Source organism: Manis pentadactyla, chromosome 19 (genome assembly GCF_030020395.1).
Source record: "Manis pentadactyla isolate mManPen7 chromosome 19, mManPen7.hap1, whole genome shotgun sequence".
Classification (NCBI taxonomy): domain Eukaryota; kingdom Metazoa; phylum Chordata; class Mammalia; order Pholidota; family Manidae; genus Manis; species Manis pentadactyla.
This window is the reverse complement of record NC_080037.1, coordinates 11,092,367-11,378,457: the sequence shown is the minus strand read 5'-3', so window position 1 is coordinate 11,378,457 and position 286,091 is coordinate 11,092,367. Positions and strand designations below refer to the sequence as shown.

Sequence of the window (286,091 nt, the reverse complement as noted above, 5' to 3'; positions counted from 1 at the left end):
AACTGTACGTGAATTCAAACAAAACGTCTTCCAGGAGGACCCCTGATGTGGGCTCGAGGCCCCAGGAACTGCCCGTATGTCTTCTGACCTCCATGCGCTGGGTTGCTTTGTGCTCACACTTCAGAGCTTGGCAGGCCGCTTTCCATTCTTTCTCCACCTTCAGTCTGGTCTTACTATGGAGAAGGTGGGGACTTTCAAGAAATTAGGGAACCTTTATGACCTTTAGCAGTCAGGAGCAAGGTCAGGTACAGAAAACTTGGCATTTTTGAAAAAAAGGGAAGGCTGTATTCTTGGCAAAGACAAAAAGGGTTATTGGACAATTCAGAGCTTTTTCCACCTGGAAGGTTGAAATCGAGGTTTTTATTTGATTTATGTAGCAAGTGTTAACTGAGTATCTATTGTTTGCACAGCTTTATTCTGGCTGCTGGTGTGAGGTTAAGAAAAAAGTAAAATCTGATGCTTCCTGGCAGGAAGACAAGTATTGATAAATATTTATTGACGAATAAATAAATATCAATCGACTGATTGATAAATACTGACAATATTGCCAAATGAAATGTGGGAATGGAGTTTTTTGGGGGGATAGAGCATAGGGGGTCTGCTTTTGTGGATAGAGAAGGGAAGGCCCGTGCCTAAACCCCAGGAACTTCCCTCAAGAGAAGGGGCCAGTTCTCAGTAGGGGAGGTGAATTAGAACCAAAGGATTCCACTTCTGAGCCCGGACTTTTAGGGATTGACTTGGTTGCATATATGAGGAAATCTGACCAGCAGCGACTCAAATAAATTAGCTGTTTGTTTTTCTTTCCTGTTGAAGAATTCAGGAGGTAGAGAACCCAAGGTTGGTATGGGAACTCCAGGCTGTCATCGGGGTTCCAGTAGGAAGAAGGGGAAAGGCAAAGAGTAAAGGGCCCTGTCTGCTCACAAAAGTGCATTCTCAGAAGCCTGGACCACAGTTCTGCTTGTTTTGTTGGAGGGAACTGCCACTCATGGGCTATGCGCAAAGGAGGCTGGGAAATGTAGCTTTTAAACTAGGCATGTGCTAAACCTGGGGTCTCCGCAAGGGAAGAAAATGCCTATAAGGCAGGTAAGAAGGTCAGCCACAGCTGGAGGAGCTGGAGATGGGCTGAGAGGTAGACTGGGATCACCACATGGAGATTGTCAGAGGTGGCTTCTCTTGCTAGTTCCAAATGGTTTTCTTCCTTTCTCTTTAAATCCTCAGTCTTTGGAAGGGTGGGCTGTCAGATTATACTCCTTCCTGACCTTTTTGATTGTGGTCATCAGTTGCACTGCAGTCTCTCTGTCATGCCCTGTTATTCACCAACTGCATCAGCTTCTGGCTCACTGTCTTTCTCTGCCATCATTACTCAAGTTCAGTGTCCGTGTGGATGATCTAAGGTACAGCCTCTTGCTCCCTAGACCGTTGTATCTGTAATGCCCCTTTCTTCCACGTGGTCACAGTTGCCCATTCCACTAGCTCCATCTCAGGCTTTGTCATTGCTCATAACTGGACATCTCCTAAAGATCCAGCTCAAGCATCCCACTCTGCCCACCACCCCCCATTCTTTGTAGCTCTCTTATTCTAGAAGAGTGGTTCTCAAACTTCAACAGCATCAGAATCAACTGCAGAGCTAGTCAAACCGCTTGCTGAGCCCCACCTGCAGAGACAGGAGTGAGAGGGTCTCGGGAAGGACCTGAGAATCTGCACAGGTGCCCTGTGGTGCTGGCGCTACTGATCCTGAGACCGCATTTTGAGGAGTGAAGTTCTAAAGCCCCCAGTCCTACAATGAGACACACTGGGACCCTAAATCCACTGTCCTCACCATTTCTTCACTATTTCACATTATCTTTACTCCCTTCCCACCTTCCATTAGTTATAACTACCTTAGTTCAAATGTCTGTAACTCCCTTACCTCATGGGATCACATCTTACAAAACCCCACTCCAGTTGGACCCAGACCCCTGCCAGTTCTGAAGCTGCCGTCTGAGCCTTTGAAGACATTCACACCCCCTGGCTTGCTGATCTCAGTATATGTGTCGCCAAGGCTTTCCCACTTTTCCAAACTGACCTGTCTTGGAATTCTCTAATCTTTTCTGTTATGTCCAGTCTGCTATTAAACCCATCTAATGCATTTTTCATTTTAGATAATGTATTTTTCAGTTTCCATGTGGTTCCTTTTCCCCCATTTCACTGCTAAAATCTTTCACTTTTCACTCATTTTGTCTTTTCTTCTAGATTCTTAACCAGCTTTATAAAATCATTTTCTGCTCATTCCAACATCTGGGTTATTTGTGGCTCTGCTTCTACTGACATTTACCTCCTTGATATGGGTCAAGGCTTCTTTATAGGGACTTTTTATTGTAGGTTGGATATTGTGGATGGTATATTGGATAGACTTTATATTATGTTCTCTAAATAGCATTGAATTTTTTTCCTAGCAGAAATGAAATTACTAGCTGATCATTTGATCTTATTAAGGTTGGTTCCCTTTGTTGGTATACTTCACTTTGAGCCTCCGTTCTTAGGCAAAATCTTTTTCCTAATGCCCCAAATTGCAATTGCTGAGTGGTTTGGTCGTTGCATGTTTACTTTTTAAAGAAACAGCCACACTGTTTGCAGAGTGACTGTGCCATTTTACATGCCCACTAGGAATGTTTGAAGGGTTCTCTGCATCCACTCTAGTATTTGGTGTTTTCTTGGTTTTTTGTTTTAGCCATTCTGCTAGGTGTATAGTGATACCTTATTGCGGTTTTACTTTGGAGTCCCTGGTGCTAATGATGTTGACCATCTCTTCAGGTGCTTTTTTGCCAGCTGTATATCCTCTTCAATAAAATATCTCTTCATTTCTTCAGCCCATTTTCTAATTATATCATTTGGATTTTGATAGTTCTTTATATATTCTAGATACTAGTCCTCTGTTGGATAGGTGGTTTGTAAATATTTTCTCCTATTCGGTAGCTTGTTTTCCATTCTCTTAACAGGGTTCTTTTGCAGACAGACTTAAATTTCAATGGAGTCCAACTTACCATTTTTTCCTATTTTTCCTTTTATGAATGATGCTTTTGTTGTCAAGTCTATGAACTTTTTGTCCAGCCCTAGATCCCCAAAATTTCTTATTTTTCTCCTAAAAGGTATATAGTTTTATATCTTTTAAGTCCATGATTCATTTTGAGTTAATTTTGGGGTAAGCTATGAAACTTGGGCTGAGTTTCATTTTTTTGCCTAAAGCTGTCCAATTGTTCCAGCACCATTTGTTGAAACGGCTATTCTTTCTCCATTACATTTCTTTTGCAGCTTTGTCAAAAATCAGTTGGCATATTTATGTGGATTTACTTCTGGGTTCTCAGTTTTGTTCCAATGATCAGTGTGTCTCTGCCTCCTGCCAATACCACCCAGTTTCAGTTCACTGCCGCTATCTAAGGAGTATTGAAATTGGGTAGACTTATTCCTCCCACTTTATTCTTCTTTCTTTAAACTGTTGTAGCTCTCCTAGTTTCTTTGCCTTTGTGTGCAAATTTTAGAATAATCTTGTCTATACTTACAAAAAATTTGGCTGGGATTTTGGTGTGGTAAATCTCTGTGTCACTTTAAGGAGAATTGACATCTTTATTGTATGTTGAGTCTTCTAATCCATGAACAAAGTATGTATTTCCATTTATTTAGATCTTTGATTTCTTTCATCAGCATTGTGCAATTTGCAGCATACAAGTCCTAACATGTTCTGTTAGATTTACACTTAAGTATTGCATTTTATTTCAGTGACTATAAACGGCATTGTATTTTTGATTTCTGTGTCCACTTGTTCATTGGTAATATGTAGAAATACAACAGATTTTTGTATTTTTATCTTGTATCCTATGACCTTGCTGAACTCACTTATTGGTTCTAGGAGGTTTTTTGGTTTGTTTGTAGATTCCTTGACATTTTCTCTGTAGACAATCATGTTACTTGCAAATAGGGCCAGTTTTATTTTTTCTTTCTGGTCTATATTCCTTCTGTTTCTTTTCTTGCCTCAGTACTGGCTAGAATTTCCAGCCTGTGTTGAGTTTGCGTAGTGAGTATGGGCATCCTTGCTTTTATTCTCTGAGGGTGGAAATCATTCAGTCTTTCACAGTAAAGGATAATGTTATCCATATGTTTTTTGTAGATCTTCTTTATCAGTTGGGGAAGGCCTCCTCTGTCCCTATTTTCTGAGAGTTTTTATTATGAATAGGTGTTTTCTTAGTTTCTTGGAACTGTTATAACAAAATACCACCAACGGGGTGGCATAGAGCAACAAAACTTTATTGTCTTGTGGTTTTGGTGGCTAGAAGTCCACATCGGGATGTCAGCAAGGCAAAGCTTCCTCTGAAACTTATGGGGGAATCATTCCTGGCCTCTTCTTCACCTCTGGTGGTTGGCCAGCAATCTTTGGTGGTGATTTTTTGACTTATAGGTACATTACTTCCATCTTCCGTCTTCACATGGCATTCTCCTTGTGTGTGTGGCTTCCCTCTGGGTCTCTGTGTCTGTGTCTCTGTCTAGATTTCCTATTTTCATAAGGACCCACCCTACTGACTCATTTTAACTTAATTACTCCTGTAAAAACATACCCTTTTTTTTTTTTGGTGACCATTCTTTTTTTATTTTTTTAAATTTTGGTATCATTAATCTACAATTACGTGAGGAACATTATGTTTACTAGACTCCCCCCATCACCAAGACCCCCCACATACCCCATCACAGTCACCGTCCATCAGCATAGTAAGATGCTATAGAATCACTACTTGTCTTCTCTGTGTTGCACAGCCCTCCCCGTGCCCCCCCATTATACATGCTAATTGTAATGCCCCCTTTCTTTTTACCCCCCCTTATCCCTCCCTTCCCACCCATCTTCCCCAGTCCCTTTCCCTTTGGTAACTGTTAGTCCATTCTTGGGTTCTGTGAGTCTGCTGCTATTTTGTTCCCTCAGTTTTTTCTTTGTTCCTATACTCCACAAATAAGTGAAATCATTTGGTATTTGTCTTTCTCCGCCTGGCTTATTTCACTGAGCATAATACCCTCTAGCTCCGAGGGAGGGGCAGAAGATGGCGGCATGAGTAGAGCAGCGGAAATCTCCTCCCAAAACCACATATATCTATGAAAATATAACAAAGACAACCCTTCCTAGAATGAAGACCAGAGGACACAGGACAATATCCAGACCACATCCGCACCTGAGAGAACCCAGCGCCTCGCGAAGGGGGTAAGATACAAGCCCCGGCCCCGCGGGAGCCGAGCGCCCCTCCCCCCAGCTCCCGGCGGGAGAAGAGCAGGCAGAGCGGGAGGGAGACGGAGCCCAGGACTGCCGAACACCCAGCCCCCGCCATCCGGGCCAGAGCGCAGGGCGCTCGATACTAGGAAAACAGGGCAGCAAGAACAGTGAGCAGGCACTGGAGGCCGGGTGCCGGAGGACATAAGAAAAGCGAGCGACCAATTTTTTTTTTTCTGTTTTGTTTTAGCGCGCGCTTTTTGGAAGTCGTAAAGGGATACGGCCCCCAATACTAGGGAAACAGGGCAGCAAGACCGGTGAGCAGATGCCTGAGGCTGGCGCTGGAGAATAAAGAAAAACAAGTGGCCACATTTTTTTTTTTTTTTGTGGTCGTTGTTTTGTTTTGGCGGGTGCTTTTTGGAAGTCTTAAAGGGGCAGGGCGGGACACTTAATCGAGAGGTAGGGAATCCGGGGATCTCTGGGCACCCTAACCCCTGGGCTGCAGGGAGCAGGGAGGCCCCTTACGGAGATAAATAGCCTCCCGGCCGCTCCCCCTCCAACGCGACTCCACCATTTTGGAGCAGCTGCCCGAGCCAGGCCACGCCCACAGCAACAGCGGAGATTAACTCCATAGCAGCCGGGCAGGAAGCAGAAACCCTGTCTGCGCGCAGCTGCGCAGCACAAGCCACTAGAGGCCGCTGTTCTCCCAGGAGAGGAGGGCCACAAACCAACAAGAAAGGAAGTCCTTCCAGCCGTCACTCGTCCCAGCTCTGCAAACTATTCCTATCACCATGAAAAGGCAAAGCTACAGGCAGACAAAGATCACAGAGACAACACCAGAGAAGGAGACATACCTAACCAGTCTTCCTGAAAAAGAATTCAAAATAAAAATCATAAACATGCTGACAGAGATGCAGAGAAATACGCAAGAGAAATGGGATGAAGTCCGGAGGGAGATCACAGATGCCAGAAAGGAGATCGCAGAAATGAAACAAACTCTGGAAGGGTTTATAAGCAGAATGGATAGGATGCAAGAGGCCATTGATGGAATTGAAACCAGAGAACAGGAACGCATAGAAGCTGACATAGAGAGAGATAAAAGGATCTCCAGGAATGAAACAATATTAAGAGAACTGTGTGACCAATCCAAAAGGAACAATATCCGTATTATAGGGGTCCCAGAAGAAGAAGAGAGAGGAAAAGAGATGGAAAGTATCTTGGAAGAAATAATTGCTGAAAACTTCCCCAAACTGGGGGAGGAAATAATCGAACAGACCACGGAAATACACAGAACCCCCAACAGAAAGGATCCAAGAAGTACAACACCAAGACACATAATAATTAAAATGGCAAAGATCAAGGACAAAGAAAGAGTTTTAAAGGCAGCTAGAGAGAAAAAGGTCACCTATAAAGGGAAACCCATCAGGCTAACGTCAGATTTCTCAACAGAAACCCTACAGGCCAGAAGAGAATGGCGTGATATATTTAATACAATGAAACAGAAGGGCCTTGAACCAAGGATACTGTATCCAGCACGACTATCATTCAAATATGACGGTGGGATTAAACAATTCCCAGACAAACAAAAGCTGAGGGAATTTGCTTTCCACAAACCATCTCTACAGAACATCTTATAGGGACTGCTCTAGATGGGAGCACTCCTAGAAAGAGCACAGCACAAAACACCCAACATACGAAGAATCGAGGAGGAGGAATAAGAAGGGAGAGAAGAAAAGAATCTCCAGACAGTGTATATAACAGCTCAATAAGCAAGCTAACTTAGGCAGTAAGATACTAAAGAGGCTAACCTTGAACCTTTGGTAACCACGAATTTAAAGCCTGCAATGGCAATAAGTACATATCTTTCAATAGTCACCCTAAATGTTAATGGGCTGAATGCACCAATCAAAAGACATAGAGTAATAGAATGGATAAAAAAGCAAGACCCATCTATATGCTGCTTACAAGAAGCTCACCTCAAACCCAAAGACATGTACAGACTAAAAGTCAAGGGATGGAAAAACATATTTCAAGCAAACAACAGTGAGAAGAAAGCAGGGGTTGCAGTACTAATATCAGACAAAATAGACTTCAAAACAAAGAAAGTAACAAGAGATAAAGAAGGACACTACATAATGATAAAGGGCTCAGTCAAACAAGAGGATATAACCATTCTAAATATATATGCACCCAACACAGGAGCACCAGCATATGTGAAACAAATACTAACAGAACTAAAGGGGGAAATAGACTGCTATGCATTCATTCTAGGAGACTTCAACACACCACTCACCCCAAAGGATAGATCCACTGGGCAGAAAATAAGTAAGGACACGGAAGCACTGAACTACACAGTAGAGCAGATGGACTTAATAGACATCTATAGAACTCTACATCCAAAAGCAACAGGATATACATTCTTCTCAAGTGCACATGGAACATTCTGCAGAATAGACCACATGCTAGCCCACAAAAAGAGCCTCAGAAAATTCCAAAAGATTGAAATCCTACCAACCAACTTTTCAGACCACAAAGGCATAAAACTAGATATAAACTGTACAAAGAAAGCAAAGAGGCTCACAAACACATGGAGGCTTAACAACACGCTCCTAAATAATTAATGGATCAATGCCCAAATCAAAATGGAGATCCAGCAATATATGGAAACAAATGACAACAACAACACTAAGCCCCAACTTCTGTGGGACACAGCAAAAGCAGTCTTAAGAGGAAAGTATATAGTGATCCAAGCATATTTTGAAAAAGGAAGAACAATCCCAAATGAATGGTCTAATGTCACAATTATCAAAATTGGAAAAAGAAGAACAAATGAGGCCTAAGGTCAGCAGAAGGAGGGACATAATAAAGATCAGAGAAGGAATAAATAAAATTGAGAAGAATAAAATAATAGCAAAAATCAATGAAACCAAGAGCTGGTTCTTCGAGAAAATAAACAAAATAGATAAGCCTCTAGCCAGACTTATTAAGAAGAAAAGAGAGTCAACACAAATCAACAGTATCAGAAACGAGAAAGGAAAAATCACGATGGACCCCACAGAAATACAAAGAATTATTAGAGAATACTATGAAAACCTATATGCTAACAAGCTGGGAAACCTAGGAGAAATGGACAACTTCCTAGAAAAATACAACCTTCCACGATTGATCCAGAAAGAAACAGAAAATCTAAACAGACCAATTACCAGCAACGAAATTGAAGCGGTAATCAAAAAACTACCAAAGAACAAAACCCCCGGGCCAGATGGATTTACCTCGGAATTTTATCAGACATACAGGGAAGACATAATACCTATTCTCCTTAGAGTTTTCCAAAAAATAGAGGAGGAGGGGATACTCCCAAACTCATTCTATGAAGCTAACATCACCCTAATACCAAAACCAGGCAAAGACCCCACCAAAAAAGAAAACTACAGACCAATATCCCTGATGAACATAGATGCAAAAATACTCAACAAAATATTAGCAAACCGAATTCAAAAATACATCAAAAGGATCATACACGCTGACCAAGTGGGATTCATCCCAGGGATGCAAGGATGGTACAACATTCGAAAGTCCATCATCATCATCCACCACATCAACAAAAAGAAGGACAAAAACCACATGATCATCTCCATAGATGCTGAAAAAGCATTTGACAAAGTTCAACATCCATTCATGATAAAAACTCTCAGCAAAATGGGAATAGAGGGCAAGTACCTCAACATAATAAAGGCTGTATATGATAAACCCACAGCCAACATTATATTGAACAGCGAGAAGCTGAAAGCATTTCCTCTGAGATCGGGAACAAGACAGGGATGCCCACTCTCTCCACTGTTATTTAACATAGTACTGGAGGCCCTAGCCACGGCAATCAGACAAAACAAAGAAATACAAGGAATCCAGATTGGTAAAGAAGAAGTTAAACTGTCACTATTTGCAGATGACATGATACTGTACATAAAAAACCCTAAAGACTCCACCCCAAAACTACTAGAACTGATATCGGAATACAGCAAAGTTGCAGGATACAAAATCAACACACAGAAATCTGTGGCTTTCCTATACACTAACAATGAACCAACAGAAAGAGAAATCAGGAAAACAACTCCATTCACAATTGCATCAAAAAAAAAATACCTAGGAATAAACCTAACCAAGGAAGTGAAAGACTTATACTCTGAAAACTACAAGTCACTCTTAAGAGAAATTAAAGGGGACACTAACAGATGGAAACTCATCCCATGCTCGTGGCTAGGAAGAATTAATATCGTCAAAATGGCCATCCTGCCCAAAGCAATATACAGATTTGATGCAATCCCTATGAAACTACCAGCAACATTCTTCAATGAACTGGAACAAACAATTCAAAAATTCATATGGAAACACCAAAGACCCCGGATAGCCAAAGCAATCCTGAGAAAGAAGAATAAAGTAGGGGGGATCTCACTCCCCAACTTCAAGCTCTACTATAAAGCCATAGTAATCAAGACAATTTGGTACTGGCACAAGAGCAGAGCCACAGACCAATGGAACAGACTAGAGAATCCAGACATTAACCCAGACATATATGGTCAATTAATATTTGATAAAGGAGCCATGGACATACAATGGCGAAATGACAGTCTCTTCAACAGATGGTGCTGGCAAAACTGGACAGCTACATGTAGGAGAATGAAACTGGGCCATTGTCTAACCCCATATACAAAAGTAAACTCAAAATGGATCAAAGACCTGAATGTAAGTCATGAAACCATTAAACTCTTGGAAGAAAACATAGGCAAAAACTTCTTAGACATAAACATGAGTGACCTCTTCTTGAACCTATCTCCCCGGGCAAGGAAAACAACAGCAAAAATGAACAAGTGGGACTATATTAAGCTGAAAAGCTTCTGTACAGCAAAAGACACCATCAATAGAACAAAAAGGATCCCTACAGTATGGGAGAATGTATTTGAAAATGACACATCCGATAAAGGCTTGACATCCAGAATATATAAAGAGCTCACACGCCTCAAGAAACGAAAAACAAATAACCCAATTAAAAAGTGGGCAGAGGAGCTGAACAGACAGTTCTCCAAAAAAGAAATACAGATGGCCAACAGACACATGAAAAGATGCTCTACATCGCTTGTCATCAGAGAAATGCAAATTAAAACTACAATGAGGTATCACCTCACACCAGTAAGGATGGCTGCCATCCAAAAGACAAACAACAAGAAATGTTGGCGAGGCTGTGGAGAAAGGGGAACCCTCCTACACTGCTGGTGGGAATGTAAGTTAGTTCAACCATTGTGGAAAGCAGTATGGAGGTACATCAAAATGCTCAAAACAGACCTACCATTTGACCCAGGAATTGCACTCCTGCAATCAAGTATGAGAAAGATCAGTGCACCCCTATGTCTATTGCAGCAGTATTTACAATAGCCAAGAATTGGAAGCAACCTAAATGTCCATCGATAGATGAATGGATAAAGAAGATGTGGTACATATACACAATGGAATACTACTCAGCCATAAGAAAAGGGCAAATCCAACCATTTGCAGCAACATGGATGGAGCTGGAGGGCATTATGCTCAGTGAAACAAGCCAAGCGGAGAAAGAGAAATACCAAATGATTTCACTTATCTGTGGAATATAAGAACAAAGGAAAAACTGAAGGAACAAACAGCAGCAGAATCACAGAACTCAAGAATGGACTAACAGGTACCAAAGGGAAAGGGACTGGGGAGGATGGGTGGGTAGGGAGGGATAAGGGGGGGGAGAATTAGGGGGGTATTAAGATTAGCATGCATAGGGGGGTGGGAGAAATGAGAGGGCTGTACAACACAGAGAAGGCAAGTAGTGATTCTACAACATATTGCTATGCTGATGGACAGTGACTGTAAAGGGGTTTATAGGGGGGACCTGGTATAGGGGAGAGCCTAGTAACCATAATATTCGTCATGTAAGTGTAGATTAGTGATACCAAAAAAAAAAAAAAAACCAGGCAGTTCCTGTGTGGTAACCTCCAATGAGTTCTACACAAGAGTATAAAGGGCATATAAAAGTGTAGGCAAAGGGTCTGTTTGTGTTTATACAGAGGATCAAAGCCTAATTGGGCTACCCCGAAAATGAACTAAGATACGATATGAAAAAGAACTTCCAACATCAGCACTCTCTGGAAGACTCATGCCAGAAGATGATCATCAAAAAACCCCAACAAAGATGCACGCACTGCTACAGCTGTAGATGCACTCATCCCACCAGTTCCTGGACTTGCCATGGGAATGAAGAAGGAGATATCTAAGCTGGCCTGTGCATACAGTAAAACAACAAATTTGACTGGATCTATACTGTTGGAACTCAACCAAGAATTAGGAGAAGTGCAAATTGTAGCGCTCCAAAATCTTACGACTACACACTATTTACTGTTAAAAGAACATAAGGGATGTGAACATTCCCCAGGAATGGGTTGTTTTAATTTGTCTGATTTCTCTCAGACTGTTCAAGTTCAGTTGGACAATATCCACCATATCATAGATAAGTTTTCACAAATGCCTAAGGTGCCTAACTGGTTTTCTTGGTTTCACTGGAGATGGCTGGTAATTACAGGTATGCTTTGGTTATGTAACTATACTCCTATTATGTTAATGTGTGTGTGCAATTTAAGTAGTAGCTTAAAACCTATACATGCTGAAGTTACCCTACAAGAAGATATGTCAAAGAAATAATCAATCTTCCCATGTTTTCTGCCGCCTGCTACTTCTATAGCTTTTCTTCTTCCTTCCTAATTACAACCCTTAAATAGAATTCGTGCCTCATATCAAATTTACCGAGTATCATAATTCTTCCAAGTGGTAAAGATACCTCAAGACAAATGCTGGGCATAGAAGCCACAGGGCATAAATATGCAAAGAAATAAAAAGCTAACCATTTCAAACAATAAGGCTTCTCTCTCACTTACCAACTTTACATTTCCCTGTATGGCCCCGGAAGATGACTGGTTAGCCAGAGACGGGTAAGATTCCTCAAGGGAGGAACAACCTAAGACAGGCACAGTCACAGGGGGGCCATCAGGTGAGAAATTGGGGATCAGCAGAGGTGAGGCTTAGAACCTCACCCCCCCTGTTCTGTGAGAAATCTTCTGCATACGTGGATGTTTTATTGCCCTTGTCTAGCTTGGATTAACACATAGTCTACAGGCACACACCTGATCATCTACATTTGCTCTCTTACAACACTAAACTATGTTTTCTACCTTTATCTTGTATCTACCTACCACTTCAGCATTTTATTAAAAATAATAATAATAAAGAGAGAAATGTGGTATCCACATATAAATCAAGTATAAAAATCAAATGAGTATTCATATTTGAACTGTTTATAGTTCATAATGCATGAGCAAAACCAAAGGTTTCTGTGATTGCTGCCCTTGTACTGTTCACCATGTAAGAACTTATTCACTATGTAAGAATTTGTTCTCCATGTAAGAACTTGTTTGTTATGCCTCAGAAGATTGGAGATTGACGAAAATTAGGCTTGGGGTGGATTAATGATTGTGCATTGAGCATTGACTCCCCTATACAGAATTTTATTGTTGTTAACAACCATTTGATCAATAAATATGAGAGATGCCCTCAGAAACACACAAAAAAAGTACACACTTCCAATGTAAAATAATAAGTAAGCGGGATGTAATGAATATAGTCAAGATATTGTAACAGCTTGGTATGATGATAGCTGGTACCTAGAATTGTCATGTTTATAAATGTTGAATCACTATGTTGTACACCTGAAACTAATGTAATGTAATACTGTGTGTCAACTACCCTTCAATAAAAAATAATTATCTACAAAAAAAAAAAAAACCCTCTAGCTCCATCCATGTTGCTGCAAATGGTAGGATTTGTTTTCTTCTTATGGTTGAATAATACTCCATTGTGTATATGTACCACCTCTTCTTTATCCATTCATCTACTGATGGACACTTAGGCTGCTTCCATTTCTTGGCTATTGTAAATAGTGCTGTTATAAACATAGGGGTGTATATGTCTTTTTCAAACTGGAGTGCTGCATTCTTAGGATAAATTCCTAGAAGTGGAATTCGTGGGTCTAAATGGTATTTCTATTTTGAGCTTTTTGAGGAATCTCCATACTGCTTTTCACAATGGTTGAACTAGTTTACATTCCCACCAGCAGGGTAGGAGGGTTCCCCTTTCTCCACAACCTCGCCAACATTTGTTGTTGTCTTTTGGATCGTAGCCATCCTTACTGGTATGAGGTGATATCTCATTGTGGTTTTAATTTGCATTTCTCTGATGGCAAGCCATGTGGAGCATCTTTTCATGTGTCTGTTGGCCATTTGAATTTCTTCTTTAGATAACTGTCTGTTCTCCTCTGCCCATTTTTTAATTGGATTATTTGCTTTTTGTTTGTGAGGTGCATGAGCTCTTTATATATTTTGGATGTCAACAATTTATCAGATCTGTCATTTATGAATATATTCTCCCATATTGTAGGATGCCTTTTTGTTCTATTGGTGGTGTCCTTTGCTGTACAGAAGCTTTTCAGCTTGATATAGTCCCACTTGTTCACTTTTGCTTTTGTTTCCCTTGCCCGGGGAGATATGTTCATGAAGAAGTCACTCATGCTTATGTCCAAGAGATTTTTGCCTATGTTTTTTTCTAAGAGTTTTATGGTTTCATGACTTACATTCAGGTCTTTGATCCATTTTGAATTTACTTTTGTGTATGGGGTTAGACAATGATCCAGTTTCATTCTCTTGCATGTAGCTGTCCAGTCTTGCCAACAGCAGCTGTTGAAGAGGCTGTCATTTCCCCATTGTATGTCCATGGCTCCCTTATCATATGTTAATTGACCGTATATGTTTGGGTTAATATCTGAACTCTCTATGCTGTTCTACTGGTCTGTGACTCTGTTCTTGTGCCAATACCAAATTGTCTTGATTACTGTGGCTTTGTAGTAGAGCTTGAAGTTGGAAGCGAGATGCCCCCTGCTTTGTTCTTCCTTCTCAGGATTGCTTTGGCTATTCGGGGTCTTTTGTGGTTCCATATGAATTTTAAAACTATTTGTTCCAGTTTGTTGAAGAATGTTCTTGGTATTTTGACAGGCATTGCATTGAATCTGTAGATTGCTTTAGGCAGGATGGCCATTTTGACAATATTAATTCTTCCTAGCCAAGAGCATGGGATGAGTTTCCATTTGTTAGTGTCCTCTTTAGTTTCTCTTAAGAGTTTCTTGTAGTTTTCAGGGTATAGGTCTTTCACTTCCTTGGTTAGGTTTATTCCTAGTATTTTATTCTTTTTGATGCAATTGTGAATGGAATTGTTTTCCTGATTTCTCTTTCTGTTAATTCATCATTAGTGTATAGGAAAGCAACATATTTCTGTGTATTAATTTTGTATCCTGCAACTTTGCTGAATTCAGATATTAGTTCTAGTAGTTTTGGAATGGAGTCTTTAGGGTTTTTTATGTACAATATCATGTCATCTGCAAATAGTGACAGTTTGACTTCCTCTTTACCAATCTGGAACCTTGTATTTCTTTGTTTTGTCTGATTGCCATGGCTAGGACCTCCGGTCCTATGTTGAATAACAGTGGGGAGAGTGGGCATCCCTGTCTTGTTCCTGATCTCAGAGGAAAAGCTTTCAGCCTCTTGCTGTTCAGTATGATGTTAGCTGTGGGTTTATCATATATGATGGCCTTTATTATGTTGAGGTACTTGCCCTCTATACCCATTTTGTTGAGAGTTTTTATCATGAATGGATGTTGAATTTTGTCGAATGCTTTTTCAGCATCTATGGAAATGATCATGTGGTTTCTGTCTTTCTTTTTGTTGATGTGGTGGATGATGTTGATGTATTTTTGTATGTTGTACCATCCTTGCATCCCTGGGATGAATCCCACTTGATCATGGTGTATGATCCTCTTGATGTATTTTTGAATTCGGTTTCCTAATATTTTGTTGAGTATTTTTGCATCTATGTTCATCAGGGATATTGGTCTGTAATTTTCTTTTTTGGTGGAGTCTTTGCCTGGTTTTGGTATTAGAGTGATGCTGGCTTCATAGAATGAATTTGGAAGTATTCCCTCCTCTTCTATTTTTTGGAAAACTTTAAGGAGAATGGGTATTATGTCTTCTCTGTATGTCTGATAAAATTCAGCAGTGAATCCATCTGGTCCATGGGTTTTGTTCTTGGGTAGTTTTTTGATTAGCGATTCAATTTCTTTGCTGGTAATTGGTCTGTTTAGATTTACTGTTTCTTCCTTGGTCAGTCTTAGAAGGTTGTATTTTTCTAGGAAGTTGTCCATTTCTTCTAGGTTTTGCAGCTTGTTAACATATAGATTTTTGTAGTATTCTCTAATAATTTTTTGTATTTCTGTGGGGTCTGTCGTGATTTTTCCTTTCTCATTTCTGATTCTGTTGATGTGTGTAGATTCTCTTTTTCTCTTAATAAGTCTGGCTAGAGGCTTATCCATTTTGTTTATTTTTTCAAGGAACCAGCTCTTGGTTTCATTGGGTTTTTTTCTATTGTTTTATTGTTCTCAATTTTATTTATTTCTTCTCTAATCTTTGTTATGTCCCTCCTTCTGCTGACTTTGGGCCTCATTTGTTCTTCTTTTTCCAGTTTCAATAATTGTGACTTTAGACTATTCATTTGGGAATGTTCTTCCTTCTATAGATAGGCCTGGATTGCTATATACTTTCCTTTTAGAACTGCTTTTGCTGCGATCCACAGAAGTTGGAGCTTTATGCTGTTGGTGTCATTAGTCTCCATATATTGCTTGATCTCTGTTTTAATTTGGTCATTGATCCATTGATTATTTAGGAGCATGTTGTTAAGCCTCCATGTGTTTGTGAGCTTTTTTGTTTTCTTTGTACAATTTATTTCTAGTTTGATGCCTTTGTGGTCTGAGAAGTTGGTTGGTAGAATTTCAATCTTTTGGAATTTACTGAAGCTCTTTTTGTGGCCTAGTATGTGGTCTATTTTGGAGAATGTTCCATGTGCACTTGAGAAGAATGTGTATCCTGCTGCTTTTGGGTGTAGAGTTCTGTAGATGTCTATTAGGTCCATCTGTTCTAGTGTGTTGTTCAGTGCCTCTGTGTCCTTACTTATTTTCTGTCTGGTGGATCTGTCCTTTAGAGTGAGTGGTGTGTTGAAGTCTCCTAGAATGAATGCATTGCATTCTATTTCCTCCTTTAATTCTGTTAGTAAAGAATTAAATTCTGTTTGTTTCAGATATGTTGGTGCTCCTATATTGGGTGCATATATATTTATAATGGTTGTATCCTCTTGTTGGGCTAACCCCTTTATCATTATGTAATGTCCTTCTTTATCTCTTGTTACTTTCTTTGTTTTGAACTCTATTTTGTCTGATACCAGTACTGCTACACCTGCTTTTTCTCCCTATTGTTTGTATGAAATATCTTTTTCCATCCCTTGACTTTTAGTTTGTATATGGCCTTGGGTTTGAGGTGAGTCTCTTGAAAGCAGAATATAGATGGGTCTTGCTTTTTCATCCATTCTGTTACTCTGTGTCTTTTGATTGGTGCATTCAATCCGTTTACATTTAGGGTGATTATTGAGAGATATGTACTTATTGCCATTGCAGACTTTAGATTCGTGGTTACCAAAGGTTCACGGTTAGCTTCTTTACTATGTAACTATCTAACTTGACTCGCTTATTAAACTATTATAAGTACAGTCTGATGATTCTTTATTTCTCTCCCGTATTCCTCCTCCTCCATTTTTTATATGTTAGGTGTTCTATTCTGAGTTCTTTTGTGTTTCCTTTGACTGCTTTTGTGAGTAGTTGATTTTATTTTTTGCCTTTAGTTAGTGTTTGGTTGGTCTGCTTTCATTGCTATGATTTTATTTTCTCTGGTGACATCTATTTAGCCTTAGGAGTGCTTCCATCTAAAGCAGTCCCTCTAAAATACCCTGTAGAGATGGTTTATTGGAGGCAAATTGTGTCAACTTTTGCTTGTCTAGGAATTGTTTAATCCCTCCTTCATATTTAAATGATAATCGTGCTGGATACAGTATCCTTGGTTCAAGGCCCTTCTGTTTCATTGCATTAAATATATCATGCTATTCTCTTCTGGCCTGTAAGGTTTCTGTTGAGAAGTGTGATGATAGCCTAATGGGTTTTCCTTTGTAGGTGACCTTTTTTCTCTCTCTGGCTGCCTTTAATACTCTGTCCTTGTCTTTGATCTTTGTCATTTTAATTATTATGTGTCTTGGTGTTGTCTTCCTTGTTTCCCTTGTGTTGGGAGTTCTGTGGGCCTATATGGTCTGAGAGACTATTTCCTCCCCCAGTTTGGGGAAGTTTTCAGCAATTATTTCTTCAAAGACACTTTCTATCCCTTTTTCTCTCTTCTTCTTCTTCTGGTACCCCTATAATGCGGATATTGTTCTGTTTGGATTGGTCACACAGTTCTCTTAATATTGTTTAATTCCTGGAGATCCTTTTGTCTCTCTCTGCATCAGCTTCTCTGCATTCCTGTTCTCTGATTACTATTCCATTAACGGCCTCTTGCACCTCATCCAGTCTGCTCTTAAGTCCTTCCAGAGATTGTTTTATATCTGTATTCTCCCTTCCAATTTTATCCTTTAACTCTTGCATATTTCTCTGCCAATCTATCAGCATGGTTATAACCTTTATTTTGAATTCTTTTTCGAGGAGATTGGTTATCTCTATCTCCCCAGGCCCTCTCTCGGAGGTTGTCTGGGTAATTTTGGACTGGACCAAATTCTTCTGCCTTTTCAGGGTGATAGAGGTAGCTGTAGGCAGGTAGCGCGTGTGTCAGCTGGGAGAACAAGGTCTTTCCTGCTTACTGGTCGCCTTGCCCTTCTCCACTGCCTGTGTCGGTTACCCGCACTCCTGGAGCAGCCTCCGGATTAATCCCCTTAGCTGCCTTGGGCAGGTCCTCCGTCAGGGTAACACAGAGCCCTGCGGGGAGTGGCAAGCGTGCTGAGTGTGCTCTCCTGTGAGAGCAGCGCCCCCGCCAGGCAGCTGCATGCTTGCGGAACCCTTTGCATCTGTCCCGGGTGGCTGTGCGCCAGGAGGAGATTCTGGGTGGCTTCTTGGGGCGGTCACTCCCGGGCCGCTTGCACTGCCGCCTCGCACAGGCCACTCCTGGGCCGCTCGCTTGGCTACCACTGCCACTGGCTCACGCACTACTGGGCTGGTGTGTTGGGGTCTGCGCCAGCCAGGGAGAACGACTGGCTGGCTGCTTATCGCTGTGAGGGGCTTCAGAGCTGTGCTGCCGCCTAGGGGGTTAGGTCGCCTGGAGTTCCCCAGGATTCCCAGCTGCTGGGCTGAGTGTGCCGGGACGATTCCGTCCAGCTGTGAGGTCCCTGTCCCTTTAAGGCTTTCAAAAAGCACTCGATTTTCTTTTGTCCCAGGGGAGCCGGTTGTGGGGACCCGCTCACAGATTTTGCCCTTCCATTTCTCTAATATCCAGCACACTGTGCACTGTGTGTCTGTGCTCCCGGTGCGGATTACTAGAGCTGGTTGTTTAGCAGTCCTGGGCTTTCCCTCCCTCCCCGCTCCGACTCCTTTCTTCCTGCTGGGTAGCTGGGGTGGTGGGGGGCACTCGGGTCCTGCCTGGCCGCGGCTTGTGTCTTACCCCCTTCGTGTGATGCTGAGTTCTCACAGATGTAGATGTAGCCGGGCTGTTGTACTGTATCCACTGGTCTCTCTCTTAGGAATAATTGCATTTGTTGTATTTTCAAAAATATATATGTTTTTTGGAGGATATTTCTGCTGAACTACTCATGCCACCATCTTGGCTCCTCCTTTAAACTTACCCTTTTTGAGGGAACATAATTCTACCTGTAAAGAATGTTGAATTTTGTCAAATGCTTTTTTCTATATTGAATGATATGATAATGTGATTTTTCTTCTTTAGCCAGTTAATATGGTAGATACACAGTGATTGATTTTTCAAATATTGAGCTAGCCTTGCATTCCTGAAATAGACCCCCACTTGGTCATGGTCTGTTTGCTAATACTTTGTTAAGTATCTTTGCTTTTATTTTCATGAAGGATACTGACCTATAGTGTTTTGTATTTTTGTTTTGTACTGTCTTTGGTTTTAGGATTATGGTAATACTAGCTGTATAAAATTAATTAGGAAATTTTCTTTCCTCTTGGAAGAGATGGTGTAGAATTGATGTTAATTCTTTAAATGTTTTGTAGGATTCTCCAGTGAAATTATTAGAGCATGGAGATTTCTTTTTTGGAAGGCTTTTAATTATAAGTTCAGTTCCTTTAATAGTTATGGGCTATTTAATTGATCTATTTCAGATTGGGAGCAATGTAATAGTTCCTATTTTTTGAGGAAGTGGTATATTTTATGTGAGTTGTCCAGCTTCAGTGTTGACATTTATGTTTGTTTTTTTTGTGTGTAGAGTTGTTCTTGATATTTCCTTATTATCCTTCTAATGTCTCTGGGGTCTGTAGTGATAGCCTCTTTCATTCCTGAAATGGGTAATTTGTGTCTTTTTGTCAGTCTTGCTGGATGTTTAATTAATTAACATTTCAAAGAATTAGCTCTTTGTTTCATTAATTTCCTCTATTTTTCTCTCTCCAGTTTCATTGATTTTTCTCTCTCAATTTCTATGTTCTGTTTTCTTTGGGTTTGCTTTTTTTCCCTTGGGGTCAAAGTTGGGGGTTATTAATTTGTAACTTGTTCTGTTTCCTATTGTATGCTTTTAGTGCTATAAATTTCTCTTTAGGTGATGCTTTGCCTGCATCCCACAAATTTTGATACTGTTTTTCTTTTTCATTTGGTTGTATGTTCATTTTCATTCAGTTAAAAACATTTTCTAATTTTCTTTTTGATTTCTTTGTTCTATGGGTTATTTTGAAGTGTGCTGTTTAGATTCCAAGTATTTGGAGAGTTCCACCTGTTCTCTGTTACTGATTTCTGACTTAATTCTATTGTGGTTAGATAGCATACTTCCTATGACTTGAATCCCTTTACATTTATTGAGACTTACTTCATGGCCCAGGATATAGGCTGTCTTGGTTTATGTTCCCTGGGCAGTTGAAAGGTTGTGTATTCTGCTGTTGGGAGGAGTGTCGTGTACATGTTGATCAGATCCAGTTGGTTGATAGTGTTGTTGAGTTCTTCTATATTCTCTGGAAGGATATGCTCCAATACAATGAACCTATAAAGCAAAAAATGAGGGGGTCTGGGAGTAGGATACCCAGCCCTGGTAAGGGACCAGAGACCTCCCAATGACAGAGGGGTAGAACCCTGCACAGCAGCCAGTCCGGGACAGAGCGGGATGTTGTGAGATCCAAGGGTGGTGTCTGCACATAAAAAAGTGGGAAATTGAGTGGAGAGGTGTTACAAAGAGCCATTGGAGGGTGTGGGGAAACTTACCCAGAGACGTGAGAAAATCCAAGTAGACGGAGGGAGAAAATGGAAGCAGTTCATTCCTGGACTGCTTATATAAGAATACAAATAACCATAACATATAACTTTTAAAAAATATTGAAACTTTTTTTTCATCATAACTTGATTCAGCAGCAATTGGTATTTACATAATAGTAGGAACACTAGAGGGTTTGTGCAGGGAGTGATGTAACTGAATTTAATTTACATTAAAAATAGCTTTATTGAGGTCTTAAGTATACTTAATAGAACTATTATTTACATAAAAGAAAATGAGTCCAATTTAGGTGAACAGTTTGATGAATTTTGACAAAGACATGCAGCTGCGTAACTACTATCACAACCCTGTATGGAGCATTTCAATCACCCAAAAGGTGCTCCTGTGCTTGTTGCCAGTCAATAATTCCCCCTACATGGCCCCAGGCAACCACTGATCTGCTTTCTATCCCTTTAGGTGAGATTTATCTTTTCTGGAATTTCATGTGAATGGAATCACGCTGTACGTGCTTCTTTGTGTCTGGCTTTTTCATTCAGCAGTGTTACTGAGATCCAGCCACGTGGTTGCACCATCAGCAATTATTTTATCCCTAAGTGGCATTCTGTTGTCTGGCTGTGCCTCCATTTGTTCATCCGTTCCCCTAGATTTACGCTGTAAAGCGACCGGTAGAATAGAACCCAGGAAGCAGGGAGACCTGTGTCAGGTGGCCCGGCGCAATAGGAAAGTGTCTTGGCACACCAGCCCCAGCGCTGTTCCCCAAACACGCCAGGCGCCTCCCTGCCTCAGGGCCTCTGCCCCTGCGGTTCTCCGCCTGAAGGCTTTTCTCCCAGATGTCAGCTCAGTTTGCCTTCTCACTTCACTCAGGTCTCTGTTCAGCTGTCCCCCTTCTGCTTCCTTTGTGTTTCTTCATTGCCCTGACGGTCACCTGACGCTGTATCTCTTTGTGTACTTATTGTCCACTTCGTGGTGGTGGTGTCTGAAACAAATGCATTTCATAAATATTTGTGAGTGACTGCATGTGGGCTCCCTGAGAACGAGGTCTGGGCCTTCCACCTTGTCCCTCTCTGCTGGCACGTAGTAGAAGTACATGGTGTGTTGCTTGGATGTCAGAGAAGCAGGTGAGGGTAAAAGCTGTGAATATTAAATTTCCCTCTCACTGGCTCCAGGTGCAGCCACCCAGGGGCCCTAGAAGGGACAGCCCAGGGTGACGATGAGCAGAGAGCCGGGATGTGGCAGTGAGCAGACATGGAGGCTGCAGGCAGGGAGGCCGCCATTCTTTTGAGCATTAGGCAAGGCCTGCACTGCTCAGGAGTGGTGTGGGAGTCTCCCTGATGTGGCAGGGGACCCAGATGGGCGTCCCTGCACCCCTAAGCCTTCCGGCCACTGACCTTTGTGTGCGCTGTGTCTTCCCTCCCGCCGCTCAGACCCTGCAGCGTAATTCTGCGCAGGCTACCTCTTAGAACGCTTGACCAGCTGGGAGAAATGTCCCAGGACAAAGTGAAGGGACCGTTAACAGCCGTTGATTGATCTGGGCACGAGGGTTACAGTGCTTCTGGCGACAAGAGAACTTAATTAAAATCGGCTGGTTCAGCAGCTGCTCAGATGCTGCCCCTGTTGCTGCAGCTTCCAGGTGGCCACTTGTGTGTTACACACACATCCTGAAATTGAGGTTTGTTTTCGGGTGACGTGCCTGCTGTGGTGGTTGGATGATAAATATGTCGATTATCCTCTGAAACTCAATTTCACAAGCTGTCAAAATGGGCCCGTTATATTTATCTCTTATTTCACTAGGGAATGGTGATTAAACCAAAAATGGTTTTAAATGTTTCTGTATTAACAATGTTTAGCTTGAAACCACTGCTGATAATTGGTTCTTGGGTTGGCATTTATAGCTGTCTTAGGAGATGCTAAATAAAAAGGCATCTTTGTGCTTGGCTAGAGGACACTGTTTAGCACCGTCACCTTGTTTTGTCATAGGTGAGGATGGTGTAGCGCAGGGATTGGATTTGGGTCTCACTGGTTGAGCGTCTCATTGGTAGTCAGCCTTCACCCAGGGCTCCCTCTGCAGGCTCTGTTCTACTCGCTTTGCTGCTGAACCGGTTTATTACCGGGGGAGGGCTGTGTACTCTCCCTTCCTGTGCCTGAGGACACCAATTAACTAGCCTCAAGTTAAGAAGCCAGGGTCCTGGACCAGGATTGGAGCCCAGTCAGTCTGACTGCAGAAACCACCCTCCAAACCACTTTCTCCTACTGCTGCCGTTTACTAGGCGCTTACTGCATGCCATGTCCTGAGCAGAGAGTAGCCCTACTAATCTCCCCTCAGTGCCGGTGTGCTTCCTGGGATTGAAGAGGGAACCAAGGTTTAGGGAATTAAGAATTTGCCCTCAGTCCTTTCTGTTCTGTCCCTCTCTCTGTCCCTCTCGTCCTCCCTACCTGCCTGCCTGCCTGCCTGCCATCCTCCCTCCCTCTCTCTCCTCCTTCTGCTCCTTTCTTTTCCTTTTTTCTTTTTTCACTCACACGTATTTACTGAGAGCTCCCTATGCACCAGGCAGTGTTCTGGCCGTGGAGTTACCTCAGCAGTCAAGATACTTTGCAAAAGACAAATGTGATTCACACTCTTGAAATGCTTATATTCCAGTGGCAAGAGACATATGACAAATCAATCAATCAATAAGTAAGTAAAAGAAAAGGGCAGATAATGAGTACCAGACAGAGCATTGAAATAAGGTGATGAGAATGAGGAGCTATCTCCCTAGATGGCTCGTAGGGCGGCCTCCTGTGGGGAAGAGAGGCCTCAGCTGAGATATGGATGGTGAGTCACAGCCAACCCTGGGAGGAATAGGAGGGAGGGCCTTCCAGGCACAGGGAGTGCCTGCGGTGCTCCGAGGCAGGACAGGGCAGTTGAAGGGGAGGGGCAGATCTTGGCAGCCTTGGGAGCCTGAATGGAGACTTTGGGTTTTGTTTGCAAGCACGATGGGACGATGTTGGAAGGTTTTAACCAGGAGAGTGATGGGATCTGCTGTCTGTAAGAGATCGTGTGGCCTGTTGGGTGGTGATGAGATGGTGGCAGCCAGGGAGCTCTTTGGCCGCTGTTGCTGCGGTCCCCCGAGAGGTGGTGGCAGTTAGTATTGGGGTGGTAGATACGGAGAGAGAGGAGTATGTGGGTTCGGGTGTGTTTTGGAGAAATTATTGGCTTTACTGGCTAATAAATGTGATGTAGGGAGGTAGGGAGAGAGATGAATTTGGCCTGAAACACTAGATAAATAATAACGCAATTTACTTAAATTGAGAGAGTTGGGTTGAAGCAGCCTGGCAGGGGGCGTTGGGGGTGGTCTGTTTAATTTTTTAAAATTAAACTTTAAAAACTATAGTTGATATATTTAAAATATATAGTTGATATATAATATTATATTGGTTTCATTTGTTTTGTTTTTTAGATTCCACATATAACTTGAAATCATATGGTGTTTGTCTTTCTTTGCCTGGCTTACTTCACTTAGCATGATACCCTCTAGATCACAGATAGCAAGATTTCCTTCTTTATGGCTAATACTCCATTGTGTATATGTACCACATCTTGATCCATTCATCTGTGAATGGACACTTAAGTGGGGTCTGTATTGCGGCTTTGTAAATAATGCTGCAGTAAACATAGGGATGCATGTATCTTTTTGAACTAGTGATTTTGGGATTTTTTTGGGTAAATTCCCAAAAGTGGAATTGCTGGGTCATATGGTATTTCTATTTACAGTTTTTGGAAAAACCTCCATACCATTTTCCAAAGTGGCTGGACCAGTTTACATTTGAGGGGAGGGGTGTGTTTTAGACATGCTGCATTTATGTACCTCTTAGCTGTCCAGGCAAGTGGGCATCTCCATATCTGAGCTGAATTCCAGAGAGTAAGTAGGGCTGGAGACCTGGATTTGGGAGTCTCTGGTGTATTTTTGATCCCTGAAACCATGGGACTGGAGATGACAGTGGAGAGAGGGCAGATGGAGGAGAGGACCAAGACCTGGGATGTGCCAGCATTTACTGGTTGACCTGAAAAGGGTTGGCTGGTGGCAGAGAAGGACAACCAGATGCGTGCAATGTCAAGGAAGTGAAGAAAGAAGTGTTTCTGGAAAGAGGGAGTGGGTGGAATCCTGCAAGTAAATTCAGAGCAGAGAACATGAAGGATTCAGCAACCTGAAGGTCATTGCTGACTGCACAGAGCCATTTCAGGGAAGCCTGGTTGGAATGAGTTGAAGATAAAATGTCAGGTATGGAAGTAGACAGGACTCCAGACCATGCTTTCAGCGCAGGGAGCAGAGAACAGTGGTAGCAGGAGGGGATGTGCCGTCAGGGTCTTTTCAAATGAGGATAATAGAGCATATTTGCTTCTTGGTGCTTTCTCCACCCAGGAGGAGAAAGAGGTCTTGATGGCAGGGGTGCTGTCCTTGTGGAGGCGAGATGGTGTGAGACCAGAGCAGGTACCCGGCGGCCATGGTAATGGGAGGGCTGGCAGAGGGTGGGCACGGTGGGGGGTGGTGGTAGTTTGGATGGTACGATGAGGGACCTCCCGTCAGCTGCATCCAGCTTTCCCCGGGTGAAGATGTGAGTTTAGCAGGCAGGGTTGGGGAGGATGTGGTGGGTTTGGGGAGAGGGCAGTTGGGGTGTGGAGTAGTCCATTTGGAGAGAAGGAAGGAAACTTCTAGGGGCTTGTGGGACCGTAAGGTGTGTCCAGTCGGGAACGGTGGCCTCGTGTGCTCCCCGGCAGCACCCACGGCTCCGAAACAGGGGGCGGCAGATGCGTGGGTGTGCCGGGCTCATGGGGGTCCTGGGGGCTGGCTTCAGGTGAGAGCGTGGACAGGGAAGCCAGCCTGGGTTGGGGGCTGCAGGCTTGCAGGGAGCGGCGGGCCCCCGGGCCTCCCCCTCTCCACCAGCCCTGCTTTCTGTCACCACTTCCACCACTTTTTCCTCTTCTTTTCCTCAAGAGGAGCCCACAGGGACCTCCTGGGCTCAGCGCTGGACCAAGTGCTACGCTCAGGACTCCTGTGACTGTGGGTCCTGATGGCGGCGCCGTACCAGCAACCACGTCCCTCTCTGTTCTGACCATCTTTTCTTTGGTTGGCTCAGGATCCTGCAAGAAAGGAGACAGTGGGTGGGAGTCCCCAGAGTCAGCTGAAGCCTGTGTCAGCACAGAGGCTGTGTCTCCAGACTCCCTTGGAGTGATTCCACGTACGGATCAAGGAAGTGAACACTGCCATGCCTGAGCGATGCCTTTTCTGTTCTTCTCTAGGTCTCAGAGAAGCCCTCTGGTCAAGGAATTACCAGAACCACTGGTGAGACCCTGGGCTGCCATGCGCTCCCAGGACGTGACTTCGCAGCTCCCGATTTATTTCTCCTGGACGTACTTCCAGATTCATCCTGTGTTGACCCCTCAGTGTGGGAATGTCCCTTTGTATTCCTCTAGGATGCTTTCTGATTAGCAGGTGTCTTCCAGCAGACCCTCCCCGCCGCCAGCCGAGGACCCAGGGCTGGGGCATGAAGGATGTGGCTTCCTTGCCCCTGCATCAGGGTGGGCGGGGGGCCACCCTCTGGGGACAGCCTCGTGCTTCCAGGACTCAATCTTCTACCTTCTGGCATGTATGCAGCTCACACCTCAAACTTCTGGTGACCCCCGTCGGAGAGAGAAACTGAGGACAGCTTTCTTTCAGTGCCCATGGAACTGAGGTGAGCGGAGGTGGAGAGACCACTGGGGCAAATGAGGCCTAGGAACACCATTCAGTCCCTTAAGGGTGGGGGCAGGGAGAGTTTTCAGGAACTCCCACATCAGACCCAGGCTGTAAGGCTGTGACCCACAGTGACTTTAACACTGTTCCATTTCTGTACAGTAGGCAGCCTGTGACTCTCCCCGACCCCGGATGCCATGAGGTCATCATGTCCACCACGCCTGCTGGGTTAACAGTAGACACCATTCTTAATGTCAGGGACACCAGAATATTGTTTGATTTGAAACACTGTAGGTTTTGTTTTTTTGAAGTGGCAGGTTTGCCTTGCTGACCATGTGTGACCAGGCAATAAAGTTAGCAGAGTGGCAGGATGGTCTGGCATGTGCTTAAATTAAACACAGGGAGGAAGACACTGGGACTGAAAATGTGTCCTGCGTTACGGACAGTCCACATTGGCATCTTTTAGAGGTTCACGATCCCCTGCGCAGGCTCAAAAGCAACCCAGCAAGGGCTTTGCCCGTCTCTGTGGAGTTCCTGCTATGGTTTTGTTTCTTCTCTCTGCTCCCCTTGCCCAGATTCCTCAACCCTGTGCCCTCTGGTACGGTGCTTCTGTGCCCTGCATGGCGATCATGTGGGTACTTGTCTGCACTGGAGGGCCTGTGGCTGCCCAGTGTCCTTCAGTCGCCTGCCTTTGTTCCTTGCTCTTCCCCTAGAGGGTGGTTCCTGGTGCTGCTCCTGAGGGAGTGCTTCCGAGACCCGCATGGCTGGCCACCATCTGTGACACTGGCGGGGAGGTGGGGCTGCCGGTGACCAGCATTGTCCTCAGATGCCATTCTTCTGGGCCATGCACGTCACTGAGGTTGGTGGACCTCTTGGGCTTTGGTGTCTTCTCGTGGAGGCTTCTGGGTTAAGCGTGGTGATGGGGGCCAGTCAGTTGTGGCAACCCAGAACGACCACCGTCTAGCCCCTGGTTTCAGTCGCATTCTCTCCCCCCACCTAGTACCTTCAGTTCCCTGGTGGTGGTGCTGATGCAGCAGGTGACATCTGCAGAGACGTGTGTGTCCGATGCAGTCAGCGAGCCTGCTGTGTTTGTACTGCCTGCAGACTCTGCACCAGAACACGCAGGTGCTGTCCTCCAGTGCCCTGGCCGACCGGAGGAGCAGCAACCCCACCTGCGTGACCCCGCCGTGTGGCGTGGGACCCGCTGTCTGGCCGAGTACCACCTGGGGGATTACGGGCGGGGCTGGAACAGGTGTGTGCCTGGGCAGGTTGGGGGGTACAGGACAGCCCCGGGGACTGAGCTGCTGCTTCCCTTTCTCCTTTCTCCCTCCTTTGGGCTCTAGTTTCTTTCCTGCTGCCTCCTCTCAAGATCTCTGTTTATGAGCACTCCCCCCGCAAGGAAGGGGGAACACAGAGGCACCTCCCCGCTCCTCTGAGCCCTCACCTTGCAGCCCTCGGTGTGGAGGACCACTGCACGGCACTAGGTGGAACCCCTCCTCTCTCTCCTCTTCCTGACTCGGGCCAGGTGCTGGGGCTGGACCACGTAGACAGCTGGGCTGTGGTCATGTTCATCGACTTTGGCTGGTCGGCCACCAGCCCTGTGCAAAGCCTGCACAGCCTGGACAGCGACGGTTTCTGGACCATCTGCCTCTGATGCAGCCATTCCTGCGGGAGGAAGGGGAGCAGTCCTCCACCTCCCGAGGGCGTCGGGGACCTCGGGTAGCCAGGGGGCAGCTGAAAACCCTCAGGGTGCCCTTCAGCCTCTTTTCTCGCTGTTCTGCCCCAGTTTTCAGTATCTGCCTCTGGAATACTGGTTCTCATACCCGCGCTGTGTGGGCCCCAGGATCCCAAGGGGTCTCAGGTGCTGCCCAAAGGCTGGGCTCTGTTGCGGTGGCAGGTTGTGGTGGCAGGGGAGGGCAGGCTTCCCACCCGCTTCTGCCAGAGCCGGGCAGCCTCTGCTTCACCTGTTTTATATACATTGGATTTTGCTTCAGAGTTCACCAGAGAAGGATTCTGGAATTTGAACCCCCACAATAGGGCTTAGCATTGGACTTGGGGTCTCCTGATGTGTTGTTACTTTAGATCCAGACACGGCTGGGGCCTCAGTTTCCACATTTTTGAAATGGAGAAGCCCTGTCTTTAGCCCCTTCTTAGTATTGGGGTTAGGTGGGATGTGAAAGGATGAAAGAATGCTTTGGGGGTCAGGAGGAGAACCAGAGGTAAAGAAACACACACACACACACACATACACACACACACACAGATGGAAAGACGGAGAAGCACCTCCCCAAGTACAGAGCCAAGGCTCCCTGGGAGGCCGAAGGGGTCTTGTGCCCAGCGGTTAGGGACACCACCCAGAGGTCACTTTGGGTCACTGCATGAAGAGGGCCCCTGCCGCCCAGCCTGGGGAGTAACAAGCCAACAGCTGGGGCCCAGGGGCTTCAGGTGAGGCTGAGCCTGACATCTTGGGGGTTGGAGGGTGGCCCAGAGTACAGGAGCCCCCCACCCAGAGAGCATCTCCCAGGACTTAAAGGAACCAGGGTGCCCAGCCCAGACTCCCAGCTGTGGTGTGGACTTCTGAGACGGCTCTGGGAGGTCAGGCAGGCAGGTGTACAACTTTCCCTTTAAATGGATGAGGAAAGTAAGGCTCAGGAAAGTGAAAGGAGCTTCCTCATGTTTCAAAGCAAGAAAATAGCATAGCTGGGGGGTGGAACTGAGGTCTGACTCCTGATAGGAGCCAGTTTCATGGATGCAAACAGTCCCAGAGCGAGGGGGATGGCAGGCTGGCGGGATCTGAGAGGGAAGGGGAGACCTGGGGAAAGGGGGGTTTCTGACCAGCGCCCTGCCCTGCCCGGTCCAGGCACACGAGAATGCCAGCTCATCACAGTGAAAGCCCGGCTCCATCCGTCTTCATGTCTCTCAAGAGCAGGGTTCAGTGAACACAATTTTCTGTCCCCAGAATTTCCCATTAGAGAATGTAAAGTTCCAGATCCCTGTAATTATTTTTGCAACAGCAATAATGCCTTTTATATGCTCTTACTTTGTCTCCCCATCTCCCACCTTTCTAGCACTTTTATCTCATTTTATTCTGGCAGCAGGGAGTTAGCCCTAACACGCAGAGGCTTGTCGGAGGAGCTGGTCTGCAGCCACAACCCTTTCCCGCAGCCCCGGCCTCACTTTCCTCTCTTGCTCCTCCTGCCTGACCAAGTGCTGCCAAGGTTTTGTTGTTGGGATTGTTTTGGGGATGTTTTGAGTTCATATCAGGTTATACATCGCATCCTCAAAGGGAAAATCACCGGTGCTTTGAACTTGCAGGTACGTGGCCCTGAATCTGCACTCTCCTTCCCCTCCGGCCCTGGGGGTCTCAGCTGCCCAGGCCACTGCGTAGGCCTGCTGCTGCCTGTTTCCCTGGCACCCCTTAGATGAACCCGAAGCTATCCAAGGGCTTGAGTGGGCTGGCTGGGGTGGTTCTTCCTTCCTGCTGAGACTTTCTCTTTCTCTTCCAGTCACACATCCTGAAGTTTGAAGAGTTTAAGTAGTGAGGCTGCAATCCGCATGTTCCCTGTCCTGTCCAGATTCTGCCTGCCCAGCTCTCTCCTGCCCCTTTCCCTCCTGAGGCCTCGGGGGCGAAAGGGGTCAGTACACCGGTGCCCAGCACTGATTTGAATCCTATTTGCCTTTACCCCTAGTTCGCCTCTCAAAAACAGGCGATTTGTCCCATGTCTTCAGCTCCACGACCCAGCCGTCAACATTGAGCCACACCTGGGAAGCCTCCATGAGAGTGAAAGCCCGAGGCAGCCAGTACAGTTTTCCCTTCTCTTCTTTGCACCCCCAGAGCGTGGTGTAAGCTGTCCTAAGTCTGGGGAACGGAGGGGCCCACTGGCATTTATTTTCCTGGCATTCCATTCTAGTGTCTGGTAGGGAGCATTCAAACGATGAGCCATCACCTTGATGGATAAACTTTGGCATGTTTCATGAGTTCGGGGTGACTGATTCCTGTCTGGCTACCCCTCCCCAGTCCTGCCCTCTGAACAGCCATAGTCAGATTGAGAAGCCACCCCGCGTGCCTCATGAGCTGGCCCAGCCTGGGCGCTGCGGCTTCAGGCCCTGCCGGGGATGGAGGTGGGGTGCACACTTGGGGGGGAAGGTAAGGGTCTGAAAAGTTTCATTTCTCCTGGCCTTCCTGGTAGAGAGAAGACAATCGGTTCAGGATGATATGGACTCAGTTCTTTTTTTCTGCTTTGTAACTTCATTAGACCCCCAGGCTGAAGGTCCTGAAAGGGACAAGCAGCTGGACAAGGACGTGGATCCTCTCAGAGTTGGTGCGACGCATCTTACAGAAGCTCGTGCACCTTTACGTCAGGTAAACGCGTACCCCATCATTTCCTTAAATAATTGTTAGAGCCAAACTATTTAAATAATTTTATTTGTTTCATCCTTTGGTAGATGAGAAAAATACATTACAAAATACATTATACAGAAGACAGCTTACAGTACACATTACATAAAACACAATCTACATTCCAGCCAAGGCTGGTGGTAAGTTCGGAAGAAAGCCACAGACGCCTTGAAAGCCAGGTTTCGGCTCTATGGAATGAGTTTCCCCTTTGGATTCCCTCTTTATCTCCACCTCAGCATATGTGAGCACCCCATACAGGTGGGTGTGGGTAGCTTCAGCCGCACTGAGTGGGACTGTGAACTCTCCATCCACCTAGAGCATCAAGACATCCAAATCCTTTCAAAGAAACGGGGGAAAATGACCAACATTACAATTGCTGTGTCCCAAAGCAATACAGAGCCCCTCCAGCATCCTGTGTGGTCCCAGATAGCTGTCCTGTATTTGAGCTCTCTGACTGGCATCTTTGCCATCGGCCTGTCACTGAGGTCATCATCCAGTCTGTAGGCACAATTGGCCCTGAGAGGCTGTCTCGGCCCCAAAGCAAGTGAGCCTACCGACCAGAAGCCAGCAGGTAGCGCGTGCCACACTCACCGTGCCTGCACTCTTCAAGCGTGTACAGGCAACACAGTGCTGACCGTTCTAGCTCTGCGACTCCCCACTGCCTTCTGCCCTGCCCAGCAGTTCCCAGAGCCTGGGGTGAGGACACAGGGGTACACAACAAACCCCTTAAGGTGAACCCTTTCCGGTAGGACCCATCTTAATGGAGCGGCTTGAATCAATGTTCTCCGAGTCAAACTCACTTCAGAGCTATGTTGTTCCAAGACCAGGAGAAGCAAGACACAGGAGGGTGAGCGAGGGCGCCACCAACAATTACCCTTCAGTGTTAATTAGAAGCCACTCCAGGGAGACAAACCAATGAGCACCAGTTCCAGCCGCACGGCGTAGTGCCGGAACCAGAGAGACCAGGCCCACGTTCGGGAGACTATCCCCCGTTCCTCAGCTCATTTACAAGCAGTTCTATGAAGCCTCCTCTTAGGCCTCCTTCCTCATATTTTCTTTTTCTTAGAATTTGAACATCTGTGACTAGAAAAGTAGTCCTAAGAATTAAGGCCAGCACGTCAGCCTACTACACTGTGGTCTAGCAGGCCGGGCTCTGCATTCTCAGGGGGACGAGTGTCGGTCGGTCCGGAGGCCTTCAGGAGAGATCGGGGCCAGCCGGGCGCGTGCTTCCGCTGCACCTCTCTGTGGCTCCAGCAGCGGAGGGTAGCCTCTTATCACCGGAGCCACAGTGGCCTTGGTGACCCTCCCCCGCACCCAAGTAGTTCAGGGAATGGGGGTGGGGTGGATGTGGGAATAAAAACAAAGATGAGTCAAGACCAGCATATTCAAATTAACAAACTGTAATTGTTTTCCCAAAGATACATTTTTTTTCATACACATCCATCATACACTGTAACCAAAAAAAGCAGTGTACATGAAATAAGAGAAAATAAATTAAAAATCCATAGCATAGGTAAGGAGGCTCTAGTCTGGAGCACAGCTGAATTTCCAGCAATATAAGGAGGCCCGAAAGTTTCTCTTATAAGAATGCCTGCTAGCAAGGGTTCCAGCCAGGCGGTTGGTTGGTCTGTCAGTCAGTCTTGAGTGCTTGAAACAGTTCTGTGTTTGTGTTTTTCCTTAGCGTTTAGAATAGCCATCATTGTCCTGCAATAGGCAGAGCTATCACGTCCAGGAAAAATGAGGAAGGGAACCACAGAGGCAGCGTGAGATCCAAATACAGCATTCGAAGGTAATTGGTCCAGTGGTGCCTGGGGTGGGGGTGGGGGGTCAACTCTCCAGGGTTAGCCGTCTTCCTTTGGGGGTGTGTACCAGCCTGCAAAGAAACCGAAGAACAGAGTGAGGGGGAGGCCGAAGCCCACCCCCATCCCGCTCACTGAAGACATCTCCAGGGTAACAGGCGTAAAGACCCTAGGAAGCTTCCAGATGCAGGGAGAGACGGTATACAGGAAGCTGAGGAGCTGCCTACCTGGAGATGGTAAGGGAAGGGGGAAGCGTGTGCCCACGCTGAAGAGTGAGGTGAGCTTTCTCAAAGCGGGGGGTGGGCAAGAGGGCACCAGGTCTACCTGCGGGATGATGCTCGGTGCTTTTCTGGGCGGAGAGGCTGTGGACCTTAGCCACCTCCAGCCCTTCTCTGGACAATGGGCAGCTGTCGAGTTAATGAGCAGTAAAGGCTCAGAAACCAAAAGAAGGGGTTCTTGCTATTTGGCTGGAAGTGAAAACCTTGGGCCTAGCATGTGTCCGCATCTCGAGTCCTGGCTCCAGCCTCACCGTTTTTTTCGTGGATCTGCACCAAGGACTTGTAGGACTGCTGTGCTCTTGTCAGACTGTATTGAGACTGGGGAGAGGAAGCCACCAAATCAGGCATGGCCAGCTGTGGTCTTACTGACCCTCACCTTCCACAGGCTGCCACCCAGACACCCTGGAGTCCCAGCTCCCAGCACCGTGCACGGACACACGAACACCCTCTGCCTGGAAAGGCCCTTTGGGGCGCAACCCCAAAGCCTTCCTTTTCTAGACTTGTCCCCTCCCCAAAGCCTCAGGATGCCCGAGGCCAAGGCCCTGCCCCCGTTCCCACGGTGGGCATCCCAGGCACCCAGCGCCACCAGCCCCGAGGCCTTACCCTAGGCCCCTGCAAGAAGGCAGCCTGGCCTATTCGTGGCCCTAACTGCGTTTGGCCCCAGCAGCCCCGGCTCGTCACCTTGTTGGCTCCAAACTGCACCCGCGCCTTCCCCTTCACCAGCGTGGCGCTGATCTGCATGATCACCGACTCTATCGAGTAGGCACTGCTCCAGCCCTGGGCAACAGGCAGGGACAACACTCACGTCAGCAGAGTTGCCAGAGAAACCTTACACATGTTCTCCAGTGAGCAGCTGCATCTGGAGAAGGGCCCCTGCCCTGCTCTCCCGGAACAGCCGTCACCAGTTTGCCGAGGCGGGTGGGTGCAGGCCCTGCCCAGCAGAATGGAAGGGCCACATCATGCCCATCACCCAGCCCGTAGGGCATGTGTTGGGTGAAGCCCAGCCCAGCCTTGTCCAGGCCAGCCCAGCCATGGGTGAGAGACAGGCTCACCTGTTTGGTGAGAAGTTCCATGCAGATGGCACCTCCGCCCAGAACATACCTGCAGAAGGAAGGTTAGTCAGCTGGCTGACTGGCAGAAGCTCCACACCCCTCCCCCACCACAGCAGGAGCTGCCTCTCCCCTCCCTGAGCCACTCACCCTCCGGACAGGACTGGAGACACAACCCTGACAAACGGTGGGTCAAAGGGGAAGTTATCCTGAGAGAGAGACAGAGGCAACTGTCAGGGAGGAGAGGCCAGCATCCTCCACAGGACTGAAGCCCCGAGGAGGAAGCCGGGCCAAGGAAGGAGGGACTGGAAACAGCCTTACTTTAAAGGAAAAGTTAAGGAGGATGAAGTCAGCCCCTTCTTTCTCTTTGAGGATCTGGAGATCGCTGTGCAAAGCGCTGTCCTGATCAACTCTGTGAAGCGATGAGTCTGGGCTCAGACCCCTGGCCCAGTTCAGGGGCATCACAGTGGCTCCCCCTCCCCCAGGCTGGCAGCAGAGGGACGCACTGCTGCCCACACCTGCTCCTGGGACCCTGCCTCCAGCGGGCCCACAGGACCACCTGGGAGACCCCCACCACAGGGGCTCCACGCACACCACCACTCAACTTCCTCTCCGGTCCCAGAGGCCCCACTCACTTGAGGAGTTTGACATTCCAATCATACAGACTGTCATTCACGAGTTCGACTGCATAGTTTCCTAGAAGGGAGACAGGTGTTATTAGGATATTCCAGGTGGTGAGTGGGCCCGGATGCAAATCCTTCCCCCAGGCTGAGGTTCCGAGTTCACTCCAGATGGACACACACCCAATCTGAGCCACTGGCTTGGAATTCCATGCTCGGCCTGAAAAGTTCGTAAGCATTCACATACGCCAAAACTCTTTTCCTTCCTTCCGAGAAGCTTTGTTCAGGCCCCTCTTTGAGGCAAACTCACCGCCTTTGAAACTCTGTGATCGGTATATATCCCTGAGCTCCTTCATCAGCCGGTCAGTGGCCTGCACCGAGCCAGACACTGCGCCCTGCACAGGAGGGGGAGAGAACCCTTCTCCATCAGGTGGTTTAGAAACACACACTAGACCTCAGCAGCAGTGTGGCAGCTTGCCGAGGCCTTAGGCAAGGCTCGGGCATACCCGTAACCCACCCAAAAAAGGAGTCTGTTCTTCAGACTGATACGGGATGACCGACCACCTCCCAGCCACAGCCCACCAACCCCTGGCCCAGCCTCTCCCTAGAAAGCACGTACATTTAAGTAATCTTGCCTCTGGTTCTTTTTAATTTTCTCTAGTATGGCCAAGTTTTCTTTTCCGATGCCATCATCTTCAGATTTCTTGCCCTCAGCCGGCTCTTCCTCTTTCATTTCATAGTGATCTAGGTCTTCTGTGTCCTGGGGAGCAGAGGGGCAGGAGTGAGAGAAGGAAGGGAACCCAACGCAGGTCCTGGGGAGGGACCGTCGCCTTCCCAGTCCCATCCGGCCGAGAGCTGCAAGTTAAGGAACAGTGGTCTATCTAGTAGGCTGAGGAATAACGCCCTTACCATTTCTGGAACAATTCCCAGCCCCATTCCCTCCACATCTAAAGGATGAGGCCCATCTCTCTTCCTAGCCAATTCTCAAGCAGCAGAACTACAAAGGACCTAGAGAAAGCAAGCAGGTCTCAGCCCTCTTGTTCTCCAGACTGACTTTCCTCTCCAGCCATCCCCCAAATTCTCCCTTGGCAGCAGAAACTCTCCCTTAATTCCTAGAATGACTCTGGCCTGACACTGACTCAAAGCTCATGTTTCACTGGGGGACTTCTGTACCCAGTTCTCAGGACTCCACGTCTAAAGGAGAAACTGGGACAAGAAACTCCCTCCCTCCCATTCCTGCAGGACCCAAAGCAGGTAGGCAGAGGTGCCCACTGCCAAGCTGGAAATGAGAGCGGTCTAGAAAAGGGGATGGCAGAGGTCAAGAGCAAGAGGAGCCCCTTATTCACGCTGCTCTAAGTGAGTAAGCAGTTCACTGCGTGGGAGGAGCCCATACCCAGCACTTGGCCCTCTCGCCAGGTGCTGGAGGGGTGGCACAGGGGGCTGGTCCACTGTCTGGGACAAGTAATTTTCACGTATCACTAGCGGTTATGTGCATCTTAAGACCCTACCAAAGTTACAGAAGGTGCAGAACTTGAGCCATTAATCCAGTGCTCGGAAACATAGCCATCAGAGGGCTCTCTGTTCAGGCAGCACGTGGTAATACTGACTTAACATCCAGTGAATGTTTATGCTAACAAGTCAGATATGGTACTAGATGCTATACACACTAGTTCATGAAATTCTTAAAATTGCCATGCCGTTATTCTGTCATTACCCCCCCCAGCCCCTTCTATAGACGAAGAAGCTGAAGTCTAGTGAGGCTAATTATCATGCGCGAAGTCATACGACCTTAGCAGAGCCAAGACGTCTGGCTCTGAAGCTCAAGTTCTTAGCCGTTGTGTTATATTCTGTGAAAATATCTCTGTTTTTAGATAACACATCAGATAAACTGATTAGCACTTAACGTGTATTGTATGGAGCATTTCACACGCAATGCATCATTTAATCTTCAAAGCCAACTGTATGTAGTAGGTATTATAATCCCATTTAATAAATAAGGAAGAACTGCAGCTTAGGGAGCTCAGGTAAAATTTCCCAATTGATATAGCTAAGAGATACAGGACACAAACTCAGGTTTGACTGCAAAGCCAACTGAAATGATTTTTTTGACTTTGGTTTAAACAGAATTGCACTTAACCGTCTTCAGCGGTTGGAGGTGGGGCCCCGTCTCTACTACATTGGCTGTTCCTCCAAGTCAGTACGCCTGTTTTATTCCTTTGTGTTTTTTTTTTCTTCTCTCCCCTGTTCTAGACTGGAGCTCTGTATACAGTGGGTGCTCATTGCTGCTGACTGAAAGAGCTTCCCGCCAGTGCTGTCTTGGATGGCAAGCCTACCTCAGGCATCTCCTCATCTTCGTCTTCTGAAGACACGTCTTCCTGTGTGCACTGCAGTGGGAAGGGGAAAGTGGAGATCAGAGCCCCAGTGGCTTCCTAGAATGCAGCCTCTGACCTCTACCCTCCTCCCGCACCTCCAGGTCTGGACACCGTGCACCTGCCTACAATGCTGCCAGCCTCTCCGCCGGCCAGATCAGAGTGGTAGCAACTGCCCAGGGAAGGACTTCCCTACCGGCCCATTATTCTCCTACCATGAGCCATAGGATAAAAGAAGAGTGAAACGGCTGTTTCAGTCACCCACCTCACAATTCCCAGTTTAATCAGTCACCCACCTCACAATTCCCAGTTTAATTCTCCCAAGACCCCTACTTCACTCAGTCATCACTAGACTGATTTTGTGTTCTTGGTTCTTCACAAGGGGCCTGGGCCCTTCCCGATCGCCACCAACTGCTACTGCTGATGGTAAAAACTCCTCCCTTCCTCTCAACATGGAGGATACTTGGCCGTGAGAGTTCTGATAGGGGTGAAGCTACTACCGCCCCATTTACCTAGATTCTCATCTGCAGAAGAAAGGGGCAAAGAGTCACAATATGCACATGTCTGGACTCGGCAGGGGTGGAGAGGCGACTGCAGACTGGTCTCAGCTAAGAGGGCTGTCTCCGGGGCAGCTCTGCTCAACAGGCCCAGAGCCCCTCAGCCGCTCACCTGCTCTGCCGGCAAGGGCTGGTCCAGCATCTCCACGTCCGGATGCTGAGGGAGGTTATAGAGTTTACACAGGTCGGAGATAATCCTCTTCAGATGCTGCAATAGCTGTGGGCAGGGGACCACAGTGACATCAAATACTCCTTTTCCCACGTCAATCTGAACAGGTGCATGGATGAGCTCTTGGCTCAGACCCCACGTTGGTACCTAGCTCTCTGAGTCGTCTGGGCCATGTGGCTGTGGGAAGGGGTTTACGGGACCGAGCCCAGGGCCCTCCCTCTGGCTTCAATAAGCTACTCTCCTAAGAATCTGCCCCCAAATGTTCAGCTACTGCACCATCCACTTTCCAGATAAATCCCCCTTTCACAGAATGTCTTTCTGGAATGGGCCTCAAGGAGAAAACGCAGCCCCACCCCAACACCCTGGCCCCTCACCAGAGTATTCCCTTTCTTTATGTCCACCAGCCTCTCCAAGACAGCAGCCAAGTTAGGGTCATCGGACTCCACTGACCAGATGGGGGGCACAGCGGGGTATGATTCCTGAGGGGATGAGAGCAGGGAGAGTGATCAAGATGGGCGTCTCAGGAAGAGCTAGCTCTGCCTGTCCTCTGCTCCCCAAGACTTCTAGTTCCCCCTCCTCCTACCCCTCCTACATACATAAAAAGCCCTGCTCAGCAGGTCAGTGTGTAACCAAGCAGCTTCCCCCCAAATCCTAGACCAGTAGACAAGGTCCCTGGGAGGACCCCCCTCCAAGAAGCCTGGACCTTTTCTCCCTCGCGGGCACACACTGGAGGCAGCAGCACAGCCGCACGCTGCTCCGGTGAGGGAGGGCGCCTAGCTACTGTGCTGCCTGAAGTTCTCCCACACCCAGCACGCAGTCCTCCAGCCCTTCTGTGTGTCAAACGCCATAGTAAGCGGAGGAAAGGATCACCTCCTAACAGTTACACTGATGTGAGAGCAGAGACTGCAAATCACTTTCACTTTAGCTGGGGAGAGAGGAATAAAAACTAGATTATATCTCGAAAACTTAAAAAGGGTAGCAGGAAGAATCTCCCCACCCCATTCCCAACAGAACCCCTTCAAGGGCCAGCTCTCCCCACCTCTCGGGAACCTGCCACCCTCTCAGTCCAAGCGTAGGCCGTAGGGCTCCACATGGCAGGCTGGAAGAAGCCTACGCTGCCAACATTCCCAGCATTCCTGAGTCACGGTGCCAAATGCAGCCTGACCAGGCTCCCCCTCTGCCCAAACTAAGGGGGCCAGTTCAGGCCAAGTTTCTTTTGTAGGGGCCACCAGGAGTCTGACTGAGAACCTTCTAAACCCGACTTCCTTCCAGGGATGAAGAGACAAGGTGGCCTCTGGCAACTGCAAAGGCAGCTAGAAGGGGGCAAACCTACCCTTCCGGAATTGGAAGCATAATTCAGGAACAAAACTAACTTGTGAGGAACAAAACTAACATGTTACACATGCCAAGGAAACCTTAAACACTTCTACTGGGGGTCTTAGCTCTGTCATGGCTCTAATCCTCACGTGGAGGAACACAAGATGCTCAAATCTTCACCTGACTCTGCCATACCTAGTCCCTCAATCTTAACTTTTTATTGGGAAAAAAAGGTTGGGGAGGGAAATTGGGGAAAGAAATGGGACACATGAATTTTGGCAGGGCACCATTCAACCCAACTTGAGGCTTACCTCACCAAACCCTGACCTGGTTGATGGAGCAAAGGGAGAGAAAACAAGAACCATGTAACTCAAATTCAGGCTTGCAAGTACCACACGATTCACAAGTCTGTCTTTCCCTGTACTGCTCCTGTCCACTGTCTGCCTGTGTGGATAAAGTACTGTCCCCCTGGCTCCCTAACCAATGCCCCTACCAGGGAGAACACTATCACAGCAGGTGTATCAACCAACTTCAGTGCTGTACTATGGAGTATCAGCCATCCCACATTATCAGACAAACCCTCTTCAAGGGATGTTTGAGGGTAGACTAGTTATCTCCTAGTCTAGCATGTTCAGGATGAAATGATGTTTACCAGGGAGAAAAGAAACTGTTACTACTCAGAATAAATGGAATAGTGCTTGCACATCACCATCATTACCAGGAAAGGCAACAACCCCAGGGAACAGGAGGGGAGTGGCAGATCTGCTACCAGCTGGGGCAAAAGGAGGAGAGTTAGAGGTTACACCAGAATAAAAGGGAATCCAAAGAGAAAGAAAAGGAGTCGGCAAACTGCAACCACTTGGTAAAATTCAGAGAGCAAAGAGGGGCTGCGTGAGAGATGCCTGGGCAGGGGATCCCACAGGTGGCAACGTCCTAAGTCAAAGGTACTACTGAGAAGGGGGTTATCGCTGAAATGTTCAGAGTTCCGAGCCAGGTCCTTCCAGCTCAGATCAGTCAGTGCACAGGCCTGAAACCTTGAGATCGGTTGTGGGAGCAAAGGGGCATTCCTAGGTGGCAAGGTAAAGTCGTAGAGTACCCGAATCAAGAAAGGAGCCAAAACCATGAGCCTTGGGATGTGGATGGGTTAGTGGGAAGGGTTAGTCAAGAAGCCATATGTCGGGGTATCCCTCACTATGAAAGGTCAGTGAAGAGGATCTGGGGGAGGGACGGCAGAATCTCAAGCAACGGAAACAAGTGTATTCTGGAGGGAAGGGGCCGAACCCCGAGAGGGGATTCGGCCTCCCAGGTCCTTAGCAAAAAGCTGTGTGGGGTGATCTTGAGTCCCTGACAAGGGGCCCCCAGAGAAGCGCACGCGAGGGGGTCCTCACCGTGATGTTGCAGTGGATGCGGACGGGATCCCCAGACACCGACCCCCGTTGGGGGAGATGCGGTCCGGGCGCGGCCCCCGCCCCGGCCCCTCCAGCCCCAGCCAGCAGGAACTCGCAGCTCAGCTCGTCCAAGCAGGCGCTGGCAATGCGGAAGCGCTCGTGGCCGCGGTGGAAGATGGACTCGAGCAGCTTCAGCTCCCGCCTCAGGCAGGGCCCCGGCCCCGGGCCCCCCCCTGGGCCGCCCCCGGCCCCCGGCGCCGCCCCCTGGCCCCCCAGCTGCTGCCCCGGCCCCGGCTGCTGCTGCCCCTGCGGCTGCGGCTGCTGCATCCTCCGCTCCGCTCCGCTCCGGGGCCGGCGGGCCGGGAGCCTCCGGCCTCCGCTCCGGGCACCGCCGCCGCCGCCGCCGCCGCGGTCCGCACTTCCTGATCCCCCCTTCGCCAAGATGGCGCCGCCGCCACCTCCGGGACAGGGCCCCCCCCTCCGTTGGCCGGCCCCCCCAGCCGCCGGAAGCCGCGCGCCCCTCCTCCTCCTCCTCAGCTGCCCCGCCTCCGTCCCCCCTCACGTGACCTCCCGGCTCTGGTCTCCCTCACGTGATGTCTCCCTCTTTCCCGCCCCCTTGTTCTCGACTGTCACCCTCCACATGTGACTCTAGCCCTCTGGCTGGTCGCTTTCAGTGCCTCAGTGCGTGTCTACGTACGTCTAGTGCGCGTGCGTCCGTGTGACTGACCTCGCCAGCGCTCCCCTCTCACGTGACCCGGCGCCGCGTGCTCCCAGGGGCTACTCGCGCGGGACCCTGTCCCTTGCTCTGGGTTCCACTTTCCCCGCCTCCGAGCTGCGACGAGCGGGTCGGGCGCTCGGTGGCAGAGAAGAAAAAGGGGGAGCTGCGGTTGTCACTGTGCCGTTTTTAAAGTGCGCGCCCATACTGGTCCAGGGCGCAGCGTCCCCGAGCCTCTGCCTTCCTTGGGGAGTGCGCATGCCCCGTCTTCACACTGAATGAGGGGCGTGTGGTTGGTGAGGAGCCAAGGACCCGGTTACAAGAGTCTCGGATTCTCGTCCTGGCCCTCCTGCTAGTTGGTGTGACCTTGGCTTAACCACCTTTCCCTGAGCCTCAGTTTCCTCATCTGGCACTGAAGAGGGTAATGCCTACGTTGTCTACTTCCAAGGATCTGTGAGGCGAGACCCTGAAATGTGTGATACATCGTGGGTCAATTCTGTGTGAGGGGTGATCAAGAGCTGACCCTTCGCGCTTATCAGACTCCACGCGTCTGGGAGAGGTTGGGGGAGGGATTGCATGGAGTTCTTCTGCAGGGTCATGGAAGCAGTACATCACTAGTCACAGTAATAGGAGACAGGCCCGGGTGGAGCCCTCTCCGCGTCCCAAACCTGAAACGGCTAACACCTTGTCGCAGTGGTCCTGGAGTTGCCGTGAGTAGGTGGCAGTGATTCTCGGCCCTCGCTAGGTGGCACTATCACAAAGGACAAAGCTGGCTCAGGTTCCAGAGACCGGGATGTCGTTCTTTGGCCCAGGGGAGGTGTTAGCCTGTGGCAGGGCCTGGTGAATTCTGCCAAATCGGCACTTGAGCCACACTGGTCAGAATACCAAATATTTACCAGCAACTACTATACATGAGATGCTAGGGATGTAGCATGAATGAGACAGATCTGGTCCTCATTTTTTCTGTGCATTCGGTCCTGTAGAAAGTCAGACACTTCATGAAGTTAAACATCCAATCACTTAATTGCAGTTATGCAGTAAGTGCCTCAAAGAAGAACAAGACAGGCAATCTGGAAAGACATCCCTGAACAAGTGACACACTAAATTCTGAAGGATAAGTAGAACTACCTAAGGGAGGAGGAAGGGCCAGACTCTCTCCCAGGCAGGAGGGATTGATTGTACCAAGGTTTTGATGTAGGACCATGTCAAGTTTGAGGTAGGAAAGAAGGCCTGCGTCTAGAGGGAGGGAGAGAGTGATACAGGTAAGGTAGGCAGAGCTTAAACTTTGACAGATATTCAAAACCATGTTTAGGAGCTTGGGCTTTGTTTTAAGACAAAGGAAGATCAAAAGATCACCAGAATTTTAAAAAGCTCTGGAAGCCTGGGTAACTAATAGTTGTAGCACTAACAGGGAATGAGGCTTCTCAAAGGAGAGCTGAGTTTTGTGGAAAAGGTGGAGGGTTGGGGTTTGGGAAATATTGAGTGTGTGGAGGGAGGAGAGAGGTGGGACATTCTCTTGGGTATCTAATGGGTGTGGGTTCTGAGTTCAGGTGTCCTTTGAATTAGGTCATAAAGGGGGCAGCACAGTTGAGTGGGAAGAACATAGACCAGAGAGTCAGACAGAACTGGGTTTGGATTTGAGCTCCTCTGCTTTGCTAATTATGTGAACTTGGACAAGTTATTTAATTTCTGCAAAACTTTGTCTCCTTTTCTGCAAAATGAGTATCATACCTTCTGCCTTGCAGCATGAGTCATTGTGCCAGTTTAGATGAAATATGGAACATGATTAACACAGTGATGGACACATAATACATTGATCAGCAAATGCTAAATAATACCTCAATAAACATTTATGGGGTTTTGCTGTGTGTCAGAGATTGGTCTAAGTACATGTACATACATTCGTAGACAGACAAGATCCCAGCTGTCATGGACTTCCATTCTAAGTGCAAGGAATCAGACAATGAACAAATGAATAACAGAGCCAGAAGAATATCAGACTAATAAGTAGGTGCAAGAAATTAAAGTAAGGTCATGTGGGAGAGAATGACTGGGGGTTACTTTAAGTCCAGTGGTCAGGAGAGGTCTCCCCAGGGAGGCAGTATTTGAGCTGAGATCTGATGAAGACACAGTAAGCCTAGGTGGGACTGGGGAAGAGCATTCCAACAGAAAGCAACAACCTTAAAGGTCCTGAGTGAGAACAAAGGTGGCATGATTTAGAAGCAGTAAACTACTGATACACTGGCTGAGAGCAAGGGCTTTGAACCCCAGCTTTGCCAGCTGTTAATGGTGTGATCTTGGGCAAGTTACTCAGCCTGTGCCTGCATCAGTTTCTGTGTCTGTAAAATGGAGATCATGACAGTACCCACCTCATAAAGTTGTTGGCAGGATTAAGTGAGATACATGAAAAGTGCATAAAACAGTGCACATGGTAAAGAGCTTTTAAGGGTTTTTTTTTTAGAGGATGGGCATACCTTGAGTCTAGTGGAAGAAGAGGGAAGGGGGTAGAAGATGAGGCCAGTGAAGAAAGCAGGAGTTGGGTTATGGTGACCACAGTAAGTTGTTTGGGTTTTATTCAAAGTGCTGTGGGAAACCATTGAAAGATTCTTAGGCCAGGATCTAAAATGTTAAAAGATCACTCTGGCTGCTTTATGAAGAATGCATTGCAGAGATTTTTTGTTTTCTCTGAAAGGTCATGTGTTAGCAGAGTGAGCTCATGCACTTGTCTGGGACGGAGTGAGCAGCCTTCTCCTTTGACTTCTGGAAAGGAGCAGATCATTCCGTCACTCACTCAACAAGGATGTCCAGAGCACTTGCTCTTTGTCAGGAACTGTAGTGGGTACTGGTGTGCAGTCTCCGTGGGGAGTGCCTGGCTCCATTTCTGGCCCAGAGGAAGGGGGTCCTAATGCCTGCTGCTATACATTTTACCACTTTTGTTGTATTTCTTACTCCTGCCCTCTGGAGCACATGATAATGGGTGAATCATAGCCAGGTGTAATAAACTGTAACACAATGTGGCACACGCAATAATAGGGATCAAGAAGGGTAAGGGCTATGAAGGGTGATATTAGTCAGGATTAACTCCAAGAAAGAATGTGAAAGCACAAATTATTTAGGTGGAAATGGGGGACACTGTGAAAGAACTGGGCCCTAAAGTAGAAGGAGGTTGGGAAGAAAGGCCTAAGACAAAGCTGGAGTGACCTAGGAGAAGAGGGAAAGATGACAAAGGAAGGGCTCTGCACAGGCAAGATTGTGGAGGTGTCAGCCATGGGTGCTTTAGTCCGAGACCCCAGGGTAACTCTGATGGTATCAGTCTGTCTGGAGGTCAATTTAGCAATAAATAACTAAATAATCAAAGACCTTAAAACCTTTGAATTAGCAATTTCACTTGGAAATAATTAAAAGTGGGGGCAGAAACTGTACCTACAATGGAATACTATGTAGCTGTTAAAATAGTTATAAAAAATACTTATTGGTAGAGAGATGTTTGAGAAGTAGTAAATGAAGAAGGAAGGTTACAAAGCTAGATTATAGTGCGTTCCTTTAAAAATGTATATGATTAAGCTGTGTACCCAACAGAAATGCATATATTTGTATACTAAAAGCATGAACAAGAATGTTCATAGCAGCATTGTTTTTAATAGTCCCAAATAGCAAACAACCCAAATATTCATCAGTGATGGAATGGATAAACTATGGTATACATGGGATACCCTATACCAAAGAAGATGAATGAACTACACTCAACAATGTCCATGATTCTCACTAACATAATGTTCTAAAAAACATACACAAAAAATTATGATTCTATGTATATAAAATTCAGCAAGCAAAGTCGATCTATGGTGTTAGAAGTCAGAATAGTGGTTACTTTTTTTAAAGTCATTTTTTTTAATTGTGGGGAAGATACATATAAAATTTACCATAATAGCTCTTTGGTAGGCATTCCGTACATTCAGAATATTGTGTAACCATCTCTCTATCTAGTTGCAGAACTTTAAGCAGTCACTCCCCGTTCCTCCCCCCACCCCATGATGTTATTTTATTTATTTTTTTTGTAGATAATTATTTTTTTATTGAAGGGTAGTTGACACACGGTATTACATTACATTAGTTTCAGGTGTACAACATAGTGATTCAACATTTATATACATGACAATTCTAGGTACCAGCTATCACCATACCAAGCTGTTACAATACATGATGTTATTTTTGAAGAGGAGGGAATCATGACTGGAGGAAACATAATGGGGGGCTTCTGGGTATTGGTAATGTTCTATTTTTTTAAATCTGGGTGGGGGCTTATATGGCATGCTTATGTGAAAATTTAGCTGTACACTTAAATTTATATACTTAATGTATATTTTATATATATTGCTAACCATGATTTCTTTTTAGGAGGTAGGGTTATGAATTTATTTTGTACTTACTTTTGTTTGCTAATTTGTGTTTTCCAATGGATCTTCATGAATATATATTGCTCCAGCAGTAAAATTTTTAAATAAAAAAATATCTTCAATAAAGGAAAATGATGATTGTAATGCCTTGCAAGAGAAAAATGTTCCTTACCATAGAGGCAAAGGGAGCGTCCTGCCAACACTTTGCCCGGTCACTATTTTGCCTCAGGGCTGGTACTTCTGTATTTATCCATCACCTGTCCTCTCTCCATGGCTGCCATTCTTCCTGGTGGGTATGGAAGGAGTGTGTGGAGGACAGGAGGGAGGGAGGGTGTTCCAGCTCTCCTTGGCCACTGGGTGGCTGTACTCAGAGGACTCCCTCCCAGGCCAGAATTAAATGTGAAGTAAAAGCTGGGGAATTTGAAAAGAGAAGGTGGGGGCCAATGGGAACAGGCTGCCTGGTCTGGTCTGAAAGGAAAGTCAGGAGCGACCAAGCGGTTCACGCAAGCCAATGCCTAGTCTAGTCTGTCATCTCAGGAACCGGCAGCCGCTCCAGACAGCTTTCATAAGAGGAAAATTTCACAGCCTTCCTGCAACCGCCAGAAGAGGAACGTGCTAAGTTACTATCTGTAACTCTCCCTGTCCCTCCCTTTCAGGAGTTTGAAATGCCTTTAAGACACCCTTATCTTACTGGCTCTCTCATCTTTTGAATCTCAGTTTTCATCTCCATCCCCTCCAGGCCCTTAGGCACTAAACTCTTTCTCCTCTGCTCTTCCACAGAACCTTGTTCATCTATTTACTAGAGCAGCCACCACATTGTGTAATAAGTATTGGCCCCCAAACTGTGATTTTCTTAATGGCTGGGAATTGGTCTTTTTGATCACTGCATCCTCAACACCTACACAATTCCCAGAACACTGTAGACACCCAACAAGTGTTGATCTGACTTGCAAGAGAAAAATGTTCCTTACCATAAAGGCAATGGGAGCATCCTGCCAACACTTTGCCTGGTCACTATTTTGTGAGTCTTCTCACCTTTGACCCTTTCCCCAAGTGGAATGATTGCACACATTCCTTCCCTTTTCCTTAAGGCTTGTGTTTTCCACTCCTTCCCTTGGTCTAAGATTTCCTTAATTCTTAAGAGATTATCACATGCCATGAAAATTATGGTGCAGATTTATGCCCACTTCCCTGTGCATTATGGGGCCAGTAGCCATCTCATTTCTCTCCAGTCCGTTTCTAGCATTTGTCCTATATGTACCCCTCAATTCCAGGAACTGAGGATGTTACATAAGTTGTTTTAGCTGAGCTTTTAGAGAGGAATTTTCTCCTACACATGAAAAGATGTCAGTCCTGTACTAGACCTTTTCCTTATATGTTGAGTCCTAGGATATGCCAGGTACTGTGCTGGTTCATGATCTAACAAGAGAGACAACCACCAACTTAGACTGAATTGCTTATTCATTGAACATCCTCTGGAAACAAATAGAGCACCTGACATAGACCTCGGCCAGGCATAGCTTCCTTGAGGAACTGACATTTCTGCCAAATGTTCAAAGTTAACTAGAAGGTGGTTGAGAGGAAACATGTGATTAGAGAGCCAAACAAACTACCTGTTTAAATGGTCTTAAAGTGTGGAGGATGGGAGGGACAGAATGTCCAAGGATCTTAAAAGATATTGCGAGTAGTTGGAGTGTGGAGCGGAGAGTAATGGCTCTGAAATTGGAGAAGTAGGCAGAGATGGAATAAGACAAAGCCTTGATGTCTAAGGCTGCTTTAGTTGGAAATTTTTTGGTTGAAAGGATAAGAATCCAATAAAAAAGGGAAGCCTTTATCAGCTCAGAAGCTAAAAGTTCAGGGCTTTCAAGATCAAAGATGTCATTGAGTTTTGACACCTCTCTTCCTCTGTCTCATCTTTGCTCTTCTTTGTGTTAGCTTCACTCTTGGGCTGGCCTCTGTGAAATGGTCCTCTGATCCCACTTGTCACACAGCAGCCAAAGACTGGAATGGAAGGGAATGGGAGTGAGAAAGGCTAATTGATAAGGGCCATTTATCCTTCCACTTTTGAAAGTTGCCTTCTTTTTAGGTGATGTCCAGATGCCACCACCTTAGAACTCCTGGAGGACGGCAAGAAGCTTGGCTTTTTTTTTTAAATTAAGGTATCACTGATATACACTCTTATGAAGGTTTCACATGAAAAACAATGTGGTTACTACCACATATTATTGAGTCCCCGCCCATACCCCATCCCATTGCAGTCACTGTCCATCAGTGTAGTAAGATGCCACAGAGTCACTATTTGCCTTCTCTGTGCTACACTGTCTTCCCCATGATCCCCTGCACACCATGTGCACCAATCATAATACCCCTCAATCCCTTTCTCCCTCCCTCGGCACCCGCCCTCCCTGACCCCTCCCCTTTGGTAACTGCTAGTCCCTTCTTGGAGTCTGTGAGTCTGCTGCTGTTTTGTTCCTTCAGTTTTGAAGAAGCCTGGCTTTTAAGGGAGTTTATGGAGGTGGAAAAGGTGACAAGCGAGGGGATCCTGTTCCCAGACTCCAAAGCTGTTTGCTTTCTTTAAACAGCAAACCCACAGCCTGTCTCTTTCTCTAAGGGCCTAAAATGCATTTGCCCAGTTGCATCCTCAGCCTTTCCCGGAAGCAGATCATCTGGGTTTGGTAAGAGAGAAAAAGGAGGATGGGAACTCCAGAAACTCCTCCCGGCTGAGCCTCCTCATTCTGGCACTCGGTCCCACTGTACTAAGCGAGCCCTGACCTATTTATCTTACTGTTTCTTCCTTCTCAGACCCCCCCACGTCCTGCCCCAGCTTCGGGGTTTCAGAACTCTCCTACCGTCGCGTTAGTCGCCCTTCTTCCACATCACGAATACCCTACCTAAGCAGGACCGGCAGAATATCCCAGCCAGGGACCCCCTTTTCTCTGGCATCCGGTGCTTCCGCCTCCGGGGCAGAGACTCCGCCCCCTCACCGTCCCAGCTGAATTCCCTGGAAGAGCAGCCGGAAAAGCCTCCGTCTGCTCACATCGGGATAAGCGAGAAGCTGGTTCTTTCTCGCAGCCCACTGCGCTCGAGGACCCTCCGCGGCGGCCGGCACAGCAGCATCCGGGCCCCGCTCCGGCCCGGCACGGGCGGCGTGTGGGCGACTTCAGCACCACGGACAGCGCCCCGCCGGCGGCCCTCGGCCAGCCGCGCGCTCCAGCCGCTCGAGGCGAGTTGGCGAGCTATGCCCACGGCATGGCCCTGCGCCCCGGCCCCATGGCGCTGCTTCTCAGTTTCTGCCTCCTTGGGCTGTGCTCAGGTAGGGACAGGTCGTTGCTCTCTGTCTCACCTTGATCAGTCCGGAAGGTGGAGGGAGGGGGTCTCTCCAGGCTTTCTGGGGGCGGGGCAGGTGGGCAGACTATGATTGTGTCTGAGATGCCATTTGACTTCTTGCCAGAAGCATTATCTCCAGAAACCCACTTGGCTCAGCAACCTCCCTTGGCTCCCCATTATTTCCTGTCCTCCACTTTGGGCTCCTGTTTCTGGTCACTCCACAGGGGCAAAAAGAAGAGCAGTGACTTCTCAACTCTGTAGGGTGGGACAGGAGGCTCGGGAGAGAAGGAGCTCTGCCAGGCTGAGAGCAGGGAGGAGCTCTCAAGGGTGGGGTGCATTTGTGCAGAGTTGCAGGAGATAGTGTGGAGGAGCAGGTACAAAGGGAACATACAACCTAATAAACTTTACACACCTGCATGCCATCTCATGGGGCTTGGGCTCCCATCTGTGTGGAACTTGGGATCAAATATATGCCATAACCTACAGCTCAGGCAGTTCAACTATTCTACTCCAACCCAGTGCCTTTGAGGGTGGGAGATGGGGTCACAGCCTCAGTCACGTATGGAGGCACATAGCGTTACTTGTGTACATAGATGGGCACTGACTGAGGAGGAAGGGTGTGTGGTGGGACACAAATAACTGTTCTCCTCCAGTCCTTTTTTTTCCACCTTCCCAGGTTTCCCCTGATTCAAGGCATATTTTAGGAGAGGCCAGGGAAATAGAAATCTCATTTTTTGAAACCACCCTTTTCTTGCAGGAAGAGCCAGTCTCCATTAATCTTTGCAGAACCAGTTCTTATTCTGGAGGCATCAGTGTGGGGCTGTCTGGGCCCCTTGGTCAGTGGTCTCACAGGGGCTTCCCCCTATGGGTAACCTAAGTACTTTGCTGTATGCTAGGCATGGAGCAGTGGGAAGCTATAGCCTCCTGTTTGGGCCTGGGTGGTCACACTTGCCCAGGGAGGGTGGCATCCTGGGTGGGTCCTCCTTGCCTAATTATTCACCTCCTTTCCCACCCCTCTGCCCTGCCCAGGAGTCTGGGGTACAGACACAGAGGAGCGGCTGGTGGAGCATCTCCTGGACCCTTCACGCTACAATAAGCTTATCCGTCCGGCCACCAATGGCTCTGAGCTGGTGACGGTACAGCTCATGGTATCACTGGCCCAGCTCATCAGTGTGGTGAGTGGGGCCCCTAAACTCTTGCCCAGCTACTCAAGTCAGCACAGCCAGGATGTGCTCATGTTTATACTTACTCCTCTGGAGTCCCCAAGGATTGGGGAGGTGCGGGAGGGGACTTGAGGGCTTGTAGTGGGCCCGCGGGCCAGGCCAGGGCCCTTCTCAGAGGTGTCTCTTCTTTCCTGCAGCATGAGAGGGAGCAGATCATGACCACCAATGTCTGGCTGACCCAGGTTAGTGCTCTTCCTGTGCACACCCCTGGGTTTCTCTCCCCCCCCTTTTTTTAGCATGTGCTTTTCCCTCTTTTAATCTCCTCTAGAGAGGCATAAAGGATAACTTTTGGAGTCTTAAATAACTGGATCTGAATCTTGGTTCTTTCACTCACCAGCTCTGTGACTTTGAACATGTTAAACTCTGCAAGATTTGTTTTCTCCTTTGAGAATGTACATTCTAATATAATACCTTGGTTTAGCTATGTAAATTAAAGGAGAAAGTGTCTTGTGAGACACATTTTCTGGGTAGAGAAGCCACTGTGGGAAAGCAGTGGCTTTTAAAAGCCAGATGGGCCCTTTCTTGTCCCAGTCCTTGACTTTGAGCCCCTGTGGTGCAGAGGTTGGTGCTGCCTCCCTCTCTCCCTTTCCCAGGAGTGGGAGGATTATCGCCTCACCTGGAAGCCTGAGGAGTTCGACAACATGAAGAAAGTTCGGCTCCCTTCCAAACACATCTGGCTCCCAGATGTGGTCCTGTACAACAAGTAGGTGGCCCTGGAGCAATGGGAAGGCTTGAGGAGACCACGAGAGTGCTAAGGGAGGAAAGAGGTCTCTGAGAAAGTATATTAGCTTATGCTTGGGGAGAGAAGGGACTTTCTATGAGCACAGATGCACTCACCACTACCCAGACCAACAGACCCAGAGCAGTAAAGTATGATGTGGATAGCCCAGGTGACTTGGGCCATGGGGCCAGTCCCCTCCCAGACAATAAGGAGTCCCAGAGTTCGGAGCTGCACTGGGATACAAAGAAAGATGGACAGTCCTCAGTGCCTGAACTGATTTAGGAATAGGCTCTGTCGGAGGCTTGGGCAAGATCAGAAGAACCTGGAGGTCCCAGCATCTCCTCCAGATTCCATTCCCTGCCCTGCAATAATTCCCTCTTACCTCCAAGATCCAAAACACTAACAGGATCATCTCCTCGCCCACTGGCCACTGTCCCCCCTCATAGCATGGGGCTTCTCACTCTGGCCTCACTGCCTCCTAATCAGGGCACCCCATTTTCCCACTGACCCACACAGATCCCCTTCTTGCTCAATTCTTGCTCCACTTCTCTAAAGTCCTAGATGGTTACCCCTAGACCTGGGTTAACCCTCCCCATATCTCCCTTGGCTTTCCTCCTCTCCCAGTCAGGGCTGGGTTGAAGGGTGGGGGTAGAGGAATGCTTAGGGCTGACTGTGCTTATCCCTTGGCAGTGCTGATGGCATGTATGAGGTGTCCTTCTATTCCAACGCTGTGGTCTCCTACGACGGCAGCATCTTCTGGCTGCCACCTGCCATCTATAAGAGTGCATGCAAGATCGAAGTAAAGCACTTCCCATTTGACCAGCAGAACTGCACCATGAAGTTCCGTTCGTGGACTTACGACCGCACGGAGATTGACTTAGTGCTCAAGAGTGATGTGGCCAGCCTGGATGACTTCACTCCCAGTGGCGAGTGGGACATTGTGGCGCTGCCCGGTCGCCGCAATGAGAACCCAGACGACTCCACTTATGTGGACATCACCTACGACTTCATTATTCGGCGCAAGCCACTCTTCTACACCATCAATCTCATCATCCCCTGTGTGCTTATCACCTCACTAGCCATCCTTGTCTTTTACCTACCGTCCGACTGCGGTGAGAAGATGACGCTGTGCATCTCGGTGCTGCTGGCGCTCACAGTCTTCCTGCTGCTCATCTCCAAGATCGTGCCGCCCACCTCCCTCGACGTGCCCCTTGTGGGCAAGTACCTCATGTTCACCATGGTGCTCGTCACCTTCTCTATCGTCACCAGTGTGTGTGTGCTCAATGTGCACCACCGCTCACCCACCACTCACACCATGGCGCCCTGGGTCAAGGTCGTCTTTCTGGAGAAGCTGCCCACGCTGCTCTTCATGCAGCAACCGCGCCACCACTGCGCCCGCCAACGTCTGCGCCTGCGGCGGCACCAGCGGGAGCGCGAGGGCGCAGGTGCCCTGTTCTTCCGCGAAGCCCCGGGGGCCGACTCCTGCACGTGCTTCGTCAACCGCGCCTCCGTCCAGGGCTTGGCTGGGGCCTATGGGGCTGAACCAACGCCGGCCCCAGGCCCGGGACGACCCGGGGGACCGTGCGGCTGCGGTCTCCGGGAGGCGGTGGACGGCGTTCGCTTCATTGCGGACCACATGCGGAGTGAGGACGAGGACCAGAGCGTGAGTGCGGCTCGGGGAGTCGGGGAGTGAGATGCCGAGGCTGCGGGGCCCTCGGTATCTGGAAAGCAGCGGCTTTGCATAGACACACAAAGCTAATAGGAGAGCAGGGTGCGGGAAATGTGAGTCTGGCCTGGTGCTGTGCGCCTGGGCGTGGCTTGGGTCCTCCGCTGGCTTTCGGGAGGCGGCATAAATTGGAGTCAGTACAGAATGACCCTTGCGACTTCCCCAGGACTAGTATCCGGGGCAAAATGCCTCAGCGGTAGCATCTTAGCGTGGGGAGGAGTCCCTTAAGGGTTTGCAGCTGGGCTGTGGCCCCACGGGCCCCTCCCTGCCCCCTTTATTCCCAAATCCAAGTTGTTGATCTGCCACTCTACGCACATGAGGCATGAGCCCTCTGTGTCGCCCCCCACCCCCCAGGGTGGAGGGCAAACTTGAGGGCCATAGAAGAGGTGTGTGTGTTGGGGGGAAGAGTTAAGAGGTTCCACGAGTCGTCTGGAGGCAGAGAGGACAGAGTCCCAAATCAATAACCCTTTTGCTCTTCTGGGTCCCTGGAGACAGCTTGTGTAATATTTATAGAGGTGGGGGCAGGTGGAGGCAAGGGCTTCCTGGAGCCACCCCTCAGCTTTCTGCACGCAGGTTTTTTCTGCATCGGCGCTCTGAAAGGGCAGTCCTTGAGCACCGAGCCAGGGAGTGGGGAGGGAGACTATGAGTTGCCATCCCCTCACTCTGGGGGCTGTGGCTGTGGCTGGCCCTGCCTTGCAGACAATCTCCAGCTACCTGGCTGGTTCCAGGCTGTGGCCATGCTGTTGCCATGGTGACTGGCCAGGTTTCTGCTGGGTCCTGCAGCCATTCTGGTTTGGGGGTGATAGGGGATGGGGGAGATGGGGGGTGTGGGGGTGTGGGGTAATCTCTTCAACTATTGGTTGTGGGTGGGGAGAGGGGTGGCTTCAGAGCCTAGAGTTTCTGTTTCCTGAGAGCACAGGATATCAGGCTGGAGCTGGGGCTTGGGCCAGGGAGCAGGTTAGGGTCTTGATGGAGAAAGAAGGGCCCTGAGGCTGGGGAAGACCGAGTAGGAGCCTCAGAGCCAGGAGGGGCCGAATGGGAGATGCGGGGGTGCAGGGGCTCATCTGGCTGCATCACCCGCCTCCACCTCCCCTGCGGCAGTCCACTGAAGTAATGTGCATTTACTGAGCTGGGTGCTAAGGATGCTATGACCTACTTGGGTGTTGCACAGACATCTCAAGCTTAACATGTCCAAGACGGAGAGCTTGATCTATATGCCCACCACCCGCTTGCTCTTCCTCCATTCTTCCCATCTTTTACTAAGTGGCATCACCATCCACCCTGTGGTTTAGACAAAACACCTGGAGTGATCCTTGACTCCTGTCTTTCTCTCTTACCTCCTGGACCATGCAGATAATTGGTAGTCCTGGCCTGTGAGCACAGGACTCCAAAATAATTCTCCAGCTTTTTTTCTTTCTTCATCGTCTGCAATAGCACCCTGGCTGTAGGCCTCCATCAGCTTTTGCCTGGACCAGGGCAGTCTCCTGATGGTCTCCTTGACTCAGCTCTTGTGCTCTTCCATCCAAATGGGCAATGTCTCCTCCTCACCTTGTGCTGTCTCCTCTTGCTCAGGTCAGCAGCTTATCTGTTCTAAAGCTAAGCTCTTTCCTGCCTCAGGACTTTTGCACATATTGGACTCTGCCTGGAATGACCTTCTTTTTTTCCTTTTAAAAATTATTACTACTATTTTTAATTTTTGCTCTACTGTTTATAAAATAAGAGTAAGTTGCAGACATCGTGACCCTTTATCACAAATACTTCAGTGTGTCTCACCTAAGAATAGGGATGTTGTTTTGTGTAACCCAAGTTCAGTGATCAAATTTGGGAAATCTAGCCTAAGTACAATACTTTGATCTGATACAAAGTCCATTATTAAAAGTTTTCCAGTTTCCTATGTATCAGTGTCCTTTGTGGCTTCTTCCCACCCCAGTCCAGTTGCATTTGAATTGCGTTTAGTTGTCCCATCTCTTTATTTCCTTCAACCTGGAATAGTTGCTCAGTTTTGTGTTTCTTGGCATAAACATTTTGAAGGGTACAGCCGATGGAAGATCCCTCAGTTCGGGTTTGTCTGACTGTTTCTTCATGTATTCCTGCCATAGCTGGCTCCTTCTCACTTGTCAGATCTTACCTTAAATGTCACTTCCTCAAACCCTAACTCCCCAGACCACACCCTGAATTATATCTTCCCCTCCATTTCTCTCTGTCAGTCCTTTGTTTCCTTAAGGCACTCCCCAGCGTGTAATTGTTTTGTCTTTAGTGTCCCTCTCCTTCGGTAGACTGTAAACCACGGAATGCATTTTGTGTTCTCAGTCATATCCCCACTGCCTAGCCTGGTGCCCTGTACATAGTAGGCACAAGTGTGACACGAATGAGTCACTCTTCAGCTGCCGACTAAATGAAGGTGTGCAGCTACCTTCTTCCCACACCCTGGCTGGCTGGGCTGGAGATGAACATGTGCACGAAGGTCTAGACTCAGGCTGGGGTGGAGCAGCTCTGAGGGGAGGCCAGCCTTTCATGTAGGCCCTGTGATGGCTCTCAAACCAAAAAGGTGGTTATTCTCTTTTTGACTGATTTGCTCACATCTGGGAACCCAGTCCTTACCCTCTGGTGTCCGTGTGCTCAAGGTGGTGCTGTTGGGTGGGGCTCCCTGTGCAGTCACTTCAGGAGGCCTGCAGAGGCAGCCATTCATTCTCTAATTTAACACCCATTTGCTGACACTCTGTGTTTCAGATGCTGGAATTACAAACACGAATCAGGTCCCTGTAGTTAAGGAGCTTGTTGCTGGAGTGGAGCACATGCAAATCGAAATGACAATACAGTGCAGTAAAATATTGTGATAGTGATGTGTACAGAATGCTGAGGCAACCCAGAGGGGACAGTGGTTCAGTCTGATCAGGGGGACCAAGTGAGATCACTTCATAGCAGAGGTGACATTTGATTTAGGCTGTGAAGGATGTGTGGGAGTTCACCAGGTAGAGGAAGGGAAGACTGGAATTCTAGACAGAGAGAACATTCAAAGGCATACAGATCTGAGAGGACACGCTGGGGTTTGGCATGTCTGGGCTATAGGACAAGGACAGGGGGTAAGCTCATATTGTCATTGGGTATCCTGAATCCAAACTTGGGAGTTTGGATGGGCCCTAAAGGCCGTGGGGTCACTGAAAGCTTTTAAGCAAGCAAGATTGAGCCAGGCTTTGGGAAAATCACTCTGGGATTATTGTGGAGGGGGAGGGTGGTGAGTACGTGTGCATGCGTGTGCATACTTGTGTGGTGGGACCTCCTCATGCCAATTCCGACCTACCCTGCATCATGTGACTGACACCTGGGCCTCCTTTGTCCCCTCTTTCCAGGTGAGTGAGGACTGGAAGTACGTTGCCATGGTGATTGACCGCCTGTTCCTTTGGATCTTCGTGTTTGTCTGTGTCTTCGGCACCGTCGGCATGTTCCTGCAGCCTCTCTTCCAGAACTACACCACCGCCACCTTCCTCCACACAGACCATTCGGCTCCCAGCTCCAAGTGAGGCCCTTCCCAGCTCCAAGCTCCTTCACCCCTCTGCCCACTGTTGGACAATACTTTTGGGGTGAGGAGGGACAAGTGAGCTGCCAGGAAGAGGGGCGCTGCCATCACCAATCCATCCTATCACCTCGCCTGGAGCCACTCCCTCACACCCTGACCCACACAGCCAGCACCCACCTGGCGGCTGGACCAGCTGCGTTGTGTTTTGGCTGCCGTCCTCCTCTCGTACCAACCCAGGCAATAGTGTTGCTGGACCAGGATAAAGGCTGGGAAGTGGAGGACAGAGACCTCTGAGCCTTCCACCCTGAGGACGGTGTGATGGGGGAGGGCCGAGAACGGGACAGAATCTCCCACTGCCTCCAGAGCAGGGGGAAGGGGCCTGCGGCAGGAGGGGAGGCTGGACAGAGGCTCCGGTTATGCAACGGTAGCTCAGAAGGGAGCAGCAAGAGGGGGGAGGCCTGGATCTGACATCTGCCCCTGCCTAAGGAGAGGCAGCTGGGCAGCCCCGAGGGCTAGCCTGGCGCTGCTGCCCGACTCCGGGGGAGGCTTGAGCCCAGCCCCTTCTCCGGGTGAAGAATTCTCCGCACCTCATAGACGTCCCTCTCCTGCCTTTCCTCTTTGGACCGGGGTGTGGTGGGCAAGGTATTAGGAAAGCCTCTGACTTCTGAGTCTCTGGGTGACCTCCTTGGAGCCTGAGGTCCAAATACTTGGACTCTGTGCAAGTTCACCGCTTCCCCGCACCCCCGACTGAACTGACTGGTTGTTTGACGTGAGTAAACTAAGGATGTCAGCTTTAAGCAGGCCCAGCCTTTCTGCCCAGAGCGGAGCAGGCCGGGCAGGAGGGAGCGGCTGGAGGCCAGCTGCGCAGGGAGTGCGCGGCCGGGACGGGGCCACATCAGCACTGCCTCTGCTCCGGAGCTTCAGCGCGCAGCTCGTCTTTCCTGCTCCGGCGCCTCCTCTTTTCCCTGCCAACCAAACCAGGGCAGGGTCTAAGCCGAACTTCAGAAGGACAGGCCCGCTGCTACCGGCTCCCCAGAAAGCACAGCCTTCGGCTTCCTGTCCTGTGGTCCCTGGAGGCTGTATCCTGACGCTGCTCCCAGGGGCCGGCTGGAGGCCACCTGGCCCATTAGCCGAGGAAACAGACCTCATACAGGATCTCCTGCCCCCACCCCCTCACCCCCACGTGGCCCTGATTGGTGGTCCCAGTCTGTGCTCATTGCCAGGCCAGCAGGTGGCCGGTCACAGAGGGGTCAGTCTGCCAAGTGCACCCGGGGGCCCGCTGTCCCGCGGAGGCCAGCTGGACTCCTGCTCCTCCCGGCACAGCGGAGGTGGGGGCGGGGTACGCCGATGGGTGGGAGGAGTCAGACTAGGCAAATAGCGGGGCAGGGATCACAGCCCGCTGGGGAGGCCCGTCAGCTGCTGCAGAGACAGTCCTTACTTTTAGTACTTCCAGGTGGCTGTTGTCCAGGGAAGTCTGGATTGCAGTCTGCTCTGCAGTCTGGACTCTAGTCCGCTGCTTACTCGTCCAGCCACCTTGAGCAGGTCTCTTTCCTTCTAGATCTCAGCTTTCTCATCTGTACATGCCCGCGTCATGGCGCTGCTGTGAGGATGAAGTAATGTTTGTGGAAAAGCTCAGTCCTGTTCCTGCCTCAGCTAGACGCTTAATGAATGTGGGGTCAGAGTTGGCGGGAATGGGGTCACCTCTCATGCCAGTCCCCGTCCCGGGCCCTCCTTTTCCCTATCTCTTCCTCGAGCAAACCAAGTCCCGGGAAACGGGGCCTGGAGCTGGGGGGGTGCAACTGGATGGGAGCGTTACAGGGAATTCTCAGGTGAGTCTCCTGGTGGGCCACTCTCTGGAGCGTCCTCAGCAAAGTTTCATTCCGTCCACCCTGGCCCTGCCTCCCTTCTGGGTCAGCTCCTCCCCATGCAGGTGCGTGCTCAGGGCCCCCAGGCTGATCTGGTCACTGGAAGGACATCACTGGACAGGCGGCCAGCAGCTGGGAAGATGTGCCTCAGCTCACGCCCCGCTTGCCAGCATGGGCTCACGGATATCTCTTCTGAGGGGGGCATGTCTCGGCACTGTGGAAACTCCCTTCTGGAGCAAAAGATTGAGAGTAGCCTGTATTTTGCCTGGATCCGCCTCAAACTCACCGCCCTGTAGAAACATCCTGAAACCTGAAACAGCAGCTGGAAAGGAGCCCTCCCCCTGAAGGATGCGGGCCTCCCTCCAGAGGGTAGGCTGTGGCCTCCGGCCTGGTGCTCCTAGGCTTCTCACCAGGGCTGGGCTGCTGAGGCTTTCCTGCTTTTAGTACTTCCGGAAAGTGGCTGTTCTCCAAGTAAGTCACCAAACGGTGCGAGAGGGGCTGTTAGCCAACAGCTGGCCCAGCTCCTCTCCGTGAGCCGTGTGACACATACAGAAACCAAGGCCCAGAGATGGCTGCCTGACCGTGTATAAACACTGAACTCTGCACTTGCTCATTCTCATCTGTAAAATGGGCATGCCAGAGCTGGCTGAGGGCTGCAGCCAGGAAGAGAGGGATCACTGTCTATAAAGAAGTGAACCGGGCAGGGTTCCTGGGGTGGGGCCGTTCCCTCCCTCTCTAGATGCAGCCTTTTGGGGTTCATGCCAGTGGGGAGGAGGGGAGGGCTGAGGTGGAAGGAGAAGGGCGCGGTGTTACCTCGTGTTGGGACAGGGTTTGCACCCTCAGGGCACTGGGCAGGTTTGGAGAACCGCTGTCTTTCACTCTTGGGTCCTTTGACCTCTTCTTGGTGTCAGGGAAGCTCCATGCTCCCATCCGTGGTGCAGCTGTCTCTGGAGAGAATCGAGCACCCAGCTCAGTTCTGGGCGGGGACCACAGGCCCCAGATCTGAGAAGGAGGATCTGAACACGGTGGGCATGGGAGGGGGGCAGCCAGGAAACACGCTGGAATCGTCTCCATGCGCGGTCTGCTGACCATTTGTCTGAAAAGAGGAACTGCTTTGACAGGCCTTGCAGCGGGAGGAAGGCACTCACCTGGCAGTGAGGCACCTAAAACTGTAACAGCTGGTGTGAAGTTATTGAAAATTTAAAAGCAAACAAGACACAGGCAGTGCCCCCAGCTGGCATTTTCTGCAGAGGAAGCAGTCTGTGGAGGAAGGGCAAGGTCGTTTCCCTCTAAGGAAATAGGGAATGCCCTGTGGGGGAAATGAGGGCCTTGACTCCTTGTTCTGTTTCCTCCCAGTCCCAGGATTGGCTACTGTTTCCTCTGGGCCTGCTGGGTGCCCTTTGCTCCAGATACACTGTCTTTACTCCTCACAACAACCCTGTAGGGAAAGGGCCCCTGTTGACAGAAAACAGCTCGGACCAAGTGATGGCTGGTGAGCTGTGCTGGCCTGAGACCCAGGCCCGACCCCAGAGCCCACGCTCTTGCTGGGCCTTTGAGGCACGTAGGAGGAAAGAGAAGGGGGTGGTGTTCAGGGTGTTCTCTGGATTCACTCCCCGAGCTGGAGCTCACTCAGTTTCCATTGTCACCCTTCACTTCTAGGCAGTTGGGCTGGTGTCGCAGTGTCCCTCACAGTCCAGCCGGCACTGGCCAGTCACCCCCCCAGACCAGACTGAGGACAAGCAGCCACTTGGACTATTCACCCCAGCAGGTCTGAGCGACCAGTGTGCTAGTCACACGGTTCCCAGGGACTGTAGGGCCTGCAACTGTTAGGGCAGCGCCCTTACCCACCCTCAGTGCCCCCCGGCTCTCCACACTGGCCGTGGCCGCCCATGTCTGTGCTCCTGGACTATTTGCACTGTTCTATCCCACTCTAGGCCAGGCTGATTGGGAGCTCCAGATTCTCCTAAAGAAAGTTGTTTCCAAGACATCTTACCTCTGTTATATTTGGAAGTGGAGGGTTGGTAAATATGGGAAAAGAGGAGAATGCTGGGCACACTGGACTTGTGAGTGGCTAAAGACATTTCAAGAATCTAAAGGTCAGTGATAACTTCAATTATTGTGATTTATTGCCTTACAAGTCCATTCAGCAGATGGAAAAGAAATGGCCACATGGATGGAGCCCATTAACAGCTCCTGGGGAGCCTTTTGAAAAAGGGACCCTGCAGGGCAGGACAGAGGTGAGGGCAGGCCTCCTGGAGATAAGGATGGCTGGGGCCTCCTCTCTCAGCTCACGTAGTCCAGGAGTCAAGGCTGTGGTCCATGCGGGGGGTGGGCCTGCTCCCAGAACACAGGTTTGACCAAATGATGAAATGCAGGGTGAACAGCATCTTAAATGATGAGCTGAAGGAAATCCTCGTAGGCTCCTGTAGGGCAGTCCTGCTTCACTGCCCACGTGGAGATACGTGGTGGGGATAGTCTTGTTCCCTCTGCAGATGAGTCTGGCACTTGCCTTGGGGATGAAGGAAATTGACCACTTTCTAAAAGACCTGGATACTATATTTCCCTCCCAAGAACAAGGAGCTGCCTGGGAATGGAGAGGGCAGGGGTGCTCAAGGCTCCTGGTGCAGCATGGCAGTAGACATAATACCTTTCACCACTTTTAAAAACTGTTTGGCTCACCTAACACTGCATTTCAATGGACTCTGAATGACACCCCTGCAGAGTTCCAGTTTTTACTTAATGTGTCCCGAAACATGTGACAGGCCCTCTGGGCCTCAGTTCCAGCTGTGTAATGGAAGGGTTAAGGAGGCTTCACTGTGGCTTAGATGGCCTCACCATTGTCACTTTGTCCTCTGGTATGAAACTGTTTTTAAAAGGTCAAGGATTAGTTTTAGAGAAGTTCTAGACTAAATTACAATGTGGAAAGTGGTACATTCTCTTTGAAATTCAGGATAGAGAAAAATTCCAGATGCCTTCTCTGAAGGAAAAGCAAATGGCCTGTCTCCTGTGACAGCAACCGGCCCAGTCCAAGTCCCAGCTCCAACTTCGCTCCAAATAAGCACATTCCTGCGGCAGAACACTGCTGGCGGTGCTGGAGGGAAACGCTGCTGGAGGGGGGGGCCGCTGTGTATGTGATGTGTGATACTGTCTCCAGGGATGCTTTCCTATTCCAGGCCTCAAAATCTTGCAATTATGAAGTGTCTGGGGACAGACATTAAGTGGTGGGCTCTGCTGGGGAAAGTAGAGCTGTGCAAGTATCTCAGGATGCCTGACGCACTGCATCCATCCAGACACAAACTCTCCTCCCAGGAAGGCCCTTTGAAATTGCTCCTTCCCAAGGGCCGAGGCCAACCCTGTCCCCAGCTTGTGTCGGATGCAGCTGGTGCTGTTACCAGAAATGCCAGGACCACAGCTCCCTCTGTCCCCTCCCCCAAGAAAGCAACACTGAGGCTCTCTAACAATTAAGATTCTTCTTTTATTTACGAGGAATGTATATTGTTAGTCACGGTTGTCAAGAGACACATAAAGCAGAATCATAAAACTGACTGCAGCCATCACGGCACCCAAGTCTATGCCTGGGCTCTTCCCTGCTCTGGTGGGGTCACTGCTGAGACCCCCAAAGCCAAGAAAGTCCCTTCAACATGAGTAAAGGAAATAGCTTCAAGCAGCGACAATTTTTACAAGTGATTATTCAAAGGATGCACAATAGCCACAGTTCAGACAAATCAACTACAAAGGTCATTTAAAAAAAAAGGATGGGAGAAGAGGGGGTCCTGCTTATTAAAAACAAAGGTTGGACAAAAAAGTGAAGAGGACACTCTAGGTGGGCGCTCTGCCTCCTCCTATCCTGTGTGACGTAGAGGGGCACTGGGCGTGGGCAAGTGCGGCCGTGCAGTGCCTGACAAAGGCTCGTTTCCAGCCGGCACGTGGGTAAGGAATGCCTTGCTGCCCTCCTGTAGCAGGAGCCAAGCACTGCAGGCTTGCTAGACAAAACCCTGGGGCGAGCTGCGCTCTCATCTTTGGAGACCTCCTCCCATGGGAAGGCGATGCAGCTGAGTCGGAGCTATGCAGGAGACCCTAACGCCCAGAATGGACCAGAGGGACAGGACATTCCGGGGAGTCAGCAGGTGGTGCCCTCCAGTGTGAAGAACCAGGCAGACGAGCTGCCTCCTGGGGCAGGACTGATTTCATGTGCCTGCAGCAGGTCTGCAGGACTGGGGTAGGGCAGATTCCTTCCCCCAGAAGACAGGCATGTTTCTCTACTAGTTCCTTGAGACCCTTGTGTGTTCTGCCAGGACATCCTTAGTGTATTTTAAAAATCTGGGTTTTCTTATTTTGGTTACGTTTTGGTCAAAAGTACAGAGGGAATAGTAGTTCCAGGAAGTGTGATGTGGATTTATCTACTGCAGAAGATGCGGGACAGACAGAAGGTTAACTAGTCAGTAGTTTGTGGAGCCTGGGGAGGATGCAAATCATCCACCCTAACTCGGCATGTTCACAGATGGAGACAGAGGAATCATCTAGAGGCAGGCTCGGGTCTGGAGGTGGCAGGGCCTTTGTACTTCTCTTAAGAGTGTCTGGTGACTTAGGCCTGAGCCAGACTCCAAAAGAGGCCGGAGGCTCTGACCACAAGAGTCACTGTTAGTTTGAGGTGTAGACAAAAGGTCTCACCACACAAAGTTTCAGGACAACCTGCCCTTCCACCTACAGCTACTGCTGTCTGTCAACCCTACAAAGATTCCCTGACAGGGAGGGAGACCTCAGGACTGTCACCTGCCCACGAACAACTTTTTGAAGCTGTCTGACTAAACAAAAGCACTCGGATGGATGGAAAATTGTCTGATTTTTAAATCTGTGCAATTATAGGTTATCTGTAGCAGTTCAGAATCAACATTTATGGCATTCTTTTAAAAACTCCTACTTTACACATGACTTGGTCAACTTCCCTTGTCACCGTCATGAGACACAGACCGGGGGGAATAGTGACCTGACCCAATATGATTATTTGCCCTTATTCACGCTGAGTCCTGATTATCTGAGCAGAGATGATTTGCCCTCTAGGATTTACACTGGATTTTTTTCTACCAGTTGGTTGGGGTCTGCAGCCCTGCTGTGCCCCACTGGTAGGATAGAGTCCTAGGAAAGCTTTAGGAGGGGCAGCTGGGAGCTTGGCATCATTTCAAGGCATGTCTGTGCTCCACAGGACGTGGTCTGTGTCACCCCCAGAGGGGAAGGCTCCGCTACTGCTTGGGCACTTCCCTTAGCCAGGTCAGGCTGGTCCTGGCCTTCCCTGCCACCTGGGGAGGGACGCACTTCCTGAGTCGCAGCCTCCCAGCCCCCTGGCCCCTCCCAAGCTAGCTAAAGTGCAAGATCTGAAGATGGCTGAGCACTGTCTGCAGACTCCGATCACGCTTGGCACCAGTAGTTGACTGACTGTAGTTTTAAACTCATGCCCTTATTCATGTGTCACCAAATTCTTTTAAGTTCACCTCTTTACCCTCTTGGAGGAGAAGGAGAAACTTAACGATCACAAGGAAGGAATCTCAAGGGGGGAGGCGGGGAAGCAGAGGGGCCTGCAGAATCCACAAATGAAAGCATCTGGCCCCAACATGATTCACACAATTGACTGGAACCTAAGCAAGACCACGAGAGGTCAGTGTAGCCAACACAAAGGGGAAGGAAATGGCAAAACCGAAACAGCCGAGGAATTGGGCAGCAGGTCCTCATTGACTGCTAACGCTTTGGATGGAAAGAAAAGAAGACCCCTTTTTTCTCCCCTTAGGTCTCTACCTCTTTGCTTGGGAAGAGAAGGGGGCCTGGTTGGACCTGGCCTAGTATTCCCAAAGAAAGCGGGATAAATAGGAACCCAAAGTTCTCAGTATGACCAATTGTGGTTCCAGTTAAAAAAAAGAAAGAAAGAAAGAAAACCATCCTCAACTAATGAGGTGAGGAGACGAGGAATGCTCTGCCTACCTGTCTCGGCCCGGTGGGAACCCCCAATCCCACCTGCCACTGGCCCCACTATACTGGGCAGAGGTAAAAATTCTTCTCCTCCTGGGGTTTGCTTATCCAATTCCCGTAACCCATGTCCTTCAGGCTTTTCTTGAAGTAGTTCTTGGCTGTCTCGTAGTCACGGGCAGCCTTCTTGGCCTCACCATAGGAGAGTCTAAGTAGATCCCTGCGGCACCGGAAGGAGCAGAGCTTCTTAAATAGAAGAAAAATGTTCTTTTTGGACACCCGGGACAATTCATTCCGTGGCCTGGAGAAATAAAAGCACTCACTAGTCACCTGGGACCAGAAAAGGCGGCAGCCCCGCTGGGGACGTGGCCCTGGTGGGGTGGGTAGTTTCTGAGCTCTGGAGATTGGCAAATGTGGTGCCCCCCATGCAAGCCAGGGCAGGATGTATGGCTTGGCTTTTCCTGTGCCCGCTGCTCCTTACCCATCCACAGTGCCCCTGGTCCCATCCAGGATCTCTAGGTCATAGCCGTCAGCCAGACACCAGTTGACGCTTGTCTCCTTGGTCTTCCCGGACTGCCTCTTGGAATCATATACACTGACTCGGCCGACCTGCGAGTCCCAGAACAAAGGCAGAAAGATGGAAGCCTTTCAGGCAAAAGATTCTAAAGCAGGGACTCAGGACTCAGGAAAGAGGCAGTGTGGGGTCATGATCTTTCCCCCATACTTAGGATTCTGTGTGGCTAAGACTTGAGACATACTAACCCCACCATGATTCAAATGAATTCCAGACTTGATATTGAAGAGGGGGCAAAGGTCAGTTCTCAGGCCACCAACTAAGGCTCCTTGCCTACAGTGTACAGTTTTTCTCTGCTAATAGGAAGGCTTAAAAAGGAGAAAATGTCACAGGACAACAGATGGGGCTAGAGCACCTTGGGGTGGTTGACAATAAAGGGATGTCGCAGTCCATCCTCGAATGCATTCCCATCTCTTGTCACACGACAGCAAATGGCACGAGTCAGATGCCCTTGGCTGAAAAGGTAACCTGGGTACGAGAAAGAAATGCAGACACTTGTGTTTGCACCAATACCCCTGGGAGGCAGAGGCAGGTGGGGAGTCTGAAGGTACAAGACAGAGGTGTCAGGACAGAGAAACAGCTCCCTCGAGAGGAAGCACCTTCTGCTTGTGGCTACCCTGGATGTACAAGGGATCATCAGACATCAAAGCACAACGATGAGGTTCCAGGTAAGCCCATGGGCTGTGGATAATCAGGAAGCTAGCTGCTGTGTTTTAATGCATCTTGAAGAGACCTGCCTGGCATGTCCTCACTTAGGCTTGCCTAAACCAACCTTCCTGTCACAGCACACCGGGCAGTCGACGCCGGTTACCGAACCACAGCATCAGACACGCTTTGAAAACGGGAGAAACCATGTTAACACCTGGCAACGGAGGATGCAGTTTGCTGGGATCTGGGAGGCAGAATGACAGACTGGCTCCAGCTCCTGGTTCCTTACCTAGTGTGACAGATTTGAGATACACAGGCTGCAGGAAGTGGGTCAACAGTGCCCCTTGCAGGCCGAGCACATTCCAGCGAAGGATTTTGTCACTACAGGACATGGTACGGAGTCTCTCCCCAAGCCGAATGCCATCCCAGGTCGGTACAATGTCACTGGACTCCACTGGGATAGTGCCTTCCCCTGTGGGAGAGACGCGGGTCAGACCCACAGGGCCCCTGGACCAAACTGCTCCCTGGTGTGGTGTTTATACTCCTTAGACTTCATTCATTCATTCTTCATGTATTTCACAGCACCTACTATGTGCTGGGCATGATGCCTGGTGCTAGAAAACGAGGGTGAGCAAGACCAAAGAGGATCCTTGTGCTCCTAGAATATTTATGGGTCTAGAGGCCAGGAAGGGACAGGCATAAAGTAAACAAATCTACATGTAAGAATTCTAAATGGTAACAGTGCTCTGAAGGCTATGAGGCTGTTGTCCTGAAGGCCAGCTCAGAGAACCTCCTGGGACTGTCAGGGAAGCTGAGTCAGGAAGGAGGAGAAAGAACCACTGAGCAACAGTATTGTAGACACAGAGAACAGCAGAAGCAAAGGCCCTGAGGAAGCAAGAGGTTTGGCTGTTCAGGAAGCTGGCAAGGAGCCAGTGTTACTGAAGCTTATGTGAGGGCAGGTTTTGATTTTATGTCAAGTGTAGTGGGGAACCACTACAGGATGATGGCTTTTTTTGAGATGTATAATTCACCCACTTAAGCCATACAATTCAATGATTTTTAGTTTATTCAGAGTTGCACAACCATTCCCCACAGTCCATTTTAGACCATTTCATCACCCCCAAAAGAAACTCCCTACCCATTAGCAGTCACTTCCCATCCCATTTGTCTCTCATCCCTCTCACCCCTAACCCTAGGCAACCACTAATTTAGTTTCTGCTTCTATAGATTTGCCTATTCTTGACCTTTCCTATAAATGGAATCATTTAATATGTAATCTTCTGTGACTGGCTTCTTTCATTTCCTGTTTTCCAGGTTCAGCCGTGCTGTAGTGTGAAGCAGCACTTCATTCCTTGCTGTGGCCACATAATATTCCACTGCACAGATGCTCTCATTGGTTTATCCATTCCTCTGCTGAAGGACATCTGGGCTGTTTCCACTTTTTGGCATTGTGGAGAGTGCTGCTAGGAACACGGGGGTACCAGTTTTTGTGTGGACATGTTTTCAGTTCCCTGAGGATGCACCTAAGAGTGAACTGCTGGGTCCTACGGTGCCTCTGCACTTACACTTTAGGGTTTTGGGCAGGGCAGTGACATGATCTGATTTCTGTCTCAGGACCACTCTGATGACTGCAGAATGGCCTGAAGGGAATGGGAATGGATGTGAGGAGCCGGTAAGGAGACATGAGAGGACAGTGGAGAAGAAGCTGCTGGCAGGCGAGGCTCAGGGCCAGCAGCCAACTAGACCGGAGGGAAGCCACGCCCTTGGCATCCTTTTCTGCTGGCCCCTCAGGGCTTGGCTTTGCACCACTCTTTTCCTTTTTCCCACCTTCCCCCGAGGTGATCCTATCCATTCCCATGAGTGTAAAGATCAGCCACAGGAGGATGACTCCAAACCTGTATTTCCAGCCACACTCTCTCCTCTGAGCTCTAGAGGGGGTGTCTCCTGATTTGGAGATGGCGCCAGCTACCAACTTAAAAATGGAATCATTATCTTCCCATAGACTTTCCAAGAAAGAACCCAGATCTTCACTCTCCCTGTACACAAGACCCTCGTACTCCAATGACTAATGGCCAAAAACCGGCAGCTGTGCCCTAGTCCCTGTGGCGGACGTGGGGCCTTGCAGCCTTCCCGTGGGAAGCGTGAGGTACGTATGTCACTCACCATTCTCCACCTTGGTGCGGAGCTTGCCTTGTTTGGGATTCTCAAAGACAGGGTAGTGGCGGGAATCTGTGCTCTCCACGGCACGGTCGCTGCAGGACTTGTCAAAGAGGGCACCATCCCCACAAGGGGCCGTGCTGCAAAATGGGCATCCGTTAAAGCTGACCTGTGCAGATGATTTCGTTCCCATTCCAATTTCCTGGGGCTCAAGAAGGGTCAGATACAGAAAAGGCAAGGGACTTTTTCTGAAGCCTTCTACCCACTGGAGGTGGGTAGCAGTGTATGTGAGAACTCATTCCACATGATATTGAGGGGTATGTACCTCAAACACAGAGCTGAGTGTAAAGATCAGCATTGAAGGAGGCTTCCAAACTTGTCCCATCAAATAAGCTCCGATTTATGGGCCAGGAGTCCATTTGGATACCCAACCCTAGGGGCCGGCAGGACCAGCTCTGGTGGCAAGAGAGACTGTACAGACCTGATATACAGATGGAACGACACGGTCTTTTTGATTTGGAGCTTTTCTCCTCCCTTCGCAGGCTCAAATATACTATCCTTTGCAGTCTGGGGATTGTATTTCATTAACTCGCTATAGAGAAACCTACAAGTAGAAAGTTTGGTTAAGACAGGTTTGATTCTGGGAATAGAAGTTTCTTCTATCATTTGACCACAAGTAAGGGAAAGTCAGCCCCAAGTAAGGAAGAGCCCGAACAGGGCAGAACCTTCACGGTTTCTCTGGTTGAAAGAGGTAGTGGAAAATCCTTTGTGGGAGACCTCTGCATTTCTTGAAGCAAAGCTAGCGTTTCAGGTCAATTTCATTTTGCCAAGAGCTCCTTGCTCTGGCAGTTACAGAGATTCTAGGGCAGGGCAAACTGATAAGGACTGTCAGAGGCTGTTGCTTCTCCCCAAGTTTCTTCCTTCATCAATTAAAAAAAAGGTGAATTGATTTGCAACAGTATGGGTGGAGCTAGAGGGTATTATGCTCAGTGAAATAAGCCAGGTAGAGAAAGACAAGTACCAAATGCTTTCACTCATCTGTGGAGTATAACAACAAAGCAAAACTGAAGGAACAAAACAGCAGCCGACTCACAGACTCCAAGAAGGGACTAGTGGTTACCAAAGGGGAGGGGTGTGGGAGGGCAGGTGGGGAGGGAGGGAGAAGGGGACTGAGGGGCATTATGATTGGCACATACGGTGGGGGGTTCATGGGGAAGACAGTGTAGCACAGAGAAGACAAGTCGTAACTCAGTGGCATGTTACTACACTGATGGACAGTGATGCAATGGGGTGTGGGGGTGAATGTTGTAACCACAACATTGCTCATGTGAAACCTTCATAAGAATGTATATCAATGATACCTTAATAAAAAAAGGGGTGAACTGGAGGCAAAAGTGGGCAGGACCGTGGGGTTGTTTATAGATCCTCAAATAGAGATGGAAGGCTTCCTCGTCCCTAAAGCCCTGGAGACTAAGAGGTCATTGTGCATTTTTAAAAAGGGCATGAATCAGAGTTAGAAGGAAAGGGAGGCACTGAACAGCAGGCTGACTAGCAGGATGCAGCCTGACTCACAGAAGGGATCGGTTCCCCAGGACAAGTTCAAACGGACTGGAGAAGCAAAGGCGGGTGCAGGCGGGGCAATGACGGGCCAGTGAAACGGGCGCCAGGGCCGCAATGCCCTGGGCAGGCAGTGGAGTGGTGCCCAGCAGATGTCACTCACCTGATGAAGCCTCTCCGGGAGATGATCTCTGCATGGCAGTCGTTGACGGTTTCTCCCTTTAGGCTGAGAGAATCCCCTTTCACACAGCGATTCCCTGGGAAGGCACCAAACAAACGTGAAATTCCCAAAGGAAAGCGATGCTGGTAGGGTAGAGGCTGTGTGTCCTTATGGCTTGAAGGCAGAAACAGCCTCGGTTTATCAGATCCTGACTCCCATACACTTTTACCTAGGAAATGAGAATTCATTCCCAACTCGGAATTAACTGTAGCTAAAACAAAATATAAACATCCTTTTCCCCCTGCCTTAAAGTCACCCACATGGGACTCCAGCAGAGAACGAAAGGACATATGCTTCCAGGGACTGTGCAGGAGGCTGGGGGCGCATGTTGCAGAGCCCCACTTACCTGTCCCCAGGCTGACCACGACCCCCAGGTCTTCAGAGTCTTTCTTCATGATGATGGCTGCCAGGATCTTGCGGCCAAGCAGGGAGGGCTGGAAACTGTTGGTGAGAGCATTGAAGCACCGGTGGCTCAGCATGGCTACCTGGTCGTGGAAGGTGCTGCCAGTGAGAGGAAGCTGTGGGAACAGGAGGCCCCATCAGGCCACAGAGCCTGGTCTGCGTCCACCATATCTCCAAGTGGGCAGGGAGATTGAGTGCTACTCGACTTGTGAGTCGTCTTTCCCCTCTCACATCTAGCGTCCCAGTTCTATGTTCCACTGAGGCTAACACTAAAGCCTGGGAAAAATTCATGTGACAGCAAGTTGGGAGCCAGCTCCCCCCGGAGAGGAGTTAGCAGGACCCCACACAAAAGAGAGCACCAAAAGTAGACGTCTTAACTGTCTTTGGCTGTGCTTCTGGGGACCTTGAGAGGAGGAGCATAGTTCTTCTGAGACTGGCCCCTGTCACTGGGGTTACCTCTGTGAAACCCATGCGCTCTGCCTTCTCGTTCTCCCCAATCAAGACGCGGAGAGCCGCATCTGCCGCTTCCTGCTTGCCTTGCTTCTTGCTGTGCGCGCAGACGGCTGGGAACCACCGACCCCCAACTTTCGCTTGGTAAACAAACCTTTGGGATGAGAAGCAGACACAAGGGATGAAGACGAGAGCACCTGACCGTGGCAGCTGCGGCAGGGAAGGGCTAGTCTGGCTTGAGATCCGCCAGTCTTGCCGGCAGATGGACGCAGCACTCTCGGCAGCTGTTTCTAAAGCGGCATTTCCCAGGTTTGGACAGTCATGAATCACAATGTGATTTCTGCTCAATCGATAGCACTTGGACTATTATTATTTTTCTCTAAATTGACTCTTAAAAATGTAAACATGTTTAAAACAGAAACTTCATATCACTACTGTAAATGGGAAACCACCATCACTTGCTGTAAATTGTGACTATAAAATCGGGTATGATAAAATCATGTTATTAAATTTTGACTAGATACTACTGCCTGCAAAGACTCTAGGCCTGTCTTTATTATAAAGGAAGTTTAGCAAATGTTAGAGAGGGTTTAAAGAAATACACCAAATGTGGACTTTCTTTTTAACTTACACAGAAATGAGAAGGGATTAACTTTCTCCCCACAATAATAATCCCTGTTACTCAATGCTCTGATTCTTAAAGTACCTGATTCGGTGTCCTCATTCATATCCTGATTAGCTCAAGAGGACTTAACCGGAGAGGTCAGAATGTCAAGGTCTGCCCTAGACCAGGGAACCTCACTTGTACGAGGAGTTAGTTTTCAATTCTTGGAAACCTTGAGATGGCTATGGGGGAGGAGAGTGTATCTTGGGCACAGGAGCTCTGTTGATGGGAAGGTGTGGAGCTGGGGCAGAGAGGTGGGCAGTGCCACTGGGGGCACTCCACACACACACACAGTGTGATGGAACCAAATGCTTAGGCATTGACCAGACAATCTTTTAAGGACCGTAGCTTTGAATCAGATCCCAGTCTGTTGGGGAGCCCAGCTGTGGATAATCCAACTGCGTGTAAGAAAGGCTTCAGGATCAAGGTTTACCAGCTCAGGCAGTAAAAGGAATCAATCTTTGTGTTCAGCCACACACCCAGCTTCTTGCTATTCCTTGCTTATCCTAAGCAGCCGAATGCCTTTGTTGCTTTCTCTGCTGCCATTGGCAGGTTCGTGAAGGCCAACGGGCTAGAGTTCAGTTAGGAGAGAGACAGTGCACAGAGATGTTGTAGAGGGTCGTAGGAACCAAACTGTGTAGGACTTTTGCCTGTGACTGTTCTATGTGTTTGAAAAGAATGTAACTCTTGCACACAAAGATATATACCTAGATCTATATCTGTATCTATCTATCTGTATCAAAGATTTTATATATTACACACACACACACACACACACACACACACACACACACACACACATCTATCTGTATTTTTCTATATGATATATAGGCTATCATATACGGCTGACCCTTGAGTAACACAGATTCGAACGGTGTGGGTCCACTTATACCCAGATATTTTTCAATAAATATATTGAAAAATTTTTTGGAGATCTGTGACAATTTGAAAAAAAAACATTTTATTTTTTCTTGCTTACTTTACTGTAAGAATAGAGTATATAATATATACAGCATAAAAAATATGTGTTAATCGACCATTTATATTATCAGTAAGGCCTCCAGTCAACATTAAGCTGTCAGTAGTTAAGTTTTGGGGGAGTTAAAAGTCATGTGCCAATTTTCAACTGAAAGGGGGATGGGGTGGGGGGGTGGCAGCTATGATAGAGTTTGCTAATTACGCAGTTAGAAGCCTTCAGGACGGTACTGTCCAACATGACAGCCACAAGCCATATGAGGCAGCTGACTTTAATTAAACTCAATACAATAGTAATTCAGTTTCTCAGACACACTAGCCATATTTCAAGAGCTCAAAAACCATATATGGCTAGTGGCTAGCCTTTTAGTGGAATGCTTTTAGGACAAAAGCCCAGATGCAATGAGTGAAGAATGTGAAGATAAAATAAACTATTCTTTTGAGAGGCCTGGCTGTGAAGGGAGCAGAAGGACCGAGTGGGACCTGGAGGGAGATGAGGGGTCACAGGGAGGTTTTCAAAGGCAGGAAAGGGCATGATGGGAGATGCCACAGAGGCAGCAAGTGCAGACATGGGAAGGGCAGGCACAGAAGGAGCAGCCCAGGGGAGGGGTCCAGGCAGAGGGGGAGGACGCCTCTGGCACACTTGGCAGCAGAGAGGGCGGAGAGGAAGGTGGACTTGCTGATGGGAAGATGAGCATTTGTCCTACTGCTACTGCTCTTTTCTCAGTGAACTGTGAGGTGAGGTCATTGGTTTAGAGGGAGGAAGAGAGGCTTTGGTGGACAAAGAGGCAAAGGTCAGAAATGGTTTTCTCAGAGTAGGAAACAGAATTTAGTACAAAAATACAGCTAAATAGTGGAAGGAGGGCAAAAGTCAGGGTTGAAGCAAGTGATACTCCCTCACTTCAAGCCCCCCTCTGGCGCAGAAGGAGCAGCCATGGCCTGCATCCCCACCTGCCCCTCCAGTCTCCTCCAGCCTCTCTGCGCCGCCCACACTGGCCTTCTGCTGCCCCAGGAGCAGCTCTGCTTTCTGCCCATCGCAGGACTTGTGATGTACTGTCTCCTCCGCCTCTTCTCGCTCCATCATCCTTCAGGTGTCAGCTCAGCCATTGCCCCTAAGGGTGGCCCCAGGCCCTCTGCTCATGCTGTATAGATTCTCATGGCATCATACAATCGAGCCCTTGGTAACACTACCAAATATGTGAGCTTATTATTGGGATTATTGGTCAGTATCTGGCTCCTGTACTAATAAGCAGAATGTAGTCCATGAATATTTGTTAAGTAAATGAAGTAGGCAGACCAGAAGGCTATTGCCGTGGTTTAGGCAAGAGAAAACAGCGGCTTAGCCTAGTGTGCTGACACTGGAGGTGGAAAGAGGAGCGAGGGGTTTGGGACAGAAACTGCGGGTGTAACAACCAGAACTTAAGGATGGCTGGGTGCAAGGAGGTGAAGGCAGCAGAGAAATGATCTCCAGGTTTGTGGCTCAAGCAACTAGGTGGACAATCATTTACTGAGATGCGAAAGACCAGGGGATAAAGAAGTTAAAAGGCAAAAATCAAGTGAGTTCTGCTTGGACATGTCAGGTTAGAGATGTCTATCCAAGCAGAAGTGACAAGTAAGCTAGACAGGAATCTAGAGTTCTGGAAAGGTCTGAGCTAGAAATACAAACTTAGTGGTTTGGTTTCCAGCATTCAGATATTAGGAAAAAAAGAGGACGCAGCATTAATTCACATTAAGGAAGTAATGTGTGTTACTTATGGCCAATAAATGTAGCTATTAAACTGGTACTTCTCCTCCTCTATGCACCCTTCCTTGTCTCACAGGAGATACTGGTCACAGTGTGTGCCGTGTGCCCACAGCACACTGCATTTGCCTCCACCATGGCACGCCACAACACTACTGTGCCTTGTGTCTGCGGTACCTTCAAGGGCAGGAATTTTTCCTATCTTCAATCTAGTTCACAGTGAGTTCTTTAATTCTGTGAGAATGACTGACTTAAAGTCTTAGGAAGGATTTTATAGAAGATTTTATGGGAGAGAAAAAGGAAGTGGACTGAAACTACAGCACATGAAGGCAGAGCTTGAAGATAAAGGAGGCCTTCTGCCTTCATAGGAATGCTCTACTTTTGGACTGTGGGGGGAACTTGCCATACCATACTGGTGATGGTGAAGGCCAAGGGCCATTCTTCCCATACTGCTGGTGGAAATGTAAACTGGTATAATCTCGCTAGAGGAAAAGTTAACAATATTTACCAAAATTTTAAATGCATACAAACATGTTATTATTCATTGCAGCACTATTTATGATAAACAGCAAAATCTGGAAACAATCCAACTGTTCATCAGGAGGGACTGGTTAAATAAACCACGAGGAACCTGTACTCTGGAACACTATAATACTTTGTATTTATATACAAAGAATACAAAATGATTTGGAAAACTCTCCAAGAAAATACTAGTATGTGTAAAAAGCAAGCTAGACATCAATGCATAAATGTATTTCTGTGAAACAAAAGAAGGAATTACACTTGCTTGTATTTATATAGATACTCCAGAAGGATACATAATAATGTGACGTTAGTGTATGTTGGTTGTGTATGTGTGTATGTGTGTAAGAGAGAGGAGGTGAGAGCCAGGCCAAAGGGCGAATGAGTGAGAATGAGATTTTTATATATTTTTTAATTTTTTGAATAATACTTTTGTTTTGAATAGTCATTACCTATACAAAAAAAAAAAAACTAAAAAAAAAGTACATGACCCATGGCCCAGAAATTCCACTCCTGAAAATTTATACTGAAATTTTGGACACCATGTAAATTTATATTTGGATGCCATATAAATGAAAAAATACATAGTTATCTGAAAATTCTGTAGAGGTTAGCAGAGACCTACAGTACAAGAAGCTCACTGCAGGAGTGTTTCTAATAGCAAGACCCAGCAGGGCCGACCACGTGTCATTGCAAGTGGGTTGAATCAACTATGCAAGGTCGGGGCTTCGGTGTTAACAGACACATTCTCTTTCTTAAACTAGGTGGTAGGTACATGGTATCCATTCTAGAAAAGACCTTTTGTGTCTTGTGTCCAATAAAACAATTTTTAAATCACAAGCAGCTATCTGACGAAACACGTAACAAAAGAGTCTGGTAGATCTGTATAGGATTTGTAATGACCTTTCAGACACACTGGTAAGTAGAACAGAAGATATGGTATACACTTATTTTTGTTAAAAAGGAGAAAAGAAAATGTGCTTATACACGGAAATTTCTAGGAGGACTCAAGAAACTAGTAATAGTGTGAGTCTGAGGAGGGAAATGGGAAATCTGGGGCAGAAATGAGCCTTTTCATTGCATACTTTCTCAGTTGGCCTGAAAGATTTTCTATGTACATACATATTCCTTTATCAATTAAAAAAAATTACAAAGCAGCATGCTTCCTGGAAGAGTGACTGTTCTCAAGATGGCTGCTCTAATGTCTTCTAGGAGGCCACTGAGACAGGGCTAGCCCCTCCTGTCATTCACAGCTGGTGGACACCTCCTCTCCCTGGGTGACAGGCCGTCCCCACCCTGCACCGCACGGCTGCAGCCGGGGCTGGAACACTCACTTGGGCTCATGAGGAGGTCCGGACTGGTCAACCAACTTGAACTCGGCAGCAAAGCCATGGGAGCGGGCGTACTCCAACAGGCCGCCCACGGGGTTGGTGTTCAGGTATCTGACAAGCTCGCCAATCCTCCGGACTTTGTTGGGCATCACAGATTCCAAGTTATCAAATGATTCCGCGTTCGTGCTTCCGGGCTGAAGGAGAATTAGCCAAGGAGGAACCATAAGCGCCTAGGGAAACTCTGAGGGACTCACGGGCAATCCCAAGCCGCTCAGTTGCTGGAAACGGCCTGTGTCTCTTGAGCGGGAAAACGGCCCCACCTGGTTATCAGAAGGCGTCGCGTTGGTGGCTTCTCCGTGCAGGGCCTTCATGGCTTCCTCTGCAGCCATCTGCTTTGCCACCTTCTTGCTGGGCGCACTCACCGTGGGGAAAGTGTGGTTTCCCATTGCAACACAGTACTGGAACCTGGCAGGAGAGGAAAGCAGCAGGATTAAAACGGTTTTGATTAGAGAGATCTACCTAACCTTTGTCAGGTTGTCATCCTTGACGACTTGTCATTTCCTCGCACACATCACCTCTGTGCCTTGGCTCATGCTGTCACTTCTGCCTTGAAGGGCCGGTGCCTTTTGCCCTCCTCCTGCCCCCAGTCTCTCTCAGCCTGGCTGACCCCTAGTCCACATTTAAGCAGCAACCTAGTTTCACCTCCTCCGGGAACCCTTCTCTTGACCATGTAAGTCTGCAGAGCCTCAGAGCAGAGAGCTTCTCAGGTACGCCCAGGTCTTGTACCAGTTAGTCCCACCACCAGTAACCTCCGAGCCGTGTAGCTCCCTAGTGCTTGGTCCCTGCGTGGCCCTTTGAATTCCTAATCCCAGATTCTCTGCTCCACAAGCAGCAACCATGCCCTCAGGGCCCCCCATGTTCCACACTGAAAACAGGAGTGGCTGCTCAATGAGATAACGTGCCATCTCTGAGGAGGCAAGGAGGAAAATGTATCTCTCTCTCTCTCTCTCTCTTTTTTTTTTTTTTTTTGAGAAAACCTCAGCAGAGATACATGATACAAGAGATGTACTTGGGGTCATGGGCAGGGCCTTCTCTGGATAGGAGGCGGAATTCACAGGAGCTCCCCAACTTGTGCACACACTCAAGCAAGGTAGTGACGGGGTTCTTCCCAGAAAAGAAGGATGTTGCTGACGGGGTGGTAAGCTGGGACTCTGCGGTCTGCAGGAAATGAGACAAAAACAAGGAAAACTAAGAAAACACTGGCTAGTCCACTGGAGCAGAGGGGATGGGGATGGGCGAAGCTCTTTTGGGCAACTACACGTCAGGGAATGGTTTCCGAAGGAAGAGGCATTGCAGGAAAGGGTGAGTGATTTGAATGTTTTGGGTCTCATTTCTCATCTGCCAAGAGAGGAGATTGGACTCGATAATCTTTTAAGGGCTTGTTCAACTGTAATTGAAATTCTGTAAGTCCAGTTCGGTTGGGAGAGGGGCAAGGAGAGGAGCTGGGTGTGGGCGGAGGAAGGGTAGGCTGGTGGGGGGGAGGGGGGAGAGCAGGACGCGGACTCGGAGACACAGAATCCAAGGCCGAGGCTGGGGCCGCTGTAGGAGGACCAGGGAAAATCCTCGCGCTTCACGGACATGGAAAGTGGCCCATCTCCCGGAGGGCAGGACGCCTACCTTCTCGGATTCTTTCTCTGTGGGGTAGTAGTACGACTCTTCGGGTCTTCCACTGTCCTTGGCTTTAGCTTCCTCGAGCAGAACTGTCATGGCTTTCATAGCGGCATCCTGCTTGGCCACTTTCTTGCTGCCAGCTTCAGCTGGGGGAAACTCTCGGCCACTGATGACAACTTGGAATTTAAATCTTGATGGAAAGTGATTAGATGTGTGAACACTAGTCTAGGCCATCCCTTCTGCCCTCTCCAAAGAGATCTTCACCCTGGAATTTCCTGCTACGCTAGGGGGCTTTTTGACTCGTGGAGAAGACGGAGGGTAGGCCAACGGACTCCTGGCCCTTTGGAGGCTCGGCCTGTCCCTACTTTTTGGAAACAAAGCAGCCAGTGACTTTCTCCCCATAGCTCATTAGAGCAAACACAGCCACAGGCGATGTACCACTACTTCAGGGGAAACCCACTCTATCTCAGCGATGAATTAAAGTCTGTACCAAAAATGATGAGCTAAAATCACTATTACAGTCTTGTTAGCAACCAAAAAGCCTTCACCCTAAAGCAGCTATGGTAGACTGGCCACCTCAAGGCAGTTCCTAAAGAAAGCAAAAGCTTCTCACAGCGCAATCTCACTGTCCCCAGACACCTACAGGGATCAGACACCTGCCACTTCTCAGGCCCTGTTCTTGTCCCCCATCTATCCTCCGAGATACATCACTCTTATTGTTTGTTTCGAGTCACTCTACAGCTCTATTTGTCTGAAGCTTGGGATGAAAGGCGTTTCTCCTTGTTATATAGAGAACTGAAAAGCATTTGTCCTAGGCCTCTGGACTTAGCTTAGACCTCCTTTGTTCAAGCCTTCAAATTTGTTCAGCTCTTTGCTCAATCTGGGATTTCGTTTAGAAAAGTAGGTCAAATTTCTTATTTCCTGGGTCTTCTGAAATATTTGAACATGGCATCAATGTTTCTTATAGCTGGAGTCAAAAAAAAGGTTAACCACAGAGTCCACTGCTCTTCCCAGTTCTGGGGAGGGGGATGGAGGGAAGAGGAAGAGAAGGACGGCCATCCGGTCTCTACGCCCCCGATACAAACCAGTCCTGGCTCTGCCAGTTTTTGGACAGACGTACCCCCTTTCCTTAGCAGCTCTCCTGCAAGGCCATCTCAGTGTCATTAAGACAGTCAAGACAAGGAACAGGGGACACAGCTGGGCATCCCCAGCCTTAGAAACCAATCTGTGGTAAATACAGAGGTTAGTGTGATTCCCTCCCGGCCTCACTGGCCCGCTCTTTGGCTGCGGGGTGCAGCCATTTACTTCAGTGCTTCCAGCTCTCTGCTAGGCCCTGTCAGCAGCTCCTTCTGGGCCCACCTGTTTTCCTCAATTTGTCCACTGGCCTGCAGGAGCCTATGGTGCAGGGCCTGGCCAGCTGTCTGAGGCAATTCTGATTTCACAGCTTAGGAGCAGCAGCAAGTGCTAGCCCACCCATGTGTGCAGAGGAGGTGTGTAAAATTAGAACCACCACCTGCAACAGGCAGGCAGCCATGCAAGCTCTACACCATCCTTTCCCTCAAGGAGCTGAGCAAAAGGGGTTTTGGACCTGCTGCTGCTTAGCAGCACAACCCACCCTTCCTGTGTGTGTGCAGCCTGCCCCAACCCACCTGTTTCTGTACCTCTCTGGGGAACTTCACTTAGGGAAAGGGGGATGGCACATGGAGGGGATGGGAAGGGAGTCCAGTCTTCATTACCTCTGGCTTTAGGAGGCAGGCATGACACTGATGCATGAAAGCTAATCATCTCCAGAGAAGCTTTATTTTGGCCAACAGGGTCAACCTCCCCCTTGCTCAGCCAAGATTCTGGCTGGTGCAAGGTCTACATTCCCTGCTCAAGATCTGAAGGCAGGGCCAACAAGGGTGATTTAGCCAAAAGGTGGAAAGGAAGAGGGAAAAGACAGGGGCCACCAAGAGTCATGAGACTGCGCATGAGTCAGCCGAGACGGCGTCAGGAGCAAGAGCACCTGACCCCAGCCCTGGTCAGGTACAATTCCTGGGTGGTCTCTTACCGAGGTTCATGGGGCGGTCCACTCTGCTCTACCAGCTTGAACTCACAGGTCTGACTAGCGAACTGAGCATACTCTAACAGCCCGCTGATGGGGTTCTTCAGCTGGCACTCTGTCAGTTTCTTGTAGGGTGAACACCGTGGCAAGCCATGACCGTAGAAGGAGGGCATCTCCATGATGGCTCGAAACTCACCTGGTGCTGCGTGGATACTATTCAAGTCATCTGGGATGTCATCGGTGGCCCACTGGCCATTTTCAAAGTCAACATACCCTGTTTTTGAGGGGCCATTGTCATGAACAGGTGGTTTCAGTTTCATTGGTTCTGGTGTGGCCTCTTGCCGACTTTCTGACTTCACGACCGGGGAAGGTTCCTGCCCATTCTCTACTTTTTCCACGGTTACGGCACTGGCTGAGGCATCTGGGCCGGGTAGGTCACAGGTGGGGGGCTCTGCGTTTCTCTTGGTCTCCGGAAGAGCAGCTGTAGTGGTTTCCGAAACACTGTGTGTATTTCTCTTGATTTGTAGCCGCTCTCGCTTCTTGTCAGTCAAATACCATATGGGAGGGGTTGTCCCTTGCCTGTAGACATCCCCCTGCCTTTCCAAGGCGATCAGCACGGCATTTACATCTCGGGCCTTGGTAAGGCCGATATTTTTCGCCAAGTTCAGGGCAGAGGAATTGATTACTTTAAACAGATAGTCGCAGATTTTCTCCTTGATCTCAGCCATGTCAAAAGGCTCAAGAGGTTCTTCCAAGCCAGGTGTGGGGCTTCCGTATTCAGTTTCCAAACTGGGGTCTGAGTTGGCAGTTTCCTGGCTGTGACTCTGTGCTCTTGCTACTTGGCAGGGCTGGTTCCAAGCCTGAACCGAGACCGCAATCCTCCACAAAGGGGGCGTTCCTGCCTCTTGATGTAGCTTGCCCTTCTTTGCCAGAGAATACAGAATTCGATTGACCTCCTTCTTTGGGGCTCTGAGCTTCCCAGCCAGATCATGTGCTGTGGTGGCCTTCCTTTCCCCAAGCTCCTGCAGGAGCTCTAAGATCTTCTGTTCCTGATCCTGGCCGATATTCAGAGCCTGGAACCGGGAGGAAAGCCTATCAACACCTCTCCATGGCAGACTCCTGCCATGTGGGGAAGGATGCTGGAGGCCTCTCCAGAGCACCTGATCTCTGAGACTCCTGGGGACACCCCCACTCTCCAGTTGCCTGCTTCTGGCAGGTGGTCCTGGAAACCTTGGCAAGAGTTCAGGGAGGGCCAGCGGCAGTGAGGGTGTCTGCTTTCCAATTACGGGCGCTTCTGGGAGCTGCCCCGTGAGAAACTGTATTTGCTGGAGCTGGAAACTATCTGGCCCGGGCTGCTGCTGGTGTCTGAGCTGGCTGTACTCATAGCCTGGAACTGGATGGGGTGGTATCTGTGGCGGGAACACCCCTGCAGAACAGGAAGATGGGAAAGAAAGTGAACTGGGACTGCAGTGGTGAGCCTGTCCCTTCTCCCTGCCTAGGTGGGGGTGGGCTGCGCCTGATTCTTGATGGGCTCAGAAGGTGAGTGAGACGTGGGCTTGTGACCCCAGCGCACAGGTACTGCCTGGGGACTACCCAAGGGCAGAGGCAGGGCACAGGAGGCAAACCACACAGCTCCTGCAAGCCCAAGGGGGCTCTGAATCCCCAGCAGAGCCTCTCCAGCAACTCAGCTCATTTGTTTCCTTTTGAAAGAATTTTAGGGAGTTGAGAATGAATCTTTCCACTCATCAAAAAAAACTACCCTTTTAAAATCAGAAAAGTTAACAGATAGATGTTATTTTGTTTTAAAAACAAACAAAAACAGAATAACCTCAAAACACTAAGGGAGTCAGGGGACGAGGGAGAAGACTGCAGCACAGCCTCCTTGCCTCTAAATCTGTCACTTGGAGGGCTAGCCCAGACAGAAAAGCGCGTGTGGACCGGACGAGCCGGAACCCCAGTCCTCCAAGGCCGTAACAGGGAGGGGCAGCAGGACCTCCCCGGTTCATCTGCTTGCCACCGTCTCTGGGAGGGCCAGGATGCTTTTCGGGGAGCTGAATGGTTTCCTAAGAGAAAAGGCCCATCATCCTCATACTTCAGGGTGCTGCCCGGGCTAGCAAGGGCCACTGGGCACTTTACCCAAACCACCCAGGCTCACCTGGGTGTGCGGAGCCGGCAGGGTTGGTTCCTGGACACCCTGTGCCCCATCCTCCTACCCTCCTTTAGCTACCTGCCGACAGATGCTTCCATGTCCTCCAGAACCCTGTGCTACAGGGCACAAGCTACCCCGAATCTCACATACTGCCACACAGCTGTCACCCCGGGCCGCCACACACACACCCTGCTCACCCTCTCTTCCCACTGCTGTTCACTGGAGGAGGGTGTGGAGGCAGGAGGAACTTAAGGGACCGAGGGTAGGGGGTGTCAATAAATACCTTGCCGCCTTTCCCTGGAGCTTGTGGGTGGGAGGGGGCGGCATCTAGCAACCACGTTTCCCCATGCTTGTCCCCTTGTCTGATTCTCCTGAAGGCTTGGTCGGGGACCTGTAGGCAGCTGCGCCCTTTTCTTCAGCAACTTGAGCCTTCTACTTCCCCAGACCCCATCACAATTAGGGGATTTGAGCACTTCTGGTACCCTAGCCCCGGAGCTCCTTAATGTCCCTCCCAATGCCCGCCACCTCTACCTTTCAGCCACGAGCAGCTTGCCTGGATGCTCACTCTATCTCCTGTTGCTCTACCTGGGCCACCACCAAACCTCAAACCATGGCAGTCTTTTCCAGCAGTTGAGTAAACTCCCTGTAAAGGGCCTGATGGGTCTTCGATTGCAGCACAAATGCAGCCACAGGCTACATGTAAAACTTCATTTACAAAAACAGGTGGAGGATTGCTCTTGGCCTGTGTGCTCTAGTTTGCCAACTCCTGCTCTTCTCCGATGGCAACTTCCCGGTTTCTATAGCTTCCGCTCCTTACTCTTGGGGAAACTGCTGCTCAAGTGACCCACTGTTGCTGTGGGTCAGCCACTCTCTAGTCTTCCCCATCTGGCTTCACACACCTCCTCATTCAGCCTGGATCTCACGGTCAGCTCCCTTCTCCACCAAGGCCCACTGTCCCCTTTCCCTGTTCCAAGCTTCCAAATGGTGCAGAAGGAAGCTGGCTCACGCGAATGGGGCCGAATACATTCTTCCTTTCAAACTTGTTAGGCTGAACTGCTATTTGGTGGTCGGTCAGTTCAGTTCCTCCCTCTTCTGTAAAGATCCCCTTCCCACAGTTTGGTGACACAGTACCAAAGGCCTCCTCTCACCTTTTTCCTCTCTGTCCCCATCCCTTTCTTCCACCCCTTACATGTAACTTGCTCCCCAGGTTTTATCTAGGGGCCTCTACTTCCTTTCCCAGGTTGATCCCATCCACTTCCCCAACCTAAACTAGCTCTCTTAAGAAACAGTGTTCAAATCTATTATCTCCAGCCACCACCTTGTGCTGGAGCTTAAGACTTGAATTTCCAAAAGCCTAGACAATCCATCCAATTAGATATACGGCCATTACGTCAAACGCCACATATTCCAAACCAAATTAATCTTTCCCCTCAACCCAGCCCCATCTCCCAGTGTTCTTGTTACTGTTAATTGCATCATTCTCCTCTTAGTTGTTAAGGCTTAGAAACCTGAGTCTTTATGGCCTGCCTGCCTTCTTCCCTTGTCTCCCACATCTAACCAGGCAGTTGCCAAGTCCTATCTTGTCTATCACCTTTGTATTTTCTCTTCAATGTGTCTTTTCCCAGTTCTGGCCCCTTATTTACCTCTTACCTGGGCTACCTTAATCTTTCCACCCCCCTACATTCCGATCCAACATGCTTGCTTTTCCCTCTGTTGCCCCTTTACAACTCTGACCCCTTTCTTAGAGACCTCCCCTTCAGATTTCTTCGGACTTTTACCTCCCCCAGCCCACGGAAGTTTCCTCTCCTTAAACTCCTCCCACTCAGCACCTGATGCACCACTTACTCTACCTTTTGTCATAGCTACTCGTTCTTTTTTTTTTTTTCTGTACAGAATTTTTTATTTTCCACATATAGAGAAAACATTTAGGTTTCAATTTTTTCCCCAAATCAAATGTTAATTACATGTAAAACTGTTCTGTAAATTACTAATGCGGTATTACATTCATTTATTTATTATTTTGGTATCATTAATCTACAATTACATGAAGGACATTATGTTTACTAGGCTCCCCCCTTCACCAAGTCCCCCCCACATACCCCTTCACAGTCACTGTCCATCAGCGTAGTAAGATGCTGTAAAATCACTACTTGTCTTCTCTGTGTTGCACAGCCCTCCCCATGCCCCCCCACACTATACATGCTAATCATCGTTGTTTCTTGATGGGACACATAGATTGTAGTGTATGTGAAAGGTGATTAACAATATTAAGTGGCTCAAAAATTATACTCAACTCTCCATTCCCAATATTCCCTATGTAACATTGATGGGGGCTGGGTGGCACAGTGGATTCCACAGGAACCTCTGGAAGACAAGAACTGTTATCTTTGATCCTTGCATCCCCAACACCTAAGATAGCACCTGGAACAAAGCTGACCCTCAACCAACATTTGTTGAATGACTGCATGAACAAGACACCCTAGGCATGCAATCCCATCTCCTTTTTTTACACACAACCCCACTCCCTACCCCCAACCATACTCCAGGGGCCAAGGTGTATGTGGGTACAGAGAATGTGTGACTGACTCACAGAGCTAAACTATGGGAATTTTAGGGGATTTCTGATTAGTGCTTTGAGTGACCTTGGTAAAAGAACTTTGTTTCAAAGTGACTAAGGCCAGTCGCTAGTTAAATGCTTTCTAGATTTAAACTGCTACTACTTGGTCGAAATCTGCAAAATATTTGAATGTCCATCTGTAGAAAAGAACTGAATAAATTATGGCATTCATGCTATGGAATGGTATTCACAGTTAAATGTGTTACAGTCTATTTGTATTCAACAGAAGAAAATCTGGGAATGACATAAAGTTAAATTAACAACAAAAAACCCCACCAGTATGGGCAGTGTGCGTGTGTGCACGCAGTAGAACAAACAGAGAAAAGAAAGGATCCATGAATGCTTTCACAAGAGTTATTTTAGTTAAAGATTAGAGGGAGATTATTGATTTTTTTCTTTATATCCCCTTAAGTCCCCTAAAAGTCAAGGCAAGCCAAGCCAAACCCCACCTGAGAACAGCCATTTGGAGAACAGAATGAGGGCAAGAAAGTGGGAATCCAACCCATGGACTACTCAGCATCTCTGCTGGCCCACTTCCTATCTACTACTATGCAGACTACTTAACAAGCCACTTAACATTCACTGCTGTACATTTCACTTTCATCTTCTAGTCTCCTGTATTTAGGAATAAGAGATGAGCCCACACCTTTTACCACCTGGGCTTCACAGGATAATGTATTGGTGTGTGTAAAGAAATGCTTTTCCTTCAAGTCTGTCCCTAATCCTTTAAAAAAAGGGATATATGTATATATAACCCCCAGAAGTTTTCCACTTTCTCAGGAAGTTTTCTCATGTACTTTGCAATCAGCTCCTTATCCCACACCCAGCCCTTAGCAACCACCAATCTATTTCCTGTTCCTTTAGCTTTGTTTTTTCCAGAATGTGACATAAATGGTCTCCTAAGTATGGCATCTTTTCAGTCTAGCTTCTGTAGCTTAGCATAACGAGGCTGAAATTCATCCATGCTGGTGTGTCAGTAGCTCCTTCCTTTTGCTGACCAGCAGGGTGCCATTATATGAATGAACCCCAATTTATCTCATCACCTGCATGTGGGTCTTTCCAGTTTTTGGAAATAAAGAATAAAGCTGCCAGTATAAACTTTCTCCTACAGGTTAAGAAGGGCTATTTTTCATTTCCTAAAGCTGTCAGTGGAAAGGGTATAGAGACGAGGTTGTTAGAGGTAAAGCATGTTGTCCAAGAGGCATAAATGGGGTGAGGGAGAAGTAGCAACGGGGGCCTAGCAGAAAGGGGGGCCTGGCCTTGACTGGGGCGCAGGCCTTGCTACGCAGAGGGGGGTGCATTTCCTCACAAGTCGTCTTCCCCACACCACTCGGCACTGGGTGTTAATTAGCATGATAGAAATTCCTCGAAGAGTAATTCTGTTTGGCAAGAACACACACACACACACACGCACACGCACACTCTCTCTCTCTCCCTCTCTCACAGTGAGGGACGTCGCAGACTGAAACAGGAGCGCGTGTGGGGTGCTGGGGGAGCCCCAGGCGAGCAAGCTCCGCGTACAGTCGGCTGGGGCCGCGGCTTACCTGCCTCCGGCCCAAGGCGCCCCCGAGCCATGTCCCTGCGCGGGCGACCCTCCCGGAGGCGGCCCCTCCCCACGGCCCGGCCTCCCCGTCGCGGACACCGGGGCGCCTCGGTAGCGGGGTCAGGTAGCACCCCCTGCGGCGGGCGAGCTGGGTGCAACGGCTCCGTCTCACTTTCGTTTCTGCAGAAGGACTTCCCCTCGGAAGAGGAGGCTGCGGGGCGGGGCCGAGCCGGGAGGGGCGCTCCCGCGGGTCACCAGTCTAACCCTCCCTCCCGCGCAGGAGACCTCGCCTAGATACTTTCTTTACGAAAGCGGCTAAAATTGAGCTCATAATTCCCCTCACAGGCCTTCCCAGGAACACTGGGGATGAAGGCAAAGGACAACAAAGGCACAGCGCTCCGGACAAACAGCCTGGGGCTGCCCTCTGTCCCCCAGGTCGCTCCCGGAAGTCCTGTGTCCCCGTGTGGACGGCATGGGGGCAGAGCTCTCCAAATGACTGAGCTCCCCGCTCTGGGCTGTTTCCTAGCACGTCGGAAACTGGCCTGAACATACAAAGCAGACAACCGTACAGCAACAGAACAATTTAGGATCTACATCAAAAACCATCCTATACCACCATTCCTCCAGCCAGGCGGGGTTAAACACTTCACATGCATTACCTCCATCTTCACAACAGCTCTATCAGGTGGACATTATTCCCAAATTACAGGTATAGAAACTGAGGTTCGACTAAAGCCCTAGGGCTGCTAAATCCAGGTCTCTGCGGAAATCTCTCTTCACCACCACTGCACACACTTGTTACACCACGGCATCCCCCAGGATAATTTGTGGTATCTATAGGGAAAAATCCAATTGATTTCATCATCAGGCTTATTATACACTTGCTCTCTTTTGTTCAAGGTATCTAGGAAAACATTGAACAGGTCAATTATAGTTAACAATAGCCAACCCCCCTGTGAGAAATTTCTTTTTGTGTGTTTAACTTCGACGTTATCCCCATTGCTTGTGAGATGTACAAGGCAGTCCTTCCCGGCACCGTCTCTAACTCATGTCCTTTCTCTGCCATCCTCTCGCTGTGTGCATCCTCGGTGTCAGTCACCCCCAATGTCACAGTTCTAGGCAGTGTGCTTTTTCCGTCCCTTCTGTGCTTTTGCACATTCTGTTCCTTGGCCCAGAATGTACTTCCTTCACTGTTTGCGGTGAAATAGACTTTCAAGATCTGCTTCAAATATTACCTCCTAGGGAAGCCTTACCCCTCTCCATAAGGGGGAGTGGATGCAATTCATGGTTCTGTATTTTGTGCCTCTCTGTTACTCAGCACTTAACCCTCCGAAAGCGCTCTCACCATCCTCTGAAAATGCCTCACTCAATCATGAAGAGAACTTCATAAACACTTAATATGTGCCAGATACTCTGTTAAGCGCTGAGAACAGGACAAAAGTAAAGAGTCCCATGGTTCAGCTAATAGTCAGCCTGGTGGGGAAGATGGATACTCAATAGTCATCATGATGTTGTGAGAATTACTTGCTTATGTCTGCCTTTAGAGCTGTGAAGTCTTCTGGGGTCCACAAAGCTGTGTTATACATCTCCACATTCCCCCTCATAGTGACCTTCAGAGAACTGATTAGCTGACTGAATAATAGATGGCTCCATAGAAAAAACAATGGGCAAACAGTGGCAGAGGAACTTCACAAGAGGAAATTTAAAGTATTGATAAACATATGAAATGGTGCTCTATCTTATAACAGGGAAATGAATAGTAAAGCTGGTGAGTTACTGCCCATCCACCAGATAGGCAACATTAACCATCTGATCAGACCAGGTGGGAGCAAGGATACAGAGCAATGCCTGGTTACCACAGGAAACCAGTTGACCATAATCTAGGCAAGGAGTGAATACACACCCCCTACAAAATGACAACTACACACAAGTACAAGTTTATAGTTGCATTATTCCTAATAGCTCCCAACCTGGAAATAACCCAAATGTCCATCAAAAGTATAATAGGTAAATGGTGGCATATGCCTATGATAAAATACTATACAGCAACAAATAGGAAAGAACTATAACTACATGCATCGAGGTGGATAATTCTCTAAATGTGTTATTTAGTGAAAGAAGCCACATACATACTATGTGGTTCCGCTTATGTAATGTCCCAAACCAGGCAAAGCCAAACTACAGTATGCACTGCACAAAGGTATTTGTGGGGGTTACCTCAGGGACAAAGGAAGGTGGGTGTGACTGGGAAGGAGTATTCTGAGTGCGGGTAAATTTCTTGATTCTTGACTTGGGGGAAGGTTACATATACGGCTGCCTTCCAATAATTCATTAAGTTATACTCTTATGCTTTATGCACATTTCTGTATGTATGTGCTATACTTCACAATTTTAAAAGACTCTTCCTGTAGCAATTCCAGACTATCTTCCCATCTTCTATTTCCCATTTAAGTAAAATGAATTATGTCTTACCTCTGCTTTCTTGCCTTCGGGCCAAACAATCCCAAAGCCCTTTAACACTTCTACAAGAATGGTCCAGAAAAGCCTTAATCACTGCTACTGTGCAGGGGAGGCTGCACCGCTGCTGCCCTCATCCCTTTTAATCTAATATAGGATGTAGTGGTGAAGCAGAAAGAGGAAACGGATTCCCTAAACAGAGGGTCAGTTTATGCCTTGAAAGAACAACCACTCTTGTCATTTAATCTTAGCAGCTCACGTAACTGCAGACAATCTTATTCATAAATGTTTCATCTCCTCCCTGTTCCAGCTCCCACAGGGTTTCCCACAGGGTTTTGAGGTGGTGATGTAAACCTTTGTGCCACTCTATTGTAGGGATTTGACAAGTTGGATGAAGCTCTTACAAAAATTAACCAAAGTAACAGGTTGACAGCAGAAAATTCCAGAAAAGACAGACAAGCAAATACAGTAAAAATGACCCCAATCTTCTGTTCTTAATTCATAGGTGCCCACCCTTCCCACATTTTCCCTGTGTGTACAGACACCACGGACACCTAGGTGCTCCCCTCCTAATGCAGGTGCTCACCTCCCGGGGGGCCTGTATCCGCTGCCTGGCTGTGAAGTAACCCCAAAGGCAAATCCTCCTGTGTACATACCACCTAAGGGTACTTGCTAACAATCCCCTTAATGATTAAGAGTTACCGTCAAAAAATAAGGCGTGTAACACCTGATCATCTACATTTGCTCTCTTACAGCACTAAACTATGTTTTCTACCTTTATCTTGCATCTACCTACCACTTCAGCATTTTATTAAAAACAATAATAATAATAATAATAATAATAATAATAATAATAATAATAAGGGAGAAATGTGGGATTCACATATAAACCAAGTATAAAAATCAAACGAATATTCATATTTGACCTGATTGTTTATAGTTCATAATGCGTGATCAAAACCGAAAGTTTCTGTGATGACTGCCGTTGTACTGTTCACCATGTAAGAACTTATTCACTATGTAAGAATTTGTTCACCATGTAAGAACTTGTTCGTTATGCTTCAGAAGATTGGAGACTGACGAGAATTAGGCTTGGGGTGGATTAATGATTGTGCATTGAGCATTGAGTCCCCTACACAGAATTTTATTGTTGTTAACAACCATTTGATCAATAAATATGAGAGATGCCCTCCCAAATAAATAAAAAAAAATAAGGCGTGCATAAAAAAGCCCCTCACTCAGCATTCTTGGAAGCCTGGCTTCCACATAACTGCCAAGTACCAGCCCCACATGTGCTTTGTGGGGCTTGGACCTGCCCAGTTATGGGCAAGGATGCATTATCATATGGACTACTAAATTGGTTGTAGTTTCCAATCCCTGCTATTCTTGCTTTTTAATTATAAATAACTACCAGTCTGGCTTTGTAATGATTAATTTGGCTTGTTGTGAATCTTCTGTTTAACCTTACTGAGTGCAGGAATGCATATTTGCAACAACAGTCTTTTTAGCCTATAATTTCCTATAACCAGACTTTACTGTGCATATGGGCTACATCCAGTTGGATCATCTATCTCCCTACTGGAAAGCAGATGTCTGCAAACTCCTTCAGTATTTGCTCATAAGTGATACTCAACAGAAACGTACTGCCTGTAAATGTATGCTACTTAACTTGCAACGTATTATCCAACAAAGTAATAAATTACTAAGTTATTTTTAAGTACCAGGGCATTATTTTAGAATAGGATATGCACCCTAAATGAACTCATGTTCTTAACTCCTAGGAAATGCATGATAAGCAATTCATAGATTTGCCAGGCACAAATTTATTGCCCTCCTTTTTGTTGTTGTTTCTTTTCAATTCTTTATCATTGGGTTTTTGTATTTCACTCAAACAGCTAATGCCACAGCAACATATTTTTTAAAATTCTCAGTCTTCCCACAATAACTGCACTGGCTTGGATAGCCTGTAAGGCTTTCTGTAGACAGAACAGTGAGTCTCCTAGCTGGCTGAGTGTTCCGCAGCTGTATTATGCTCATGTATAGTCTATAGATGTTCATGACTAGACTGGATTTTGAAGTTACAAGAAAATAAGAGATGACTGAGATACTCCCAGAAGAAACACAGGTCTCCAAAAATGGCTAAGTGCCTGAACCCAGTCAAAGTTATCCTGTAAAGGAAATAAAAGTAGTATTTATAAACTATAAATGCCAGGTACTGTGATAGTAGGTTCATTTATTAAAGGTGTAATATTAGTAATAATGTCAAAACAGTAGTAATAATAATGGCTAACAAGCCTGGGCTGAATGTATGTAAGTTTGCACACAGTCAATGTGTATTTAGTCTCCTAACGAACCTGCAAGATGACACTATACAACTTGTGGTTTTATGCACTGAGTCCTGATACCCTTAAACTGCCTCTCCTCTGTTAGATCAGTCTGTCAGGTCACCCCTGACTTCCAGCTTTGGCGCTGGCCAGCACAGAGAGGGTCAGCTACTGGCCCACTTCTGGGTTCCACTGAGTCAGGATCCAAAGGGGGGACCTTCCCTCACTCTTGCCTGCTCTTCCTTTTCTTCCCTGTGACTGAGCCTGTGAATAGCCAGGCTCAATCCCAGCTTTCTGCAAGGGCAGTGTCCCCGTCTCCATGGCTTATAGGAAGCAGAGGGGAGCAAGCATAGCTCCATTGCAGGCAAGCGTGAAGGCCGCCTCTGCCCCTGAGTTCTGCAGTATTTCCTGGGGATCTCACCAACAGCCAAATGAAGAAAACCAATTTGCCAAATGGCCAAATCCCTGAATGACGAATTTATTAAACAACAAATATGCTGACTTTACTTTTATCTTTACGCTCTCTAGTCTTAATTGACCAGTTTTTATTCTGTCTTCGTAACAGAATTAGAGGAAATGCACGTTGCCTATCTTCCTGTTGCTGTAGAGCTGGAGACCAGGGGACAGCGGGAGGGGGTGAGGTTTAGGGGCTCTTACAGAACTGACTTTCAGTGGACTGATTTTCTGGGACTGACCGACAGCCATTTCCAGGTGCTAAGGTGTTCGTTCCAAAGGGAATGAATAAGGCTTTGCTCTTCCTAACACATGCCTTTAAGAGCATTTCTTGTAGCACTGACAACTTCACAAAAATTTCTACCTACAGAGAAGAAGGTAGGTGAAGATGGAGCAGAGAGAGATTTGAAGAAGTTGGCCTTTACGACTGGAATGATGTGACCACAAATCAAGCAATTCAGGCAGCCACCAGAAGCTGGAGGAGGCTAGGAATGATTCTCACCTGGAGCTTCTGGAGGGGGCACAGACCTGCAACATCTCGCTTTTGGCTCAGGGATACTGATTTCAGATGTCTGGTCTCCTAAACTGTGAAAGAATAAATTTCTGTTGTTTTAAGCCATCAGATATGTGGTGTTTTATTACTGCGGCTTTAGGAAAATAATATACCATCCTTGACAGGCAGTCCAAACCAGGGGGCTCCAAGCACAGGGCCGGCACGGATCTTGCTTTGCAGGCAGGGATTCCTGCACTGGGGCTCTCCAAAGAAAAAGGCTGACGCACACCAGCTGCCACAGATGACACGTATTGCCACAATTTCCACTTTTTAGTTAAACTTAACAGTATAGCATTCTCCTTACTGTCCAGCAGAATTAGAGCCTTTCATTTTATTTGGGGGTAAAAAAGGATTATTTCTTTAATATAACAAAGACTGTCTATCATAAACCAACACCAGTCAAGGAATACTACTGGATATAAGAGAAATATACAAAACACAACAGCCTCCTTATATAGGGGGAAAATACCATATTCTTAATAGCAAATAAAAGACTAAAAAAAGGAAACAGAAACATCTAGGAATAATCTTAAGAAATATAAGAGCCTACATGCAGTAAAGTACAAAACTCTGCTGAAGAAGGTATATTTTTCATAGGATACACCAGCCCCAAATGTGACGGCAAGGTTATGAATGCCAATTAGTGCCACATTAAGTAACAGCACACTGCAAATTCTAGTGAGCCTAGGGGCAGTAAGGAGTGAATACCTGACAAAATTCTTAAAAAGATGACTGCTATACTAATTAAATCAAGGCAGCACTGGTATATAATGCAAGAATGGAGTTACAGACTAACAACAGAACCACACTTCCCTGGACAGGCCCTAGCGTGTGAACCGATTCAGCTGCAGGAGACGAAGCCAAACGCGGCAGAGAAGGGAAGAAGGGCTAGTCCACACACAGGGCTCAGCCCACTGGTTGGCTTTTTAGAAAAAAAATTTAGAGCCTTGCCTTGTATTAATAAACCAAAATAAATTACAAATGGAAGTATTTTAAATAAAAATAACACGAAATAACATAAAATAACACAAAATAAAAATATTTATTTATTTTTAAATAAACATAACAAAGCATCCATAAAAAAATTAGTATGACTTGACCTGTTGCATAGCAATGGAGGACAACACAAAGGAGAAGGCTGATCGATATCTGTTCACTGGAGGTAAATTTTTGTATTTCAAAAAAGTGACATGATGTTTGAAAATGTTTGCAGTAAAGTTTTTTAAAAAAACATGTATTAATAAAAAAATGAAAACGGAATCACAGTTACAACACACAGGCAGGGCACAGTGTATCTATATAAAAGCCCACATACTTTGTAAGATAGCATATGCACACACTGTGCTCACTGGGGCCAGCACTGGGGTTATTTTTTAATCCTCACAACCACCTCATGAGAGAGGTACACTATTATTGTTCTGATATTACAGAAGAGAAACTGAGGCAGACCGAAGCCGTAGAGGTTGTTTGAAGTAACACAGCCGATTGGCAGAGCCGGGATTCAGACTCGGGCACTTCGGCTCCAGAGCGGGTGCTCTTGGCTATTACACTAAGCTGCCTCCGCTAAAACTAGTCAATAAAAAAGGCAATTCACAAAAAAGTAAGTACGAATGCCTGTCAAATATTTGGGAAAATGTTCAATCACACTTAGAGTTAAGGACATGAATATGAAATATGATTTACATTTTCATTCACAAAATTAGTAATTAAAATGGTGGAATTACTCCATGCTAGTCGGGGACTCCAAGGCTACCTTCATTACCTTCTAATCTTAGACTCTAGGAATCCACTCTGGCCTCTTCCAAAATATTCTCAAATATGATTAGGTAACCACCTCCGTTCTTAAACCCACTGCTACCCACTACTCTTTGGATAAAGGCCCAAGTCCATAACAAGGTCTGGAGTATGCCCCACTCCCTGGCCAAGCCTACCCCAACCAGACTTCACAAAAGGCACCTTCCATTCTGTTCACCCAAAAGCCACACAGTACTCTTGCAGCCTTACAAAAGCCAAGTCATACAGTTTCTCCTCTAGTCGTGTCCCGATACTAGAGGCAGAGGCATATAAAGTTTACAGTACCCATAATCCTACGAAGCTTGCTTCGTAATCCTTATCAGTAGTTGCAGTTACACATTTGCATGATCATTTGATTAATCATGTCTTCTCTCCTGAGCAGTACAAGTCTTGTACCCCCATGATTCAGCACATTGGCTCTAGAAGGTACTCAACAGATATCTGTCAAATGAATATACATTAATGATTGAATGAAGAAAGAGGAGGGAGAAAAAGGAAAAATGAGGAAAGGAGAAACAGACACTCTCATATCAGTGTTAAAACTAAACCAGTGGGTTCAACTGTTCACAAAGCAATTAGACAGCATGTGTCCAAAGTCTTAAATAAGTTCATAGCTTCAGCTATGAGTCAACAAGCATTAATATCAATAATGTAATCCTATTATGAAATAGTTATTGTTAATAAATGTAATTAATAATGAAAGAATACAAATTTACCTTTATTTTGGAAGGTAAACTAGAAGATAATTTGAAATCTATTACAAAAATATTTGCATGCTAAGCATTGTTCATGATAGCAAAAAACTGAAAATAGCTTTAATGTCCAAAATTGAAAACATGGTCAAGCAGATTCTGATATAGTCCTAAATTATACAACACATGAAAATAGTACTTACAAACTTAATTCCATGGAAGAGGTTCAGTAAACTTCTTAGTAAACATAAGTAAAAAGAACATAAAATTATAAATAGAGGAAGTTTTCAGCTTTGAAAACAACATGCCTAAGTGGCAGACAGCGCTGACCACCTACCTTAGAACTATGCTTTCTTTTCTGAGAAGGCCTGATTCTGTACACTTTTCTGAGAAGGCCAGGCTCCTTCCCCAGACCCAGAGGGAGGATCATGATTAGCCTAATAACCCGATCTTGGTAATTCCATTTCTCTTGTCAGTGATAAAACTCGAGCCAAAGGAAACACAAAAAGCAATCTGTCAGGGGCTTTCGGTGACAAAGGTTCCTTGCTGTAAATAAGTGACCCCGAGGATGGCAGAGTGGAGGGCAGGGACACTACTGAGTATCTTAATCAACCTACCCTGGAATAACCAACACAGCATGACACAGAAGACACCAAAATGTTAACAGTGATGTCTGAGAGGTAGGGTTACCAGTGATTCTATTCACTTGAATAGTTTTCTACAGTTTTCAAGTTTTCTATAACAAAGCATCCATCACCCTCAGTAGGGTGAAGTTAATAACAACAAAAAGAACACCAATAAATATGTATTGCATGAAACTTGTCCTTAAGAAGCTCACAGTCTAGTAAATGGGAACAGCCATATAGATAAATGATTAAAATACTACGTGATAAAACTGCAATGAGATATCACTTCACAAGCTATCAGAATGGCAAAAAAAAACAATGAAAAAACTTGCAATATCTAATGCTGGTAGGAGTGTAAAATGGTACAACCACTTTGGAAAACTGGCCATTTCTTCTAAGGCTAAACTTCTAAGGCTAAATGCTCCTGGGTACTTACCAAGGAAAATGGAAAGAAATGGCCATACAAAGACATATGTAAGGATGTTCACAGAACCAGGGGTCAGGAGAAGGGGAAAGAGGGAGTTGTTATTTAATGGATATAGAGTTTCAGATTTGCAATATGGGAAAATTCTGGAGATGTTTCACAATGTGAATATACCTAACACTACTGAACTGTACACTTAAAAATGGTTTAAGATGGTAAATTTCATGCCACGTGTTTATCACACACACAAAAAAAAAAGAAAAAAAGAAAAAAAAAGGATGTTCACAGAGCTTTATTCTTAATAGCCCCAAACTGGAAACAAATCAAATGTTCATCAACTGATGAATGAATAAACAATGATGTATATTCACACAGAGGACACTGACAGAATGCAGCATGGGTGAACCTCACTGAAAGAAGCCACACACAGAAGCACATATTATATAACTCCATTTATATGAAATTTTAGAACAGGCAAAACTAATCGATCATGGTAGACATAAACAATAAATAGAACAGTGGTGTCTTCGCAGACAATGGTGACTAGAAAGGGGCAAAAGGGAACTTTCTGGGGTGATGGAAATGTTTTATTTTCTTGATTTGGATGGTGAATAAATGAGATATACATTTGTCAAAATTCATGGACTGGCACACATGCGCTGTTAATTATATATAATATTATCTCAATAAAAATGTCTTAAGGCAACAGTGGGATAAGGGAACTGGAAGGGGCTAAATTCATCATGTTGGCTACACACTGAGAAGCTGTTAGCTGAACAAGAGTACTTCCTTAAACCAGCGCAAGAGCCACAGAAAAACACCGCTTCATGCCACAATTTATGGAAGTACTAAGAATGTTCAAATTATGAGAATTATGCATATATCTGAATCTCAGTTTTGTGGAGCAAGCTTTGAGATTCTGATAAATTTAAAAAGGAATATATATGACACATACACTAATGTAAACATCTTTAAAACAAAACATAAACCTTTATCTAATTCTAACTGATTTTATTTAAAACATTATACAGTATTTTCATCAGGTATCTTGTTAAAATCTGAAATAGAACTGAATATTAGCTTTTTAAAGTAATATGTCAAAATGTACACCATAAATTACTACACTACAGAGTGAGGAAAAACCATTTTAAGGTTTACAAGCAAAGGAAGAAATCAAAAAGAACAAAATTTATCTACAGAAGAACGAAAAGCAGGTTATGTATGTTTAATGACAAAACCCAAATTAGGTGGCAAACAATGAACTGGAAAAGTATTCATAGCAAATGAAGTTCTTTTGTTTTGCATAATCAATACATACTAATTTTTTTTAGAGAATTTGCGTAATTTATAAAAAACTTCAACATAAGCAAGTAAACAAAATATTAACTGAGAATTTAAAAAATGGAAATAAAAACGGTTAATAAACAGATGCAAAGACTTCAAACTTAATCATAACAAGAAAATGCAAATTAAAACAAGAAACCATTTTTCAATTTAGCCAAGAGTTTCCTTTTTAGTTAAAATACCCAGCGGCAGAGAGGGCAGGGTGACAGAGGCACAGTGAAGTGGGGGTAAACAATAAATAGCCCTCTCGCGCAAGTCTGTTTGCATAAGAAATACTTTTTTATGTTAGAAGAAGAAACAAAAGGGCATTCTCCCCACCCTCTTTTTCTTGTTGGGGAGTGAGTGGGTCTTGGGGTAGGGTTCCTGGAAGATGAGGCCCAACAGTAAACAGGAAGACTGGACGTGCTCTGCAGGGGCTGGGACACAGGTTTGGGCTCTTCCTGGGAGAGGGCCGAACTCTAACACTGGAGCAACTCCGTCCTGGAGGACGAAGGGCTGCAGGTTTCCCTCCAGCTCTGCCACGGCCCCAGGGAGGGTGGCTTTGCTCCGGGGCAGAGCGCGTGCAGCAGGAGCACCTTGAGGACAGTTACTGAAAACGCAAGGTGCAGATCAGCAGGTGGAACGTGGCTGCGTTTGAGTGAAAACCAAACAACACGGTAAGATACATGTAATATACATATTTTTTATACATGAAAAAATTTTACTTTATTTAACAGCTATGACTGTAAAATCCTAAGAAGAGGAGAGGAAGGAGACACACATCAAGCTATTTTGCTCCATCTCTGGAAGGTGGGATGAGCTGGATGGAAAGGGGTCTCATTTCTTTTATACATTTCTAGTTGGGATTTTTTAAGCCTTTCTTGAGTGTTTTGGTATTTAAAAATAAGTTTTAAAGTTCACAACGCTTGGTCCCAAGACTCTAGTCAAAGAATGATTTTTATTTATAAAGTACTTAAAACTGTGCCTTGCACCTTGTAAATGCTCAACTAAGTGTTTTAAAAATAAATACTCCAAGGAAAACGACTCAAACTATGGGAATATACAACCTTTCCTAGTTCAGAAAGGTTTGCGGGGTCTGCAACATCTCATAGGGCTTCTCCCTGGGGCCTGACCCTTAGCCTCTAGAGGCACAAGGAAGAGAGGGTCTGCCTTTTTGGGATGGACCCACAGTACTTGAGTTTACAGACAAGGACAGGGAGAACTGTAGCTATCGTGCAGATTGGAATCCTCATCAACACGATACCAGCATTTTCTTCCTGTGGGTAGATTTCATTCATTCATTTAATAAATATTTATTAAGCACACACAACGTATCAGGCACTGTCTTTGGTTCTAGAGATACAGCTGTAAGCAAAACAAAAATTCTTTCCCTCATTTTAAGGAAGTTGATGTACTAATGAGGAGAGCCAGGCAACAAACAAAGAAATATACAATGTCGATTGGCTGTAAATGCTATGAAGAAAAAAAATGACAGCTAAGATAAGGAATACAAAGCAAAGAGGCCTGGCACAGAGAGAAGGGGGAGGTGGGGCTAACTCCCTGATGGAGGTCAAGGAAGGTTTCTGGGAGAAGCATGACCTGGCTCCAAAAGGAAGTCCTGTGAAGCAGCAGGGAATGGCAACCACAACAAGCTGACGCAAAGGTGTGGACGACGGGATAAAGCACACGTGACGAATGCCACACTGAATAGCAACGTGTGTGGACAAACAAAACCAGGTGGATTCATCTCAGACTCTGGAAGGGCCTTCAAGAAGTGGGAAATGACTGCACATACTTTCTATGCTCGTGGTAGTCATCTGCTCTTTTTGCCTGCCTAGTACCTCTGCACTCCCCTGCCCGTGTGGTTAGAGAGGGGCAATTTACTCCTTCATCCCAGGAGTGGCCTGTGAGACAGACCTGTCCAGTCATGGTATTCCTACATCCTTATCCACAATGATTAGCTTACAATGCTTGAAGAAGGCTGTGAGGTCATAGGCTTGGGGCTGCCAGTAGTCAGCTAGTACAATATGTGTAGAGAAAGCAGCAGGAGAGAAGGAGAGAATGAGGCCAATTAGCAAAAAAGAAGAAAAAAGGCAGGGCCAAAAGTCCTCATGACATCGTGTCTGCCTCATGATCCGGCCATGCCTGAAGCTTATCTTTGGACATCCTAAATGATCAAAGGGCGGAAAAACCTTTTTTTGCTTAAGTTAGTTTACACTGGGTTTCTACCATTTGCAACTGTATAATTATATACCCTCTTTTTGGGAAAGCGCTTCACGGTGTGTGTGGTGATGGTGGAATATAGAGGGAAAGAGAGGATAAATTATGTCAGAGGGCTTTTTGCATGAAGTTTTTTTTAAATTGAAGTGTAGATGATGGACAATATTCGTTTCAGGTATACAACATAGTGATTCAACATTTATATATAGTAAGAAGTGATCACCACAATAAATCTCGCTCACATCTGTCACCATACAAAATTGTTACAATATTACTAACTACATTCCCTATGCTGTGCATTGCATTCCCATGTCTTATTTATTTTATAACTGGAAGTTTGTACCTTTGAATCCCCTTCACATATTTTGACTATCCTCCCACCCCCTTCCCCTCTGGCAACCACCAGATTGTTCTCTATAAATCTGTTTCTGTTTGGTAGATTCCACATGTAAGTGAAAACATATAGTATTTGTCTTTCTCCATCTTACTTAATTCAGTTAACAATAATACCCTCTAGATCCACCATTAAGTTTGGTAGAGATGGTAAAACAGGTGACTTCAGGGCATCTGGGAGGGTACAGAAGCAACAGTAACAGCTCCTTGGGTGGAGGAACTGAGGTGTTGTGTGTACATCCAGTCTGTAAGTATGGGTTATATAAACACTGTAAGTTCCTATAATAATCCACTCCATAGCCCTAATTCACCTTAAAGCAGAGAGCCAACACCAATGCTGATCCAAAACACCAAGAATATCATCTATTTAAAACCAGTTTACGATTCCCACATTAATGCACATCAGTCACAGATCTTTCCCAAATGTTTAATTTTGTGACAAACTAGTATCCTGAACTCTTTATCCTTGGTACCAGACAATCATCTAGTGTTTTCCAGAAACCTTAACTCAGGCAGCTGGACCCATTAGGGTCCAAGTCTGACAGAAGTTGAAACAAAACACACTGCTGTATCTCAAGAGATCACTACAGATGCCCCAAAGCTCAGATCCTGTTGAAAACTCTAATCAGTTGGTCACAGGCAATAATACCAATCTTGGTCTGAAACACAGCTTTGAATCTTTAAATCCATGAAATCAGAAAGCTCTTCATATTACACTGTGTTATACTATAAAATTAGCTAAAGGGAGGTTTTGCGTATTAAACAATAGGTCTCCTTCTGGTAGAAATAACAATACCTCAGGATTTTTTCTTCTTTCCACAGGCATTCACCAAATACTACTGTGTGCCCACGAGCCCTTCCTTTTTCTCTGGGTGAAAAGGCCAAATCTCGGTTCACATCTGGATAATGCTGGGTAAAATGTAAAATAGAAGATAATTTATCACTGGACAATTGGAGATGTTATTCTTGCAGCAAGCACTGGCCCTCTCTAAGATCTGCTTATGCCTCCCTTTCCCTGCTATACTAGGTTCACACTGCCAGGGCTCCAGTCACTGAGAAATAACAAGACCCAAATCCCACATAGCCGAAGGGCATGGGTTCACGTTCAGCTGTGCCCTTAACTACTGTCAGGACCTTGGCCAAGACTCACCATCCACATCTGTAAACTGGAATAATACTGCACTGGGTTGCTAGCGGGATTAAATAAACAGTATATGTAAGTGCTTGGTACAGTGTTAGGCACATAGCAAGTGCTCAATAAGGAGCAGCTGTAATTAATAAAGTGAGGCCTTTTTTCCAATTCTAAAATTTTATGAGTTCTCAGTAGAGAGGTTATGGGTTTTGAGAGTCCGCCTCCCACCCCACCCTCCAAGTCTGCTTTATCATATCTGACAGATTAGCAAATATCCAAAATAGCAAAAAGTTCCCCTGCTTTTTAAGCTGCTGTACCAATGGGATACCTTCAGCAAGAGAGCAAGTTCAAGTGCCTGGGTGCTGTGTCCTTACCAACAATAGCTAGACATTTCAAATTCTGACAACAACGACTGCAAGGTTGATAAAATTATCCTCATTTTGTAGATAAGGCCAAGTCGGGGTAGAGATGTTAAATAACTCACTCAGTGTTACAAAGCTGGTAAATGGCAGACCTGACTCCAAAGTTCACGTTCCTTTCCACTCTATTTCTCTGCCTCGCATACGGCAAGCACTCAACTGTTTGTTAAATAATGAAAAAGATATCCGAGGATCTTTGAAACGATGTCAACATCCTTCTTTGGTAAAGACAGAAGTTGGCATTATCACTCACAATAGGTCTCCTTCTGGTAGAAATAACAATACCTCAGGATTTTTTCTTCTTTCCACAGGCATTCACCAAAATACCTACTGTGTGCCCAAGAGCCCTTCCTTTTTCTCTGGGTGAGAAATTGCTCCACGATTTGATGCTCCTGTGTTCTCTGCTCCCAATGACCTGCTCTAACAATCTGGCCTCCCTCTCCAACAGCCACTGAGTAGGCCTGTGTGTGCAAGTCTCTCTTAGCGGTTTAGACTCCGCTCCCTCAGCTAACCGCAAGCTGGGATTCCCCCACACTGCATTTAAAATCCAATGGCAGGCATCCCTTTTTGAAAGGCAAGATTCCCAAACTCTGACATCGCCACGAAACACCTGAGGCAGGCTTACCCTCTCGTGGGGCCAAAGGATCAAGCCAAGCAGATGAAGGACGGGGTGGTGACGCAACCAGGCCTCCTGCACCAGGGCCAGACCGAGGCAGCGCGCGGCGGCCGTGACCCCGCAGTGGGCTCTCCACCGCGGCCGCCTACGCCTGCCCGTCTAAGACACGCCAAGGGCACCGGCTGTTAGCCCAGGGAGGAGGCGCCGGCCTCTGCGGGCAGGGCGAGGAGGCGCGGGGCTGGCCGCGTCCCGGGCGCCTCGCCCTCCAGGCTCCCTCCGCGGCGACGGAGTTGAGAGAGGGAAACGAGCGCCTTGGTACCCAGCTGCCGGGCTCCGGCTGGCACGAGCGCCCGAGCATCCGCGCGCAGCCTCCGTCGCCCCCACGGCGCACGCACGCACACCGGCGCCCGGCGAGGAGGCCCAGCCCGGCGCTGCCCCCGCGCGCCGCGTCTCTGCGCGCGGGGCGGTCACCCTCCGAGCCCCCGGGAGCCCCCGCGCTGCCCCTTCCCAGAGCCCGGGACTGGAGAGGTGGCGCGAGCCGGGCGTTCTGGTCCGGGAAGGTGACGGCGGAGAAAGCAAAAGCCTCTTACCGGGTGCTGTAATTCTCCGGGACGCAGCCCGACACCAGTGCCTGCCACTGCCACCGGGACACCAGGGGCTGCCACTGCCGCTGGGACCTTCCCTCCCCCGCCCTCCCCCACCACGTAGCCCTCTCTGCCTTCAGTCGGGAATCAATGGCCCGGTCGCGGATTGGTGACATCATGGGCGCGCCAGGCGTGGGAGGAAGCACCACGTGATTCCCCCTCTTTTGTTTTCGTCCTGGTTAAGCTGGGTTTTCGTTGCTGTTCCCCTGGGGTCTTTTGGGCAGCGTTGTGGGCACGGCGAGGTGTAGCTACTTGGGTTTGGCATGTTGCATTTTTGCTCATGGCCTTGATTAGACCCAGTCATTCATAATGTAGGGGGGCCAGAAGGCCTGAGGCTATGTGGATATCATCTTTTATTTTTAAAAAGTGGACCTCAAGTACACAGAATTAGTTAATAATGCACTATAATCAGTGATCCTTGGATGGCCTATTTATTTTAAATATGATATAGTGAACACCCCCAATAACTCGTCACCTTACCATCCCATCCCAAGACCTAAAATATTACCAATAACTTTCATCCACTTATAAGTGGTCCCCATCCTTTACCACAGCCTCCCCATGAGAAGCAACCTCCATCTTGATGATTTGTGTTGACACACTCTTTACCTTTGCTTTAAACTCTTCACATTTATATGCACGATTAAGCAATATATTTGTGTGTGTACGCTATGTGAGTATACCCTAGTTGATTTTGAACTTTCATCTAGTGCTCTAAACTTTTATTGGCATACACATGTTGCTAAGTGTCTTAATCCATTTAGGCTGTTTTAACAAAATACCACAGATATATGAACAACAGAAATTTATTTCTCATGGCTCTAGAGGCTGGATGTCAGGGTGCCCACACGGTTTTCTTCCTGGTAGTGGACTTCTTACATGGCAGAAGGCACTAGGGATTGCCGAGGGGTCTCTTTTATAAGAACACTGATCCCATTCATGAAGGCTCCACCCTCATGACCTAAGCACCTCTCCAAAACCCCATCTCCTCATACCATCACATTGGGCTTTGGGATTTCAACATAAACATTTTGGGGTACACAAACATTCAGACCATTGCATTAAGATTCATCCTTCTTGTTGAGTGAAGCATTTCAATCATTTTCACTGTTACTTAACAGTCCACTATATGAGTGTACCCTAGTTGATTCATTCTCCAGCAGCTGAATATTTATGCAATTTCTAGTTTTTTGCTATTTCCAATACTGCAAGCATTGTCTTTTAGGGCTTCTGTATGAAAATTTATCTTGGGCTTATTTAACTAGGAGTGGAATTGATGGGTCTTGTGTATGTCAGTGTTCAACTTTATACAACAGTGCTAAATCTTTATTCAAAGTGGTTGTGCTAGCTTATACTCCTACCAGCAGCATCTTCTCTAACACATAAGACTTACTGATTTTTGGCAATGAAATGGAAGTTAAATGTTGTCTCAGACATCTGGGCCTTATTGGCATATCCCTGAGGTTAAGCATCTCATATATTTGTTGCTTATCTTTGGTTCCTTTTCTGTGAAATGTCAGTGTTTGAGGTTCAAAGGATTTCAAGGCAGATCCAGGAAAAAGATATGCTCAAAAGGCGACAGTAGCACACACAGCTTTGTCTGGGGGAGCTTTGACAAATTTGCATACAAGGGAAGTCCCTCACAGAACAATCCAAAGAAGAACCTCACAAACAATCCAAAGACCACTGGCAGTGGGTGGAGGGAGCATCTAGAAGGAGAGACAGGTAAGGAAATTCCCAGAAGTTTAGGTGACATTGTTCAGCAAAACAGGAAGTCTCTGGGTCAGAAAGCTCTGAAGGGCAGCAGCAGCTTGGTGTCTTTATAACCACAAAGTTCATCTTATCTATGACCAGCAAGTGTTGGGTGCAGTTTTGTGAAGTATAGAAAGCAGGCAGGCAGCTCTAAAAGTCTGCCTCTTAGGACTATGTTTTGAACAACTGGGTATAAAAATTTGAGTTTGCTACTGGCAGACTTTTGACCTTATGGTTTCAACCTGCTGTGAAGAAATAAACAAGCCAAGGGCCAATATATAGAGGCCATTCCTGGCTCATTTTTATAATACTTCATGTCTTTTGCTAATTTTTAATGGCTTGTCAAATTTTTGATATACTCTAAACATTAATTCTTTGTCAGTTTATTGCACATTTCTTCTCATACGTGGCTTGCCTTTTCACTTTCTATTTTGATAAGTAGATATTCTTAACCTTAAATTCATAAATATTTATTATTTATTTTGTTTTTTCCTACCCTAATATATATTAACTTACTCTTTCCTCTAACAATACTTAGTTTTGTTTTTGACATTTAAATCCTTATTCTTTCTGGAATTTACTTTTGTTTATGGTGTAAGTAGGGATCCAATTTTACTTTTTACATACAAATGAATTCTTTTTCCCAGTTATGTTTGTTGATTAGCCCCACCTTTCCACTGATCTGCCATGCCAACTTGGTCATATCTACTTCCATTTATGTATGGGTTATGTCTGAGCTGTCTCTTCTGTTCTACTAGACAATTTGTCTTTGTACCAACACCACACTATTTAATTACCATAGTTTTATAAAAAGTCTTGGTATAAAAAGTAGGGAAAATCTTCCCTGTTTTTCTTCTTCATCTGTCTTGGCTGTTCTTGGTCCCTTGTTTTTCCATATGTATTTTAGAACAAGCTTCTGAAGTTGCATGTGCATGCTTGTGCGTGCACGCACGCACACACACACACACACACACACACACACACACACACCTTGTTGGGGTTTGGCATTGCATTGAATATATAGACCAATTTGGGGAGAATTGACATCTTTATGATTCTGAGTCTTATAATTCATGAACAAAGGACAGCTTTCTTTTTATTAAATCTTCATTAATGTCCTTCAGTAAAGATTTATTATTTTCTGTGTTCACATCTTGCACATCTTTTGTTGGGTTTATTCCTGGATACTTTGTAGTTTTGCTGCTATTGTAAATGATCCTTTTAAATTATGCTTTGTAATCATTGCTGGTGTAGAAATAAATTGGACTTTTGTATATTGATATTGTATCCAGCCACCTTGCTGTCTTTGATTCAAATAGTTTTGTCTATTATTTTTTCTAATAATCTGTCTATTGGGTCTTCTAATAATTTGTTTATTGATTCTTTTGGATTTCCCATGTAAACAACGATGCCAGTATTTTCCCTGTTCCTCTCCAGCCTTACTGCCTTTTATTTTTCTTAAAGTATTACACTGGTTAGGACCTCCAGTACAATGTTAAAAGAAATGATAATATGTTCTTGATATTCTTGACTTGGGCACTCTTGACTTGATCTTGATTTTTGTAGTGAAAATTGAGGATTATTTTTGTAGGGTCTTTTTGTTAAATAAATTTACAATAATATTTTTGTAGGCTTTTGTAAATCCCCTCTGTCAGATTAAAGAAGGTTCCTTTTATTCATAGTTCACCAAAACAGTTTTATCTTGAAAATATATTGAATTAAATCAAAGATTTTTGTTTATCTATTGAGATGATCATATTTTTCTCTCCCTTTAATATATTAATACAAAGACTTATATTTATAGATTTTCTAATATTAAATTATCCTTGGATTCTTAGGATAAATAACCATAAAATATCATCAAGCTTATATGTTATTGTGCTCAGTTTATATTCTGTATAGGATTTTTGCATTTGTGTTAATGAACAACATGGGCCTCTGATTTTTCCTTTTTCATTACGTGTTCATTCTATTTGGGTTTCAAGATTCATAGGATTATATGAGGAGTATTCCTTCTATTTATATATCCTCTAGAGGAATTTGAATAAGACTAAAATTACCTTTCTCTTCAACTTTCAGTAGAATTACCATATAAAATGGCCTGGGATAGGTATTTTCTTTGTGGGAAGATTTTTAAATACTGCTTTCATTTCTTTAATACTTAGGATATCTTATTTCTAATTCTTATTTAATAATTCAGGTATCTTATTTCTGGCTGAACCAGTTTAATAAGTAATGTGTTTTTTTATACATTTTTCCATTTGTCTAAGACTTAATTTATTGTCACAAAGTTTTTGGTAGCATTCTTTTATCTTAATCTCTGCTGTGTGTGTAGTTATTCCTCCTTTTTACTTTATAATATTACATGTGGTAGACTATATTATCATTCCCCAAGTATTTGTTCCTTTTCTTGCAAGAGGATTATACATTCCCACCTATTGCCATGTGATTTGAAGTGCTGCTTGTGTGAGGAATATGCATACCCACCCAACTGACAAGGTGACAATGACATATTTTGTGGTATTCCATTAAATCTCTTGCTCTCTTCCCTCTTTCATGAGAATATCATGTCCTTAATTGGGGATCTCAGAATGAAGACATGTAGAGGAGAGTCAAGCAGTGGACCTGTAGTCAACAGGTGGAATTAAGCAAAGAATAAACACTGAAATTTGGGATTTTGTTAATTACCACAGCATATTACAGTGAAAACTGACTGATAAATTATTTATCTATTCCTTCTGTTCTCTTTTTCTTAGGTAAATAACTGCAGGGGTTTGTTTAATTTATTGCTTTTTCAAAGAACCAACTTCTGGCCTGTTGATTCTCTCTGTTACATCTTGGTTTTCTATTTCATTTTCTATTTCTATTTCTGCTCTTGTAATTATTGTCTCCTTTTTTCTACTTTTCTTTAGTTTATTCTGTTGTTTTCGAATTCTTAAGTTGTGTGCTTAGTTCATTAATTTTCAGCCCTTACCCCCATTTTATAAAAAGCCTCTAAGGCAATAAACTTCCTTTGAAGCACTACCTTTCATATCCCACAAGTTTTGATATATACTGTTTCCATTATCAATAACTGTAAAATGTATTTAATTTTTCATTTTGGTTCCTTCTTTGACTCATGAATTATTATTATTATTATTTTTTAATAATTATTTTTTATTGAAGGGTAGTTGACACACAGTATTACATTACATGAGTTTCAAGTGTACAACACAGTGGTAGAACATTTATATACATAATTCTAGGTTCCAGCTATCACCCTACCAGGCTGTTACAATATCTTGACTATATTCCTTATGCTATACATTACATCCCGGTTACTAATTTATTTTACCATTGGAAGTCTGTCCTTTTTTTTTTTTTTTTTTTTTTTTTTTGTGAGAGCATCTCTCATATTTATTGATCAAATGGTTGTTAACGACAATAAAATTCTGTATAGGGGTCATGAATTATTTTAAAAACACATTCTTTAATTCTGAAATCTATGGAGAGTTTAAATTAACTTCTAACAAATTTACATTGCAAACAGAACATAGGTTTTGTAATACTTTTCTTTCTGTAAAATTTGTTATTTGCTGTCAACACCAGGAAATTTACATCTGTGAAATCCACACAGCTTATTTAGATTTCACCAGTTTTACATGTTTATATCTGTATATGTGCATGTGTGTATAGGTCTATGCATGTGTTTCATGTCATAGTTTTATGGCATGCGTAGATTTGTGTAACCACTACCACCATCAAGATGCAGAATTGTTCCATCACTGCAAGGTGCCCTCATGCTAGCCCTCTGTGGCCAGACCCTCTTCCTCCCTCTCCTCAGCCCTAATTCTTTGCAACCATTACTCTGCTTTCTATCTCTATGCCTTTACTTAAAGGAAGTTATATAAATGAAATAATACAGTAGGTAGCCGTTTGAGATTGGCTTTTTTTCACTTAGCATAATTCCCTTGAGATCCATCCAAGTTGTGTGTATCAAGTAGCCTGGTCTTTTTTATTCGTAGTAGTAGTAGTCCATGGTTACGATAGGCTACACATTGCTTAACCATGCACACACTGAAGGACATCTGGATTGTTCCAGTTTGGGGTTATTATGAATGAAGCTTCTACAAACATTTGCATACATATTTTGTGTGAATGTAAAAGTTTCAATTTCTCTGGGATAAATACTCAAGAGTGTAGTTGCTGAGTGTGTACTTTTTAGAGAATATATTGGTTCTTCCTGGCCCTTTGCTCTTCTACGTGTATTTTAGAATAGACTGGTCTAAATTACGGAAAACCCATTCAGGATTTTGATTGGCATAATGTTGAATCTATGAGTTATTTGGGAGAAAATGTATGATACAAGCCTTTCTATCTTTTGATATGACATTTCTTTTTACTTAGTTCTTTTTTTAATGTCACTTAATAAAGTGTTATGATCTTCTGTATGTACTGCACTTATGTTGATCTATTCCTAGGTGCCTCTATCAGGAAAGGCTTTTTGTGCTGTGGTAATAAAACAACCAAACAAGTTTATTTCTTATTTACACTATATGTCTGTCATGATTTGGGGACCTTGTTCCGTATTTGAATTGTCCTCACTTTGGAACTCAGGCTGAATAGGAAGCTACTATAGAACACTGCCAGTTGTGTGGCAGAGTAAAAGAACATGGAAACACATCTATCTACTGGCTTTCACTTCTGCCTGTGAAGGTGTGTCACTTCTACTCTTTCATGGGCTAAAACAAGTCATGTGGTCATGATGAGTTTAACAGGGTGATGCAGTACAATCCCACCATCAGCTCAGGTGCACCCTACAGGGAGTTTCTTGGTCACCATTTTCCTGGCAGAATGCTTCTTGTTTTTAAATACTTAATCCCATACAAGAAATATCTCTTTCAATACATTCTCTTGGCCAGTGTTTGTATAGTAAAAATGTATAATTATGTCCCAACTCAAATAAAAAGTTTTTACAAAACAATGTGTGAGAGAATTCTCAGATTACCTTCCAAATATAATAGGAAGAATGTCAGGATCATTGGTAGAATATCAGAGTTAGATGTTTTGAGAAGCCCAATGCCAACAATATCTGCTTCTAGCGGATATTGCTCATTTCACAAGAAGTCCTGCTACTGCATGCAAAACAACTTTTTGTTAATGATTATATTAAATACTTAAGTTTTTAGCATTTTATGTCCTAATATGATTATTTGTTACTTATAGGTTTTTACTGTGCCTAGTTTAATTATTATGTGTCTTGATGTTGTCCTCTTTGGGTCCCTTCTGTTGGGAGTTCTGTGTACTTCTGTGGTCTGAGTGACTATTTCCTCCCCTAGTTTGGGGAAGTTTTCAGCAACTATTTCTTCAAATACACTTTCTATCCCTTTTTATCTCTTCTTCTTCTTATGGTACCCCTATAATGCGGATATTGTTCCTTTTGGATTGGTCACACAGTTCTCTTAATGTTGTTTCATTCCTGGAGATCCTTTTATCTCTCTCTGCATCAGCTTCTATGCGTTCCTGTTCTCTGGTTTCTAATCCATTAATGGCCTCTTGCATCTCATCCATTCTGCTCTTAAATCCTTCCAGAGTTTGTTTTATTTCTGTATTCTCCCTCCTTAGCTCTTGCATATTTCTCTGCAAGTCCATCAGCATGGTTATGACCTTAATTTTAAATTATTTTTCAGGAAGATTGGTTAGGTCTGTCTCCTCAGATTCCTTCTCAGGGGAGGATGTCTGAGTTAATCTGGTCTGTATCAAATTTTTCTGCCTTTTCATGGTGATAGAGATAGTCGTGGGTAGTTGGCACATGTCAGCTGAGAGAACGTCCCTTCTTGCTAGTTTGTGACCTTCCTCTCCTGGGAGTACTGTGCATAGTTTAATTTTAGGGAATTGATTAGGAAGTTTGGTTTGAAATTTATTATAATTCTTTCCTTTTAATTTAATGGGAGATAGGACCCTGGTAATTATTTTTGTGCAGAATGCCTGATTTTTAGGACTGGATTGACATTAAGCAGGAGGCACCTATATATGTGAGTAGGTTTCACTGTATCTTATATTAATTGTTGCAGTTCCTAATGGTATCTTTCTAAAAGTCCATTTTCTAACCATCTGTTAATGGTATGTAATTGTGCAATTGGTTTTGTGTATTTATCTTACATTCAGCTTTGTTTTTAATTTTAATTTGTCTTTCTATTTTCCACGTAACGAATCTGTCCTATGAATGATAACAGACTGCCTCTTCCTTTCTAGTCTATATACATTTTATTTATTTATTTATTTTGGTCTGTTTTAGGTTAGAAACTGTAATATAGCAATTAGTCGTTTTAAATCATTTCTGTAAATTCTTTGATGATCTTCCCACAAAGGGAGAATATGGGTTGCTTCAGTGACTTGCTTCTAATGAATAAAATTTAGCAGAACTAGTGTGTGACTTCCAACACTATGACATAAAAGGCAATATTGCTTTGCCTCTCTCTACCTCTGTCTCTCCACTTTAAACTTAATTAATTTTGCCAGGAATTTGTCAGTTTTCAAACAATCACTTGTGGCTTTGTCGATCCTCTGTTGTCACTTTCATGACTTTCCCTACTTGTTATTATTTTCTTCCTGCTACTTTCCTCATGTCTATTCTGTTATTCTTTTTCTAATTTCTTAAGTTAGACATGTAGCTCATTCTTTTATCCTCTCCACTTATCTAATTGTAAGCATTTAAGGTCATTAATTTCACACTTTTCGTATCTAAAAATTTTTTATTTCATCAATTTTTTACTTTGAGAAGTTCAGTTTGGTACTTTTTCATTTCAAGGTCACTTTTTTAGCCATCTGTTCCTTATTCACGCTTGTATAAGTCTTTTAAAAAATCTGTTATATATTTGTTTTTATTTATATGGTCATTTCAGTGCTGAGGTCTTTGTGAATCTGGTTTAGCTGTTGGCTTTTCTGCTGACTCTCTGGTATGGTGTCTTGTTTTCTTATATATTCTGTAATTTTCATGATGATCTCACATTTGTGCCAACTGTCTTTGAGGCCTATTTAAGGGTATATTACTTTGGGAAGAGTTTGCTTTACTTCTGCTCACCACATCAGGGACGCTCCAAACTTGGGGCCACTTTAAACTAAATTCTGCCCTGGAGGTTTTTGGACAAGCAGGTAGCATGAATTTGAGCAACAGCACTTTGTGAGGGCCAACTTGAGGCTTAAAAATTATTCAGGGGAGATTTTACCTCCATTCAGAGCTACATCCTTCTCCCTTTATGAGGCAAATGTTTCATTTTAGTCTTTTTTTTTTCTTTTGTAACTGAGATTATAGCTCTTTGGAGGTACAGGCTTTATGGAAGGTCTTAAAACCAACTCTCCAGTTTGTAAAGGCACTAGGCTTTGCCATCTATTTCATAACATAGATGCTAGAAGGAAACTTCTAGGTTACTGGGGATCATCAGATGCCCATAGGAAGGTTGCTGGATTCAGAGCCTGTTCACCTTTTAAACTTGTGCTTTTGATTTATTTTGGTCTTGGAAGAATTTCCTTACTTTCTTGCCTACTCAGCTATGCATTTTAAGCAAGATTTTATTCAGTATTTTTGGAAGTCTATTTTAGCAGGAGGGTGTTTTTGCTTTCTTTTGTTTTTCATTATAATTTGTCTTCCATACTGCCAGGATGCAAGTCCTATTAGTTCTTCAACCCTTCCAGGCTAGCTTCTATTCATACCACTTCACTAAAACTGCTCTTGTTGACCATCTCCATGTTGTTATATTCAGTAGGCCTTTCAGGGTCCTTGCCTTACTCCACCTGTTAGCAGTATTCTGCACATTTTATCACATCCTCTTTCTTAAAACATTAAAAAAACTAGATCCAAATGACATTAAAATTCTCTTCCTGGTTTCAAAAGTTGTTTGTTCCACTCTCAACACTGGTACTGAATACATATGGGTATGAAATATTTATTTAGTTGATAGCATTGGAATCAAATAACTCACTGTAAAAGTATTTCTAAAACCTTTAGGCTTCTTATGGGACAGTGAACATTTGCTCACACAAAATGAAATCAAAACAATATGATGAGAGTAGACTTTTAATTTTCTATGAGCATATTATCTACTTTGTGAATTATGTATTATGATGTAATATTTTTCTTTAGACATGATCACCCCTGAGCCATCAGTAAATCATTAAAATGTCATGCCAACAGAGACTTAAGTTTTTGGTGAGGATACTGATGAATAAGCATGGCTAACCTTTGCAGAGAATAGACAAAATTCCTTATCCTTGACAATCAGCCCCTAACCCACCCTTCTGACCTTATTACTCCCAAGAGAAGTTCACATTTTCCAAAAATATGCTCTATGGCCTAGTCCCTTTCCTGAATATGCTTTTCTGCTTTTCTACACTGTATCTTCTTTATTTCTGTGCTTCCCTTCTGTATTTCCCTCTACTATTCTCTCATTCTGCTCAATTCTTATCCTTTCAAGCTATACCTCTCAAGTTCCTCCTCCATGAAGCCTTTCAGGCTGTTCGAGTGGCCAGAGAAAGCTTCTGATCTGGTCCCTGATGCTCCCCACCTCTGGCATTCATGATCTCGTATAATCCTTTCCCCCTGAGTGTGGGCTGGCTCTAGTGACTTGGTTCTAACATTTTTTGAAAAAGATCAGAAACGTTTGAAACAAAAATTCATAGAAATTAAAATCATCCTGCTCAGGTTACTCACTCTTATGTAATTAATTCCTGTTTTGCTTGAATCCAGTTTTTCTACTAATTCTGGAGTAAAACAATGAACTATCTATAAATGACAAAAGATTTAAAAATCTGATGAGAGTTCATCATAAGGCAATTGACAAGGAAATTTGGTTGTTTCAATAACATATAACAGTTCAATGATCTAAAGTTTCGTTAGCATCAATCATTTGACAGTTCTTCCCAGATAATTTTACATATCAAATCAATGAGCTGAATTAGCGAAATAGTTCTTTATGAGGAGAAAATCCTCTGACATGGTCAGGGAACCCTCTGGAAAATCTCAGTCAACTAGAAGTAAAAGGACTTTATTTAGAATTCGATTTTGGGACATTGTCAAAATTATCAAAAAGTTTTAAGGCACTTGCCCAAATAGGACTATCTGTCACCACAAAACAATACTTACACATTTAACCAAAGTGACAATAAAAGGTTTTAAAGGCAAATATATAGTAGGTTACATAGTTGTTAGAAAAACTTAGCTCTTTTAGTATTAAGAGTTTGTTTTCTTAAGAACTCAAAGACCTGTTTCAGACAAAATGAAGCACAAGAAATTATTCGGATAATACAATTAGAAAAACCTTTCACAATCTCTTAATACTAAGAACAGACTGATAGTTCAAGAAACCTCTGTCTTTTTAACAGAAACAAAATTTTAATCTTGTGTACTTGATATCAAGACTCATTTACTTCAGTCTCACATAGCATGACTGCATTAAATTCCTTTTTCACAAACCTTCTACAACTTTCTTTTTATTTTCAGAGTTTTCCTTCTTTAAATAACCATCTGTACTTTAGGAAAAAATTACCTTCTTTTCCCTCAGTAAAAATGCATTTCCATTCCTCATAGCTTCTCTTAGTAAAACACACATCTTGTTTTTCTTATATGCAAAGATGTTTTCCTTATTATTTATAGTAGTCTTAATTAGAACTTAAAACCCTCAGAAACCTTAATTTTCAGTGAAAACTAAGAAATAAGCAGTTGTAAACTCTTACACCAGCATTCTTTGGATTGGTAAATTTATAATCACTTTTTATAATTTCTAGAAACGTGCTCTTCATAGTATAATCTTTATCTTTCAATAAGCACAAAATATGTTTTCTGATAGACCCAAATGTACTTTTAGTTTCTTTGTAATAAGGAAGCCATAAGTGGATAAACCTATATTCAGTAATTAATGTTTCATTATTTTATCTTATTTGGAAATGATCTAATTCATTAACTTGACTCATTACTTAGCAAAAAGGTTTCAGGTTACCAAAAAGGTTTTCAAGCTGTCTTTAGGTATACATACCTAACATATAATTACTGTTAAGTTTACCTACTACACCTATTTGGTTCACTTGTCCTTAACAACCATGCTAGACTACCCTCAATGGCTTCATTAAACATCAAAGTCAGCTATTCACCCAAGCCTTTTTTTTTTGAAAGATTTAACAGATAACATCAACTTAAATGACTTTAAGAAAACCTAGGCAGAAAAAAATTTTTCATTTTAATGCTAATAACCATAAAGACATATCTATTTTCATTGAACTTAAATTAGCATTAATGCTGAATGTTTTCTATCAGAATTTCTGGAAGTTTTGGAATGCCCAATTGTTTTTATAAGCGCTTGTCTTTAAACCAGTTAATTTTTAGCAATACCAACCAGAGATAACATATAAGGACACATACATAGACACAGAAACACACACAAAAAATTTCTAGTTACTAATATCCAATTGCTAAATGGTGTTGCAATTAAGGGTCCTGTTTTGGGGCCATTTTCTCTGCGTGGCAGCTCTTATTGAGGCCAAACAGTGTTACAGAAAGAAATCAGCTTCTTTCTTTTTTTATCTATCTAATTTAAAAGTCTCTCAGTTTTTATGAATACACCCTAAGAGCAAGTAGTTTAGGGTGTCATTTAGGGACCAGGCTGTATTGCAGAAGATTGATTTCTTCCATTGCAGGGAGTCTAAAGACTTCCTGATTTTTGAGGACGCTCCCTAGTGGGGAGTCAGATGAAGGAGGTGTCACCCATGACTAAGTCAGGACCTGAAAGGAGAAAGGAGTTTCCCACTACCACCAGCGAAAACCAGGCTTCCCTGATCCCCAAGGGGCTAGAGGTTGTCCAAGTGTCCCCAGAAACCCAAAGGTACCTGTAGACACTGGTCATATGTGGTACCCTTCACACCTGAGCCTATACCTGGTGTGCACAGGAGATCCTGTGGCCCATCTGAGCCTACATAGGTGCCCCTATGGCTCAACTCCATCCCCAGCTGTGGCCCCAGGAATGGGAGTAGGGGAGAAGGGGGGTCAGGTCTTGAAGTCCAGGGTAGACTCCCCTTGACTGAGCATCCTGATCACCTCACTTTCAGTGGCTCCAAGGGGAGATGAAGTGTCTCAACATGGTGACGTCAAACTAGGAAATTAGGTAGGTTGTAAGATTAACCCAGAGGCCAAGGTCTCATTGTTGGCTGACTCCTAGGTACCCCAAAAAAGGTATAAATCCCAGGTAACACTGCTGGCATAAACAGACCCAACAGATCACCTGTCCCAGAGGCAAAGGTGATAGGTGTGAAATGCAGAGAACAAGGGCGTGGAAGTTGGGAGTCCAGATGTGGACAAAGAGCCAAGAGAAACAGGTGTGCAGGCTGGGGGGTAGACATGGAACTGAGAGGAAGAGGTGGTAGACTGAGTCAAGGAGGAGGCGCCAGGGAGCACCACTAAGGGAGGAAACGGATCCGTGGAAGCTGAGACTACAACCTATAGGGAGGAGGTGCCACGGGGTGGGGTAGATGGTTTTGCTTCACAGTTACCTCGATGCACTGACATAGTCTTGAGGTTGGCAGGTGACCTGAGTCAATCCAACCCCTTCTGTGACCAACTTATCCTCACATGGGAGACTTACTGTAGGTGGTGACTGCCCTAGTGGTTTTTAAAAGATCAGCCTGTGGCCACCCAGGAAGCAGAAGAAAACAACCAAGGATTCAAGAAAAAGACAAGGAGTGCCTTAAAGTAGCATAAGATTCCTCCTTACCTAGATCATTAGTGAGTGCCAAATGTTGTTGGGCAATCCTGTCCGGGAGATTTCTCTGTTTGCTAGGTGAGACCTCAGCCTGTGGGAGGGTTCTTGACTCTGAGAAAGAATTCATGAGCAGGTTGAGCAGGTACAAGCAAAGTGTAGTTTAATAAAGCAAAGTACACCCTCAAGGAGGGAGTGTGGGCCTGCTCCAGAGGTGAGCAGCCAATACAATATTTTTGAGTAGAAACAGAGCAAAATGGAAATGAAACTGGAAGAAATACTGACCTTGAGATAAAGCTTTCTTTGAAACAACAGTTTCTAAAAGGTCCTTTAGACAAAATACGTTATTAAAACATTTGGAGATTTAGGTGGTTGTATTTTGCAGTTTAACTTGAGGTTTCTTAATGAACATAAGCTTAAGTTTCCAGAATAACTTAGACAATGGTCTCAAAAACTAAAAGCCCCTCCTGATGTCTAACTATTCTACCAACCAACCAGACATATCCTTTTTGAAAAAAACATAACTTTTTTTTTCTTTTTCAAGAAGCAGAACAAACATTTTAAAAAATGGAAGCCCTAAGCCTACAGTTAGGTCACTCTTTAAATTTTCAGGGAAAAAAATTGATAAGGAAGATGCTGATCTACAAGCAAACTATTCTTTTATGTGAAAAGAAACCATACTTTTCAGAAAAAAATAAAACACCAAAACATGGGAGATATCATGATAGCTATTGCCTATTCTAGATCTGAAGTGATTCTCACCTAATCTCACCTAGTGATTCACACCTAGTGGGAATGGTTCCAGTGCACCATTCAAATGATTCTCTTATCACTCTCTTGTATTTAGCCAGTGTAGGTTAAAGTCAGTAGTTATTGTGTTCTTGGTATCCAATTTCTCTTCATGTCTCAATGGTTAAAAAACACAATTCTTCATAGAAAATCTTCAGAATTTTTGGAAAAAAATGTAAACCAAATTGGCTGCTGGGACCAAATATTCTCCAGTGCATTTCATTCCAGGAAGAACCCTTTAGTTTATATTCTACTGGAAGTAAAATAGTTATTACAGGAAGACCCCATCTGTCTAATGGCATATTTAATAAAATAAAACATACTTTATATAAGGGTTTTCCCAGCCCAAGATGGACGCTCTTCAGTGGAATATGGCCTGTCAACCTAGAGAGGATCAGCCCCAACCTGGGCAGTTGTACATGGCTTTAGGGAGGCCAGCTGAAGGTCCCTGCTCAGTGAATAGTATTGGTCCAAATGCCAAGTGAGGAAAACTTCCCTCGTGCTCACGGCTCTGGTGGCGGGTTAACGATCTGGAGAATCCCTTTTACCAGAAGCTTTCCCATGACTTTATAGTAAGTGGGGTAAAACACTCAGTTAGCAGAAAAACTGTAGTTATACTTGTCTTTGGTTTATTTCTTCTCCTCTAGCCCAGCAAATATTTGTATTCAATTTTCAAGCTGGCAAGAGAACTTGAGTAGCCGAGAATAGATACCTTGACAGGCAAAGGTAAAGGGGCAGTGTGGCGATGCCAAGGGTGTGGGGGCCTAAGAACAAGGCTTTGAATCCTGGCTCTCCTGAGTGTCAGCTCTATGACCCTCCCGGCAAAGTAATGGCCAGAGCTTCAGTTTCCAAGTCTGTAAAACTAAGATAATAATATCCTTCTTGCTTACTTGATAGGGTGGTTGTGATGATCAAGTGCAATAGGTGGGAAAAGGCTTTGAAAACGAAAAAGGGCTAGATAAAAATGTTTTGTTATTACCCACATAGCATTCTGAACTGTTTCTGAAAGACTGCTTCATCTGTTAGAACTTCGACACCTAATTGCTCAAACAGCGCTTGTGCAATGCTTAATCACTTCTATGCAAATTCAGTAGATGACTTCCTTACTTAGTTCCCAAGTAAATAACAGCAAGAAAAAAAAAAAAAAAAGAAAGCCCAGTTAGTGGGATGTGAAAATGTGCAGTTTTAGACATCCAGGGGCTATGTGTTTCCCTAAGGGTTCGGAACTCTGTATAAGCCAAGGCCTTCCTCTGCCTGGTGCTAATGATAAGCTGCATTTCAACAAATAGCACGCGGCTTCCTGGAGAGAAATCTTTCAGGGGTCTGTTCTTTTCCAGGTGTTGGCAGATTTTCTCACCTACCTTGGAGGTTGTGATCACAGCTCCCCCTGCGGCGGATTATCGCTCTGGCACCGCTGCTCGGCTGGGGCGTGGTCCTGCTGTGTTTGAGGAACGAGCCAGCGAAGCCTCCTTTTGCTATTTGGCTACCTGGCTGCTGCCCTGAGTGGTGTGGTTCTTTCTTTAAATCCTGGCATCCCAAAGTGGCTGGGCATTTGGCCCAATTATAAAACAGGTCATTTTGTTAATAGCTACCTTTCAGCCCATCAACTTGGGAAGGAGAATTGAGGCTTTAAGATACCATTTTTAACAGCAAAACAATAATAGTTATATATAGGAATAGCTAAAAGAAATGTCAGTTCTCTATGAAGAAAATAAAAAAATGTTACTGAATGACAGTTTTTAAAAAGAATGAAACACAGAAGATAGGATGACACTCACTATGTCAATTGCAATACAAATAAAATTACCTTCTTCCCTTCCTTGGCCCCTTATGACCTACCACTCAAAATGCTAAGTCCTGTTGATTTGGCTTCCTTGTCTTCCATCTGCCCACTTCTTTCCCACTCTCACTGATTCTAATTTAACTCAAGTCCTCCTTATTTCTCTCCTAAATTACTGAAGCAGCCTCTCAACTGTTGCTCCTCTCCAATCCATCTTCCCACAACCGCAGTTAAGTTTAACTTCCTAAATGCTTATCTAAGCATGTCACTCCTGCTTACGACCCTCTAGTGACTCCGCACCGTCTTTGGAATAGAGCCCAAACTCCAGAGCAAGGCACCTCAGGGCTCCTTCCTCCTCCTCCTCCTGCTCCCCCTGGGCTGAGGTGCTTGGAGTTCCCCCAGGAGGTCTGGGCTCCTACCGCTGGGTACACTTCTTCCTACCCCTGCCCCCATCTCTCCTCTCTTCCCTTTGTCTCCTGGTGAGCTCTTGCTAATGATTCAGAACTTAACTTGACCCGAACCTCCTCTGGGAAGCTTTCCTCGGTCTGCCAAGGCTCAGTGAGCTGCCCTTCCTAATGGCCACAAAGCTCAGTTTCTGTATTTGCCAAATGAGGATAATAATTCCTATACTATAGGGATTTGGTATCTGTCTAGTGGTAGGTAGGGTAACCACATATCCTGGTTTATGCCTTTTGTCCCTAAGTCATGTCTGGTTGTTGTCCTCTGCAAATAGACATCAACTACAGCCACACAGCTTAATAGAATTAAGAATCAAGACTGCATTAACATGACTTGAACTCCAAGCAACTCATGCCCAGGAAGATGAGGTTGCAAATAGCTTTGTTGTTTGTTTCAGGAACATCTAAAAAATCCATTTATTGGAATATAGACTACTCCACTAGCCTTCACCAGGGTAACATCCACCTTCTCACAGCAGTAGATCACTGGACAGCTTATCAAACACCTGTTTACCCCTCTAGACCCCCTTCCAAACCCTCTCTTCCCTGTGTCCACCAATCCTAAATTATTGCATCATGACTTGGTTAATACCAGCCATCCTCCACAGCCCCTGTATTGAAAGGTCCAGTTTAAGCCAGATGCTCCAAACCTTCTGACTGTCCCACCCATGACACCACTAAGGTAGTGGTTTGTCAAGGTAGTGGCCTCCCTTGCTGCATTAAGCAATAAACTTGACCTCACTGCTAAACAGGTTATTTTGATGGTCTCTTTGAGGAATCAGCAGTTGACACCCTTTTTTACTCTGAAAAAAATCCCAATTTGGATAATAAAGTAAATGATTCCTTTTATCAATTATGTTACGCTATTTACATGTAATCCTTATTGCTCACATTTAACCCTTAACAATAAACCCACGGGGTAGGTATTATTATACTACCAATGTACGGCTATGAAAATGAAGGCACAGAGAAGTTCAGTAATTTATCCAAGGTCCCCTAACTACTCTCAGAGACTGATTACAACCCAAGGAATCAGAACTGATGCTCTTTTTTTAAAAAAAAACTTTCTTTTTTTAAATTTTACTTTTCCTTTAAGGTAATTTAATTTTAATCCGGTATTTAGTATTTGTCCTACAAACAAGGATATTCTCCTACATAACCACCACATAGCCATCAAAATCTGGAAATTAACACTAGTACACGACCACATCTAACCTTCAGACCCCATCTGAGTTTTGTCAGTGGCTCCTATAATAATCTTTATAGCAGAAGAATCCAGCTCAGAGCTACAATTTGCATTTAGTTCTTAGATTTCTTGACTTTCCTTCAGTCTGGAACAGTTCCTCAGGCTTTCCTTGACTTTCATGACCTTGACCTTTTTTGAAGATTACAGGTTAATTTTGTACAATGTTCCTCACTTTGGCTTTATCTGTTTCTTCATGATTAGAGTCGGGATATGTGTGGCGGAAGTGGTGCTATGCGTCCAATGTAATTGCTGCATTATTGATAATATGTCCTTCTGTCCCTTGATTTAGGTGCCGTCTGCCAGGATCTTTCACCATAGTTACTTTTTCCTGCTTATAATTCATATTTTGTGGGGTAGTATTTTATTTTATTTTGTTGTTTATCATTGTTTTCCTCATTTCTTTCCCACCTCTCCCAGCTCTACTGAGGAATAACTGACAAATCAAAATGGTACATATTTAAGGTGTATAATGTGATATAGCTTGATATAGGTATAAATTTTGATAGTTACACATTATGAAATGGTTACCACAATCGAGCTAATTAACATATCCATCGCCTCACATAGTTATTATTTTGTGCGGGTGTGTGGAGGACACAATTTACTCTTGTAGCAAATTTCAAGTATATAATTTACTTGAAAACAGGATTATTAACTATAGTCACCATGCTGTATTTTTGATCTCCAGAATTTATTCATCCTGCGTAACTGAAACTTTGTGCCCTTTGACCGACATCTTGGCGCCATGCCAGCCTCCCGCCAGCCCCTGGTAACAACCAATCTGCTCTCTGCTTCTATGAGTCTGCTGTTTTAGATTTCACATATAAGTGAGAACACACCTTATTTTTCTTTCTCTGGCTTATTTCACTGAGCATGTTGTCCTCCAGATTCACCCACATTGTCACAAATGACAGGACTTCCTTTTTTTTTTAAGGCTAGATAATATTCCACTCGATACACACACACACACACACACACACACATGCACACACACACACCACATTTTCTTTATCTACTCTTTTGTTGACACTTAGGCTGTTTCTGTGTCTTGGCTATTGTGACTAATGCTGCAACCAACATGGGAGTACAGATACCTCTTTAAGATACTGATTTTGTTTCCTTTGGATGGATACTCAGAAATGGGATTGCTGGATCATACCGTGGTTCTAGTTTCAATTGTTTGAGGAATCTCCATACTATTTTCTATACTGTATCAATTTACATCCTGTGGGATAGCATTTTAAAACTATGTAAATGTGCTATTCTTCATCAAACTTTCTATTTAATTTACTTACATCAGTTTAGATTCATGTTTCCTATTTTATTTAGTGGGTTACAATTCATTGTTTATCCTAATGCCCTCATTTTTCTCGAGTTGGCTATTGGGAGTGCCTTCAAGATCCTTTCCAATTTTTTTTGACATGGCTCTTTTAAACCATTTCTCGGTTTGGTAGCTAGATAAGGATTTTTTTTTACTGATCTGAAAGACAATTAGATATACATAGAATTTAATTTAATTGCATTTGCTCAAAGAATGGTATTTTGTGTTAAAATGAAATAACCTCCCAGAATTTTAAATCGTGTGGCTTGAACAGATACAAATGAGAGCACCATTTTATCAATGGGAGCTCTCACAGAGCGTCTGTTTTGTCAAGAGAAATGAATCCGTTCCATGTTTTCTCCAGTAGGAGACTATAATTAGAAACTGAGCCTTTGAATAGCATTTTTTTAGTCACTCATAATTTTTAGTTTCTCATTTTAAAAAATCTGTGTATTTGTTGTTCTGTGAAAATGTATTAATAGTTCTGCAAATTCTCTGCTGCCCTTAGGGGACAGATTGTGTATTTAAATAGTCTTCTCAGGCACTTGAAGCGAGCATCCCGCTCGGGGCTCCCGCGCTGGGTACATTCTTACCTGTTTACAGTCTTGTCTTACTCAGTGGCCTGTTGCAAGCTCCTCAGGGCAGGGGGCTTCCACATCTACACCTTTGTACCTGCCTGGATACAGTCTGGGGCTTGGTGAGTCGTGAATGCCCAGTCGGTACTGATTGGATGGCCAGGTAGTCACGCGCTGTGTCTCGCTTCTGCCCACAGGATGGCAGCATTTAGTCAAGACTCCAGCCCAACCACAGGCCGGCTCTTTGGGTATTTGAGAGTACCTGGTTTCTTCCTGAAACGAAAATGATATTTCAGGTCTCCTCCTAGGAGGAAACATTTCATAAAACAATGCACCATGCTCTCTGCCCACCCTCTTGTCAGTGTGCTTCCTGGAAGATGACATCTTTGAGGCAAATTATGTGATGTTTTGGACTGCAGTATAGAGCTTGTCTAGCTAAAATCGAGCAAGCAAGCTGAAATCCCTAGCTCATTTCATGCACAAGTCATTGGGTGTAAAGGATTGCTGTTATTTAAAGAGAAAAAGAAACTATTGACTACCTGCTGTGTGCAATGTGCTTTAAATCAGGGGCTCTCATATGTGAGCAGGCCAGAATCACCTGGCGGACTGGTTAAAACACAGGTTGCTGGGTCCTGACCCAGAACTCTGATTCAGTAGGTGTGGGATGGGGCCTGAGAAGTTGCATTTTAACAAGTTCCCCGGGGGTGCAGGTGATGCTGGTCCGGGGGTCACTGCTTTAAACAATCACATATAACCCTCAGCAGTCCTTTGACGTAGATATTACTGTCTCCATTCTGCAGAGGAGAAAACAGAGGTCCAGAAGCTTAAATAAATTGCCTACTGTCACCCCCTAGTAAGTGGAACCCCGGCTGGTCTGACTCCAAATCCTTGTTCCATCCACTGCACCATTCTGTAAGAGGAAGGGAATTAATCTGTACTTTGGGGGTTTCTCTGAACCAAATGGCTCTAAAAAATGTGAAATGATGCCTGATACCAGCGTGATGCTTTTAATTTTTTAAAGCTTAGCAATAACAGTTAATCTTTGCAATTCCCCTGGTATGAAAGAAAGAAAACTGCCAAGGTAGAATAAACAGATGCCCTTGTATATGAAGGGACATGATGCTTTGCACCACTCATTTAAAATTAAAATGTCTTTGGAAACGAAATATTGATGTTATAGGTATTTCAATCACCAAACTCCAACTATGAAACTAGAACAGGAGGTAGAAATAAAGCAGAAGTAAGTCATTATAAAACCCATTAGCTTGCCCATGGAGAGGGAGGACATAGTGTGTCTGTGGAAATAAACGAGGAAATCAAAGCTGGTGGGCTTTCTTTAGAATTGAATCAGCAAATTAATGACTCGGCTACAGGTTGTTCCAGCAATGGTGGAGTCCCTGACGTGCCAGCCTATGATGTATGAGGAAGCTGTTCTATATTTATTACCCAGGCACAACTTGCCTCCAACACTCTCCTGCCAATTTTATATAAAAAATTAAACCTGATCTCTCAGAGGCAGGGGTGGATTTTATTCTAAATATTTGCAGAGAAGGGGTGGGACATGGAGGAAGAGGATGGAAAGTGAAAGCTGACCTCGCTAAAGCTGAGGCTTCCAGCTTGGCTGAACAAAACGGTCTCCTCCCTGTGGCCAGGCTCTGCCCTTAGCGCCTGCTGCTCCTGCGCGGTCAGGTCCCACCTGTCTGGTCCGAACACAACAGGCTTGTTCCCGTGGGATTTAAAATGCAGCCAGAGAAGCCTTATTAACAATTCATGGAGGGGGAGAGGCGGGCCAGCTGGGGGCCTTTACATTTAAAGCGGACACGGCCATGCTGCCCACCGCCAGACCCAGGTGAGTGTCACCTGCTACCTGGAATAGCCGTCTCTAAAGGGAAACTTGTCGTTATAACCTGTTTGATCTGAACTTCCAGAGCCTGCCCCAGTCCTCAGGGTTTGTGAATGCTTCTTCCTACCTCCTTTCTTAAAAAGAGTTATAACCAAGCCCTTGGAAAAGATTGCCTCTGGCTGGGGACAGGGTGGTTCCCTGAGCAGCAGGGTCACCCGGCGGAGCACTGGGGACAGGGAGTGGGGAGGCAGATGTGCTGGGAGGAACCCCACCTAGCCTCCCCATCCGCCCCTGCCACCACAGCTCACAGCAGGGTCCCAGGTCAAGGCCTGGGCTTCAGCCCCTCCACCCTTCTGCCCTGCACTTCCCAGGGAATGTGAGCTCACGGAAAACAGGCTTTTCAGGAAGAGAATGCTATAAAAGAAAGACTGAAAACTGAAAAGCTTATACCAGATAAAGAAAATATAATCCTTGAAAATATTGGTTGGCGGTCTGGAGGTTGGGAACCGCGGCTTTCGCTGGCTCTGACGGCGGGGTGTGGCCCTGACGCCTTCATTCTTTACTATCTGCTAAGTTCTAACTCAGGTCCTTGTGGTGTGGATGTCTCCCTGCCAGGTCAGGGCAGGCATCCCAGGCTCAGTTTCCAGGTGCATATGGAGGCCACTGCTGCCCTCCCAGCCCGTGGGACCCACCTGCCAGAGAAGGATTCTTCTTCATTAAATTCAGTCTCTGCTGCCGCTCCCTTGACCAGGTCCTCTTCCAGGCCCCCCAGTTCCTGAAATCCCCACAATTCACCCACATGCCTCCTCCATTTGACACATATGCCTTAAGAAAACCCAGACATTTATTCTGCAAGCCTTCCCAAAGATAGGCCCGTGGTGGATGCATCACAAATGAGCGCATTTCTATTAATTAGAGAACATCGGCAGATAGGAATTCCAGACTTCCACTCCTTCTCTCCTGGAGGTAAATTGGGCAAAAACAACATCAACAACAAAACTTTGTTCATTGATTCATATACTTTCCGTTTTCATAGATGATTTGGAAGTGGCTTACTACAGAAAACCACAGTGAGCTATTCCCTCACAGCTGCTAAAATGGCCATTATTGAAAAGAAGAGATGACAAGAGTCCATGAGCATGTGGGGTAAAGGAAACCCTCATGCGCTGTTGGTGGGGACGTATGTCGGTGCAGCCACCGTGGAAAACAGTATGCGGACTCCTCAAAAATTAAATGTAGAACTACCATGTGATCCAATAACTCTACTTCTGGGTATTATTCCAAAGCAAAAGAAAACACTAACTCAAAAAGATATCTGTATTTCCATGTTCATGGCAGCAAAGCCAAGACATGGAAACAATTTAAGTGTCCTTTGAAGGATGAATGGAAAAAGAAAGTGATATATATACATATATGTATACATATCCACAATGAAATATTGTTCAGACATAAAAAAGAATGAAACCTTGCCATTTCCAACCACATGGATAGAACTTGAGGGCATTATGCTAAGTGAAATAAGTCATCAGAGGCAAATACCGTATGATCTCACTTATAGGTGGGATCTGAAAAAACAAAAACAAAAAACACCAAGCTCACAGATACAGAAAACAGGCTGGTGGTTGCCAGAGGCAGGGGTAGGGCTGGGTTGGGGGGTAGGCAAAATAGGTGAAGGTGGTCAAAAGGTACAAACATTCCAGTTATGAAATAAATAAGCCACAGGAATGTAACACACAGCATGATGACTATAGTTAATAACACCGTATTGCATATTTGAAAGTTGCTAGGAAAGTAGATTTTAAAAGTCATCATCACAAGAAAGGTATTTTGTAACTATGTATAGGGATGTTTAAGTAGATGTCTTGTGGTGATTACTTCACAAATATACGATTATCAAATCATGTTGTACACCTGAAACTAATATAATGTTATATGCCAATTATACCTCAATAAAAAAATTTTTTTGAATATCCATAGAATAGTGTCTCACCTGAAGGTTTCAGTCCCAGGCAAGTTCACTATGGATTCAGTGAGACTGAGAAATGACAACAGAACGTTCTTAGGATAAAAGGGTTTATACCTGGATTTATTCTCATGGTGTTAGGTGAAGCACTAGTTTCATGTCTGTAACCAGCAGTCTGAGGTCCATAATCCATCTCCATCTCTGCCTCCACCCAGAGCGCTCAGTCAATATTAGTGACTCAGTCAATAATAGCTCGTTATCAACGGGTGTGAAAGCAGTAGCCTAGCAGTAGGCCAATCACATCATCAGTGGTTTAGGGTCAGGTGAGGATCCTGGCCATAGGAACTTCTGTTCTCCCCACAACTAGAATATTTAAAATAAAGGTAAGAAAATAAATCAAGTGATTCACCAACCATAGCTATGTTCTGCCTATATTTTCTAATGTTTAAAATAGGATGATAATAATATCCTGGTGTCTTGCCAATGGGTTTCACCCGGACAAGTTCACTGTGGATTCAATGAGACCGAAAAATGTCAATGGAATGTTCTTGGGGTGAAAGGGTTTATACCCAACTTTATTCCCACTGTGGCAGGTCAGTCACTGGAATCCCATGCACTCAGAGCAAGTCTGCCTGCAGCAAGCCTGTCTCTGCCTCCGGGCCCTTCTGCCCCCGCAACCCTCTCCGTCTCTGTCCTTGGCGCTGCTGCCACTTCTGTGTCTGCTCTCCTGCAGCCATGCAGCCATGCCACTGTGTTACCCAGAGCACTGGGGGGAGCTCTTTATATGGAGTCAATAACAACGCATTGCCCGCACGTGTGTAGTGAGCGAGCCAACCAGGGCTGGGTGAGAACCCTGGCCACAGGAACCTCCCCGTTCTCCACACCTGGTCGCAGGATTCCAGAGGTGTATGAAGGAGTTCCCATTTGTGAAGACACTCTCCAAATACTACAGGCTCCAGGACTCAGGCTACCATTGCTTGACTGACTCTTTCCCGCTCTCCTTTCCTTTTTTGCTTTATTAACTCATACTTCAGCCAGCATTTGTTGAGGGCCTATTAAATGGCATTTATTGTGCTAGGTATTAGGGATACATCTATGCCCAAGGTGGGGATCCTCCCTGCAAGGAACTTGGCATCCAGTGTCAATGGCCTGCACAAACATAAAGGCCACATCAACATGACCCACCCACCACGAAAATAAAACACGACACAGTTTCCTGGAACGGACGTGGGTCTGAGGTCAGGCAGACTTGGGTGTGAATCCCGGTCTGCTTTATCTCTCTGAGCCTCAGATCCCTCATTGTAAACTATGATGAGTAATAACTACCTTTCAGGGCTTTTGTGAAGATTCCTTGAAACGTATGCCAGAGGGACACAATAATAGTTTTACATCTATTGAACACTTACTCCGTGCCAGGCAATTTTTCTATATTACCTCACTTAAAACTCACAAGCACCCTATGAGGGAGTTACTCTTACCATCATCATGCCTACTTTTTATAGAGACACAGAGAAGTTGAGTGATTTGCCCAAGGTCAGGAAGCCAGTTAGCAACAGAGCTGGGCTTCACATCCAGGGTATTTGGTTCCAGAACCCCTGATCTCCGTCGCTACCCAGCACAGCTCCTCAGCCATAGCTGTGCGCTTGCGTCACCTCTGAGGCTCTGGAAGAAGACAAGTCCCTCATTCTCGCCATGGGAGAGTCTGACTCAGTAGGTCTGGAATGAGATCCAGGAATGTGTGGTTTGGAGACCTCTCCAGGTGGTCATTATGTGCAGGCTGAGAACCGCTGGGTGTCCAAATAAATGGTAGCTGCTATTACCAGTGAGGGAGAGGGGGAGGGCTTTATAGAAATGGGTCTTGAAGGATGTGGCAGTTTTCTTGGCAAAATGAAGATAAGGGCTCTCTAGGCAGGAGAAATGGCATGAGCAAACCCACAGGGGATAGAAGCGTACAATACTCAGGTTTCTGAAACTCAGCTGTGTGCCAGTGTGAGACAGGACAGCGGCAGGGGGAGGCGGGCTGGGGCTACCATGTGGCGGGGTTAGAAGTCTGGGGCACCTGGAGAATTTTCATGCAGAGCAGAACATAATCTCAAGATGGTCTTTATTTAAAAGCTCATCTTTTTTATTCCAAGAACTTTGGCATGTTGACGGAAATGAATATAAGCAGGAAAAGGAAGATGGGAATTTATGATTAATTTAGCCAGAAGCATCATAGTGCTTTTGGATAGAGAAGTGAGTAGATTGTTGAAAATTGAATGTACTGTGAAGTGGCTATTATTTCACTGACTTACCTCATTTTGGAAGAATGAGGAGGAAGAAAGAGTGTTTTCACAGAGAAGGATATGGAGGCACAACTGGGGGAGATCGATCTCTGTGAAGGCGGCAAAGAGGCTGTAACTGCAGAGCCCAGAGCTGCGGGGAGGAGCCAGCGCCCCAGCCTCTGGACTCGAGTGTGTGGCCGCTCGGCAGGGGTGAGGTGGGAATGGGAGGCCACAGGAACGGGTCCCAGGTACCTCCTCTGCCAGGGCAAAGGGCTGCTGCCTCCTGGGCCCCAAGATTTTTCTGAGTGTTTCATGCCTTCCTTTGAATTCCTGTCTTTAAGAAATGCAGACCTCTGTAAAATTAAATTGGGAGCAGGTATTTGTCAGTTCTCAAGATTTCTTGATGACTAAGAGGATTGTCAAGATTGTGCTTTTGAGGCAGTCAGCCTCTTTTTAGTCACAGTGCACGATGTGCTTAAGATTCCCGGCTGTAAGATGAACTGTGTGAGCTGCATTCTTGATTTGCAGCCCCTGGGACACTGTGCTGGGATTTCCAGCCTTCTTTGTTTTATGCTAATAGAGTCAGTTGATTCTAGGCATGGCAGAGACTAGAAAGCACCATCATTACATGAAAAGATGCAATGGTTGAATAAGTCAGCTCCTCTGGGTGAAACACAAAGCTTAGAAATAGGCAACTACATCTGCAGTGGGAGACTCAGTCCTGTGTCTGTGGGAGGTGACCTCACAGATGGTATAGCATTTTATCCTCCAGCAATACCATTTCACAGATTGGGAAATTGAGGCTCAGAGTTCTTCCTCACAGAAGGGCACCAGCCAGTAAGCACCTAAGTCAGCATAAGAATCCCTATTTTCATGGTGAGCATTTCATACTGTACATAAATGTCAATCACTATGGCATACACCTGAAACTAATATATGTCAACTATATTTCAATAAGATAAATAAATACAAAAACAAACAAACCTTGTCTAGCTGACTCTGCATCCAGGTGGGGAGTACTTAGATTTGTTTCTGATTAAAGAAGACATCCTTAGCATGGCTTTTTCCTCTCTGGAAGCTTGCAAGGACTGTTTTCCCATCTGGCCTTCTCAGTTTTCAGGAAGGTCTGCCCTGTGCTCAAGGTCAAAGTTCTCTGGAGACAAAGGCTCTGCTCCTCACTGAAGATGTATGGGTATCACTTACGGGCATCTCTTTGGCTTTCTAAAGTCCAAAACCACATCCAGGGCTTCCGAGCACCTCTAGCTTTGCCATACTTTCCCGGCAGCTGGTCATCCCTCCCACTTACCTTAGATATTACTACAGCTGCTCTCTATGCCAATCAGCAGTACTGGACCGGAGGGAAAACCTTGCCTATTTTGGGTGCTGCTTTATTAAGAACTTTTTTAAACTATGAGGTATAGCAGCTGTACAAAAGAGCATATAAATACCTCTTTGTGCAGGTTAAAGAAAACTAAAATGAACACCCATGTCTTATCGACCCAGACTGAAATCTAGAAAGGGTCCAGGAGCTTAGAATTCCCATGGCTCCGTTTCTTCACCATGACACACCAGTGACAATGGGAAGCGGGATATTCTTTAGTTCTGCCTGTTTTTGAACATTGTATAACAGGCATGCACCATGTGTGTTTTCCTTGGCTGGCTTCTTCCCACAGCATATACATGGCTGGGTGTCATTCCCACTGCAGTTCTTTGATTTCATTTTCAGTGCTGTGTGACATTCCATCATGGGACTTACTATAGCTTATCTATTAACTCTCTTCTGGTTTGGGGTCTAGCCTCATGGTATTTTGTTTGGTTGGTTTACAAACATTCTGGGTCATTGGATGTGCACTACTTAGCTTTTCTAAATAATGCCAGTGTTTTCCAAAGTGGTTGGACCAGTGTACATTTCCACTAGCCAGGGTCAGAGGTCCAGCTGACACTTGGCATTATCAGTTTGCATAAAAAAACTGATATTCAGGTTTTTTTTCCGGTCATTCTAGTGGCTGTGAAATAGTAACTTGTAATTTTTATTTGCATTTCTCTGGTCACCAAGGCAGTTAATAATCTTTTCAGCTTTACTGCTCTCTGTGAGTCTTTTTCTGTGAAGTTTCTGTTCCTTTCTATTGCCCATTTTTTTGTTTGTTTGTTTCCCCCTCTGGCTTGTTTGACTTTGTAAGCCATACAAGCGGTAAACATCTCCCAATTTGTAGCACATCTCACTTTTTAAAAAATGGAAGAGGAGGTCTTAATTTTAATCTACCTCAGATTTGTCAATCATTCATTTCCCCTGTGGTTTGAGCTTCTGGAGTCTTGTGTAAGAAATGGTTTCCATTGTCTTCTGAAAGTGTCATAGTTTTTCTTTACATTTACATTTTTAACCCAGCCAGAATTAATTTCTGTGTATGAATTTAGATAATCATTGTCTTGATGCCATTCATTTAATAGTCCATTTTTTCCAACTGATTTGCCAGGCAAGCTCTCTAATAAATCAAGTCTCCATAAATGTGTGAGTCTATAGGTCAGCTCTCTGTTGTGATGCATAGTTCAATCTGTCTATCTCTCCCTGTGTTACCTTAATTACTAGAGCTTTATGATATTCTTGACATACAAGTTCTCCCACCTCCTTCTCCTTCAGAAATGTCAAGGCCTCTTCTGTTTTTGTATCAGTTTTACAATCAGCTTGTCATGGTCTGCAAAAAGACCTGTTTGGATTTTGATTGACATTACGTTAAATTTGCAGATAAGTTTGGAGGAGAATAAACACATTTACAATCCTGAACATGGATATTTTCCTACTGATTGAAGTGTTCCTTATTGTCCTTTAATAACATTTCACACTTCTTTCTGTACGACTCAAATACATTTTTTTGTTAGTTTATTGCTGCATTTTAAATGTTTTTTGATGCTATTATAAATTTTTTTAAAATTTCACTCTCTAGCTTCTTATTGATAAGGCATAGGAATGTAATTAATTTTTATCTATTGAGTTTGTATCCAGCAACCATGCTCACTTATTCATTACAATTATCTTTAGATGCTTTGGTAAATAGCATCCAAGTAGCTGAGACTTTTTTTCTTGAGCATCTTCTTAAACTGATGAGTAAAGTACCAAATACTCCTTCTTAGGTAAGTAATCTTTTTCTAGGAATCTAACTTGTTCATCTATTTCCAAATATCCTCCTATTCTATTTAGTGTTTATAGCATCATTCCTAATATTATTTTGTTTTTCTCCCACCTTCCCTTCCTTTGTCTCTTTTCATTCAATCCTGCCAGAGGCTTCTCAGTTTCATTGGTGTTTTCAGAGATCAACTTTTGGCTTGTAAAAAATCTTATTAGTGTATGTTTATTATCTCTTTGATTTCTGCTTTTCTATTTGTCCATTCTGTTTCTCGTAAAATTGCATTTAGCTAATTTTGAAGAGTATTTTCAGTAAAGTTCTGTTTTACATATTTTAAATTTTCTGTTATGATTTATTCTTTGGTTCATGAATTATTTACAGGCATGTTTCCTCATTTCCAAAGGAAATTTTTTTGGTTATAATTTTTGGTTTTACTGCTTTTTAGTATCTGTCACATTGAGTCAGAGAATGTTATTTGTATGGTACGGTCCTCTAAAAGTTGTTGAGCTTGCTTTATAGCCCTTTAGATGGTCAATTTTCATAAGTGGTCAAGATCCATTATATGGTTATTAATTATTGCATTCAAATTTTCTATGTCCTTTCAGACTTTTTTGGTCAGCTTGATCCACTACTTAACTCAAAGAGATGTGTTAAAATTTCCTACTATAATTGTAGATTTGTCTGTGTTTTGCTGTAGTTCCATAAATGTTTATTTTTGTATTTTGAGGCCAAGTGGTTAAATGTAACATAAGTTTACACTTGTTACATTTTCTTGGTGAACTCAGTGCTTTTCACATTAAGTCCTAGTTCTCCCCTGATATTTATATAGCTACACCCATTTTCTTTTGGTGAGAATATACTTGGTATATCTTTTAAAAATTTGTGCTTTCAGTTTTTCCTTTATGTTTTAGTTGTGTCCCTTATAAGTAGCATTTATTTGGATAATTTAAAACACTTGGTCAGACAATCCTTTTCTTTTGCCTGGAGCATCTAGTCCATTGTTATCATTGTGATTATGGAAATATCTGGAAATATGTATCCCATTTGGTTTTGTCCTTTCAACTTGTTCCATCTTTTCTGTGTTTTTCCCCTCCTTTTGAATTGATTTCCTCATTTTTTCAACCTCTACTAAGTTTGGAAGTTATAGACTCTATTTCAATTATATTATTAATTACTTTATAATTTTAATTACCAAACTCTGAAGCTCACTATTCACCTTCCTTCCAAACAATACCAAGATTTCTCTAACTCCTCTCCTGCCCCCACCTGACTCATAAGTCACTGTGGGCTTTTGGTAAAAACCAGTTGGTTCATTTAGCAGAATCTCACTCCACGGCTCTTCCTTCCGCCATTTCCCTTCTACCTTGGTGGTCAAGCTGCACTCGAGAGGCCCAGTTTTCTTGTTATCCTACATAAATTTTGTGGTTTAAACTTTTACAGTGTCAGAACTGCTAATAGGCATTTCCCTTTCATTTCATTGAGGTTACTCTGCTGGGAAATCGGACGAATACAAAAGGCTGAATACACTAGGACTCTTTTATGTTAGATGTGGCTGAAAATCCGCCTCCAAATGGCCTCACTATAAAGCAAAGTTACTGGCTTAGGTGATTAGAAGATTCAGTGGCTCCAAAGATGCCACCAAGGTGCCCATGTCCCCCGACCTCTCCCCTCTGCTTTCTTGGGACATCCTCATGTTCCGCACGGTGGCCCCTGTCAACCCCACCCTCTTCCCTCGTGAAACAAAACGGTCACATCGGTTCTTGAGAAAATCCTCACACCATGTCTTCCTGGGGAAGGCTGTCTTTTCTGGTGGCTCCTGCTCAAGCCCTGGCTCTGGGATTCATTTGCTCCCCTTGACCAGAGTTGGGCCACGTGCTGCTCCCTTGGCGAAGATGATGAGGTCCTCTGATTGGCATAAGCCCACTGCAGCCCACCATAGGCCTGGAAGTAGGATGAATCCCACCCAAATGCACAGCGGAGATGGGAGAGGATGAATTCACCAAATTAAAATCCATGTGCTATTGGCTGGAGAAGTGGGGAGAGGGATACCCTGGAGGTAATGCATAAACGCCTCTCATGGGCTTCTCTCAGCATTTCCCAAAGAGGGAAGGAGGACGCCAGCTCCTCCTGTTGATGTTCAGACAATGCCAGATGATTTTCTCATCTGAACTCCACCTAAACAGGGGCCTCTTACCCCACACTTGTGAGTCAATAAATATTGCATTGTCACTCTTAGAAAAAAATTCTCTATGAAATCCTAAGTATAAATCTGTTAGGATTCCTAAATTCTGAAGCAGGCAGAGCTATGTATCTACTTTCTCATTCTGAGAAGTAAAAGGGGAGAAGGTGTTCAAAGAAAGGGCAGTTGAATCATGGCTTATAACAGTTTTCAGGCGACCTGACATTTCCCTTGATGGGTGCCTCGGGTGCGGGTGCCCCATGGATGCATGTACTCTTTCTTGAGATATAATTGATGGCTTTTAAGAGATACCCCAGCATTCAAGAAGAAGGAGGAACAGACTTGGAGAGAAGCTTTACAGAAGTAGAGAGGAAGTCCCCCGTGGACAGGGAGGGACTGCATGGTGCATTCGTGTTTCCCACCTTTGGTGTTCCAGGGGACAAGATTGCATTTTAAGAGACGCTGTTTAGTGTGACTTGTCCTCGGAAAATAATAAAGTGTAAATTTCCAATTCTTGCTACCAAAAAAAAGATTAAGCTTATTTTGGCTAACCTTCATGTGCTGTTTGCAGTGGTGACTGAAATAAAGATTAATAACCTTGACCACCATTGGCATAATCCACAGTAATGCTGGATATAAAATTGCATCACTCTAATAATCTAATTTAATGTTTCCTAATCAGTAGGGGTTCTTGTAGATTTGCAAATATTACCTCTAAATTCTTTAAACTAAAGCCAGATAAATTTGAAATGATCAATGCCTCTGGAATATAAAATACATGATGAATTAATATGGCCAGTAACAATATGCATATTTTTTGTTTTCAGTGAGAAATTGGTGTGATGTGTGTATGTGATGTGTGTGTGTGTGTGTGTGTGTGTGTGTGTGTGTGTGTGTATGAATGTGTGGATATGTCGGGGGAGGGCAGGGAGCAGGGGCTTTTTATTTTTATCTGACATTTGCATAATCTATATAAGAGGCTATGAGGATGCATCTGGGAAGATCATGGTGAGGCTCTGGACAGGCCCCAGCGCATTCTCAACAGGTGGGGCAACGTTCCACTGCAGTTTCCGCCCTAGTTCTCTATTTGATTTTGGGCAAATCACTTGTCTTGGTTCTGCATTTCCACTGTGTAAGGTAAGGGACATAAAACACAAATGGGCCTCTACGCCCGAGGAGTTTCCTATTCTCCCAGTTTGCTGTATTTCTGTCTGTCCTGCAGGGGGCGGTCTTACTCAGAGGGCCCTGAATTCAGCAGAACTGTCCAATCCAGAGAACTGGACCCACCTTTGAGTTCTAATGTCCTGCTTTTCCAGTTTTCACAGCTATGCGTAATGTAACAATGGGTCAAGTCTTCTTTAAGATAAGAGACATTTTATTTGATGGTTAAATATAGTTAGGAAAAGATCAATGAATGTAACATGGCGAGTTACCCTATTTTTGCGTTAGGTTTAGTGAAACACCTGCTAGCAAGGACATGTTATTTTTAATCTTACCCTTTTTTGCCTAATGAAAAATGTCGGGATGGCCCTCCCCCAGTCCTTGGCCAGAATGGAAGCCAAAGAAAGACATTAAGCCCAGACAGACTGTGTGCCAGGAGAAAGCAGAAGGCTGCAGGAGCGAGGCAGAGAAATACTGGGTGAATAATAACCTGGCAGCATTGTTTGCCAATTCGTATAGAGCCTGAATGCAAATTAGCACACGTTCATGGGTCCAGAACTGAAAAGAAATGAGAACAAGATGAAAAGCAATGGCGCTTCCAGGCAATCCCCGTCTTTATATAAATCTTGCCTCCCCACCCCCAGATGCCTCCCCCACTGCCCCTTGCCAACTCAGAGGAGGGTAGAGGTCTAGGGATTGCTGGCCTGGCTTGGCGCCGGGGCTCCCAGCTCAGCAAGCTCTGGATCAGCGCTCAACTCTGGGTGCCCCTTAGAACCACCAGGGGGCCTTCCAGGAAATGCCCAGGTGCCACCCCAGACTCTACCTTCTGGATCTCCAGGGGCTGGGGGCACTGGTTTGGGTGTTTTCAAAATCTTCTGAGGGGATTCTTGTGTGAAGCCAAGGTTGAGAACCTCCGCTCACACCAGTGGAATCACTGTAGCTCTGCTCATAACTGCCTGATCCTTTCTCTGAACAGAGCTGTCAATCTGCCTCACCACACCTCCGCGTGCCTATATATTTTCATTGATGAACAGCTGCGTCCCTCAGGAATGGTTCTCACTCTCTCTAGGTTGTTAGAACTGGGTTAGGTATTAAACCGGTTCATTGGTCTGCATGTCGGCAGGACCAGTCTCCTGAGTCAGGCACTGCCATCAGCACCAGGGCAATCCTGGCCTTACTTAAAAGGTAAGCTTTTCCAGGGGACTCTGCTTCCAATCTCAATTAAGATTTCCTCCTTAAAACATTCCTGTTTTCACAACTGTAGTCATAGGGAAGGAAGGAGATAAAATTAAAGGAAATCAACTGTTGGCATTTTTGGTTTTTGGTTTGAGTCAGTTCCCTTTTTGTTTTTACTTGATGCCATCATATTGTATCAGCATTTGCCAGAACATTTTTGAAATGCCCTTTTTCTCCGGCTTCAGTTCAAGAGGAAGTGGTAAAGGCCAAAGACTTGGCCTACTAATGGCATCCGCCTACGTTTTGCACAAAGAAGATGCGATCTCCCCGCTCAGACCTCCAAACCCCCCAGGCAGCCCACCACTCACATTCCAAACACCTGAAGCCTGCGCTGAGAAATCCTAGGTTGTATTTTCAGTTTACTTTCTGACTTCAATAAGTATTGACTGCTTAGTTTTCTCCAGCTCAGTTTTCCCACTGGAATAATGGGAATCTCTGTCATCCACCTCACAGGGTGACAACTAACTTACAGACATTTGAGGTCTTTGGATGAGAGGTATCATTGTTTATAAGTACAAAGGATTATTATTTAGTTATCACTGAGCTTGCAAGATACTCATTCACAGAAGTTTTTGGAAGAGAGCTTTAAGGAAGGGACAGCAGAAGAAATTTAACTAGATATATTTGTGAAGATATTTTTTAAGTCTCCTAACTTTGAAAAAGTCCCAGGTCTTAGAGACTTGCTGAAAACACCTAAATTGCATTCTTCTTCTTCTTTGCTTAGAGCTACAGAAAAATTAATGGGGAAGAAAGTGAGGGTATGAAGGTTCAATTCAGGGAACTGATTTCCCCTCCCCTGGCTGCCCACCCTTCTTGGCCATGACTCCATCAATGTGACTGCAGCTGGGTGGACAGCTGGAGAGACCTGTCGCCTTTCTGGTCCCAGCTGCCATTTTGCAATGTCTCGTCTGATGGATACTGTGAACAGGGCATTAACTATTGTCCGGCCCAGCTCTGGCTGCTATGAGGTGTTAAGACTTGGACAGTGGGTTGGAGAGAAGGTTTAGTTGGTTTAAAGAAGTAAAATACCTCCATGAGCTCATGAGCAGAGCAACGGAAACCTGACCACCGTCCCTGGAGCTCTGGGGGCTTCTAACCAGAGGCTGGCCCCTTGTAAGCTGTCACACTGTAGAAAGAGAAGATCTTTGGCTAAGGTAGGGAGGCTGGTTGATGCCAGTGATTGTACTATTGTGGAGAGGCAGGGTGCAGGAGACCTAGAAAGCTCTCTGGGGCTCCCCTGCTGGCCTCCGAAGACAGGTTCCCATCCCGTACAGGGAAAGAACTTCCCATTTGTCCTGTTGTGTGCACTATTGAAAGGAAGAAATATTTAGAGCTGATCTAAATCCCATTCTCTGCAATTTAATTTGTCCAAGGCCAAGAAATCCATGCATAGCATGTAAAGACCAGGCCTTTCTAATGCTGATGTGTGAAGGGAACTGGGCAGTAGACAGAACAAAATTTTTGCTGTTGCATTATGGAGACCATGAAAGTGGATTATAATGAGACTTAAAAATCCCCTAAACCACTCCTGTTTATGTACTCCTGCCCAAGGAAAACAAAGTCGCTGAAGCAGAAAAATGCTTCCCAAAGGAAAAATCAGTTTCCTTGTTGGGCGACCTGAGAAAGTTTACCACAACTCCATTCAAAACCTTCAGGCACTTGACTTTTTTTTTTTTTTTAATATCCTTTACCTTTTTAATAAAAAGTAAAAAACAAACAAAAAAATACATCAGTGTCCCAAATAGAACCTCTCTATGTAAAGGTGTCACTAAACAAACATAAGACCAGACTAAAGAAATGAAACTGTGAATAGCAATATGATATATTATGAAGCGTTATATATGTATGTATATATTATATATGAATGTGCAGGTGTATGTGTGTGCACCTATGTATGTGTAAATATGTAAATATTTGCCTACATATGTCACACACACACACATATATATTTATACCGACCTCTTTAGATTGAAGTCCAAGGCACTTTTTACAATGAACAGGTTAAAGCCATTAATTGAGAACATAACTGTTTCTGGGTACATATCGATTTATGGCGCCAATATGACAATTCACATCTTTCTTTGCTCACCTTAGAGTGTCTCTGGTTGGTGTGATGAATAAGAGAACTGGTTTAGAAAGAGATTAGGAATGTTTCTAGAAGGTTAGACTACCTTCTCTTGCTAGTTTCCAGTGGGAGAGAGTTCCCGCTGTTGGATGCTGAGTTTCCTGAGAAAGGAACACTGATACAGCTATTTCTGTCCTATGCTGAGCAGTAACTTAAATGGCCTTCTGGGGGACCTGCCCTGAGGGTCCACTCGATATTCTAATGGCCCTGCCAGATAGGCTACAATGAAAACCCTAAAGAAGGGCTTTGAGACAGCTAACAGCTATGAAGTGAGCATTTAAAAAATTAGACTGGAAAAAGCTAGCCTCTTTTTGTGTACCACTTAAGCTATAGGACTTTCAGTGGAACTTTAAGATGCATTTTTTTTTCTTTCTGATCATACAGGACCTTTACTGCTTCAAATAATTCTGCAAATGAGGAGCAAGGAAGAAATGATTTAATTTTCCGATTATTAATGATGTTGGTTACCATTGTAGGGACGCGAGGCCAGTACTTCTCAATATTTAATGTGTCTACAGATCACTTGGGGATTTTGCTAAAATGCTGAATTTCATCAAGTAGGTCTGGCCTGGGGCCTGAGATTCTGCATTTCTAATGAGTTCCCCAGTGATGCAAATGCTGCTGGTCCAGTGGACCACACTCTGAGTAGCAGCAAGGGTTAGCATATAGCCATGTAGTTGAATTACTGTCAAGAAGTTTGCTTTCCCCAAATCAGGAATTTGTATTGGTTTCCTTGATCTAGATTCAGTAATAGCTCTGAGGGGGAAAATCAGAATATATTTACTCTCTATAATTGTAAAAGTCCTAGTCAGTCTGAGAAGCAATGGAAGGAAAAGCTGAAAAACATAGTTCTACTTAGTAGCAGAAAAGTAGTATGAGACAACTCAATTGCCACCAGTACATTCATCAGTCAATTATAAAATTGAGAATAAAGTAATTTCCATTACCCAGTGAGTGAGTAACCTGCTAAAAACAGGTGCCCTGGAGTTCTGATGGCTTTAATGGAGCTCAGTCTAATATATAAGTGAGGAGCAGTACAGATGCTGAGAGAATTTAGCTCAATAAAAATAAAATGTGTGTACAAGTTAGGTCTCAGCTCCACAAGCAGATTGAAGCTGGACATTTAGATATATTTCTCTTTCAGACGGCATAACTACTATTATTGAGGCCCAAGCCTTATCAATATGTAAGCTCCAATAAATGGAAGTATGAGAGGATTCCAGCCTTTTTCCCAGGAGAAAATCTGTTGTTTTGCACAATCAGTATATCTGTGTGTGAATTTTCAGTTTGTAAAGGGAAGAGGAATGCCTGCTCTGTTAAACAGATCCTGAAGCTACTTAGTTTGTATCTGTGCGATACGACCCCCCAGTAGTGATAGCAAATGAGGAACCCTCTTGGGAGGAGGCCCATTGATTCTAGGAAACCTCTGTTCTGTGACCAAACACATCCTGTTTTCATCTAGAAAGAGCCCCCCATCATTCAAAGTAGGGAAGTGAGAAATTCTCCATGTGTGTCTCAACTGCTATATCAGAGGAAGAGGGGGATAGATTTCATAAGTTCCTTGAGAATTTTGCTCAATTTTGCCAATCAAGAACACATCTTGATTGAAACTCTTTCTTTCCTCCCAGCTAAAGTAGCCGAAAAGGAAGTCCTGCCTCCTCTCTCATTCCCTTAGGACCTGTGCCATGTTATGGATAAACATGTGGAAACCTAGCTCCCTTCAGGCCACTGCCAGCTCAGAAAAGCACATTTGCACCTGGGGCTCTCACTGGGCCCTGTGTGAATGGAATTCTGATCCCGATTTTACCCTGACCTAGAGAAACTCATATTGGTGAGAATTTTGAGTCTTTTGTATCATAGGAGAACAAGACTCCTCCCTGTGCCCCGTTCTGACATTGCCAAAGGAAAAACTGGATGGCTGAGTCTGAGATTTATATTGTTTATTCAATGGGGCCTTTGCATTTATGTAGAAAGAGCCTGCACTTATTAAACGGGACTTGCACAGCTGCTAAAGGAGTGATGGCTTCTAAGATCTCTTCTGAAATGGCTTGATAGAATTTAGGGTAGAATTATTCTAAGCTTGGAATACTGTTCTTGTGTGTCTAACAGTCAGGTCTTGGAGAATTAGAATATGGCAGTTCTGTAGGCTAAAGACCCTTGGTCTGGGTGTCAACAGTCACTAACGGTGATGTGTACTCAGAAACAGTCGTTGAGAGAGCAGGCTGACACTCGGCCTGCTGAAGACTAGTTTGATACAAAACATTAATTGAAAGTTACAATATATTTTATAATATAGCAATATATTTCATATTTAAAATAAACCGTTATGCTTTCTCCTATCATTAAAAAATAGCAAGCAGTACAGAGAGGCAAGATGCAAATTCATGTTGAAGCTCATCTGATTCTGAATATAAACACTTCAGTTTCTGAGTTTGCCATGAAAATGTTTCCTCCATTAACATCCTGTTGCTCTCATTTGTTGTTCTCTTCTGGTCAGTGCAGAATGGAGAGTCTGGGACCAAAATTGAGTTGTTGTTTCATTAAAAAGTATGTCTGATGAAGGTGAATCAGTCCCGGTTGAGATTCAAAAATGGAGACAATATGACACAGCTGGAGAATGTTGTTCATTCTCCAACCTTCTTCCGTGAACTTGGATGTTGGCTGTTCCAATCAGATTCATATTTGATTTGTCACTGATTTCATTTTCTTCTTTTTTTTTTGGAGAGGGGGGCTATAAATTCAGCCACTCTTTGGGATCCTAACTACAGGTTGGTGTTGAATTTTGTGCTTTTCCTCCATCAGCTTGGTTGGTCACAACATCTCTTTTGTTTGTTTCAACACATGGTCCCAGCCCAAGATTACAGCTTTCAGAATGCATTTCTCAGGTGTGTAAACAACGGTCACAGGGCACTTGGCACCTAGATTTGGAGGTCATATGTTGAAGATTTGATAATGGTTTTGTTCAGAGGGAACTCCAGTTCATGTTTGGGCGTTTCCAGTAATGGTGTAAGGAAAAAAAAGATCACAGTTATTTTTTTTCTCTATCTGTATATATTTATATACCATTGCACTGAGTACTTTTTAATAAGCTTCAGTCTATTTCAGTAAAAATCTACATATTACTTGCCTGACGGGAGTTCAATGCTAATTTCTATTCATGCAGCCTGGCATAAGTTTTCGGGATGAAGAGCACTCACCTTGTTCTACTACCAGAGGCAGACCGTTAATATTGCTATCGCTTTCTTAGTGGTATCAATGATCCCATTCCCATAATGTTTACTTTGGCAGCAGGAAGGAAGGAAGGACACTGTCCAGGGAGTCATCAAGCCAACTGGAGGGAAGAGGTTGTTTTCAAGTCTACCAGGAAGCCACCAGGTAGCTGTCTAAGGTACTGAAACCAAACGCCACAGTCAGTAGGGACAGCAAGATGACCGCGAACGGATCCTTGATCTGCGTCTAAGCAACTTCCAGGGAAGTAGAATGACTGTATGGAACTGGGGACGTATTTTAGGATTGAAAAGCAGAATTTGAAAAAGAGTAGGAACCTACTGGTAGTGCAATGACTTAATAGTGTCTCAGCTGGGGTTCTATGATGGCAACACCATTTAGTTCAGATGAAACACTGATTCTTAATTTGGGTTGTGTTGTTTGTTGAGGTGACTCTGAAGCAGCAGAGGGGACCTGGAACTATGTGCCCACCCATATTTCTCCCGACTAATTTCACTATCTAGTTGATATGTAATAATTACTTTTTGGTAACTGTTGACTGCATTCAGATGCAACATTAAAGTATGGTCTAGATAGAGTTGCCTGGGCTGCTGTTGATGACACTAATGATTCCATTTTTAAACCTATTGAATACTTTGTACTTAAGAATATGAACTATTATTTTCATTTTAATTTCAGAGAAATTGAGGTATGAGGTGGTTATATTAATTGGCCAAAGAAGTGGATCCAGTGTTAGAGTTTTATTCAGATTCTGTATCTCTAGTTTTCTTCTTTTCCATGGTTATTTATTCACGAGGAAATTACTCAAAATCTAAGGAGTAAATCATCAAGTCTATTAAAAACACTATGTCTTCAATGCTGTTCCTTCTTGGCTTTTAATAAATAACAATAGCTTGCACTTGCTCAGCATTTTAGACTTTACTAGCACATATCTCCTAATTTTACAAGATTGTTGTTACACCACTGGTACTTGCTGAAGTCAGAAATGAGTGGTGACTCAGGGCCTTACCCCTTGTGTTCTTTTGGATATTAAGCATTTCTAGAGATAGGATGTCCCAAAGTTACATATTATGAGGATGGCAAGAACAGTTCATAGACACTTTATGACAACTTATTGATGATGATCACATATACGTGGCCTTTGATCCCAAGATGCAGATTTTTATTTGGACTTCAATCTAAGGAGGAGTGAGCCCCTAGGCTGGTATGATTTACCAGCTGATTCTATATCCTGAAATCCCACTGAGATTTGTGGTCTCTAAGTATCACAGTACATCCCTGACTTTACAGTACATGAAGCTATAGTATGGCTTAAGCGATGAGGGGGTGGCTCTGTATTTTTAGTTCGGGTGTCTAGATATTTTAGGGAATATTAGGGTACTTTTACCTGTCACTGAGTTATCAGCAAGGTTATAATAGGGGCTCTGCTGCTGAGTCAGCCCTCCAGGAGTGGGCAGAACTCAATCTGTTCACTGTTCAGTGAGGTTATTGTAATTAGTAGTTTTTACATATAGCCAATTCTTGAGTAGACAATGAAAACTCCACCACCAAACTTGAAAATAAGGAAAAGGCATGATAAGAGAATCCACCTGCCCCCTTTTCCATTCTGATTGGGATGCTGGGGTGCAGCAGAATTAGCCAAAAGCTGGGCTATAGGAATAAAATGTAGGTGAGCTACAGCGTGGATAATCAATACCTAAGTCATCAAGGATTGATTGTACTTGCAGGAGAATGGGTAACTTCCCCCCACAAAGCTGAAATACTAGTATAGAGAAGCAGCCTCCCATTTACCATTGCAGGATCAACATGCAGATTCGATTGGGGTTTTTTGAAGGTTAAGTATTCTTTCACCAAGAATAAAAACCATACGTAGCTATTGCACTACCAATAGGTCAAATCATGCCACAAATACCCACATTTTTCTAGGATGCCGGTGGTTACTGCTACTGGAAATAAATCCAGCCACTCTCTTTAATAGTGTTGCTAACTTGGTCTTCAGGGCTTACCTAAATGTACAACATTAATGATGGGTGAAAGAGGAGTTATCCACACAACACTGGGTCAATGGTCTGCACACATTTGTGGGCAGGGGAGGTGGCAGTGAGATCTTGCATATCATTTATTTGAGATGAAGACTAAATCCCTATTTAGGTGCACATGTACACACACACACACACATCACAGGGTTAAAGCAGATGGAAAGGGTGACTAGTAATGAATAGCTGAGGGCTGTAGGTTAAGTGATCAGGTTTGGCATATACTCAAGTTGACTTGTCAGTGGTCTCCACTTCGTGAAATGGAACTAACACCACAAAGAAATGGCATGGTTATTTCATCTGTTTGTATGTTTGCCTGAACTGTCCCCGAAAACAGGAGCACCATTCTTGGGACTTAAAAAAAAAAAAAGCAGGGGGATCTTTCAGATAACCAGTAGTTAAAAGAACAAGTAAAAAACTTAAAAAACCAACAGCAGGAGTGGCATCTGTGGTGTGCAAAACAACCAAAGAAAATGTACAGAGGAGCCATCAAAATGAAAATGAGGCCATTAAAGGAACAACAGCAATAAAAAGAGAGAAAGGAAGAGAAGCTCAGAGAGAGACCAGATCCTGAAATAGTGGCCTTCATTCTAGGGTTGTCTACCTTTTTCTGCATAATGATTCCCTTGTCCTTGGAAGGCCCAACACAGCACTGCAGAAGAAAACTCCACAGCCAGACGCTGCCTTCGGAATGGCAATGATGTCCTGTACAAAGTGAAACCCCACTGGGCAACCACCTGCAAATCACCCCCTTTTATTTTACCCTAAACAGATGAAATATTTCCTGCAGTATGAGTGAGCACCCCACAGGCAGAAGTCAACAGCCCTCAGCATGGGAAACATGATGAATAACACAATGGCCTTCATGTCACAAATGTCACGGCTGGTCAGATTATGGAGCAATGGAAAATGTTTGCATCCACCTGCCCTCTCCTCACAAAGCCTGTCACAACACCGGATTTTGATGTTTCTGAAGCCACATGAAGTTTGAGAAAAAATTAGAACAATTTTGCACCAAGATTAACATGGCACAGTAGGAAAAGGCTACTGACAAATCCATGCCATCTTACCTTACCCACAAGGTCCCCTAAGGGCTCCCTGTCGTCTCATCTGTCATTTGGAGGTGATTTTGGGTTAGGTAGAAGGAACCACATGGGCCACTCACCATCACTTGTCCTTTCAGCTCAGCAGCATTCGGGTGAGGCTCTTCACCCCTTTGCATTCCTAACATCTAGGCCTGGAAGCCTGTTGCTGGATAAACAGAGCTGAGCAATCCCAGGCAATACTTCTATTCACTCAGATGTTACTGGGTTGCACCCGTTTGTACATGTGTGCACACACAAGCACAAATCCTGTCCCTCTTGCCTGCCATACATACACCTGGTCATGTGCCCCACTGGAACACAGCTTGCTTGGATATAAGAAGAAAACTCTGCAGAAACTGTTATTTTTAGAAGGCTGCTTATCCCTCCAGGATGCCAACAGTTTGGGCTTGGCAATCATCTCAAACCATGTGGTGCACATCCAGGGTGAAGAAACCCGTATTGTGCTTGAAGGGACCTGCATCTTCAGTGAAGGTCAGAATGTGGCAGGTACTAGCAAACTACCAGGACTGGAAGCACCCACATTCAGATCCAACCAACTCAACACACACTTGGAGAGGGCCTACTGTGTGCAGGGTAAGGTACCAGGTCCCTGTTCATCTGGGTCAAGTTCAAACAAGAAAAGACCTGGGTGGAATGTGGAATGTGTGTGTGTGCGTGCAAATGGGTGTGTGTGTGTGCACACTTGCAGACACAGGTTTATATGGGTATTAACATTGGATGGAAAATCTGGCTTTTCATTTGTATTTTTTTTTTCAGTCTAAATTGGATTTTATGACTGTGTCAGGTATGGGAGAGAAGAACGTCTGTTTTGGCAAGCTGTGGGCAGCTCTCTTTTACTTTTGTCATCTGCAGGCTTCCTTAGACAAAAGGAAAGGAGAGAAGTGTGCTGGAGGACCCAGTGGTGAGGAGCCCATCCCCCAAGCCTGTCACGGCCCCCTCCCCCGGCGGGACCCTCTCCTGGGCTGGCTTCACTGTGCACTGGCTACTTCAGTGCACCTGACCCCCCACCCCCCCATGTGAAGACCTGAGATTGAGCGTGGATTTCTGTTCTCCACCAACTCGGCAGCAAGGGCCCTGCCAGAGCGTCGCTTCCTGTCATCTCCTCTTCCCGCTCCCAAGTAGAGGCACCTAAACAGAGATTAGATTTCTGGTTTCAAGGCATATCGAACCAAGCACGCTGAATGAACATGAGTTAGTCAATTAGCTCGGTCTCTCTTCTTTAAGTTCCCTGGTCTGATTGTTCCTTGATGGCAAAGTGACCAGGAGAGAGTCGATTTGCATCTTAAGACCTATGGGTAATGCTTCTGGAGTGGGGAGTTTTATTTAGCAACTGCTTGAACTTGTGTACGGGGTTGGGAAGGAGGTGGAGCTGACCCCGATGGGGCTGTCGGAGAGCGGGGTGTGGGTGGTGCCCACCGCCACGCTGACGCCCCGGGCCTCCACGGCCGCAGACAGGAGCTGGTGCTGCTGCTGACGCAGGGCGTCTGCGATGAGCAGGGGCAGGGAATTGAAGCTGGCCGTGAGGTGCTCCAGCTTAGACTCCAGGCTGCCGATTTGCTTCTCCAGGTCTTCGCTTCGATCATTGAGTTCTGTGATTAAGTCATACATGACATTCTGCATCTGCGTGGAGAGACAGAGATGAGAGACGGGGAGACAGCGTGTCATCAGAAAGGAACCTGCAATGGGAAGGATGTTATACTCGTCCAGGTTACAACGCGAGCGGCTTCCGCACCAGCCGGGTCGGATCTGGCCAAGGAAGGAGAAACAGCTTACTTTGCAGGAGACATGGAGGCTCAAGTGGGTGAGTTATTACTAACGTAATGCACATGAATTATAACAACATATTAGAAAATACATATAATGGAAAAGCAGCAGCACTTTTCCTTAAGTGGAGCAGTCTCTACTGTGCTCACGTTCTCCTACAGCCGGCTTCTCAGACCATGTGGCTGCTGCGCCTAATGATTAAAGAGAAGGCACTGTTCTGGGGGCGAGGAGGGGCGGGCCATGCAATAGACATAATTGGCAGGTCAGGGTTCAAGCACAAGTCTACAGCTAATAATGTGCCCTCCTCAGGCTCCTTAACTTCTCTGAACTTTGGTCTTCTTGTACGATAGGAGTTAATGATAACTACACATAGTGAAGTTACTGCCCCGCCTGCCCATTTTCTACACAGCAGCCAGAACATACCAGGTACAGCATAAGTAATTCCTCCAGCACGGCCCGCAGCCAAGCGGCGCTGCCTCCCTGAGGTTGCGGGCGCTCCCCTGCCTGGTGAGTGAGGAGGGGCATCCTCCTCCTGGGACATCCCTGAAGGACCAGTCCCCCCGCAGAGCTCCGGTGGTCGCCGAGGCCTTTGTGGATCTATCACAGTCACACGCTCCCTCTGCCCCCGACCTGATGCTCACTTCCTGACAGGCTCCCCAGGTAAACCTCCTGGGCTCGATGTTGTCTCTCCGTCTGCCAGGGACCCTCCCTCACCCGCACATCCCATGGATGGCACTGTCACCTCCTCCCGGCCTTCCCTTAAAAGTCACCTCCTCAATGAAGCCCCACCCAAACCCTGCTTAATACACCTTGTCCCACCCCCACTTCTGATCCCACTAACCCTGCTCAACTTTTTTCTTTTCTTATCTTCCTTGTAATGCACGAGCTAATTTGCTATTCCCACTGCTTATTGCTGTTGTCTGTCATCTCCCACTAGCAGAAAAGCTTTCCCAGGGCAGGGATCTTTGCCTGCTGGGTTCACGAATACGTCCCAAGAGCCTTAAGCAGAATCTGGCACATAGGAGATGCTCGACTAACATTGTGTGGTGGGCAAATACACATAAACATGCTTAGCAAGGGGGTATGTACCTGACTGACACTAAAAGATGTTGGTAGAACAAGTGGATGGATACAATTGCCACCCATTCTGTCCTTTGGCCAAGGTAGGAGTTTTACTGATGAGGAAAGGCCCTTTGTGCCACAGATGATTTCTATAGACCTAGAGGTTTGTCAGTGTTTACCACCAAAAGCTGAGCGGCTGAAGAAAAGGCAGGAAGACCCCCAAGGGAGTCCGGGCCGCCTCTGTGGAGCAGGTGCTCGGCAAACACCTGTGATTGCACATTGAAGGAGTTTGTGATAGCAGGGGAGCAAAAGTAGGGTTCTCCAGGGAGCTGAAAATAAACTAAAACTTAAAAGTAATCAAATCAACTTGCCTTCTAAGAGTTAAGTCATAAAACCAGGTCAGACTAGAGCCAAAGGGAGTTCACACCCAGTGGGCCGTTTTCCTTCCTAAATCTGCTTTGTGCCAGGCTCTCTGCCTCCAGGAGAGGCGCTGCCATTCCCTCGAGTTGCCCCGGTATCACCCTTTCCTCACACGCTCACCTCCTACCAGAGCAAAGGCCTGCCAACCCCACCTCTAAATATCCCTCAAATTCAATTCACTTAATTGCAACTAAACCACTTTAGTTCCAACCAATACCATCTGCTTATTATGCACTCAATATAGTTTTGTGCCGTTGTTCTGACACCACTCTTACATCAGGCAACTTTCTGATTATAATCTGGCTTCCGGGCTTGGCCTGTAGAGCACTCATCTATGTGACGGCCATATTTCTTTCTGAAAATTAAATGACATCAGAATTGGGAGCTAGATTCATCGGACTCTTCACAGTTGCCGTGTTCCTGTGGCTGCAGTGGCAGAGGGCCAGATTGGCGGTCACTTCGTCCCCCTGCTGCGTGGCACTGTGGCTCTTGGGGGTTCTGGTCATCTGCCAGTGACACCCTGATCCTGTTTCGTCTGAAATTTCAAGTTCCTCCAGGAGGATGCCGAAGCCATTGGTGCCCCGGGGGCCAACGGAGGAGGACACAAAGGAGAGGAAAAAAGAGGCGAACGGAAGGTGGTGATGGGAGAAGCCAGGGAGGAGGTGAGGGGAAGGGGACTGAAAACGCAGCGACACCTTCCCCCTGACATGCCCCACAAGGCATTGACTGGGGCCCCAAAGGAGTCGTCACAGGGGCAGAATGAAGGCAGCTCTGTGGTTGCGAGCACAGGACCCTGTATCGTGGGCACCCTCAGAGGAGAGGGTGACTTTGGAGATGAAAGTTCCTTCATTAATTAACATTCACAGAACCTTCTCCAGGTGCACGTTCTTCCCAGAATGTACAGAACCACATATTTATTGGATTGCAGGGGTGCCCTGACAAGCTCTGGACTGAATCCGGCGCCTGGGTCCCGGCCCCAGTACTGCCACTCGCCAAATGTGTGACCTTAGGATGGTCACTTTGTTCCTTTGGATCTTGGTATCCTGATCTATATTCATAATCAGAACTAACATTTGCAAAAACTTAGTCATCTACAAAGCGTTGTCACAGATATTATCTTATTTGATCACAGGAGCCTCAGATGGTAGGAATTACTTTTACATTTCAATTGAAGAAATTGAAGCTAGCGAAGAGTCCAAGTCCTCCCAGCTCTGCCGTGCTGTAAGACGGCTATTCAATCTAGCAAATAACATTTGGAGGCCACAGGCCATTTTCTTAATCTAAGAAGACCAAAAAGCAGGGGTGGGAAGGTGGGGAGTCGAGGGGGACGAAGCACAGAAAGAAAAGGGAGAGAGACGGCAATATGTCTCCTCTGTTCTGTTGCCTGGTGACAGGATGCCAGGGTGAATGTGGACCAGTGTGAAATATGCTAAGCTGCTGCCAGGCCCTTGGGAGAGTCTCCGGGGAGGTAAAGGCAAAGACAGGGCGGATGTCAGAGCTGGCCTCCTCTCCAGGTCTCACACCCAGGCCCCCAGGGGCCCTCCCTTCTCCCTTAACCCTCCCCTCTCCACCCTTTCTTTCTAGGTAACTTGTTCCCAGATTACTGATGGCTTAGTTCCCCCACCCAATTCACAGAGGTTTTGCTTCCCTCTGTCTGCTCTGTGCTGGGCCCCATCTATGTGAGAGGCCATGGGTGGCACTGAAGAAATGCAGGCTTGGAAGTCGCATTTGCCAGATATTCCCAGGTGCACATCAACCCTAGTGTGTCCTGCCAGGGGAGAGGTGAGGTCGGAAACATTGCTACTTGTGGAAGAGGCATCTCAAGGCATCTTGTCGGGCCTTTCCTGCATCTCACAGGGTGGGTACCCCGCCAGGTTTGCCTTACATGACCCCATTCCTGGCCAGAGCTAATTAGTCCAAGGGTGGAAACATAACCCGGACCAACCAGGCATCTCAGGCTTCTGAGAATTGAGCATCAAGACCAATAGTATTTGGCCAATTCCTCTTTGCCTGTGGCTAGAAGAATGTGTACTCCCTGGATAGGGGCCCGCCATGGTCTGCCATGGAGACGGAGGCATAGAAAGCTGGTGGGGGAGAGGGCAGAGAAAGAAAGGCAGGCACTTGAACAGAAGGAGAGAGAAGAGAGGGTGAGAGAATTCTTCCTGGAGCTGAGGGATTCCCAGGTCCGGGTTTAGTTAGTTGCCTCCTGAAGTCTGACCACACGCCTGCTTTGAGCTTCTGCCTGGAATGAGTACTTGGTACCCTTATAATAAACGCCTCCATTTTAAACCAAGTTCCAGTAGTTTTCTGATACTGAAACCCAAGAGTTTTAACCAACACTCCCGAGACCCTGGGGTTCCCTCTTACACTCTGGCACCCCCCACCTCCAGGCTTATCAGAGGCCCTGCACTGCACCTCAGCACCCCCTCCAAAGGCACACAGGCTTCTCCCCACCCGCACAAGCCACGTATTCCCTGACAGAAGTCCTCCTGGGCTTAGGAGGCCCTTTGTGGCTTGATCCCAGCCTTGAACAGGGTGCCTGCACGTGGCCCAGCAACCAGCAATTTCTCTGATTGCACCCTCTTTTCAAAGGGTGCTTAATTTGCCTGAGGGAGTTTCTCTTGTTTACCCAGGGAACGTGTGCCATTATGATAATTGACATCTGCTGGAATGTTCTGCCAGCCTGGCCCGGGGCTGAACGCTGAAAAACAATATCTATTAAGAGGCAATGAGGAGAAGGGACGGAGAGGGGCAGGCCCTTTCTTCAGTGGCGCCTATACCCGGCTCAGCCAGCAGGGCAGCCTTCCTTCCATTCCTTGGCTTCAGTGATTTCCAAGAAGAGCGAATTTCTTTATAGTGTTTATAGCAATTCAGGGCCAGGAACGCAGAATGACAGTGTGATGTCAAATCTTGGGCCCTCAAAGGAGGGCTCTCTTTTTTTGGCATCTTTGTGTACATTGTAGGCTATCTGCCTCTTTAGAAGTAAAGAAATGCACCCCACCTCCAAGCTGGAGGTCAGAAAATCTGGGTTGCAAGGATTGGAGGATGCAGGGAAATGAATTCCCAATAACAACAGCAAACTGGAAGGATCTTCCCAGGTGTGACCTTGATATATGATCACCATTATCACCAACCGGCCCTGTCAGTGCCCTTTGCCCTGTGCAAACCTGAGCGCATCCTTAGGAGCCCTTGATGTACATCTAATAAGCAACACACTAAAGAGATATAGTGGGTCAGCTAATTAATTCCAAATAAAGACAGACTTGAGTGATTGAACTTAAGAAGCAAATGCCAGGTTTTAAAAGACAACAAGATGTATCCGTAGATTGCAATGGTCTTGAATCCAGATCATTGCTGAACCAAGGAGGTATTCTTTACTTTCCTGGTCCCACCTCGTACAGTTTGGGCACAGCCAGATCTTCACAGCCACACCTGAGAAGCCTGTGGTGTCTGAGAACTCTTTAGGGTGTCTTCAGACTTTGCCACTTACCTTGGAAAGGTCCACCAGGGTGTTGGCTTGATCACTCAGCTTCCTCTGCTCCATCTTGACACTCCTCAGTCTGTGGGAAAGAGTTGCAACAGCCATACTCTTCCAGGGCAGGTTCAGGCTTATCCCACAAGCAGATTCCACACCCACATCGATTCATCTGGTTTTGGAACCCAGCACGGGGACCTCGAACATGGGTGACAACTGACCAGAATCAAGGGTTTGTCGGGTCCCCAAGAGAGCACATTCTTGAGTCCATACACGCTCACCTTCAGCCACTTTAGCCTCCTCGCTATTCTCAGGTCCCTTCCTGCTCCTATGTCTTTGTCTAGGCTGTGCCTTCCACCCAGAATGCCCTCCTCAGCCTTTCAGGGGTTCCCAAAACCTCCAGGTCAAAATAAATGTTTTCAGTCTCTGTGTTCCCATTCTACTTCTGCTTCAAGTTGTAATAAGGGTGTGCGTGTGTGTGTGTGCGCGTGTGTGTGTGTGTGTGTGTGTGTGTGTAATGTGAGAGCCCTTAGAGGTTCTTACTCTGATCTTTACCTTCCATGCCTGGCAGTAGCAGGTGCCACAAATGAATAAACAGGCTGCCCTGGGTCCAGTTCTGCAGCCTATGTGTGGAGAGGAACAGAATGGGTTTCTTCTGTGTCTCTAAGCATAGAAGATATTGGTAGAGGTGTGGGGTCCCGCCACCCCTAATTGAGTCATCTGGTGGTTGAGCTGCCCCACATACTCACTGGTGGATAGCTTGGAGGAACTTCCTCTGGTGTTTTCTGACCCTGGCATGATCGATCTTCTTTAGCAGCTTCGTGTGTTTATAGATTAGCCATGTCTCCCGAAGGACATTGGCTGCAGCATTCTTGATCTAAAGAAAAATAAAGAAAGCAGGGTGCTCTTGGGTTAAATTTTCCTACATTCACATAATGTGTATTTGGTGTTTGCTGATACAGTCTATCGTATGGTAAGGAAACCATTCTTCAGTGATCTATTTCCTTAATCAAATCATGAACTCTTAGCAAAGGATGATTGAAATTCATCTCTTATTAATCCTGTTTTGGACACAGGAGGCTGGAGCCTGAAGTTGAGAGGTGTTTCTTATTTCTTTCTTAATTATTTTAGGACTGCCTCTCGACTGCTGTTGCTGATACTATATTTAGGTAGGCTGCATTAGCAAGACCTGGAGGCCTGGGGCTCCATTTAAATAGATAAATATAAACCCTAGCATGCAGAGTTCCACGCTCTACCTGAGATTTCCATTTAGTGCATGTGGTACATTTCTTAGCTTCAGAAAGTAAACAGATTTCCTATCTGATGGAGATTTTAAAGTGCCTCTTTGAAGAAATGTCTTTTCCACCAAATAGAACCATAGGTATCAACAACTCCATTGTTCTCTTTCCCTGGTGGCCAAAAACATTTACACTGAAATGACATGTACATATAATTGGCATAAAACTGAAATAATTTCAAAGCCGTGTCTGAAAATCAGTGAAGATATTCAGGTGTGAAACCAGAGCTGTCTCTTTCCCAGAGCTAGCTCCTTTGCTGTGCACCGCCATCACATATTTCAACATAGGACGCTGTCATCGGTTGACATGGAAACCGCTGATATCACCCAGCTCACGACTGAGCTGAGACATATCAATGGCATCCAGATGGCAGGGGACAAGGTTTTAATCCAAACACAGACATCTTCAGCAATTAGGAATAAGAGCAAGAGGAAACATTTCTTATTAAGCACAAGCTAAACAGATTTTTGATTAACCATTCCCCATTTCTGTCAGCCATGCAAATTGGCACTGGCCCACAGGCCTGGGGCCTGGAAGTAAGTAGGCCAGCCTAGTAGAAATCAGGTTACTAGCCAGAAATGATTTTAATAAAACTGGAGAGTACAGGCCTGCTTCTTCAGACTGACATCAACAGATGGGACGTTGTTAAAATACTGGGACGTGTGGGAAGGCTTAGGAAACATTGTTTTGCAGGCTGATAACTTTGGTGTGTGTATGGTTTAAAAAATTTATTACTAAGGCTGGATTATATTTTTCATTGGCACTGAAGTGATATTTTTAAAAGAACAGCTATATCTTCTCAGAAATGTTCTAAGTGACATAAATATTGCTTTTTTGTTCAGCGAAAACTCACTGTGAAAATGGTTTTAAATGACTTAATTGCCCACCTCTGGTACTTTCTTGCCTGAAAGGAAGCAGGTGGTGGTGAGTAGAAGCTGGAATTGAGGAGTGTCCAGGTGAGGAGCAGGGCGGTAGAAGAAGGATGGGCCCTGGGGTTCTGTGTGGGGTGGAAAGCAGCCTCCTGGCGAAAGAGGCAGAACAGAAGGGAACCCTCTCCACACAGTGCATACGACTGCTGCCTTTTGTAAGGTGAGGGCCAATGCGACACATGATTTGTTCAGGTTCTCTGAGTGCTTAGCCTCCAAAGAAGGCCTCACAGAAAAACACGGAGACAAAAATCCTGCCCTAGCTTTTAAGATGTGCAGCAGAACCCCAGCTCCACACGTCTCCTCTTTGGAATGCTGACAGAGCCACTGGAAGTCAGTGTGTCGGTATGGACCAAACATTTGAAATTGGAAAGACAGCTGGTGGATCCTTGCTCCTCCTTACTAAGCAGTTTAGGGGTAAGTGCTTAACTATCTGTAAGATGGGAAAACTCTTATTTAAAGGGTTGTGATGAGGCCCAAAGGAGGCAATGATGATGGTGCTCTTGGTGCTGAGACTAACAGCTACCATGCACCTGGGGCCAGGGATAGGGCATAGGTCTGGGTCTTCATGTGTAAACTTGGGAAATCCTCACAATCAGCCTATCAGGCGGGTACAGTATTATCTCCAGTTTACAGATGATGAAACTGAGACTCCAGCCAAGCTCATGAAGTTATAAATGGCAAACTGAGTCAACATGGATTTAAGTGTTATTTAGACTGCAAACATGCAGATATTAGTTATTACCATCCACCCCGAACTCCCATTTAAAATACGAGGAAACAGCTTCCCAGACAGGATGTGAGGGCCAGAATCCCAGAGCTAGCTCATGGGAAAGTCAAAATAAGAGCCAGGTCCAAGAAGAGCATCAACTTTTCCTGTGGTCTGAAGAAAGAGCTAACTAGATTTCATCTGTATACAAACAAAATTATTTCCTGTTTCTCAGGATCAAGGAATTGGAAAGAACATTAGAATTTTTTTCATCATTGTGGCCTTCCCTTTGCCATACCAGGACCTACACTCAACTTCAGTCCAAATGTCAAGTACTGAGATCACAGCACAGCCTGGGTAGCTGAGAGAGGCAGACACATCATCTTTACGGGTTTGAACAGGAGGCCCCTGTGTGTTCGGGAAAGTGATGTTAAATGCAAGCCTTGGTGCTGACTCTGAAATTAATTGCCAGCCAACAGCCTGGCACAAAGCTAAGTAGATCAATATTTGCAAGAGAAAAAGAAATAGGCTTTTAACTGCACTGTGCTTTCCCAGGTCGGCAGTAAATGCTATTGTGACCAGGGTCTCCCTCTAATTCACCCAGCTGAGTGCTGTGAGCAGTGTTGGGCTAGGGAACAGCTGAGGTTGTGTGCTCCTACTAAGATGCACTGAATCCCTGATTGGGGCTTGGGTACCCTCCAGGCTCTTCTGATGGGCAGGGACACCAGAGTCAAAAGGTGCTCCTGGGGGTGGGGGCGGGATAGGTCCGGGAACTGGGAAGGGCTGAGCAAGGTTAGCCATGATGGGATGGGTTCAGGGATGGTTAGAAGAGCCATTTGCTCATGCAAGGCTGGCTATGTGGTTCCCAGAAGCCATAAGCATATGAGTTGATGTTTTCTGTGGGTCCATATGCACTCTACCAAAAAGCTGTGTGCTCTCACTCTGATGGGGGCCAGAGAAGGCACTCAGTGACCTACATACTTTAGGAGTGGCTCTACGATTAATGGGCCTGCGCAAGGAAGTCATTCAATAAGATACTATAAATAATAGTGACAGCTAACATTTGCCGAGTGCTTACTACGTGCCAGGCTCTGTGCTAAACACTTCATGCAGCCATTGTTTCATTAGTCCTTGGAAAAATTTCACAAGTGGATGGAGTTATTCTCTCTTACTTGGACTTGTTACTAAACCTCGCTGACCATTTTCTTTCTCATTTCTTCAAAAAACACTTAATGAGCACCTACAGTGGGCCAGGAAGTGTTCTAGGAAGTGAGCATACTGTGGTCAACAAACTGATAGCATTCCTGCCCTCAGGGAGTTTCTTGTGGAGACAGTAGGTAGTTTCTAATACAGTATCAGGTAATGAATGTTTCTGAGAAAAATACAGCACTTAGGGGCTAGAGAGTAAGGCAAGTGTTACTGCTCTGTGAAATGGGACTGTGCTGTTGACTAAATGAGAATACACTCAAAACACTTAGCCCAGAGCCTGGCCATAGCGCACTTCAATACATGGTGGCTTTGTGGGTATTCTTCCCCACTCCCCACTAACAAAAGAAAACATTAAATAGAACACACAATGTCTATTCCTTGAACACTTGGCCATGTCATCAATGTCAATGGCTTGGTCTGGCCACCTGTCTGCCAGAGTACCTGCCACTTGGTATTATAGAGAGGCTACAGGTGGCAGGAGGAACGTTTGGGACAGGATGAGAGAGGCACCCTTCGTGGGCCCCCAGAACCTCCAAAAGCCACTGGGAGCCTTGGGAGACTAATTCCAGGATCCCACTGGTAGACCCTGCAGGGAAAAAGGTAGCATGCCCATTGCTCTGCCAGAACCCCTCCCAGGAAGGGGAGGGGTGGGGAGGGGGAAGGGAGGAAGCCCGGAAGCAGATCAGCCTGGCAAGTGGGTGTGACAAGTAACTTCAAGGGGTTCTGCAGGCTGAAGCTAGCTTAACTGATGGACATCACAGTCCAAAAACCTAGGCCAGCCTGGTCTTCAGATGCTTGACGGAAGGTGTCCCCATCACACAGGCTGTCGCTTTCCCCGTCTGCCAACCCCACTGGTGAGGGAAGTCCTCACCCTCACCCAACAGACCTGCTGCTGGCTTCCTGCAGCTCCATCTCTGTCACCTCTCGGCTTACACCCTCTCTCCTTCCTTCCCCAGCCCATTTCACACTCCTATCTGAGGCTTCTCTGCCAGCCTTCCCTGGAAGCCATCCCTGAGTGCTTAGAACAGGGTCCCCACCTCTGTGGCTGGCAGGAAATTGGGGCACGGAGCAAGGAGGCATTATTTCTGTGATGCAAAGTTGGAGTTTGAAGTTCCTTCTCCATAGCAACAGTGCAATGGATGGTGGTTAATTCTATAATGACACTAAGGTGATGCTCAGCTAGTTTGGAGGTAAACTGGCTTTTCTTCCCAGCAGGCTTGGGGCCCTAACCACCATGCCAAGTTCTAAGGAACTCCACTGGGTTATGGCTGGAGAGCTGCCTGCAGCCCTAACTAGGACCCAGCAAGCTGCATTTGACTGTGGGTCCACCCCACCCATCACTGGGCCTGAGGAGCTTATCTCTAAGGGTCAAAACTCATGTTTCTTTAATTTTTGTTAAAGAAATATTGCACCCAACCTGTCTGGGTCAGAACCTTTGTGAGTGATATAATTTACAATCCCTTTCTGGGGAGAATTAGCATTCCTGGTACTGCTCAATCACTTATCTGATAAATTTTAAAGCTATTAAGACCAATTCTGGGTCCAACCAACTCTCACTCAAGAGTCTACTGTCCCGCCAGACTTTCTGTCCCTGGTATAACAATGACTACCATTGTCTTTTTCTATAAAATAACCCTACTATGAGTAAATCCTTGAATTAGCCTGCCAGAAGAAAAAAATTTATGATGAAACTCTGACGTGAGCCCATAATTAAAGAAAATTTTTCCTTAGCACTGATCAGTAGGTACTGGAAGGTTGCTAAAGGTTTCTGAGGAGGATGGCAGTATGTTCAGAGCTAAATCTTAGAGTCTAAAGACGTCCCCAGGAAGCAAAATACAAGATGACTGGGGTAAGGGAGGCCCCTGAAGAGAGACGGTAGCAAACAGCTGTGATGGAGCCAGACTAAGGTGATGGTTAGATTAAGGATGGTGGGGTGGAGGGCCCGGAGACTGGAACCACAGAGGCGTCATTAGCCAAGCACGGAAGCCAGGAGAAGGAACTAGTATAGGAAAGGTGGGGGTTTGGTTTTGATCTTACCCATTGATTTCATGGGGAAATGTACTTGGATGAAGTGTTTGGGGCAGGGACCTGTCATGGTAGGGGTAAGGAGACACAGGCAGCCAGTGACACATACCAGCTGCCTGAAGAAGGCCTGGCATGGACAGCAGGTGTGGCAAACAGAACATCTGGCCATGGTGCCTTGTAAGCCACTGTGTCCGTGGTTTGCCTGTCTTGCCTTTGAGAAAGAAGAGCTGCTCTCTGCGGGCAGGCAGTAAGCACGAGGGCAAGGGACCACCTCCTACCCATCTTGGTGTCCCAGATCACTGAGTGTGGTGTCCAGAAGATGACCCCTCGGATGGGTGTGTTTAGTTACATAAAACGGAGAGATGGGGACATGTAGCACTGAGTGGGAGAAGAAATGGCACTGTAGTGTCGTTTCTACAGTCTCTGTGTGTGTCATTTACATGTATATTATCTAGTAGCCCAGAGGTTAGCAATAAATTATAATTACAGAATAACAATGGCAGTAACAGTGCAAAGTCAGTGTGGGAAGATCTGATTACATTAAGTCATTAAGTGCAGACATGGCGTTGCCACCAAGGTTGACAAGTCGTACAAGGGAAAGAAGAAAAGCCATGCGCTTCAGGAACAGCAGAAACGGAGTTCTTACCCTCTGTGGCTAGGTCACCGCCCCCACCCTTCCACACACCTCCGTCCCCCCACGCACAAGTAAGTAAATAAAAATAGAGCGACTCTAATGGGAAAGGCTGGGCTGAAGCCTCTACAGGATAAACAAACACTGGAACAGTCTGAGTATTTTTATGATTAACAGGTTACAACGCCTCCTTTTTTTTTTTTTGGCTCAGGTGTTTGAAGAATTAAGGTTGCATGTACTTGTAAGAGATTGCTTTTATCTGTGAAGTCTACTGATCGTCGACTCCTGAGAGGCTTGCAATTGTGCCACAATCGGCTCCTCCCACGATTGAATCCTTCTCGGAGAATTCACTGAGAACTGATGCATAAATTGAGTTTAGCATCGCTCTGACCCGTGACTCCTTCCAGTGGAGACGGCGGACTAGGCACCCCGGAGGAAGAAAGGTGGGCTCCTCTGAGAGCAGGTCAAGGTGAGCTGAAGCCAGGGCAGACCACACCTGCAGCCCGGTTCCTTCCAATCAAAGTCATGAAAAAGAAATTTTCCAAGTCCCCATCCTGCCAGCTTTGAAAATCTGCCCTCTGTAAGAACCATCCCTTTTGTGTTTGTTTCTCCGGGAAAAGATATTAGACATTAAAGGGACATTTCAACAGATTTAAGTGTTCTCAGAAGAGTGAGGTGTTATTCGATTAAAAAGGTGCCTTGCACTCATGGATGAGCAATAAATATTTGTTGATTAGATTTTCAGTCCTACTTTGCAAAAAATAAGCGGACTTGAGGAGGATTTTAAAGAATTATTTTTGAAAGATTGAAATTAGTAACCACAATCTCATCTCCTTCTACAATTACACTGCAGGAACATTGTTTATTTTCCTGTCATACGAGGGAGCTGGCTTCCCTCGGCTTTATTTTCCTCCAGTGTCTGATTTACGGAGTGAAAAATGGAGAGGGTAAAGGCATCACATGAAATACAAAGTATATCCTTGGTTTCAGAAAGCAAACCCGAATAAACAGAGACTGCTCATGTCTCTGCTCTAAGGAAACAGCTTCTGAGAAGGTTCTGGAGTAAAGCTCTCTTCTGTCACGCCTGCACATATTTTCAGAAGAGAGACAAGAATATTTGCATTTATGTGTTCCGATGACTTTGATCATTTGCTCAGTACCCAGCATGACTTCTGCATGCGGTGTTAGGGCCCAAAGGATCACAGCTGTGTGACAGGGTTCTGGGCAAAATCCGCTGGTGTACCCACTACCCACGGCTACGGCCCTGGGTCCTGCCATCTTGATGCTACACATTGTTTCCTTTTGTACAGCTCAGGGCCACGATATGACATCTACAACCATCTGGATATCAACATAAGAGTATTTGCCTGGACCTGTTCCTTTTAACATCTGGGGAGGCTCTTCAAAGAATCCAATATATGTAATCAAAGACCAAACGCCATAAATAATTCCGCTGAGAAACCGGAGCGGCCCTGGCACCTGCGCGTTCCCCCACTGCCTTCCCCAAGAGCTGGCGCGCACTCCGTCATTCCCCCTCTCTTTTTGTTCTCCCTTCCTGCCTTTGTCTCTATTGCTAACACATTTTACTGTGCTGTGACATTAATCACTGAAGTTTTTTCTCTAGCTTTCGAAAACCCAAATCAAAATGTGGTTGCTTGTGGGTCTCACCCACTCTAGTCCAAAATGGAAAGACTTGCTCTGCCGGCCAAGACCCCAGCCTAGGGGTTTGAAGAGGCGAGTTTTGCAAGAAACCCCAGTACTGACCTTCGTTCAGCCTGCAGCTCTAAAGAATTTTCCATAAAAGCTGTCATTAGATAAACAGCTCCTGTCTTGCTCGTTCGGCCCGCTGTTTGTTATCCTGGAAGGCTCGTTTCTGTCTCTTCTAAATGGGCCTTTTCTTCTCTGACAATTCATTGGGGTGTCAGACTTTGAGCAGCTACACAGCCTCCCCCTTCCTGCATATTTTCAGTTTTCATCCTCTTTAACCACTTTCATAAAGGCACAAGTGAGAAACATTATCCAGAAAACCCAAAAGGGGGAAAATTGGGTGATGACATTTTGATGAGCATTATTTAGGAATGAAGGCTCTACTGGGATGATCGTCTTTCATTATTTTTTTTCAAAGGTTTGGACTTCGATACATTTCCAGTATCATTTTTAAGATTCTCTACTGCCCTTTCCTAATGAGAATCATGAAAATATTTGAGCACAAACAAAAACGGTACCTCATACTGGGTGATTTATTCGGTACCATTAGGCAAGGGGTGCAGGTTACACCATCACAAGCTACAGACTTAATTATCAGGAAAATTATTTGGATGTCTGAACCACACACAGGGATTTAACAGAAGACAGGAGCCCAGAACGTTGAGGTGCTGTGCCCATTTTGTAGAAGCCGTGTGCATGTGCCTGGGGCTCTCTCAACCCTCCATGTAAAGGTATGTCTCTAACCTCTATTGTGTGACTATTTTTTTTCCGACCGGCTTCCACATTGGTCTTAAGTCCCCCGTTAAGGCATGGACAGCAGTGTCTTACCCGTTTGGTGAGCTGAGTGTCCATCATGAAGTTGTGAACATGCTTCTCTGCTTTAGTGAGTTCCAGCTTTCGGGCCACCACGGCCACCACCAGGGCGGTGCAGCCCGCGCCCTGTCGGGGACAGCAAGAGGACCAGGGGGAGAGAGCACGTCAGTAAGAGGCGAGGTTCAGGCAGACACTCAATGTGCGCCATGCCCACTGTAGGGTTGCTGGGAGTGGAGTAGAGATTTGAGCTCTCTGGCTGGACAAGCTTCAGAACTTGTTGGGGCCCTGATTCCTGCCCCAAGAAGGGGTCTGCAGCCCTCTTGGCTTAGCTGTAGGACTGACCTCTGGGTGACTGAGTCTTCACAGAACCAGCCACTTCCTAATGGAGCAGGGTGCTGGGTGAGGCTGAGTCTTTGGAGAATTTAAAACAAGGGACAATCACTTGGTTATCTGCCAGGCTGTGCTGGGAAGACAGAGCATCCAGCACACACAGGCCCCCTCTCCCTCCTGCACATCTCAACCCTACTGCCATCTCCAGACCAGGGGCCAGGGGCCAGTTTATGCATAAAGGAGTATGGGGGAAACTCCTGCTGCTGGTGGAGTTTTCCTGAAAATAATCTAATGAAGAGACAATACGTTTTCTCTCCCAGATTGCTTCCCAGGAGAACACTGGCTGGCACGAGTTATGTGTACTCAATGATGTGCTTGCTCCCCAGCCGGGTCTTTTTACCTGGGTTGAGGCTGTGAGTCAGCAGAAGGAATGAGCGCTTCCTTGCTTTTACCAAGAGGCTCATGAATTCACCATCATGCAGAGATTTTAAACATGACAACAACCCTCCTGCCTCAAACCAGGATTTTTAAGGGAACCCGTGGAAGGCCACTGGTATTTTCCAGAGTGGTGTTCCTGCTCTGCGTGGGTAGTTGCATGCCAGGGACACACTGAGGACAGTAAGTCAGAGAAGCAGGGTTTCTCAGGACTCTCTTTGTCCCAATGCTTGATTGTCTGGGAAATAAGCAGAGAGTGGCACATTCCGACATTCTCCCAGTGGATTTTTAAGTCCTCTTCACTGTCTCCTTGACTGGGCACTGGGGCTGTGAGACAGTCTCTCCTCCCTGGTTTTCTGCAGGCAGTGGAGTCAGCCCTGCTCTCGCCTGGCCCTTAGGAGACGGTGCACTCGCTCTAGTCAGCAGCCACCGCCCTCTTCCTGCACACTGGACCCCGGTTGGCCCTGAGCTACTCATGGGAAGCGATGATAAGCTCAGGAAATCCTCTAGATGCCAAAAGTAATTACAGTCGCCACAGAGCCCCGTTTAGCAGTGTGAGGTCCCAGGACTGCAGGAAATCCATCAGTGACACTCTGGGCTCATCGGAGCTAACACAATGTTGTCAGATGGCAAGGAGTACTATTCAAGGGCATGTAGTCTGAACTGGAGTTAGGAGGAATGCAGATGGGTGGAAGATTCCCCTCCTCTCTCCTTTATAATCTCTCCTTCCCTCTCCTGCAGGTTGGCAAAGGCCGGCCTGTGTAAGGTTTTGGTATGGCTGAAGAGGGCAAACGCTTTCCCCTGGCTTTTCACAAGGGGAAAAACCTTTCACTCGTTAAAACCACCTCGTGTTTCTTGGCACATTTGTTCATTTGGTCAGCCACCCACTTCTAGCACAACACACTGAAAAGAACGGCATCTGTGTGAACTTTCCTTTTCTGACCTCATTTTCCGCTCTTGTGGAGGGACAGCCGTGCTTTCCTGGCATCAGTGGTTTACAGGAGACTCTGTGCCCAGTTTTCAAAGGCTATGTATCGGCAGCGGGACAGCTTGGTCTGTAGCTGTAATCAATTTAGCCCGGCCTTCAAAGCAAAAAATAGCTTAAAAGAAGCTGTCCTAGAGGGAAGACGTGGGTTCCGTTTCCCTTCAACCGGACCAAGTATAATCCCTCTCCTTTATGTGCAGCTCCAAAAGCACTTTGGGCTGAGAGCCCCAAAAGAGGCTGTATCAGTGTTAAAATGGAACATCAGACGGACAGGGCTCTCCCCAGGCTTCACTCTCTCTTATCTCCCCAGGGAAACGCTACTTAAATCACCCCTGAAAGCCGGGGCAGGACAAGCCTGAGGAGGGAGTCTCCCCGCTCACCATGCCATTTGGGGATTTTCATCAAAACAATCATCCACCACCCCAATTTCCAGGGTCTAGATGGAGTGCCCCGTAGCTCTTGCCATGACTCACAGACTAGCCAGTTGAATGCAGGGGGCTTAGACGTTAGAAGGTCTAAACTAAAGAATCATCTATTTTATATGATCCAGATACATTTCTGCATGGAGGCAAGAGGGTGGACTAGATGACATTTCCTTGTTTCAACTTAAGATGCCAAGACTCCCTTGTGGATAGTTCTCTGGAGGATGCTGGGTTCTTAACTCCCAAGTCTAACTTGAATAGATAGCAGTGGATACTCCTAACTTTATTTTTCTTTCAGAAAATCCATCATCTGGATGTAAGTAGAAAGTCACCAAAGTGAAGCCTAACTTGGTCATTTCCATTAAGAGGCACACTTGTAGAGATGGGGTCAGACATCAGCAACCTTCAGGAAGTGGTGGGCAGGGCGCTGAAATCCAGACTGCTGGTCCTCTGCAGTGTGTGTGTGTGTGTGTGTGTGTGTGTGTGTGACACGTAAGAGAGAGAAGAGGGGAGAAGGAAGGGAAGGGGGAAGAGGAAAGGGAAGGGAAGACGAGGGGGGTGCAGAGAGAGAGAGCTGGAGCAGAGATGAGACAGGAAATCTGCTGGCCTGCATCCTATGCCGCATGGGACAGAACAGGGAAAGAGGAAAGCAAGAAGCAGAGGATAAGGGAAAAGGTCAGGCTGATGGGATTGAAGAGGAAGGCAGGAAGAACAAGGAGTCTGGACTTCAGTTAGAAGTGAATGGCCAATTTTGGCTCTTTAGAGGAAATAAAGGAAGCAACAGCACGGCATCCATCCCCTCCCTCCCGCTGAGCTGGCCTTCCTGTGGCAGAAGGATCACCTATGTTCCTTTGGGGATGATGGGTCTTTGTTCTTGGAAGAGCCGGTCAGTCTGACAGGGCCGCCTCAGCAGCCCGGGAAGGCTTGTGCGGCATGGGTTAGTTTTAAGAGATACGCTAAGGACTTGGCTGATTTTGGTGAGAGAGCTCACGCTGTCCTAGTGTAGAATCTCAGGAATGGCTGGTGGGCAGAGGGGGCATGTGAGGAGAGGATGGAGTGGAACAGAAAAGGGTAAGCAGCTGCTGGTGTGACCTCTATGGGGTCAGATTATGGAGCGAATCCATGACTCAGCCTTTTGCCTTCGAAAGTGCCAAGGCCTGAATCCCAGATGATACCAGTGGATCCCCTGGGTTTTCTCTGTCCAGCTCCCAGTTCCACGGGAGGGTGGTGGGAGGGGATAAGGACCCACCTCTAATGAGGTCTTACTTTCCAAGGTACATGGTGAACAGAAGCACAAGAGTAGAGCAGCGAAAGGCGTGCTGGCGTGGGGGGAACACGCCTAACTCCTCTATAGATTTGGACCCCAGACCTGGTCTCCTCCACACCGGTCCTCCCACTTCTGGTTTCCAAGAAACATTTTCCAGCTGCAAAACTTAGAATCTGGAAAACAAGTATCCCCAGGGAAAAGTATGAGGCGTTCTTAACGAAAGACGCATAAAATAAAATAAAACATAAATGAAAGTGACAAATGGAGGAGGGAAGCCTGGAGGATTTAAAGTTGGATTCTGTTTCTGCAACAGATTCCATGTAACAACTAAAATAACATCAATTGGTTTGAAAGCAAGGTGTTTCGGGGAGAAGTTCATCTTCTAAAACTGACATTAAGCAGATGTCTTGCTGAGCCCTCTTTCCCCTCCTCCCAGAATGACTCCATTTCTGCTCCCTTTACTTCATCATCTCTTTCCTTTTGCAGCTCAAAGAAGCATCTCTCATGGAGCCTTGGGGAGAAGCTCAGTGTCCCCAGCAGACATCCTGGAAGCCTTGTCTATTTGTCCCTAACTCAGGGAGGGTCCACAGAGTGAGCTGAGCTTTAGAAAGTGGCTCTGTTGACGTGGGACTCCTGCCAGGCAGGCGTGAGGGCCCGAAGCCCTTCCAGATGTCTGCAGAGCCAAAAGGTCTTCAAGGGCACATCTTTCATTGTCGTCGTCGTTTCCAATTCTGGATACTCACTATTGACGGCTTTCTCTCTGCTCTGTCATGGTCATCAACAAATCCTTTATGGAAAGACACTAAGACTTGGATAGATCGGTTTTTTGCTGTGAAATCTCTCGAACATCCCGGGTCTGTGTCAACAATGTCAAGTTGTTCAGACAATTATATACCCTGCTTAATGGCTGATAATTACACCGTTACTGGGATTGCCGAGAGAAAACAATGATTAAGACTATTTACAGCCTGCGCACACAAACCCTTCTATCCTTCCTAAGCAGGCTTTGCCGTGGCCTGCCTGGTGTCCATGGCAACCAAACAGGAAGCCCTACCTTTAGTGAAGGCACTTGCAATAATAATCGGGAGATGTACACAGTGTTGGGAGGCTGGGGTAGGGGAGGAAGCGATTCCCAGCAATGCAAAACCCTTGAAAGGTGTGACTCAGCCAGAAAAGTCACATTTGTTAGAAAAATGCCAACAGGGTTCCTCACTGGCTGACACCAGTGAGATGACTGACTTTAATTCGGGTAAAAATACTGACAATGAATACAGGAAACCTCTCTGTTCCTGTATACAAAGTGGTATATATGTAGGCAGTGGTTTTGTTCAAAGCAAAGATGAAGGGCATTGGGCTGCATTTTTGATATGGGAGGTGGATACAGGTTTCTTTTCATCCGTTTGCTTTTTTTCCATGTTGATCACACCTCGCTCCATAAGGAACAATACACTCCTTCCAAGGAGCTGTAATGACCCAGGGGCCGTAAAGCATGCTGAAGACCACAGCCCAAGGCGAAGGTAGGGCGGGGGGCCCAGGGGTCCTACCCGCCTCACTCAGCTGCGCCAGGACAGAAGCCAGGAAATGCGGGAGTGAAGGAACCAGGAAAATGGAGATGGGACCACATCTTGGATGGGGCACAGCTCCAGGCTGAGACAGAGAGTGGTCGGTATTTAAAAATGACAGAGGCTCCCGGCAGGGCCCACCCACCTATGGCCCCGGCTCTGAGCCGGCCCAGGCTGAGCGCGGGTTCTGGGGCACGGAGCCCACGCTCCAGCAGCCGCTCTCAGGCAGGAAAGCTTTGGCCTTCGGGTGGCATTTCATTCCTTTCTGGAAAGAAGAATCGTTCCCTGGTTTCCTGGTGACAGCTGGAGCTGAGCCAGACAGACTCCTACTAACTGGTGGGAGGTGTTTGTTCTAAGGCCTTACACTTACCCGTGATTTATCGTGACCCCAGCCCTAAGCCTTTTGTCATTAGCTTCTGTTTCAAGCCCTGCCTGCTAATGTGCGCCTGTGCTAGAAAAGGGCCGAGGACTGTGTCCAGTCGAGACGACAATGCTGGAGCCCTCCTCTCCCTGGACCCACTGCCCCTGGCCTCTGACTCCAGCCTCCTCTGCTCTCAGTGGCCCACGTCCAGCTGTCTTGTCACCCAGATCAGTGAGGCCACCAGGCTGCTGCAGGGTGGGAGCAGGGCCACCCCCACCTCTGGTGAACCCTTAACTCCTTTCCTGCTGCAGAAAGGAGTCACTTCCATTTCAGAAGGAGGAGCTTTTTTCTCCCCATGGTGAAATGGGGTGATGGATGAAATCTGAGGGAGCCCTGAAAAGAAGAACTTTCACTGACGCATTGGGGGTACAGAGAGGGCGCCCCATGGTGGGCTGCGGTAACAGCCATGGAGACCTAGAACCCAGCCACAGACAGCATGGCGCCTGTACCCCCCCTGGCCTCTGGCTAAGCTGTGTGCTTCTTCCTCTGAGCCTCAGTTTCCTCTTCTGGACACATGTGCTCACTCTGTGTCCTAGGAGTCTAGGAAGAAGGTCAAAGAGCAATAGCATTCCATCTAGGACCTAACGTGCAGGGCCAGGGAATGCCTTGTCGACTGGCCCGTGAAGGAGCAGCAGAGATGGGGATGCAGAGGGCTTTGCCAACACTGGTGGCACGTGCAACTCCTCATCACTGACAAACACACTGACAAGATGCATGGCGACTGTCCTCATCACTGGCAGGGAGGAGGGCAGGGCAGTCTTCTACCCCCACTCTGTACTTGGGAATGCTGAGATCAGCGGCTAAGTGCCCTGCCCAGGGCCCCCAGACTGCACTTGGAACCCACCCACGTCCCTCCCATATATTGTGCTACGATGACCATGTGACAGGCAAAGCTTTGTGTGGGAGCGAGGTGGCAGGGTGCTGGACAGGAGAGGTGCATCTCAAAGAAGAGGGCACCTAGGCAGAGACAGGTGGGGTCGCAGTCCAACCCCAATGCCAGCATCCGGAAGGCCCCGGCACTTGGAGCCAGAGCCTCACCATGCAGGTGAAGAAGCCAAAGTCTAGGGAAAGTCCAGAGCCGGCCCAGGGCCCTGTGGGCAAACCAGGACCCAAACCAGGGCAAACCTGGACCTGGCCTGCCCAGTCCAGGACTCAGGTCTCTTATGGCCCATTCAGTGCCCTTTCCCCCGTTCTCACCTCGGTCGTGAGTTCCAGCTCAACTTTATCAGACATGGTGTGAAGGTCTGTGGGGTCCAGGGGACAGGAAGGACACAGAACCACATGCCCTGATGCTCACTGGGTGGCGGTGGGTGCGAGTGGAGGGTTGGACCAACAGGCAGTTTCACCCAGCCTCTTTTGGGGGTGCTATGAAGATATCATTAACAGTCAGGAACCAGGACCTCCTCCTATCTTAGGAAAGGAAACCACGAAGTGAGAAACTGTTGTGGATTTCCCACCTGCCTTTCTGTGGCCCGTTCACTAGCAGCTGGTCCCACGCCCTGACTGGAAGGGGCCCTGCAGTCTCAGTAGAGGGCGGGGCCCCTTGCAACACTCGGGGTTCAGCGAAGGCCGATGGGCAGAGAGGTGTACTCACCATGATACCAGTGAGCAGACAGACGCCTTTCCCGCAGTACGTGTGGGGCACCATATCCCCATAGCCAATGGAGAGGAATGTGATGGAGATGAGCCACATGGCGCCCAGGAAGTTACTAGTCACATCCTGCTGGTCGTGGTACCTGCGAAGGGCAAGACAGGAGTTAGTGCAACTGCCCTTCCCCAGAGCAGAGGCCGGGGACAAACCCCGATGGGGGAAGGAAGGAGATATTTTGCTGTGGCAGACACAGCCACAATGGGGATACACCCAGCTCTCCGTAGGTGACTGGAGGCGCCGTGGTTCTGCCCCCCCACTCCACCCCCACCCTGGGTCCTGTCTGCAGCTCCCCAGCCCCAGCTCCCTATCGTGAGCTTGGTCCCAGACATAAAATGTTTTGTCATGATTTGCACATTACTGTAGACGTCCTTTTGGCATTGATAAAATAGCTTTGGATGAAATCATGCAGTAATAAAATTTAGATTTTCCCTTCCAAGTCGACAGCCCAACTGTATATGCATGTGATTAATCTGAAATCACAAGCTCCCGAACACGGGAAAACGTCAAAAAAAAATCACCAGACTCATTTAGCAATTTCCCCTAGGAAGACTGATGAATCCCAAAGACTGGCACCTCCCGGGTGTCTGCAGCAGCCAGGGCTGCCTCGGAGCTCTTCCCAGGGGATGCTGGGGTCTCTGCAGAGGGACAGCCTTCTGTAGAGCTGGATGGAGGCGTGTGGCTCCTCCACTCTGGAGGGAACCAGCTGGAAACACATCACCACTGTTCCCTGATGCCCTTTCCACCCCGTCCTTGTCCTCCCCCACTTCAACCCCCAACACCAAGGCTCACTCTGTCAGGCGCCGAGCCAAGTACAGAAATACAAAGATGAGCCCAAGGCAGCCCCTGCCCTCGGGGCTCTCAGCTCACGGGAGGGGTCTGCCGTGGATGCAGACATTTGCATGAAGGTTGGTAAGTGGGTGGGCAAGGCACCCCGTGGGCAGGAGGGAAAGAGAATGGCCTTGACCCAAATGCCGGGGGCTTAGTCGGAGGCTGGAGTTTTCCAGACAGGCCAGGGGAAAGGGTGCTCCAGCAGAGGGAACACCCTTAGGAAGGGCAAGAGCTCACTGGCTGCCCCTGGGGTGGCAGAGCAGGTCCAGGTGGGTGCCTTCTCAGAATGTTCTCTAACAGGATCAGCCTGAATGACACACAGGGACTTTGCATTTTATCCTGCAGGGATGTCACTCTTGATAAAATCTCCCCATCAGCCTCCGGGAGTCAGCTTGATGAGACCAAACCATCCCGGGTGTTAGGGCAGAAAGCCGTTAGGAACCGTAATCCGCAGAACTGAGTTGCCAGCGAGGCTTACAGGAGTAAATGCACATACATGCTTGGAACAGGATCGGGCACAAGGAGGCCCCAGGAAGCACTAGCTACTATCCTCAGTGCTCTCCATGCCCCCGACAGAGTCTGGCGCCCAGTGGGCAGTCGGTTAAGTGTTGCTTTTTCTCCCCTTACCCACCTACATCAGGTATGCGGAGAAGGAAGAGGTGCAGGTGCACCTGGAGACAGGCCTGAAAGGAGGCAGAAGCTCTGCTAGTCAGAAAGGAGGTGGAGGGCATATGAGTCGGGGACCCCAAGGGCACACACGGCCAAAACCATTACGGACTCTGACTGTGTCAGTGGAAGTCACCCAACCTACCATGCGGCTGGCACTCTGTGTGCAAACACACTCATTCTCACGGTGCCCTGCAAAGTATCCTACAGGAAGCACAGGGACATTGCCTGCAGACACACAGCAGTGACCCAGGCAAGGCCCGTGCTCCTTTCGTTGCCCCCCTGGGCATCAGAGAGGCAGGCATGCCTGCTATGTGTCTTGGAGAATGATGAGGACATTTTAGAGAGAGGAGGGCACCTGGGCTCCAGGAGCAGGTGATGAGGTCACCTGGGAGACAAGGGGCTGATTTTGGAAGACCTTGAGTTCTAGGATAAGAGGTCTGGATTTGGTCTTAGAGGCCTTGGGAGGATTTCGGTTCTTGAGCAGAGGAAAGACAGGATGGCACGGCCCGCTTGGCAGAGCGGTCTGCAGGTGGTGAGAGGACGTTCAGAAAGATGGGACACATACATGGGCGGACTCTGAGGGAAGGAAACTGGAGCTCAGAGTGGGGTTACGTATACAGCAATGGGCAACCTGTCTCTTTTTTTTAAGTTGATGTTTGATTGCCTGTTTTATTTTTCTCTACATTCCCTTTATGTTTTTTTGGGTTTTTTTGTCATTCACCAGATCCAGTCCAATGGGTGCTAACTGTGTGTGCTGCGGAGAGGAGAAGCAAATCTCAAGGATGTTATTCATTCCTCATTCGCCAAACTTCAATGGTCTGCCCTCTGACTTGGGGCTATAGAAGATGCCAAGATGAATGGGACAGATGCCCTCCTCTCCAGTGGCTTGAACATTGTCATGGAGATAAGACACACATGCAACTCACCAAGCAGGAAGTGATGAGCAAGAGAGCAGGGCTGGTGATTCAGGACTGTGGGAGTGTAGAGGAGGGAGAAATTGCTTCCAAACCTATTCACAATTTTATAGCGGTTTACACTGTCACAAATTCACGTACTAATCTCATGCTATTTTTTGCAATAGAGAAATTTTCAGAGAAGATAGTTCTGTGTTTTTCTTTACAGGCTAAGGAGGAAAAGTGTAGTTTTTTTTAGGGTAGTTAAGTATTATCGTTAATTTATCATTAGGGTGTGGACTATGGCTTTTTCACTTTTTAATTTTATGAAAGTAATAGATGCAAAAGACTATGATTGGGTAAAGATGGTGGATTAAACACACAGGTCTACCTTTGCTCTGTCCTTGGGTCCCTCTACAATTAACAGTTTTAGTCCCCTGCTTTTAAAAATAAGCAGTCAACCAGGAATCACCAGACATCTAAGGACAGATATCTCTAACATTAAAGACACAGACCAAACCAGGCAATTAAAGAAACAAAGAAAAAGGACCTGGATCAAATACAGACCATTCACAAAGAACTCTTGCAAAAAAATCCTACATGTAAACATTGTAGGAGAGAGAAAATAAGGTATTGGACCCATGAGACAAGGACGGAATGCGGTACCAAAGAAGTCTCTCTAGATGGAATGGAAAATGAATTGGGGGGGTCTCCTAAAAGGCATAAAAAGACAGAGGGATGAAAATAGGAGAGAAAATGTGAGAAAATTGGTGAATCAGCCTACCAGTTCAAATCATATTGGTTTCAGGAAGAGAGAACTGGGAAAAGGAAGGAGAACGAAGGAGAGAAATAATGATTAAAAAGAAATCACTAAAAAAGTTTCCCAGAACCAAAGGACACAAGTTTCTAGATCAAGGGTCCACTGTCCCCAGTACAGTGGATGAAAATACTCACACCAAGGCACATTATTGTGAAATTTCAGAACACGAGAGGGGAAAGATGATCTTATGGAGTTTCCAGAGAGAAAGAGAGAGAGAGAGAGAGGTCAAATGCAAAGAATCAGAAATCGGTGACTTTGGACTTTGTCACAGCAACACGGGAATCTAGAAGCCTAGGGAATAAAGCCTTCAAACTTCTGAAGGAAACCTATCTCCAAGCCAGAATGCTAACCCAAAGAGACCAGATGTCCAAACCAGCTGAAGTATTGGTTAAGTATGAGGGTAGAATGAGGCCATTTTCAAACATGCAAGGCCCTCGAAGATTTGCACCCTCTGCACCCTTTCTCAGGAAGCAACAGGAGGATGTGCTTCCTGAAATCAAAGGAGTCAGTCGAGGAGGAAGCCCTGGGATGGAGGAAACTGGAGACTCACAGAGCAGAGAAGCCCAGGGTGATGGTCCCCAGATGTCCACAAGACGGCCATGCACCTGTCAGGGAGGGCAGCCAGGCCAGACGGGAGCAGGTCAGAGGCCCTGGGAGACATTTCTCCAAGAAAATGAAAAGGACAGAAACCATGATATGCCTGGACATGCTGGGAAGAGATTTAGACAATTGCCAGAATTTGGAATGGAATTTGTGATAAATACATAGAAAACTAAGCAAGTGAACAAACATGATAATTAACCAGGAAAAACAGAAGTTCTGCAGGAAAGGAAAAGTTAGCATCTTTTACTACGAGGCTCAACTGTGAATAGAGTCCATTAAAGTTGTCTGAGCAATGTAAACACTGATTACTGATCTAAACAAAATGAAGATATTATTATGAAAGGAGGCTGGGGGGACAGGAAGGGCTGGAGGGGAAGAAAGGGGGCTAAAGGCTCATCTTCCATAGTAGAAGTGAACAGGTGATGCCCAAAACCGAAGTACCAGAAAGTAGCAATGCAAGCATGTTATTTAGAGTCATGGAGATAAATACTAAAATTAATTAACAAAGGAGGTCAAGGTAGTTACCCCTGGAGAAGGGTGAATGGGAAGAACTGGTAGAGCACAGCAAAGTCCACAGAATAATTGCCTCTAAAATGTATCCATGTACAACTGCCATAATATCAAACCAAACCTAAGAGGGAAAACCAAAAATACATGTAGCGTAAAATCAAGTTACGAAGCATAACAACGGAATAACTATTGCTGAAATCACAGTCCACTCTTGCCTTGTTGAATCGACTTGTGTGTTCTCTCCCCTGTCAGTCCCCTGTAATCCCCTAGAGGCGATCAAAATCACAAATTTCATGCTTATTATGTCCTTGTTTTCCTTCATACTACTTCCACATAAGTATGCATAGCTAAACAATATATCATTTAGTTTTGCCTACTTCTGAGCATTATAAAAATGAAATCCTATTATGAGAATGTCATAGCAGACTCTAAAATGGCCCCCGATAGTCCCCTTCCTCCTGGGCTAGTCACATACCTCTGAGTGTGGATGGGACCTAGTAATTTGTTTCTATATACATGGCAGAAGTGCTAGGCTATCCGGTTATAAGACTATGGCTTCTGTCTGGGAGATCTTGACCTTGTCCTTTTTCAGATTGCTCTCCCTTGGGAGAAGCCGCCTGCCATGCCACTAGGTAAGGCCCACATGGTAAGGGACCACAGCCTGCCCACCGTGTGGAAGCAGAAACCCTTAAGTTGAGCCTTGACGTGAGACCACAGCCCTGGCCAACAATTTGACTCCAATCTCATGGCAGACCTTGAGCCAATGGTCCCCATTTAAGCTGCCCCTGAATTCCTGACCTATAGCAACAGTGCAATAGTAAATGTTTGTTGTTTTAAGCTGCTAAACTATGGGGCAATTTGTTATGCAGCAATAGATAGCTAATACAGTGAACTCTTTTATGAACTGTTTTTTTTCCATCAGCCTATATGTTGATCTATGTGGCTACAGTATTTTCATTCCTGTACTGTTTCATCATATGAATATACCATAATTTATTCACCTATTGATGGACATTTGGATGGTTTCCCACTATCTCCAGAAATACTGCTCCATTCTTAATCATAGCCCTTGGTGCATTCTGTTGTTTTCTCGAGGACACATACCTAAGAGTGGATTTGCTAGTTGGTAGGGTATATACAGAATTAACTTCATCAGAAAATGCCAAAACGACGTCCCCATTAGGCGTCCCCTAGCGGTGGATAAGAATTCCTGTTGCTCCATGTCCTCATCAACAGTTGTCATCATTTGACTTTAATTTTCGCCAAAGTAGTGGGTAAATTGGTATCTATCATGCTTTTACTTTTCAGTTCCTTGATAAAATTTTGAATATCTTTCATGTGTTTATGGGTCTTTCATGTTTCCTCCTTGTGAATTATTATTCATGACTTTTCCATTTGTCTATTGGCTTGTTTTGTCTTATTGATTCTAAGAACTCTTTATACATTTTAGATAAGAAGAACTTTGTCAGTTTATGTGTCTCAAATACTTTCTTCTAGTTTGTGCCTGGTCTTTTTATTTTCTTTATAGTATTTTTGATGAATAGGAGTTTTAAATATTACTGCAGCTGAATTTATCCTCCTTTTCACTTATAATTAGTGACTTGTATAATTTTTAAAGAAATCCTTCTCTACCTGCAGTTATAAGATTTTCTTTTCAATGTTTCTAAATGTTGCCACTCACATTTAAGTCTTTAATTCACCTGGAATTGATTTTGTGTATGGTGTGGGGTAGGGATATGGCTTTCCTTTTTTATTATGTGGAAAACGAATTATCCAGGCCCACTTAATGAGTAGTCCGTCCTTTCCCTCACTGACTCTCAACACCTCCTCTGTCATATGGATTGTATGTGGAGGTGCTGCTATTTCTGGATTCTCTATTCTGTTCCACTGGCCTATTTCTCTAACCTGGAGTTACATTATAGTCGTCTCTGTAGCCTTTTTTAGGGACCCTCTCAGAGCCTAACTCACAGTAAGTGCTCAGTGAATATTTGTGGAATGAACATGGCCTGCTTGTTCCTTTTCCTGACCCCCTGTGAAGGTGATGCTTACTTTAGTAGCTCAGGGAAGCATGTTAAGGTAACATCAGCTGTCCTCTTCAGCAGATGAACTCTTGTCAAAGTGGCTGCCAAGTTCTCTGGGCTTCGAGTAGGTTCTCACTATTAATAAGAACTCGGCTTCTTGACAGTAGCTGTGACCTAAGTCTTTTCACATGAATCTTAGTGACTTGATGGTTCTAGTATTTGTCCTGAGTCTGGCTTGCTGGAAATTTTCAGGAATTGAGCCAAGTCGATTGCTTTGTCTTTACCTTTGAATCATGCCTCAGCTTCACACTGTTGGACGCCAGTCTGCACTGAGCTGCGGACCCTACGCTGGTTAAGTTATCCAGTGAAAAACCCAACAGCATGTACCTGACGACCCCTTGGTGGCCTCTGACCCCATGGGTGCCTGCCTCCTCAGAAATGCCTCCTCCATCTCCAGTGGCTTGCTCTCTGCTTTCCTCCAGCTCTCACCATCCGTCGCGGCCCCTTCCACAGGCCTGCTCTTCAGTGGCGCTGTGCTCCAAGCTTGACTCGTGCCTGCCACTGTCCCCACTGATCCCTTTTAAATGACCCTTCAAGACCCGCTGTAGATCCCACCCTGAGCCCTCAGCCAAAGTGCTCTGTCTGTAACCCGACACCACTCAGCATTTGCTGCCGGGACTCTATCCTGAGTAGAAGACCACCAGGCTGTACGGTTCCTTCAATTGCTCAGCTTTACTCCCGTTCAGTTTTGGTACCCACTGTTCTTTTTTCCTGGAAGACTCCCACCTCAGTTAATTCCAGGCCTTTGCACACTCACCTTCTTGGTGAGGTGTTCCCTGTCCACCCTGTTCACAGTTGCACCACTGCTCCATGCCCTCCAGCCCCATCTTCCTTTCCTGTGTCCTGTTTCTCCATGCATGTATCACCACCTAACATGATACATATTTGGCTTATTTTTGTGTTTATTGACTATCACCTCCCATTAGAACATAAGCTTCATGATGGAAAGGACTTTTTCTGCTTTGTTTTCTGGGGCATATCTAGGGCTCAATAAATTTCTGTTGAATGAATGAATGAACCCATTTTGTCTTTATCTCAAGGCAGCAGGACAAGGGGCTGTTATCCCACTTTTATAATGAAGCAGTGAGAAGCTCCAGAGAGTAACTGACCCAACTTCTCACAGTAAATAAGTGGAAATCCACATTTTTTTCTCATTCTAAAAATGGCAGCTGCAGTGAGCAGGGCATGGGGTGGGGCATGGCATCAGCATCTGTGTGTCTGGGCAGACACCGGCCTGCCCTAGCCTGGCACCCTGCTCAGTCCCTGCCAGTAGGATGATGGCCAGGAGGCCCTGTGTGACTGGGGAGCATCAGCCTGTATTAGGAGTTGAGAAACTCTTACTAAAGGGAGACATTTTCATGGAGCCCTGCGTCTCACTCCCATCCCTCTATGTTTGTCCAGGCCTCTGGTACAATCAGCTCTTAATTATCAAGTGTCGTCAGCGTGCTAGGACATGGGACTCCAGCTTTGGGGGTCAAAACTGCCATTTCTTAAGGGTATCAGGAGCCTTAGTTTAGGAGGATTCGAGAAATGCTTGATGTGTGTGAAGACGCAAGGTTAGCTGAAGAGCAGATGGCTTCTACGGACCTCAGGACTTCACTGCTTAGTACAGCTACAGGTGAAATCCCTGTATATCTCCCTAATAAACATCTTGAAGTGGGAAATCAAGCACTTTTGAGACCCAGGGCTGCCCACAAGCCTCCGGGACCACATGTGTGTGATGACGGACGCATACGTAGAGTCACTCACTCCATTACCTGCTTCGCTCCCATAGCTGGTATCCTAGTTCTTAAGAGCCGACTTTGAATTTAGGAAAATAAGGACGTTTGCCTCCACCAGGTAATTCAAGGCAACAGCCCCAGATCTTTCCAAGGCAAATCTACATCTAGTATCTCATTTCCGACCCCAAGAACTAAAAAGGTTATTTTTAAAAGGGGAGAAAACCATCACCACCAGAAGCATGACAGCTCCAACACACACGGGCTGTGACTTGCCGTCAAACAGACGTGGCTTGTTCCTGCTCTGTGAACATGGCTGGTGTGGCTTTTTCTCACAGAGGCGATGGAATGAAGTTCTCCTCTGGCAGTTTTCCATGGAGACTTCTGCCAAATGTGGGAGAGTGAGGACATCAGGCTGGTGTCACACATCTGGACGTCACCTCTCTCGCAGGCCTTGGTGGGAAGTCTAAACAAGACGCCAGCTCCGCTTTTCTTGGTGTGTATCTCTCTTCTCTTGGGTGTCTCCCTCCTTTTGTTCAGCGAGAATGTTTTGTTCGACTTCTCCGCTTCGCAAATGGATGCGCCATTTGAGGGAAGCCAGCTGCCATTCCCTCCACAGCCCCGTTTCCTTCATGAAGGGGAGCGCTGTCAACCTCTGAATGGTTATTAAATTAAAAAGCAGATGGTTCATCTGGCAAATCCCTCTGAGTCAGTTTCTCTATTTGCAATGTTTTCTTTCTTCTTATTAAAAAATATTTCCATGTTTCCTGATTTGGAAATGTTTAATAAAATGCATGAAAATGGAGAAAAACAATATGTTTGGAAGAAGCACTGTTCCCAGGAAGCGTGTCTTCTGCGGCATTTGGAGGTGGTGTGGGGGAGAAGGCATCCCCAGCTGGGGGTTCAGATCCTGGACCTGCCACCTGCTAGCTGGGGGTCTGGTAAGGCGATTCCCTCCTAGCACCTGGGATGGACCTTCCGCAGAAGGAAGCATATAAAACCCCTCTCACGGGATCATGTTGAGATAACAAATAGAAGACCCTGCACAGCGCCTGGCATGTTTCTGTGGCCTAATAAATGAGTTCATTCAGTCAACAATTGTGAGCGAGCCCCCTACCATGTGCCAAACTTGGCATCCAATTCATGGAACTCAGTCCAGTGAAGGAGCCAACACCAAACAACATGAAAGCAAAAAAAAAGGCCGAGTTACAACTGACCCAAGTGCCAAGGAACAGCAGGGGTGCCCTGAGCAGAGCCCTTCTTGGGGATGAACAGGCATGAGGCTGGGGGGCTGGGGGGGCTCCAGGCGATGGCCCGGGGGCAGTGGGAGCACCGTGGAGGGGCAGGCAGGGCAGAGATGCCATCCCCCCAGGCGCCAGCACGGGGCATGCTGAGCAGAGCCGCACCATCACCCTGGCACTGCGGGCCGCACTGTCACGCAGCCCCGGGTCCTCGCTTCCCGTCCTCTCCCTCCTCGGCTGTGGTTCCCCTGCTTCTCCGCTCTGTCCTCTCAGCCTCTTTCTCTCTTTTCCCCTGAGACGCTGCCCCAGCCTCCCTGCCTCCCTCCATCCCCGTCCCCCTTTCACGGGCTCGGGCTCTCCTGTCTTCTCCTGTGAGAACTCACGGAGAGAGCCCACCGTGAGGGGAAGGGGGCTTCTGCCCCAGGGAGTGGCCGGGCCCTGTCCCTGCTTCAGGCTGGCTCCCATACTCAGCAAACCTGTACTTCACACCCACTGAAGGCATAAAGCGAAACAACACAGGATCCCCACCCCAGGGAGCCGCGGCGGCATGGGAGGCGTGTGATGCGATGGGCAGAGAGCTTCGCCAGAGGAGGCACAACCATGCTGGTCCTCCCGGGGCCCGCAGCCCGTAGCCCTCCACGCTCTGGTGACATGTGCCCTCTCAGAGTTTCAACTGCCACCCCCCGGGTCCCTGAAACCCGATCCAACTTTCCCTTTGAGCCCCTGCCCCATATCTGGCTGCCAACGTGGGACATCTCTGGGGGGGACAGCAAGCCAGTTAAGCTCAACTCATCCTGACCCTGCCTTTTGCCTGCCCCTCCACCATGCCCAGGGCCCCTCCAGACCCACCCCTTTCCTCTGCATCTCCCATCGGTGGGCAGCACCACCACCTAGCCATGCCAGGACACCAGGCACTGTTCTCAAACTTCCTCCTCCACCATGTCCCCATGTCCTGTGAAGTCCTGTGGGTTTGGGCTCCTCTTGCTCCCTGCAACCTGTGCCTCCCGCTCCCTCCCAGGCGCCACCTCCCCACAGGGGCGGCATCCTGTCATGGCAGTAGCGGTCTCCCTAGCTGGTCTCATCTCATGGTCTTCCTTGTGTCCCCCTCAAACTCACCCTCCTCACCGCAGCCAGGGAACTTGTTCTCAAACAAGACCCTCCCCTGCTCAAAACCCACCAGTGGCTCCCACTGGCCCAGGTGGGGAGGTGGGGAGGATGATCACAGCGCAGTGTGGAGACACGCTGAGATATACAAACACTTAAACTAGAATTAACGGTAGTTAACGAACTGATATTTGTGAATGGGTCTCGACTTTGGGTCAGGGTGGTCTCAGGCTATCCTTACGGTGACACTTTTGCTGGCTTGTGCTGTGATTTGTCTTCTCCTTTGGAAAGGAAGGGATAGGACTCCAGCCAGCCTGATGGAAATGACTTCAAACCTGGGGAACACCCACAGCAGAAGCCGGGTGCCTGAATACCATCTCTCCTGTGTCACTAGACTAAATAAATAAAGAAGGTTGGGAACTGTTGGCTTTGATAGCGGATTGAGTCCAAACTCTGGCTGGGGAAGGCGGCCTGGCCTGGCCTACGTCTCTAACCTTGGGGGCAGCCGTGGCCTCTCGCTGACCCCTGGCGAGCACCTGCTGGTTCTCTTTCCCGCTCCATGCTCCCCCCTCCTCCAGACTTTGCTTGTGCTGGTCCCTCTGCCTGGAGCCCCTCAGGCCTAGGAAATCACCTCCCCCAGAAACCTCCTGGATCAAGCGCCCTCTGAGGAGTTCCCTCAGCCTCCATGCTCCTGTCACCTCTGGCCACAGGACCTGATCGTGTGCTTGCCTAGTGCTCACCTTTCTGCAAGGCCCTGCACCAGCCCAGGCACCCAGGTACTTGGAGAAAGCTCAGCAATCTGCTGAAGGAAGTGGTGAGTGAACGAGGGTTCCCAGGGAGGTGACATTTAAATCCTGTCTCATTCCACTCCACTCTTGGGGCCTCTGCTTCCTCTCACAGCTGCCACCTTGGGTCTCCATTCAGCCCCACCCCCCAGGCCTCAGTCTACCATCTGTGAGCTTTTCCCTCCTGGCTGAGCCTGTTCCCAACATCCACCGTCGGTCACAGAGTGTGACTCAGAAGCAAAGGGGCTTCACGGTTCTTAGTTTTTTATATACAGAGATAAGAATTACAGTGGTTGGGATTCCTGTAAAATGTTTCCTCAAAGACCTGAGAAATGATCTATTTCTCATCTTAATTTATTCATGGGATGAGCTCCCCTCAAGGCAGGGCTGGATATTTGATCCTATTTTAAGAGATAACAATAATCATCCTCGCTGGTCAAGTGCCAACCACGTGCCACGGGGGCCAAAGCTTTGTGTGCATTATCTCATTTAATCTTCACAATAGTAAGATTTGTCATTGTCCTTTCCTGTTTTCCTGAGTTGGAAACTCAGGCTCAACCAGATCGGGAACTTGCACAAAATAAAGTATCTACTGGGAGTCAGAGCCTAGGTTTGAACTTGGGTTTGGCTGATTCCACAGCCCCATCTTTGACCATATTATGCCTTTGTGGAAATGGAGACCCAAAAAGGTTGACTGGAGGGATGCTGAGGATTCTTCCTATCTCAAGTATCTGATCTTGGATCTGTATTAAAAGGAGCCAGATTCACACACGAGTTCACCGGAGGCAGGGCTGTGTGTTCAGCAGTGGAGGTTGTGCACTGTGCAACTCCCAGCCGTGCCAATTCACAAATGTGAATGGCACCCCCTGGAGAACAGTGCCTAGAGGCAAAAGATGTCTTTCTCCTCTCAGCTATGCTTTCCAAAGAAAATTCAAGGCAGGCAGCTCCTCAGGCAAGCAAACTTTAAGGAGGGCACAGAGCTGCAGTCTCACGTAGGCAGTGTTAGTTAGTGTGGGAGAGAGGTGGGGACTGTCCTTTGACCAAGAACAAAGAGAAGCAGGATGGAAGAAACACTCTGGGAAGGAATTTTCTTGTTGCTGCTTCCCAGAGTAGTGGGGCTCCCAGGACAGGATGTGGGAGCTCTGGTTGGAGGGCTTCCCCTGCCACTGAGAAGAGGGGTTGCCAAGGAGGAGTCAGGACAGCTGGGTGAGTGGGAAAAATTCTGGTTCCGCAGAGGCAACCACCCCAATCTGGCAGACATGGCTGGGGCTCCAGAGGGCTGCAGGAAATGCCCTGTCCTGCACTGTGCAGTGTGGTTGCCTCTAAGCTCTAATCTCTTCCTACAGGACGGAGTTTCCCAGGCAGACACTTTCTTGGATTTCTGGGGGTGGGCTCTGGCCACATGAAGGGTGACAAAGTCTGGGGCAGGATGGGTTGCAGGGGCTCATGCAACCCCACTAGTCCCACAGCCAAGCTGCTTGGACCTTGGTTTACATGATTAATTGGGAAGTCCTGGAACACATCAGAAATAATGCTAATTCTGACATTCAGTGCTATGTGGAGAAAGGAATGAGGACAACCAGCATACACCCAAAGTTTTCCCCCAAGGGGGACTTTCTTGCTGGAGAAACTTCTAAATCTCCAGAGCTGGCCTGCTCCACGTTGTACGAGAACAGCTGTGGAAGGAAAGTCCTCCTCACTCATCTCTGCAGCCTTGGAGCAGAATGAAGGGGTGCAGCTGGGGAAAGATGGCCCTCGGCACCAGAATTCCTATTTTCTGCCTCTTCAACTGAGAGATTCTTGCTGGAGCAAAAGAAGGGGAAAGACAGATGACCCATCTAGAAGTTTCTTCTCTTTTGCAGGACCTGAAAAGAATGGCACAGAGCCCCCTTCACATTGGCGGTCCCTCATTGCCATGGGCCTCGGTCTGCCTATCTGAGAAATGAGGGGCCCAGACCCCAGGAGCTTGAGGGCCCCTTCCAGCTCCAAGCAGCTATAACTCTCTGAGATCTTTTCCTTACCCCATTGCCCACACAGGATGGACAGCTGGTAGGCAGAGGAGTGGGCAGCTGCAGCTCCCAGCTTTGCTGCCCATAGAGGCCATGTTTGCAAAGACACAGATTCCCAGAAGACTTGCCCTAAACTAACCCCATGGTGTCAAGTGTCCTTTGGAGCACAATAGTGGCTGTGCTGAGGGTCTCTGCCTACAGAATGGCTTCTCCTAGGGAGAATTAGCCTAGAGGCTCAGGACTCCCCCAAACTCAGGGCCTTTCTAGGGAGGCCAGAGGATAGCCATGAACACACAGAGGCCTGTGTCTGCCTGTTGGGTCCACTTTGTCTCTGGGAGTCCCTGAGTCTTGGGGTTGCCTACAGCCCATCGGACCTCGTTCCTTTCATGTCAAGCAATGGAGGCCAGAGAGGGTCATGCTGGGCCCAAGGACAACATGCTTCTCAGCACCACACTGCCTCTTTCTTCCCCTGAGGCACCAGTCATGAGCCCCGGGCAGTCAGTCCCAGGAGAAAGATCCTCAACTGGGAGCTCAGACTCTAACTTGCTGTGTGACTCTGGGCAAGTTGGGTCCCTTCTCTGGGCCTTGGTTTCCTCCTCTGTAAAATGGGAGAGTTTGCTACATGAGTTCTAGAGCCCCTTCCGGGTCTAAGGTAGGTGTTTCTTTGATCGCACTCTGTCCCCAACACCCCGACTTCCTATCCCCAAGTCTCTGGGGAGCTTTTGGCTGGGCTGAATGCAGACACAGAAGCCAGGTGACTTCACAGACAAGAGGCCTTTGGCATCCCATGGGCAACAAGTGAAGAACTCAGCTCAGGTGGGAACCACCTTCCCCGAGGGTCGGCCACACCTCAGGGAACCGCAGCAGTGGCCACCAAGTTACACAAGACCCCCGAAGGCCCCTAAGACTTCCCACCACTGAACCCCTGAGATTCCTGAAACAGGGCAGGAGCAGGTGAACTGGGGCCACGGCCATAATCAGAGCCAGCTGGCTGCACTCAGGCACCACCCAAGCCAGTCTGTGGTCTGTCTCTCCCCGTTGCTCCCACCGTGCCACCCCAGAGGCCCCTGGGGCTCCTTGGACCCAGCACCCAGCCCTGCTGTACAGGAAGCAGCCATCACAGAAGATGCTCGGGACATGTTGCCAGGCAACAAAATGCTGCCTGAAAACTGCAGCCCACCTCTGACCTTTCATAGGCCTGGAAACCGGCCGAGGAGACGAGACTGCCAGAACAAAGGAGATGCGTCAGGAGGGACCGGCAGTGGTTGCTGAGCAAGCGCAGAAAGCCAAGGGAGGGCCCCAACAGTGGCGGGAAGGGCCAGAAAGCACACAGACGGGGAGGGAAACCTGACTCGCCGTACTGAGGGAGACACACAGAGAAGGAGACCTGGAGGAAGGTCCTCAGGGTGTAAGCTTCCTTTGCTTGCTTTTCTGGCCGAGCCTGTCATGATTAGGGCTGAGGCTGGAGATGAGGAAAACGATGGTAACGATCATGAGGAGGAGGATCCCTGAGGTAACCACTTATCTGTTTCCTTCGACTTTTATCTCCTGAGCGATTTTATGAAACACCTCTCAAGCACTGGCACAGTTCTTCAGACTTTCCAGGAAACACGGTCATCCCCTAAAATGAAGATCACGGCCATCACCATTACCTGCTCAACCAGCACACACTTACCTGCTTGTTAGATTAAGTGACCTTGGGCTCTGGGGTCCTCAAGCCCTGAGTGGATCAGGAGAGTCAGGCCCGGGGATGCGCAGGCTGGGTGGCGCCTGGGCTGCCAAGGGGACCTGGGAGGGAGGCACCAGGAGCCCAGGCAGGGCGCTGCAGGGGAGCTCTCCCTATGCGGGCAGGAGTCCTGGGCCGGCCTGAGATTCTGCCTCACTGACCTCTGAAGGCCTCCATTCCCTAACTTCTAAAAGGGAAAAGTCGCTCCTGCCTGCCTACTTCACAGGGTGCTGGGCCACAGAGGAGAAACTACACATTCTATAAAGCCGTGAACAGTAAGAGTTCCTTATGTATTCAAAACTAATTCCTCACCTCCTAGGGCTGTGCACTCGAGCTGACCCACCCTCACAGACTCACCTTGCTGGGGAGAGGTGATTAAACAAGCAGCCTGCACAGTGGTGGAGCAGGTCACCTCACGGCCCTCCGCCTCAGTTGTTTCATCAGTGAAATGGAGATAATGCAACAAAAGATTAATGCAAGGGGTCAACGGGATGAGGTATGCAAGAAGCCAGCATGCAGCACACGATGGCTGTCTCTCTCCTCCCTCGGGCTTACGGTCTCCTTCACGGGGCTTCTGAGACCCTGGCTCGGAGCCTCGCCAGCCCTCAGGCTTTGCCTAATTTGGCCACTGTGATAGTCTGGCAACCTCTGGAGGGTACAGTTTAATTTCTGAGAATGTAAAGCCTCAAGATGCATTTATTCCCTAAATAAAAGCCACAGTTTAAATTATAAACAAGAACAAAACAAATTAACAATACTGGTAACTAAGCGGGAGCAATTTTCATTTGTTACGCTTGACAAAATAATTATAAAGCTACTACCTAGTTAACTATATTCACATTTACTTAATTCTGGAAGTTTGACAATATAGGTGTTTACTTTATTAATTCTGGCATCCACTTCCTCAGAAAATGCCTAGCCAGTCTCCGACGTTGCCCCCACTGAAAACTGATAGTGTGGCATTAAGGAGTATGGGCCATTTCTACCTGCACCCACTCACAGGAAGTGGCTTCTCATTTAAAAATGCTGTTTTTCTATAGCGCCAATCGGGATTTCTACCTAGGTGCCAGATAGCGTGCCCTCAAATAAATTATAAATGGCCCTCAGAGCCTAAATTGAAAGAAAAACTTAACTCACTTTTCACATTTTATTCTTGCTTCTTTGGCCCCAGCACAGTCACAATCCCCCAGGGGAAATACTCCAAGACCCCCGGTAGCAGGCAGTCAGGCCCCCAGGGTCCCAGGCCTCCCCTGCCCCTAAGTCAAGGGACAGGACAAAGCCTGAGTGGCCCTGTTCTAATCCAGCCTATGGGGACTCCGATGCAATACTGCCTGCTCACTTCTTAGGGCCACTGGGAGAAGCAGAAGAGCATGGATCGTGTATTTTATGTCTCCCCGGCTTGTCATACCTTCTCTTGTTTGAACTTCATAACCCACCTCGGAAGTAGGTAAGACAGGCTTGTACTTCCAACCTACAGATCAAAAGAATGAGGCCCTGGGATGGAAAAGATCCAGTGTTTGTCAAGAACGAGCTACAGTCGTAGGTACTTGTCTTATATACTGGAAGATAAGTGACTTGCCCGAGGTCACACAGCTGGACCATAAGCTGTGAGCCTGGGTTGTCTGACTTCACATGTGCTGCTTTCACGTGCATAGGCACTAAAACTTTACATTTAGAAATGTGAGGGATTGTTACAATCACTGCTCATATTACTGAAATTGAACCAAATTGACTTTATCATGGGTTGACTGGGGACCTTGGACTAAAGAGGACTTTGGACACTAAAGCAAGCAATGGGGACTTAAATCTTCTAGAGGGCTGAAGGTTTTTTTAGGGGTAATAGAATGTTACCTAGTGATCTACAGAAACTACTGTTATAGTCCAGTATTGGATGAGGGATCAGTGTCAGTGTGGTAGCCAGAGGAGATGAATTTGAGAGACATTACAGAATAAGAATCATAGGCGTAATGCCTGAATAGACGGCTGAATAGAGTTGGGTGTGGGTACAAGGATGGCAAATGGTTTTGAGCCTACAGTTATGTCCCAACAGACCTTCTTTCCTTCACTGGTAAGAGAACCCAGGAAAGAGCAATGGCTTCCAATAATAAAGGCTACATTTTTTTCAGCAATGTGAATAACCAATGGATATGAATGGAAATGACATGTGTTCCTTCTAAGAAACATCTTTAAAGAGAAAAAGCACACCTTATTTTGTCCCTTTTCCCTCCTGCTGGCTAGAAGGTAAATGGGATGGCTGGAGCTCCAGCAGCCTTCTTGAACTATGAGAAAGAAGCCATGTATACAAAGGCTGGCATGGCAACAAGGGAGAAGAAGGAGCCTGATGCCATCAAGCACTATACCTGCTCTGGACTGACCCTTTCCCAGTCTTCTTTTGCACAACAAAGAAACTTCTATTTTTTTAAGCTTCTGTTCTTTTGGGTTTCCTGCAGCCAAAAATTAATACTAACTGATAAAGTTCCTGAGAAAAAAGAAGACAAAAACAGAAGCAGAGAGAAATGAAGGGCAGCCTGATGAGTTTGAATATAGACCTGATGCTGGAGACATTCAATGTATGAGAACATGCCCGTAAAACTCCTAGCCTCGCACATAGGATGTATTCAAGAACTCTCCACTGCCACAACCACCCTTCTAAATCACTGTTTTCTCTTGCCTGGCCTGCTGCAAAAGCCTCCTAACTCATCCACCCAGTAGTTTTTTTGCCCACTTCCAATTTATTGTCCACAAAGGTGTCAGAGTGATATTCTTAGAATGAACCAGATTCTCCCATTTAAAGCTCTTCAGAGGTAGGAATTTACCCAAAGAAAACAAGTTCTCAGATTTCAAAAAGACGTATCTACCACTATGTTCATTGCAGCATTATTTACAATAGCCAAGGTATAGAAGCAACCTAAGTGTCCATCAGTAGATGAATGGATAAAGATGTGGTACATATACACAATGGAATACTATTCAACCTTAAGAAAGAAACAAATCCTACCATTTGCAACAACATGGATGGAGCTAGAGGGTATTGTGCTCAGTGAAATAAGTCAGGCAGAGAAAGACAAATACCAAATGATTTCCCTCATTTGTGGAGTATAACAACGAAGCAAAACTGAAGGAACAGAACAGCAACAGACTCACAGAACCCAAGAAGGGACTAGTGGTTACCAAAGGGGAGGGGTGTGGGAAGGCGGGTGGGAGGGAGGGAGGGAGAAGGGGATTGTGGGGTATTATGATTAGTACACGTGGTGTGGGGGTGTCACAGGGAATACTGTATAGCACAGAGAAGACAAATAGTGACTCTGTGGCATCTTACTACACTGATGGACAGTGACTTCAATGGGGTATGCGGGGGACTCGATAATATGGGTGAATGTAGTAACCACATTGTTTTTCTTGTGAAACCTTCATAAGAGTGTATATCAATGATACCTTAATAAAAAAAATATTTTAAAAAATCTCTTCAGAGGCTTCCCACTGCACTTGGACTTAACCCCTCAACATGGCCCCCAGCACCCCCACTCTCGGCCACCTGCCCCCTCTGCAGCCCAGGTGCTGCCACAGTCACATGCCCATCCATTCTATTCTCCTTCCAGTGACCCCACACACCACGCTCTTCATCAGCTCAGGGCCACTGTATATGCTGTTCCCTCTCCTTGCACATCCCAGTTCCCTTTCCAGCTTGGTCTATAAATGGCTTATGTGTTCTGGTCCTTCAAGTCTCAGCTGAAACAGCCTCTCTAGGGAGACCTTCCAAGCAGGTCCCAGCTGATGTGAGTGGAAATAACACTTAGGCTCCCTCTCCAACCCCATTACTTTTTACAAAATCACAGCAGCTTTGACTCCTTCATAGTACCTGCCATAGCCTTGAAATGACATCCTTATTTATTTTTTCACCTGTTATCAGTTCAGTTTATATTTGTTTTTTTTTTACCTGTTATCAGTTTATAGGTAGATTACAAGCCCCATGAGGGAAAAAAAAATCACTCGTGTTTTAGCCTCTAAGGTATATTTAATTTCTAACACAGTGCCTGGTGAATATCAGGGCCCAATAACTATTAATAACATTACTATAGGACTTAGCAAGCTATCAGAATCGAGCATCACCGCTCAGGGGAGAGGCCTGACTGAACATTTCTACTTCAGAGGCATAGCTGCACCCTTGTGAGAGTGGATGCATTCTCTGGGACCAAGCATAGGGAAGGGAATGGCAGAGGATGGAGCATATCTGACTAAAGGGAACAGATCTGGTGCAGGATAAAAGGCCCAGCATGCGGTGAGTCCAGGGAGCAGGGGAAGTGATCTCAACACTCCGTGTTCAGGCAGCCCTTGTGTAAAGGGATGCAAGGATCCGATGTATCACTGCTTTTTACAGCAGGAAAACCGAGGCAGAGAAATGGGCCCCCAAGCTAGACCCCCATCCTATTGCTAAAGCTAGGAGCAGGACATGAGCCTCTTGCTACTCAGAGTCCTACCTGGTCCCCAAATGGCTTAACACTCTTCTGGCCTTAACCTCAGCCGTGGCTCCTGTCAGGTGGTGGGCCACGCAGGGTGGGGTTCCAGGCCTTGCTCGCAGGGCTCAGGCCAAGCAGGGTGTTTGCGGTTGCAGTGAGGAAAGTTAACAACAGAGTGTGGGGCTGTCAAAAATGCCAAACCTAAACAGAGATGTGCCCTGGGTCTCACCCCCGAATCCCAGGCCATTACGCCTGTCCTGAGAGGCCCTTGCCCTTCCTGTGGACCACCCTCAGGTTGCATTAAAAGGAGAATAATGCCAAGAAAATAGGAGGTTACCTAGCACTCAGAGGCATTATGGGGCCTCCACTTTGTGGGGGACATTGAAGGCCAGGGAGGAGGATAAGCAGGAGAGCACAGCCTGATCAGGGCCAAGTCCTGCGAGGATTTGTTGAAAGATTCAAGATCATTAGTTATGGAGAAGATGAAACCTATTCTCAAATATTCAAGGGGCCTTCAGCGGAAGAAGGAATACCAGCCTGCTTCACCGGGACTCACCAGGGGCTCAATGCTCTACCCTGTGCTAAGGGCTTTCTGGGAATTATCCCTTTTCCCAGATGTCCTGAGGCCAGCTTGCTCAAGGTCACCAGCTAGTAAGAGCAGGAGTAAGACTCCCACCCACACCCATAACTGCCTAGATAGCAAAGGTTTAATCACCAGCCTCTGTTTCTTGGTTTTCTTTTGCGTGGATACAGAAAACAGAGCTAGGACCCAAGTCAGAAACTACAAGGAGTTTCATTTTAACCAAGATTATGGAAACACTTCTAAGTCAGAGCTGTCTGCAGAAGCATTGAATTTTTAAATGGTGAGTTCCCCATCCCAGAGCGTGTCACAGCAGAGGCTGCGCGACTCCGGCCAGGTTCAGTACAGGTACCATGTGCGCAGTAATCGGTAGAAGCAGGAGCCAGCTGTCTTTTAGCCCTGAGTTCAGGCCGTGTCCATCACGGGGATGCAACCTCTGTGCACTGACACTGCTGCCGGTGTGTGCTGGCAGCTGAAACCTGTGTAAAATCTTCAAAAGGAGTTTTACTAACTGGGCTCTGTGCCCCTCTATTGTGGGGGTGTAAGAGCCCATCTGGCCCATCTCAGCATGTCTGGGCCTGCCTCAGCCAGCCCACAGGGGCTTTGTGGCTGCCCATAGATGGCTTAGGAGAACAAAATGACCAGGTGGTCTTGGGGGTGGGGGGGGACCACTACTCCCAATCCATCAGGGAACCCTGGTTGCCCCAAAACTCTGGGGCAGGGCACAGAGCAGGGAAACAGGCATCCAGGCAGGAGGTGGGGTAGTCAGTGAGGTACCAATCGGAGTGCAGCATGTTCCTGCCCATATTCCCCCTAACCCCAGCTCAGCCTCTGGGGTCTGGGGCTAAGTTTCAAGGGATGGAAGAGGCTGTACTAAACAGGAGAAGAAAATCTTATGGAAAAGCCTCCCGTGGCTGTGCTGTAAAAGGCAGCAATGTAGAGCTCCGTATTGGCCTAGGCAGCGGGCTGTGCCCCCAGCGGAGGAGGGTGGAAAGCAAAGGTGGCGAGGAGGGCACACGTGAGACGCCCTAGGCCACAGAGCACATGGACAGGGTCCAGTCCCTTGCTGGCAGGTGCCTGCAGTGGAGGTGCAGGGCACAATGGGATTCCCAGGGGCAAACAAAACAACCCCAAAGTTGAAAGATGGAAAAGTTGACAGCATGTGGATTTCCTGCCTTGACTAATGTCAGCCCACAAATAGATGTGGCTGACGTGGCTTACAGGAACTCCCCCTTTTTCCTCACCTTAGCTCCCTCCCAGAATTCCCACCCTTGTAGGATATTTGGCACTGTCTCCTCCCAGTGATACAGCACTTTTCAACTGTCCCAGGGGGTAGAATTAAGCCCAGAGGCCCTTAGGCATCATGGTAAGAAACAAGCAACTTCCCTCCTACACACAAAGCATGGGAACTAGCTGTGTACCATCCTTGGCCAAGTTACGAGGTTGGTCATTCCAGCCCATTTCTGTAGGGTTTAATTCTCTTTCAGATCCCTCCGGAGGAAGGCTGGATGGTCCATCCTTGCTGGAGAAAGAACCTGGTACTTAGGTCTGTCTACCTAAGGCAAAAGCCTGGAGGCTAAAAGACATTGGCCACTTCCCTGCGGAGAAAGTTTAGGGAAGCTCAGGGTTTACCTGTAAGACAGGCTGGAGTAATTTGGGGATTGACTCAACTGGAAAAACAAAACGGCTTCTTGCCAGTGCAGCATGGAGTTCACTTTACACACACACTGTCCCAGGCTTAGTGCTTCAGAATGCTGATGTTTAGGAAATTTTCTTATTGCCCCATTTCTCGATTCTCCTAAGAGGTGTCATCTATTAATTATAATATATAGGCAATATATTATTATTTAATATAAGTAAAAGTACAAAGAAAGTAGCCAAATTAACGGTTTCCATGCTTAAGTGTCAAAGAGCACAAAATTACTGCAAGTGAGAAAGAGGAAAGAATTGTTGAATCAGAAATAACCGAGAAATTGGGCTGAGGAGTAAAGACGGGGGAAATGTCCAACATGCACCTGCAGTCAGGATGGGAGCGCCACCAGGAACGGCAGCGAGCAGCAGCCCGGGGTCAGGGGGCCCAGCCCTGAAGCCCTTCCTGGCTGTCCGGGGGCGCCGCGCCCCAGGAGAAGCGAACCTGACCCGGGGCCGCGCGGGGAGCGACTGCCTGGCCCCTTCCCTGCGCCAGGCGCGCCTGCCCGCGCTCCGGGCGCACCTGCGCCCCCTGGCGGAGCGAGCCACGACCCCGCCCCCACCAACCTCCTCTCCGCGGCCTTGGAGTTACGGGAGCCACCCGCCCGCTCGCGGTTTCTCCGGGCCTGGCCAGGCGCTCCCGGGTCCTCGCTGGGTGCCCAGAGCCGGGGCAGAAGAGCCCACGGTGCCGTGCCTCGGGTCGCACCGCAGCTGCAGAACTCCACGCGCGCGGCACCGACTCTAGGTCATCCCGCCGACGCCCCGCGGCTACAACGGGGCTGAGTGACACACCCTCCCCTGGCCGGAGGACTGACTTAGGCTCTCGCCGGCCCGCTGCCCCCGCTACTAGGGCCCCTGGCTGCTAGTCTGGAAGGGGAACCTTTCAGGCAGAAGCTGCGCTTTTCTGACAGAACTGTCTGGAAAAACTGAGCCATTCAACTTTACTCTCCTAGCCTTGTCGATACAAAACATGAGTTCCTGTGCAGGATGAAAAGAGGGGTTTTGCGGAGAGAGAAATGCTACCTCTTTCCATCCAAAAAAAAAAGCAAATACACATATATTAAGTCATGCATTCTCACTGTAGAAAATACAATGGGGAAAATACATCATAGAAAATAAAATGCAATGAAAGAAATCACGTCATATCCTACAGAGAAAATAATTTAATTTTGTATGTTTTCCAAGCATTTTCTATGTATATTATGGTATCTATATATTTAAAATCCGTAATATTCTACATACATAAAACATATATATTTTATGTGCTCCTTTTTCAAATATTACATCATGACTATTTTCTTATTATAGTCTTCAAAAGGTTTACTTTTAAGTTGTTGCCTAACTTGAATTTGGAAGGTATAATGTATTTGGAAGTGATATAATTTAACTTTAAATTCTGGCCTTTTACTTGGCTTCTGATTCTCCACTTTAGGGGATGGCATCGTGCTGAAGAATCTTAACATAAACTGTTTATTCCATTAGAAGAGCTTCAGAGAAGGAGAATTACTGGGCTAAAGTTACAAACTTGTAAGGGCTCCCATGACATACGGTTTAATTGTTTTCCAGAAAGCTGATGCTAATTTTCCCTCTTGCCGTCAGTGTGAGAGAAACAACCAGCCCACTCCACCACCAGCTATAACAACTTTCTCAAGTACTCAGTTATATTTATTTAAATTTTTGTCCATTCCAGTGGAGAAAAGTATAGTTTTAGTTTGTAGTTCTTGGATTTGTGAGGCTGAAAAGCGTGTTTCATTTTATTGGCTTTCTGTGTTTTTTCTTTTGTGGTTGTCTTGTTTTTATTTTTAGCTTTTTTTTTTTTATTTAGGCAATGAGTTTTTCTGAACAGTTCCAAAGACTGCTTTGTATAATAGGGAGATTTGTTTGCTGCAAAGATTTTTCCTAGTGTAATATTTACTTTTAGAATAAGTTTCTGTGTTTTGAAGGACAAAAAGCTCAAAATTATTGTATGAATGATGTTAGCTGATACACCAGTCTTTTCCTTCATGTTTCTGCTCTTCTGAGATTTTATGCTTAACAGTACTTTCCCCTCCCAGCATTGATTAAATATTCACTTTGTTCTCTGGAGCTTGTTCGTGGTTTCTGCTTTTATATTTGACTCTTTCGTCCACATGAAATTTATTTTGGTGGCTGGGGAGAGGTGGGACTCTAATTTGGTTTTTATCCAAGTATCCAATCTATCCATTAACATTTATTGAATAATCTATTGCTTCCTAATTGGTTTTCTTTCTCATATATTGGGTTCTTACATACTAGGGTTCATTTCAGGGTTTTCCATTTTGTATCATTGATCTGTCTTTATTGATTTTCCAGTAATGCCACAGGGGCTTAATTACCTTAGTTTTATAATATCTTTAACATCTAGGGGAGCAAGGCCCCTCAATGGTCTTCTCTTTCAAAAAAAGTTAAGCTATTCTCATTTATTAAAACATCCTCAGTACCAGTAGTTATTCCCCTTTATAATTTCTAATTTCATTTGTGTTTTCTTTTTATTAGATTTATTAGAAGGTGGAATCATTTGGATTTGTAAATTCTGTTTTTCTGGGGTTTTTTTACTTCATTAATTCCTGTCTTTGTCATTGTTATAAACAATCTGTTCTCCTGAGGTTTTGTTCTTCTAATGAATTCAATTTATTTTCATGATGCTTTTTTTTTAACTTTAAGAATATTTTTCATCTGAGTACAAAAATTTGGCCACACCCTGAGTTTTGATATATGGAGCTGTCGTTGCAATTTTTTAAATAGTCTTTAATGGTAGTTTTGAATAATTCTCTTTTGACCAAGTTGTAATTGAGGCTATTGCGTTAGAAGTTCCCTTCAAAAAATATTCCTTTTAATTGAAGTTTTATGTCCTGTGGTTAGAGAATAAGCCTGAAAATTTTTTATGTTTTGAAACGTGTGGCCAATAAGTCGATCAGTTTTTGTAAATGTTCCATCAATGCTTAAAAAGATGTACTATTTGTTTATAGGCTACTAAGTTCAATGTTTATCAGTTATTAAAACATTTAATAATGCAGATTCTTGATATCCTTATTTATTTTTGCATAAAAGTTCACTGTTAATGTGTGTGGTACTTTTATCCATATTAAATGGTTTCTCTAGACTATTTAATGACTTTTGCTTTGAATTCAACTTGGCTTCAAATGAGGATTTCTACTCAATTGCCCTTTGGCTTGTACTTACCTAATAAATCTCTGCTGTTCATTAATTTTTCTGGGTTCCTTCTGTTTTAGGCACCTTTTTGGTAAACAGCATGAAATTAAATTTTGCTTTTAAATCCTGTCTAAGTAAGAGACATTGTCTTCTAATAGGGGAGGTGAACTCAATTATGTTATCATTATAAATTTTAAGTTTGGTTGTCTTTCATTTGTTTCATGCTTTATTTTTTCAAATTCTTCCTTCCTGCTTCCTTTGTTTTTCCATCTCTGATGTTGTTTGGGTGTCTTATCCAGGGTTGTAGAAAGTACACATTCTCAGGGTGGGAGAAGCAAGGCTCTCAGGCAGGGTGTTGGGGTCTCAGGTCTTCTGCTCCCTGGCTCTATGACCCAAGGCACATTGCTTAACCTCTCTGTGCTTCCATTCCCCCACATGTAGAACAGGGATAATAAGAGTCCTTGTATCTAGTAGAGCTGTAGTATGGATTAAGTGAAATAATACCTGGCTGATGCTATTGATATCATTATTGCTATACTTTAAAAATTCTACCTGGGAGTGCCTTTAGCTTTAAAAAAACATGATTTAAACTGTACTTCTCTAATTATTAAAATCAAGTGATACGGTTTTAAAAATTCTCTTCTACCTAGGATGATGAATTTAGTGTTATTTTACTAATCCTTTCTAGCCTTCATCTATCAGCCTTTTAACCTGAGGGTTTGCAACCCTCTAATTATTACAGAATTATTTTTTTTATTTCATATTTCATCTACTCTTTCCAGAATCTGCTTTTTCTTTGACATTGGAATTTGGTTTTACAGCCATGCTTAAATGTAGACTGGATTTCATGTTTACTGGTTTCAATGTTGTCCTTCTGTCTTTCATATCATTCTATTATTAAGATCGTAATTATGATTGATCCCTTGGTCAACTGGTATACAAATTCCCCAAAATGTGTAGTTATTTACCTTCTGAAACTACAAACCTCCAAGAATGACTTTTGTTCCTCTTGGTTCCTAATACAAATGACACTAACGTCTAGAATTTGTTCCTGAGAAAAGTCTGCTCTGTGTTGCCTGGGTGCTGCTAAGAGTGTTTAGCCTTAAGATTCAGTAAATGTACAGAAAAAAAAAATTTTTATTAGGATATGTGGCTTTTTATTTATTTATTAGGGTGGCTTTTTGCCTCTATCCTAGCTGGAAAACAGGAAGCCTTTTTGATCCACCTAATCATAACCTCCCCACACCCCTTGGTTGGCCAATTCTGGGAAAGTTTTCTTCATGTATGTCTTTGATTATGCTTTTATCCAAATTATTCTGATTTCTTCTTCCAAAATAACTCTTAATTCTTGGATTTAGCCTTGCTTCTATAGCTTCCAACTCTGTCCTATTTCCCCTCTTCTCCCATCTCTTTGTTTTTTTCTTCCACATTCTGAGAAAACTTTTAAGTTTGTCCTCCACAGTCCACATTTAAAGAAATTCAGTATCCCCAAGCTCCCAAAGTAGATTTCATTTTTGCTAATATGATGTTAGTTTTTTGGCACTCTATGCTTATGCGAACCAGATACGATTTCATTTCATATCTGCCCACTCATCTCTAATGGAGATCACATCTTCTTGCACCCTATTAGGGATGCCCAAAAATCTTCTAATGTTACTTTTTTTCCCTCATAATTAAACATTCTTCTTCATCTTCAGGATTATCTTCCTCTTTCTTAATGCAGCAGGTTGGTATCCAAAGTCTTATTTCCAAAGATGGGACACGCCCTTACCCCATGCCCCTCCTCCCGTCCTCTCCCCCACCACACTTGCTGTGAAGTCTCTGAATTAGGAGTGATCTATCCAGACCTGACCCCCCACCCCTACCCCAACCCCACAGCAGGACTGCCTGTAGGCTGTGCCTGCCCTGTGGGGTGCTGACTTCTCATTTCTCCATCTAGAGGACATGTCTGGCAGGCTTCATTCCACGTGGCAGGATACTTGCCTATTCTCACTAACTAGTTCTCTGATACCCCAAACCAGTGGTTTGCAAACTTTTAAAATGATGGACTCTGCTAGTAAAAAGGTTTTGAGCGTGCGCCCTTCCCCTGCTATATGTATAATTATTATAAATTATACACATGCATTACTGTCCACCTGCATATTAAACATTAGTAAAGCTTAAGGTTTTATAACAACAATAACTATGAATAGAAGTTCCGATCGTTTCTTCCTGTTGTCCCGGTGGGTCACTGTGCATGTGTTCCACATTGGAGGTTGTGCCTCAAACCAAAGCGACCAGTGAGAAACCACAGTCCTTGGGCCACTGTTCTGGGGGCTCTTCTCCACTCTGCCCAGCACACAAGGGCCCTACCTAGGGGTTTGTGTCAACCCCATGCAATGTGCTTCCTCCCTTCCTGGAGCCAAAGTTCCCCGGCCAGAGGTGGAAGGAGTCTGTGGGAAGGTGATGGGAAGGACAAGGGAGCTATTCTCGCCCCCTGGCTTCTGGCTGGTGCAGGCTTGGGGGCCTCAGAGAGGCAGGAGCAGGTGGAGGAAGGAAGCTTCTCTTTATCTTCCTTACAATGAGGGTGGAGGTGGGGGTGCTGTTTTCATCAGGGAAAGAATGGGCCACAAATTGTTTTCCTCCAGTTCCAGGAGTCAGGTCTCCAGAATCAAATTTCTCATTGAAATACCAAAATACAGAAGTAGGTGGAAATTCAGGCCACCATCACAAAAGACCTGTTCACAGGCCGGAAGTCCCAAAACGCTGGGACAGCCTGCATGCAGAAAGTGGCGCCTCAGGAGGGAAGGGTCCAAAGGGAACCCATTCAAAAGGTTGGAAGGTCCTCTACAAAACCTGGCTCGGGATCACAAGACTCAGCCCATTTAATCGGTGTTTGGGGAGGCCTTGCTGCTCCTCCAGGGCGACAAACATACCAATGTGAGCTGGCAGACCTCTGTGGAGGGTGTGCCAGGAAAGCCCACTTCCCCAACCTGCTGCCCACGGAGACCCGAGCCTCGGATGGTTTCCCCACTAGCAAGGCTGCTTGGCGCGTGACAGTGTTTAATGAGGAGGTTCCTCGCATGAGCTCTGGGAGGCCTGTGGGAGGCGGGCAAGCGGCCAGGAGAATCCCAGAGAATGCCGAGTGCCACAACTGTCAGGCCTCGGAACCCATGATGTAATGCCTCACTGGGGTCCAAGGAAAACAAGCCTGCTGTTGTCACTGCCCTCCCGGCAACCAGGCGCTGCCCTCCCAATAGCTGGCTGTTCGGGGTAATTACTAATTCCCTCTCTCTCCTTGGGAGGAGGAAATGTGAAAAACCTTTATTGTCACATAAAAGCCGAACCAAGATATGAGAGATGTCTTTTAAAATGCATCTTGCTGAAGAGGGATTTCCATAGCAACTTCAGAAGTGTGTGTATACAACCAGAGATAAGCCCAGGCTGATGAAAGCCACCTGGAATGTGAACAAGCCCTGCTCTGGGCATTAGCACACAGGCATTTTTTCTAGAACCAGTCACACTGCTATGTGACCTTGGGCAGGTCATTTACCCTCTCTTCTATCTAAGGTGACAGAATCATCATCCGATTGGGCTGACAGAGATCAAGGTCATCTTGCCCACATCATCCTCCCACCCTAGTCTGATGCTTCTCTGGAAAAGCAGCCCCCACCTCTATGATTGAATGATTCCTGTCTTGAGGTCTCTGACAATCTTACTTATCCCTTGACGTTGGGAAAGGACAATGATCCTTTATGCTTGGTTCTAAAAGAAATTGCTTTGTCTTTTTAAAAAGAGAAGTGCTTTGCCTGATGAGGAAAAAGCATACTTATTCATATACGTTTTCACAGTTCCATAGGTCAGATTCCTGAGAAAGGGTCTCTGAGACTGAGATTTAAGTACAGGAGGTTATTGGAACTGCTCTCAGGACTGTGGGGCCTGAGGGAAGTGGGGCTGGGCAGAGGGAGAAGGTGAAGTATCATGCATTTCAACAGGGCCAGGGTGACCCTGCAGAGCTATCCTGCTGGAGATAAAGGGCTGGCCTTTGAACTCCTGCACTGACAAGTCACTGGAGGCTTGTTGTCCCTAGACAGGGGGTTTGACCTTGGCTGAAGCAGCTCCCTTCAGCCAGGGCAATTCTGGGAGAGGAAAGAGACTTGGCCTCTGGAGAACAGACAAGCCCAGCTGAGGGAATGAGATCCTGGGCCTAGTGTGGGCATCGGGGTGCTTGTGGATAAAATGAGAGTTCCTGTGGTCAGGATTCTCACCTGGCCCTGGCTGACTAGGTCACTGCACACCTGTGGGCAATACATGGCTGTTGACTCTATATGAAGAGCTCCGCCCAGGGCTCTGGGCGCGACACGGTGGCAGGGCTGCAAGGCTGCAGGAGAGCAGAGCAGAGGCTGGAGTCGTGGCAGCGCCGAGGACAGAGGCCCAGAGGACGGCTCTGTGGGATGGCTGTGTGGACAGAGGGGCCCAGAGGCAGAGACCGGCTTGCTGCATGCAGACTCGCTCTGAGTGAACCGGATTTTAGTGACTGACCTGCCACCTGGGAATAAACTTGGGTGTAACCCTTTCACCCCAAGAATGTTTGCTGTCATTTCTTTGATCACATTGAACCCACAGCGAACTTGCCCAGGGCTGAAACCCACTGGCAAGACAGTGCTGCACCATGGCACCCACTCCCTCAGCCGTGTTTAAATTTAACGTAATGTCCGCCCTGAAGACAGTGTGATAAAATGGTTAAGAACACAGACATCAGAGGCAGGCAAAACAGCAAGACTGGGATTTAAGTGTCAGTCTCAGTGACTTTGAGACTCTCAGCTCAGGAAAGTTGCCAGGAGAGTCTAGGCCACAGTTTCCTTTTTAGTGCAGGATTCAGCCTGGGAAGGTGAGACAAACAGGACTACGTTCAGGGGCAGAATCAGGTTCAGATCCTGGCTCCACATTTACTGGCTCTGTAACCTTGGGCCAGTTTCCTTCACAGCAGTTTCCTCAACCCTAAAATGGTGCCTCCATCATAGGCCTATTAAGAGGGCAAATGGAGACGACATACATGCAGCATTTCACACAGGTTTGGCATCAGGTGAAACAGGGGCAGCCCTCACACCCACTGTGGCTTTAATAGACTTCCTGTGAGAGCTCAGCAGACCCCTTTTGGTCAAAGGGCCTCCTTACAAGAGAAGGGGAAACTTCAGAACTTTCAATTTGCACATCATTCCCCTGGGCCTTTGCAAGTCTTTGGACTTCAGCTGCGGCTTGTCAGTCATGCCTGCAGACAGGGGCCTGGTGGTCGGCCAGGAGCCAGGGTAACCCAGCCTCAGCTCGGAAGCTTTGGAGGGCCATTCAGTGCCAAATAAAACTCAACAGAGTACTTTGCAAACACCCCACTTAGAAGCTCGCTTATTTTCCAGTAACAAATAGGCACCCATACTTGTGACAGGTTCAATAAACAATGAAACTCATTTTATGTACTTTGTTCCATGTTCAGCCCATTTGTCCATCTGAAAAGTGGGGTGACCACATGTGCCAAACAGGGTTGATCTGAGGATATGGAAGATTTCAAACATCTTAAAGGACCATGTGAATTTAATTGTTGTTAGAGGGCTTGGCTTTGATCAATTAGAGGGAAGGTAGAAAGAGCATGGACTACCATAGGTAGGAATTGGTTCTCATTATAAGCAGGCAGCCACAATATTCCCAAGAGTTATCAAGGGATCTCTGTTAGTATTATTAATTTTCACTATCATTGTACTGCAGTATATATGGTTCACACACACTATCTTGTTTGATTCTAACAACAAATCCTCTAAAGGAGGCATTATTACCCTCAGCTTGCAGATGAGAAAACTGAGGCCTAGAGAGGTTGAAGTGACTGGCACAATGTTGCCCAGATAAGAAGACCATGAGGAGTTTGGGGTTAGAACCCAAACACATGCTTTCTCCACTGTAGAGAGTGTCTGTTACCAGAAATGGCTCAGGAAGCACTGTGAAGTGTGGTTCCCCCTTAGAGCCGATGTGGCAATGTCAGCTACTGAATAAAGGTGGCGCTCTGAACAGTTGGGTATCATGTGTCCCTGGGGCTCTCCCTGTATGTAAAAAATGCCTCCCAACGCTGCCCTGGCTCTCAGATACCGAGCCGGCCGAGCTTAGGCACCTTCATCCTGCTGCAGAAGAATGCCCTTCCAGTTTCACTCTGTCTGCTGGCCGAATATCTGAAAAAAATGTCTATAAACAGAACATCTGGAAATAGGTGGGAAATCTGGTTCAGTGTACCCATGTGAGATGTTTTTAGGCTAACTCTCCTCTAGACATCTTTTATCTTGTTTTACCTCTGCGGGGACACTGGTGCGTGGAAGATTTGGCGAAACAATCATGTGTTGATGAATGAAGGGTGACTACAAGAATCCATGTAAGTTACACAGGCTGCGTGACCAGGCCCCCAGCATCATAAAAATCACCTCTCTCGAGTCAACATACCTTCCTCCTATCTCAAGGGAATGACTGTTCTGAGGGGCTGGCAGCATGCGTTAGAGTCTCTGATCTCTGTTAGGTGATAGCCTCCTCTCTCACCAGCTGCTTCTCTGAGTCACTGCCCAACCATAGCCTCCTAAAATAATGTTTCCCAAAGTATGTTCCATCACTACAGTGCTTGGCAGACTTTTAGGAGCTTATAAATCAGCAGGTAAAGTTTTTCAAATGCAAGTTCTATTCTTTAGTTCTGCATTCTAACAAGTTCCCAGGGATGCTGCTGCTGGGGTCCACGGTCTGAGCAGCAAGCCATCAATAATGTAAAATGAAAAGGGTTTGTGGGTAAATACTTCTGAGAATATCTGCATGAAACAAAATTAAACCAGTTTCATTACGGCAAGACTTCTCAGAGGCTTTAGAATGCTGGTGAGCATGGTTACTCTCTAAAAGGAAGAGATAATACAGAAATTGCAAAGTGTTAGACATGAGAAAGGGTTAATGATATAACCAGATTGCCTTGATATATTGGTTTACAAAGAAGAAACAGAAAATGACAAAACACTATATGCGTTTCTCCCCACCTACCTTGGTTCCGGTGTTGCCATGTTGCGGCTCATATTCAGCCCGGACTCCGCCCATCCCTTTCCCATTTTCTCCTCAGAGGTGTTGGCGCACCCGACGGCCTCCTCCATCAGACCATATGCCTCCTGGGACCCCTGCTCCCCCTCCCATCCCCCATCGCATCCCAGGCTCTGTGCTCAGAAGGCCTGGGCTGAGTGGGGAACGGGACCCACGGGAATACCTTTCACAGACTCGGACGGTCCAGGCCGCGATGATCCACAGTGAGATGCTGAACACGAGCAGCACGGTGCCGGGGCAGATGGTCATGAGGGTCTTCATGACGAAGCGCGTGTTGAAGTTGATCTTGTTGAGCGCCCCGATGCTGCGGGACGAGGCGTCAGTGAAGAGCTTGCTGTGCAGCAGCATGACGCGGGCGATCAGGTACAGGCGCAGGAACATGGGGATGGACAGGATGATGTCCACGTCGGCCTCCGCCCGCGACGGCGTGTAGGAGAAGGCCAGGCGCGCCGTCCAGAAGAACTTGTACTCGCCAGGAATGGGGTGGATGGCGCACACCAGCATCTCCAGGCTGATGTAGAGGATGCGCTCGTAGGTCATGGCTATCCGCCAGTCGTCCGCACCATTGTCAATCACAAAGAGCTGGCGGGAGCAGAGAGCCCGTTAGTGTGGCCCGGATGGAACATCACAGCTAGCAGAGGGAGGAGGGGGCAGCTGACCCACCTCAGCCCTCTTTGGAGACCTTGCTGGTGTGCTGAGAACCCTGGAGGGGGAGGGGGAGAACCGGCTAAGCCATTCCACTCTCTAGGCCTCCATTTCTGTAAACTGCTTCCCAAGGTCCCTTCCTGCTCTAAGGTGCCGCCGAGGAGGCACCTGCTCTAAGGTCTGTTTCACAGAGGAGGAGAGAGAACGGTTCATTTGTATTAAAAACCGGCCCCGAGCCCCTACCAGGCCCTGACTGAAGGCCAAGAGGGCGATACAGAGACGGAACAGTTGTGTTTGCTGCGGAGTGAACTCTCGGGTCTGGCCCAGACCCCTCTCGCCGCTCGGGGAAGGGACTGACGAGTGTGTGCTGGCAGAGCGTTTCTCTCACACTGCGCAGTGGCGTATTCGTGGTGAGGGCCCTGGAGCCGGGCTGCTGGGTCTGGATCCAGATCCTAACACTGACCAGCTCTGTGATCTTAGGTAAGTTACTGAACCTCTCTGTCTCAGTTCCTCATCTGGGGGCAATGAAAAGAGCAGTCTATGTGAGGCTGCAATGGATCAGTACATACAAAGTGCATAGAATCCTGTCTAACACCCAGCAAATGCTCTGAAAATATTAGCTATTACAATTTGTAGCATTATTAATGAGGGGGGTCATTCTTTCTGTGAAATAAGGGTTGGACTCAGTGATGTGGAAGCTCCCTTCCAGCCCTAGCCTTCCATGAACCTGAGACGCCTGCTGTCATTCCACGAGGATGGGCAAAGCAGCTGAAGCAAGCACTTACTGAGCATCTGCTATGTGCCCAGCCTGGGCTTGTGCTGGGGTTCACGTATGGGGAAGGCCAGGCTTTGCTCTCAGGGAGGTCCTACCGTGAGGATTCAGGGTTGAACAGATCAGCTCTGAGCGTGGCCCCCATGAGGCTCACAGAGGGCAATTAGAATGTACTAAGGCAGGAGCTAGGCAGGCGGCTCTAATGAGGAAGGTGTGATCTCTGAACAGGAGAGGACACCCAGCCGAGACTCCCTCTCCCTCCTTCCCCATGCATCTGGGCCTGGGTGTTTCCAGCAGAAAAGACCTAATGGCTGCTCAAAGCGTTCCCCCTGCTCCTAACTGCCACAGACAGGCCAACCCTGCTGGCAGCGTGACTGCCTGGCCAAACTCTTCAAACACAAAATGAAAACCATCCACCCTATAATAAAGAATTGCATCCGGTTACTATAGTAACTGGGTTCACTCTGGGCAGGAACTGAAGCAATGAAGTCAGATTCCTTTGATTGCCTGACGGGGAGTGAGATTGTGTGCCAACCAGTTAAAGCAGAGGGCGCATCATTGCTCTGCCCAGCTTCACAGGAAGGTGCTGCTCCCAGGGCAGGGTCACCACCTGCCTCTCAGGAGCCCTGCTTCTGTTTCAACTTCCCTGGTGCAAGGTGGGTGGGGGGCAACCTGGGGTATGGACTTGCCCGGTGAGGCATGCTGCAGTATACATCCAGTTATTAGCTGTGTGATGTTAGACAGGTCACCACTTCTCTGAGCCTGTTTCCACATCTCTCTCATGGGACTGTTAATCTTGACTTTGTCCATCTCATGGGATTAGCCTTAGGATCCAGCAACACAGATAATAAGAAGGAATATACTTCACTAACTACTGCAAAAATGTGAGGGATTATTAAGATGCTGACTTGGAGGGCACTCCTGTGTGTGTGTGTGCTGGGGAGTGGGGCTCCTGGGGGGTGGATGAGTGTCGGCTAGCCTAGATAGGGCTCCGGTGCGGGATTTGTGGCTCCGCAGGGGGTGCACTGTGTCCCAGAAGGTTCCGCTACTGTCCCATGTGCGGACACCCTCATGCCTCCTGGGACCCCAGCTCTCCACACGTAGCCTCACTGCTTTCAGACAGCAGGCAGAGAATAGACACCCCACCTGGCCCCGTCCTCCCTCAGCTTCTGCTCATTTCTTTCAAATCACAAATCTCAGTCATGTCTGTATGTGCGTTTCCTTGGTTTTCATCCGTTTCTCCTTGAAAGCAGTGATTCTCAACCTGACTGCACATTAGGGTCACTTAGAGAGCTTGATAAAAGTACCTATGCCGGGGCCCACCCAGACCAAGCAAATCTGAATCTCCAGGCATGAGGGATTTTTCTTAGAGCTCCCAGGTGCTTCTAAAGTGTAGTCAGGACTGGGATCCACAGTCACAGTTGGAGCACCAAAGGGACAGTGGCTGTGCCTTCCTTGTTCCTGCTGGGACCTCCATTGCCCAACCCAGATCTTAGCACAGAGCAGGCTTCTGATGCTTATTCAGAATCAGTAAGTGCCATTTACTGTGTGACCCTGGATGATTAAGGTCCCCTCTCTTGGGCTCAGTTTCCTCCTCTGAGGAATGAGTGGATGGATTAGATAATCCCCAAGAAGACTTCTGCTCTGAAGAGCCAAAATTCTCAAGACCCTCTGGCATGGCACCTCCTGCCTCTCTCCAATGCCTGAGGCAGTGCCTGGCACACAGTGGGCAGTCAGTAGAGTTTCAGTGAATAAAGAGGTGGGTGGGATAGGAAGAAGAAGACAGGTTACCAGTGGCCCTTTTTAACCATCCAGAATATAAATTCCTGTAGAAAACTAATTTCTAAGCCTGCAACTAATACCTGTCAATACATTTTATGCCATGGGAAGGGCACCCTCCTATTCCCAAGGAATGGTCCAATCTGGAATAAATTGTTCCAGGTGATTTTCAAGCCTTAGAAAGTTCTAGAGCTAATCCAGAGCCAGGACCTTGAGTGCCACTGGACCAGAGGGGCGAGGGGGAGTATGCAAGCAGTTCCCACACAGGACTACCTTCCCGAGGTTCGGTCTCAGCCACCCAGCCCCGGTTCCAGAGCAGCTGTTTGTTCTGGTGAATTTTGGAAGAGTGCCGAGGTGATACGGACAGGATCTGGCATGGGGTGCAGGACACCAGGAAGCCCCGGGGAGGTCCACTTGGGCTGTCGTGGAGCAGGAGCCTCAGAGGCTTGGGGCTGACCAACGAGCTTCCTCCTACCTAGCCTGGGTTTGCCCCTCATGCCTGGCCTGCCTAAGTGGCGGAGGAAAGCTATATCTTTCCAGTTGCTGAGTGATTCTGCTTTCTAACCCTAAAACAGCGACTTCGCTCATCTGGGGGAGGGTCAGCCTGAAGAAGTAATGTCCGGGCTCCCGCAAGTCCCGCTTTGCCCTCAGACAGTGCCCTGAACTGCGCTGGCGCCTGACCTAATCCTTCTGACACTTAACTGGTGGTTCTGAGAGCCTGTAGGATTTTCAGCCTGTTAGTATAATTCTGAAAGCTTTGGGAGGAAGATTTTATGCGACAGAGCCATTCTAAACTTGCCTTCAAGGAGTTTGTGATAAAAGAGAAATGAGAACCAACTCACTTCAATTCAACTCAACTCAATTCAACAAAGCAGTTAACAAGAACCAACTAGTACCTGAGATTTGCTAAGAGAATAGACCTTATGTGTTCTCCTACACACACAGAAGGTAATGATGTGAGGGGATAGATGTGCTGATTAACTTCATTGTGGTAATGATTTCACTGCATAATTTTAAATATATAGTGGACCCTTGAGCAACATGGGTTTGAAATGTGTGGGTCCACTTATACATGGATTTATTTCAATAATTTTTTTGGAGACGTGCAACAATCTGAAAAAAAAAACATTTTTTTTTCTCTAGCTTACTTTATTGTAAGAATACCGAAAATAATACATATAACATACAAAATATATGCTTATAGACTGTTTCTATTTATCGGTAAGGCTGCTGGTCAACAGTAAGCTATTAGTTAGGTTTGGGGAGAGTCAAAAGTTATATGCAGATTTTTGACCACATGGGAGATCAGCAGCCTTAACCTCTGTGCTGTTCAAGGGTCAGCTGTATCCCATGTTATCTGTCAATTATGCACCAATAAAAAAGAACCCACTAGATGAGGACACTGTGGTGAATTGGACACACACCATGAATCAGATTGCAATCACGAGCAGCTCTGGCTGCTCTGGACATGGTGAGGGCTCATCTTGGAAAGCTTCTTAAGCAAGGAAGGGTTCAGCAGTGCCTGGAAGGCAGGTAGCAGACAAGCCTGGTGTGGCAGCTTATCAAAGTGGCCTCAGATGCCTTCCATCCCATTTGTTTGCTTCTTCACATGTGACTTTGTCTCTCCCCCAGCAAGAGGGACAGGCTGTTTGTCAACCACCTCAATCTGAACTTGGCCATGTGCCTTGTTCTGGTCAAGGGAACATAAGAAAATGTGATGTAGCAGAGGTTTGAAAAATGACAGTGCAGTGGGGCTCGCTGCACCCACATGGCTCTGTTTCCCCTGCCTCCCCAGCCCACGGGCGCGCCAGCTGCCAGGCATGAGAGTGAGACCATCCTTTACCAGCTGCGTGATGGTTGCTCACCCAAGGTGAGACCAGGAGAAGAACTGGGGAGCTGAGCCCAGCCCGGATCACGGACCCACACAATAGTGAAATGATTATTGTTTTAAACCATTAATTTTTGGAGCACTCTGCTAGGCAACAAAGCTGAATACATACAGAAACCAACTGATACACTTAGCACATGTATTAGAAGAGTTGGATAATCTGCCTGCCATGCCCAACGTTTCCCTTTCAGCTTCTCCTGCCAGCGCATGAGGAGGAACTTCCACCCCACCCCACCCACCCCCACAGTTGATCAGTCAGGGCTGGGCAGTCTTTCTCAAGTAACTGGGTAACTCGATGTGGAGAAGAGTATGACCAGGAGCCATGCCAGCTTCCCCCACCACTACCCCCACCCAGTGGAGATATCATTTCATCTATCAAAGAAAATCTCAAAGCATTCAAAAAGTTATTTTGCCAACAGTTTAGTTATTTTGCATGCAAAGTGTTTCTCACATGTAAAAAGTCAACTGGCAGGCTGAATCAAAGAAAAAAAAACAACTTATTGGGTGTGTTGGGGGGAGAAAAACTTCAGAGGGCCTGTGAACAATGAATCTTGTTGGCAAATTTTGGGAGCACATTGATTAGCTGGCAGCTAGCCAAGAGGCCAGTGTGGCCATTCCATCCTTGAATGGCCAAGTAGAGGTACCAAAGAAAACAATTTCAATTATTTATGGACTCTCCAGATACTTAAGGATTCTTCATTTCTGGAGAATCCATAAATGAATTGAATTTTGGCTGTAGCGCATGGATGCAACCAGGCTGTCTCTCTGTAAAGTGTACTGGACCATCCCATCTGCACCTCCATCCCTACACGTGCCTGCACGCCTCCCTCATTAGAGTGTCTTACACAGCCGTCCTGTCATTTACCAGCTGCTCACGGGGGCCAACCCTGAAGGGCCACCTGGTCACCTCAGGACAGGTCAGTGCAAGTGAAATTTCTGGAGCCCACTGTGAGTTAGCTAAGGGCCCATGACAGGCTGTCTGACAGGGAGACAGAGACAATCCCAGAGCCTCCAGTGTCAGCCTGACAGCACTGAGCACCAGGCCCCCCAGGAGCCCCCTGCATTTTCCTTGGAGGCACACAGGACACCTGCCCCTTTTTAATCCCTCTCAGAGTAAGTCTGGAGTTGTCCCTTAGGATTCACTAGTTTTCCTGATTCTACTCTGAAAGACTTGAGGCCTTTCAGGTTCTTTTTTTTTTTTTTTAAGTACATTTTTGTTTTTATTTTATTTTATTTTTTATTAAGGTATCATTGACATATAATCTTCTGCTCAGGTTTCACATGAACAACGTTGTGGTCATTAGATTCCCATTATCAAGTCCCCACCACACAACCCATTGCTGTCACTGTCCATCAGCGTAGTAAGATGCTATAGAGTCACTACTTGTCTTCTCTGTGTTGTACTGCCTTCCCCGTGCCCCCCACGACATTATGTCTGCTAATCGTAATGCCCCTTTTTCCCCCTTATCCCTCCCTTCCCACCCACCCTCCCCAGTCCCTTTCCCTTTGGTAACCGTTAGTCCATTCTTGGGTTCTGTGAGTCTGCTGCTGTTTTGTTCCTTCAGTTTTTTCTTTGTTCTTATACTCCACAGATGAGTGAAATCATTTGGTACTTGTCTTTCTCCGCCTGGCTTATTTCACTGAGCATAATACCCTCTAGCTCCATCCATGTTGTTGCAAATGGTAGGATTTGTTTTCTTCTTATGGCTGAATAATATTCCATTGTGTATATGTACCACCTCTTCAGGTTCTTTATTTAACCAATATCTTTGTGAAAATATTCTCACCTGTTAGGGGAGATCCTGCCTAGGCATTTTCTAGCCAACCTGAAAATTTTTTATTCTTGCACAACTATGAATTTTTTTTTAATTAAAGGAGAGAAAACTAAAAGGCTGTTTTTGTTTTCTACTCCTCTGTGTGTGAGAAAAACTACAGGGGAACTTTCCATTATTTAAATATATATATATATATATATATGCAGAAAAAAAGAAAAAGGAAAAAAAAACTAAACATTTTTCTTAAAATCCAGTAATAATATATATTTTTTTCCAAACTCCTTGGAGCATATATTCTACATACTAAACCATTACTACAGGGGTTTCCATGGAAAAGCAACATCGAAAGTCCTGTAATACTAATTAGGTTTCCCCAAGGACAAGAGCGGATTGCCAGTGAAGAAATGAACCGCTGGGTTCGCAGTAATGATTAACGCAAAATTTCTAGTAAGTAAATGTGCCATGGAACTAGAAAGGGAGGAAGGGAAGAAAGAAAAAAAAAATCAGATAGAAAAAAGTTACCCCTAAAAGAGACAGAAAGTAAGGGGGCTGTCAGGAGAGTCCATGAGTCTGCCACCAGGGCTCTCAGAGGGATGGGGCCCCTGCCAGCCAGCTCTGCGTCTTTCTAAGAAATCCTCCCTGTCTGACATTGCTGTGACTTACTGAGTCGAATGGCACTGGGCCATATGTAATGTCCCCCAGTGGCTCTTTGGCCTGGCCCAAGCAGGGGCTCCTGCACCGCACGTGAGAACCCAGGCGACTCCTGAGCCTGAAGTTTGCTTGGGACTGCCAGAGACCATGGGCAACCATACATCGTCTCCTCTCCCTGTCCTTAGGAAATAAAATCTAAGTTACAACATTTCAGGAAGCAAGTCATTTTCGCCCACATAACAAGGATTTCTTGATCCCTGATCACGGCAGCACTGGGGCCAAAGCCTTCTGCCACCAGCCATCTGTGCAGGGGCAAGTCCCTTTCTCTCTCCGATCCTCAGATTCCTCATCTGTAACATGAAAGGCTGGATCCGATTTGTAGTTTTCCATATTCTGCTAGTATGGAGCCATTTCTTCTAACGAGATTTTTCATTAGAAACCCAACATGGGAACCAGATAATTCAGAGCTGTTCTAGTTGAAAGGGCAGCGAAAAGCATTCAAGGCCGACTCATTCATCTCCTCCAGCCTTGCTCTCTGTGGTGGCCCCACACTCCTCCACAGAACACTTTGGTTGCAAAACCACTGGCTGGATCGGTTGGCCTGTAGCTGTAATGAGGGATGTGGTCCTGGAAACCAAGGTGCTTTGGGTCTAGTTCGAGAGACGCAGGATGCACAAGCACAGATCAGTTTGTTTGGTCACTCACTGATTCATTCTGTGCTTGAGTCCCTGTCATATGATGGCCACTGTGCTAGCTCTAGAAATACAGCGAGAACAAGTAGACAAGGGCTCTGTCCACATGGAGATTACACTGTACTGGAGAAAAACAGATAATAAACAAGTAAACTGCTTAACTTCAATGAGCGATGCCTGGTAGGAAGGGACTAAGATGGGGCAAAGGAAATGAGAGGAGTCTGGGTGGAGGCCGCCCTGGTTAGGCAGGCAGCCCAGACAGGGCTCTCTGAGGGGCAGAACTTGCAGGGCAAGGTAACAGGCCAAAGGGACAGTGCAAGCCAGGACTCAAGGCAGGTTGGAGTGTGGAGAGTTTGAGAGATGAAAGAAAAAAGGCCAATGTGGGAAATAAGTAAAGGATAGGACCCGAAGAGTCCAAGAAGGCAGCAAGGCCCAGATCACTGGGACCTTGGAGACCATGGAAGGAGCTGCACGGAGGGCAGGGAGACCCCAGCAAACCCCACCAAGGCCATGTGCACATCACCATCACTTTCTGAAGACAGAGTGCCCAGAAGTTAAATACATGTCTCTGTTAGTCAGCTTGGTCGGCCATAACAAAGCGCCCCAGACTGGGGGGCTTAAATAACAGAACTTTACTTTCTCACTGTTCTGGAGGCTGAAAGTCCAAGGTACAGATGCCAGCATGGTCTGGTTCTGGGGAGGACTCTCCTCCCAGCTTGCAGACAGCCACCCTCTCACTTTGTCCTCATGTGGCAGAGAGAGAGAGAAAAAGAGAATTCTTCTTCTTCTTCTAAGGCCACCATCCTATCAGTTAGGCTGCCCTGTGACCTCATTTAACCTTAACTACCTCCTGAAGACCCTTTCTCCAAATATATCACCCTGGGGGGTAGGGCTTCAACATATGAATTTGGGCAGGGGGCTGGGGGAACACAGCTCTAGTGGTGTTCTTATGTGCTAAAATTACCCCAAACCTAAGTGCAGGCCAAGCCAGGCAATTTTGCACATACTGTTTTACTGCAACTTTACAGCCTTCTCATAAGGAAGTAATATTATGCCTGTATTACAGATGAAGGACCTAGAACCCAGAGAGGCTACATCAGTTTCCCAGGGTCCAACAGCATTCGGCATGACTCCATGTCCCATCCCCTTTCACTTGCCAGCCTGCCCAGCGGAACCGTGTATGGTGGGGACTAGCCAATTCTAGCTCTACTTTGTTTAATTCTAAAGAAAATTCAAGGTCATTGTTTAAATGTTCTGTTCTCAGAAGATCCTTCACTGACCACAGAATCAATATATAATTAAAATAGGCCGGGTCTGCACCACCCTGGGAAACCCACATTGTGATTAGCAATCCAGACTGGTCTCTGTCTGTGGAACTAAGACAGCTGCTTTCATTCCCACAAGACAGGATGCCCAGGCGTCGTCTGTCCACCCTCCTCAGTCTCTCCAGCGAGCGGATCTGGTGGTGGAGTCCCCGGTGCACAACAGATCATCTTTGTGCAGAAACCCACCTACATACCCACTTGTGTTTGTTAATGAAGAAGATTCCTTTTGGGCAAAGTTGGGGCAGGGTCAGAGGAGAAACACAGGACTTAATTTACCTGCCCTAGACATGAACAGGAACGCTGGAGATGGGGACTGTGGGCTGAGGGATCAGGAGCAGAGGGGAAGCGGTGAGGGAGCACCGGGGTTGGTCTTGAGACAGGAAGGAGGACAGAGCCCCCTTAGAAGCAGCTGCCACTGACCACCGCCCCTTAAGGCAGCAACAGCCATGGGCTTGGAAGAACAAGACTAGGCGGAGTTCCGTGCCGTGTTGTTTGTTGTGCCACCAGCAGCATCATTCCTTCCCCTTGCTTTCAACCCACAGAAAAGTCAGCTCACCCTGTCGGTCCCTCCCTGCTTCTGACCCGCAGACAAGGGAGGAGACACGATGAGACATCGAAGACCTGAAAGGACCAGCCAGGGGACTCGAGGTGTAACAGCGCAAGAGTGGGGCTGAGAGGGCACCCTTCTTATTTATTGAGCAAATACATGTTAACAACAATAGAATTCTGTGTGGGGGACTTAATAGACAACCATTAACTAACTCTAAACTTAATCCTCGGCAGTCTCCAGTCTCCCGGGGCACGACGTCTTACAAGGTATTGAAACAATAGCAAGGGCAATTAGGTCACAGAAACTGTTTTGGTCTTGTTTGTTCTGTTCCTGATCACTTATCAGGAATTACAGGAAAAATAATCAAGTCATATATGATTATACATTTTATTTTCATACTTGATTTATATATTAATCCCACACACTGAAGACCTTGATCCTGGGCCCTGTGGAGATCAAGGGCCAGAAGGTGAGCCATGCCTACAGGGGTCACTATGTGTAGGATGAACCTGGAGAACATGCAGCAGAAGCGGGAGCTTGGCATCAGAGAAGCTGCCAAGAGAGAATGAGAAGTTCCCAAGAACCCCCAGAGAGCCACGGAGAGACGCTGGGCCCCCTCCTGCGTGGGGTGAGAGTTCACGCTCACTTCTGTTTGAAGCAGTAAGGGCAAGGTGACCCCAGCCAACACGCAGGGTAGAGTGGCCACACCTGGCATCATAGCATGCCCCTCCCCACCCATCTTCCAGCCTGCTACCTGAACGGCCTAAAATGCAGACCACACTTTGCTACTTCCTTCCTTAGAGCCCTTCGAGGCTCTCTAGAACGCCAGGATCAAGTCCATCGTCCTAGCTGTAGATGGCAAAGGGCCCTTCCCCACATGGCCCCAGCCATCCCCCCAACCTAGCCTCCCATTCCAGCCAAACCACGTTACTCGTGATCCCCAAACTGCTGGCCCTTCGAGTTTTGTTCGAGCTGTCCGCCTCCTCCCAACTTCACCTCCAGGAAGAAGCTCCTTCTCATTCCTCACAATCCAAATCAAGCATCTCTCCTCTCCACATATCTTGGCTGTCTCCTCCCAGTTCTCAGCAGGGTTATATGCCTTCTTTGGGGACTTTCCAGTCCCTGCCCCATGCTGCACAGAGCCAACCCTCAAATGGCAGCTAGTGAAGGACTTCCAGGGCTGGAGTGCTAGCACCAATGTCAGGCAAGGTGGAGAGAGAGCAGGGTAGCTATCGCCATCAACAGCACCAACAATGGACACAACATCTTGCAGCCTTGCTGTGTACCAGGCCCTGTGCTATGTGCTTTATAGGCATTATCCCATTTAGTCTTTAACAGGGCTCTGCAATCAGTATATTCCCATTATACAGATGGAAAACTGAGGCTAGGTAGAGATTAGGTAATTTGTTCAAGGCCATACAGTTAATAAGGAGCAGACATAGGCTCTCAAGCCAGTGCAGACAGGTTCCAAAGTCCACAGTCTTGCCCACTGTGTTCTGGTCCTGGCTATGCCAGGGGGGCTAGGCGGGCTGATCCCAGGTGTACTCAGGCCAGGCCAACAGGGGCTTCTGAGTCTGCGTGCCCTGGCAGATCAGGAAGTTAGATGGTTTCTGAGCACCTTCTAAGTCTGAGGTGAGAAGATTCATTTCTCAACAGGAAGTTTCTGATCAGTTTCCATTTCATTTTGACACATGAACAGATCCTGCTGAATTTTTGTGGGGTATCACTGGGGCTGCTGGTCCCAGATGCGTTGTAACTTGAACTTGTTTACCACTAAGGAGGGGTTCTTTAACCCTGGCTCAGAGGGTGTTTTTGCTGAAAAGTAAAGAAGCTTCTGGATTTTTCAACAACCCGGGGAGCTAAAGAACCAGGTCAGGAAGGGGTCAGCAGTGGGCGGGGAGTGTTTGTCTTCTCTCAACTGGCTAAAAAAAAAAAATGACCTTCAACGCAACTTCCAGGACCAGCTGAAGCATCACCTCCCTCACCCGGGGGTGGGAAGCTTTGTTGATCTCCTGGGGCAGGTGGGGTGTGGGGGGAGCTCAGCAAAAAGCAGTTAGACCCATTTGGTGCTTCTGACTTGCTGGCTTGGTCCAAAGTAATTTTCTTTATGTTAAGCCAATTGGTTCTCAGAACAGCCCCGTGAGAAAAGTACTCATTTTTCCCTAGTTTACGAATGAGCGGATTGCCAAGACTGCACAGCACATGAGCGGTGGAGACAGGACGCAAGCCCAGGGTCCACACTCTCATCTATTCAGCCCCCTGTGCTCCCGGCTGAGCTGCTCACTGAAGCACCTGTCCACCTGTCTGCACCTGGCTGGGCCCTGAGGCCAGAACACCTTCCCCGGCACTGCACCGCCACAGCGCCACACACAGTGCTGGGGAAACACTGCTGCCCAAATGAATGCATAAATGGTGGCAAATATTCTGAAAGTGTGACAAGTTAGGGTATCAAAACTGTCAGCGTGACTGTAAAGAAAAACATTTTAATGTTCACCATTTCTATAATTCTCCCAGGGCAAAATAGTCTTTTGCAACATAGGCACAAGATAGAGAAAGAAACCAAAGAATGTTTAAAAAGAACTGCTAATAATTAAAAAAAAAAAAAAACAGGAAACAACCTGAATGCACATCAGTAGGGAAACAGTTGAATAAATGATGGTACTCATACTGTGGGACATTATATAGATGTTTTTCAAAACCAAGTGGATCTGTTTGTACTGGCTTAGAAAATGCTCATGATACATCATTAAGGAAAAAGAGAAAATTCCGGTGTAATGAGTATAGCGTGAATCCTCTTTAAAAAAAAAAAAAGCAAACACCAATATATAAAACAAAACTCCCTGTATATGTATATACATGGTATATTTTTGTATATGGACACACACACACACGCGCAAAGGCAATGAAAGCCTTCTGATTAATCACCAAATTGTTAACACCAGTACCTCCGAAGAGGTGGGGGGTTAGGGAAAATCAGGGAAACTATTGATTGCTTTTCCCTTTAATAATTAGAACACACCTCTGTGTTAAAACAAGCTTATATGGCTTTTATAATTTTGCAAACCCAGTGAAGTATTTTTTTAAAGAACTGTCCTGGGGGAAGCCGCTAGCTGAGTGGAATGGGGATGTTTTAAGCACAGCCATTCTTGGAAGGACAATGGTCCCCTGAGTCCTTTCCTGCCCTGTAATTTTCCCTAATAAGCTCTGAAGCCCCCAGGATGCCCCCCTCCCCAGGATTTTGTGAACAGAGTCCTGCTGGAACATATGAGAGGCGGGCTCCACTCACAAGACGCCCCCTCCGAGACCAATTTCTTTACTTGTTCCATGGCCCTTCTGACTAAACCACCCTGTAGAAAATAGTACCAAGGTACAAAGATTGATAAAGGCACTTATTTCAAGGCCCACCTCTTGTGCCCATTTACCTGTGGGCACTGAGAGCAGCTCGCTCTGCTCACCCACCACTGCCCACCCCCCCCTGTTCGGGAGGGGAGGGGCCAGGGCAGGGCTTGGGGGTCTCCATCACAAGGGGACTGGCATGGTGAAGGCTCACCGGGGACCTGGCGCAAGGTCAGATGCAGTGCTGGGCTCCATGGGATACAGTGGAGATTAAGATGCAAGCTCCCGCCCAACTGAGAACACCCTGAGGCTCTGGCTCTGGGTCTGCCACCAACTAGGAGGCAGAGCTCCAAACCTCCTCCGGTCCCAGCCCACCCCCTGGAGCCAGGTGCCCACAGGGCCAAGGGGCCATGTCCACCCCCACCTTGTAAGCCTCCCTTCATATATACAGAACCCCAAATTCGCTCTCTGAGCCTGTTTCCAGGGCCCATACCTCCTCTTCCCCGACCTGTCCTCTGGCAGGCAGACCATAACTGCCTAGAGGTGTGGCCCTAAGCCTGAGAGGTGGCCAGGAGGCAGCTGGGGAAGGGGCTGGATGGAGCTTGGGCCTGAGGGCTGAGGTACCCACAAGAGTCCTCAGGGAACTGGATAATCCAGGAGAGGGCAGAAAGGGGGACATGCTAGGGACTCGGCACTGGGGGCTGGGGGCCTCAGTTGAGACTGGCCCTAGGCCCTGCAGACATCAGGGGTGGGTCTGTCCGTAATCCTCTCTGACGGTCTGGGATAGTATATATACAGCAGCGGCAGCTATATTTTCTACATTGTTCTGAGGTCAGGCAAATAGGACCCCGACGCTCCTCTCAGGTGGCCTGGCCTACCTCATCTACGGTCTCCGGCAGCCCTGGGCTCCCAGATCGATCTACAGCGGCCTCTGCAGCACACTAGGCTCGCAGGACGTGCCATAAAAAGCAGTCCAGTGGCCAGTGTGTGGGAAACGTCTCTTGGAGATTCACTGGGCTTGTTTGCATATTAGGTTCTGAGAAATCCTAAAGAAAGGAAAACCAGTCAGCTTTGAAGTGTAGTTTCTCAAACTTATTTGACCATGACTTTTGATTTGGAGTAAGAGGTAGTCATGTTTCAAGGAAGACTGGGAAGTGGAAAGTGTGGCGTGTTCGGTGTAACAGAAAACTGAAGTCCACCCTTCAGGCGTCTATGCTTTATTTGAACCAACACGGCTGACGGTTTTCCTGAAAGGTGCCATATACTCCCCGGCCTTCCTCAGTGGGCTCTGCTGAGCACACCAAAGCCACCAGACCAGTTAGTGTCCCCTGGCACCATCCAATGGCCTCCTGTCAGCCAGAGCATCCACATGCGTGGGAGGGATTTTATTCAACAAATGCGCACACAGCACTTACATGGCTCCAGGCACTATTTTCAATGTTTTACAAATATTAACTCACTTAATCCTCAGAACAACCCTATACAGTGGGCCCCGTTATTACCCCCATTTAAAGACGAGGAAGTTGAGGCATGAGGAGGTAAAGTGACTTACTCAAGGTCACACAGCAGGTAAATGGAGGAGCCTGGATGCGGCCCAGGCGGCCTGGCCCCAGAGTCCATGGGTACTAGTTCCTATTGTGTTAACAAACTACCACAAAAGTAGTGACTTTCAGCAATACATATTTATTCTCTTTCAGTTCTGAAAATCAGAAGTCTGAACTGAGTCTCACCGGCCTAAGGTCAGGGTCGTTAGCAGGGCTGGTGCCTTCTGGGAGCTCAGGGGGAGTCCGGTTCCTTGCCTTCTCCTCATCTCATGGCCTTCCTCCCCTGCTTCACTGCTCACATCCCTTCCTTCCTCTTCTATGGTCCCATCCCCCTCGGCCTCACTTTTATAAGGACACATGTGATTACATTTAGGACACACTCCAAAAATCCAGTATTATCCCTCTACCTCAGGATCCTGAATTTGACCACATCTTCCAAGTCCCTTTTGCCACAGAAGGTAATATTCCAGGGATTATGACCTGGATTTGGGGGCGGGGTGTACATTATTCAGCCTTCCACAACATGCTTTTAACCTGTGCTATGTTAGTGTAATTTTCTCGGCAATTCTGGGAGTATTATCATTACCCCAACTTTATAGACTAGAAGACTAAGGGTGCAAGAAGTCACACAAGCTGCCAGGGTCACCCAGGCAGTGAGTGGCACAGCTCAGATAGGTGAGAGTTTGAAAGCAAGCTCTCAAAGAGATATTTACACCCCCATGTTCACAGCAGCATTATTCACAATAGCCAAAAGGTAGAAGTAACCCAGGTGTCCACTGATGGATAAATAGATAAGCAAAATCTGGTCTAGACCTACAGCGGAATATTAGTTAGCCCTGAAAAGGAAGGAATTGTGACCCATGCTACAGCATGGAAGGACCTGGAGGACATTGTGCCAATGGAAATAAGCCAGTCACAAAAAGACAATACTATAGGATTCCACTTACATGAGGTTCACAGAGTGATCAGACTCATAGACAGAAAATAGAATGGTGGTTGCCAGGAGTCGGGGGAAGAAGGGAATGGGGAGTTCAGTGGGTACACAGTTTCCATTTTGCAAGATCAAAACAGTTCTGGAGTTTGGTTGCAAGGCAGTGTGAATGTACTTGACAGTACTGAACTGCGCACCGAGAAATGGTTAAGATAGTAAGTTTTAGATTATGTGCATTTTACCACAATTCTTTTTTAAAAGGAGCACTTGCTCTAAACTGAGAGTTCTTTCAGGGTAGGGATTGCATCTTACCCTTTCTTGTGGCTGGGGCACAGTGGGGGCTCAAAGAGGTGAGCCTGTTACTGCCGTTTTCCCCAGCTGTGGGCTGGAACTTCTAGAAGCCCTACACACAGGGGAGTTAACAACTAAGTTTGGTTAAAAACAAAAACAATAAAAGCACAGAGGCTTGAGAGTGGGGTGGAGGCAGATGAGTGTAAATCCACTTGCTGTTGCAGTAAAGAGTGGGTGGCTCAAACCTGTCCTTGAAAGGAATCTTGAAGGGGACCAGGGGGCTCTGATGTGAATTTTACAAAGAACTTGAGGCCCCCTCTAACTTGAGAGTGACTCCATGCCTCTCCCGTGGCTTAAAGTACATGGACTTTTGGACATTTGTGTCCCTCTGTTGCCAAATGAGTGGGGTTTTCAGATACTTGAGGATTTTATTTTATTTCAGACTTTTTATTTTAATCTTGGCAAAACTCTACTGTTTGCATGAACTCAGGACAAAGAACCAAATCTATTCCGAGAGGTGACTTGCCTTCCTTTGGGCATCACATGAGCCCCTCAGAAATCACCTCACCTGCCAACCTGTCTGTAACATCCTGTCTGTAAAAGCAGCCTTCCATGGGGCCAGGGGATAGCAAAGGAGACAGTGTGATTGCAAGAGAATCCAAGCCAGAGTGGCAGGTGGCACCTGTGTCATGATCAGTGGAGGGTGAAGCCATTGCAAGCTCAGAATGGAGAGTGGATACAGGCAGACAGGCATGAGAATAAGTCCTGTCACCATGGTGGCAAAATTGGGTGGCGCTCACTGTGGGAATCTGAAAGGCAACAAAGGGCCCCGATGTTGCTAATGGCTGTCCCTTTACAGAGGGTCAGGGGACTCATGCAGCGCCCGGGCAGTTCATTCCCTCCTACCCCTCTCTGCCATGTCCCACAAGCATGCCAAATCCTTTTCCTTTAATTGGGATTGTATCAAATAGCCTTTCAGCCAGCAACAGAAGGAGGTACACTCTTAGTGGAGCCCAGTCTATAAAGGGAGAGCAACAATAGGAACCAGAATGTTCCACAGGAAGCTGGTAGGGCTTGCCCTCCCTAAAGAGAGTGTGGGAGATTTTCACAAGGATTTCTGCAACCACCCTCCCCAGTTACAATCCCAGGATGGTAATAACAAACTGATGCCTTTATTCAGGTAGTATCCATGAGACATAGCTCTCTTTAAAAGAAAAGGGAATTTGCATGTTTTGCTATATCCATCCTTTATTCCAGTTTAACTGGTCCCTAAGAGGCTTTAACCGTAGCAAGAGGGATTTTGGTTTCAGAGACTGTCAAGTCTTGCAATTTGGAGACAGAGAGAGACAGAGAGAGAGAGAGAGAGAGAGAGATGTTGGAGAAGTTCCTCCCAGGGAAGTGTTTTCAAAATGGAATCCAGACCTGTCCATCTGGGAGAGAAAGTCCTGTGTGAATTCCAAAGCACTTTCCAGTCTGTTTGGGTGGAACTACCTTCCCTTGCCTGAGATCCAGATAGAAGTTTGATGTTTTTCTATGCCTGAAAGTGTTGGCAAACTAAAAGTAATTTTCTCTGCACACACTCCCTCCTTTGGCCAGGCCAGGAGACTTCTGGTGCGTTCTCCCACCTCTCTCATTTCTGCCCAGCTCGAGGGCAGTTCCCTGAGTTACGGTCCTGCTTCTGCACTCCAAGCAGGAAGCCCCTAACCCAAAACTATTGCACTCAGGAATAGCTGACCTTCCTGTTCCAAATGGATACGGACAGTTCAATCCATAAAGAAAGGGCTATTTAAAAGCTGTAATGAATCGTGTGCCAAGTGAGGTGTCAGACACGCAAGGCCATGAATGGAAAGCCAGAGAGTTGTAAGTGGAGCGACATGTTGAATGGCTCACAGCTGCCTGGTTCCTGCTGCCCACAGCAAAGGCCCAGGGCCAGGTCTGTTCCCGGCTCTCCACCAGATGGGGCGCCCAAATGTCTGCTCCTTGGAGAGAGGCTGACATCAGAAAGATCATATCTGGATTTCCATCCCTGCACCTTACAACAAAAGGGGGCTGGGGAGGACCATGGGGACAGGGGAAGAAAACAGCCACCAGTGAGGGTGGCACACCCCACGGGAGCCTGCAGACAAAGCCACCAGGCTTGGGAACCAACAGACTCCATTTGAAAGTTATAAGCCACCTAAAAGGGTTACCATTAATGATAGTTATTAATGTGAACTTTAAATTCTCAATAAATCATTAATAATACTTTAATAAAGAAAACAAGTCAATATCAAATCTTGGAACTTATTCGAGATGCTGGGGACTGTTACTCAACTAGTGGCGTGGGGAAGGGCAGAAATAGAGCACAAAGTGCCTGCAGTGAACCCCTGTAATGGCCAGAGCTGTAACCTAAGCTGACTCAGCCAAGGAATGCCGAAGATCTACAGGTAAAGCCCGGCCTGCCCCAGACCCCAAGGACAGCATGGTCCGGAGGGGTGGGGGCACCTATCCCAGAGTTTGCAAATACTCCAGAGAGCATCGTCCTTCCATCCCTCAGTCCTTCCATCCCTGACTCCCTTCACTCCTCAGACACGTGCATGGCATTGCCCCACGTAGTGGAGACGGAGCCGTGGTTCTACCCAGGGGGTTCCTGTCATGCAGAAGGACAACAAGTCATCTTCTCAGAGCTTCCAGGGCTCTGAGGGGGACTGGGCCCCTCTTTCTCCAGGGCACCCATGTCCTGACCCCTCACTCTCCGCTTCAGCCATACTGGACGTCTTTCAGGCTGCTGTGCTCATCACCTCCTTCCTGACACACAACCTTTGTACATGCTGTTCCCCCTTAGAATGCTCTTCCCTCCACGCCATGTCAAGTTAGTACCTATTCACCCTCCCATTGACTGTGTCAACCCTAGGCTCCTTGTAGTATTTATAGTTGCAATTTTATAGCAACGTGTGCAATTATCTGACTCTGATCTGTCATGAGTCTATAAGCTCCTGGAGGGCAGAGGTCACATCTGTTTCTACCTTCATTGTCTCCCCAAAGACTGCCTTTAGTATTAGGTGCTTAACTGATACTTGATGAATGAAGAAAACAAAGCATTCCTTAAAGGAGCGCACGCCCAGCCAGGAGAGACCCTCTTGGTCCTCCATGTAAAGAACTCCATTAGGCCTTTCCTGCAAGACCAGCGTTTAGAGTGAGGAAGTGGGTCTTCTGGTGGAGGTCAGGGACTCCAAGAGGAGAAAAGTCTTGGACTATGGAGAGTAGACTGTGTCATGCTCAGAGTATGTCACTACTACCTTACCAGTCTCTGAACCGGTAAGTCTTGCAACCACACTGAGGCCCACAGGAACCGGAGCAGCGGGATGCGGGAGGCTGGGCACCGAGCTGCTGCAGAGGAGGAAGCACAAGAGCAGGGAGGGGTGACAGGCACTTCTCCTGCATCAGCTCGGAACGATCGGAGGGGCCTGCCTGGAGCACTCTGTGGGAAGGATTCTGGGAAGACAGCTGGGCTCATCGAGAAATACTGGGATCGATTCATTATGTCTGCTGTGGGTACAGCATGGGATCCTAGTGGCACACGTGCCACGTGTTGACCAGCCCTGCTCTGAGGAGGCAGGGGTGCCAGTTCACTGACCTCCTCCGGAGATGTCCCCTGCCCAGTCTCTGAGGGCATGCGCTCTGTGTGATAAGGGAGGCCTCCTGTTTACAGTTACTGCTCGTGGCTGGATGATTCCATAAGGAGCCTACACGTAAGTTCCTAAGGCAGGCATCACCTGAGGTCAGTCACATTTTCCACAGAACATTCTCTGAAACACTGCCAACGGGACTCTGTGAGAGAACAGTATCCTAAAGCGTCTGAGGAAACAGGGAGGCCACACTGCCCAAGTCCCAGTCTTTGTGATCTCAGGATACTTCTGCAGCTCTGTGTTAAACAAAACTAAAGTACCAGCCTTAGGTTGCCTTTGTATAACCTGGGAAGCCACTTCCCTCCTCTGCCTGGCTTCTGAGGACAGAAACTGGCCGCGTGGGCTGACCACCTGAAAGAAAACACTTTGTAAACATAGAAGACACATTAGAGCGCACAACAGAGCCACCTCTGCAAGGACAGTGGCAGATTTCTGCTCACAGACCATAACAAGAAGAGAAGCTGCTTTGAGGGTGGAGGCTCAATTCTGGGGCCTCCTGGTCACTGTCTGAAAAGACGGCAGAAGTTGTATATAAGTCACTCATTTGCCAAACGTTTTGTGAGACATTTCTCTTCTTAGATGCTGTACCGGGCATGGGGGGATTCAGAGAAGCATGGGCCTGGGAGGCCCCAAAGGACTCCCTAAAAATAGTCACCTAAATAGAGGAATGCATTGCACATGAGAGGCACAACAAGGGGTCTGTGCACATGAAGTAGAGTGGGGGCCTCCGAGAGGGGGAGGTCAGCTTAGCTAGGGAGGTGAGGGAGGCCTCCTAGCATGGGACAGCTCAGGCTGGAGAGATGAGCAGGCACTCACGAACCAGGCAAGGTGGAGAAGGGCGGCATGTGCAAAGGCCCCGGGCTGCAGAATGGTGGGGCCCAGAGACCTTCAGCGGGGCTGTCACAGTGTTCGAGGAGGAAATAGCTGCAGAGCAGAGCAGGGCAGGCCCAGTGTCCCGAGGGTCTGGGTGCCATGCTGAGGGGTCTAGATGGTATTCTAAGACAGCAGGGAGCTGCTGAAGGTTTTCAGACAAGGCCAGGTTCAGATCTGTGTGTCTGTTGGATTCCTCAGCAGCAATACAGGTGGGGTGGTGATGGAAGGAGGGCGAGGAAGCAGCGGCACTGCTTTAACGATCCACGTGAGACCCGGTGTGCGGAGGTAAGTGGAGACGGCGAATAACACTGCCATCAAAAGGGGTTTTATCTTAGAAGATATACACTCAGTAGCAAGAGAAAGAGCACATAAATTCTTGGAAAGCCCAGCCTCCCAGGACCCTTTTCCTGGTCTCCACTCCATATCTGAATTCTTGCGCCTCCCCTTCGTCTCCATAGCTCTTTGTTATTAGTCTGTCCTCCTAGAATTATAGTCCACAGGAGTGTCATCTCCCACCCCCGCCTGAGAACAGATTGAGGGCAGAGCCGGCATTCCACACGTCTCCATATTCCATCAGCCCAGCACAGTGCCTGACACGTGGCTGACACCCAACATACATATATATATATATATATACACTTTCATGCATACATAGATGTTTAGATATAATTTTTAAATGAATGAAAGATTTTGGTGCAGACTGCCCAGGCTACAATTCATCTAGTCGCAAAGGCGCACAGTAAACTGACTGCAAATTTGATTCAAGAACTGATTGTGTCGATAAAGCAGCAGGTTCAGAAATGTCCAAGGCCAGGAGCTCTGGGAGAGACCAAGCCACGTCCTCCTAACCCCCCAAGCCCAGCATGATGGCCCCTCTGGTCTATGTGCACGGCAAACACTCGCCCAGGCGGGCGAGGTGCTCCTGGGCAAGTTGTCAATCAAGGGCAGGAAATGACGCAGCGCCCAGAGGACAGAAGACGGCTCTTTTAACTGTGTGGTTTGCTTTTGTGATGAATGGAAGGGTTTTTCAAATGAAGCTGGTGGCACTGAAACAATCAGTAAACTGGGAAATGTAAAAGGCATTTAGGAGTTGGGACTGGAGCATGTCAGCCTGGTGTGTGTGCAGAAACAGGAAATGTTCTGCCCAGCTTCATAAGGAGCCTGGGACAAACTATGACCTAAAATACCTGGTCTTGAGGCAGTGTTATCTCATTCCTAATGAGGCCAGTCCCAAGAGAATGAGGGGAAAAGGCCACCTGGATTAGCCCCATCATCCCTTCCCCTAGGATGGGAGGCAGAGAGCCTGGCCTTGGGGTCTTTTAATGCTCATACTGACAGTCACCCTATTACCATGAACACCTGGGGCAGGATTATCGTGATTCCTGGAGACAATCAAAGATGGTGGAAAGAACTTGGACTTTAGAGTCAGACAGAGCAGGGTTCAAATTCTTGCTTCTCTATTGACCAGCTGTGTGATATGAGGCAAGTTAATTAACCCATCTGAACCTCACTTTCCTAAGGAAATGATAATGTAGTACTCAGGGAAAGGAGATAATATTAATAGAAATAAATCTCACAATACCAAAATCACTGATTCAAAGAGGTCTTCCGTGAAACCCCAACCCTCATGACTTCCTCTGCCAGTATTCTCCATTATGGCCCAGTTCTGTTCATTATCCTCGTCTGAATTTTCACTGACTTACCTACTTCTCTACTGTGATTGCCTGTCCCTGTCCCTCCCCAGGGACAGGAGGCTCTATGAGGGCAGCGATCAGACATGTGTATGATCAACCGTATCCCTTATGATATCCCCATGCCTGGCACAGTGCAAGCACCCTTTAAATTCTGGATAAATGAACTGACTGGGGAACACAGTGCCCTTCCTACCATAGATGCTTAAGGAATGGTGGTCAGTCCAGTGAGGACGATAGTCTGAAGATGATGACAGAGACCCTCTCCAGCATTCTCTGGCTCCCTCTGTCTCTGAACTGCGTAAGACCACAAGAGAGGCCGGCTCCAACACTGGAGCCTACAGGTAACTCGCGGCTCCGCAACTGCCGTACAAAAGGAATGGAGAGCTCGAGTTCAATTCCTGGAACGAGATGGGCACTGGGAATGGCTAGCAGCCACCCCAAGCCTTACCCCTCTGCTCCTTTGCTGCCTGGTGTCAGTCCTGGAGGACTCACCAAGACTTGCCAAGGTGAGTAAGGCTCATCTCAGCCTCAGCCTTGGTTTGGAAACGAAGGAGGGAAGGAAGGACAACAGGTGGGCATGGACATGTGCTGGGCCCTGTGCCAGGTTCTCTGGCACACACTAGCTTGTCTGCTCCTCGTAGCCTGAGAGGCATCATTATTCCCATGCACAGCCCGGGAGGGTGTGTTAGCAGTACCCACAGAAGCAGCAAGGGACAAAGCAGGAAATAAAGCCCAGCCTTCTGACCCAGGGTCTCCACACTGAAGAACGCGGTGGATCTTGGACCTCAGGCTCATCTGTGACTTAATCAGGATATCCCCCAAGCGTAATTTATGGCAAGACGCTACTAATTCAGGAACAGCCTCTACAGGAAGCACTGTCTGCGCTAATGGAATAATAAGAGCTGTGAAAGCGCTACGGCATCTAGAGAGCATCTCCTAGGGGTGAGGTGGGCGCAGCACTCACCCCTCCACAAGCACTCACTCTGACGCTCACAGAAACTCACGAGTGGGCACTGAAACTGTACCCACTTTGCAGATGATGACCTGTCACTCAGAGAGGCACAGAACCTGCCTGAGGTCACACAGCTAGAGGTGGGGGAGACAAAATTCAAACCCTGAGCTCTCTAACTCCAGGTGTTCAGTCCCACCACCTCACCATACCCTGGGCAGACAGGCAATACGACTGGGGTAAATCACCATTTAATTATTTGATACTAACATTTATTGTATTCGTGTTATACTAATATAATATTTACTATAAGCACATACACAAAGCCTAGTATCCGTAATGATTTATACAAACAGCACTTACAATATGATCAAACTGGGATGAAAAGAGGTGCGTGCTCGCCAGCCTCAGCCAGCTGACACCAAGCGGGTTAGGTCGCTCTCTGGGATTAGGCCAGAGGGTCAAGGTCACTGCCACTCATTGGGTGAATGAGCAAAGTGCGAGGCATTTGCCGTGTTCTGCTCAGGGTGCCTCTGTAGACCGTCCCTGGGAACCATCCAAACAGTGTAGCCAGAGTCTCCAAGGAACGTGGGCAGGCTGACCTGCTTTTGGAACCCAGACACGCTAAGCTCACAAAGTGAAGCTTCCAAGGGCCCTGTCCTGTCCCCCACACAGGGTCCTGCAGGCCATTCAGCCGTAAACGCCCTAGAGAGTGGCAAGTGACAGGGCTTAGCTCCTGCCCAAGGCCTCCACTGCTTCCCTCTGGAACACACAAGTGCCCCGAGGATGAGACTTGGGGCTGACAGTGAGCAGGTCGTGGCGTGGAGCCGCCGTGACCCACGTGGTGGCTGCCACCGCTTAAGGGATCAGGCAGCAGAATGCAGGACCTGAGAAAGGTCACTGAGATTACATCTGTAGCTGGACTTGAAACGGCTCTGAGTGCTGGGGTATCCAGGGCTCTGCACCCCAGACAGGAGCCTTTTCCTGCCTGACAGTGCTGGGCATGGCCCTTGACCTGTAGGCCCTTCAACCTTCTCATCTGTAACTAAAAGCTTAAACACCAGGCTAGTCATGCGACTCATGCATGGGAAACAGCTTTGTAGAAGTGCAGAGTCCTGAGCAAATGTCAGGGACTTTGACTGCTATTCTGGGCCTCAAAGTCATCATTGTCATTGCACTGCTTTGGATGGTTTCATTGGCTGTGTTTTTACGGAATGGGCCATTGAGGCAGGTCACTCTGAAATAAAAGGAGGGGCTTGCCCTCCCTGTTCCCCTGACCCAGCCCAGAGCAGATCACAGCACAGCTTGGGATTCTGAGTAACCACCCACCCCCGCTGGAAAAGCAGCTGTGAGTTCTTTCACTAATCCCTCCTTTCAAATGCAGGTGGGTATTTACCGAATCCCCACTTACTGAATCTGGGCTTGTGGTGATGTGTTACACCAGGGTGGCCTCCCTCCATCCTCACAGAGCTGCTGCTCTACCACGGGGCGGCCAGAGTTGGCTCTGGATTTTTCTGATCCAAACCCTCACCCTGGAGATGGGTGCTCAGGACCAGGGTTTGATACAGGATATCCCAGTGCAGAGCTCCAGAGCTGGCCAGGATGTGGGGCCAACAGGAAGAGCGAGACGTCAGCCAGCCCTCCGCAGACCAACACCCACATCTCCCTGGGCACCAGTTATAATGCCGGCCGATCTGAGAACGGGTCTTCCCAAGGGCCTGTCAGGCAGGAATTCCTTCCCTAGACTTCAGGCTTTCCTGGGAGAAACCTATTAGGAAGACACCGATTACCGCTCTATCCACCAACCCGTCCTGGGCCCAAGCTGGTCAGTGGGCTCCAGCCTCGTTTCTCTGAGATTCTGAGGGAGATCAGGAGAAGGGGAAGACCCTCACCCCACCCAGGGGAGACCCTTTAATTTATGCAGACAGCCCTGCTTCCCATTCACTGTCCCTGACTAGAGAAGACCCTTTGCATTCTGAAATGAGGTCTCAGCCTGCAATGACAGTTAAGGTCCCAAGATACCCCCAGAGTCACTTTTTATTCTTTTCTACCCACAGTCATTAGGGAAAATCTCTCTGTAGGCTCTGTAGAACCCATTCACTCAAGGAATAGATCAATGGGGAAGCAGCCCAGAGAGGCCGCGCTGGCGGCTCTGAAGGGAGCACATTCCCTCTTCCCTGGAGCCCACGCCGCCGACAAGACAAAGGATGCTCGTTCCCACCCCCTGAAAGAAGAGCCAGCCAGAAAAGTTCTTTAACTAGATATTTATTTCTTATCTTTTATGCAGTAAGAATAAAATCACTTTCAGAGAGTGACATATCTTACACTTCAAACAAAGGCAACTTTTGCCGCCTATTTTTAAGCGCACTTAAAGTGACAGCCAGCAACCCAGGGGGTGGGAAGGGCAGGATGGCGGAGGCACAGCTGTCTCCAGAGCTGGCTTCCCTAGCCAACAGCTGCAGGGCCTGAAAAACGTGGAAGAGCTGACACCCCAAGAGGATGTGCAAACCAAGGGTGACAAACTCGACCTCCAGTGTCCCATGTGCTTCCACTGGCACCTAGGCACTCCAAGAACCATCAGGGTGCTGGGGGCAGTGGAGGGGGGAGCACATGGGCATCCAGGGAGGAAGGGGCCACATCCACAAGAATGGGGAATAAGAGCACAGCTCAATGTCCATTCACTTGTTCATTGATTCGACAAAGATTAACACCTACTGTGTGCCCGGCACTGGCAGTGGGCATGGGATGAAATAATCATAGTAACAAAACTAACAGCAGTCACCTTACTGAACTCATACCCTGTGCTAGACACTCTGCCAAGTGCTTTCTGTGCATCATGTCATCTAATGGTCACTTCAAGCCTCAAGGCAAAGCACTAATATGACCCCACTTGACAGATGAGGAAATTGAGACAGAGAGGTTTAAGCAACTAGCCCAGAGTCATACAACTTATCAGAAGCAGAGCTGGGATCTAGACCAGATCCACTTGACTCTCTGCTACAGAAAGACAAGCTGTCAATGTCAGTGTGAACAGGCATCGTGTTCACCCAAACTTGCAGAGATTCGCACACAGGATCCTGTGTGCAGGAGCTCAACCTCCAGCTAGGATGGAGGAGTATTTGAGTAAGTGCCAGGAGGAAAAAAGTAAGATCTGGTCCATGTTCAGTGACCACAGGGCAGTTGGTCAGGGGCAGGACCGGGGCCGCATGGAGCCCAGGCTCACTGTGGGACCTTGAAGGCAGTCACGGGCCTTCAGTTTATCTAGAAGTCAAGGAAGGTGAGAATGTGTGAATACAGGATGACCTGCTCAAAGTCATTTTTTAGGAAGACTACAAGCTGCAGACAAATATTTATGATCCAAGGATGTGAGGCGAAATGTACTACCTAGAATATTACAGAAAAAAATAGGATCCATTGATTGAAACGCCCCAGCCAGAGCTAAGCATCTGAAACCTGAATTTCCCCGCACCGGCTGACCTGGGCATGCATGTGGCCCCGTAACGTGAGGCAGAACTAAGCCAGCTCAGTTGCCCCTGACGGTTTCTTCTGGCTGCCCCTTGGAGGCTTCCTCCTTGGCCTCATTCTCCAGCCTTTCCACGTGGTTCAGACCAGTTGGCAGGAAGAGGCCGCCTGTCTGTGACTGCCCTTTTCATCTTGCACATGAGAGACAAGTCAGGACTATGGCCTCCTACAGGGCTCAGGCTCACCAAGCCTGTGAGTACCTTGGCCGGGGACTGGCTCTCTCTGGCGCCTGGCCTGCTCCAGCTGCAGGTACTGGGCTTTGGTCTCTGGCTAGGCCCGATGAACTGACTCAGAAATCCCGTGGGGTCCTACCCGTCAGCGAGTCCAAGGGCTCTCCTGCCCAGGACAGATCCCTAGAGACCCTGGTAGTCCAGGAACAAGAAGGGACATTTGTGACCACCAGCAAGGTGCATGGATGGATCCATAGGGCATCCAAGCAGGCCCAGGGAACCTGCGAACATTTTGTCCCAAGTCACACCAGGGCTGCAGCTGAGAAGTCAGCATCAAGCAGGCTGCTCCCACAGAGCTGAGGTCTAAATGGTGTCTCTGACAGTAAAGCCCTCTGAGCTCTGGGTCAGAATCAATGCCTGTCATTTTGGTAACAACCCGGTGTTGTTATTGGCTCACATGGTGTTCCTTCTGAATATACTCATCAACATCTGTCGGCCCTGCGACAGGTGCTTTTTTTCAAGATCAGACAACCTACAAGCCTATCAAACATTCACCCCGCTGTCCTCCCCCAGCAGACAGGAATTTTTGTCCTCTGAGCACATATTTTACAGTTAGAAACAGAGGAGTCATGAGTCCTGTTTTTAAACATGTTCAACTAAGTGGGGATGGGAAATGTGCCAGAGGGTAACACGGCCCAGTGGCAGCGCACAGCTGTTCCCACAGCTGGCAGATACGCCGCAGCTGCCGGCAACACGGGCCAACACTGAGCCAGGGAGCAGGGAGCCAGCGAGAGGTGTGTGGGTGGAGCCACTGGCCGTCTGGCTGGAGGGGGTGGGGGGCACATTCGGCCTGGGGAGGACTCTTCCCTCTAAAGAGCCTCTCACGCCAAGGATTCACCTCTCTCCCTTTCCACTAACCCCACGGCCACCTTCACACCTCCAGCTCCCATCTGGGCATCTTCTGTCCCTCTCCTTGGGGGTTTAAGGCCCCTGGTCCTGTACCACCCCATGACTTTCTAAGTAACTGTGAGTTCATTGCGGCCATCCATCGACCCTCGTTTGCATGACATCCTCCTTCGTGACCCACTGAAGTGGCCCCCAGCTGCAGTCTGGGGTGCCCCTGGAGGGGATTGTAAACCTTTCCTTGCAGGGAGCCAGCCCCTTCTCCAGTGGCAGGTTTTCCCTGTCAGGGGCACTGGGACATCACTCACACTGTTCAGGGACACGGTAATGCATTCACAAGCAAGCACTGCTGACTCGATTTACCTGAATTCACCATGTGCAGAACTAGTCCAAGGAGTTCCCCTGGGAGTCACAGGCCATATTTTCAAAAGTGAGGGTGGTAGGGACAAAACGCAGTAAGATTTTAGTGCTTAGAATTCATGACTCACCTTCACATCCATGGTCCTGTTAAGTCCCTGCACCACGGACATTCCCATCTTTATAACCCCGTAGCCATTTGGCTCAAGTCCTTAACACTGCATTACAGTTAGTCATCTACCTGATTGACTCCTTCTCAACACCCCTGCCTCCCTCCAAGACCATGAGCCATTTGAGGACCGGGAACACATCTTACCCTTTCCTATCCTGGCACTGAGTGGGTAAACAGTGTTAGTTCCATTTAATTGAGTCCCACAGGGCTACAGTAAGAGAATAGTAACAGCAGCAGGAAATACAGAGTCTTACTATGTGCCAGGCACTGTTCTAATCCCTTTTACATAAATCAAACCATTCATTCCCACACCAACCCCAGGCCAGCACTATTACTGTCCCAACTTTACAGATGAGAAAACTGAGGCACAGAAAGATAGAATAACTTGCCTCAAGCTCTCAGGAACTGGCAGGGTAGGAATCTGAACCTAGGCCATCTGGCTCCAGACCCTGATCTCCAGTCAGACTCCAAACCCACTGCCTCTCAAGCTGAATTGATGCAGAATCCCTAAAAAAACAAACCAGTTCATTATATTTTCTAGGAGAGACCCTTCGTAGAAATACAACATGTGCCAGGGGGAATTAATACAGTTCAGTTCTGCAGGCAGCTGTGCAGAGATAGGAGACATGGGTGGACAATACACCCCATTCCCAAAGTGGGGTGGAGGGTGCCTCTGGGCACACTTGATCCTACTGGGCACACAGCCAGAGTGGGCACAAGGGAGAAACGGGGGAGACACAGCCTTTCAGAGAAAGGACCCAAAAGCAAAGTCCTGGCAGTAGAGGGGTGTGTCTGGGCATGGTCAAATGAGATGGAACATTATTGTGGGGGCATGGCTGGGGCCATGGATTAGCTCAGAGTAACGATCCCCATACTCTGATGCACTTTAGAATTACCTGACAAGCTTGGAAAATCCCTATACTTAGTGCCTCCCCAGAGCAATTAAATCCCAGTCTCTGGGGGTTGGACTCAGGCACTAGTATTATTTGAAAGCTCCCTGGGTGATTCCGACACACAGCCAAGTTTGAGGACCACTGATTTAGAGTCTGTGCAGTGTTATTCACCAGAGAGTCCTGTTCTTCCATTATGGACCAAAATCGTGTGTGGGGATTCAAACTGGGTGAGCTCCTTCCATCCTTCCTTCCCCAGCTGTGGTCAGCTCTTCAGCGCCATCCTGGAGGAATGTGTTTAATCTGGTTCTTTAGGGAGCCCTTTAGAATGGTGGCAGATTTTAGATCCTGCAGTTCCGGTTCAAAAATCTAACCTTGCCACTTACTGGCTGCATGACTTTATCTAGTATATTGCTTATATTATCTAATATCCAAGCCTCAGTTTCCTCACCTGCAGATAGGGGTTCTGACAGACAGAATAATGTCCCCCCCCAAAAGTCCCCATCCTAGTCCCCAGAACCTGTGAATATGTTACTTCACAGGACAAAGAGGAATTCAGGATGCAGATGGAATTGGGATGACTAATCAACTGACTTCAAAATAGGGAGATTATCCTGGATTATCCGGGTGGGCACAATGTAATCCTAACGTCCTTAAATGCAGAGGAGGGAGACAAGAAGAGTCAGCGCCAGAATGATGCATGCCAGAAAAGCTTGACCTGCTATGACCGGCTTTGAAGATGGGAGTGTGGAACGGCTTCTAGAAGCTGGAAAAGGCCAGGAAATGGATTCTCGCCCAGAATCTCCAGAAGGAATGCAACCATGCAGACACCTTGATTTTAGCCTGTGAGACCCATTTTGAGCTGCTGAGCTGCAGGACTGTAAGATCATAAATTTGTGTTGTTTTAAGCCCCTAAGTCTGTAATAATTTTTTACAGCAGCCATAAGAAACTAATACAGGACAGACGGGAATAAAGTGGGGATCGTATGAAGATTAAATGAGATAAATCTTGAAAAACGTGTAGCACTGCTCTTTAGGCTTTGTGATTATTAGTCGCTGTTACCATTTTTACAGTGACCATCCTTCCAGGGTGGTCTAGGCACCTGCTGTGGGGCTGCCCACCGTCCCTAGATCCACTCTAGCTCATGAGGCTGGGTGGTCCCAGGCCCCATGTGTCAGCAATTAGCTCAGCTCCATGACTTGGGCCTGGGCCGGTGGGAACCGGCCAGTCTTTCCTGGACAGGGCAGGAGGCTCCCTAGAGCCCTGCGATGCCTATTAACACGGCATTGGCCAGTGTTTCTGCTTCCTGACTCTGTTCATGAGAAACAACAGGAAATGGGGCCATGGGAGTGGGGGGTGGCAGGGAAAGGGTTGGGAAGGAGGCCCCCAGAGAGCCGTCCTGATCACAGACTAAGAAAGTACTGTGGGAATGGTCACCAGGGGCCTGAGACTTAAAGGGCTAAAGGTGTCCACACTCAGTAGTTGCCAGTAGTGGGCAAGGGCTGGAGCCCCGTGTCACGAGCAGAGGGCTTAGGTTGGCAGTGGCCATCTCCATGACAAGGAGAGTCCAAATTAAACATTCATCAAGCCCCTTGCTTGTGCCAGCCTCTCAGGGGCCCCTTGACACAGCTCTTGCAGCTGATACTCCCAACACTCCTGTATGGCCATTATGATCCCATTATACAGAAGGGGAGACACTCAGGGGGGTTCAGTGATCTGCCAAGGTCACCCATGGGCAGAAGAACTGCAATTCCACCTCTTGTTTCCAAACCTAGAAGGCTCTGCTGTGTACCATCTTTCATCTTTCTTCCATAAAGGCCCAATTAATATTTCTGTACCTGTTGATTTAATCCTGGAAGCATGAGAACACAGCTAGTACAGACTATTTATCTGTATCTCCACTTGGAAATGTGCCAGCTACGAGAATGTAGACACTTCAAGAGCTACGACCAACTAGAACATGGCTTGAAGGAAATATGGTTCCAGATGAGTAAATCTTATGTCAGCTCTGGATTGTCGTCATCCCAGTCTTAGATGGTGGTCAATAAACCTTGGGCTTCATTTGGCCCCTGAACCCCAGAAGTAGACCAGGAAGGTGAGGGAAGACACAGCCACCCCCCTCCATGGGTGCCTGAGGACTCCCATGGAATTAGAACGTTGCACCAGCGCTAGGGACTAAATTTATCCTGAAAGGACACCCAGATCAGAATGTTCTCTGCGACAAGGGATCCCGTCTCTCGTTGTCCTCCTCTTTCTCTTTTCCCAGAGCCAGGCACTATCAGCTATAAACCTCAGCCCTGCAAATTCAGTTCAAAAGCCACACACACACACGAAGCCAGCCCACAACGACACACACCACATGTTTAGATATGAAAGACAGGAAAGATTGAAGTGAGCAGGAAAGGAGGGCCATTAAGGAAGGTGGGAAGAGGCAGGTTTAGATGATGCTGATAAGAAGGTCAAAAAGCAACTGGGAAGAGCAAACCCTGCATCGTGCGGCTGCTGGCAGGCTCTCATGCTCTGGGCCGACAGCAGCATGAACCACAGTCAGTTCCTGTTCGAAGTCAGCTGCTCCTTTACAAGCCACAGCCGGCATATCTCCATTTCCCCTGCATTTGCTACTTTCAAGCCCACTACAAACTGAGAAGCCCCCACGGCAGCCTTAGGTGCTGTCCCTACTCCAGCAGGTGACGGCCCGGCCATGGGGAGAGGAGCCCGTCCTGCCAGGACTCGGGGGGCCGGCCGCATGGCACCCCACACCTGCAGGCGCAATGTTGCAGGCAAAGGACAGCAATGCCCTGCCTTGGGGAGGCTCTGTCTCAGGCTGCCGGGGAGCAGTGTGTTTTTAGGACAAGACTGGGTTTGGGAACAGTGAGAGAAGACCAAAACTGTAAAATCCTAAGGTGCTTGTACAGTCTCATCAGTGCAGCTCCTGCTAAACATCTGAAAAGAATCTGACAGAGCAGGACACGCTCAGGCTCCGAACCAGCCCTGGCTCCTGGTGGGGTTGTGTTCTCTCAGCAAGATCACAGAGCCTCAGGTTCTGGGGCCAGGAGGGGTATTTTTCCATTCCTCTCTCTCTTGAACAAGAGTGTACCAGGTAGCTGTCGTGCTGATTCCTAAAGATCCCTCAAGGGTGGAGGTTGCTCAGCAGTTCCTCTAGCCCAGCGCTGCGTCCTTAAAGTCAGCCTGGGGGTCCTAAAGCTGGGGGAGGGGTGGGCCTCCACCCTAACCACCACCAGCCTCCCCAGCCCACCCCTTGGTCTTAATACTGAAGACTGATATTTTCCTCAATTGTTGGTACAATGCTTTGCTAATGCAACTTGGGGATACGGTCCCCAGCTTCCCTGGCCCCCTGTCCGATTGCTGCCTAAACCCCCTCTAATAGACAGGTGCTGCCGCTGTAGACAGGGACACCTAATCCTTCCTGCTCCCTCTCACCAGGACCTGGCTCCAGTCTCCCTTTCATCGTCACTTCACACTGCCTTTGGGGCCAGCCGCGTCCCTCCCACTACCCAGAAACGCAGCTCTCCCCGCTCTCCATGCATGCTCAGGCGGGCCCCTTCCCTCGAGCACCTTTGCCCCACGGCACCTGCAAGGACTCTGCCACCTTCGAGGCCCCCGTCAGACGCCCTGCACAACAGTGCTTGCGCCCATCTGAGGAGATCCCTGCGGTGCCACCCGACCCCGGCTCCGCAGCTCAGCCTCAGCACTTGGCAGCTGAGGCCGTGGTGAGCACTGGCGTGCTTATCTCCCCATTAGATCACAAGCTCGTTTAGGGCAGGGACCCTGCGGTCCCCACGGTGCCTGGCACGGAACAGACCTTCAATAGCTCTGTCGAATGAATTAATCACCCCTTTTGTCCAGTCCCCTGGGGAGCTGGAGAACAGTTGCTATTTCTAACAGCAGCAGGAAGACAAATATGGCCCTGCCCACTCCCTCCCCCCACCAGCTACACACACCCAGTGGTGGCCATTTCTCTTTGCTCTCAAATCAAAACGGTTTCTAGCACATTCTAGCAAGAGGCACCAGGGAGAGCTGTGAGGAACCTTGGAGAGCACTCAGCTCCCTGCCCCAGTTGCACAAACCAGGAGACTAAGAGCAGTGAGGGGCAGGGCCTGAGGCACCACCACAGCAGACCAGTGTCAAGGGTACGCCTGCCCCCCACCCGGTGCTCTGAGGAGCCACCGGGGTGTCAAGTTCAGCGGCCGTGGCTGCTCTGCACCTGCTGACGGCTCTACCGTGCCTGGTTACTGCTCTCTGGTTGTGGCTGTGGCCAGTGGAGCTACAGGTCAGCAGTCAGGGCCAAGCCCAGCTGCTGCAGCTCGGAGCGGCTCTGGGGATGCTGGAGCCCCGGGGGCATGTGGCCATGCTCTCCTACGACACAGGCTGGGGAGGCAACATTGCCACAACCCAGTCCCGCAGGTGGCAAGAGTGCTGCTTCACCCTTTCAACCTACAGACCGTGGGCTGCACAGACACAGGGTCCATTCTGCAGTTCGGAGCCCGGCTCAGTGTGAACACACCTGCGGGGCTCATTTGGGGAGGGTAGGCCAGGAGGGAGCATAAAACCACAGCCTCAGAGGAGGCCACAGAATATTTAGAATGAGAAATATTTGCAACCCCTTGAATTCCTTTTTCTCCATTCCTCCTGACTTTAATCCAAAAAAAGACTTCCCCAGATTCCACTTCTGGTTCCTCCTTTGAATCAATAGCTTGGATGGCACTGTCACAGTTGGGCTCACCAAATGTGGGAGGACAGGACGCTGGGAAGGCCCCAAACACGTGTTGCTGAGTGAGACGAGACAGACTAGACCGAAAAGGGCTGAATGCAGGGGCGCAGAACAGAGGCCGATGAAAGGTGTGGCACTTGTCCCCAGAAGCCAACTGTACAAGCAAGGAAAGGAGATGGGGTCAGCGGGGTGGGGCCTGCGGCTTAAGCAGCTCTGTGCAGGAGCCAGGGGTTAGTAAACATTCAGCTCAGTGTGAACTAATAGGCTGCTATGCAAGTCAAAGGCACTGGCTGTCTTGGCTGTGATAAGGGAAGGAGAAAGCCGTAGTGGCCCTGTGCACTGACCAGTGCACTGACCAGTGCACAGCCCCGGCAGGTGCAGACCAAGGGGGCCAGGGAGAAGCAGGGGGTGCAGGCTGGAGACAGGGCTCCTCATCCTGCCAGGGGAGTTGGGGACGTTTCCTCTAGGGAGGAGAAGACCCTGGGACGTCCTACATCCAACCTCACGTGTGAGGCTGCGAGCCCCTTACTAGAAGGTCATCAGAAAAAAGGGCGGGGAAACTGAGGAGGTTGTTAAAATCCAACGTGCCAGGCCACTCACTGTCTACAGGGAAGACCAGATGCAGCCCGGGCTGGCCTTGACTTGCAGGTGGAGGCAGGTCTGGTCCAAAGGGGCTGTCAGGAGCCCTGTGGCTCTGGATAGCATTGAGTGGGCACAGGAGGGAGGAGTCGTGCCCTCAGAGGGCAGGGGGTCAAGAAAGAACAAGACCCAGTATGCAGCCCAGCCAGGCATCCAGGACTCCAGGGAAGATTCTAGCCAAGCAGGGATCTGGAGGGGAGGCTCTGTGGCTGAGAACGTACCCCGAGATGCAATCCTCCCACTCCCAAGGGCACTGGACCTCATCCTTGGGGCAGGCCTCGGTTCAAGGGGAGGACAACAGAGAAGCCAGGATAAGGAGGGGATTTCTGATGGGCTGAGCTGCCACCACAGGGCGGGACTGAGCTGGGGGCCCTCCTGGAGGTGTGGCTGGGGCAGAGGGCCTCGGTGCTGCCGCAGGGCTGGACAACAGCGTCTGAGTTGCTGTTCACCCTGGGCTCTGTTATGTTCTCTCTTGCTCTGTTTTGGAGGGGAGCCCCCTGCTCAGCCCACCCTCCAGGCTGTTTTCCAGCACTGCAGGAACCAGAGGTAGGAGGGTACGTCTGAGGACGGGGCTCTCGCCCCCAAGCAGTGAAGCCCAACAGGCTTGGAGGGGTCAGCCTGGCTCGAGTCCAGCTCTGCCTCTTACCAGCCACATGACCTTGGACGCATCACTTGCCTTTTCTCCACCTCAGTCGCCTTGTCTGTGAAATGGGGCTAATGACAGAATCCATCTCTAGGGCTGTCATAAGGATTCACTGAGGTCATAATGTAAAAGGCACAGCCCCTGGCATGTCAGAGATAAATAAATGGAGGCTGCCATTATTGTCACTCACGGGGTGACAACCGGGCTGTAAGGTGAGGCTGTCGGGTCTGGGGCTGACATCGTAGGGGATTCTGGTATGAAGAGTATGAAGAAGGTCCACCAGAGGCCTCAGAGGGGGCACCCACAGCCCTGAGCCAGCAGGTGACTTATGGTCACATAAAAAATGACAAAGCCTGTCTGGAGATGGATGGTGCTGATGGCTGCACAGCAGTGTGGATGTACTTACTGCCGCTGAACTTAAAAGTGGTTAAAACAATAAATTGTGTGTTACATATATTTTACCAAAATTTTAAACAATTTTAATAACAAAGTCACAGCGTGGCCACAGCTCTATGACCACCAGCCCCGTGTCCCCTCCTACCACCCAAAGGTTTGTATCAGTGATACGTTCAGAGGAAACGGAACTCTGCTTGATTGAACTGTATCGGATCCTTTTGCCCAAAGATAAACCAAGCCCAGTTCATATGTGTTCCAGTGATTGCGTTTCGGAGAATTTGAGCAGTGGTGATTTTGCTCTCTTTCCTCTTAAAAAGAAGAAAATGTCATTTTACCAGATTCCCGCTGCACAGACCAGAATTATCAGGCCTCTCCTGGTAGCACGATGCAATGATGATTGGACAGAAGCCTCCAAACACTAAAACTTCTACAATGCCTCCCAGCTTCCCAAGTCCTCCGTCAATTATCTTTCGCCCAGATTTAGAATCATTACATTCCTACTATGCACAACACCCTTTACTGGCACAGCAGGACAGCCACAAAGATGGTTAAGAGCAGACACAGCCTTTGGTGGGCTTATAAGTGAGCACGATGTTTCTTAATCAGGAGGATGGACCAGAATCCCTGTGGTGCTTTCAAAACACATGCTCCCAGGAGCAGGGGTCCCTGGCCTGTGGGGGCCCGGGCACAGCACAGGGCATGAGACGGATGCCCATTCCTGGCAGAAGCACGGCCATGGGGGAAGAGATCATCATTTTAAAATAGTAACAACAATACGAAATAGAGTGAATTAACTCTGAAGAAGTCATGGATGGTATACATGGGCTCTCTCAGGGAAATGGAATATTCTATTCGGTTCCATACTCATTCCACAATGACTTTGGAGCGGCCGGAGTTTGCGTTCATGGAAGGAGTTGGAAGTGAGCTGCGGATGGGAGCGCGGTCCTTTGCTCTAATTAGCCTGAGAGCTTTAGGATGTCGGGCCAGCTTCCATCCGTGGGAGACTTAAGAGGAGTCACCTTTAAACTTCAAGACGTTGCAGCCAAAGAACTGCGCTTCTGATTGTTCGCTATTTCAGGTTCGAGACTACATTGAGGGACAGCCATCTCCCTTTCTGGGCAAAAGCAAGGCAGTTAGGAGGCAGGACAAGGTGGCTTGGACGGTCCCCCCGAGGGCCTCCTGAATGCAAAGGATACTGGGTGTGGTTACCGAAAACTGTTCACAGCTACTCTGGCTACGGTTTCTCTCCTTGTCTCTGAGCATCCTTCCCACAAGGAATCCTGGAAACAGTCAGAAGTCCCAGAGATCACCTGACCCAATCTGCCCACTTTGTGGACGACACAGTTGAGGTAGAGAGAGAAGTAGCTCGTCCAAGCTCACACAGTGGTCACAGGCCACAGGCCCCCACACCATGTAACGGTGGCAGAGGCTGGCAGGGTAGAGCCCCCAGGTGGGCAGGCACGTGGGCTGTTTCCCTCAGAACCCTTTCATTCACTCAGCTGCCAGTGTTGGGAAGGTGATTTCGTGTATCCCTGAATTACAGTGGAAGCTTCCTGAGAAGCGTGCCCCAGCCCCCTCACATCACAGGGCTCAGGGTGAGGACAGCGGGTGGTTTCCAAGGTAACACATAGCCGGGTGGATTCAGCCTCCCAGGGCCACCTCCTCCTGAGCCAGCAGGGGAGGAGTGGGAGGTGAGGTGACACCACCTTCCCATTCAGAAACACTGACTTCCCCCAAGACAGGTTCCCTTCTGTCCCCCTGCCAGGGCTCAGGGCTAGAGGACACTCTAACATCCTGGACTCCTGGAGCTGAGGAAGCTTCTAGAAGACTGGTAAGAGGCATTGCCTGGAAGTCCACAGGGCCCTGCCAGGCTGACTCCAGTGGCCTGGGACTGACCTTCCCGGCTGGGGCAAGTCTGAACATGCCCAGGGGCAGTGGTTTTCACACCTGTTAACAGATACTGCACAAGTCCCGTCAACAGGCATGACACGGGATGCCATTTCCAAGTGACATAACAGAGAGTCAATGCAGGCAGCTGAGAAACAGCCTTGCAGCTACACCGAGTACGCAAGCCCCATGGGCTCTAGACTGCCACGGCCCTGGACAGCAGGGCCTCAGAGAGCTGTGGGATCCCGGATGCCCACACACCTACGGGAAGGGGCAGAGGGGCAGGAGAGCCCTGTTTGAGGCAGAAAGGGTTAAACCCAACTGTTTAAATATTTAGCAAATGAACCCAAAATGTCACACGGTGGCTGGCAGGGCTAGCCTGGTAACCATGGCAATCCATGGCCAGCCACAGATCCGAGAATGAAGAGGTGCTGGGACTGAGGCAGGCTGCTGAGAAGGGGGTGAGGGGAGACCACAGTGGGCACAGCACCTCGTGGGGGGTGGCCCACGGAGACCCTCGACCCCTTATGATGCAAAAGCCTAGGCCAGAAGCCAGGCTGTGGCCTTCGGGACCATCTCTCAGCCTTGTAGAGATTCAATTTTCTCTTCTACTGAGTGAGGGGAGGATAAACCTGCCTCAGTGACCCTCAGGTTTGCTGTCATTCATGTGTCAGGGTGAGTATTCAGCTGCTGAATACCTGCCACGTGTTGGGTGCTCCAGCTCTGGGACTCAGCGTGACCCCAAGTCAGTCCTCGCCACCAGCGACACATAGCCAGGGAGCGGGTCTGGGCAAGAAACCGTGCCTACAATCCTATGTCAGACATGCAATGCCAGGGGTCAGAGGCATTGCCAGGCCGTCTCCTAGAAGGGGCGCCTTGCTGGGGAATAGGGGTCACCGGAACGGTTCCTGAAGGAGGAGGACACATCTGTGATGAAACCTGAAAGTCAGGGAGGCAAAGTCAGGTGGGCAAAAGGTCTGATGGTATATGTGAAAACACAGCAAAAAATACAAGGCACTAGACGAGATGAGGTGACACCACCGTCACTGAGGCGGCTGCCAACGCATCAGCCTCTCAGCTTTCTGTCCTCGAAGGGTAGTCTGACAAGGATGCGGTGTTTGGACGCGTGGCCACAGCAAGGGTGACTCACCTCCTCCGCCTCCTCCCTTCCAGCCCCTCCAGGTGTGAGCAGGCCGGGAAGGAGGGCAGGCAGTGTCCTCGCGCGGTGGCCCCACCAGGCACCGGCTCCAGAAACATACTCCCCCGTCTCCAGTCCCCCACTTGTGCTGTGATCTATCCTGGTGTTGAAGTGCAGCAGGAGATGGGTGTGAGCTTAGCAGAGGGGGCGCTGTCGGGATTTTCCTATCAAGCTTCACTAAATATTTGGTCCTGGAGCCCCCTGGGTGCTTGGAGCTCCTTCCTCGTCTCTGTGCAACACAGACGGTTAAGTTACTGATATCCTCAGGCCAGGCAGGTGAGGGGGGTGCCTGGAGGCCTCAGGGTCTCAGGGTCCCCAACCCGTTCAGCTCCAAAGGAGCACCTTGGCCAGTGGCCCATCTCTGAACCCCATGAAAGCCATTCAAAACCATCTGCCAACCAGTCAGACACCCTGAGAAAATGTCTACCAGGGGCCTACAAGGACGGAGACCCAGCGCCTGCCCTCTCCCACTGCCCAGAAATGTTCCAGGCCAGTTTTGTCCAAATACGCAAGGCCTCTGCTTCCAATGAATACACGCTAAAGCCTCATTTCCCTGTGAAATTGCCCAGCCCTCTGTGGCCACATGGTGTTTCACCTCATATCATGGCACTTATTAGCCGGGGTCATAGAGCATCATGGTCTAGAACGAGCAGCTTCCAAATGCAGAATTATTTCCTGATTCTTTTCTCAGTGTCTAACAAAGTAGTTCTTTCCTTACAGTTAAGTTCAGGATGGGACTGGAGAAGGGAGGGTGGGTCTGAACCCTCCTGCCCTGTCCCTCAAGGGGAAGACACCACTAACCCATTCAGCAGTGGGGACCCCGAAGCACCTGGACCGGTGATACCTCCTGCATTTCTGATGCCCGTGTCCCTGTGACGGTGTGTTACGCACACCCAGGAGGGTGCTCCGACCAACAGGACAATCATGCCACAGCAGGTGAGCCTTTTTGTTATATGAGCTGTCTCTTGAATATAATTTATGTGCTAAAATTTGAAATAATTTCCCTGTCAGCTAAGAAATCTACAGTTATTTAATAATAATGTCCACTCTTACATGCCTACTAAATTAAAAGTCCCCCCTTCTGTTGCTCCCCTGTGAGGGTGAAGGTCCATGTCTGGTCACTATCATGTTTCTATCAAGTTTGAAGTAGACCAGAAGCTTCCGGAGACCAATGTCAGATCTCGAAAGGATCGACACCCCCAAACAAGAATCTTCTTGATTCTTTGATCTGACTGATGCCTTTTACTTTGACCAATAACCACAAACTGAAATTAATTATCTCCAGAGTTCACATTCCAGGTGATGTGAAATCTGCCACTGCCCTATGTCCCATCCTAGGCTCACAGCAGCCCCTACACCTGCTGCGCGCCAGCCATTGTCCTGCAACTTCCTGCCCTGAGGCTTCATTCAGGACACCAGGGCTCTGCGCCACACCTCCAGGTTGGGGTGCCAGTGCACCTCCCCGCCCTGTCCCCCACCCCGGTCCCCAGGCTCCCAGCCAGCGCACTTCTTCCATGGGGTGTGACCCCCTCCCCTCCTGTATGCTTCTGGACCAGAGCCTGGCCCCCCCGCTTACTTCCTCTCCCTCTCAACAGGCTCCTTTCTGACAGCTGACGACGCACACAGTCCCTCTAGTCTACAGAGGCAGACCGAACATCCCTCCTCGGCGCTGTGCCTGCCCCACCTGCCACTCTGGCTTCCTTCCAGTGGCAGCCAAGCCTCTGAGAAGACTGACCCTATTCCTCATGACCACTTTCTCACTCCCCCTCGGTCCCCTTCCACTACCACTGCCCTGTGACTGCCACTTCCAGTGACTGTGACTGCACTGGGGCCTCCCCCGGCCTACGGCAAAGGAGCAGCGTGGCCCCAGCTCCCTGCCCCTGTGGCATAACCGCCACTGCCTTCTCTGCCTCTGGCTTTGTGACCCCCCCATCGCCTGGGTTGCCTCTGGCCGCCCTGACTTCCTTCTCCTCTGGGGGCTCTTCCCCCTCCCACTTCTCATGTGGTGGTATCCCTCCAGGGATCTGCCCTGTGCCCTCCTCTCATCTCACTGCCCCCTGCCCATCCTGCCCTGGTCTCTGCATCACCATCCTGGAGGCAGCTGGATCCCCACCCAACCCTGCCAAACCTCAAACTCCAAACTCAAAAACAGGCCCACAGCTCGCATGGTTGGCAGTCCCCAGCTGCACCTCCTCCTGTGGCTTCAATCTTAGTGAATGGATTCCCAGCCACCGAGCTACCCAAGCAACGGGTAGGCCCCTCCTCTCCCTGTGGACAGCACCTCCATCCAAATCGTGACCAGGTCTGGCCAGTTCTACTTGCTCCATGTCTGTCTCTCATGTGTGCACAGCCCCCCAGCCCCCCAACCCCGTCCCAGCTCTTTTCCTGTCCCAGTTCAGTGCATCACGCTCCCTCACCTGGACCACAGAAACATGCTTCTAACTCAATCTCCTGCGTCCCAAACCGGCCCTTCTAACATTTGCCATGCTGCGGCTGAAATGCAGATCTGATCCCCTCTCCCAGCTTGACATCCTTCCGTGGTTCCTCTGCTGCCTACAGGGCAGCTCCAAACCCTTCAACAGGGCAGACAACCTCCTGCTGGTCCCATCTGTGCTCCGCGGTGGATCCACCCCACTGCCCAGGACACTCTGCACTTTGCCATCCCGGCACCTTTGTTTATTTGAACACCTCTGCCTGGGTTATCCTTTCTGCCCTGCCTGCCAGGCAAGCGCATCCTCATTTCAGGGTAGGTGTTTTGCATATATTATCTAATTTGATCTGCACAACAACCCTTTGTGGGAGGTCCTGTTATTCGTCCCATTTTACAGAAAGGAAATAAGCTAAGGGGGATTAAGTAACTTGCTAAAGGCCACCATGCACACTAAAATATGACAAAGAGCATGATTTGAACCCAAGCTTAGCTACTCTAAAGTCCGTGTTCTCAGCCACCTGCTATTTTGCCTTCCGGATGGCACCAGAGACACTAATTAAAGCCATAGATTCCTCAAGGTCGGTGTCCCCTTGGAGAAGCAAAGGTAATTCCAGGGTTTCTAGTGCGGAGAACTGGGCTCCTGTTCTGCACAGAACAGACCCTCAGTAAGTGCATGTTGAATGAATGAGCTGGATGGGTCATCCGGAGCAGGGAAGGGAGGAAACTGGGGGAGCAGTAAAGAGTTCCACGTTTCATACGCTGAGCCAGGCACATGCCTATGACATCTCAATCGTGAGTCTGCAGTCGGGGCGCTGGAGGCCCATCTGGGATTTGTTGGTGATTGCTGAACCTCAAGTGTAAGTGGTTTTACTCACGGTTTTCAGAGTTTCGGTAAATAAGAAAAATGCATTGTGTGTATGTGTATTCATTCCCTTCCAGGACACACTGGACTGGGGATAACAGATGCCTGAGCCTTTGAAAGCTCCATGCTCCAAAACACTGAGAGAAGAGGAGATGGAGGAGAAACGGACCACCTTCTTCAGACGACAGAGGCTGTCTCCTGGGAGACACCGCATCTTCCTTTCTCTGCTCCAGAACCTGCGTCGGGGCTTGGCAGAAGTTCCAGGGAGGCCACTTTCCACTCAGTGGAAGGATGACTTTCTAAAACCTTGTGCTGCCCATCAGAGAAGAGCCTCCCTCAAGAGGCAGTGCCACCCTGTCGTGGGCAGTGCCACAGAGGTAGGGGGGTTCCTGTACTGGTGGGGCACACCCCTCCCTCTGGGGACCTTCCAAGCCTGAGACTCTGTGAGTTGAAGCCGGAGTTTGGTTGAGAGTTACCCAATGATGTTTCAGAATTCTTCTCCCTTAAAAACTCAAGCCACCCATGGTAACACATAAGAATATTATTCTAGAAGGTAACCCCAGCCTCACAGGTGTGCTGGGCCAGGGCCTGGGGCCTGGATGTGAGGTCTGGGCAGGGCTGGGAGGTGAAGACATGGGCATCTGGTTCCTGCTAAAATTTAGCTCAGTGACCAGCAACTGGTGTAGATGAAGGAAGTGGTAAGCGTCTCCTTAACACGAGCTCCTGCCATCACCCCACAGAGGAGATGAGTAACACCCTGCCACTGCCCTGCTTTACAACAGAAGGGCAGCAGATGTGGCCTTTCCCTGCAAAAGGTATTTTCCAAGTGCCCCCCTCTGAAGCCACCAGGAAGTAAGTCCCCTAGCTGGCCATGCACCCAACCTAAATCAGAGAATTACAGATCTGGGGGTGCTTAGGATCCCTACTTAACAGATGAGGAAACAGGCCCAAGACCACAGAGCTAAGTCATCATCTGAAATGCTATGGGAACCAGAGAGCTTGAATCCAGTACCCTTTCAATCAAAACATGCACAGCAAACACCTGCTCTTTGTCAGGCACTGTGGGTCCCTGAGAATGCAGACTAATGACATCATTGCCCCCGAGATGAGGGAGAAAAACACAAGACAGAAAACTGGAATATGGTCAGGTGAGGTGTACACAAGAGGGCCCAGTAGGAGCAGGCCCTCTCCCTCCCCCCACTGACGATCTGGGCCCAAGCCATTCCCATTTCCCTCTGGCAGGAGAAGGTCCAGCTACATGCAGAAAGAACCTTCCTGGAAGGTTCTGAAGCCCAGAGGGAGCCAGGTACTGGTGAAGGTGGGCCAGGAAGGTTAAGGGTGCTGGGCAATGGGAGCTGAGAGTACAGGGCCGGGCCAGAGCAGGGAGGAAGTCCAGCCACCTGCCAGCAGTGGGCAGCCACGACAGTGACCATCTGGTGGTCCCAGCTTATTCACAGACGAGGCCCAGCTGGAAGCAGTGGGACAGAGGTCGTAAGAAGGGACCCGTTTCTGTTTCATGGAAGCCCATCCTGTACTCTCTACTGTTACCACCTCTTAAGAGTTCAGCAAAGTGAGTGATAGGAAGTCTATACTCTATATGGGGAAACTGAGGCCCAGATAAATTGTTACAAGCCCAAAGTCATTCAGGCTGAAGCGTCTGAGCCAGGATTCAGGGTCACCAAATTCACTTTGTTTCTCCAAGTTCTGTGCCAGGCCAAGCTAAGTGACTGAAATAGCATCCTCTACTGGCCACAGTTAGGGTGGAGCAGAGACCGGCTGCGAGCAGAGGGTGGGGCAAAGGGTGCCCAGCTAGGTGACGGCCTGTCAGCAACATGGGCCTGCCACCAGGCCAGGACTGAGGTCACCAGCGCAGCTGGGCTGGATCAGGCCTGAGAGCTCAGGCTGCAGGCTCTGCGCTGGGAGCAAGGAGCCCAGGAGAATCAGAGGGAGGCACACCTGCTCTTGCACGCCAGTGCCTGGAGTGGGGGGCAATGCAGCCGGGCTTAGTGGGACCGGTGTGTGGGGGAGGTGAGAAGCCGCTCCTCTGTTCCCCTCCCTCAAGCCTGGATCATAGCTGAGCTTTACGACTCTGCCTGTTTTCATTGGCCTGCGTGACACCTCCCGCACAGGTCAGGGTGACGCATGTAAGGCAGACTCCGTGCAGATGAGGACATGCGGGCTCAGAGCGGTTGAGGGAATACGTGGGCCCCGAGGCTGGTTTGGAGCAGGGGTGGGGGGTGCAACCTGGCCTGAAGCCCAGACTGTGACTCCTGATTGCATCTCGGTCCCTCAACCCATTCCTCCTCCCTGTATTCCCGGCTCCTTTCTGGGGTTGACTGGACAATGGTCTGGCTTAAAGCCCACCAGCTTTGTCCAGTTCGGACTCCATGAAGGAAGCCGCTTGGTGGTGTCCGGGGCTCTTAGCCTCAGAGCACAGCCTCTGTCTGAGCACCTGTGACCCTTTGGAAACTAAAGAGTCACATCCTTCTAAATTAGCATCCTCAGGTCATCGGCAGACTGGAGGTGGCCTGGAGCCACGGCGTCCACATCCAGGCCAGCCACAGATGCCCCCTGACACTTGGCCAGAGAGCAGAGGAGGCGCCCACACCTCATCTGTCTACACAGCAGCTCCACCTAGAAAATGCTGAGAAGCGAAGGGAGGAGACTTGAATGGCGTTTCACAGCTTACCATGCACGTGCTCCTGTGCTCCACCCTCCAACCCGGAAAAACTGGAGTAAAACCCCCGTGCTCCAGACCAACGAAGGCTCATGTGCTCCAGCCCAGAAAGGTTGAAGGGCTGGCCAAAGACAAAGCATGAGAAGAGGTCACGGCCAAGACGTGACCCCAGTTTTTCTGACTCTGAGTCCTGGTCTTTGTCAATCTCTTGCCTGCTGCCCAGATGTGCATCAATCCGTGTTCCTCCTGCCAAAGGACCAGGATTATATCCAGATTCGTGTGGATGTGAGAAAAAGCATCTGGATCCTTTAGAACCACCCAGGTCCCCAGCAAACAGGTCGGCCTGAAGGGCCGGGTGATGGGGGAGAGCTGTTGTCACGAGAAGATTCCGCAGACCTGCTCACCCCCACCTGCCCTTCCCAGCTCAGGTCAAGCCATCCTGCCTATGTTGGCCAAACTGGAAGTGCACCCCAGAGCCCAGCCAATATTTCTCTGGGTGCCAAGTCTCTCCTGGGCAGCAGGAAACAACAGTCCTCAACCACCTAAGACTTCTTTTTTATCTAGAAAATGACTCCTTCCAGCCTGGCAGGGCCCAGCAGGGGTAAAGTCTACCCCACCAGGAAGTACAGATTCCTGGTGGCATTTGCAGTGTGTGTGGGGGTGTGTGTGGAAGGGACCATGAGGCAGGTGTGTCTCACTGGGGGGACTCAGTGGCTCAAGTTCAGAAAGGATCCCACAAGAGATAGAAAAGGCAGAGCAATTCATAAAGGGCTCCCACACTACAACAGTGCTAACTGAGGATCCTGAGCAGGCTGCCCCCCGAGATCACAAAGCCATGTCTGGCTCTGGGATCCTCAAATGAAGATAATGCCACAGCTGTTCTAAAGCCACAGGGTAGCCTCACAGTTCCCTCTCCTGTGAGGGTCCAAACCAGAAGAGCCGCGTTCTCAGACACCATCTTGCAAGATCACCCAAATAGCTGCTTAGAGGGGAAGGTCCTGGGGTGGGAATGGGCTCAGCGCAGAGAAAGGCAAAGGAATGACCCCCTGCATGAAGGGGTGAGGGCGAGGGCACCTACCTGGACTTCACGTGTGTGATAGGCGATGATCAGGCCCAAAAGGATGATGGTGGACAGACTGATAAGGCATTTCAGGGCCAGCGAGAACATGGAATCCTGCAGGAAAAGCAGAAGGAGAGAATCAGGGGAGGCCAGGGACGGAGCATCTCATTTTACCCGGAGGCTGTGTAAAGGGGGAGGAGTGGGGGTGCAGGAGGGACTGTCACCAGTCCTTCCGGGGAGCAGAGTGCAGCACGCAGGTAACCTGAACCGTGAAAATCCCTTGTGCTGGGCCTTGGGCCGACCCAGGCTCAGCAGCTGCCCCCCAGGCCTCCATTTTTTAAAGTTAAGTCATATTTGCATTCTTGGGATGCACTCTTCTTGGGCACGATGTATTATGTTTGCCACACATGGCTCGATTGGGTTTGCTGATGTGCTGTTTAGAATTTCTCCTCCATCCTCATAAGTCATTTGAACATAATTCGTTTTTGTGCTGCTATTATATGCTTTGGGCATTAGTGTTGTGCCAGCTTGGGCCTGTCTTTCCTCTTAACAAACCTGAACCAGAGGATTCCTGGGGTCCCTTCCATCTCTGACAATGCAGAGTCGTGTCATGAATGAAGATGCTCTGGCAGCTGCTTCTGTCTCTTGTTTTAGGCCAAGGGCAGGGAGGGAGGCAAGGTTAGTAGAGGAGCTACTGGAGAGAGAAGAGGCCTGGCAGGGAGCAGAGAGGGGGCCTGGGCAGGAGAAGGGCCCTGAGGGTGCCTCCTGCAGAGAATGGGGGACGTGGGCCACCTGGCCTTCACTGCAGCCTTCCAGCCCCAGGGCAGCTTAGAGAACCCACATGGTTAGCAGCTTGAGCTCTGGGGCCAGTCCACTGGGTCCAAGCCCTGCCGCTTACTAGCTTCGTGACCTCAGGCTCCTACCCCCAGCTCTCTGTGCTCCATTGCCGCGTGTGTGAGATGGGGATAACATGAGTGCCTACCTCATCAGGCCGCTGTGAAAAATAAATGCATTTGTATGTAAAGTGCCTTAGACCCATGCCTGGCCGTGTAAGGTTAGCGGCTACATTTACATTTCATCCCCTACAGATTCAGGGTATCTAGGCTGGGGACTTGGTGCCCTCCTGGGTCCTTGGAAGCTAAGGAATAGAGACGGCTCCCATTCCCAAAGGAGACAGCGAAGGCATCCTGAGAGACGCAAGCCACACATGAAACAGCCCCTAGGCCCCAGGAGCTGCTAATCATAACAGTAACTGATTCTGCAAAGCACCTTACAGTTTACAGGGTGGTTTCACATATCTGTTCTCACCTGTCCTCATGACAGCCCTTAGCCTCTATCCCAACCATACAGAGACTATGGGCACCATCCAACCCACAACACCTAGGTGGAGCTGAGAAGAGCAGGCAGTGAATCCACACTGTTTTAGGATGAGACAAACCTCCTCCCTGGAATCAACAGTTTGCAATGTTTCTGAGCCAGAAATGACCATAACTTTTTTCTCAAAGGAATCTGAAGGCATCTGGGGAGCATCACGCCTCCCCAGGGAAGGGTTCGGGATCAGCTGCACATTTCAACCTGTAATTTATTTCTTTTGGCAGAAATGAACTGAAATCATAATCCAAGTCTATTTCCAACATTTTTAGAAAAAGAAATAAAGAGAGAGGGGCCAGATGCTGTCTCCTCTCCTTTGAGCCTCTTGCTTTTGTTCTAAAACTCAAAGCCTTTACGTAAGAGGCAACTCCCACCTGCTCCTTGGTTTTGACCAGCTCCAGGCCCATGGGGAGACGAGCCGTTCTCTGGATCAGTGGGAATGCTTGCTACTTTACAGATTTCTGTGCATTCTGTATCATATGTCAATGAAAAATAAACCATTAACCATTTTTAATAGCTGGAAAACATGTCAAAAGAGTCTGGCTGGACTAGACATGCTTTCTATTCGTTAAGATGTTGAATTATCATTTTTTTCTTTGCTGCCTGCACTATGATAAAGCTTGAAATTGATATGGTTCTTTGGGTGATGGTTGTACCTCAGGGCTGGCTGATTAGCTGCCACACACCACATGGTTGGGGGCACCTGATACACCTGCCCTGCTGCCACTCACTCCCATTCAAGAGCCAAAAGGGACCCATAGGGCTGGGAGGGAGTCCTCTGGTCAACTGGTCTGCCCTTCTCCCCTGTAATTCAGAACTTTTCAACAACAGAGTAATTACTACACAGGAATGCTTAGGAATTATATCCCAACAGATGAGAGTCATTTTTTTAAAGCCATTTATCCTTAGATGCCCAAAAATATTAGAGTGGTTAAGCCAATTTGAGAACAGCCAGTGATAAAACACCATGTAACCACTTAAAAGTATTTCTGTAGAGAGTATCTAAAGACATGAGGAAAGGTTTATGGTATATCAAGTGAAAAACCCAGACCCCCAAACTGCATATGGTATATTTCCAATTATTTTTTCGTTTTTTACTTTTTTAACATAAAAAAGAAACTGTGAAAATATAGTATTATGCTACCAAGCATCAGGGTACTCAACTCAGCACGAGATTATACAATCCTGCCAGGCAGAAACTGGGCATCCAGGGATTACTCCACTTAGATCACCGCAGTGCTTTGAGGATGATAGGTGCTTACTAATTGCTTCTTGAAACTGGTTACTAAGAGTACTTTTGTTTTTACCGAACATTTATTGAGTACCAACTATGTACCAGGTCCTAGACTAGGCTTCTACACAATTCGCCTCACATCTTTACCCTATAGATGAGGTCATAATGTCTTCATTTTACTGATAGAGAAATTATGGGTCAGAGACACAGTGACTTTTCCAGGTCGCACAATTAGCCCAGACTTTTCTATATACCATGCTTCCCCCTCCCTCACCTTGAAAACACACTAGGTTCCCATGTGAGGGAGTGAACTCCTGCCATCCTGGGAGAGGCCGGCTGCAGCCATCCGGAGTGCTGTGGGGGAGATCCCAGCGGGGTAAGAGGGTGGACCGCATTTCGGCAGGATGACCCCACCTGTGCGGCCCCTGTGAAGGCCATGCATCAGCCCTTCACAGATCTGTGATTTCTCACGGATGACAACAATCTGTAAGAAAGCACTACCGTAGGGGCCTATCCCACAAGGTGGGCATCATCAACCCACTTTAACAGAGGATGAACCCAAGGCCCCAAGAAGTTGCCTAACTCGTCCAAGGACACGGCTGACAAATGGCAAAGTTGCGATGGGAGAAGCCAGGACTCGCTCCGATCGGTCGGCCTCCGGGTTCCGTGCCCTGCCCTGCCAGGCTCTGCAGGGAGGCTTCTCAGAACTGCTCCAGCCCTTCCTCCCTTGAGGCTGTACAGAGTGTGATGGAGTGTGTTCTCCGGATTCTGAGCCAGCAGTATAAATTGCTCTCCTGGCCTGCCTTGTAGCCTCCAAAGACAGGCCAGAATCGTAATGATTACGGTAGATCTTCCGAGACTTTGCAGTTTCTAAATGAACATCTGAAAATAACAGAACACTATGCCTGCAGGCAGAGTCCGAGAGGAGCACCGAACAGAAGTGACGTGTCAGCTTAGCCAGGTAAGGATGTACAGGGGCCTTCTCCAACCAAGGTGATAGCCCCCAAAGATGCATGTGTGTGTACACATATGGGGTCCATTCATGATTTTTGTTACTAGCTGGAACCCCCAAAGGGGAAGAGGTGATACCATCTGGAGTCTGTATTTACTGAATTAAGATCTATGTTTTGTGCATTAAATTTGGGAATTAATCGATTTAGACATTTTTTTGTTGTTAAGAAGGTCAACTTTTCCTTCAATTTCATGGAGAGGCTCCAAAATTCATTGATATTCAGTAGCAGCGTAATCCTGTGGCTCTGTAGTGGTTGTCCTAATTAAATACTCTTGCTAATTAATGCTATGCAAATTAAAGCGAGCCCCTCACCCACCACAGGGAAGACCCCATTCCTGGTTTCCGCTCTCTGCAGAGACGGGGCTCCCTTCCTCAACCTGGTGGGTTCCCCTCAGTGCCAAGCCCCGGCCTTCTTCACTCACCCACTCTGACCCTGCCCATCTCACCATCTCTCATTCCCACCCACTCTCCACATCTTTGGCCTCATGCTCATCTTTTAGCTCAGGCTCACCCTCCCAGGTTGAGCTACCTGCTTTCAGTACAGCCATGCCTTCTCCTGGCATCCTCACAGCGGCTGTCTAGCCTGGCTCCTACCAGAAGTCAGCCACCAGAATCCTATTTTGGTCACTCATAGTCCAGACCAGAATCACTCAGACCCTTGGCATCCCTGGACTGTCCAACTTGAGGGCAGAGCAAACAGATAAAGGGGACGAGGGGGGTCCTGGGGACCACAGAGAGCACCTGGATCTCCAGAAGCGCAGAGAAGGGAGACGTTCCAAGAACCCAGGATTCTGAATAACCACAGGGGCTCTGACGCTGTGCCCTGGGCTTGGCATCAGAGGGTCCAAGGGTCTCGGCCCCTTCCTTGTAAATTCCTGGCTCTGGACAAGCTGCCTCAGTCTTCTTGGCCTTGATCCCTGTGGTAAAATGAGACTCTTGGGCCAAATAGTCCCTGAAGTTCAGCTAAGCCTAATGGCCAATGGCCCCATGCACACACTGGCCATGACACACACAGGTCATAAGGACATTCCAAACATTTCTCTTATTTTTTTTCTTCCCCAAGCATTTCTGTACGTGATGTAACTATCAGCAGCAAAACCCACTCATGCCATCTTCTCTTCAAACAGAACGAGGTGGCTAACAAAGAAGATTACCGTGGTCTCTTTCTAAACAACACGGGATTAGACATCAAAAGGCCGCAATTCAAGTCATGTCTTTGCTGCTCACTAGCTGTGTGACACTGGGCCTGTCATTTAACTTCTCTGGCCTCTGTTTCCTTTTCTGCAAGCCAGGTCTACAGGACCTGTTCTCACTTTACCCACTGGTGTTGGGGGAAGCAGTGAAATAATGCCTACGAAAAACCTCATCCTTTTCTTCACACGAAGAAAAGCTCACATTCTCTTGTAGCCAAACACCCTTTCTCTCTCCACACAGAACAGGGAAGCTCAGCTGGTCCTCGCTTAAGGGCTTCTGAATGCACCTCCCACATCAGCATTTTAGGGTTACAACAGTTTACAAAGATGCTCCCAAGGCATTTCAGAGAGACCACTTTGGCAGTCTGCAGGGGGCCAAACATTCATTCACTCAGCCATTCACTCTATAAATATTTACTGAGCACCTAACTATGCCCAGGCCCTATGCTGGTACTTGAGAAATGCCAGGGATCACCCCACCCATCCACCCCGAGCCTTCTGAGCCTGGATCCCACCAGGTAGATGAAGGGGCAGGTGAGCAGGGCTGAAGAAGAAGTTGGACTGAGACAGGCAGGAATGGGCAGGAAGCCTAGGCTGAGACAGAAGACATCAAGTGGCTCCTTGATGACCAGGGTGTGACAGGGCCCAGAGGAGGTATCCCTAGAGAGGCAGATGAACTTGAAACTGACCCTGTACCCTGAATGGGAGGCGAGGAGGGCAGACTAACCTGTGGGCAAAGGGGGCTTCAGGGAGCTCCTTCGCCCCAGAGCTGCTAGTTCCCGAGCACGCAGGCTCTCTGCACACATGGGCTGTACAGACTCAGAGTCCACGAGGCCTTGTCCTGCTCAACACCCACTGGCGCTAGAACACAAGCTCCAGGCGCCTGCCTACCCTCGGAGCCCTCTGTGTGACTGAGGGTGTGCCTCCGCCCGGCCCCAGGGGCTGGTGATGGGTCTGAGTATCCCTGTGGCCTCTTCTGCATCTGACTTACCTTCTTACACGGAGCTTCTGTTCTCATCGCTCCCCGACCCGACTGCTGGGGGAGTGAGGCATGTTTCCAGTGGGCAGAGGGCTGAAACTAAATCCTTCCAGTCTCCTTTCTCTCCCAGACTCCAGCAGGGATATTTTGAGTCAGCTGACCCAGGCCAGGAGTGGGGATGTGACCAATTCCCATGGGAAGGTGGCTTCTCAGAGCCCCATCCTCACACCCACCATCTCAGCTGGGAGTTCTGCTCCTTACTTAGACGCTGTGCAGGGTAACCTCAGCACCAAGAAGCCTGCTAGCCTGCCCTGAGCAGACCCCAGAGTGTCACCCTGTCAGCCCCTGCCTCCGCTGGGGTGACCGAAACACTTATCACCATCTAAACCTGTGTACCCACCGATGTTCACTGTCTCTCACACCCCAGGATGAAAGCCCCAGAAGGGCAGGATTTTTCCATTTTGTTTATCCAGCTCTACATTCCCATGCCTAGATGTTGTCCAGCATATAGTAGGTCAACAAATATTAGTCGAATGTTGAATCTTTGAACACAACATTTTGAGATGTGTCAAGCAGGTGGACACTTCCAGTCTGAATTTCCAAATGCATGCAAGCTGATGGAACACAATAAGCCACAGCTAACATGGACTGTGCACTCGCCAGGGGCCAGGCGCTGTTGTGATTGTTTTAGGCCCTCAAAAATCCCAAGGACATTCTGTCACTTGCCCACTGTCCCTAAGCAAGGAAGATGTGGAGGCCAGAATCGAACCCTGGGCATGTTGGACAGAAAGGTCTGTGTTCTCTCCACCCGGTGAGTTCTCAGGACACACGGGATGTCAGTCACCCAGTCACCATCCTCCCGGCCAGCCTTCCCGGCTGGGACTAACAGACAGGCTGTGAGCAACCTCCGGTCAGGACTGGGGTCTGCATCACTGCTCCAAGTGTGGGCCAGACTGGGACCCAGTGGACGTGGGGAGGAGGCGGGAGATCTGTGGGGTGCAGGAAGCTGATGGTCTCAAAATAAAACTAATCCAGCCAAGTTGGCCTGGGGCATTTCTCGGTGGCCCTCCACTTTGTCATTCCCAGGAGATGAAACCTGATGTCTGAGGGCCACCATGCAGTTAATAACAAGGGCATCCGGCCACCCAGAAGGTGGCCTGATAATGTACAGTGAAGCCAGCATGATGACCAGGACACCAATTAAGAGGAAATGATCTCCCCGGGCCCTGGCTATCCCACTGTGCAGTGCCCCAAGGAAGGAAACAGGTCATCTGGGAGACCATGCTGCCAAAATACCAGGTCAGACAGGTCACCCCTAAGGCCACAGACATAATTCCAATTAAAGAGATGGTTTCCTTCACAGGATCTGAGCAGAGAGGAACTGGCATATCATGAATTCTCCATTGTATGCTTGCTTATAATTTATTTTCCTGCCCCACTTAAAGCATTGGCAAAGATTTGATGCCATTCAATCGCATTTTTTATTATGTGCTTGCCATGGGCCAGGCACTGTGCTAAGTGTGAGAGGTAGAAATGCACATGGTGAAGTCCTTGTAAAGACAGTTTGGTGCTTGCCACTGCTAAGGCAGCTGAAAGCTGGCCCACCTAGGGCTCTCCCAGACACAAAGTCGAGCTTAACATATGTTTGTTGAGTGAATGAATGTGGAAGAGGGTAAATAAAGCCTCAAACGTTTGAGCTCAATACCAAAGTAGAATGAAACCAGAGGGAGGTTGTGTCTCCCCACCCATCAGGAAGCAGGGGGTGGGATGGAAGCCCACCTGACAGTGGTAGCCGAGGCCCTTCTAGAACAGAGGGCCTTGGGCCCCACCCCACAACAATTAAATCAGAATCTCTATGAGACCTGGGCACTGACATTTTTAAAAATATTTCAACAATTCCGTTGTGCAGGCCAGGGATAAGAATTGCTACTCTATTGGTACAAGAGTGAAGCCCAGAAGCTGGGGCCACCGTGACAGGCTTGAGGAGACCCCGCTGAACAGGCAGTCACACAGAAGCAGTGGGGTGCCAGAACCTTGGAGTTAAAAAGGAAACTTAAAAGCCTTCTAGTAAATGACCCATCTTACAGACTCTCCTCTGTAAGATTCCTGGCAAAAGGCCATCAGTCTCTGCTTGATTACCTCCAGGGACAGGGAACTCACTCACTCTCAAGGTAGTCCATCTCTACTTTGGAGGGCTTTTTCAAAGATCTAGCTTCAGTTTTCTCAGGTGCTTAGCCCCCAGTAAAGCTAAACAAAAATTGCTTTTTAAGCAAACAAACAAAATACCCATTTCCACCTCCAGTCTGTGAAGCCCCACTCTGCCCTCAGCATCATTGGTGATGCGGCAAGTGAGCCCCTCCCCAAAACGAACACCCATGAACACACAGAACACCAGGCAGGAGATGCCCTTGGAGATCAGCTAGTTCCCACCCTTCTTTCTACATGGGGCCAGGGAAGGAAGCCCAGTGAGGCTGGCTCAGCCCCTATCAAACACCAGTGCAATGAAGCAAGTTTAGAACCTGCGTCCCGGGGCTGCCAGGTCTATGCTCATGGGGCAGGCATCCCTGCCTGCTATGTCCTCCCTGTTGAGGAAAAGAGAACCACCCTGAGTCTGTCTCTCTCCAAAAGCCTAGTTCCCTATCCTGGAATTCACCTCCAGACCTGTCACCCAGCCACTCTGTTTCCCTCTCCAATAAGCAACCTGCTCCTGGTTAACTTCCACCCTCCCCTGCTTGAGGAATGTGAGCACTCCTGGCCAGTCAGCGGTTACATTACCCCTGTGTTGTCCAAAAGCCCCTGCAGCCTTCTCTGCCTTGAGGAGTGCACATCACTGTGCATCCCATTCTGAAGGTCCTGACCCACACCTTCCTCTCCGGAGAGGCACTGAAGATCTCTCATCCAAGTCCCAGACGGCAGTGCAGTTTGCCAACACCGTGAGGGGTTCTCCTTACAAACATGCACCGCTCCCCTCACCAAAACCATGGTCCCTATATTTCCTCCAGCTTGCAGAGGCCTCCGTTTTCTCAAGTGTTCTAGAATGTTTGAAACAAATAACTGTGCTTTGTGGATGGTATGCTTTGAAGGAGTTTTATTTTGCTCTTCCTAAAACCTTATCAGGCCCCCAAACCAATAAAACATCAGGAAATCACTTGCCTCTACAGAAAGCTGTGTGTGCACTGGGTTCCCAGCTAGAACCGAACCAGCCCAGGCCAAGCTTCTCCCAGACCTGGGCTCCTCTTTCCCCGTCCTGCCCCCCAACACACACCAGACTCCCAGATTCTCTGCAGGAGCTGTGGTCGACCAATTGCAATTAACTGTGTAAATTCATCTTCAGATGGATTTAACTTGAAACACAGATGTTAACTCACATCCCCTGATAGCCACAGAGAGGCATGTGTTGGTTTGAAAGACACAACACTAGGCCTCCAGACTATTCCGACTCCATCTCTCAGCTCCTCACCCTCCAATTCTCTTCCCTTTTTCGCCTTCCAGCCCCAGCCTTCGTCTGCACCAGAGGCGGCTGCCCTGGCAGAGGCAACCCTGTGCCCTGCCTGTACCTTCCAACCTCACCACAGTGGAATTCTCTGCCAGCTCCCAGCCCGGTGCCCAGAGGCAAGCCCATTTCCACCCCCACCAGGGGCAAAGCATCTCCCTGAGCCGGCAATGTTTGAGCCAAATGAAAATTTTAAGATGCCCAGAAATCACATATGGTGAGAAAAACAACTGCCTGGCAGGCTCCACAGACGTCTCTGAAGGCTGTTCCGGAGCTCCCCAGATCGAGAAGAACCCTACCGGTGTTTCCCCTGCCGCGTTCACAGGCTTCCTGGAGCAGCACCCTGAGGACAGCGTCACCCACGCTCCTGCCAATAAACACAGGACAGCAACTCCTCCACTGAACGCACAGACTCAGCTGGAAGGGGCCTTCGAGGCCATCTCGTCCCACTCCCCCACTTTACAGGCAAGGAAATTGAGGCCCAGAGAGGGCTCTGCCCCACCACAGCTCACACAGCAGTGACAAGAAGGGCTGTTGAATCTTACAAGGGCCTGTGCTTTCCCAGCCCCCCATTCTGCCTGTCCATCAGCCTGAATGCCCCCAAAAGGGGCAGGACCCCTGTCCGATTCCTCTCCCATCCCTTGGCAAATACTCCATTCAGGTTTGGGGGATGGACGTATCTTCTATGATTCATTCAAGGGCAAATCAGGAGAAATAATGATTACCTACTCCAGGTTCTCCATCTTCTTTTTGCTTAAAAATATAAACACTTACGCATAAATAAAGGGAAATGGTCTGGAAAAATAACCAGTTGGCATGGAACAATTGGCATTTCAGTGCAGCATAAGAAGTAGAAATACTGTTTTCCAGAAACTCAGCACAGCCGGGAGTTGTTAACTCCTAGCCATTTGGCAACGGGCTTTTTAATTGTTTGGACGTGATGGACGATGTTGATAGAAGCGATGGAGACCAAACATGGGCTATTAATAGGCCAAACACGGCACCTTTGTAATTCTCTCTGACTGGTTCTCTGGCACCAAACTGTTGCCAACCTACCTACCTTTTGCTCTGAAGGGCCATTGATTCCAGCAATGTCTCCTGCCACCTGAGCCATGTCTTCTGCCCAAGTCCGAGCAAGCACATCCGTGAGCCTAGGAAGCCAATGTAGGCTACCTGTCTGTGCAGGGCTTCAAGGGAACCACGAGGCCAAAGGTTCCCTGGGTGCAGCCCCGCCTCGCACAGTACATGTGGTAAATTATCCACTACCTGTGGGAGTCAGGGATCTCCTGATTCCTCATGTATTTATTTTATCTACATGCCTCCTGCAAGAACTTCAGGTAGCCCAGATCTCAAAACAGGAGCTCATCCACCCTCACTGGTTCAATTTAGAGCTGTTTTGAGGTAGAAAGCTCCCCATGGTTCCCGAAAGGAGGCTGCTTCTAGGAACTCTCTCCAGATTCAGATTCTACGGGGACCTACCCACTGAGTCCCCATGACGTGTCACAGCCTGGGTCTTCCCATGGTCATAAGGATCTCACAGCCCTCGCAGTAAGGAATTAGTGTCTCCACTTGACAAGTGAGGCACAGAGGAATTACACAATCTGCTAGACCACATAGTAAGTGGAGGCATCTGATTCCAAGCTCAAGATTAGCAAAGACCCAGGCAAAGCCCATGCTGAGACCTGTGCCCTGCTCTGTCCTTGACATGGTCCCTTTGCTGCCGCCCTTCTGCAGCCTGGGCTGCCGGTTCTCTCCCTCTGAGCTCCATTCCCCAGCCACAGAGCTCCCTGATCCTGGCCAGCTGCCCTCTACCTGCATGGGGTCAGCCACCAGGAAGCCAGACCAAAGACCATGGCTGGACAGGTTTGGCTGGATCATTATCTTTAACATCCACTAAATGAGAGTAAAATCCCTTTCTTCCTTCCAGAGGTATTGTGAGGAAGACCAAATAATGAATGTGGAAATGTTCTATCACCCAAGGGTTCTCAGGAGCTTAAAAGAGTCTAAGCATAGGGCAACCACATATCCCCATTGGCCCGGCAGAGTCCAGTCTGGGACTGTTGTCTGGCATAATTATGAATATGAATAGTAATTATTAATGTAATACTCTTGAAAGAGTCCCCATTTAGACAATGAATCCTACGATCACCCTCCATACATAGCATTTGCTGCCATATGGTCTGAGACAATTGGGGTCCCCTCCCCGCCCTTCTGGTCCTCATCTCCCAGCTTCCACACCCACCTTGCCCAGTGGGAGGGGAGGGATTCTGTGCTACAGTTAGCAGACCGCCTGCCAGGGTCCCTGCTCCCAGGCTCACGGACAGGATCATTTTGCAAGATCAAAGCATTATTAGTAGACACTATTTTTAGCAGGGCAGTATCACAGTGCCTGGGTTAATTGCAATTATTTGTCACTCCTTTAAGGTTTATTCCATCAATTATGGACAATCTCAGTCATGTGCCTAGCCTGTCTTAACCCTTTGTGACTTGAATTACTCAGCACAGAGGGAGCTGTAACCATGGAGAAGGCTGAATATCAGAATAGATTTGTTACTGAATCATTATATCCTGAACATCAATTCAGAGCTTTCCTGTTTATGAAGCATTTTTTTTTCTTTTTTTCTTTTTTTTTGCGCAGTTTCCTATTTGATCACTGGGAGACAGAGAGAGCCACTCCCATCTCACAGATGGGAAAACTGAGGCTCAGAGTATCTAAGCAATTACCCAAGGTCACACAGCTAGAACACCAGTTCCTCTAATGTTGTGCTGCCAAAACCCTGTCTTTATGGATCCATGAGTGCGACCTGCATGGGAGCCTTTGGGCCTGTGACCCTTGGGCTTCGGGGGTCTGACACTGCCCCATAGCCACGCATATGGAACAGCATCTGGGGCACCTGGAGACAGGCCTGCTGAGGAGCCAGTCCAACACATCCAAAGATGCAAGTTCGCCATGCAGTGCTCTGCCTTGACCATTTCAAATGGCCTTAATGATGAAAAGAAAAAGCAAAGAAAGAAATTCCACGAAGAGTTATGTCCACACCAGAAAAATATACAAACATGGAGACCCAGAACCTTCGTTCTTCCAGAGTTCAGCAGGCAAAGCAGCCCAAAGGCGCCTCCTGCTAGCAAGAGGGTGGCAGGATGCCCCCAGGCCCCATCTGGGTGTCTCAGTCCTGAGACGGGAGAGGCCGGAGGAACACCATGTCTTCTACTTGAAGGGCTCCTGTCCCATATCTAGGACCCTGCACTGGTCACAGAATGTTCATTCGAAACAGAGCTCTGAGATACCCCCAGTCCAAGTTTTACAGATGGGGAAACTGAGGCATCACTCAACAGTGACCAGTCGGGGACCCAGCATGCCAGGGCAGAGCTCAGAGAACACATGGCCTTTCCCTCCACAGGGAACTGGGGCCTGTCTGGGGCGTCTCTCTTGTGGGGAAATTTGCTGCTTCCTTTCTTCTGTCCCTCTCTTTACTCTGCCCTCGCCGTACTCTCCTCCCGACATTTTGCCCCTCTTGCACTATTTCTATCTCCCTATTTTAGGAACAGGGTTTCAGACTGTCAGCTAAAGGTCCTGGGTTTGAACACCCCTCTGTGCCGGAGCCCCTCAGATCCCGCAGCCCCTGGGTTCCAACTGGGTGGTCACCCCAGACTCTGGCTGCTTCCTGGCAGGGTGTGGGTCCTATTTGTCTCTGCCCCCATTACCTCACAAAGGGCCTGGCACACAGCTGTAGCTACTCAATAGACACTTGATGGATGAATGAATGAATGAATGGATGGATGGATGAATGAATGAATGAATGGATGGATGAATGAATGAATGAAATACCATGCCAAATTCCCAAGGAGAGGAGGATCAGGCAAAATTACTCCATTACAGGTCTGACCATTCAGGTAGTAAATAACACTTAGAATTGGGGCGGGGGGCCTCTGAGTCACCTTTAATTTCCTCATTCCAATGACTAAACAGACACTTAAATTTGTTTACAACCCATTGTTTAAGCCTTTAAATATAACAGCTATGATCAGAGACTTAGGAAAACAGCAACCCAGCCAACCCCTCTCCCTGCTGCTTCCCCAGGAGAAGCTCTAGGACCAGGAGCACCAAGGCCGAAGTGGCAGCAGGACCAACGGTGCTGGTGGAGGAAAGCCTGTCCCTGCCACAGCCGATCCCAAAGCCTCCTGTGAGGTGGCCCAGGGGTCCCTGGGCAGGAAGGGCAATGGTGGGGCAACCGGGATACCATGCCAAGCTTTTAAAACCAGGGTCAGAGCAAAAGAAAAAGACTAGACGGGCCAAAGGCACCAACATCTCCCCACACAGATGTCCTCGGCTTCCGGGCAGCGACTCCAGACCAGCTGCCTCTTGCCACTGGGGGTCAGGCGTGGAGGGGGTTAGGCCCAGGGGAACGCACTTTTTCACTGGAGAAATGCAGCTGGGCCCGGGGCTGTGAGCTGTGGGGCAGGTGGGCTGGGGCCAGGGAAACGAAGGCGTCCCTGCAGGGCTGGGAAGGTGGGCAGCCTGTGAGCTACAGAGCTCAGGAGCGCGCATTCTTCCCGAAGAGCTCACCCCTCTCCCTCCAGCTGTCGCCAGCTGCTGAGCATGATGGGACAACCAGGAGACACAGGGCAGGCAGCCAGAGGTAGGTGGACAAGTACAGAACAAAGGGTATGGAGGCCAAAAGGATTGGTGGTCATGGCGTGGGGAACGTCACAACTGGGAAGAGCCGTTGAGTCTCCACATCTTACAAGTCTAAGACCCGGAGGCCTAGACTTGGCCAAGGTCACCCAGCCGCTAGATCCGGATCTAGAATCCAGCTCCCTAGAGCAGCTACTCCAATGCTCCTTCTGCTTTGCCATGTAGATTTCACAGCAGTTAGTAGAAAATGCAAATTGTGCACCCCCCTGCCTAAATCCCTCTGTGGCTCTCCATGTCCTCTGGGATAAAAGTGGATCCCCTAAGCAAGGCACCTGTGTGCTCTGACCCCTGCCTACCTCTCCAGCCCTGCTCCCAAACCAGAGATCCCAAACATAGAAAGCTTTATTCCTACTCCTCTGAAACAGACTGCACTCTCACTCCCCTGGGCCTTTGCACATGCTGTGTGGCCCAAGCACCACCTTCCTCTCTCGGCCTGTCACATTCTTAGTCAACCTTCAATACCCAGCTATGCTCTCCCACCACTCCGAGCACAGCACGCCCTCCCTCCTCTCCTCTGCTTCCTCCACTGAAGACACCAGGCCTGCCTGGGAGACGGGTGAAGTGCCGTAGGTATGTGTTTACCAGGCTGTGAGCTCTTAGAATGTGGGAACAAGACCTTTTCCATATTTTAGTTTCCCCCCCACCCCCAACCCCTAGCACAGTGCCTGGTATGTGAGAAAAACTCTATTAATATTTGTGGAATTAATTATCAAATTAAGGAGTGAGTGAACCCCTGAGCAGCTTTGATAATGTCTCATTTATGTTCCTCATGGAACTACTTAACCTACAGAAGGGCCAGCAGCTCTCGGAATACTCTCTAACCGCCAGTTTTCCTTCTCATTTCCCTCCCTCCCCGTGTGGGAGGGTGGTGGGGTCACAACCATGAGTCAAGTGAGGTGGGATCTCCGTGGGGAAAACAGCAGCTGAGTTCCAGGGGACCTGAGCAACACTTCCAGATGACGGCGACACAGGTCACTGCACGGTGATGGCAAAGCAGCCAGGCTGGCTGCTGAGTTCACTTACCCATGAAATGAGCCTGTCAACATGGCCACTGTTATCAAGTAAACTGCAACTAGCGGCCCTCAGGAAGTGGGCACAGCGTGCCACACCACCCCTCGGTGCTCCGAGGCTCTGGCTACCTGTCCTGGAAGGGGAGCAGACCCCATAACCCAGAGGAGCTGTGAGTCCTCAGAAGAACCCTGGGGGGGCTCTAGGCAATACGATTTTATAGACCACTTCCCCCCCAAATTGTTTTCCCTACACAAAGTATGAACAGGCTATTGCACCTGGTTTACATCCCCTGAGCACCACCAACTGGCAGGGAAGGAAGGTGCCCAGTGCGGCGGGATGACAGTGGGGACTTGACCTGGGGGGGGGGGGGACACGGCAGGGGGTCCACAGAGCAGATGATCTATACGGGTGACCGCGGGCCAGCCTGGGCACAGACAGTGCTCCACAGGGTGGGTCACTGGGTGGACCCCAGCTCATTCTCACACGGAGAGGCGAGGGCTCCGTGCCGTGTGCCTGGGGTAGCCCAGTGGGCAGAGCACCTGAGCTTTCCCCAAGCAGTCCCAGCCACCCCTAAGAGCACTTCCAGGGGGTCTGGCCACCAGTGGAAGTGTTTTGAATGATGGAGCCCAGAGACAAACACAGACAGGACAAGGTGCCGGGAGCCACATACCAGAGCTGCCTTGCAGAACTGCGTGCAAATGGCTCTCAAAGGGCACCAGGGCCACCAGCTCCTGCCAGGCAAGGCCTGTAGGGGGAACAGGGGTAGTGGTGGAGCACAGAGGAGGGGTGCCCAGGGAGTCAGGGACTTCTCAGACTCAGCCTGAGAACCTGGCAGGAAAGGCGCTGGAAATCATACTTTGCTGTTTGGTTTGTCTATTTGTCTCTTGTAATTTATTTGGTATTTCCTAAAAGGTCACTGGGTGGCGATTTCAATACTGTAGAATTTGTAGAGATGCTCCAAAAGAAATATACAAATTTCACAGGTTTACACTGGCTTAGAGGTAATATATTTTATTAAAAGCATCTATTCTGAGGGCACTTTTGGTGACAGATCCAAAAGGCCTTGTGCTATTAAAAGACTGACTGTGTTTTGGGGGGGTGGTAAAAAGAAATAGAAGTCAAAGACCTTTGCAAAGGTAACGGTTTGTGGACGAAGAAAGAGAGTAATGTGTGAGATCACAAAATGCTTTGTCGCCCCCCCAGTTCCCCGAAGCAGGGAGCTGGGTAAGAAAGGAGCTGATTAAAAGCAGAAGGATGCACGTCCGGCGAAGGCTCTCCACCTCCTGGAAGCTCACAGGACCCCTTCGCACCTCCCTCTCACAGCTCCTTGTTAATTAAATTCCATCTTTGTCATTCAAAGGAACAGAAACAGGCAGCGTCCGCCTGAAGGGAGAAAGAGTCCTTACATCTGGACAAAACGGCTTCCACAAGCAACCACCTTTTCCCTCAGCCCCATTCAGAACTAAATTCCCTACTTCTCTCCAAGCCACAGAGCCATTTCCTTCCTGTCAGCCCGGTGATGCACAGCTTCCTGCCAGGACAGCTGAGGAATCTGGGGAAATGTGTCTTCCCTCACAGCCTCTCCTGGGGTTTGCAGAGCCTCAACCGGGGCTGAGCAGCAGAGTTGACAGTTTCAGAGAAGAAGCCCCTACCCCACTCTGTTCCCACAGACATCCCCTGCCCTGAGCCTCACAGGCCAGATCAGGCCACCAAATCCAGACCGGGAGTACCACATACTGCATGCCAGCAACTTCCGTCCCCAACCGTGGAGTGAGAGGGGTGAAGGAGGGGCTTTTCTACAGACAGGCCCCAGGCAGCCGGGCAGGGTCAGCCCTGGGGGCAATCCCACCCAGTGGGGTAGAAATGAAAACCCTCTCTCTCAGGGAGACGAACAACACAATAATCCCCTCCCTTTAGTGAGTCTCCCGCAGGTGTCTGCATGCTCTCCTTTAATCCCCCCACAAATCCCACCTCTGCTATGCCTTAGTACCCCTGGGGGTTTATAAACTCTGATGCCCTTGGTGTGCCCAGGCCAATGAAATCAGCCCAGAAGCAGAGAGCCAGACATCAGCGTTTTTTTAAAGATCCTCAGGTGATTCCAAAATGTAGCAAAGTTAGGAAACCAGTGAGGTAGATGCTATTATTACCCCCATTTCATTAATGAGGAAATTGATACTCAGAGAAGTTAAGTCACTCGCCTAATGTCACACAGTCGATAAGCAAAAGAATCAGGATTCCAGTGCACACCTCTGTGATTCCAACACGGAGCCCACCTAACCCCGAGCTCCTGCAGAAAGTCTTTCAGATCCACCAGCTCCTCTCTCTCTCTCTCCACTCCTGCTCCCCAGTCAGCGCGTCCCCAGGGCACCTGCGCTGATGAGCAGGAGCAAGGACCTTGGGGCCAGGCTGGGGAGGGAGGGCAGAGTGTGTGGGAAGGGTGTCCCGGTAATGTAATCAGTGGGTTCCGCTCCTTCCTCATCTGCCAATTCCATTTCATTTCATTTCTCTCCAGAACAAAGCCCGGGCCTCAGAGGATCCCAAGTGGATGGCAGGGTGTGAGGGAACACAGCTAGGGTGTGCACGTGTGGGAAGTACACGATGTCAGGGGCTCAGTCTAGAAAGGGCAGGAGGCCAGGGCAGAGAGCAAATGAGGGGAGAACCCTGTAGTACCCAGACCGGAAACCCAGGGGTTGATCTGGTTCTTCACTGGCTGTGACCTGGGGCAAGTCACTTACCCTTTCCGAACCTCAGATTCCTCCTCTAGGCAACATAGAGTCCTTCCAGCCCTGCCCCATCCTCTGCAGTGCAGAGAATCCTCAGGACGGCTCTGATTTTAGCCCCATCCTGAAGTCTGAGCGGGTGTGGCTGTGGGAACCTCTGTGGCCTCACCTCAGGCAGGCACAGTCCACACACAGTTAGGACACCCACAGGCTCTCAGGGCTGCTGGGCCCGGCCAGTGCATCTGCTGAACACACGGGCCAAAAAGCAGAGCCCCTAGGACAGCACCCAACACCTGCCCTGTCTGCCCACAACTGTCTCAGCCGTGATCCCCTGAGCAGGACAGGAACAGAAGTCTGTCAGCTCCGTCTCATCCCATCCCACCCCTCAAGTGGGGCAGGAGGGAGCTGAGAGCATCTGGAATTACCCTGCTCATCAGAAAACACCCCCGCTCCCCACCCCAGCCCCTGACCTGCAACCTGCACTGGCCTCATCCCAGAGTGCAAGGCAGAATCTGGTTTTTCTTCTGTGGTCTATTCAGGGGCCACCCCCTCTGTGAGCCTTCCCTGACCCTTTCTGACATAAGCAAATGTTTTTTAAAATAATCAATTTAAGCAGCATTAAGTTAAATGCTACTTCTGGTCCTAGTTCAAACCTCTCTCCTTGCACATGACATGCTGTGCCACACCCACCACCTGCTTACACCTGTTACCATAAGACTCTTAAGGGAAGGATCTGGGTCAGCGTCGACAGAGGCAGCAAAATCTTGTGGTCAGGAGAATGGGCTTTGGAGTCAGCAGAGCTGGCTTAAGTCCTGCTTTGCCACATACTGGCTATGACCAAATGTCAGCTTACTCATCAATAAAATGGGGAAATAAGAGCAGTGACTTCATAAAGTTGTTATGAACGTTAAATGAGATGATGCATGCAAACAAGTGGCTTAGCACAGAGCCTGCCACTTATAGTAGAAGTTCAGTAAATGACAGCTTTGAGGTCTTTATCCCCACGGTCCTAGCAACACCTAGCATGCACCTGGCCCATGAAGCTAGGGGCTTAATAAGCATGTTGAAATGAGCTGAACCCCAGCCTGTCAGTCTTGACTGTCTTCTGAGCCTTTCCAGGACCCAGATGTGGTCCCTACCCTCTGACCACTCCCCAGCCGCAGATAGTCCCTGCAGCCACCATCCAGAACGCCCCACTTCTCCAGAACAAGAATTATCAGTGCCTTCTGGAGAAGTCAGCTGCCCAGCCCCTCCTACCGCCAGCCCACCTCCATGACTGGTTCCCTGCACCCCATCAGCCTGAGCCCCCATATCTCCAGGCTTCCAGGAGGCTTCCACTGGGGCCAGCCTCAATGTCCTCTGTCCCCACCTCAGCCGTCTTCAGATCTGAAGTCCTAAGATTAGCAAGGGCCCAGGGAGGCAGGGAAAGGCAGGAGGAGCCCCCTTCACAGCCAGACACTGAAACCCCTCAAAGCAATGATCAGAAACATCCAGGGAGAAGCCAGGGAGGTCAGGTGAGGAGTCCTCTCCTCCGGATGCCTTCCCACCCTCACTTCCCGCAGAGCTGGAGAAAAAGGCCCTTTGGCAATAGTTACAATTCCAGATGGCACTTAACGAAGTCCGCCACCTCGGCAAGGCAGACGTTTGGAGAAATAATGACCCAGGGGACTTCTCACGGAAAGCTGTCTGCGCACGGAGGGGCCGCTGTGAGATTTAGTGAAGCCAGTTCCACAGGAGAGGTGAGCACAGACCGGTGTCCCCTGCCCTGGTGACTGCCCCTCCAAGTGGGAGGGATGCCAGGGGGGCAGAGGGACAGAGAGCAGGACAGTAGGAAAAGGTGAGGTCGGGGAATGAGGGAGTAGGTATCCCCCATTACACGCAGATCTGGGCAGAAGTCCTCACCCAGGCTCCTTCCCTTCCCCAACCCTCCTCCAGCCCCTCATTATGCAAATCAAGTGACTACACAGATTTGCATAATTCATGCGTTATTAAATGTACACGCTTTTGTCAGGCTTTTAGACTTTATAAAGCAATTTTGCTATCTTTAATGGAGAGTAAAAATCAAGGGGAGAGATTTTCTGTCCTTCTCTCATTAAACACGAAATGTCTCCAAATCTTAAGCTGCAGAGAGGGTCAAATGAGAGAAACAAAGTGACTTCCAACTAGACACATGACCAAACACTTTGTTGACACTTTGGCCAAGACTGTAGAAAGCGCCTTGGTGCCACACACTGTACCGGTCACACATCATGTCAGCCATGTCTCTTACGCCCTCAGACCATTGAGCAGTCTGGTCCTCAGAGAGGCAGAGAAGTAGAGATGCAGACATCATTATTAGGTCACTTACGGGTCCTGGGTGATGCAATAACAGCCCCCCCACTCTGAACTTGTATCAGTTTTTTATATTTTACAAAGTGCTTTTACTTCACTCTTGGCCCCATGATAAGCCTATCAGGTTGAAAGGGCAACATTTTTACCCCCATTTTAGAAGTCAGGAAACTGGGGCCCAGAGAGGTAAAAGTTGCTCACCTAAGACCAAACACAGCTGCCCGTATTCTTTCCACTATGCCAAGGATGGCAAGGACCTTGTGCCACTCCTCCATCTTTCCTCGCCCAGGACAGACATCACAAATCAACCACAACACTTCCCAGCAAACTCAGATCGCACCTCAGAATCCTCCTCAACACAGCCCTTCCACAGCCGGTATCCATTGTTCAGAGTTGACACCCAAATAAAACGTGCTTGCTGTCCCTGATAAATCCTGCCAACTCCTCAACATCCAGCCAGTACAGATGTGGTGCCATGAGATCCTGGGAGGTGCCTACAGGCTAAGCTTAGCTTGGCTGCTCAGCACCAGAAACTCCACACAGCCACAGGCACTCCACTCACTGGTTCCAGATGGGCTCCAAATGGAACCAGACACATCTGCTTTGGAGAGCAGATCCAGAAGAGGGCCTCCCACTCCCCCAAGTCCCAAAGGTCCCTGCTTTCCTCACTGCAAGAGCACCCTGCACAGGCCCACTGAGGCCCATCTTGACTGATGCACATCTGCCTCATGCAGCAAGGATCAAAGGAGTCTGATTCCAGACGTAGGCCGTGCTATTCCCCGGCAAGAAGCCCTCCAGCAGTTCAGGCAGAAGAGAGGCCGAGCACCGCCAGGCCCCCATCACACAGCCCCGAGGCCCAGAGCCTCAGCCAGCCCCAGGGACACACTTCCTTCCGCGCATATCCCCTGAAGCCTCTCCAGCCTAGAAAGCAATGCTCCCACAATCCTTCCACATCAGCCTCTCCCACAACCCTGCAAGAAACCTGTTTGAATCACGGTAATAAAACCCTTAAAAGTGCTCATCTTGATCCTCATGCACATCCCCGTTATGCAAGGTGGAGACATGTGAATCCCCATTCGTCTCCCCAAGCTGCCCTGGCTTCTTTCTCCCCAGTTGAAGGGCCAGTCCTTCCCTGGGGGACAGGGAGCAAGCAGCCTGCCCATCCTAGAGGGCAGAGTGGCACAGCCCCCCACCAGCTGGCACCAGTACCCCGGCTGGGGACTTTCCTTCTGGAACCCACAGACTCAGCACCAGCTTCCTGCCAGGCCAGGGGAGGTGGAACGCACCCTCTTCCCGCCCTCATCCAGAGGGACTGGACGATGTCTCTCCCAGCTAAGCTCATAGCCAGAACCTCCTCACCCCTACCCCACCTTCCCTTCCCAGGGAGGTCCCCTGGGCCCCAAATCTGCGCTGCCACTGCGATCACCGATGGCTCACTCTCCAAATTATCTCTGCTTCCTCTGCCAGGGCTTAGTGAGTTCCCTCGTGGTATTCACAGTCCCCAGGCTCTTTCCTGGAGGACTGCTAGGCAGGGCACACCACGGGCAGGACGGGGATCTCACCCATAATAAATGTAGAGTGACTTCTCATGGGTTGTACTTATTTTTTTTACATTTTCTATGGCGTGCCCCCTCATTATCTGCTTGGGGAGCAGACTGCTCCTGGGCCACCCCTCAGGACACACTGCCCTTAGGTGGCTGCAGCCGATTTCTGTAGGGTCACACTTCTCGAGAGGAGAGGTCAAAGGAACACCTGGTGTGCAGCCAGGGCAGAAAGCAAGCCCAGCCTCCAGAAGCACACTGCTTGCTCCCCTGCCCCAGCTGGGGCAATAACAGCATTTGGGAACTGCCCCTTGGGGTGCTTTTGTCCCATCTGCCTACTCTGTTTACCAATACATGTAAGTCACGTGCTCTATAAGCCCTTGGTGCTGTGTCTCCATCCAGACCCATCACCACACTGAGGTAGGCACTACAGCAGACCCCAAAGCCTACCTCCCGTCGCCACTACCACCCACATGCACGGGTGATGAGGAGACCCGGAAGCTCAGTCATCCTGGTGGCAGGTGGCTAAGGCCCTGGGTCTGCCCAACCCCTTCACTGCCCATCCCATGCCCAGAGCCTCCCGTGGGTCTGCCTCCCACCACCCACCTCTGCTCCCTGCCTGACCTTCCCTTCATTCATTCCCCAAACATTAGCTGAGAGCCCCAACGTGCCAGCCACTAACCCCCTGACAACCACCCCTACTTTATGGATGAGGACGCTGCCCCTCAGAGAGCCCACACATCTGCCAGGCCACACTGGTAGGGAAGGGGCAGAGCCAGCATGATTACCAGATCCTGGATCCCAAATCCAGGGCTCCTTCTCCTCTGGAGTCTGAGCTGGGCCAGGCTCCAGCCAGAGCCCCAGGCAGAGGTGGGCCAGCCTCCGGGCGGGAGGCCTGAGCACCACGGTGGGGCTGCCCGTGCCCACCCAGCTCCTGAGCGCCACTCTGCGGTCACCTGCAGGGAGGCTGGGGCTTTGAGAAGTTGACTCCAAGCTAGCTACAAGGGTCGTCTATGCGACCACATTGTTAAAGGCCCCGGCATCACCAGATTCCTGCAGGATGTCCTCCTGGGACCCCCCGAGCCCCTCGAAGCTGACACATTGAGCAAGAACTTACTTTCTCAACCATTTCCCAAGTCCATCTCCCTTAAAGACTTCACAGTCCTGCGTCTTCCCACCCCACCTCGGCCGGTCTGTCACCACATCCTGCCAACTAGAAATGGTGGCTGTTTACTGGGCTAAGAACATTACCTCTATAATGAATTCTTATTTACTCCTCTCTCACAACCACCCCATGGGCTATGCGTCATTACCCCCATTTTCCACACGCAGAGACTGAGGTTGAGGGAGACAGGCAGCCCGCCCACCCCCCACAGCCTGTCAGCTCCACGGCTAGGATGCGAGCCCAAGCATAGCTGGCTCCACACGCTGCTGCGATTCCTCCCGTATCTTTGAAAACGAGCAGGAAGAGGGTGTATTCCAGCTCCCTGGGGCCTGGCAGGAAGCCAGCTCTGAGCCCTGTGGGTTCCAGAAGGAAAGCCCCCCAGCCAGGGCGGCTGATGCCGGCAGGCGCGGGCGCTGCGCCACCTGCTCTCTGAGCTCGCCGCTGGAGTGCTCCCAGCCTCCCAGCCTCCAAGAAGGGCTGGTTTTTGAGCAGAGCAGTGAGGAGCTCAGGCCACAGCACTCACCTGGATGACCCCCACACACAGGGGAGAAATGTGAGGCCCACTTATTACCTGCCTCCCCAAAGCCCCCACCTGCTCCCACACCTGCCGTCCCTTTGCCTCTGGCCTGGTTCAAGCCTTTATTTCTCCGTCTCTAGAACTATTACACTAACTAACCAGCCTCCCTGATTGGAGCTTCCTCCTTCTAGAATCCATCCTCCACTGTGGCTTGACCACATCGCTGTGCCGCTCAAATACTTCCCATCACTCCCTACGCCTTTGGATGCAAGTGCAAAATCCTCAGCCCAGAGTGCGAGGCCCCTGAGGGCAGATTCCATGTCCCGTTGCAGTGTTTTCTTTCCAACACTTCCAGGAACATCTACCTCCTTTGTCCTTCTCAGAGAACGCCTGGCACTCTCCCCTTTGGGCCTCTGCCCACACTGTCCATCCAGCTTGTAATACTCTTACTCTCTTGCCTCTTGGAGATCTTCCTTCCTTCAAAGCCCAGCTCAACCCCCACTTCTTCTGAGAGGCCTGCAGACATGAAAAATCATAGACGTCCCTCAACGTGATGCGCTGGTCACGTCCGCCTTGCCTCAGCTTGTTGGCAGCCCAACCGCCCCTTGTATTGTCCCTCCCTGCAAGCCAGCACTTCCGGGGCCAGTGCCTGGCACAGAACAGGCACCACCTAAAGACTGTCCAGAAGAATGTTCTTGGAGCTTCAACACACCGGTGCTGACCCTTCCCTAACAATGAGTCCTGTCTTTCCCTGGCGCTGTCTTGAGCTCAGAACAAATGCTTGTTCCCTGAGATGGCCCCTGGGAAATCCTGGTCCACTCACCCCAAAGGATCCAAGTAATGCCCGGGCTGGCGCATTCAGCTGTCTTTCCCCTGCCAGGAAATCTGCCAGTCACCCAGCTCTGTCTCCCACTCACACGGCACCAGCACGGGAAACAAGATAATAGCCCTGCATTTTCCTGCAAATTCCAACTTCCCCATGGAGACTTTAGCTCCACCTTTTCAAGGAAACACAAAACAAGAAGCAAGATGGAGCAGGCCTGGGAGAAGAACGGTGAGGCCTTTCATGGGGCAGAACGGGGTTCCTGGGCTCTCCCCTCTGAAAGTCATCACTCAGCGCTGGGGTAGAAAGCCTACAACCCACCACCTCCAGTTTGGCAGCACATCACAGAGCCAATGCAGCATCTTCCCCAAACACACTCTCACCTGGGCTCCCCACGGGGGAAACACCCCTGTCCCATTTACACACGGGACCTGCAAGGATGAAAGACATGGAAACACTCCACTGAGTCAGCACTTGAACTCAGGTCTTTGGACTCCTGGTCCCAAGCCCTTGATGACACAGAGCCGCCCCTGAGAAAAGGTGGGGCGTGATCAGAATGGCATGCTGAAGTCGATAAAGCAATCCCGCCCTTTTTCTCACTTATCTTCAAAACAAGCCTCTGAGTCATCTGAAGCAGGGGTTCCCAAACTCAGTGCCATGGGCTTTGGGGCCACATAATTCTTTGCTGTGGGGACTGTCTGGCGTGCTGTAGGATGCTAACCAGCATCCCTGGCCCCTACCCGCTAGATGTCTGCAACATCCTCCCCTAGCTGGGGCAGCCTGAAGTGTCGGCAGTCATTGCTAAATACCCACCCAGGAGCACAATCGCCACAGATGATCTCAGGACACAGAGTGAGATCCTAGGTCTCCTGGAAGGGGACAAGACCTCCCACCATTCTCATCCGGCAGCTGCTTCTTGCTCTTCTGCTCATGCTAGCCCTCAGGCATCCTCAGTCCAACACCAGTTCAGATGTCCTTTCTGCTCTGTCTCCCTCCAGTCAGGGGGCAGAACCAGCCTGCCCACCAGCATTCCTTGCATCCACAGAAGGAGACGAGCAGCAGCATTTACGGAGTGTCAGGTCACCTGGTGAAGATCACTCATTAACATCACTTCACAAGACCACAAGGCAGGAACCACCAACCCCCTTCAGCAGATGGGCAAACGGACTCAAAGATTAAATCACTGACGTCCCACAGCCAATAAGGTCAGGGTCCAGATCTGGACCCCGGTCAGAAGGCCTTGATCCACAGGTCCCAAGACCCTCATCCTCCAGGCCCCGGGACCAGCCTCAGACACCAGAAGGGTTGGGAGAAGACGTGACAGGCCCCTCCGGGCCCCTTTCCCGGCTTTCCTTCCAGCCACAAAAGGAACAGGTGTGACAGCTCTGTGCGTGGTCCCTGAGAGCCCTGGGCACTCGGTGACAACCTCGTCCTTTCTTCCTACCCCTTGAGGAAGTGGCTCCCCCACGTCCATGCTAATGTGCCTTAATCCACCAGCCACCCCAATATCCCTGCAGAAAATCAGGAATGTACTTTTCTAGAGTTCTGTATTGTTTCAATAACTTCCCATAAAATCAGGCTTCCCAGCCAGGCTGGGAAAGCTTTTGACTCTTTATTCATCAAACTGCCCTGGGGTCAGCCTGGAGCAGGGAAATTTGAACTTGAAATGTGGCTCTGGCCCAGAAAGACCCTAGCAACCTCCAGTGAGCGCTGATGGTGCTGGAGGCACAGAGAACTTATTTGAATGTTTTTAAAACGTGGCCCCCTGCCCAAGAATCTGTCCTCTGGAATGGGAAGGGAGTCGCCCGCCAGGGCACAGAAGCCCAGGCAGAAGCTTTCCATGCCCAGGCCTGTCCTCTGACCCCCCACAGCCTCTGGACCATGTGCTACCCACGTCATACTGAAACTGACGCACCTCAGACAAGTCCAGCCCCAAACTCCCATGGTCCTCCCGAAACCGCTTCTCCCACAGTCTCCTCCTTCCCAGTTAATAGAAACTCATCTTTGCACTTGCTTGAGCCAAAAGTCTCGCCATCATCCCTGACTTCCGCCATCTCTTGCCACCGCCCCCACTACCACCACCATGCCCCCACATCCAATCCCTCAGGAAGGCCTTCCCTCCGGATGGTCCAAGGGTCCAGCCACTTCTCACCAGCACCATGACCCCTCACCTGGACAGTGCCACGGCCTAAAGGGGCTCCTCTGCCCCCACCCCCTTGTCTGTTCCCAACACCGCAGCCAGACTGATCCTATTAAAATGCAAGTCATATCTTGTCTCTTTTCCACTCAAAGCCTTACATCTGCTCCCATCTCATCCAGGGTAAAAGCCGAACTCCTTACCACAGTCTACAACGCCCCCCAGAGTCCGTCCTGCTCCCCTCTGACCTCACCCGTGACCCTGCCTCTGCGGTCCCCTCATTCTCCTCAGCTCTCACCACGTCAGCCTCACAGGGCTTCTTGCTGCCTCGACACCTGCACTGTCCCACACAGCAGACGCTGCCAGATGTCCACGGAGCCGGCAATGTGGCTAGTGCAACAGAATTTTTATCTCATTTTTAAAATTTCATTTGCAGTAATTTACATGTAAAACCTGATACTCCCTCCAGTTGTTAATTGATAAACTTTTAAAATATATTTGCAACAACTTGGGTGTGTGAGTCTACTTTTTCAAGCGTAAATTTCATGAATTCTAAATACAGATGTGGTATTTCCATTAATGATGAGCCTGCGATGAGATGTGCTGTGAGATGCACACCAGATTTCAAAGGCTTAATTTGAAAAACAGAAAGTAAATGACCTCAGTCATTTTTTATGTTGATTACACATTGAAATGGTAATATTTTTACTCTGTTAGGCTAAATAAAAACTATTAACATCAATTTCACATTTCTCTTTTTACTTTCTTTAATATGGCTACTGAGCAATTTAAAATTCCAGATGTGGCTTGCATTGTATTTCTATGGGACGCAGCTGTCCAGACCGTGCCGGGTATGATCCTGACCCAGGGCTCTCACACTCTTCTTTCGTCCCCCCAGTGCTCACTCCCTCACCTCCTAACAATCCTTCATCAAGTGTCACCTGCTTGGGAAGGCCTTCCTTGAACACTTGATCTCCACTATTCCTTCCAAATATGCTGCCTCCCATCCCAGCTTTAATTTTCTTTATAGCATTTATCACCATCAATATATATAATTAACTTATAGAATTTACTGTCAGTTTTACCTACTGAAATATATGTTTCCAGAAGTCAGGGACTTTTATCCATTGTGGTTTTTTTCCTACTCTGATGCCTACAACAATCCAGGCACACACTAGGCATTCAGTAACTATTTGTTGAATGAACAAAGTTACCTATTTTTCTACAGGGCTCCCTACGTGGCTGGAAGTTTCTCAATGGCAATGTCAGGCACAAAGAAGGTGCTGGAATGGTAGGCTGATCTGCTACCAGGATCACTGAGGAAACAGAGGCCACCTTGCTGAGTCATGCCACAGAAGGCATGGACACGAACCCAGGGGCCTTGAATTGGACACGGCGTCTCCTTCCCACGCTGCCACACTCCTCTCTCTCCACCCCCAGGAGAGGTTCTCATCGGGCGTGGGTACGGTAGTGGATGGCACATTTCCTTTCCTTCCCGTCGATTTTTATTCTCCCAGTGAGAAGACAAATCTGTTTCCCCTCCGCCAAAAGGCCTCGAGCCACAGCTACTTACATTATAGTAATTAAATCCCTGCTGCTTGGAGGGTTCGGGAGCAGCCAGGCCTCCTGCCAAGGGCTGGCCTGCAGGGAGGGAGGCTGGCCAGAAGGGCCTGTCTCTCTCTCCCAGCTGCCTCCTGATAGTGACAAAATCCACTTGGCCACAATGCCTTCGCAGGTTTTCCCTCCCCAGCCGGGAAGCTGACCCTCTCCCAGCCCAGCCCAGGTCACCGCAGTGCACCCACAAAGGCTACTTCTGCTCGGGGTGTCCCAGCTTCCTTCCACACACTCCCTGATTCTAGCCGATCCTCACCACCTGCCTCTAGACCGCCAGGGGAGGGACTGTCACCACCTCAACCTCACTTTCCCCATTTTCCAGATGGTAACACAGAGACCCAAAAACACAGAGACCCACTCCTAGTCCAGGGCCTTTCTCTTCACAGACCCTCTGGGGCACAGCACGGGCTAGATGCCACGTCACACCCCGTCACACACTTTACATGGAGAGGTGTCTCATTAATCCTCACGATTGCCCCGGGGGTGTGGTGAACCCCCAAGGGCATGAAATCAAAGCACTGAAGCAACTCACCCAAAGCTACACAGGCAGTAAGTGATGCGGAGTCGGGATTCAAGCCCACGCCTGGCCACAGTTACAGCCTGCCGTGGCACCTGGCTCTGCTGCCTGGAGTAAGATGCAGGGGGCGGCTAGGAGACAGACAAGAGGGAAGATGGAAGAGGTGAAGGGAGATGAAGTTTATGGCCTGCGGGGAAATAGAGGGTGGGAAACAGACAGAAGGAGCAGGGGACCCAACCTCAGGTTTGCCCGCCAAATCCAGGCCACATACCCGTAGTTTCATCTCCTATAAAACTCTCATCATACCTGTCATTACTTGTTCCCTGTGTCCCCCAACCAGCCTGTGAGCTCCTTGTCCTGTTCAGGACGGAACCCCCAGAGTCAACTGGCACCCCTGGAAGCTGTTGGCCCTCAGGGGTAACTATCAACTAGAGACCAAGGGCTTGAGGAGCAGAAGGGGACTGGGGCAGGGTGGGAGGAGGGGGGCTCCTGGGATAGACATGGAGCAGGACCAACAAAGGAGAGGGCAGAAAGCAGTGCAGTTTGCAGGAAACCGGGGTGGGTGCGGGCGCAGCACCTGAGGACCAAGGGGGACACCTGCTGACCAGGCCAGCAGACAGAGGATCCGGCAGAGGGGTGTGTAGGGCGGATAAATCTGTGTTTGGAGTTTTCAGAGTTACACAAGGAGAAAACTAACGACAATAAGGGCAGGCACTTTCCAAGCCCTTTCCCACAAGCCCGGCACTGTGCCTTGTCTCATTTGCTCTTCAGGACACACACCTCACCGAGGCAAAACCGTCATCACCCCTGTTCACAGATCTGCAGACTGAGGCTCATAGAAGTCAGTTCTCTCACTGAGGGTGCCCAGCCAAGAAGCCACAGTGCTGGGACAAGAACAGCCGCGCATGTGCTACTGACTGCTCCGCTGAGCCCTCCAGAGCCCGTGGGAGACCACCATCAGCCCCAGGGCCCAGCCTGCCCGTCAGGGCTCCTGGAGGTTCAACAGACCTCTGTGTCTACACGGACGGCCTCCCCTCCCGGCCTCCCTCCACACCTCCCTGCACAGCTCGCGTCACCCACTGATGCTCTGGGTGCAGCTGGCCTGGCAGTGAGGGTGGCATAGACAAGGGGGGTGGGGTGGGAGGTGGGCAGGGGTGGAGGGCTTCTAAAGCAAGAACAGCTTTTTGGTGTGAAGAGCCCAGGCCAGGAGGTGGTCCGCAAAAGCACACCTGCTACACAGAGCAGGAGTTTGGGGGCTCTCCTGGGTTCAAATGCCCTCTCCAATTCCTGGCTGTGAGACCCTGCACAAGTCACTTAAGGCCCCGGAGCCTCAGGTCAGTCATCTGTAGAACGGGGGTCGCTGAGAGGATTAAGTGAGATGAGGTGGATGACAGCATATAAGAGGCCTTTAAAAAAGGCCTCTCCTCCCCCATCTGTCCTTCTTTTCACTCCTGAATAAAACTTAGAGTTGCTTTGGAGTCATTTTTACGGAAGGGGAAAGAAGTTTCCATCTTATGAGAGTGGCGCCTTCTCACACGCGGCTGAGGACCGAAGCGTTACATATGATCCCATCCACCCGCGAGGAGACCCCCGTGACTCAGCCTCCACCCTGGGCCTGCTCGCGGCCCGCATCAATTTCATTTCACTCTTGAGGGATCTTCCCATCGCTGGCACACAGCGTGGACCCAGTCTGATGTCTGGTGCCAAATGTCCTCCCACCCGTTCAGCACCATTACTCCCCCACCGAAGCAGGGGAGAGCATCTTGGCACAGCCAAACGCCAGGTCCAGCCTGGAGCAGGAGGGGCAGGAAGCCATGCACCAGGCTATGGGGGACCCCGTACAATCCCATGACCACTGAGCTCTCAGAAGAAACAACCACGGTGAAGCCTGCCTCGGACGAACATAGCCCAGAGAGCCCCCTGGGGCTAGGTCTGTGTCATACTGAATCCTCCACCTCTGCCCTCAGCAAAAAGAATTATAATCACACCCTTCCAAGTAAAGAAGCCACTGTGCAAGGCCACACAGCTAAATAGTGCACATCCAGGATCTGAACCCAGGTCTGTGTGGAAAGCCTGAGCAATTTTAGGAAGAGTTGGCAGAGAGCAATACATTTTGTTGAGGAGAAACCCCTGTGGCTGGTATCAAGTCCTTGAGGGCACAGATCCTTGCACTCCTGGAAGCTACCGTGGGGCTGCCACACAGTATGACTAAAATCCAGAATTCCTGGATTCCACTTGCACCCTTGCCACTTACAATGCTGAGCAGCCTTGGACAAGTGACATAACTTCTCTGGGCTTTGAGGTTTTATAAAGAGGGGGACGAGGATGACAAGAGGGAGACCTGGGCAGGAGCCAGCTGGCTTCCCTAGGCCATCCTACCAACACCATCCAGCTTGGAGACCCTCCAAAGGCGGTAGCCTGACCCAGAGCAACATGCCCACCCCAAGCCCTCACCTTGGAGGAAGGTAGCATGACCTACATCCGTGGCCCCAGGCATCCCCACCTGTGGGAGCTAATCAGGGTCTGGCTAAGCAAGCCAACAAACATCCTACCCAGTGGCATCCAGAAAAGAGAAAATGGCTAAGCCCCAATTTGTTAAAATCGGATATCTTAAAAGGGAGAAAAGGCTTTGCAAAAATTCCTGCTAGTGGAACCTTGCAAGGATGCAGGCAGGTGCCAGCTCAGGCACAGACGCTAGAAAGATCTGCCATTTGTTGGCAGCCCGGGATGTGCCAACCACCGGGCTGGCCACTTACTCAACTATTATCACATGTAATTCTCGCCAGGCTGGTGAATGCCGCTATCTCCATTTACAAATGGGGAAACTGAGGTTCAGAGCGTTTGAGTCACTGGCCTTACAGTCACCTGGCAGCAAAGGGCTGGGCCAGAATTAGTCCCCCAGCACAGTCTCTCCCCCCCATCCCCAAAGGGCCTCTGTCAGTTTGGCCAGCAGGTCACCTGCCTCTTCCTCCCTACTGCCAGGTGGCCCTGGTCAAGGCATCCACCTTTACGGACTTCATCTATTAGCTCAAGCTAAACATTAGACAATGGCTCCTGTAGATGCCAGCTGGCATCTCTGGTGCCCATAAGCTCTACAGAGTAGGCCTCAGCCTCAGTGAGAGTGTCCTCTAAGACAGCTTTCCTGTTCATTGACATTGAGTGCGGTGCCTGTCCCTTAAGAAAAATGCCCAACAAGCTGACTCAAAAATAACAGATGCCAATTTGCATATTATTTCACACATCATTTGCATGTTGTTCATTTAGTGTCACCACGGGTCTGCTCAGAATACAACACTAGTTACCTTGCAACCAGGCCCTGTGAAAAAAAATGGCCTCCATGCAGGGCAAGCCTGGCACGTCCCTCCCCTCCCAAGCTGCTCTTCATGCCCCTTGGCACCTGGACGGGAGAGTGACCACCTGCCACAGCAGAAAGGGTAGAAAGAACCTTGATTCACCAGCCCCGCAACCTTTTGAATCCAAGAAGGTGCCCTGTCACAAGTCTTGAAGGAAGACTGTGTTCTCCTGAAGGCACATCGGGGAAGGGCTAGCCTTTCTTCTGCTCCCTGGTTCCAGCCCGGACGGCCTCCTGTTGGCCCTCTCCCTGGCGTCCCTCGCTCACAGCCTCTTTTTGCCAGGTCATCATGTGTCCCCCTGACCTTCCGCCCAGCCTCTCAGCCCCTGGCCTGACTCCACGGGCTTATTTTTGCTCTCCCTCCACCTGTTGGATTTGCATGTCCACACCCAGTGAGCTGTTCCAGGCCACAGACTGCTGACTGTGAGTGTAGAATAACTACATGAGGATCCCATGAGGTAAGAAGGCTCCAGAAGCCCAGCAACCCTTCCAGGGAACACCCTGCTTCTCTCTCACTTGGGCAGATGTGCCCACAGGGACCCACCACAAACACGACTGGGCAGCTGGTCACCCGAGGTGAGGCCATCTGATTTTATGAGAAAGGGGGCACATTCTAAGTGCGCTCACCTTTTCCAGCACCCCTTTCTACAGCCACCTGTGTGGGGTGGGGGGGTGACCTGGGTGCTCTCGCCCCTCCACGGGCCTCTGGGTAGCTGGGGTTAACAGGAGCATCTTCTAAGCGGGGCTCTCACAAAAACAACAGCTGGCAGACATCGAGGCTCAGTGGGCACCCGGCTCTGGCTGGGTGCTATGCTATAGGCAGGGGCTGTGATGCCCTCTGAATGTCTAAGAAACACACTTCAAATACAGGAAACTCCCTGAGGACCCACCCCTAGTATGCCATATGCCACCAAGCCTGGATTCAAACCCAGAGCCCAAGCCCTTACGTCGTACACCAGGCCAGCTGTGCTAATTAATATCAGCTCTGAGAAAAGAAGAGTATCAGGTCTTCAGGGCCTAAAGGTGCAGAACTCTGAGCCCCTAGCAATTCCAGACATCAAATCTATATTAATCATCCCTGTGCCCTCACCCTGGGTTCAAGTGTTTCATCCCCACTTAGAACGTCCCAGGTGAGACCAGCCCCGGCAACTTCCCCAGGCTCCTCTTTCCTCTCTTCCTGCCCCTGCATACACCACATGACAGGAACTGCCCAGCTCTGTGCCTGACCCACTGCCCCCTCTGCCCTGGCACCCAACTTCCTCACACTCAAAAAGGCCCCTTGCCCATGACCCTCCCATGCTGGCCTGTCCCATCCTTCAGGGCCAGCCCACCTCCTACAGGAAGCCTCCCCAACAGCCCAAAACTACTGCCCTATGCCTCAGTGCCTCCAGCACCAGCTCCAGAGACCACAGTCAGCTTGAATGGGTGGTGCCTGGGTGCAGGCCTGACACCCCTCAAGAACATGAGTTTAAGGACTAGAGCTTGCTGTCTTTGCACCAAAATGTGACAAATGCATGTTCAAAGGAATCAGAAAGCTTGCAGCAGGAAGGGAGTCAGCATCAGAGGTCAGCCCTCATTCTTAAGCTGGAAAAATAGGCTCAAAGAGGTGAAAGGACTTCATAAAGATCTCGCAAGTCAGATGCAAGAGGTGGAAAAACCTTCTCGGAGCTTCTTCACAGCAGAGACAGGCCTTCCGTTAACACTAACTGCCACTGACTGAGCTAAACAAAGCCCCTCACCAGGGAGGTAGGAAACTCAGACTCAAGGATGAAGATGATTCTAGAACCAGGGAATGCAGAAGCCCTGGGAGGTTCCCCCGCTGAAATCCCCAGCAGAGGTTTGGAGTGGGGTTTGGAGCAAGGAGACAAGCAATGCACTGGAGACCCAAGCTCTTGTTCTAAAACCATCTCTCCTGAGATGGGCACCTGAAGGAAGCCACTCACCGGCTCTGCAGCTCAGTGTACTCATCTGTGAACTACTGCTGACGATACTGACTCCCAGGGGATTATGAGGACCAACAAGCAGGAAAATGTCTGGGAGAATAAATGATGAGCCCAAGCAGACCACCCCCAAGAAGTAGCCCTGTAGCCAGTGCTGGAGAAGAGGCAGGTAGGCTCAAGGGACAGCAAGAGAGGGGCAAGAGGTCAGAGGGCCATGTGCAGGAAGAGTTCCGCCAGGTTGGGGCCTGCTGGCTCTGCAGGGTGGAAGGGGGGCCATGCTGCAGGGCTGTGACAGGAACCTGCACCAGCCCAGGCCTTTGCCGGGTGGGCTCTTGTCTCTGTAATCTTGATACATACTCCCTCTCAGCTTTGCCAGCCTTGCCCCAGGGCAATAGACCTGCAGGTAGGGGGGCATCCCCAGGACAGACTGTGGATCTGTCCACCATCTCCCTCTGGACCCAGGCTGCCCCTGGGTACCCCCAGGACTCTGTCTCGTCTTGGTACTTGCCCTGGTACCTCCCACCCTCCATCAAGCCCCTTCCTGCCTATCTCTTGGTAAAGTTCCTCCCATCCCAACATTTTGCATCATGAGTGTCTGGCCCACAAACCTTGACTTGTCTTTTAAGAATGATAAGCAGTTTATCCAGCAGCAGCAGGCAAGGGATAAGGCCTAAACTTGGGAGTCAGTGGGGCTGGTTTCTTATCCCAGCGCCGCCCCCCACTAGCAGAGTCAGCTAAGTGACGTCATCTACAAAGGGGGGACCTGACCACCACCTCCTTCCAGGACTCTCGAATGTAAATTAGTCCAGTGCTGCACAAACGGCCCCTGCTGTCCCCTCTCCTATCACCCACAGCATTCGAGGGCAATGTGGTGCCAGGCCCGTGTTGCCCCTGCTCCCAACCCCTTCTCCCCCACTTCCTCCGGGATCCAAGCTGAGCTCCTGGAGGTGGAACGACAGGAGGAGGGAGGGGGCACCTGAAAACCCATTAGCCTCCTCTGGGCTTTCCTCACCAGAAAGAAAGACACTAGAATTTTCCTCCCCACAGCTCCAGAGAACAGCATGGTCTTAGAATTCCCCACCCTCATTATTTAAAGAGAAATAGGTGGCTTTCTTCTGTCTCTCTCCCTCTTTGGGGCTTTGAAAGAAAGAGAAGAAAAACAGCTACGAATGAACGAGCTGGTCTGCCTGCCACGGAGCCGAGTGAAGCAGCATTTCATCAATCCACAGCCGCCCCCTCACAGGCCCCTTCCCACTCTCTCTTTCATACGCACCCATTTTCTCCCCCAAATGTGCTTTACAAATAACTATCACAAAACCAGAGCTCTCTGTTCTGATTTTACACAGCCATCCAGGCCTCAGATTCCCTGCAGAGGTCACTCGAGTGTCTTCTCATTTGCTTTCTTCACCTCATATTTTTTAAAGCAGCCCTTTGGACCATGGCCTCACAAGCCCCCTTCCTGAAGCTCAGTAAGGGAAATACAAGGCCAGAATCCAGCAGCTTTCTAATTAGCCTGTGCAGCAGATAAATGCCCCAGCGATGCTGCTGGTGCCCAAGCAGCGGGCAGAACCGCCCGTGAGGAAGGGAATCCGGATGTATTATGAAGTCTTTCCCCCAGGACAGTTATAAATAGTGTGATGACACGCTAAGGAGAAGCATATATAAAAGTTAGCTGTCCCCTCTGTGGGTTACAAACGGTTGACTCACTTGCAGACGGTCCACAAAGGTTATAAATAAAGTGGCCCCACCCTGGGTGGGAGAAGGGCCTCGTTTTCACACTCCCAGAGTCACTCTTGCCCTCCCTGGGCCAAGACACTCAGTGTGACCTGTGGCGGCGATTTAACTGCTTGGGGCACTTGGCTGCCAGCTCTCAGGCTCCTAACTGTAGCCAATTGCTTATAAAGAGTCTTCCGCCTTCTACAGCCCTGTCTTGCAGGTGATCCCACAGACAGGGTCCATGGAAAGGGGTCTGCCCCATTTCTACTTTCCCAACATGCCTGAAGCCGCAGACACAATGCATGGAGCCATCTCCTCCCAAACATCAGGACAGCCACCCACCTACTCCAAGGGCACCGGGTCTGGCAGGAGGTGCAGGCCAGTCACCCAGTTAAGCCCCGGCTGCCGCTCTGCCCTTCTGCAGCCAAGACCTCCATGACCAGAGAGGGCAGGGGATCCAAGAGCCAGGACAGGTGACCCTACTCAGGCATTCAAGCTAGAGGCCGGGGGTGGATTCACTGCCCTCTGTGAGGCCAGCAGAGACACAAGTTGGCCCTAAGGGACCCCATTCTCTTTGAAGAGTGAATAGCCAGGGCCCGAGTTCCTCTCGGATGCAGAGACACCTGCCCTTTTCAAAGTTGCGTCCCACAAGGTGGTCTAAGAAGGAAGTATGAGAAAAGACACCACACGTGGGAATGGAGGGGGCAGCCCCATTGTACTGACTTCTCTGCTCGTGGCCTGGGTGGCCCCCCGCAACAAGGCCAGGCTGTGGTAGCAGGAAGAACAGAGGGGCAGGAAGTTGGTGGGGTGAGCGCAAATGGGACACCAGGGGGTGGAGGATTGCTCATCTCAGGGACTGTGAGCCCGGGGGTGGGGAAGTGGTTTGAGGTCGTGCAAAAATGGTAGAAACCGAGAGCCACTCGGCTGCAGCCCCCGAGATGGCCCTACAGCCCTATGCCTGAGGTCCCTGGGAAACAAGGCCCGCCAGTGACATGCCAGCTGGCAGAGGCACTGGCTCAGCCACCAGAAGGGCAGCAGGGTGGTGTGTGGGGTCCTGCAGCTGGGGAGGAGAGGGCTTTGCCCAGCCCCAGCTCTCCCTCACCCCAGTGGAGGGAGCACAGCAGGGAGTTTAAAGCACTTTAGGACCACCTGCCCCAGCTCTGAACCCCTGCCCTCCCTGCTCATGGAGGGCTAGTCTGCAAAGGGGCTGACAGGCAGCCAGGGTGAGTGCCTGGGAATGGCCCCCTCAGGCCAGCTCTGGGGGAAAGTAAAGAATGCCAAGAACTCCCCAGATCCTCACGGTCTTTATCCTGACTCATGCTAACAGAGCAGACAGTGTCACTACGATTTCTCAACAGAATCGCCAAGACCCGGCCCTGTCACGTGTCTAAGCCCTGGAGGGTAAATCCACCTATTTCAAAAAACGCCTGAACTCCTCATCCAGTTTGGGGGTAGCCCAGTACCATGAGGAGGCTCTCGGGGCCATCCCTGGCCGGCTCCCTGCTGTGTGTCCTCATGGCCCCACCGTGATCAGGAACGGCCCTCCTGTAAACGGCGCCCCACCTCAATGCGTGTTCCTTCCCTGTCATCCTCTGCAGCTTGTGGGAAGGGGGCCAAGGACTGTTCTGTCCTCATTTCTTACCTCCTCACGCAGGCTCCCTTTTGCATTAACTTTGAATATGTGCAGGGGCAGGCCTTGTTCCTTCCCAGGAGGGCCAGGCCTGCATGGGGAATGCCTCCCCGAGTAACAGGTATTAGCCAAAGACAGCAACCAGGAAGGCCACAGCCCCGTGGCAAGAAGCAGAGAACTTGAGAAAGCAGCAGCTCAGCGCACGGCTAATAGTCTTCAGTCACTTGGGGGGAAAAATGTGTGTCCCTCTCCCAAGGGCCTTTGAGTGAGAACTGCCACCATAGGTGCAGAATTACTCAGTCTGACTGGGGTGCCTGAGGTCACCCTGTCCATCTCCTGCCCCAGACTGGTCAGCAAAGCCAACAAGACACACTAAGTTCTCCAGCAAAAGAGACTGTCACCCATCCCACCCAGTGTCGGCTGAACACCTCTGAGCTCGCCCAGCTTGTGATCCTTCATTCTAACCCAAAGCCTCTTGTCACAATAGAGCCCATTTTCTCCATGAGGCTAGGAACAGGTGTTCACCTCCCCTACAACAGACCCATGCGCAGAGGTGGTTTCCAGGTTCCCAGTCCCTTCTCAGAACTTCTCCCCTCCAAGACAACTTCTTACTGCATGTCCAGTCTTGGTTCCCAATCTGCTAAGGCCCCAGCTAATTCCAGAGCCAGAGTTAGATACAGAGGGAAAAGACATCTCTTTTTCTCTCATCGTCATCATCACCAACACCAATCACAGGAGGTCCCGCTTATCGAGCAGGCCCTGTGTGAGAGCCTTACACTGCTGTACTTCACTCTCCCACTTGACAGCTGGGGAGACAGGCTTGCAGAAGCTACACGGTTTGTCCAAGATCACACAACTGCAAATGGCAGAGCTGGGATTCAGACTTCGGTCTGATTCTTGAAAACAATCCTATTTGCCTCCAGAAGAGAGGGGTGGCTGTGTTAGCCCCTCCTGGGTCCACAGGACCTGACATAGAAGCCACCCAGAAAACGCTCTTCCAGGACTCAGAGCATGGATGACTGGCGGAAGGCTTGGTGAACAGGTGAGCAGGTTAGAGTGAGCCCCACCTATCACACCAATACCAGCCCCAGGTGTGCAGGAAGTGGCCATCTCACCAGCTGAAGCAAGTGGGACCTTCCCAGTTGCTGCCCCCCTCCATGCTGCCATCAGCCAGAGGTCAGCAATTTAGAAACGGGTGAAGCCCGGCCCCTTGGGTCACCTCATCCTTCTTCACACCCAGGTCTGCCCTCTCCAGCTCCGGGAAAGCCCCCTTGCCTGAATACTCCATCAGAGTGGCACCTGCTCCGAGCCCCTCCCTGCCCAGCATCAACCTTTCCATTGCGTTAAGACAAGTATGCACACACCAATCTCATGCTGGGAACTGTCCCAAGTAAGAGCCATTCCCTGAGGAGCTCTGACCACAGGGGTCACCAAAAGAGGGGGTGCTGGTCTTGACCCTTCCTCTTGCGCCCCCCCCCCCAGAACTTAGGCCCTCTTCAGTTTCCCCCAGTAAGGCCTCCAGATTCCCAGGGCGTGACTGGAGGGAGCCAGGGCCGTGTGCAGGGAGGCTGCTGGGCCTGCAGAGGGTGTCGGCCCCTCTCTGGGGGGCACCCAGCAGGAGAGGCAGTTCTGAGAAGGCAGCGAGCGGAAGGACCCCGTGGCTCATTACAGGGAATGACTCAGTGAGCTGCGATTCCAGGGGAAACCCCGCTCACTCCTGCTCACTGAGGGGCTCAGATCCTTGCTATTTGGACGGACGCAGCTTCCAGGAGCTGCCCTCAGCTGGGGCAGCCCCCTCGGAGAGGCCAGGTCCCGGGGAAACCCTCCGCCTGGAAGTCCCGATTCTGCCTCTTCAGGTCATCTGACAGGTCTGCCCCGCCCGCGGCCAGAGCAGGCAAGCCTGCCCATCCCCTGGTAGAGCAAGAGGCTGGGGAAGGGGGAAATCCGATCAGCACCTCCTAGGTTTTTGCGGCTGGATTTCAACAAGGAATGTAACAGTCTCGCAGCAGCTGTGCCCAGCCTGAAACAAGCTCTATTTGAAACCGCCAACAGCTGAACCCCTCCCAGCTACCCGCCGGCCAGCCCAGCCACCCCCTGCCCCAAATGACAAATAAGTAGAAAAATCCAAGCAACAAGCAAGCAAGCGCACACACACACACACACACACACACACACACTCACACACCAACAAATTGGGGGTAAGGTAGAGTGGGGGGAAATCCACTTGTCCAAGAACTCCGGGGTCTCACAGCCATCCAGCCCGCGGCAGGAGGGCTCCCAGCAGGCAGAGCACCCACAGAACCCACCTTCCTCAGTCCCCACTCCCTTGGAGGATGGGAGCTCCGAGCCCTTCGGGGAAGAGAACCTCTCCTTGGGGCTGGCCTGAGGGGCCGGAGAAGTGGGACCAGGGACCTCGCCAAAGCCGGTGCCCGCCCATCTCCACGGGGCGCGCGCTCACCCGCTCGCGCACACACTCATCCTTATTTATCCCCAGAAGAAGCTGTTGGGGTGGGAGGGGAGAACCAGGGCTGAGCCGGGGGCGCCGGCTCTTGGGGACCTCCCGGGAAGCCCCGTCATCCCATCCCAAGGAGAGGCGCTCCCCCCACCACCACCCCGGGCCGATGCCAAGGCGGCGCCCATCTGCTCTGCCTGGGGAACACCTGTAGCCATTTTTATCAGGGGATGTTTACGAGGCGGCAGCAGGTTTATTCTGAGTCCTCTTTCCCGAGGGAAAGGACCGATGATTTCCTCCGCCTGTATTTTTAGGCGACTCAGGGCACGGGTGCTTTTCTATTTCACCCTAAGTCTCTCAGGAAGAGGGAAACAGAAACTTGGGAAGACACGAGAGGGCAGAGAGAGAAGGGACTGGCATGGACTCCCCAACCCCCACCCAGACATTTATTTCTTTTTTATCCTCGGGAAAATGGAGTGGAGCCTGGAGGGGAGGAGAGGGGGGAAGTCACAGGAACTGGCAAGCACCGAGGCAGAATGTAATTAATTGGTGCGTTAAGCTGCTGGGTTATGCTTTCGTACGAGTGAGCCAGGAGGAAAAATGATTCTCAGAAGGGATTCTTTCGTCCTCCCTAACCCACAGTCTGCAAATTAGACACAGTGTTTGGGGATGTCCCCCCGCCAAGAAGGCGAGGAATGAATTCTCCCGGGATTAAGAAGGAAAACCATGGGAAGTTGGAGTGTTCAATGTAATTGAGCAAACGCCTCTCCCACCACCAGCACCTCTCCCCCAATCTCTCTCTCTCGCTCTCTCTGGCTACCTACATAAGCCTTTTGTTCAAGGTATAAAGAGAAACCACAGCCCCTACCTTTGAGTACAAACCCCAAGAGAGCTCGGTCTCTATCACCATAACAACAATTCCAAACATCCCAAAAATCAGAGCATAGTCGCTCAGGCGCTTTCTCTTTTCAAACAGGGCCCTCCTGTGTCCCAGCTTATAGCCAATGTTTTGGTTTTTCCGCTTGTTGGCTTTGGGGAAGGTGGTGCTGCTGGCAGTGGTGCCGGCGTGCTGGTGGTTGTGGGTGGCGTTGGGGTGACGGAGCAGGGTCTGGTGGGCATGGTTGTCCTCCCGGGAGGAGATGACAATCTCCGGGGGGTTGCCGGGGCTGAAGAGCTGGAGGGGTTGGCCCTCAGGCTCAGCCTCGATCAGGTTCCTCCGGGAGGCGCTCAGGCGGCTGAGGGGTTTCATGACCCCGCCGCTGTACTTGCAGGAGCTCATGGCGATCTCCGTGAAGGGGTTGCTATCCCGCCGGTGCACCAGGGGGCTGGCCTGCCGGTGCCGGCCGCCTCCACCAGGCCCACTTGTGGCTGTGGAGCTTGGAGAGTGGCCAAGCAAGTGGTCATTGAGATTGAGCTGGCTGCCTTGCCTGGAGGAAGGGTGGAGGATGGCTGTGGAGTTGGCCGAAGGGGGGCCCCTGAAAGCAGTGGGAGAGGAGTGGAGCAGGCCGGGGTGGACGGGCTGGCTCTGGAGTTGGGCGAGCTGAGAGAGGGGATGCGGCGGCGGCGGCGGCTGCTGCTGAGGCTGAGGCTGAGGCTGCGGAGGCTGAGGCTGCGACAGGGGTCCCGGGGGCTGCTGGGGCACCGCTGGTGGCGCTGACGGCGGCTGTGGCGGCTGCTGCTGCTCGTCTCCGGAGGATGGACAGGGGCACTTGGGGTCTTCATCCAGGTCTCCCACCCCAGAGTCATGGAAGTGCCCAGAAGTGTCCATCTTGGGACCTGGCTGGATTCCTTGCAGCACAATCCCCCACCCCAAAGCCACCCTCGCTCCAAAGACGTCCTCAAAGAAAGCCAGGCATCCAAGCTCCCCAACCGGAGTGTCTTGGCTCCCGTCCTCTCGCTGGCTTGCTTCGGTTCTCTGGGGCTGCCTGGAGTCCAGACGCTGCCACTCAAGAATGCATTGCACTGGGCAGGGAGGGAGGGCAGGAGAGAGCTTGAGCAAGAAGAAGGGGGAAAAAGAACTCTGTCTCAGGAGGTGGTCCTCTAGGAGCGTGCGAGGCCAGGTCCAGCTCCACTCCTCGCTGGCTCAATTGCTTTGCTCTCCTCCTCCTGCCGCTGTTATATTGTAAGCCAAGCCCACTTATTAGCAGCTGGTCTCATTGGCTTGGCTTAACTCTCCAACCACCTCCTAACTCCGCCCCCCAAGTAGGCTCCGCCCAGGAGGAGGGGCCAACCGCCCTCAGCTCAGGGCCCGGCGGCGGCGCGGCGAGGGCTGGGAACTGTAGTTTCCGCTTGCGTGCGCGGAGCTGAGTAGCTGCCCTCTTTCCTCTGACAGGTATGGCAGAAACCCGCGAGCCCACGGCCATGAAAGATGTACACGGACGGGGGCGGTGGGGAGGAGGAGCAGAGGGCCTCCTAAGGAGGGTAGCTGTGCACCCCGACGCTGGGGCAGGAAGCGGGAAGGCAACTCTTATGAATGGCCAGGGTCTACACATATTATCCAGTTACGTCGTCCAGACACCCAAGGAGGTGGGCATTATCTTCCCATTTTACCAACTGGTCCGTGATGTTGAGTAACAACTTCAAGGTCACAGAAGCAGAGAGGACCCACAGCCTTCTTACCCCCTGCTGAAAAGCTCACCTACTGAAAGCCTGCAATCTGCGCAGGTGCCTCCTC

General features: G+C 48.2%; 4 protein-coding genes and 2 long non-coding RNA genes across 20 annotated transcripts; 3 read left to right on the top strand and 3 right to left on the bottom strand.

The window, feature by feature from the left end:
• Positions 1 to 26,202: 26,202 nt before the first annotated feature.
• Positions 26,203 to 32,004, top strand: LOC118930641 (uncharacterized). 2 transcript variants are annotated; one of them, XR_005032141.2, is made up of 5 exons: positions 26,203 to 27,211; positions 27,457 to 30,499; positions 30,609 to 30,715; positions 31,501 to 31,598; positions 31,818 to 32,004. It is a non-coding gene; the product is annotated as an uncharacterized LOC118930641 (long non-coding RNA). The 2 variants fall into 2 exon arrangements; XR_005032140.2 differs by having other exon boundaries at positions 31,501 to 32,004.
• A 131-nt stretch (positions 32,005 to 32,135) lies between these two features.
• On the bottom strand, positions 32,136 to 40,752 carry UBE2Q1 (ubiquitin conjugating enzyme E2 Q1). 2 transcript variants are annotated; one of them, XM_036922333.2, is made up of 13 exons: positions 40,298 to 40,752; positions 37,967 to 38,071; positions 37,536 to 37,640; positions 36,831 to 36,881; positions 35,117 to 35,257; positions 34,808 to 34,892; positions 34,513 to 34,573; positions 34,199 to 34,289; positions 34,028 to 34,086; positions 33,881 to 33,929; positions 33,432 to 33,605; positions 33,080 to 33,146; positions 32,136 to 32,624 (listed from the first exon to the last, which is right to left on the bottom strand). In XM_036922333.2, the coding sequence occupies exons 1-13, from the start codon at positions 40,622 to 40,624 to the stop codon at positions 32,593 to 32,595; spliced, it is 1,347 nt and encodes a 448-aa protein (XP_036778228.1). In that variant the 5' UTR covers positions 40,625 to 40,752; the 3' UTR covers positions 32,136 to 32,592. The 2 variants fall into 2 exon arrangements, with proteins under 2 accessions (XP_036778228.1, XP_036778229.1); XM_036922334.2 differs by having other exon boundaries at positions 33,510 to 33,605; positions 40,298 to 40,749.
• LOC130681670 (uncharacterized) lies at positions 32,432 to 36,882 on the top strand. 2 transcript variants are annotated; one of them, XR_008994900.1, is made up of 4 exons: positions 32,449 to 32,540; positions 32,701 to 32,786; positions 35,682 to 35,751; positions 36,748 to 36,882. It is a non-coding gene; the product is annotated as an uncharacterized LOC130681670 (long non-coding RNA). The 2 variants fall into 2 exon arrangements; XR_008994899.1 differs by lacking the exon at positions 32,701 to 32,786 and having other exon boundaries at positions 32,432 to 32,540.
• Positions 40,753 to 48,010: 7,258 nt separating the features above from the next.
• Positions 48,011 to 57,236, top strand: CHRNB2 (cholinergic receptor nicotinic beta 2 subunit). The gene is made up of 6 exons (XM_036922332.2): positions 48,011 to 48,722; positions 49,766 to 49,911; positions 50,097 to 50,141; positions 50,553 to 50,662; positions 51,371 to 52,343; positions 55,757 to 57,236. Exons 1-6 carry the CDS (start codon positions 48,659 to 48,661, stop codon positions 55,925 to 55,927), a joined length of 1,509 nt encoding a protein of 502 aa, XP_036778227.2. The 5' UTR covers positions 48,011 to 48,658; the 3' UTR covers positions 55,928 to 57,236.
• Positions 57,237 to 61,243: 4,007 nt separating this feature from the next.
• Positions 61,244 to 101,155, bottom strand: ADAR (adenosine deaminase RNA specific). Of its 6 annotated transcripts, none has more exons than XM_036922329.2 (15): positions 101,028 to 101,155; positions 78,709 to 80,128; positions 76,665 to 76,848; positions 76,057 to 76,205; positions 75,308 to 75,452; positions 74,991 to 75,181; positions 69,683 to 69,908; positions 69,249 to 69,420; positions 68,846 to 68,939; positions 67,607 to 67,729; positions 67,132 to 67,265; positions 65,258 to 65,440; positions 64,676 to 64,788; positions 64,228 to 64,355; positions 61,244 to 64,047 (listed from the first exon to the last, which is right to left on the bottom strand). In XM_036922329.2, exons 2-15 carry the CDS (start codon positions 79,428 to 79,430, stop codon positions 63,810 to 63,812), a joined length of 2,802 nt encoding a protein of 933 aa, XP_036778224.1. In that variant the 5' UTR covers positions 79,431 to 80,128; positions 101,028 to 101,155; the 3' UTR covers positions 61,244 to 63,809. The 6 variants fall into 6 exon arrangements, with proteins under 6 accessions (XP_036778224.1, XP_036778223.1, XP_036778218.2 ...); XM_036922328.2 differs by lacking the exon at positions 101,028 to 101,155 and adding an exon at positions 100,447 to 100,543; XM_036922323.2 differs by lacking the exon at positions 101,028 to 101,155 and adding an exon at positions 85,013 to 85,198.
• Positions 101,156 to 136,028: 34,873 nt separating this feature from the next.
• Positions 136,029 to 285,531, bottom strand: KCNN3 (potassium calcium-activated channel subfamily N member 3). 7 transcript variants are annotated; one of them, XM_057494917.1, is made up of 10 exons: positions 284,286 to 285,531; positions 243,995 to 244,090; positions 198,237 to 198,655; positions 166,044 to 166,185; positions 159,043 to 159,153; positions 150,459 to 150,586; positions 149,725 to 149,794; positions 144,363 to 144,608; positions 144,013 to 144,116; positions 136,029 to 140,009 (listed from the first exon to the last, which is right to left on the bottom strand). In XM_057494917.1, the coding sequence occupies exons 1-9, from the start codon at positions 285,183 to 285,185 to the stop codon at positions 144,084 to 144,086; spliced, it is 2,145 nt and encodes a 714-aa protein (XP_057350900.1). In that variant the 5' UTR covers positions 285,186 to 285,531; the 3' UTR covers positions 136,029 to 140,009; positions 144,013 to 144,083. The 7 variants fall into 7 exon arrangements, with proteins under 7 accessions (XP_057350900.1, XP_036778230.2, XP_057350902.1 ...); XM_036922335.2 differs by lacking the exons at positions 136,029 to 140,009; positions 144,013 to 144,116 and having other exon boundaries at positions 144,291 to 144,608; XM_057494919.1 differs by lacking the exons at positions 136,029 to 140,009; positions 144,013 to 144,116 and having other exon boundaries at positions 144,291 to 144,608; positions 283,272 to 284,428.
• Positions 285,532 to 286,091: the final 560 nt, after the last annotated feature.

Coding starts and splice junctions, on each gene's coding strand:
- UBE2Q1 (XM_036922333.2), bottom strand. CDS start 40,624: ATGCAGCAGCCGCAGCCGCAGGGGCAGCAGCAGCCGGGGCCGGGGCAG. Junction 36,882..37,535: donor AGCCCTTGCCGGCAGAGCAG/GTGAGCGGCTGA, acceptor TTCCCACTGCAG/TGCACACAGGAAGACGTGTC. Junction 35,258..36,830: donor AAGATGAGGAGATGCCTGAG/GTAGGCTTGCCA, acceptor TCTGCTCCCCAG/GACACAGAAGACCTAGATCA.
- CHRNB2 (XM_036922332.2), top strand. CDS start 48,659: ATGGCCCTGCGCCCCGGCCCCATGGCGCTGCTTCTCAGTTTCTGCCTC. Junction 50,663..51,370: donor GATGTGGTCCTGTACAACAA/GTAGGTGGCCCT, acceptor ATCCCTTGGCAG/TGCTGATGGCATGTATGAGG. Junction 52,344..55,756: donor GTGAGGACGAGGACCAGAGC/GTGAGTGCGGCT, acceptor CCCTCTTTCCAG/GTGAGTGAGGACTGGAAGTA.
- ADAR (XM_036922323.2), bottom strand. CDS start 85,043: ATGGCTCGGGGGCGCCTTGGGCCGGAGGCAG. Junction 69,421..69,682: donor CAGAAGCACAGCCAAAGACA/GTTAAGACGTCT, acceptor CTGTTCCCACAG/CTTCCTCTCACTGGCAGCAC. Junction 65,441..67,131: donor CCGCACCAAGGTGGAGAATG/GTGAGTGACATA, acceptor TCTCTCCCACAG/GGGAAGGCACTATCCCAGTG.
- KCNN3 (XM_036922335.2), bottom strand. CDS start 285,185: ATGGACACTTCTGGGCACTTCCATGACTCTGGGGTGGGAGACCTGGAT. Junction 244,091..284,285: donor CTTGGGGTTTGTACTCAAAG/GTAGGGGCTGTG, acceptor CTTTTCCTGCAG/GATTCCATGTTCTCGCTGGC. Junction 149,795..150,458: donor TTCCTCCAAGCTATCCACCA/GTGAGTATGTGG, acceptor TCTTTCCCACAG/ACTGAGGAGTGTCAAGATGG.